The 288,358-nt window shown below is 41.9% G+C and overlaps 8 protein-coding genes and 1 long non-coding RNA gene across 20 annotated transcripts in view; 4 read left to right on the plus strand and 5 right to left on the minus strand.

Moving 5' to 3' along the window:
* The first annotated feature begins 1,179 nt into the window (after positions 1-1,179).
* On the plus strand, positions 1,180-9,143 carry LTV1 (LTV1 ribosome biogenesis factor). Its single transcript, XM_033056608.1, has 11 exons — positions 1,180-1,461; positions 2,161-2,292; positions 2,777-2,965; positions 3,590-3,677; positions 4,563-4,683; positions 5,361-5,610; positions 6,282-6,409; positions 6,884-7,023; positions 7,216-7,268; positions 7,959-8,159; positions 8,756-9,143. The coding sequence occupies exons 1-11, from the start codon at positions 1,459-1,461 to the stop codon at positions 8,867-8,869; spliced, it is 1,419 nt and encodes a 472-aa protein (XP_032912499.1). The 5' UTR covers positions 1,180-1,458; the 3' UTR covers positions 8,870-9,143.
* Positions 9,144-11,946: 2,803 nt separating this feature from the next.
* LOC116993436 lies at positions 11,947-15,742 on the plus strand. The gene is made up of 3 exons (XR_004417293.1): positions 11,947-12,010; positions 15,440-15,553; positions 15,633-15,742. It is a non-coding gene; the product is annotated as an uncharacterized LOC116993436 (long non-coding RNA).
* An 11,064-nt stretch (positions 15,743-26,806) lies between these two features.
* Positions 26,807-72,649, minus strand: PLAGL1 (PLAG1 like zinc finger 1). Of its 6 annotated transcripts, none has more exons than XM_033056326.1 (8): positions 72,563-72,649; positions 54,429-54,471; positions 39,162-39,317; positions 37,983-38,095; positions 35,545-35,694; positions 32,079-32,198; positions 30,020-30,516; positions 26,807-29,603 (listed from the first exon to the last, which is right to left on the minus strand). In XM_033056326.1, exons 2-8 carry the CDS (start codon positions 54,445-54,447, stop codon positions 28,328-28,330), a joined length of 2,331 nt encoding a protein of 776 aa, XP_032912217.1. In that variant the 5' UTR covers positions 54,448-54,471; positions 72,563-72,649; the 3' UTR covers positions 26,807-28,327. The 6 variants fall into 6 exon arrangements, with proteins under 6 accessions (XP_032912217.1, XP_032912218.1, XP_032912223.1 ...); XM_033056327.1 differs by lacking the exon at positions 72,563-72,649 and adding an exon at positions 63,954-63,993; XM_033056332.1 differs by lacking the exon at positions 54,429-54,471 and having other exon boundaries at positions 72,563-72,600.
* A 1,403-nt stretch (positions 72,650-74,052) lies between these two features.
* RSPH3 (radial spoke head 3) lies at positions 74,053-81,803 on the minus strand. Its single transcript, XM_033056677.1, has 8 exons — positions 81,652-81,803; positions 81,391-81,478; positions 79,982-80,123; positions 79,317-79,462; positions 78,554-78,757; positions 77,365-77,527; positions 76,213-76,299; positions 74,053-74,759 (listed from the first exon to the last, which is right to left on the minus strand). Exons 1-8 carry the CDS (start codon positions 81,771-81,773, stop codon positions 74,545-74,547), a joined length of 1,167 nt encoding a protein of 388 aa, XP_032912568.1. The 5' UTR covers positions 81,774-81,803; the 3' UTR covers positions 74,053-74,544.
* A 12,779-nt stretch (positions 81,804-94,582) lies between these two features.
* Positions 94,583-130,810, minus strand: LOC116994682 (T cell activation RhoGTPase activating protein). 4 transcript variants are annotated; one of them, XM_042779147.1, is made up of 11 exons: positions 130,756-130,810; positions 102,252-102,293; positions 101,740-101,824; positions 101,577-101,630; positions 100,943-101,003; positions 99,480-99,652; positions 98,495-98,656; positions 97,945-98,054; positions 97,064-97,259; positions 96,403-96,520; positions 94,583-96,217 (listed from the first exon to the last, which is right to left on the minus strand). In XM_042779147.1, exons 3-11 carry the CDS (start codon positions 101,764-101,766, stop codon positions 95,040-95,042), a joined length of 2,079 nt encoding a protein of 692 aa, XP_042635081.1. In that variant the 5' UTR covers positions 101,767-101,824; positions 102,252-102,293; positions 130,756-130,810; the 3' UTR covers positions 94,583-95,039. The 4 variants fall into 4 exon arrangements, with proteins under 4 accessions (XP_042635081.1, XP_032912462.1, XP_032912461.1 ...); XM_033056571.2 differs by lacking the exon at positions 130,756-130,810 and having other exon boundaries at positions 99,480-99,649; positions 102,252-102,345; XM_033056570.1 differs by lacking the exon at positions 130,756-130,810 and having other exon boundaries at positions 102,252-102,345.
* Positions 130,811-174,169: 43,359 nt separating this feature from the next.
* Positions 174,170-212,114, plus strand: EZR (ezrin). Of its 2 annotated transcripts, XM_033055841.1 has the most exons (13): positions 174,170-174,328; positions 192,712-192,795; positions 197,644-197,739; positions 198,449-198,723; positions 199,531-199,614; positions 200,255-200,401; positions 203,720-203,816; positions 206,792-206,955; positions 207,864-207,994; positions 208,655-208,815; positions 209,084-209,176; positions 210,026-210,277; positions 210,601-212,114. In XM_033055841.1, the coding sequence occupies exons 1-13, from the start codon at positions 174,317-174,319 to the stop codon at positions 210,763-210,765; spliced, it is 1,761 nt and encodes a 586-aa protein (XP_032911732.1). In that variant the 5' UTR covers positions 174,170-174,316; the 3' UTR covers positions 210,766-212,114. The 2 variants fall into 2 exon arrangements, with proteins under 2 accessions (XP_032911732.1, XP_032911733.1); XM_033055842.1 differs by lacking the exons at positions 174,170-174,328; positions 197,644-197,739; positions 198,449-198,723 and having other exon boundaries at positions 192,737-192,795.
* An 83-nt stretch (positions 212,115-212,197) lies between these two features.
* SYTL3 (synaptotagmin like 3) lies at positions 212,198-248,478 on the minus strand. Of its 2 annotated transcripts, XM_033055839.1 has the most exons (17): positions 248,468-248,478; positions 248,042-248,081; positions 244,262-244,798; positions 242,460-242,675; positions 238,379-238,443; positions 235,855-235,906; positions 234,360-234,432; positions 233,403-233,475; positions 228,151-228,275; positions 224,499-224,642; positions 221,617-221,795; positions 219,439-219,541; positions 217,113-217,280; positions 216,798-216,897; positions 215,478-215,586; positions 214,408-214,613; positions 212,198-213,202 (listed from the first exon to the last, which is right to left on the minus strand). In XM_033055839.1, exons 3-17 carry the CDS (start codon positions 244,369-244,371, stop codon positions 213,072-213,074), a joined length of 1,854 nt encoding a protein of 617 aa, XP_032911730.1. In that variant the 5' UTR covers positions 244,372-244,798; positions 248,042-248,081; positions 248,468-248,478; the 3' UTR covers positions 212,198-213,071. The 2 variants fall into 2 exon arrangements, with proteins under 2 accessions (XP_032911730.1, XP_032911731.1); XM_033055840.1 differs by lacking the exon at positions 248,468-248,478 and having other exon boundaries at positions 244,262-244,502; positions 248,042-248,071.
* A 2,084-nt stretch (positions 248,479-250,562) lies between these two features.
* On the plus strand, positions 250,563-255,157 carry DYNLT1 (dynein light chain Tctex-type 1). The gene is made up of 5 exons (XM_033056611.2): positions 250,563-250,670; positions 253,388-253,429; positions 254,046-254,169; positions 254,381-254,458; positions 254,747-255,157. Exons 1-5 carry the CDS (start codon positions 250,644-250,646, stop codon positions 254,815-254,817), a joined length of 342 nt encoding a protein of 113 aa, XP_032912502.1. The 5' UTR covers positions 250,563-250,643; the 3' UTR covers positions 254,818-255,157.
* A 2,826-nt stretch (positions 255,158-257,983) lies between these two features.
* Positions 257,984-288,358, minus strand: part of TMEM181 (transmembrane protein 181) — a 34,121-nt gene continuing 3,746 nt past the window's right edge. Inside the window, exons 1-17 of one of the 2 annotated variants that reach the window (XM_033055301.1) lie at positions 284,266-284,313; positions 279,618-279,721; positions 275,916-275,971; positions 274,657-274,747; positions 273,977-274,095; positions 272,832-272,951; positions 270,828-270,908; positions 269,792-269,891; positions 268,973-269,103; positions 268,281-268,372; positions 267,174-267,231; positions 266,438-266,540; positions 266,295-266,346; positions 265,641-265,723; positions 264,427-264,516; positions 262,742-262,808; positions 257,984-261,829 (exon numbers count right to left, since the gene is read on the minus strand). In XM_033055301.1, the coding sequence (XP_032911192.1) occupies positions 261,751-261,829; positions 262,742-262,808; positions 264,427-264,516; positions 265,641-265,723; positions 266,295-266,346; positions 266,438-266,540; positions 267,174-267,231; positions 268,281-268,372; positions 268,973-269,103; positions 269,792-269,891; positions 270,828-270,908; positions 272,832-272,951; positions 273,977-274,095; positions 274,657-274,747; positions 275,916-275,971; positions 279,618-279,721; positions 284,266-284,273 (1,434 nt within the window). In that variant the 5' untranslated portion in view covers positions 284,274-284,313 and the 3' untranslated portion in view covers positions 257,984-261,750. Of the gene's footprint in view, positions 261,830-262,741; positions 262,809-264,426; positions 264,517-265,640; positions 265,724-266,294; positions 266,347-266,437; positions 266,541-267,173; positions 267,232-268,280; positions 268,373-268,972; positions 269,104-269,791; positions 269,892-270,827; positions 270,909-272,831; positions 272,952-273,976; positions 274,096-274,656; positions 274,748-275,915; positions 275,972-279,617; positions 279,722-284,265; positions 284,314-288,358 lie in introns of those variants that run through there. The other variant, XM_033055300.1, reaches the window with a different exon arrangement.

Raw genomic sequence — 288,358 nt, forward strand, 5'->3', positions numbered from 1 at the left:
CCAGGCTCTTTTTGCAAGAAAGAGGAAAGTCCAGCCTTTGCACAGATACATGCAGAGATAATCTGAATCCACCGAGTACAGGAGTTATTTCAACTGATGGAGTGGATCACATTAGATTGTGCATTTCTGTAAGAGTGGTGTGATGGAACTCGGTAAAGATTCAAGACTTCAGAAAACAGCCAGAAGAGGGAAAATCTGGATTATCTTGGCGCTTTAGTGACACCTACTGAAAACCAATGAAATCCACCCAAATATGACTAAAGTTAATACTTTCAGGCACACACATGCATATGTATTTAGCTGCATCCATACACTTGTAATGTGGATAACTTTTCTGAATTTTCAGTGAAAACCTCTTCTTAGCTGTTACTGTTTCACTTGCCTGTAAGCACATGGAAAAACACTGCTCCCCTCTGTGTTTTACTTTCTTTTCAAAAGTAACAAAGCAGTTTCTAAAATACCAAACATACTTCTCTTTTTCTCAGCAAGGAGCCTGTATGTGAGTGCCTGCGTTTGCGCACAGCCCCGCTCCATGGTGTAGGTAAGATTTATACAAGTACAGTGTCATACTGCAGAATGGCTCAGGTTGGAAAGGACCACACCGGATCATCAGATCCAACCTCCCTGCTCAACCAGAGCTATCCGAATGCACATGGCACTCGATTGTGTCCAGACAGCTCTGGAACATTTCCAGTGAGGGAGACTCCACAACATCTCTGGACAATCTACTCCACTGCGCGATCACCAGCACATTAAAGAGATTCGTCCTAACATTCAGGTGGAACTTCCTATGCATCAGTTTCTGTCTGTTGCCTCTTGTCCAATTGCTGGGCACTTCTAAGCAGAGCCTGGATCCAAACTCTCGACACCCTCCCTTCAGATACCTAAGGCCATTGATGAGGTACCCCCTTAGTCGTCTGTCTTCTGAACAGGCCCAGTTGCCCCACCCATTCCTCATCAGAAATAAGAAATCAAATGTGGCAAAACACTGTTAACACCAACAAGTGTTATTTATTCCCCATCCTCCAGGCTCAGCCCCCGCAACCCGCCCGACTCCTCAGCGAGCACCGCCCCGACTCGGCTGCTGCGCACGCGCGCTGCCCCTCAGCCGCCTGCGTCGCGTTCTGCCATTGGGGGCGCTGCCGGCCCGAACCATTCCTCACTATTTTGAGGTGAAAACTGGGAAAACGTGTCTCCGACGAGCATCCTGCTTGCTTACACTGAGTCTCTCTTTTATAAAAATACTATTTCAGTGTGATAAAATGCCCGTTTTTTTGTTTTGATTTTTAACTGGGAACCCAGAACGTACAAACCTGGCCGGACTGGCCGCTTATCTGCTTCCCCCCGCTGGTCACTGGTGTATCCCAAGATGGAGGGCACAGCCCGAGGGCACTGACGCCTGTCCCGCGTGGGAGCGAGTGGGGTTCGGGACACCGGGAGCGGCCGGGGGACAGCGCCATGGTGAGCGTGCAGTGTTCTGTACCGGGAATTGCCAGGGGAAGAAGGGTTAGAGCAGTAGAGTCGCCCCCGTGTTGCCTATATCAGCTGTAACGCGTTTTGCTAGGGAAGTAAAGCCGGAAAACTTGCTGAAAGTGTTTTTCCAGGTCAGACGTGGTAAGTCGTAGGAAAGGCTTTCAGCCAGTTGAGAATACTTGGTGGGTTTGCTGATCCAGCACGCATGTGTGTGTCGATGTTAGAGCTGTGCCTGGTACGGGTGCTGCGCATGGTCCTCACGGCTGGTGTGGAATTGCTGCTGTAGGAGCAGCCGTCTAAAGAGCTCTCACGAAGCAAGATGTGTCTAGATTAATTTCCTTATGTCGATTTTCCCGTGTTTCTTGGATGAAGTGTGTTGTAGAATTCCTTTCTAGGGCTGCATATTAAACTCTGTGTGCTATTATCAGATATTTACTGTTCGATGTATTGCCATTTTGCAGCTGAATCAGCTGCGTTTGCTATTAGAACATATGAAATGTCTCTTGACATGAGTTAAACTCCCACTGGTCCCTTTATGCTTTGTCTCCAAGCATATGTTTATATGGCGTTGTGAATAAATGCAAACGAATTAAAATAATACAACAGCAAACTCTAGATAAAATGTTCTCTTTATATGCATTTAATATTTAATTTTTTGTTAACAGTTAAACAAATTTCCTTTTGCAGCCTCACAAGAAGAAAAAACCCTTCATAGAGAAGAAGAAAGCAGTAACATTTCACTTAGTGCACCGAAGTCAGAGGGATCCTCTTGCTGCTGATGATACTGCACCCCAGAGAGTTCTGCTGCCCACACAGAAAGTAAATATTCACTTTTATACTGAGGTTCATTCAGATAAGAAACACCATGGAGAAAGCAAGTTGGTATGCTGTTTACAATTCAAAAACATAGCCTGAGAGAAGGTAATTTTTAGTCCAGCTTACTGAAAAAAAAGGGGATGTTGTATGGAATTTCATAGTTGTGAATTACTGCCTGATGGTTGAAGGATGACTTAACTGGCATTAGAGGTGTAAATGTATTTTAAGAGCAACAGCAAAATTTGCCTGACTCACTGCGATAAAACAGGCACTGTTGGTTATGTTGCTGATGGAAAGGTCCTGCTCAGACAGCACCCAGATATGGAACCAGCTGATTACAACACCCTAATTAGCTGTGAATTAAGGTAAGAAGTGGAGAGAGGACTACAGGACTTCAACATTAAAACACTTTCAGTAGATGTGTTGCTTTTATTTGAGTAAATAAATGCATTCATTTTGATTATTTTCTTCTCCTCCTGCTTCCTAGGGGCATGACGAACAAAGAAGGGAAGAGCAGCGCAAGTATGGTGTCTTCTTTGATGATGACTATGACTATTTGCAGCACCTCAAAGAAGCCTCTGGTCCCTCTGAGCTTGTCCCGTCTGTGCGTGGACAGCAAAGCAGAATTGTCATCACAAGTGAGGGGCATATAGAAGATGAAATTCAGAGAATTACGGTAAGTAGTTTTTTTGCTAATGGTAATGCTGCTCTTTGGAGCATTCCTCTAGACACATTACTTGAGTGCATTTATTTATTTATTTATTTATTTATTTGTAAGGATTCTTTTGACCCAGACTTTCCTACAAGTAAAGCTGACAAGCCAGAGTTTACTGATGAACATTATTTTGCTAGCACAGTGTTGAAACACTTCAGGTACCCACAACAAACTTTTCTCCACAGAGGTGGCTTGCAAAAGTTTATGTTTGAACAAGTTGTGTGTTTTTCTGGGGTGAGAATTTGTTTTTAAGGTTTTTTTAGAACTTTGGAATGTTCTGGGAGTTACGAATATGCCAGGTTGTATTATCAGCACACCGTGTTTTTAAAGAGGAATGTAGTAGAAACCAGATGGAATAAAAACAAACTTTTCAATTGGTGGCATAACTTGTAGAATTTCATTATGCTGAATCACATTGGAATGGAAAAGCTTTGAAGTAATGAAGTATGCCATTGTCACTTACAGCTGAGAGTGTTTGATTTCTTTTGGTCACAGGAGTGTCTGCATCACTTTGTTAATGTGAGCTCAAATAAGAAACTGAGAACCAATATATTGTGATCATGTTTTTCTGTTTCTTTTTCTAAGGCTCCATCCATTAAGTTGCCTTCCTCAGTATTTGCCACAGAGTTTGAAGAGGATGTGGGCTTGTTAAATAAAGCTGCTCCTGTTTCAGGTATTTTTCACCTTTCTGTGATGTGAGTTGTTGTCTAAGAAGTAGATGGTAATTACAGCTTCTATTGTTGTGTCATATTTTTTTGGCTTAGAACAGGTTCAGTAGCAGACATAAATAATGATCTGTTTCAATTTGAGACTTACGTCTGTGATTCGCTAGTAAGAGTTCTTTAGCTTTGCTTGGAGAGGGTGAATCCATGAGCTCTTACTATTGTGTAGCAAATACAAACTAATAACAGGGGAAAACTGTAGATAATAGTATTAATTTATTATTCTGCCTGTTTGAATCCAAGTCTGGAACTGGATTTTCACTCAAATTCTTTTCAAATGCTGAGTAGTGTTGAAATTCCTTCATTAGTGTTATTTCAGTGTACAGGCTGTAAGTAGGTTTTTGTTATGTATCCATGTTTGCGCTGGACATTGACTCCACAGCTATCTCCATATTTCATAGCAGTAAGGAATTGTAGCAGTTCTCTCTGACCTGACAGAAGGATGCAAAAGACAGTTCTGTTAATTGCAGCAGAGAAATACTTTCTAACCTTTTGTAATGTGGGGAATTTTAGGATTGGAGATAAAATGCTGGTAGTTGATCACGTGATACTTTAACATGGATATTTTTTCTTTCACAATATTCTGTATTAAAATACATTTATGGAAGCTTAAGACCTCTAAGGAATTTTTTTTCTGAGTGATAAAAATTGACAAGAGATTGGTGACGTGCCCTGGTTTCTATCAAATCAAATGTTCTTGAGAAATTTTGTGATTCTTTGGTTTAAGCTTTCCTTACTGCAAATTAACAGTCCAGCTGGATTGGTTTTTATCCAGGAAAATAGCTGTGTAATGTCAGAGAAATGTAAATATTTGTTTTGTTTTTTCAACTTTCTAGGACCACGTCTAGATTTTGACCCAGATATCGTTGCCGCTCTTGATGATGATTTTGACTTTGACAATCCAGAAAATATCCTGGAAGATGATTTTGTTCTACAAGCAAATAAACCACAGAAGAGGTAGAGAGAGCTTTGTTGAAGTATTTGTCGTATGTAAATAGGAGAGATGGTGTTTGCTATTGCATGTGGTGGAGTAGGAAGCTGCGATGGTTTCAGATTTCAAATTGAATACTTTGCTGTGTTGAAAAAAGCATTATCTTGTGTTATTTGGATGGTAGTTTGCAAAACCAAATTTCTTTTGTTGTCCAAGAGATGTATTTCATTTGTTACTTTGAGCTCATGGGTTATATGCAATGTTTGGAACAGTAGTGCTCTTGAACTGTTTAAAACATTGTCATCTATTGTATGTAAAATACATCAGTCTTAGTATGGATGAAGGCCAATGGGTGTTTCTTAAACATTTACAAATGCTTCATGTGATACCCTACTGCATTTTATCTACTTAGGTTTTGGTATAATTTTCATAATTTCATGAACAGTAAGAAATTCTCCTTGTTTTAATAGTCAAGAATGCAGCTGATATTTTTCTGCTTTAACATATACAACTGAATATAAAAATAACTTCAGTGTCAGTGCACAGATGCGTGAGCCAACCAGCAATGCTTTCAGCTCTCAGACAAAAGTCTCACTCAAGATTTAAATCTGTTATTGCCAAATTGTTTCAGAGAGCGCAGCATAGGTCAGATCTATATAAAGGTCCACGTATTATTCTAAAACTATTTTATACTTCTGTTCAGGGGACCAAATACTGAGGATGAAGATGAATGGGAAGATATGGAAGATGATAGTGATGAAAAGGATAGCTGCAGTACTGATAATGACTATGATTCAGAAGGTCCTTTGTCAGATGATGAGGCTAATGGACGGACAAAAGAATTCCTTTTTATGCAAGAAGAAACCAGGAGTCGTTTCACAGAATATTCTATGACATCCTCTGTAATAAGACGGAATGAGCAGTTAACCCTGTTGGATGACAGATTTGAGAAGGTGAGGCAGCCCAAGAGTGTAACTGTGAAAGGTTTAAATGCTTCTTTGTTGATTCATTTCATCAGACAATGTCCTGTATACCTTTACAGATTTTGTTGCTTTTAGCAGTCAGGGCATCAACCCACTGCTCTTTGCATGTATTCTGCATTTAATACGTGGTACATTTAGAGGCTTGTGTCACCTATGTTATTGTGCAAATTGCTATTGAAAGGCCTAGCACTGATGGAGGCAAACAAAATTATTCTGATGACTATATGAGCATTCATAATTAGTATTACACTTCTGTCTGAGAGGCTCAGTTCAGCACAGCAAGCCATTTGCAGGTCCCTGGTAAAGTATACATTCATGTACTGATGTTAGAGCAGTGGTAATAGGGTGTAACTTTTGTTCTGAGCAGTGACAGGCTTCTTAAGGCATAGATGGAAATAATGCATCAGAATAGAAAAAGTTTTCTAGAAGCTGATTTATATAGTATTATAAGATAACTTTATGAGTCCCATGTGGAAAGAATGTAAGTAAGGAGGAAATCCTACTGTAGATGTTTTTGGCAGTTATTCAGCAAATGAGAGGGGAGAGGAAAAAGAGGCAAATAAAATGTGTGGCACTTTAAGCTATCAAGAAGTTGCATGACAAATATGGTCTAATTACAGATATCCACTTCTTTATTTTAGTTTTATGAACAATTTGATGAAGATGAGATTGGAGCCTTAGATAACGTGGAGTTAGAAGGCTACATTAACACAGACAATGCTCGGTTGCAGGAAGTCCTGGATGATTACTATAAAGAGAAAGCAAAGAAGTATGTATTCCCAGAAGTACTGCTTCACATAAGTGGTTCTGTAATCCTCTGTTTATATGGAAATTTTGGGTGTGTTGTTTCAAGTTCATGTGCTCAAAGATTGCATCTCGCTATAAAAGCAGCTGCATATGAGTATTACCCATTTGTATGATAAAATTAAGTGGAGGAATTTTGTTGGTTTGAATAGGTTATGCTCCTTTTGTATAATTGTGTTGAACTTAATGTAAGCACTATCTTTTAGAGGCATTCATCCTCTTGAAAAGCAGAAATACTTGTTCTGTTGACTGTGTCTTAGTACTAATGCTTTAGTTTATTTTGAGGAGGCTTACTTAAGGAAAATCTTTTTGCTGCAAATTTCATTGGAAATGGCTTTCTTGGGTCTGGGGCTTTACTATAGGGAGTCTGGGCTTACATAATTGCACATTTTCAAGAAGAGATAAACTGTATGTTTTTCTTCCCTGAACTTTTTCGAAGTTGTGTGAAATTGGATGCTCTTGAACCTGATGAAAATTTGGACTCTCCTGCAAATGAAGAAAGTGAGGAAGAAAAGGAAGAAATAGTAACTGTAGTTATTGAGGAGCCAAAAGAAAAGTGGGATTGCGAATCCATTTTGAGTAAGTATTTTGTGTAAGCACTTATCAAAGTAAATGATAGGTGATTTCAGAACTTTTCTGACAGTGCTTCAGGTAAAATGGTTTGTTCTCAGAGCACAATAGGAGGAATTTTCAAAACCTAAGTAGCAGTACAATTCATCATTTCTGTTTGCAAGCCTGTCTTGACTACTTTCTTTTTTCTTTGTGACTTAGGTACCTATTCAAACTTATATAATCACCCAACACTTATTAAGGAGCCATCAAAGGTAAAATTACTAAACTTACTCTGATGAATAACACTGGGTAAACTTGAGATAAATGTGTTTGTTTTCTCAATGGGTATCTGTTTTAAAAGACAAGGAGCAGAAATGAGGGTTGGGGAGGCCTCTGGTATTATTTCTTCACTGAAGAAGAGGTTCAGTGTGTTTTTCTTATTAGAGCAGTTCAAAATTTCTGTAGTAGCTAGGCAGAAACAGCAAGGAATTTCCTTTGTTGTTTCCTGTGAGACACCTTTGTGTAATCTGTGTCTCACTGCATATATTGTTCAGGTTTATTTTCCTGTCTGAAACAATTTATTCTAGTTCTTTGGTCTTCCATCTGTTACCCATCATTAGAGCACAGCTTAATATCCCCAAATTTGAAAGAAAACCTTTTTCTTGCAAGCTTATAAATGAATATTAAAGGAATATACCTAAGTTCTTTATTTTTTCAGTATTATTTAAATAAAAGAGGAAAATGTTTTTCTTGTTCTGGAAGTCCAGCTTTTTCACAGATGTTTTGATTTTTTACTTTGGGATTAATGTGTGTTTTGTGAGGGAGTTAAACAGCATGAGGAGACTTAACATTTATTGCAGTTAAATCTGGATCTGAAGTTTTTCCACTGATCAGGAAATGCCACATGCACTTCTTGGAGAAGCAGCTAGGGGCCACTAATACATATGCACTCTCTATTTTAGCCCAAGCCAATAAAAATTTCTCAGAAGACTGGAATTCCCCTACATGTCTTGCCTGAGAAAGGTCTCACTGCTAAGCAGGTGGAACGCATGCAAATGATAAATGGTAGTGACCTGCCAAAAGCATCAACACAGCCTCGTTCCAAAGCTGAGAGCAAAGAGGATCGCAAAGCCAGAAAACAGGCAATAAAAGAGGAGCGAAAGGTACACCTGACTGGAAAGAAAACCTTGCAAATTTTATGTTTTCTGAATTCTGTCTTAGGAACTTTGTTTAAAACTCACTTGTTATGTCTGAGGGTAATGGGAAAAACTTGCTGGTCTCAAAAGACTAATTATTGCTTCTTAAAAAAAAATCTACTGAAAAGAAAGTTTACATCATAATTTTGTCTTTCTGGTTTCCAGTATCAAAACTTGGGGTCTGTTACTGTGGTCACTACTACAGATACAACTTCTGAAGGAATGTCAGATTTCCTTGCAATCTAGAGTAGCAAAGGAAATAGTTATGATGTCTCGGTAACACAAAGTGAAGAGTATCTCAAAGATACCTGGAAAATCCTGATTGGCTGCAGTGAAATCTTAGCTGTCTGACTTCGGAACAGAAGTTGCCAGCATATTAGAATCTTTAGCTAACCAAAGATATTTAACCTGTTGGCATACATATTGATTACTAATAATTAGTGCCATAAATAATACTATTGTCCAGATTGCTCTTGTTTTTATGATTTAGGAGAGTTAATTGGAATGGTTTGATTTTGCATGTTAATTCCTATTTATAAGTCTTTCATTATTCCTGTGTACAGGAACGCAGAATGGAGAAGAAAGCCAACAAGCTGGCCTTCAAACAGGAGAAAACAAGACAAGAAAAAGAGTTGCTCAATCTGAAACAAAACGTGCAAGGTCTGAAGCTGTCCTGATGAAACTGAGAAACGTAATGTGGAAACATCCCTAATTTTTCATTTGTATTGAGAAGGGAACTGCTAACTCACACCTTTGCCAGTCCTGCTCAAAGGGAATTGTTCAAATCTCACTGTAACAAGACCCAGTAATTTGTCATTTTTTCTGAAGTGAAATTCTGTATGAAATAATGTATTGGTGATATCTGTTCTGTCATGAGTGACATGGCAGTTGCTGCAAAGTTTCACTATGGTAAAAATGTAATAAAATTACGAATATTTTTCTTAAAAGTTATCAATGAAGAGTGTTATATATATACAGTAGTTTCACGAATACAAGCCGCACGGATTATAAGCCGCACCCCCGGTGCCTCGACAATGTTGCTGTCTTTGTCAATAGATAAGCCGCACCCCGAATATTAGCCGCACTTTCGTTCGTCGCGAGAATCCGTGCGCAGCTTTCACAAATTGGCCAATTAGTAAGAGGATCGCGGCATAGCGGGCTTTACTGGCTCGGGGCGGGGCCAGGCAGGCTCGGCCCGCTCATGGTTGCCGACGGGGCCGGGTGGCCCAGCTCAGCGCCACGGCTCGGCGGGGCTGGCCGGGTGGTGCTGCCGCCGCCGCCGGGCTCGCTGGCCCCCCTCTCCCGTCAGCACCGCCCCGCTGCCGCGTTCGCTCGCCCGGCTGGCAGGGCTGCCGCCGCCGGGCTCGCCGCCCGCCCCGCTGCCGCTTTCGCTCGCCCCGCGCCGCGCCTCGCGAGCGCCGCGCCCGCCCCGCGCCGCGCCCGCCCCGCGGCGCTTTCGCGGCTCGCGGCTCGCGGTTCGCGGCTCGCGGCGGCGCTTTCGCGGCTCGCGGCTCGCGGTTCGCGGCTCGCGGCTCGCGGTTCGCGGCTCGCGGCTCGCGGCTCGCGGTTCGCGGCTCGCGGCTCGCGGCGGCGCTTTCGCGGCTCGCGGTTCGCGGCTCGCGGTTCGCGGCTCGCGGTTCGCGGTTCGCGGCTCACGGCGGCGCTTTCGCGGCTCGCGGCTCGCGGTTCGCGGCTCGCGGTTCGCGGCTCGCGGTTCGCGGTTCGCGGCTCGCGGTTCGCGGCTCACGGCGGCGCTTTCGCGGCTCGCGGCTCGCGGCTCGCGGCTCGCGGTTCGCGGCTCGCGGCTCGCGGCTCGCGGTTCGCGGCTCGCGGTTCGCGGCTCACGGCGGCGCTTTCGCGGCTCGCGGTTCGCGGCTCACGGCGGCGCTTTCGCGGCGAGCGGCGGCGCTTTCGCGAGCGCCGCGTTCGCTCGCGCCGCCGGCAGGGCTGCCGCCGCCGCCACCACGCTCGCCGGCCGCCCCCTCCCGTCTGCACCGCCGCCGCGTTTCCTCGCCCTGGCCGGCACTGCAGGCCCCCGCACCGCCGGGCTCCCCCACGCTGCTGGCCCCGATTATGCTGGGCTTCCCCCGCTGCCAGGCAGCCCCACCCGCCGGCCTTCCTGCTTCTGCCATGCTCCCCTGCACTGCTAGCCCCAGTTCTCCCGGGCTCCCCCGCCCTGCTGGCTCAGGCTCCGCCGCCCGCCCCCGACACTGCTGGCCCCGCCTCTGCCAGGCTTTCCCACCTCTGCCGGGGCCGGCCGGGCTCCAGCTTGGCTTGGGGCTGCCGCGGGCTCTCACTTCCGTGTTGGCAGCTTTTAGAATTTTGTTAATAGATTAGCCGCCCCGGAATATTAGCCGCACTTCCGGGTTTCCACCAAAATTTTGGTCAAATTGGTGCGGCTTGTATTCGTGAAATTACTGTATATTTGTTGAATGTATTCAACAAATCAGCAAAATTCCACAGATTTGATCTGGTTAGATTCTTTTATTAAATTATTTCAGTTTACAAAACAGTATTTTCATTTATGTCTTCTCTCTTTTACGCTGATGGTTGACTATAGTTCCTTGCTATGATATAGTTTTGCAAGTCAAGGAGTTTACACCCACTCCTCCTTGGATTGTTTTTTTGTTTGGTTGGTTGGTTTTTGGGGGTAGGTTATTTATTGTTTTGGTTCTATGATGGAAGCCTTTTTGTAAACAAAGGTGTCTGAAAAGCTGTTGTGTAGCTAGACGTCGCTGTTACCTAACCTGAGTTTTACATTTCCTGGCAAATAAAGTCTGTAGCAATGACACTTGGAGTTGCAGTAGTCAGTGACCATTAATATTGCCATTGGAATTGGATTTGCTGGAAGTGCTCAGTCTGAGTAGAATGGCAAACAAACAGCAGAATCTTGGGTAGGAAGTGTATGTTGCAGATAGTCACTGTCTTGTTTCTGCAATACTTTTCCTCAGGTCTTGTGTTAAACCTGCTTAATTGGAGTACAAACTTACTACTCGCTACAGTTGTTGTTAAAACTTCCTGAATATGGGCTGAGGGCCAAAATCTGTAGGTTTGGCGTGAACTTAAATGTTTATACTGAGAACATTATTTTGATAGTGACTGGTCCATAAAGTGAATGAAATTAATAGGATTTGTAGTCAGTCCTGAATCTATCTGTATTCATAAAAAACCACCTTTGCTTTAGGTCTGTATGATAAAGACAGCAATCTTCTGCCTTTATGTGAAAAATTAACCTTTTTTACTGGAAAGGACATGGTAACCAATACATCAGTGGAGTGGCTTGACTACTGGTGAATTCAAAGCATCTTCAATATTCCTTCAATAGTTTTGTGAATACTAGATGGAGGCAAGCTAACAGGGACTGATGAAGTCTTTTAATGTACAGAAACAATTCCAAATACTTGTTTTTATTGGAAGAAAGCTTTTATATTTTAATTGGTAAAGTAATATGATTTTGGAGAAGGGGAAATAAAGAGATGTTTGAGTCTACAAGTTTTGATCACTGCTCAGAAAGCTGAAGTATCAATAGAGTATACACATCTAGATTAAGCCTTCATTTTCTAGAGCTGTCTGTTAACAGAATCAATAGAAATAATCTGTAAAATTAGAGAGAGTTTCAGTGTTTTCCTTTAGCTGATGCCTCTACTAGTTTTCACGTGTTTGACAAGCTTAAGCAGGGTCTGCCTGTGTCATAATTGCTAATTGTGTAATCACTGGTTCTATGGTAACTGGAATACTGACCACCCAGTACTCATGACTCTTGACAACAAAACAGAAGGACATCAGTCAGATACCAGGAAGTAAGTTCAATGGAACAAGTAAGTAACGGATGCTGTTCAGTGCTTTGGGGTGGAATATGATTTTGTGGTTTACCAAAAGGACAATCTTTTACTAAAGCCGGTGCACATGCTCTTTGCTAGATTTCTCATCACTGATTTAGTGGTACTGTGCTTATACCTAAAGTCCTTTAGAATAGAAACAAAAGGAAAAAAAGCCAGAAACCCTGAGGGGTTGAAAATAGAATAAAGAGGTGGGGGAGGAAGAGGAATGCACTTGAAAGGAAGAGTATGGTCTGGACCGAGGACAGACACAGCTGTTGCTTGGAAACAGAAGGGGAAAGATGTTTAAACAAAGGCAATAGGAAAGGAGTCAAAAAGATTACAGAATTGCTTTGTTCTCTGCGCTTGTAATCAGTGACTAACGCTGCAGTGTGGTAAAATCCCAAGGAAAAGGTAAGAAACAAAAGCAGTCATTCATCTGCTTAGCAAGAAAAGGATTTCTTTTGTTTTAGCAAGAGCAGGTAAAGAACACTTACATGGGTAGTCCTTACAGAAGTTAATTTAATGAAGTACATCTAGGTTACAAGTCAAATGAAAAGGACTCTTTTTTCCTGAAGTTTTCCAACAGGCTATTTTTGTTTAATACAACTCATGTCCCTGTTCTGAAATGAGTGTGATTGTCTTTGGAGTTAAAAGGGCCTGAAACTACTTTCCATGTAACTTTTACACCTATTTTTCCCCCAAATAACCCATATTTAACATCAACAAAGTAAGATGATCTTGGAATGCTGTTTAGCATATAATGGAAACAGTCCATATATAATAATGGTCCATAATAATGAAGGTCGTGCCATACTTTGCAAGACACTTTCTACCTAAGCCATTTTTGGATATCACTAGCTCCTGCTGATGTCCAAACCATAAATCTGGGTGGGTGCAGGTCACCTGCTCTGAATTTAGGCAGTGATGAACTTAAGTATTGTTTCACCATCTCCTCAGCCAAATGTGATATCATTGTGAAAGCACATACCTGAGCAGTCATGTGGAAAACAGAATGCTGCCTGTCATAGCAAAGGAGAGCTTGTGCTTTGTTGGAGCAGGATAAATCAGGAGGGAGCTCTACAAAAAGGAACCCTGGTATGCAACAGGAGAGTTGGATTTGATAATTCTTGGGTCCTTTCCAGTTCAGGATCTTCTGTAATTCTTTGGAGATGCCCCTTTCTGACAATGAAGTACTTGTTCCAGCAAGGGCCCTGTCCAAGTGCCGACTCTGCCACGGTCATGACGTCCTGTGCTGTGTAACCGAGACTCTTGCATTTTGCACAGCTGCCTGAAGTCAAGGCCTGCCTCCTTCTACAACCTGTGGAAAACACTTTGTATATTTTGCGGTAGAAACCCCTTCTTTTTAATGGGAATTTCAGTGCATTTAGCTGAAATGGGTAATGAGCACGGGGGAAGAAAGTGGCTGCTGGTGGAGAAGTGGCTTGAACAAGTTTAAAACAGCAAATTAGCTAGTAACTGCTTTCATTAGTGACATTGATTAGAGAATTTATCATCCACAGACACACTGAATTCATCTTCACTCTTGCACTGTCTTAATTTACCTGCTTGTCCAAAACCATGTTTACTATACACTGAATTGAAAAGGATGTATTTTCTCTTTGTGAGGCATAAATTACTAATTTGCAGCTTCCTTTTTTGTTCCAGGGTTTTAAGCTGAATTTGTTATTTCAGTCTTCTTGGAAAAAATAGACTAACAAACCATCTGATAAGTAGTCCCTTTGACAGCATAATATGGGTACCAGGCTCTGTTCCAAAGCCTGCTGAAGTGAATGAAAAGATTCCCCTTGACCTCTCTGATCCCTGGATTACAAACAATGCATGGCTGCATGGTTTGCCTGGCACAACCCAAATGCAGGGCTTTTCTGCAAGGGGTGGGGCTTGCACGTACCCCTCTGCTCCTCAGTTTGTGTTACTGATCCTGTATCTCTGTGGCAGATCAGATCAGCCCTGCAATAGTGCTAAAACCTGTTTTGGCAAGGAAAGAACCCAAACAAAGTAAACAAAAATGCACTGAAATCAGAGTGACTGCAAGAACCAAGACAAAGGTGCAATTACTTTGCATTAGTAGTTCCGTGTTTGGTATCTCAAGATTCACGAAGAGCATAATGGTTTTATCTCGCAAAATAGTTTGAAAAGAGAGAGCTCTCTGTTATGAGAGAGGTGAGAAGTTTCGTGTCACTGTGAGCAGTGTGAGATCCAAGTCCTATGATGACTTTCCATGCCCTGATGATGCAGGACTGGTTTGCTCCTTAGCGAGCACGGCACAGGTGTCTGCTGCTCTTCAAGTACTGCAGAGGAGTTTTCCTTTCAACTTTGCTGTCAAAAATGTCTAGAAACAGAAGGTAAGGACCTGAATCATATTCAGGTTCAAAGGAAAATGAGGATTTAGAAGTGTGTTTTAGTAGAATGAGGTGTGTTTTAGTCTAGCTGAACTTAGCCAAAACATCTTGCTTAGGCATCTGCTTAATTCCCATGGAGAGAGAGTGGACAGCATAGAGAAATTATTAAGAACATTGAGAGAATAGCTGAGAATTAGAAAGGGAGAGTAAGCAAAATAAGATAGGAACAGGGTCTTTAATAAGATAGGTTCTTTAATTTACCAGCTGTGGATGCACTCATGCAATTCCCAGTGCAGGAAAGAGGCTTTAGTTTGGTCCTTGCTTCCATGGTGTTCCTCACAAAAGGCATTGCCCATCCTGTTGCAGAAGAGTGAGAGTGATGCTAAAATCTGAAACACTTCTGAATCTTACAACCTCTTTTATTGTGATGCATGACTCTTCCACAAATTTGGCACTGGGTATCCTATCTACCTAAAATTTCCCTATGCTTCCAGCTGCAGGTGCTATGCCTCGCTTTCCTTCTGCATTATCAGGTTACAGGTGCTGGTAAGGAGCTGCTTCCATTCAACCTGGGGCTGTGATTCTTTCAGTGGTATTGGTGGGATGGGCAGCATTGCTGTTGGTCAGAGGAGAGACCCCAGTTTGGAATACATCTAAACTCAGAGAACTAGTAATGAACATACTGGACCCTTGATCAGGATCAGACTGTTCTCCTTAACTAAGAAAGAAAGAAAACCAGGTGTATGTGAGGAGGAGTCTAATGGGCAGCTCCTGTTCACAGACCCAATCTGTTGTTCTCTGCATGTCACTATTTGGACTGCTCTCCAGCCCATCCCTGAGCAGAACAAATTGGAAATGGCTTTTATTTCTTGTTAGTGTTAAACCGTAGCTGTACTTTTTACTTTATTGACAGCTTTTACAAGTTTTGATTAAGTCCTTCAGGAATTTAACTGAATCCAAAATAAATATTGCTGCATCTCCCCGCTCCTGAATATAAGTAACTTTAAAGACTGAATAAGAAACGATCACTACAACCCATAAACAATGTTTTTTCTTTGCATCTTAGCAGATCCAGTGTCCCAAGAAAGCCTTCAACTTGAAGTGGAAGCCTTTCAGCATCTTGAAACAGAGACTATAGGCAAGAGAAATTGCCACTGTGAAGAAGCAGCCCCTGCAACAGGTATAGTTAAAACTGAAATGTTGTGTGTGTTATCTCCATATGAAGTCTTTCATTCAGTAACACTATTGTTTCCTCCAAGGACAAAGCCTGGATGTTGTGGATGAGTCTCACATATGTGCTTGACTGGGTGCCAAATTCTTTCTTCACCCTCCCTGTGCTGCTAGTGTTTGGGAATATTTCTCTGTTGAGAAGCCAAATCAGACGTCATGCCTACCCTAGGCACGTAAGTGTCTTTGCTCTTTGAGTAAATGTTCATATATATATATGTTAAAGGTAATGTGAATCTCTAATAGATTTCTTTTCACCTACATCTGAAAAAGAGCATGATTCAAGATAGTTGGTGCATGAATGCCCAAGGTTGAACCTGAGACCTGCCCTTACACAGATGAAGTTGCAGAGATTCATTGCCATTTTACTGAAGGGTTTAAAGATGTATTTGAGCTGAACTTATTTACAGAGATGGAGGAAAAGATACTGAAGTTCTTACTGGGTCAAGTAATTTTGCTGGGAGGAGGTGAATATACATGGACATGCATGGTTATCATTTTACCTAGAGATGCAAATTTGCTACTGATTTGGCTGACTGATGTTGTAAAATGTCCTTTAAAATCAGGTATGGAAAGAAACAGTACACAAAGTTTTGAAGTAAAAATAATGTGACAAATAGAGAATAAAAGATGTTGGTCATGGTGTCTTCTAATCCTTCCTAAGCTCTCTTAGGTCTGCCACGACTGTGGTATTTTGGAGCGTATTGTTTTTTATCCTTCTTCTGATGCTGTCAATAGATAGTTAAGGGCTGAACCAGTTTCCCTGTGCCTTTCAAAAAAACGCAAATTCCATTTGTTTCTAATGTTTTCTCTTTCCCTAATGTTTTCTTTTTCCCTTAGAAAAAAAGAAGCCTTGCTCTAAGATATTTCTGTCCCTTGCAAGACGGAAGTGTAGTTTGTTTCTTCTCCTATTTCCATTACAGAAACAGCCAGGGAAGAAATTCAACTGGAAGCAGCATTATGAGTATTTTCTTAATACTATTCAATCAGCCAAGCAGGTCACAAAACTCTGAAGGAGGGCCACCGTCTTCCACCTTCTCCCCCCTTCTCCCCCACCAAGCACCAATCCAGATTTGTGTTCTGCTTTCTTTTTGCTATTCTTGTACTGATCTTTGATAAGGCAGTGACATATTATTAACCACAGATGGGATTCAGTTTTGCATCCTGGCACAACAGAATGTGAACATTAATTCCCTCCATAGGCTCTAATTTTCAGCTCTATTTTTTTGGCTTAAATTGAGCAGGAATGCAAGGGAGAGACAGTGAGGAGGAGGAGGGAATTAGCCATACATTTTAAAGTTAAGGGTAGCAAGTCTGTGGTCTGATATTAACACTTCAGGAGGAGAGTCAGGATAGCTGTACTAACCTATAACAGAGGGTGAAATGCATCCTCTCTCCATTCCAAACAAGTAGTGTACACAGGCTTCCCCACTCCCACGGGGGTGGCTTTTTCACTGTCCGCTTCTCCACCCAGCTTTGCAGACAGGGAATGGCGTTTAGAAAAGGACAGGTCTGGTTTACCACTTAATAGCAGGTTCAGCCTCTGCACAGAGCTCCCTGTGTTAAAAGTTACAGATCCAAAAAGATGCGCACACAGTATCTCATGATAGTGTGATTTATAAAATGTGGGAGCAACCTAGAAAAGGGTGTCAGTGGAGTACTGCCTGCCTTAGGAAGGCAGAGAGCAGAAGGGAGAAGAGGGAGCTCTTTGAGCTCGCTTCCGGAGCAGGAATTCATGACTGATAGCAAAAGCAGCTGCCATGATTCCAGCCTCTATCCTCTCCTAGATCACAGCAATGCAATATAAGCAGCAGGACGCATCTTTCTTCCTTGATTGGGGTCAAGCGCCTCTCTGAATTTCCACTGGTGAGTTCTTTAATGACTGTTATTTCTGGTCTTACTTTACCAGTGCTAAGAGCAGACCCTCCCTTTCCTTCTCACTCTTGGAGGAAATCAAGTTGTGCAAGAGCAGCGGTACTTGTGGAAAAAGGAATTGGAGAATTGCTTTTTAGGAAGGACAAATTGCTGAGCGGCCTAGTGAGGATATATATCCTATACTAAAGGACTGTATATCCTGTATTACAGGACTGGTGAGAAAGTACATGGATTGTGGGAAGGAGAGAAAGATTTCATTTTTGTCTCATCCTCCTCCAAATAGAGCCCAAAACTCTCCATTCTCTCCTGAAGTCCCAGGTGCCCCTGCTACACCCCTGAAGCCGGATATCTGCCCTGTCTCATCCTCCCCTCCCCTGTGCTCAGAACCATTTTGACCATGCTGCTGGTCTGGAGCAGGCTTTTGGTGACTGCTTAGGCCATCTTTTCTGTATTGCTACTAAGGGAAATAATTTATAAACATGCTGTATCTTTAGTATTAAGATAAAGACACTTGGACTGCTTTTGTAAAAGGCACTGGACATGGAGGAAGGGTCTGAGAACAACCAGGACAGTATGATGGCTAAATGTGACTGCTTTGACCCTGAAAACTGATTATTCATTGCAATAAGTTGGATTGTACCTGCCATAACAGTTGCTTTTAGGAGAATCAGGGCAGTAATACTGTAAATAACAGATTTTAGAAAGCACCACTGCATGTTCTTTACAATGCTGCTTCACACCCAGAAGCCTGGCTCTTGGACACGCCTCAGCTGACAGGACACAACTGCTTCAGCAGTGTTTCGCTAAATCACAGAATCAGTTAGGTTGGAAAAAATCTCTGAGTTCATTGATTCCAACCTATGACCGAATATCCTTGTCTGCCCACCTGGACAACCACTAGTGTGTAGAAATCAGTGTACTGAATTAGTCCAGGGAGTCTCCTGGTAATATCCCTTACCCAGGCTCCAGCAAGGAGCAGACTTCCCTCTGATATGAGTCTAGCTGACTTACAGGACATTCAGCTCCCCTCAAAAGGAAGGCACCCACAACAACCACCCTTCTTTTATCACTTGTGATTGTTATCCCTCTGGTTGACTACGTTGATCTGGGACCCCCCAAACAGAGCTGCTTCTCCACAGTTACCTGCCTGACCCTCGAGATCCACGGCTTCACACCTTTTCTGTAAGGGCCCCTGGGAAAGCAAGGGAAGCCAGCAGGGGATTCCTCTGCCTCCCTGAGCAGGGACCTGTTTCCATTTCCCTGTTTTTAAGTCATCCTCCTCAGCTTGATGGCAAGAGAGGCAGAGCTCCTAGACTCTTGCTGGTCTTCCATCCACTGCATTTCTCTCAGGGATGGAAGGATGAGATTCCACGAGCCTACTTCTCTTTTGAACTCTCTGATATTCCTGAGCCTCCCCACCTCCTCTTTAGGCTCTGCCACCACGCTGAGCAGATCATCCACCTGTTCACAGTGCATGCAGGTGTCTTTCCCACTATCCTCCAGCACTTAACACCAGGCTCAGACCTCCCTGCAGCCAGAGGCGTGGATATTCACCTACTTCTCAAGGAGCTCTGCTCAGTTAATTGTGATGTTGGGAATGGGTAGGACTAGGACAAAGATAATAAAATCTGCTTTTATTAATCCCCAGGATTTATTCCTGAAAGCAACTACTGTTTCTGGGCTAACAGCATAAGCATGCATTTTAGTGTCCCAAGTGTTTTTCTAGAGGAAGATTTTGTAGTTCTGCTAAGTTTGTACTTTAGAAGATGGTGGGAATTCATCACGGACACCTGCTGGTGGGGCCAGGTGTTGAACGGCATCTTGAGTGCTCCACTAAAACAGGGGAATTCTTCTCCTGCAGTGTATAAGCTGTGACACAAGCTGTTCCTTACTGTCAGACTGTATTCAACATCCATGCTGCTGTCCAAGGTTTACTGAGGCTCCGCAACAGAGGGACATGGAGTTTTGTAAAGAGCAAGCTGGCTGTCATGCTACAAATTCCACCAGACTGGCTTTGGTAAGCAAACACAGTCACACTTGTCTTGTGCTGGAAGCAGATTTGTTAAACTGTAGCTCATAGTCAGTAAAGACCTCTATTATAATACAAGACTTGAAATTCCAGGGAAGTTGACAAACTCTTATAACAAGACACGGTGAATATCATCTGGGAGTAGCCCATAACTGGAACCCTTTTTGTGATTTAAAAAGTGTCAGAATACGACAGTAGAAAAAACTTGGGACAATGACTTCAGATTCTTTTGCAGTTACATTCCAGGGTAACAGATGTAGAGAATCAGAAAACTGGCAGCTTTTGCAGTACATTGAGAAAGCTCTTCCTGTTCTTTAGGGCTCCCTGCTGTTGGAAGGTTTGCTATTCCCTGGTCACTACACACAAGGCCAAAGGGCAGAGCTCCTTGGGGGAATCAGAAAAGTAGAGCTAATCATCAGTGTCTTGAAGTGAGATCTTGTTTTGTTATAGCAAAGAGAATAATATAAACAGTTTCTTTAGTAGAGTACTGCTGGTTTGGGGGGATTTTGTTTTAGTTTTTTTTTTAAGATGTTGAAAAATGTTAATATTCTTTCACCTATTTGAAGCAGGGAAAATGGCTTGCAAATGTGAGAGGGTAGACCTTTGGCCTGCTCCTTCCTAGCACCACTTCAAAAGCAATTTGCAGTTTTCACTAGGGTCTATAAGCTCCTTGATAGAGTTGAGTGATGTCTGTCCATCTTTTTTTACTAGGGCAACCAACCATTGACTGAGAGAAAAACTCCAACATTAACACCTGCTGTGTTATCACTTCTGGAAAAAGTACAAAAACCCAAACATAAGCCAGGCAAAGACTTCATTTAGTTATATTTATGTTTTTCTTATAACAAACCCTGAGGTATTTGAGGTGAGGGAGGCATTTTTAAAGCAGATCCTAGGCTTTGGAATCCAGTTTTCTGATAGAATAATGTAGAATTATAAAGTTTGACTTTTTTTTGCTGGGCATTTTTTGCAAGTCCTGACATGAAATCCTAAACTCATTTTACTCATAGTACACTTCTTGCTATAAATGAGAAAGGAGAAAAATTTCCAGGTGGATGTTCTTGTTGATAGTGAATGGCTTTCCTGTTCATTATCTTGATGCACTGTGTGGTCTCTAGGCACTGAGATTTTAATTTGAGTCCTCGGGAGGGACTCAAAATGCATTTTCAAATGCATTTTCAGTTAGAGGTCCTCAAACGGAAGTATCTATATAGACCTAAAGTATACAGTCTGGCTTTGAGTTTCTCTTTGCTCATAAAGAATTTCATAATCTTTAATCTTCAGCTTTAAGATTTATTCCATCCTTTTTACCTAAGTCCATTTAGATGAGATATGAAGCTGTGTGTGTTATTTATTCCAAAAGCCCTTGTTGATTCAGCCTTAAAACTAACATCACTACTTCACTAAAATGGTTCCCTCTAAGCAGGATAACACATATGTTCCCTAGAACCCATTGCTACTTGTAATCATGACTTGTATAGTCTTTGTTTAGAAGATATTTTTAGAAGTTATTTTAAAGGTTATATGTAGTATAACCTCTGAATAATAATACATACTGCTCCTTGTAGCAGTATCTTTGATCCCTACATTTCTGAGGTTTGAGAATTTATGTCGATTATCATGTTTTATGGCAAGTAAATTTCAAAAATAATGATCTGCAGAGACCTCTTCAGAAATACTGAAGAAAACAGGGAAATCTATGGGTGTATCTGCTGTGAAAAATTCTTCAGTAAAGTCTGGGTAAGAAATTATTATTTTTAATTTCAATATTAGAATGTAAAAAGAACTTGCTTGGCTTTGTTATATAGAATATCCTGTTGCAGTGTTTGCAGTATGAGCTCCCTTGTATTAATTGAAGCAATCAATTTCACTGAAACCAGTTGCAGAGCTCCTCAGCACCCCAGTATAGGCAGCTTAGAATATTAATTTCGGTGTTGAATGTTCTTTGATTTGGAACAGCCCTATCCCAAGTAGGCAGTGGCTGTGCTCTGCTGTAACAGACATCTCAAGAGGATTTGCTACTCGATAGTGCAAACCTCTCCAGCAGATATTGTTCACGTACAATGTGCTTCCATTGTCCAAGTGTGGAAGATGCCAGCATTCATTTCAGTAACAACTATGTCAGGATGACAGTGTGGAGGTACTTCCTTCTCCTCAACGTTTCATTTCCCAGATCCTGATGTTTGGTGCTCCTGCTCTTCAGACCATGCAGTCAGTGGGATTCCCGTCTCTGGACATCCCAAGCCATATCAGAGCAGCAAGAAGCCTTTCCAGCCCCTGTTTAAGGTGGCTGTTTAAGGCGCTGTTGCTCAAGAGGATAGCTCAGATGGCCAGCATCTTGCACCCCTCTGAAATGTATACAACTGCAGAACATGAGTTCTTAGCAGGAAATGTAGCCAAGAATGATTCCCTGTAGCTGGCAAGGTTATTTTCAGCAGCCTGGGAGAGAAGCATGTGAGAGATGAAGCACAGGATGAAAAGGAATGTGCACAAAACAGTTCCTGTTAGAATGAGTCAGAGACTCACAGTCAAAGTTGTTGCAGGGCTCTTCTGTGTGCAGTTTTACTGTCCTTGGTTGCTGCTGGTCAGTGGCTGGATCCTTCAGCTGTGGGGAAGACTGCAATGGGCATGGGAGTGTCCAGTCCACAGTGCCATCATCAGCTCTACCTACCTCCCTGACTTTGTCAGCTACAGGAAAACTGCTGTCAGTACCCACTGGTGTCATCTCTACTACCTGGGACTATCTACCTGGGACTATGTTAACAGCATAGTAACTTCTGTGGTTATCACACATGGTCTTGCAGACCACCAACAGGGATTTGTTGATGCCATCACCATTCTCAGGGTTTAGCCACTGAACTCTGAAACCTAGGGCTTGACAGGCTTACACCTCCTTTCCCTAGAGATACTGTCAAGTCCAGGTATCACCGGGGTTGTAGTTGCAGCCAGCTCACAGAGGCTTGGGACAGCCATTGCCCACAGCGCGTCCCTGGGACAGACATCCACACTCACATCTAAAACAGAGGACAGTGGAACTGGGAAAAAGACTGGTCTAGGTGAGCTTGCATATGCTGGGTGCTGGCAACTGCTGCTGCATTTTCTGTAAAACTTGAACTTTGCCAGGTGCTTTACAGAGCACTTTGAGCAGGTGAGAAATCAGTTTCAGTGCTACCCAAGAGCACTTTTTAGCTGAGAAAGATGTGAGAAACTGGCTTTGAGTGGTGCAAATAAATGGTCTCATCCTTAATGTGCCTGGAAATGGTTTCCAGGATGAGCTGCTCCATCACCTTCCCACAAATACAGGTTTCATCTTCTTAGAGAAAATAGAGTAAAATATAAAAGCTCTTTCTATAATAAGAAATAGCAAGTACATGGCTTGTTGTTGCTTTTAGACCACAAACGGACAACAGAAGAAAAGAGTGGTCAGCAAGGATGTGTTAAGGCTTTCTTCGGACACATTATGGAATATCTTAAGCAACACAATTTTCAACATCAATTCCCCCTGAAATGAGACAGCTACCAATAAAATAAGCAAACTGCAATTCATTGGCTCAGGCTTGGTTAGAATTTTTTCTCTCTAGGCTACAAATCTCATTATGCTATCCTTTTTAAAGTTGTGAGATTATTTGCATCCCGTGCCAAGATTTACAGTAATTTCATGATTATAAGCTGCACCTGATTATAAGCCGCACTTCCGGGTGTCGGCAACTTTTCATTCTTTGTCCATACATAAGCCGCACCTGATTATAAGCCGCACGTTACAATACAGAGTGTGATAAAAGGTATCTGTTCTATCACCATCTGTCGAGGGTGGGGGCAGTGATCCTTATCTCTGTGGGAGATACTCTGCTAATGGGCCATCCATTGAAACCAGGCAGGGCATTGTTCTTTATCTTTTCACAACCAATCCTTCCTCCAGTGAGTCATTTTCTGCTAATGGCCCATTGAGTCCCACTGTGTGGCTGATAAAATTACTTCATCCCATTGGAAGTTGCTCCAGCCAGGGGGAAGAGCCCAACATTTCTTACCAAGATAAAAACAGAGGTTTTGGGACACTAAGGTAGCCCCTTTCTCCACTGGACTCCAGAGGAAAACTGGATTTCTCCACATCATCACTGGAGCTCCGGAGGGAAACTGCACCTTGTACAGGAGCACTGCTCCAACTGAGCCACATCTGTCACTGCAGGAGGATGCAGCCACCATTTAATGGGACTGCTACCAACACCCTGCCTGATGGGGTGTCAGGTTGTACTCTGACTTTGTCAGGGTTTGGAGTTTGTTTCTTTGTAGTAGTGTATTTCTATTTTAATTTCCCTAGAAAAGAACTGTTATTCCTAATTCCCACATCTTTGCCTGAAAGCCCCTTGATTTCAAAATTATAATGATTTGGAGGGAGCGAGTTTACATTCTCCATTTCAAAGAGAAGTTCCCGCATTTCTCAGCAGACACCTGCCCTCCAAACTAAAACAGCAACTTTGCGTTCTTTGTCCATATATAAGCCACACCTGATTATAAACCACACTTCTGGGTTCAGACCAAAATTTTAGTCAAAATGGTGCAGCTTATAATCGTGTAATTACTGTAATTAAATGATTGCCTAGAGGGGTGGACATTACCAGTGGTTCATTAAATGGTTTTAACAAAAGGTAGGAAGATCCAGTACCATGTGATTTTCTTTCCCCTAATGCTTTGATACACTGAAAAAGACAAGTGAACATTGTGAAACTTCATGTGAATATTTAATAGAATCTTCCAGTAAACAATAAATGATAGTGGTACATGAGAAATGGCCACATATACTGTGCATCTCTTCAAGCACTTTGAGTTCAAACTAAAATGAAATCTCATTCTTGTATTAAATACTTTAATTACTTTTAAAAACTGATCAAAAAGAAATGTTGTAGAGGTATATCCCTTCTTATTTTTTGGTCACTTGATCAGCCTTGGATCACCTTGCATAAACTTTCAGTGGTGAAGCAAGTAGGGGCTTTTTAGCCCAATAATTTTCATTAAGGCTTTCAATTAAAATCCATAAGGAATTTCCTTACCTATTAAATGCTCATTAAGTAAATGAAGATGAAAAGTAGTTGGACACAGCAGTAATAAACACTATACTTTAAAGAGTTTAATTAAACTACTTAGACTCTAGCTAATAGTGATTAGATGGATACAGAAAGGATGACACTGAAGCAATTGTAACTCCTAGAGTTAGAAAAAGTGGGCATGACATTAGCCCAAATTTATTAAAGTAGTGCTGCTTAGCCTTTCTTTCAGTCCAGGAAGAAGAGGGAAAATACCCCATTACCCATTCCAGACTATACTGTTATACTGTGCAATGTTACCACAGTTGCTTTCTTTAACAACCAAATAAATGAATCCTCAAATTTAGAGTGAGTTTTACTGTATTTGTTGTTGTGTGTGTGTCCCCATTATCTTCTATCTGTGTGTAGAAGTGTAGGACTTCACAGCTTAGCTTCCAGCATCTTAAAAAAAAAAAATACAGATATATATATATACATACAGATATATATATATATAAGAGCAGGAATGGTGTATTGAGGAAAAGCATTTCAAACATTCCACTAGAAATGAACCAATCCTTACTACACAGAATGTACCATCCCAGTTCAGACTGGCTATGAGAAACTCTCGGAAAGTAACAGCAACGCATTGACTACGAAAATGGAAAGTTCCAACAGGAAAAGTTGGTAAATAAAACTGAAGGAAAAAGAAATGAGCTTGGTTTCTGATAGAGGTTGGGAGCTTAGCAATAGTTCTAATTGGTTTACATAGAGAATGCAGTCTTTTGCATCCCCTGCAGTACCCTGATTTTAGCTTCTTGACATTATTTTCAGCAGGTCTTTTTTTCTTCTTTCATAAAAAGAATACTTTTTTTTATGAGACCAAATGTTTACTAAATTTTGTTCTTTTACAGTATGATTTGATTACAGCAATTCTGTTGTTTATTTACCACAAACTGTTTGCTTCTACAGGTTTTCAAGCAAAGTTCAGATAAAGAGTATTTTTATCTCTATTTGAATGTGAAGTAAAATATACTAAGATCTCCCAGATCTTTCTGTCCCACCTCTTAGCTGCTGTGCCATGGCCTATCCTACCTTCTCCATGGTAGTTCTCTGCCCTTACATCCACTTCTCACATTTTGAAATAATTTGCCTTTCATTGTCATGGGACATCCTTAGCTTCAGCTACATTTATGATGTCAAGAATATGGAAAAAGAAAATTGCGCTGATGGGTTTAAGCAGCATTGCACATTTAAATTTTGCTTCTGTGTTTTATTTGCAGATACCATAACTGTGTGCTTTTAAAGTATTTTAAAATGCATCAAAAGTGGGTATTTTCTTTTTTATTTGAATGAGACAGTCTTTAACCTGTATTTACGTATGTATTTGCAAGAAATGCTTATAATTGTTCCATATCTTGAAAGAGGCTGAGATCAGGCAGCAGCACCTCTCTTGGCAGCCCAGAACTCATGTACCTTGCTCCAGGGGCTGAAAGAGCAGCTGAAAGGACATGCTTAGTATTTTAGTATTTACTGACACCTCTTAAAAAACACAAACCAAAATGACAAAATGTGTATGATCAGGTAGTGCTACAAAATTTTGTTTTGTAGCAAAGAATTTTTTGTTGTACTTTAGTTTGTTGGGTTTTTTACAAATACATAAGCTTGCTTGAAGCCAAGTGAATACAATTTGCGCAAATGAGGAATAAAATACAGTTAAGTGAATACACACACACACACCCCTTTCCAAGTCCAGATGAAAATACAAGCCCAGCTGTAGAAAATGCATATAACACTGTTTGCAACCTTTTCCCTACTCCGGAACTCATAATTTAAATAACTACTCACTGGTCACGACTGTGCAGTACCTGTTCTCCTGCTGTTTTCGTTACAGGAATGACCTTAAAATTCCTTTTGGTTTGTCCTATGCAAAAAATTTTCATAACAAAAAATAGCACTGCATCTGCAGAACGTATTCTCATGAACTGCAATAAGACAATCCTTAATTCAAGCACTGATCAACTTGTAAGAATATTCAGTGGCATTGCACAGTGACAATGATTTATAGCTCAGTAACAGCAAAACAGCAATCATTTAAAAATGATTTTTTATTTGAAGCTCTCTGGAAATATTCCTGTGATTAACAAGGGAGAAGAGAATATGCTTGCTCCACATTATATTAGTAATGAGCATTGGGTACTATCAACTCACTTTGGATATAATAGAAGAGTAGTTCTTGGGGTTTGAGAATTTACTCAGATTCAGAAATTCTGTGTGTCTGTTTTAGATGAAACAGAATCCATTAGTAACTAAGCCATCCACTAAAATAATTTTTTTTTTTTTTGCAAATATGGGTTAGGCAACAAAGTAAATAGCAAAGAGTTTCTTTGTTTGATAATGTCATCTAAGGAAAATGTGATTTTTACAATTTCTGCTTGTTCATGCATGAGGTGATAGGACTGTTACACCAACACACTGTCCACAGGAATTGCTCATGGACAATTCACTCCAGGAAACAAACAGAAGTCTCTGTAGTTCTAGTCTGCAAGAAACAAAGGCCAGAGTCTAATTGCAGCAGTTCCAATGTTTCTGAGCAGACCTCCTGTGAGTAAAATGGCCTCAACCATTATCACACATTTGACACTTCCAAGGCAGGTTCAGAACCTGGTTTTGAACAGGGGTCAGTGTCAGCTCACCACCACAGCTTCTCTGTTCATGGACCTGCCCCTGGCTCCACAGGGTCCTGCTTGGGCCCAGGCTCCCCTGTGCCAGGGTTGGATTTCTGTGAAAACCCATATTTTCAGATAGTTACAATTACTAATTATTTCCCAGACTAAACAATAACCATTTTTATCAACAAAAGGTGAATAAAGGCCCCTTAGGTAGGATGCATTATTTTTTATTAAGTGTTAAATTAATCAAGCCATTGACCCAATGGGATACCTTAAGCTTAAATTTAAGGAAATGTACAAGTGCTTTATCAGAGAGAGAGAGAGAGAGAAGAGTCTGCTGTCTTGACAGATCCAGCTCTAAATGAAAATGAATGTTCTAACTTGAGACAATTCACTTTCCATTCTGAGAACTGCATGTATCCAAGACAGCAGTTCGTACACAGTCGTTCAGAAGTGGTAGTTATTTTCAGCCCTAGGAAAAAGGCAGCAGAGGCACACAACTGAACTGCCTGCCAGAAAACAAAATCTAGTTTAACATAATCATAACAGTGATGACCTTCATAGAAAAAAGTGAAACAAGGACGTAAGATTTACTCTTGGAATGATTCTGATTTAAATTAAGGATTAGTAAAGTTCATTAATGAAGTGCTTTACAAAAATCTACCTAATGTTGATAAATCGTTTGTTACATTTTCCATGTGTACAAATTTGCTGTGATTTATGGTTCATTAAATTGATTTCTTTGTGATTTCCTCCCTCTTCCCATTCACCCTAACCGTATTTCTCCTATTGCAGCAGTCATAGTTTTATTGTGCCTGTTATGATACTTAGCTGTCATTGAAAATAGTCATTCAGTTGTTTTCATGAAAAGAAACAAGAATATAGAGGGAGATGAGGGAAATGTGTTAGTTCTACTGTTGTCATATGCTAAAAAACTAATAGTATGAAAAATAGAGCTTCTTGTTTATTAACATCCTGAATTCAACGACCATGTTCATAACGTGCTTTGAAAACAGCTGGGGCAGTTTTTCTTCAAACAAAACAAAACAAAAACAAAACCACCCCGGTCCTAATAGATTTAAGCAAGGATCTTTAAAAAAAAAGGGAAAAAAACCCACTCAGGGTGATGGTTACTTGAAGGCATGGTGAAAGTGAGGCAATGTTACAGAATTTGTAGTGGACGGAAAGGAGCGAGGAAGATGATGCAGCTGGTTTATGGCCATCCCACCAGTGGCTAGCTGAAGACTTTGCTGTTGGCCAAGGCCATTCAGCCTGTGTGATGGTTCCTCTGAGCCAAATGGCATTGTGATGTCCCCAATAGTGTTCTGGTTGTCACCTGGTGGGAGCTGCCAGAAACCCATCACATGAGTGAGATCCATGAAAGGCAGGCTTGCAGTTTCAGCTGCTGCCTCTGTCTCTTTGTGCACTGGGTACTTGTTAGTATCCCCTACAGGCCCTGAGGAAGCTTCTTCCATGCTGATTTTGTGGAGAGACTGAGGTTCTGGTAATGGCAGGTCCTCGAGAAGATGCACGTTGTAACCTTTAACATCCACTTTTATCGGTAGATTCTTGAGGGATCCTGCGGCAAATGAGGTAGAACTAAGGTCGTATTTGTTAGGCTGATGAAGGTTCAGGTTGATAGGGACAGCTGCTGAACATGGTGTGGGAGGGACAGCTGGGAGGCTGTCTGCACAGCCCATCCTTTGCAAGTGAGGAGAGGACTCAAGAGGAAGAGCAGTTTGTAAGCTTGGCTGGGAATGAAGATGGGAACAGCTGTATTCCTCTGTTTCTGAACTATTCACAATCCCATTTGGCATGGGGACACTTTCAGGAAGAGGGGACAGCATGCTGGCATCTTCCTTCAGTCTGTAGGAAAAGAGCTGGTCAAGTAGACCCACTGAGTCACCATTCTGCAACCTGCTCTTCAGCAGTTCTTGCGGATGAGTCTTCCTAGTATGGCGTGTCAAATGGTCCTTCCGTCCAAACCTCTGGGCACAGAACTGGCACAGGAAGTCTTTGCAGCCCGTGTGAACCACCATGTGACGTCGCACATCTTTGCGGGTATAGAAGTGACGCTCACAGTGGTCGCACTTATGTTTCTTTTCCTTCATGTTGCCAGTCGGTTTCCCTGCGTGACTTTTGAGGTGCTCCAACAGAACCTCAGTGCCACCAAACTCTTGGGCACACACCCTACAGGTGAGGTCCCCGCTGGTGGCAGCATGAAGAGCCAAGTGTCTCTTATAACCTAGCTTGGTGTTGTACTTCTTGCCACACTCTTCACACTTGAAGGCCATCTTGTTGGGGTCATGAGTCTGAAGGTGATTCTTTAGATGGTCTTTCCTGTGAAAGGTCTTCTCACAGTAGCCACACTGGTGAGATTTCTGTGGAGAATGAGTGGCTGAGTGCCTAAGAGAAAAAAAAAACAGAACATACACACAAAAAGTTATTTGTGTTCATATTTATTCTAGTACGTTTACTCTTGCAGCCTCAAAACTTGAAAACACTGAAATTCTCGATGGAAGGCATTCTCACAACTTCTCAGGTTATTAGTAAAAGCCTAAATTTGGGGAGGGGGGTGAGGGGAGGAAAGGGTTAATCATAAAGCATAGAGTTAATCATAAAGCATAAAAGTGCTCAATATCATCTTTTTTGCACAGCCACCATAATTAAGGGAGACTAGTTTTCCCAATTCTGTCAAAAAACAGTAATAATAAAAACTCGACCTCCAGGATTAACTGTCACTAGAACACCCCAAAGGAAAAGATCTCTTTTTTCCCCCCCACACACACCCAGAAGAAAAGGAATGCCTTTCAGAGCTGTACCTGAGCAGTTTATATTTGGAAATGAAGGCTTTTGTGCATCCGTGCTGTGAACACTTGTAGGGACGCTCCCCTTTGTGCGCATAAGTGTGGACCGTGAGCTTGTCAATGGAATCAAATATCTTCCCACAGAGTCGGCAGGGATAACTATCTGGCTGCTTCACTTCTTTTCCCTTCAGCAGTGAAGACCGACCATTTCTCCATTTAGGTATAAACCTCACGAGAGCACTGCAAGTGCTTCCTGAGCTGGCACAGCTGAACTTTGCAGTAGAGGAACAGGAAATGGTCCCAAAGCATTGAGTAATGCTTTTGCCTAATGATGCTCCTCTCAGTTTCCCTTTGAGTTTGCTTTTTGCTTTTACAGGTCCCAACTTATTTGGCGGCCTGAACCTCGTAGGAAGGACTCGGTCTTTATGGATGCACTGGTGAGATTCCAGCAGAGCAAAAGTTGCAAAAGTGCTGCCACAGCTGGAGCATATCCAAGAGTCAACGGGCTCTTTCTGCAATGAGAATAGAGACAGGTCTTTCTTACTAACCATTCTAAGGAAAGGTCATATTCTTCTCACTCATCCTCTCCTGTGCTTTTCTAAGACCCATCATTGTCTTTGGTGATATTTACTTCCATGTGCTACCACCTAGTTGTTCAACTGGCAATAGATCCTTTCTAGGAGTAAAAACTCAAAGGAAAAGTAAGGTTGGCTAAATATTTATTTTGTTATTTATTTACATGTTTTTGTTTAGCATTTACTGTAACAGTCCAGAGTCCTTCAACTTTATTTATCTGTGCTTACTGAATTTCAAAGTCTCTACATTTGTTGCATTTATGATATTACTGATAAAACCAGTTGTAAATTGTACTTTATCCTTGGACTGACACAGTTTATCTGCTATTCCAGCCACCCAAAAATTGAATGGGTTTCCATGCAAAAATGTAGTTTAGTCATACAGATTTCCTTGTGTCTTGGGCCAGCTCCATGCTTTACCATACAGCAATGGTCAATGGCTCCAGGAGAGACTTCCTCACTTAGCCTGACATTTGGCATTGGACTTTCATTAACTGCATAAGAAACACCTTAGGTTTAGGGATCTCAAATTTATCCTCACTTAAAGTCTTTTTTTTTGTCTTGTGCAAACAGTGTATTATTTGGAAGTATTACTACAATGGAAATGAGCTCTACTGGATTCAGTTGAATCCACTTAAAATACTGATATTATAAAAATTCTGATGAAAAACTATTACCAAAAAACTCCAATCATGGATGAAATGTACTTCCAATTAATGCATGACCATATCCTCAGGTATATCCTCAACTCCATCTATCTTTTATGTAAGCTTCTCAAACTGTCCTTCTTTTCCCTTGCTCTTGGGCTAGCTTGCTCTAGAGAGCATGGTGAGGCTGTATTCACTCCATCTTTATTTCCAGACTGAACCCTCCTCTCTGCTAAGACTTGTGTCTGATGCTGTGGCTCTCCCACACCTTCCTTCTGGGGAATATTCTGGAGGCCTCATAAACTGCCTTGGAATATGAATTTCTGGTTCGTTTGTATTCCCCGTTTCACATTCTTTCTAGATTAAGAATTGATTTTCACAGCTATGTTTCGATCACTTAACAAACTTTTACCTAGCAGTTTAAGGATTTCTGTTATGATACAGAGGGGAAGGTACTTGAATTAGTAGAGAAGGATTACTGAAAGGATTACTTCAGGAAAGACTGAAATAATTAGCAGGTACTTTGGCCAATTAGCCAGAGCAAAAGAAGGTGAAATGGTGAAAAAAGTCTGAGGCTGGACAGCTTGATTATCCACAAATTAGTCCCCATCTTAAGTCTTTTCAATACATCAAGTGATGCACTTGCTTCTGACTATATCTGATAGCTCCATTGGATTACAAACACAGGACAGAAAGAACAATCTTTCTCTGAGTAGCTGCTTGGCTAAAATTGCTAAAGGTACTGTATGGTCTACACTTGCATTACTAGAGTTACATAAACAGAGAAAACATGTAAATAAACATAATTTACTATGTCAAGTGATGGCTTCAGTGCACAGTAGGGGTACTTACTGCTACTGAAGGCAAAGGAGAGACATCTGATTCTTCTTTAATGAAGACTGCAGAAGCTTCCATAAATTTGGCATAATCGGCAGCATACCATACTTTCAATTCTGTGTGGGGTTCAATTGGCTGTGAATGGAAAAAAAACCAGCACATGTTTACTAGTGTAAATTTTTCTAAATGAAACAACAAGAAAGATAGGAGAGGCAGGGCAAATCCAGTTTGACTGCAGGGGCAGTAAAACTCCCTTTTTTGACTCTGTAACTTAGTTTCAAGATTCAAGCACTTTCTGAGCATTACTGCCCAGTAGGGTTTGACACTTTCTGTGTCAAAAAGTGGAATTGTGTATGGAGAGATCTGGGGCAGGGGGTGCCCCTGTAGCAGGAGGGATGCCTCAATCCTCATAACCTTTGCTCAGTAAGATGTATTTGTCTGTGATGTTCAGACATCCAGCAGTCTTTCCAAGCAATATCCCATGCCCATTCCTTTACGTCTGGAAGTCCACTGGACACAACACTTAACTATAGGGCACAGGCAATGGAAAAATGCATGGTGAATGCACAAGATCTTGGATGGCTCTTGGATATGTCACACTGAGCTTGGGTGCAGAGCTGATCAACATGTGGACTGCAAGGCAAACTGGCGCCTTTCCATGCGCTGGCTCTAATGTGTCAGACTTGCTGTGAGCATGCTTTATTGCAACTCTGCCCTCCTTCCACTGAAGCCTTCCCCCACAGGATTAAGGGAGCCCATAATCTGCAGTCTCCCATCCAGTCATGCTTGCCCAAATCTCTCCTCAGACTGGACTATGACCTCTTCTGACAAATACTTTCAGTCAATAATATAGCAAATAGAAAAAGAGAGGGGTGATTACACTCACTGGCTAAAGATCTATTAGTTCTTTAAATGAAAAGGAGAAAACTAAACTTTGGGGTCATGATTTCTATGACTTCCTGACCCTGTACACAATTTTCTTCATCTACAATAAAAAACAACATTCCTGCAACAGGGGTGGAGCCAAACTGCACTGTACTTGTAGTTTTATTTTAACTAAGATAAACTCGTGCCACCAAAAAGAAAAACAAACAAAACAACAAACTAGCCCAGAAAGAGAGCAGCTGAGTCTTAGTCCCAAAAATGTGACATCACAAAATCCATTAATCTTGTAATATCAGTGGGATAAGCATGATAGGGAAAAGACAGTGTAGATTGTGAACGCAGACAGGTGAGGGGTAAATTGTGGGTTTAACACTGAAAACTGAATTTGAACTTGCAAGCACAAGCTTGTCTGCTAGCTACAACCAGTATGGGCTGGGTGTACGTTTTGATAACACCTGGCCTAAATAGAAATAGTCTGTCCTGAATTCTCCAGTCAACAAGGACATGAGGCAGAGCCATTAACTGGGAGGCTCATCATGCATCATGATGCAAATGCTTAAGGATGTCTCGGAACCTTGGCCTGTGACACCTGAGACTGGTACCCAGAAAAAGCTGCATAGCACGACACTGCCACAACTTTCTGCCCAGCATTCTGGTCTAGGGACCAGCAGCCATCTCCTTCATGGGAAGCTGACTTTGGGGGGAGAGCAAGTGCATTAGTGTGTGAAACAGTCAAGTAATTCAAAAGCTCTAATATCAGTATCCATATCCACTAAAAGTTGTCTTTTACTCTGTGCCACCAGTGACAATAAGAGAAGTTCAGCGTACACATGAAGCTCTCCTGGGATGAGACCAACAGCACCCATGGATGATTTTTATTTCCTCACAATTCTATACCTTTTAAAGCACTTCTTTCTAAGGATTGCAGACATCAGGTCACAAAGTAAGCTAACGGTGGTGTCAGGATGCCACTTACACATCCGCTTTAGTGGCTGTAGTTTCACATCACTGAAATCCCATTTATTTGTAAAAACAGTGGGGAAAGGAGCCAATCCTACTCCCATCTTAATACAACTTACTAAAAATGTCTTGAGAAACTATCTTCAGAATCAGTCCTAAGCCAGCCTCATAGCATGACCAGCAGGGTGTGCCTAAGTGTAGCACAAGGCCATCACATTTATTGACCAGGAAAAAATCTGCAGGTTGCCACAGTACCCTGAATAATACTGAGACTTCGGAGAAATAAAACTCAATGCCCTATGACACAGCAAAGGTTCCAAGACATATGCTTCATCCTAGAACACTCTTTGTGTCAGTGTATAGGATGCAACTCTTCATTAATGGCAATGTGCAGAGTTCTGCTGAAGTCAGCAGAGAGCTGGTTCAACAGAATTTAAATTATAATGGAAACTTCAAGTTAGCAGTTTATAACAATTACTTCTTGGAAAAGTTCATGCTTCCCAAATACAGTCATAGTAATCCTGTCAATTTTACAAGTATATTATGCTTTTCAAATCAAGTTGAAATCTCAAATTACATGGACTGCATGGGCATCTCAAACACAGCCTAAATATGTCTCAGAGTAGCATACAATATTTCACATTTTTCTTTTTTTTTCTTAATTATTATGTTGATATTAATCCCAAAATCAACTATATTCCACACTGTTATAAAAGACTTAGAGGGTATGAAATGTTATTCTCTCATCACATTAGAGAGTGACATTTATATACAGTAAATAATTTTTTCACTGTGCAGGGGGAGAAACAAAAATGGAGAAAAAACTCTAAATACTACTATGCTACAGGAGTATATGCCAATCTTGGATTTGAAACTGTAATGCTGGATTTTAATTCATGGTAACTGCTTTTCACTAATTTTTTTTAAAATGTTGCTCACAATGATACATAAGCATTATGTGCAACAGATAGATTTTTATTTCTAAGTGTGCAAAAGATTCATTTCTGATTAAAACCAACTCTAAGAAAACAGCTAAAACAATAAAAAACAAGACTGCATGCTCTAGTTTAATTTATAAACTCAGAATACCTTGTTCTCTGACTTCAGACAAAGATGCAGTCCAGAATCTCTCACATAAACTGATCATTTCATGGCAACATTGCAGTATTCTAAGTTTTGCAGTTAAGTCTTCAGATTTAATGAGCATGGAAAATTGTTCATAAAGATTCACTTAACACCTTGCTCCTGAGCACAGGGCAATGTGCTCAGAAAATAACATGGGTCCAGAAATGCAATAAAAGAAATTAATTTGTTTGTTATTTCCAGAATGAAGCACTGTTGAATATACCTACGTGGGATTAAAAGCATTCAGTTTAAACACTGTCATTGTGAATGATTTTATGTTCACTCGGCTCAATTTCTTCACTACCCACAACAGCAAGTACACAACACCTTATCCTGACAAACCCCATACACTGCTTGCTTTAGTATGGATTAAATGACATTAAAGGTATGTATGTAATGATCCAGTTGGCAGAATATAATCAATCTTTCATTGTAAAAGAGTTAGTCTTTCAGAACCTTTGTCTATAAACTTCTCTTTGGATGATAGGTGAAGCAATGTAGGTTTAACTACCTTGACTGTTGTGAAGTATACTTCTCCACAGTGCTGATAAGCCACAAGGGTCTGTTCTTCTTGGTTCCGGGCTAGCCGGACAAACATCATCCAGTTTCCACAGTCCTCATTGGGAGTGTCCAGAAAGTACTTCCCTCCATCTTTCAATACCTGAAATAAAGCGGGAGAACAGGTAGACAAATATGATAAAACCAAGTCCTGTAGAGAAGCACATTAGTTTTCTTTAAATTGCAATCACAGTTATCAGTTATCTACTTTGTCTTGGTCTTAGGTCCCTTGAAATCATGGTTGTTTTGAAATAGATCACTCTTAATGAACAATGAGTGCAAAAGAAAGTGGAGAACGAATACCTGCTGAGCACCCCGCTACTAAAATAACTCTAGGCCTTTGTATGTATTTCCCATTTATAGTTCATCATTTTTATGTTCCATAACGATAATATTATAAGAACTAAATGTAGGTAGGTAGAAAGATAAGCGCTATGCCTTTATCTACTTCCTGAGCACTCGATAATCTCAAGCTTCAGTGCTACTATATTTTGTATGTAACAATTGTATAGCTTGTGTTAATAAGTCCAGAGAGGAAGCATGCAACCTAATGGCATTTTAACAGTCTTCTCTTTTTCCCCTTAACAATGCAAAAGCAAATACAAATGAACAATTGTGCCAGAAAGATCTTTTTCCTTTTCTTCACTCTTCCTAGATTCTCCTTCAAGAGAATGCCCCTATGAGGCAAAACCTACCAACCTCAAACAAGACAGCTGCTTTTCTGCAATAGTGTCTTGAATGTGGACAGACAAAGCTGCACACCTGATGTCAGCACAATTTGTATTTGTTCTACTAACCACATAACTGAGCAAGCAACTGCAAAAAAAAGTTGCATTTTCATTGCTTCTGGGAACTATTTTATCTAACTTCATCACGTTTCCGATGAAAGCACCTGCCTGTTGGACAAGTTTGGTCACATACTCATGCTACAGAGAAGTCAAGGCAGCTACTGCTGTCATGTAGGAAATCTGGGACTCTAATCTCCTCTTCTGAAGAAACAATCCATTCATCAGCCAGAGCTGTGCTTATCACTGTATACTTTTAAGCAAATGGTGCTGACTGATAGAGGATAGGGTGTGGTTTACAATGGCTTGGTGAAGAGGAAGGAACTGGGTGCTTAGCTCATCCATCCATTGTTAGAGAAGTACATTTTCTGCATTTTTAATAGTATCTAATCAAAAGACTGAAGATATTGAGTTATAGAGAAGAACAAAGCTTTTCTTGTTCCACATGCTATGAAAATCCCATAGACAGACATTGTTATTTTTCCTGGCAGATAATTCCCATGATTTCCATGTGCAAATCAAGTTTACAGCAACTACTGAAGCTACTACTACTTTGAAGCTCTCAAACTAAAGTTCAGAAGTATTTCCTCACAACACAGTATTTTCCAGTCCCAGGCTTCTGGAAAAAGCTCAAGTAAAGACACAGAGTGTGTCACAGGACAGCTGCTGCTGGTGTCTCTCTGTTTGGGGGTGAGAGAGCCTGATATGAAATGCAAACTCTGGAAGAACCATGACCTGTTGGGAAGTCTCACAGAGACTGTGGTTTGACCATGGACTCTCATATAACACAGAGCTGTGCGCAGCCATTACCCTGACAGCAAAATGCAAAGACTGGGGCCCAGAGGATTGAGATCAACTCTCACTCCAAAGGAATTCCTGTGGGAAAGGATGTCCATGTAGATTTGTCTAAGCTGGGCTAGTCCTGAGAGGCCACAATTTTTGCTGGGAAAAGGTACAAATAATAGTGCCATGGTCCAGGTGAAACAGTCAGTACGTATGTGTGCAGCAACAGAAGGTACCAGCCCTAAATAACAATCTGATTATATAAACTGAGGTAGTGCACTGTGTGTCCAAGCCTATACATAGATTGACAATTATTATTAATCAATAACAATAACATTTAAAAATAATTAATAAGTGGTTCCCTATCCCTGCACTGTTTCTCCCTACTAAGTTTTCTCCCTACTAAGTCGGTGCCTTAATGCATAATTCTGTCACTCTCTAGCTTAGGGCACAAACTTAAATCTCCCAGTGGTTTGGTGTAAAGCACAAATCCTTTTGTGTCATCTGGGAAGTAAGTTCAGAAGCCGTGGTCTCTGAAAAGCTCATCAGGAGCTATTAGACTGATAGGCCTAAAACCCTAGAAATGGTAAAAGTAGAAAGCAGGAAAGCAAACTTCTAGAAAACACAGTATACAGGAACATTTGTGTAGTTCAGGTTGTGCTGTACTGCCTAATAATTTATGAGTGATTTACACTCATACTTACTCATCAAAAGTACAATTAATGAACTAGAACAGATGGCAAATTGACTGATTAAAATACCTAAATAAGTATGAGCTACTAAAGATACATATGCACTTCATAGAAAGGCAGTGGGTTTTTACCTGCAGGACTAGCCTGCTCTCATCATAGCAGGTCAGTTTTGTAGACAGTTGACCAACATAAGGGCCAAATTGTGTTCTCTTCTGTATTACTTTCTTTGCAAATACACCAAGGACTGTGAACAAAACAAAGAACAGTCTAATGTTAGTACAGATATCACAAACTATTTCTTGTATACTTACAGTTGTGAAAATGGAGATAAACAAAATAGTGCAGAACACATGGATTCTTTTTCTAGACAAATAAGTCCAGTAAATAATTCTAAGGTGAAGAAACTAAAAAGGATGTAAATAGGTACTGAATTTTTTTAAAATGGGAACTACATCAAATAATAAAGTACCAAAAATCCATGACAGGATGTTAAACTGAATATGCAACACAAACATGTTGATAGTCTTCAATCTACAAACTATGTTATCATAGTCCGCTGCTTTTTGGCATAATTTAGGAGGTTGTTCTCTCCCAATAAGAGTGGAGAGAATCTATAAAAACACAGTATTATCCTTCTTAATCATTCCAGTTATTCCACTGCCAGATCAATGGAGTGACAGTGTAGGCATCTTGTCATTCTCTTTCTTGAAAGCAATCTAGGCAGGACTAATTTTACACAGGTAGCTGTGGAAATTTGCATACTAAGAACATAATTCCTTTGTTCATGTTTGGGCATTCAAATAGCTTTGCTTTTAGAATGAAGCAACAGTATTTCTATAATATAAACCAAAAATGCTGCAAAAAGGTAAATTAACCCACTGTGATCCCTTGAGTTTGCAGGGGGTGGATAAGAGATGCCATTTACCATTTTGTTTCTGACCTTTCATTTAATACTCTTTCCTGTTTTGCATGCTTGGGGAAAAGAGAAAAAAAGGTAGTAGCACATGGCTGTTATTATTAGATACAAATTCAACATTCATTAAACTTGGATTGACTGAACAGAGCTAACTGGTTGCTCACAGCTAAATGTCACACCAGCTCTGGCTAATGTCCTGCCATCAGTTTATGCGTCTGTTACCAGAAATCAGTCATAAAAAACAGTAACTGACTGTAAGCTTTAGCTGTGCTCAGCTGAAAACAGTCTTCATAATGCTAATGCCCAATGATTATGCCTTGAGTTACTCGTGAAAACAGGCCAGTGTTTTTGTCTCCTCTTTCTCAAATGTGGGAAAAAGAGCTAAAATACTTACTCTGTTGGTTTCCAGCTCTCAGCTCCAACACTCTCAAAGTGAGGTAGTGAGGCAGGGTGAGACGGGCTCGGCTGGGAATAACCCTATCTTTAGCCCTGATGAGTGGTCCGTGGAGTTTGCATTCTCCTATAAGGCTTTTACCGCAATCCTCACACCCTACAAATCCAGAAAAGGGAACCTGTTACTAAAAATGAAATTCTGCTTTCCAATTTAGTCTCTTCTAATTTTGTCATCTTGAGAACACATCTGGAATTACAAATGCTTTTCTTCACATCAGTGCTCTGCATTAGGTAGTGATAAGATTATCTGCAAGTCAAAACTAAATGAGGAAGGTTTGAAATGACACCTCCAGTTTGTGCATTCTCTCCTGATCACATTGTTGGGTCTTGACCTCCAAAGATTTATACATATGCTCATTTGGAGGCATCACAAACTGTGTCTTTACAGACTAGAATAGGAGCAAAACTGGACTTCACTGCATGCACAGCTATAAAGTAAGATGCACATATTCATACAGAAATGCAGAAAAAGTTGTTAGCAATAACTTAGGTAAGGTTGGTCCCTTCCAACCTCACCCATTCTGTGATTATGAAATTCTGCAATTTGCAGAGATTCAAGGAAGACTTTGTGTCTGCTGCACAGACCATTCTCAGTAGAAGACAACACCCTCAGGGTAACAGGAGAAATGAGCATGATGGGTCCTACAGCCACAGCTCAGTTGACAATCATGCAGAGGCAGCCTCCTCATAGGCCACTCTGCCTGTGGAAGTAAGGAAAAGGGGCACACTGCACCTCCCAGCTGTTGGTTCCCAATAATGACATCTGCAGGCTGAACACACAGACCATCCAGAGAACTCATTAAAGAGAAATACATGTCTGCAAACTGACTTTTCCCCAGCACGGTAGATATTTTTGGTTCAGTGCAGCGCAAACTGGTTGCCAGGGAAACTCATACAGAGCAGTGACAAAACTGAGCAATGAGACTTTCCAGCAGAAGGTCATCTCAGCACTGGTGTCACACAGGGCGATGGGAAAAAGGGGACTTCTTGCACAAAACCTTTTTATAGACAGTAGAAACCAAACCAGTGAGCCAACAATGCTTTACGACTGAGTTAAAAAGAAAAGCTGATATCGGTCATCCATGACTACTTCGTTTTGTTTTCCTTCTGAAAACTCTGCTGAGCAAGTCTATTCAGTAAGTGACAATACAGAGCAGAGGAGGGGAGCCAGAACAACCAAGAGAGTCCAAGGGAGCACTGTAGCAGAGACTGGGGCAGGAGAATAAGGCTTCATCACAGACAGGGGCTCATAACCAAGGGGCATTAAGGGCTCAGGAGACACTGCCTGGAGAGACAGTCTTTGAAAAAGCACTGCAGCACTATAAATGTCATACTCAGAGTACCCTTAAAAGGTTTCTGTTTGTAAACACAAACAGGCACTTGACTAAATCATGCACCTTGAGAGTCTAGTCCAAAACCTCCCCAGATAAGCCTAAAGTATTCCTACAGAGTTCTTTGGGCTCTCCATCAACTCCAGCTGAGGAGATAGATTAGTGTGTTGGTCAGTTTGCAGGCACTGCAACAGTCAGTATTTTTCAATCATTTGTTAACCATGGAAATTTTCTTTTGCCATGGCTCCCAGGCTGCACACCTGCACTGTGAATAGCAGAAAAAGATAACTTATTTCTATAATGCTATAGATAAAGAGCATGCCCTTCTACAGTCATCACTTAAAATGTACAAAAACCCCAACAAATATAGCTGCCAGGCAGATTTTTCTTCCTATGCACTTGTTTATGTACCTAAAAATCCTTTATAGATAGGATGCAAAAAAAAAAAAAAATTCCTTGGTGATTTAGCTTAATTGGCTTTTCGATAAATTCACCCTTCTGAGGGCAACAAAATTATGAAGGCTTCCTGAGCATGCTTGGAATAATAGTGACTTTGTCTCAAGTCAAACAGCTCCTGCTTGGAGAGTCATTGTATGCAAACAGCAGAAACACATTACCAAAAGCAAAATGGAGACAAAGAACCGCTGTTAGAGGAAGGATGTGTCTAATCACAAAGTACACGACCTTATCAATCCATGCCATACCTCTGTGATTCATCACAAGCAAGCTCCTGAGCAAACCTTCCAGCTGCCCCAGGGCAGTGCCCACCTCCGAGGCTCCAGGGTGGGCAGCTCACAGGAAGGCTGGAAAGGGAAAGCAGGGGGGAAAGGGTATCCCTTGAATCAGCCTCCAAATTCTTTAGAAGTGCTTTGTTCGCTAACCCTCCTTGGTCCTCCAGATCCAAGACATAGGTCTGAATGATTCACATATGGGTAGTAGGGAGGCTTTCCTCTAAATCAGGAGCTGCTTTGCATCCAACCTGGTGTTGAACAAGGGCCTCCAAGAGGAGCAGCCCCGCAGACAAGACCCTAGGCAGCACAATTCAACAGCAGCACAAAGACATCAGCTAGCCCTGAACAAAACTACCTGCAGAGCTGGAAGCTCTATTAAGCACCTTGCTAGCATGCCCTGGGATTCTGACCTGGTACAGCTGCCCAACACCTTGAAATATGAGATTAGATCAGTTGGTCAGAGCATGGTGCTAACAACACCAAGCTTGTGGGTTCAGTCCCTGTACACTTAAAGAGTTTGGCTTGATCACACTTGCGGGTCCCTTCCAACTCAGAATATTCTGCAATTCTGTGAAATATCCAGAGCATGTTCTAAGGTTTTCTATCTTTCATTACATGGGTCATGAAGATAACTAGAATGACTTAAGTTGTTTAATAATAAGCATACTGGTATTACATCACTACACAGTATTTTTGAGCCCACACCACCATGTTAGTAGCTTGACTGAAAATTTATTGCATTCTAAAAATTGCCAGGTGTACCAGAAAAATAGGATTGGAGCACTGCAAATAGAACAACTTTAGGGGCTACTGAAGGAAGAGGTCTTTGTAATTTCTCTCCCCAGAACCAACAGTGCAGTTCACATTCTTCTTCAGAAATAATTACAGGACAAGTCATGATCCTTCGTGTTTCAATGCTAAATTACAGATGCCATTGGCAAAGGAATGTCCATAGAACCACAGCACACAGTTTGTAAGCTCACGCAGGTTTTATACACCTTTTTAACTTGGCTGATTAAGTAAAATATATATTTTCAACAACAGCTTCAGAACACACTCTAATCTGTTCTGAAATAGGGCACATCCAGCTATGGAAACAACACACACTTGGTCATATTAGTGTTAGAAATGAAAGACACTTGGTCAGAAAAATCACTTTCTGCAAAGAAGATTTCTTCTGCTTTTTGCTAGGTACCTTAGTACCTCAACGCTTTTTCAGTTTCGTTGCTCCCTTAAATGCTATTTACACAAACAAAATTAATAGATTCGAGGTCATGTGCAAGCATGCAAGAAAAAGTAAAACTGCCACCATTCCTCTGCTTTGTTGTGATTTAGATGAGTAGGCAACAAAAAGAAATAAACAAGATTTATAGGATTTACAAGCTGTTAAAAACCAGATTGTGTCATTCACTATATCCTTAGAAAAACAATGCTATATTGTCCCCTAGAAGGTACTTCTTCATTCTTCCTCTGTCCTCACAATGGTTCTGAAAAAATTCCAAATAGTGCCATTTTATCTATCTGTAGATAAAACTGCACAAGCTAACAGATCTTGTAGCTGTTAAGATTTTTATTTTGCTGGACCTCCCTGCAGCACTGGGGAGGCAGTTGTACAGAAGAGCCAGCCCTGGTGCAGGTATAGGCTCTGACCAGGTTCTGGGTGTGCAGCCACCACCTCAATTGCGAGGACAAGGTGCTCACCCTTGCCAACTACTGTTGGAGGGGCTAAGAGAGGGATACATCTCCCTGACACCCCCAGCTGGTACCCCTGCACCTGAATACCTCTGCTCCCACTTCTCCCACATACTGCGAGGCACGGTTGGCAGCAGCCAACCCCTGGCTTTCCCCTGCTCTTTGAGTCATCACAAAACTGAGACCCGCTGCCCGCAGGACGCGCTCCCACCACAGGAGCTGACTGGTCACTGGTAGCTGTGTTCCCAGGCAGGAGAACGGGCTGTGAGTGTGGCTCACCTGTACTGTCCTCACCATGCTGGTGCTTCGCCCCAGTCCAGGTCTAGGTGACAGTTCTCCTTTGCTGCAGCCCACATAGCCTGGCAGCCTCAGCTGCCAGCCTGCCTCATCCTCCAGACAGCTCTGGGGCCAGCCACGCTGCACTGGGACAAGCTCCCACAGCCAGCAGTAGCCAAGCTGGCACGGCAGCTTGGGCAAGCTGGACTTGAGCACAGTCAACAAACTGGTTTCCAAAACAGCAGCACGGTTGGAGCACTGTGCCACCCCCAGAGGCACAAGCCCAGCCTCGGGGGGAGCTCATTAGTGTGGGCAAGGAGCCACGGGCTGCGGTTACACAGAGCCCTGCTGCACAGATAACGGGAGCTATACATAGCCATACTAGGAACTGCAATCACCGTCGTGATAGCTCACACATGCCACCCGATCCCTAACCAATCAGCTGCAGAACATCACTTTAGAAAAACGAGTTTGCTAAAAACTAGATGCCTATCAGGACCTCCTCCCTGCGTTTTCTCCAACCCCAGCTTTCAAGCGAGATTTTACCTGAACGTTTCCGTGGCCCACAAGGTGCCTGCGGTGCAATAACATCCCCTGTGAAGGCAGAGGTAAATCATTCCTTTTCAATTGTCCACTTGGACCAAATGCACCCTGTGAGAAATGATCAGAGGCTGAGCAGACCTTGGCATTTGCTCTGCTGTTTTGCAGCATTAGAATTAGCTCCCATGCGCAGAGGGAACAAAGATCAGTGTACACAGCAGTCCAAATCCTAGCCTAATTACAATCATAAGATTTGCATAGCAAACAACAGTAATTTATTCTGGAGTAAAACTGTAGCGCTCCGTTAGCCTTGTTCAGCTTTCACAGAGAGGAGTACTGCAAAAACACCTTCTGGATATTTTCTGTCTGAGGTACTTTGCACATGCCAGTCTTGTTCTCTTAGCGAAAGGTGCATGAGGGTTTACAGCCTGAGGTTTGTTCTGCAGCAGTCTGTGCTGGAAAAGCTTGAAATCCTTGTTCCACAATTTATTTGCCAAAAAAATCAAAGTACTCAATTAGCAAACAGTTAATCACAAGTTATTTTCCCATTATTGTGGGCCACTGACATATTTTCTCTGTAAAAAACATTTCTGAAAGAAGCCTTATATCCTAAGTTTGATGTGAAAAATGAAGCTTTAAACTGATTAATAACTGATTCTATTTATATTGAAGTAAAATAGAACTTTTTATAATTACCAGAATTCAGAATAATTTTATTCAAATCCCATTAACTTCTGATATTTTGTTATGCTACATTGTCTACAGATTGATCTCTACTTGTTAACTGTACAAACTGATCCCTAGTCCAGCATCAAAATAGGTGAACATTTCTTCAATGTCTCCTTTTCATGTCTTTTCTATGTTATACACCAAAACCTTGTATTAGCAGAGACGTACAACTGCTCAGCTCTGCATGGAAAAAAAGTAAAAGTAAATAAATCAAGAAACTCCACTACAGGCTGACTTTGCAATCGTAATCATTCACCTGGGTAAAGACTGAAAATTTGCACTTCTGTGCACGACACTATATTATTTGGGAAGAAGGTGCAGTGTTTTCCATAACCCTGCACCCACAATAACACCACCCTCACAAGGAAGGGGAAAAAGGAGAGGGAAAAAAAGCAGATTTACTTCTGTGTGCTTGAGAGGGAAACTTTAGACTTCAAGCCGAGAGTTCCCATGTCTTTGACACATGGAAACCCCAAAACCTTGCAGTCTCTACCTCGTGGCAGCAGCACAGAAACTGTGGCTGTGCTGCTGGGGCAATACCTCCCAAAGCCTTGTGCTGCCACGCCCAGGCTTTCTGGCGACAGGATGGGAGCTCCTGAGACAAAGGTGAAGGGTGAGGAGGAGTCCTGGTCCTGCTCAGGCATTAGTGGCACCCTGCACGTAAATCCCTACTGCTCTTGGCCCCCCCTGCCTGGGAAGGAGAACAGTAGGTGGTTTGCAAACATCCCAGAAATCATTCTGAACATTAAACATATTCATGGGAACATGACCTCACTCTACTAAAATGTAAAACTTTAAAAATGAGTTGCTATGTTTGGAGACAGAAACAGAGAACAGCAAACATGCCTTACTGCCACCCCACCCCATACATTCGGTCAGACTGGCAGGTCAAGCTGATTCCCTAAAACCCAGCACTGCAGGTGAACCTGGCCTTCAGGCACCCTGACCCAGCCACTGACATGCTGTGACACCTTCCTTCACCTCACTTCCATCCTCCCAGTGCTTGTCTTTGCTCCCAAGAAGAATGAAGATTTGGAAGGAGAGTACACGCTTGAGTTTTCAGCAGTGGGAGATCATCTGTCAAGGCACCTGCTCCTTCCTCACAGCAGTATGATCTCTTATGGAAGAATGCCTCTAGAAGGGTGGCTCAACACTTACCTTGCTGTATAGAAACCTAACACAAAGCATGTGCACATTTTTCCAGCAGACATAAGTTCCAATATATAAATTCTTCCAAACTGCAAAACTATTTGTTATACAAACACATACAAGATAAAAACCACTATGATTCATTACTAGTTCTTAATAGGGAGTCATCATGATGATAATCAAACTCATCTGGGAACAGTAAGTCTTTCATCTGGTGGCCACTACAACAAGCGTAACCCAAAGGAATTTAAACAGCTTTCCATAAAAAGTCAGTCTCACATCAACCCCAGTGAGGCTTTCTACCGTGCTCATTCTGTCTAGCAAATCTGAGGAGCAAAAAAGTTAGAGAAACCCCAAGGAGCACAGCTGGGCTATGGAATTCAGCAGTTTCAGCATGTCCCCATGAAGCTGTACAGCAAAAGCATACCTGTGCTCTGCTGCATCTTACAAACTCCACAGGAAAAAAAGTTACTTTCACTGTTTGAACACCTGAAAGGGCAGTAACTTACATCTTTCCCGTAAAACTGAAAGAGAAAAAAGCCCCAACAAACCCACACAACAAAAAAAATCCCAACAAACCAAACAGGAGGAAAAGTAGGTAGGTGCAAACTTCACTGCAGTCTTATCAACAAGTTTATCAAAGTTCTTGGTATGTTCATTCATCTAAAAATGACCTGAGGTCAAAAAATTAATTGACGGATTGAGAGCTAGTTTAAAAAATAATAATTTTCTGGTTATTCTTGGGATAAAACTTACGTGTCACATTTCCAGTACACCACATGGGGTTTGGTTGTTATCAGAACCAATATACATAAACAAGCACAGTTCAAGTGAAGTCACCTCCCACAGTTTACATGTAACAGGTTCTAATCAGCACAAACAGACTTCTCTCTCTGCTGAAAGCTGAGCACATTTCAAACAATCATATTGAAAAATGAAGCTGGATTTTCCAAGGATTTTTTTTTCCTTCTCTCCCTCTCCCTCTCCCTCTCCCTCTCCCTCTCCCTCTCCCTCTCCCTCTCCCTCTTCCTCCACTGTCTTGCCACAAAGTCACATAAAATTAGATCCAGGAACAGGGAAAGAGGTTAACAGCAAATTCATAGAAACAACTACTACTTTTTACGAAAAAGAACCTGAGTCTGCATAGCATAGTCCTACGAAATGCCCAGCAAAAAGCTCTCTGAGAGGAAAGCCTTCCTGTTGCACTCTGCCCATCTTCCCCAGCAGCCAGCAGCAATCCGACCTGGTGCAAGGCTGTGGCACCTTGGCTGTGACACTTTCTGCTTACTTTAGGTCAATCACTAGCACTGTCCAAACTGTGCTGCTTCTATACTGCAGACAGCAAGACTAAAATCCCCCTGTCACAGAAACACAGACAGCCACCAAGAGAGTCATATTCAAGCTGCTCACAAGCACCCTGTGGCCCATGTTGGACCCCATAATCTGCATCTCCCACACCACAGATTCTACATACTACAGCAGAAGCATTTTATATATCTCAAGCACTTTTCTTTTGTAGAGATTTTTGGCATGACAGTTGATTTATTTTAGTGTCAGATGTTTTAGTGGAAAATGTGAAGGCTACTGTAGGAGCTGAACACAGACACCAGAATCTTCCATCTTTGTAATAACAGAAAAAAACCCTTATAATACATCTTCCTAAATGCACATATGTATAAATACACATGCGCACAGCCACACACACACACACACACACCACATTAAGTGCATTAATACTGTCAGCAGTTTTATTGATGGTAGGTCAACACCAGGGTTTTAAATCTGATAAAGGAAGTGCAGCAATTATGACTAAACCTTAGTATCGATTAGTTGAAATATTTCCTAGCCTTGCAACATTCCCTTAAAAGGGAACCCTAGATTGGATCTCTTGCTCCTTCATTGAACTTGGTTGTTACTGGCCACCAAGTCCAGATGCTGTGTGGAGGAGACTGGTGGAAAACTTGGCGAAAAAAGCTACCTCTCTTAAGGAAACCAGCCCAAATCAATCCTTCATTTTCCACTGGTGACTTTCAACAAAGTCTTGTGGGGAACTTTCCAGCAAAAACACTAGTAGCGGGGATATACTTCCAGCTGCTTACTGGAAAGAAGAACCAGGCAGGTAGACACACTTTGGAGAAGGTAATATGAGTTTACTGTAGAAAGCAAAGAGGAAGCCTGGCATGCAGAACAAAGAAACACCATACCCATCCCGTGGCTGCAGAACCTCTACATACTAGAGGCACATGTAACAACATGAAGCAAGTTACAGCTACTGGGAATCAAAGTGCACTGTTTGCACCCCAGGACCCACTTCTGCAGGTATTAGTCTGTGCACATGATGAGCAAGTAGCCACACCATGAAAGAAGTCCATGTGGAAAAGTGAATAGATGGACACTTAGGATTGGTCAGGGCTGAGACCATGGAGTCCTGAAAGAGCACTCCAGCCCATATTGCATTCAGTGGAAGCTATTAGTAAAACTGGAAAATGAGTTAACTTCCTCAGAGAGCCATTCAAACTTCCTACTGATATTCCCACTCACTCAAGAGAAAAAAAAAAAAGTTGTTGTTTTTTTTAATCAATGCACCCTAAAGTATATATATCTAAAATACTGAAATGAATGAGTCATCTTTTAAAAGCATTGGCTTTTGCAAATGAAGGGTCATTAACAGCTTAGCAGAAAGCTTTAGTTCTTACTATGCATCCACTTCGTAGCAGATACCTGTAATTCCTTGCTTCATTTCCAATAGGAAAAGCATGCTTGATTCCCAGCTCTCTGGGAACAAAATGGGTAGGAGACTCTCATCCTTAGACTTTATGACTCTGTTAAATTATTCTCCTCTTCTAAGGCATGAAGTAATTTCTTAAAAAAATCCCTCATACACATTGGGAAGCTCTGCTGCTGAAAAGACACAAAAATCTATTTCTTTGAAAGAATACTCACATGTGCAAGTATCTTATCTGTGTTTCCAGTAATTTGTTTTCTTTTTCCTAAGATCCAACATTTTTTTTTTCCTACAAAAAATATTTTTATGGGGAACCATATGATAATTAACTAATGTCTTGACTAATACTGTAATAAAGAAATTATGTCCACCTGCACTTCTTTAACAGACCGATTAAAAAAGCCTAATAAGATTGGCACCAACAAATTAGACAGCAGTATAGTACATTTTCCTCACAATAACTATTATCCTGAGGCATAACAGCTCTATATGACACAGAAATACAAAGTACATAATTATAGATTATTATAAGAGAATTGCATGAGAGTTGCAAAAATCTGTGGGTTTAAAAAAATTGCAAACTTTTTTCCATAGATTAAGCTCTCAACTCAGATTACAAAGTATGTCCATACAGCTCTACGTATTCTGCTGACAGTCATCTCAGTTAGAGATCAAATGAAATTCGAACACTTTTTATAGAGTTCTGATTTATTTAAATTATTTGCAAAAGTCACACACACACAAATAACAGTAGTGTCTATTCCATGAATCTAAGAAGCAATCTTGCAATGCAAAGTTGCAAGGAATTTGTTCCTGTTTTCATACTTTTCTAGCTCAAAGAACAAGATCAACAGATGGAAAAGGCATCACCTTGGGGAAAATGCACCATTCCTCAGATATGTATTTATATAACTCTGGTTATTTAACATACATATTTACTTAAAGCTGTGTATGATTACGTATCTCACCTTGTATTTGGTATATTTTACATTGTTGGTTAGAAATCAAATGTTTTATACTTCTTCCACTTTAATATTGCCAATAGGTCAAAACAATTTCATATTTTACAAAGATGTTAGAAGAGGCAAAGGGACAACTGTCCTGCCAGAACATCCCTACGCACCTCCCCACTCACATCTGCCTAAGCACCTTCCAGTCCAGTAAGTTAAACATAACACACTCTGCCTTGTCTTATCGCCTAAGGAACAGGGAACAAGTGCCACCTTCCGCGTCACACATGAATCATCCACTTTCTTCCCCATTACACCAACTAAAAAAGCCCTGAGCTTTCCGCAACTGATTCTTTTCTATTTGCACCATTACAAGTACCCAGGAACCCTCACTGGTCAACATTTTCATAACACATAACATTTTCATCTAGATTACAACACTAAAAGGACCTACAAATATATCTCCTGTCCAACTTAAATGTTAACTTTATATTAGCTTTACCTTTGCATTTTAATGGCTTCCAATGCCTATCATGCATAAATACACTTAAGTGAGGTCAAAAAAAGTCTTGACACATTTGGATAACAATAATGACAACATAGCCCATAAACTTTGATATCTGCCTGCTTGAGTTCAGTGTTTTCACATCTTAGTCAAAATTACAAATGCATTTGCTTTTTTTGCTTTTTCTCTGTGAAAATCTTGGAAATTTAACAGCAGAAGCCACAAACATGTTGATGCTCTACAGTTAAGCAATGTATTTTCATTTTAAGGATCACAAAGTAATGTAAAGAAAGCATGTTTGCATACGGAGCACAAATTCTTCCAAGAAACACAGATAAGTTATCTGCTGGGAAAAGCACAAAAAGAGACAAAACTAGTAACTAGCTCAAAATCACTCATAGAAAAAATGCCAGACTGAGGAACACAAACTATTCCAACAAAACATGAAACTTCCCAAGCACTTCTCTCAAAATGAGGGGACTACTTGAGAGTTTTCAAACTACTGCGTCCATGCACAGACAATTTTAATTGGATTTGCAAGAAAAACACACCAATTCTACTGCCATGTGAGAACAAGGCTGCATGGCGGCAATTTCTCTGTTCTGAGCTTGCCCTTACATTTCAAATAAAAATGGCAGAAATTACATTACTTAACATTTTTCCTGCTATCATAAGTGGGCCACACCTGGGAGTTGTAGCCGCATGAGCCCAGAAATCTTTTACTTCAGTCACCACAGAAACTAATATAGAAACTCTGGCAATTTGTTCTCCTGTTTTCAGTAGAAAATTTACATATGAATTACACACCAAAATCCCTTGGTCCAATAAACTGTTCTGGACTTGCATGATGAAAATACTGCTTCATTATCACACTTCTCTTGCTATTATTTTCTTTCTTTATAAAAAAAACATGTAGACCTAAAGCCAGCAGCAAGCATAGTGGTGAGTCTATATCTCGCCTTGACTCCATGCATAGAAACAGAGGTTTGGAAATATATCCTCACATTTCAAAGAATTTTAAGATTCACAGATTTTCTGCCAGACAGGCTCTCTTGCTAGTCACTGCCTTGCGTGTAAGTATTGACACAGCAGTCTGTACGAGTTAAGAAATCATCTGATGCAACTCAGCTGATTTTCAAAGGCATAAAAAATTGCATATCATAGCTCACATAAATAACTGATGTTCAGGACCTGACTGGAAGACCCAAATACAGATTTTCTATTACTTTTCATATTCATTAATCAGCATTAGATAAAGAACAAATGAACTCACGCAGAGGCTAGAAACAGCACAAGAGTTACTTAGGTGTTTCCCGTGACAGAATACAACTCAAACATTGGTTTTGCGCTCCAGAACAGAACTGCAAACATTTCATAATCGCACATATGAGAAATCAAAACAAACCTTACCTTATTTAAAATGGCAATTTTAGTAAAGAGTCAGGCTATACTAGAACAGGGTGTAAGGAACCATGCCATCCTCTTTCGGCAGACTTTTCCAAATGCCTCTGTATTCAACTAAGTCTAACTCTGCTCTGTTTTGTTTCCCCAGGAGGACCCATTCAGGACCATGTGCTCCTTTTCAGCTGTCAATAAACAGAAGCAGTGAATTCCCCAGCGCTTCACAAAGCTGGTTAGGCATAGCCATTCATTTCTTCAGGAAAACAGGGCATTGATTTCAGCAAATTCCCAGGGAGCAGCTACAACAAAGAGATCAAAGACCCACCTCCTTTCCTGCCTGGCTTTGGCCGGCTGGGCTAAGAGCAGCAGCAACAGGTTTCCCGAAGAGCGGGACTCTATCCCCAGCGACCACTGCACGCTCCATTCACGCCCATCGCCTTCCTACATTCCCGGGACAGCCCCCGGCGCTAACCGTGACAAACCCTTACATTCAGGTAGCATAATATACTGCACACTAGTTCATCCAAGGATAAAAAGGAAAACAAGCTCCAAGGGAAGTCTGCTGCTTCCCTGACCAGCAGAGCCCCAGTAGCTGACAGACTTTTCATTAATGTCTTTTTTCCTCTTAGCTTCTCCATCTAAATCAGAGAATGCTTGCTATCTCAAATTCATTGTGCTGAAACTTCTCTGGAATGTTAGCTTTTCTGATTTATTTCCACAAGCTTGAAGACTTAGCTGCTGGAGTTTGAGGTCTAGCTGCAGCAGCCCTTTTAGTGTGCAACCATGGTATTTTCTTTGTGCAATTTGCCCTAGACTACAGTGGGTTTTTTCCTAAGGAATTTAAGGGGATTTGTTCCAGTTTGATTAGAATTTTGACTTTTTAAAATTATACATCTTGTCTTCATTACTGGAACCTGGAACAAGATTTTAATGCTAAAATTTGACCTTGTGTTGAACCAAGCATTAGCAAAAAACAATGTCATGGTCAAGCTTAAGGATTGGTGGTTAGGCTACACATCTACTGCTAAACAGTAAGAGCCAGAGACCTGGTGCTGAGACCACCTGGCACCAGCTCCACATGTTTAAATGCTCATCATCTCCTTCCCTTTTTCCCCACAATCAGTTTGGTTATATCCAAATTCCTTACCTGGAACACAGTTTGGTAGATATTATCCCTCATGTGCATCCTAGTGTTTGTTGCTTGTTAGTATATGCTAGTACTGAGCTCACAGGTTGCCCGTGAAATATTTATTTATACACACAGACATAAAGATCTGAAGTCAATTCATACCTGTACAGATTTGCCATGTCATTCTTTAGCATTCTCCTGTGCACTGACATTTTACCAAGGCACTACCCAGCTGTCACAAACACCCACCAGCTGGAACCCGGAAAGTTCCCTCAGCACTGGTACTGTCTCCAGGCCACTGACACATCTCCAAGTGAGAAGACAAATGTCTATCCCACTAACATGAGCAAGCATCACAGGACTCAGCACAGCACAAGCAGTACAATACTAAGAAGACCAGGGACAGATGGTAGGGATGACTGCTCGCTGCACAGAAGACAGCTGAGAACACAAGGAAGTACAGAACTGCGGAATTATTCAAGTTGCAGGAGACCTGTAATGATCAATTAGCCCAGAGTCTTGCTGAATGCAGGACCTTTAATAGCATTACCCAGGGCACTGTCAAGCTGTATCTCAAATACTTCCAGTGAGGGTAACTCCACCACTTCCCTGGGCAGCCTATTCCAATGCCCCTTGCATCCACAACCATCTCCCCTGAAGCAACTTGTGGGCATCGCCTCTTGTCCTGTCACAGTGCATGCCTGAAGAAAGGCTGCTTCCAACTCCTTTTCCATAACCACCATTTTTGTACTGAAAGACCATGGCTAGATCCCTTGAGCCTTCTCTTTGAGCAGAGCACACCCAACTCCTGTAGCCTCTACTCAGGTGGCAGCTTCTCTAACACCCTAATCATTAGGGGGAACATGAGAAAGGCACTGTTGCTGAGCTGAAAAAAAAGAAAAATTAAACTGCCAGGACATAAAATTACTAAAACAGACAAACATCTAAGTACAGTTGAGGAGTCTTGACCATGATCCCTTTGCAGTCATCCTGCCCTCTGCTTTCTTTAATATTTCACTCTTAATAACAGTTTTGCCTGTTATATACAATACAATCAGGTATATTACCTTCCTTATTTTAGAGTTCTTTCTGTATCTAAATTTAATGCCCTGAAATTTACATTTTGCAAAAAAAAAAAAAAATTCAAAAAATGCATTTTAACAAATAACTTGATCTTCACATACAATTGCTATCTTCCATTAAGCCACTGATGGTTTTATATTTATTAACTAATTGCAGTTGTCAATGAAAAAAACCCCAATCCTGTTTTCCTTTTTCCTCTAAGGAAAAACTCAAAAATGATAAAATGTCTGAAATTTCCCTCTCTTACATTACACAATGTGCAGCTGGGCAGCCCTTGGATGTAATGGTAAAAAAAAGGCAGCTGAGGCACTGGAGGGACTCCAAAAGAAAGCATGTAGATCAGATCAATAAGCAGAAAAAAATGTGCTTAATGCTTCAGATAACTTAAACTGGAGCGAGAGAGTGAGCAGCAACCTTCTGTGGTAGTTACAACAAGTATAAGTATATTGTATAAGTATATAAGTATACAATATGCAATGTAGAATATGCAATATAAGTATATAAGTATATTATCTGTTAAGATGGACAAATAATAGTGGTAAGGCAGGAGATTTGGATGTGACTGGGATAATGGTGCCTTGGACACACAGGAGTTAAATTCACAAAATGATTAAAAAATCCCAAGCACATCACTCTGTAGTAATCCGGGATGGTATTTGTGCCAAAGATAGATAAAACATTTTAGACAGAATTGCAATTTTAAATCTCAATGAACCAGTCTGTTCTTATACTCGGGCCAGATTTTTACAATTTTACTCACATTAAGTCATGCTTTACTCCAAGAATAATCCCGTTGATTATAATGGTAATATTGTTCCACAGATGTCTCGGAAGAAACACAAATGTAAAAGCAGACTTTATACTTCAGATAAAAGACATCAATCATGAGTACATCTGGGAATCCAATAAAAACATATGGTACAAAAAATCACTGTGGTGATTTTCATGATGATGGAAATGTACTTACAGAGCAGGTCTGTGGACATGTTTACAGATCAGGCAAAGGAAACCTACACAAAATAAATGAAAAAAGAATTATCAGTTTTCTGAACTAGGACTACTCATGTTTATATCTCATGCTAATAATCATATGCATAGTCTTTTAATTCTTTAGGAAATAAGGAGAAAATATCTACAGAAATTTAAAAAGGAAGAACTTCAGTTTGTAGAGGAAAAGAAAAACTGATTCCACATAATGTCATAAACAATGTAAACTGATAATGTTAATGTAATGCATTTTAACTAAGAGCAGTTTACTGTATTCCATATCTATATTAACTTTTATTATTACTTATTTTCCAGCTGTGCCCAGGTGGCCAAGAAGGCCAATGGCATCCTGGCCTGGATCAGCAATGGTGTGGCTAGCAGCAGCAGGGCAGTGATTGTGCCCCTGTCCTGGGCACTGATGAGTGCAAATCCTGTGTCCAGTTCTGGGCCTCTCACTACAGGAAGGACACTGAGGGGCTGGAGTGAGTCCAGAGAAGGGCAACAGAGTTGGTGAAGGGTCTGGAGCACAAGGCTGATGAGGAGCAGCTGAGGGACCTGGGGGTGTTTAGGCTAAAGAAAAGGAAGCTCAGGGGGACCTTATGACTCTCTACAACAACCTCAAAGGAGGTTGTATCCAGGTGGGATGAGTCTCTTTTCCCAAGTAAGAAGAGATAGGACAAGAGGAAATGGCCTCAAGTTGTGCCAGGAGAGGTTTAGGCTGGATATTACGAAAAAAGTCTTCATCCAAAGAGTTGGCAAGCACTGGAACAGACTGCCATGGGAAGTGTCCCCATTCCTGTGGATATTTTAAAAACATTTAGATATGGTGCTTAGAGACATGGCAGTGCTGGGTTAATGGTTGGACTGATGACCTGAAGGGTCTTTTTCAACCCAAACTATTCTATGATTTTATGAAAACTTGACTCTGATGAAGACAACAGTATTTTGTTGCTGACTGAAAAGGATAAAAAAAAATCTTAATTTTTAAAAATACAATGATAGTTAGTAAGATACTTTGAAATTAATTGGAGCTGGTTGCAAGAACTGAGTTGTGCTGTGAGAAAGCAGAAGTTAAGGGACCCACATGCCAGAGGAACATCAGTGAGTTCTCTTTCCAGATAAAAACAGGCTGACAGCAGGCTTCCTAAGCAGCATGTGCCCTAGTCTGATTTCCATCATCCAGAAAACACTTTATTTCTGAAAAAAATCTACTCTGCAATTTGACACTATTCTGGATGAGAGCAAGACTCTTGTCTATAGTGTTCATTTCTAAAAATACAGCCTTGCAGAGGGAACAGTGGACTTTAATGGCATCCATATGTGACTGTACACGCATCAGCCTTTGTCATCCCCAGAAAACAGAAGGCTGCATGTTATCACTGTCAAAGAAGTGCCATCAACTAATAGAGATTTCATTTCCCCCACTGAATAACTAGATTCATGATAAAATTATTTAATTGTGCTGGCATTCAATCTGCAGGGCAATTACCTGGTAAACCACCACAACACAAGCTCTTCCCTCCCATATGGTTTGAGTCATTAGTACACCTTCATTGTCACACATCTGGTCTGCAGCACTCTCCAGTCATGAGAAAGTGCAGCCTCAGTCCATGCCCTCCCTGGACCCCATACATCCTCCATCCAGCCCTGTTACAGTGACACTGTGGTCCATGAACACCCCAGTTAAGGTTTGGTTCAGTTGTTCTGTGATGTCACTTTGGAGGTAAATCACCGAAGCATTTTTCTCCACAGGTGACTGATGCCTGAGAAATTTTTCCCCTGTACAATTCTATGACAAAACAGTGTTAGCAACAGCAACCCCAAGTGCCCAAGTTCAGCCCTTGGGAAGGGCACAGAAACTACAGACCGTGCCTCACGTGCCTCTCTGTGAGGGCATCCCAGTCACTGCAACACAACCCACTTGCATGACAGAACAACAGCAGGTGCACCACCACAAGGAACTGCTCCTCTTCCAACAGCTGGTTCAGACAGAGTGAGGATAAATACAACAAAGTGTGTTTGCAGGGGCAGGAGAGTTTAAGTAGAACTAAAAGCTCCTTTATAAGCCATGCCAGCTCTTACCTGCAGTTATCCTCAAACATGGATGCAGAACTGCCTGTCATCCTAGCTGCACAAAATCATACCATAAATCCATCTCCTTCTTCAAGGGTACAAGGGCACCCTTGTATAGTGTATTGCCCCCTGCCACACAGAGCTGTGGCAGCCACATATACTGTGCCAAGCAGGCACAGTGCCTGGCAGTTTCTGGCCACACTCAGGTGGCTGGCCATGTGCCACATTAACCTGTAAACAAAGTGCTGTAGGCATATTGGCCAAATTTGCTGTGCTGCCCACACAGTCAAAAGTTGTTTGCAGTTGCTTCTAAGTATCCTCTGTTCTCAAGAATGGGCAGAAGAGGAGGAGAAGCTGAGTAGGGGATGTTTCCCATACATGCACATTGTACCCTTGAAAATGTGAGGCAAAGCATAATGAGGTTTTTACAGGCTTTCAGGTATTAGATTGAAGAAGACTTGATGGGTTAAGTATAATAGATGGTTAACAGTCAAGAGATAGCAAAGCAGTGATTACAGGCATTTTGAATGATGAAAAGTTCAATGCTTTGTGGTGGTGGAAAGTGGTTTGCACCCGTTAGAGGAAGTGGGGATGAGTTCTGCACTGCCTAGAAGGACATGTCATAGTGTACAGTAAATTCACGAATACAAGCCGCACTGAGTATAAGCCGCATCTCTGGGTGTTGGCAAATATTTCGGTTTTTGTCCATAGATAAGCCGCACACGAATATAAGCCGCTCTGTCGTTCGCAGCGAGGACCCGCGTGCAATTAGTAACAGAACCACGGGAGGGCGGGGTTTACTGGCTGAGCTAAGGCTGTGCAGGCTCGGCCCGCTAGGGGTCGCTGACGGGGCCAGGTGGCCCAGCCCGGTGCTGCCGCTCGGGGCCGGCCGCCGCTGCCCCTGGGCTCGGTCACCCCGGGTCGGCGCTGCCCCGCGGTGGCAGGCAGGGACGGAGCTTCCCCCGCTCCTACGGCAGCGGCGGCGGGCGGGGACGGAGCTTTCCCGCGCCCGTGGCGCCGGCGGCGGGCGCGGACAAAGCACCCCGCCTCCTCCCCGAGCCGCGGCAATGGCGGCGCGGGGCTCCCGCCGGCTCCCCGAGATGCGGTAATGGCGGCGCGCACTTCCCCCCCCCTCCCCGGGCTTTTACTGGCCGGTGCTTGGCTCGGCACTCTGGCTGGCACGTCTGGGGTTGTAAATGTCAGAAAATTATTAATATATTAGCCGCACCCGACTATTAGCCGCACTTCCGGGTTGCCACCAAAATTTTTGTCAAATTGCTGCGGCTTGTATTCGTGAAATTACTGTATATTGTGTAGGAGCCAGGATTTTAGGGTTTGGGTTATTTTCAATTGCTCCACTATTGCAAAATTTCACAGGGTATGCATTTTATGTTTGATAAAATATTGTCATGGTACACTGTGGGCATGTATGACTCAGAGCAGATACATATGATGGTGGTGGGACTGCCCTGAGATGTCCAGAGTCCACAGGGGGAAAGGCAACTCCTGTTACCTTCTCTGTTCTGGTGCAGAAGACAGTAATGAAAACAGGCAGCAGTTTCCAGGTATGGCTCATGAGGACGACCTACAATGAGGATTAAGGTCACCGCTACACCAGAGGAAAGGTGACTTCCTCAAGGAAATGCAGAGCAAGGAAAACCAGCCTGCACAGGACCTACAGGGCTGCTCATGATGCACAAGACATCCATGAAGGCTGCCAGCAATGGCCTCAATAACTTCCTTGCTTACCAGTGGGTCACACGGGGAGGCAGCAAGAAGGGCAGCAAAGACTCCACCTTCTACAGCTGCTGCAGGTCACTGCAGAGTTCTAGGAAGATGACAAGGTTTTACGAAAAAGCACTTGTCTCTCTGGCCTTGAAGCTCATCTTTACAAGAGACAGCAAACCCCACGGCAAGGGAAGCCAGGAAACTATGTGAGGGACCTTTGCTACATAAGGTTACAACTTTGCTCAAGTTGTAAGTTCAGACAACTGCCCGCATGGAACACCCAAGGATTCTCATGTGGGTTCATGTGACAGAGCTCTTCCACTGACCTCTCTCTCAGAAGATGTACATCTATCTTCCCTGACATCATGCCAGGGAAAGCCAAGGGAAAAGCAGGGAAGAGACATAAGTGGCAGCAACAGGAAAAGCTTTCACACTGCGGGTGACGCCCTTGTGCTTGCAACATGATGCCATCTGTAGATAACAAGAGAACACAATGCCTGCAAAAGAGACCTATGCCATGCAGAGACAAAGACCTGGATCAGAGCTTCTGAATTATGAACCCACTGTGTGTTGAAACATGGCTGTTCTGAACCAGTCAGCTTCTGCCCCCCACCAAGTCCTCAGGGTTTATTACAGAATTCCTTACATTGCTTTCCATATCAAAATTATATCCAAAAAAAAAAATGACAACAGTCAATGCAGGCATACTCTTTGTAGTGATCTGACATTATACAGCCCCAAATGCAACTCCATTTCATGCTGCCCACCAAAGAGGCACATTAGTTAACCAGTCATCAAAAGACTAATCTCATGATGTGAAGCTATCTGCCTTACTCATGCAGCTGAAAAGGGACACTGCTATTCCTTGGATACTCAGAAGAATGCCCAGCACGACTCATTTATACATTCACATCAGTCTCATGTAAGTGATATTATTATCTAAGTACCTCTTAACATATTTTAACTAAGTAAAGGTAAAACACAGGTAAATGTATTTTTTCAAGACATCTATGGTAAGTAATAGAGTTGCAGATGTCTAAAATACACAAGCAAAGATGTGACAGGAAAACCACACTTAACCTACTTACACTGAGATTAAATCAGGAAGGACTCTCTCTCCACCACCACAGAAATCAGTTGCTGGGGTTTAACTTTTCAGCACACCTGATGACTCAAGTTGCCATCCCTCAGAAGAAAACACCTTCAGGAGACAACTCATCTATCACACAGCATTAGCATCCACTAGTGTCCCTACTTGTGTTCTTTTGGCTACTGCTAGTGCTTGTGCTGGGCTAACTGCTGACATAGTTTCTCTTCTCCCAAATTCATGAGCAGGAAAGAAAATCATAATTATGTAGAAATAACTTAAGATTAACAGAGTACTAACAGGGAAAAATTAATATGCACAGCCAAAATCTTCATCTAAAGAAACCTACGCAGATTTTCTGAAGTTTGTGTTAGTTCCACATGTTTGTCCTACCTCCATATCAGGATTTAGTGCATGCTAAGTGCATCTCATCAAACATATGATTTGTTTGATGTCACTGATCAACAGTGATATTCTGTGCATTTTTAATCTACCACATGTAGAGTTCCTCGCTGGCAAAATAGATTAAATTATAAATCACTTTATTTAGAAGATAAAATAGTATAATTTGTATTTTTACAATTATTTGGGGTTTTTTTTCAAGTCCTGGTATTATTTTATAATTACGAAAGAGAAAAACTGTTTTACCATGATCTTTTTCTTTATGCATAGGATTCTACATCTTTCCCTTAATTAAGCAAAAAAGCTTGTGCAGTACAACACATGAAAGCTTGTGTCTACTACCCAGAAATCTGGCTCACTAATAATGCAGAAGTTCTCTACATAAGTGTTATTTGAGAATGTAAAAATAAGGAAAACCCAAAATTATAAATGTAATGTCTTTCTCTTTTACAAAGGACCATGCAGAGGTAAAAGAACTGTACAAAATCGTAAGTCAGACTGTGAGTGGACAAAAGTAATGTTCTCAAGCATGTTTTCTCTGATGTATTTTACTACGGATATTTTGTATACCTTCATGATAATGTTTTAAATTATGTTTACAGACACACAAACACTCTACAAATACATAAGCTGGTCCCACTGCTGAAGGAAACTTGATATACACATCTCCACAGATTAAATGCAGTATGCAAGTAACCAAGAGCCCTGTCAGTTCCCAGTGATGTCAAGAGTCATCCTATTGAAGATTTTTGGATCCCTTGGCTAATATTTCAGCAAAGCTACACCGAGCATTAAATCTTGATACATAAAAAAGTCCTGCCTTACCATTCCCTCTACCAACCAACCAATACTCTAACCTCACTCAACATGTAGCATCAGTAAATATGGTCCACACACAGGCACCTAATCTATCCAAGTCTGTTTTCAGTTTAAAGCCAAAAAAGGCCCAATTTTCATTAAAAGTAATTACATCTTATATCCTGTGCCCTGAGACCAGAAACACAAAGACCAACAAATCCCACTCCATGTTTCAAAGCAAATTCTTCCTGTTCTGAAATATGGCACTGTCTCTCACCACATTTTCCCAGCCTGTAGCACTTGACACTGGTCTATTTTGGTCAGCAAAAGACCTGTGGCAGACCAGGCATCAAACACAAGTCTTTGCCCACCTCCAGTGCCCTGATAACAAGAAAAGCTATTATATAGCATTTTTAAAAAGAGATAGTAACAAAAGGGAGACAAACTCCTAGGGAAAGATACCAAACAGCATTGCATGCCAGCCTGCCTTACTGCTCTTGTTGTTTGCCTTTGCAAAGCACTCAGAATTTTGACTGCAATCCAGCAAAACTATTCTGCATTTCCCATGTTTTCCCACCATTGACTTGCAGGGAACTTATTTGTACACATGAAGACAAACCTACACTTCATATTTTGCTGGGTCAGGATCAAGGCACCAATCATCTTTCTGGATCCTTATTTTCTTATGGGAATTGGATAAAATGAGCTAAAAAAAAAATCTTTTAAGTGTGAGCTTCAGAAAGCCTCAAGACCCAGGAACATTCCTAAAATAATTTGCATTCCACAGCAGCAGGGCAAAACCATTTCCATTTCAATAAGCCCTTTGGAGAGGACTCTGGTCTACTGGCTGAAACTCAAGACTGAATCCCAGCACAAAATAAGCACCAAACCCACTTGTACAAGGTCACGTGAAAAAGCACTTTTTCCTATCCTCCCTCAATACTTTGGCTAAACTCTTTTTCATCACTTCAAGCCTGCATCCCAACACTTATTTCAAGAAGGGCATTGCCACTCCTCTGCTGGACAGACAGGTAAGCAGGGAGATTTCCTGTCCCTTTCCTGTATCATCCTCAAGCAGCTGTCCCCAAAGAGTCAACAAGTCTGTGGCTTTAAAAAAGGTTTGACAAAAACCTGGGTTTTAACACTCACTTCTTTCATAAGTTTGATATAAATAACATGCACTAGCAGCTGAAAACTTTCCAAATGTGGTGAGCAAAACCCACAGCGGAGACAGACAAACAGACAAGTTCCCACACGGTGCAACAGTCACTCACTCCTGTGACTGGAGAGGGGGACACACATTTAACCAGTACTTTGGCAACGTCAGTAAATTTCAGGAAATCATAAAAACAGATTTGTCATCTACAAGCCAACACCTTACCTCACACATCTTGCTTAGATTATGGTAATCGAAAACCTCCCATCCTCAAAATGTTCACAAACTTGCACATTATCTATGACATATGCAACCTAAGCACTATTGCAATAAGGTGATGCAGTGTGTAATGTTCCTGCTGTATTATAAAAACACTTCTATTCAAATCATTTGGTCAAATTCCACTTCTCAGTTTTGCTCACTCTCATACGCTTCTAGCAGTTATAAATTTCAATGCTGTGAAATGACTACTTCGTTCAGAAATATGTAAAAGTGAGGAAGTTTTACCTGAAAAAGGATTTTGGGTCAGGAATACTGGTATTTTTTAGTTATTTTAGATGCAAAGTGCTGCTCTTCACAGTGATTCCAAGGGGTTTAGCATCTTAGTCTCTTTAGTTGCTTTATACATAAATTATGTATCAAAGCATAATTAATGCTCTTCCACAATTTGCCTCACTGTTTGTTAACAGCTTCTTGGCTACTAGAAATGTTTTCTTTTTCCTCTTCACTCCCAAAGGCCTCATACTTCAGAGGTTTGCTTGAGCTGCCTGAAGTAGGCAATGGTAACACGAATACATCCTTATAACTCTGAAACATAAGCAAAGTTTTCACTAAGGACTTAACACTCGAGGCAGAGAGACAGAAGGAGCTGACTTGTTTTAATTAACGCTACAAGACTTATACTGGGTAACAGTTGCCTGTCACATCGCTCCATTTGTTTGCTACAACGTGCAAGCTCAGATTTCCTTTGGACAGCAGCTGGACCTGTCAATGGCAAACTCGGCAGCAATATCACTCACATCCTTTCCCTCCTGTTCACACATGTGGACTGGCTGGAGTGTGATACTGCATGGAAAATGGAAGCTACCACTTCATACAGTACAGAGGCAAGAGATAACTATTAGAACTAATTTACTGAAATCAGCCATCACATTAATTGTCAGGGGCTGATTCTATTGGAACAAAACTCTAACTTGAGGGGTGATTACTTATTGCCTTTTCCTAAAAGGTATATTTGTTTTAGAGTTTATATTTTCATAATAGTGCCTAGAATGCCTATGGTGCGCAACTCTAGTAATCTCTAAATCCTCCAAGTGGCCCATTATATGCTTTAATAATGAAAGCTCCACATATTCCTAAATATTACTTCGTTGTTTGCTTCATTTTTCCTTTGGTTATCAAGCCATTTAATGACTCCAAAACTCTGAAAATTGTGGGTCACAGATTATTGTTGAATAAAAGTAGACATAGATGCAGACTATTCATATTCAGCTCAGTAACTTGTTTCTCAGATAAAGGAGAGATAAAATGTTGCTCCCCACTGTCAACTAAAGATTAATTGAACCTCTTGTACTCTCATACTGACAACATGTAACACGACTTATAACTGGACTTGTGCTTTTCCGAGGTCTGGACTGGAATTGCATGGTATGCAAACCTGTTTGGGATTCTGTGCCACTTCTTGCACATTACCCAAACAAGAAGCCAAAAAAATGTGGCATTACATGCACAGTATTCATGCCTGTTTAAAGTTTCATCCTGCAGGGCAATGTTGTTCTACTGTTTTGTCCAGCAAAACTGAAACTTGAATAAATTAAAGAAGACTGTCTCTTCTCTACACAAGGTTCTTTTTTTCAGTGAAAGAGAACAAGAAAGGAATTACGAGAATAGGGTAACAAGGTCAATGATGTAGAGACTGGTAAAGGAAAAGCCACTACCTCCACAGAATGACAAAAACAACTTAAAATCAAGTCACCATTAATTCCCCCGTCAATACCAAATAAAGAGCTTGGAATACAGTGCACCACAGATTAATGAATGCCAAGTGCAGGCTGATATAAAATACACCTTGTATTTCAGCAGTTTGGCATTTTTATTGCAGTCACTTGTTTGTATGCCAATTTTTCAGACAGCCTTGGAACCTGATTAACTTTTCCATGTGCTCTAGCAGCAGAGTCAAAGAATACCATTTCTTCATTTAAAAGTGATCCTGACAGAAAAGTTACAATAATGTAGAAAAAACAAGCTAAGTGATCTCTAACCTTCTATTAAAATTCACCAAGAAGTCACTTGTCTTCATTTCTTCACCCAGTTGCATGACCTCTTCAACTCCAACTCTGACTTTTGAAACATCCATTCAGTATGGTTCTGTGAGTTAATGAAAAATAACCCGAAACAACTCAGATGTTTGGCATTTGCACCCCAAATTACCAGAAGGCTGGTTTAGTAATTTATAAAAACCATAAAAATTTATGAACATATTCAGTCAGACATTTATACAGCATGTGAGGTCTGCAAGTAGAAGAACTTAGGGTTATCTAAAAGTGCCCACTATCAAATACTTGGATGTTTTCTGTCAACAGTGACCAAAGTGTATTTCACTTGTTGTACCATGACATTCTAATCACCAACATTAACTACAATCTTAATAACAAACTAACAGATTTCTAATAAGTGGTCGCTAATGACTTGCTAACCATATTCACATTGGGAGAATCCATATGATTCAAGAGTCAGTGCTCTGCTGGGACAAACTGAAGGCACAGGTCACACTCTCCACAATTATGCTGTCTTAAGTTCTTTGGTAAACTTTGTGGATTCAACTTTTGAAGAATATCCTTGTCAAAATACATGATGTTAAAATCAAAATTTACTGCAATTTCAGATTCTGGGACCCAAATATATTATTAAAAGTATGATAGCAACCATAACACCTAAGCAGATGTGCAACAATTTTTGCTATCAGGCTGGAATTTAATATAAAAAAATATAACCTGACTAAGGGTCCTTGTAAATCAGGTGATTACTTAATAAATTTACAAAGTTGTCAGTGTAAATCACTGACCACAAAGATTATGCAGACTTATACAGTCTCAAAAATTAGTGAATTTGACAAGTAAAAATTTTCAAAGCAATATGTCCTGCCGGTATTTTTACAGATCAGAAAAAGACACTCATTCTACATTGTTTTCAATTATTTAATGAAATGCTTTTCTAACTTGGGCAAAAAATACTTAAAACTTTCTTATTTATATTCTCTGTTTTCCATTAATTTAAGAAGTCCATATTAATTTTAGTAATGTCTTACTTTTTAATTATTTTATAATTCTGAAATTTTTGATTTTGATAAAAGTGGTGTGAAAAATTCATCAAAAATCAGATAATTTTGTTTTTGAAAGGACTGAGAGCACAACCCATTCTCAATCAGGTCACTTTGATAACCTCTAACATTGTAATATACACTCTGCAACTCAGTATTTCATCTTTGCTAGAGATCTAAAAATCTGTAAATATTTGGCTGTATGGGTCCTGAAGCCTGCAAAGTCTTGAAGTGCTCTGAGATTCAGGCATAAACACAGACAAATAGCTGAGACAATAAGAACAACTTCAAGGGGAAAAAATAATTTCAAGTCTTATCTCTTCTATTAGAGTAAGACAAAGGGTGGAAAGCAATTTAATTTCCCATTTATCCTTGTTTTGTTTTCTATCTTGTCAATCTCTCTGTTTTGGCCAGGGCAGCTTTTCTCCTTTTCATTCAATAAATGCCTAAAAATTAGGATGCATTTTTATTAGCCAAAACCCTCCACAGACTCCGTGAAAAATCTGTATAGCAAATTCAATTATTAAAAAGGGAGACAATTCCTTCTATCACTTACACTAAGAGCATTTCAGAGAGAACAGCATGTAAATGTTCACAAGTCAAGTAAAGATGATTTCCAAGTGTGAAAATTATTCTTGTCCCTGGCAGCTGCTATGTGAGAAGTAATAAGGTCCAGAAGCCTTGCTGGGCACAACCAGTGACAAGAATATCATTATGATCCATCTGCAACCCCCAAGAGACACAAAATGCCTCGCCAATCTTTTGTCCTAAACAAAACTAGAAATCCAAAGTAACATGTTTCCAAGCCAGGACATAGTCAGTGTCACAACAAGAACACCTCCCTGACCCCCTCAAATGGTTTCAAATATGGGCAAGCTGAGAATACCTTTCAGAATTACAGAATTTTATAGTAAATGTGTTTGCTTTGCCTGCATATTTAATCGCTTTGTGAGGAAAGGAGTGTTAGGTTTGTAAAAACAAGTGAGTCACGAACAAGTCAAAATATTTCCAGTAAACTTACTTTTGCCTGAATACCCTGAGTTAACTGAAACCAAAACATTTTGCAGACTTGTATCAGTTTCACAGGCTTGTGATGAATTTGTGCTCCAGGCTGTGCTACATTTTGCTGAAATTGTTAGTTACAGAATCACAGAATCAACTAGGCAAGAAAAGACCTCTGATCATAGAGTGCAACATGACCAATCACCACCATGTCCACTAGACCATGTCAGTAAGTGCCACATCCAGCCTTCCATTAAACACCTCCTGGCACTCTACCACCTCCCTTGGCAGTCCACACCAATGTTTAATCACCTTTTCTGTGAAAAATTTCTTCCAAATGTCTAACCTAAAACTCCTGCAAGCCATCTTGAGACAATGTCCTCTTGTCCTGTTGCTGGTTGCCTGGGAGAAGAGACCAACGTCACTGGGCTACTGCCTCCTTTCAGGCAGCTGTAGAGAGTCAGGTCTCCCCTGAACCTCCTTTTGTCCAAGCTAAACACCCCCAGCTCCCTCAGCTGCTCTTCCTAAGATTTGTGTTCCAGACTCTTCACCAGCTCTGCTGCCCTTCTCTGGACAAGAGAAGTTTCATTCCCCTTCATCTGGGGTCTAACAGCCTAACTGTGGAAATCCTCACCTGACACATTTTTTCTTACTTTCATTGGCATCCACCACTGAGGACGAACACTGAGTGATCAATTTCCAGTGCCTGGCAGCACTGGGATGAGGAGGGCTATCTGGCTCCCAAGTTTACAGGAAGCAAATGATGCATCTATTCAGGATACCTCATGTGCTAGTTTTCAAATTACTCTTCCACTGAAAGAGGGAGGAGTGGTTTTGTCATAGTGCATTTGGACTCATTCTGGCCAGCAGCCCTGGTCTTTTCTTGGATGAGCCCTGAGAATACAAAAACATAGTGTTTCAGCAGGCAAATCATCTGCTGTTCTTTCTCACTGTGAGAGGCATTAAGTCACTTGCCTAATTAATACAGGTGATTGCTAAGATACCTAAGTGCAGTTGAAGCAGAAAAAGATTATGTTACATCTTCTTGGTTTGTCTTTATCACTTTAAAAGGGTTTAATGTCTTTTCTTTACTCAATGATACAGCACATAAAAAAGAAAAAACCAGAAGCCAGAAAGCATCCTAGAACGTGTATGGAACATTTCTGGAGCATTACAAAGGTTGCCTCTATGCACAGAAAGTTAAGCTGGTTGTTAAGACTAAATGAAAATTGAAATGAAATAGAACTTATGATTACAAAACAAATCTCAGGGGATTTTGTACTTCTATCTACGAGCTTCTCTTTTGTTATGCCAATCAAACATCAGTTATGTTTTTAGTTACATCTTTCTCTTAGCTAATACTTTCCAGCATTTTACTACCTTCCCTCTGCCTTTTGCTTATTCCTTCTTTCCAGATCTTTGTTCAACATCTCTACTTCCCTTCCTTTCAAACTTCTCTTGGTTCCTTACATGCCATGTCTGTGACAATGACTCTAGAGATAGTTCCACCCAGAAATGAAGGTATATCATATCTGACTGTCTGGGGACAAAAGAAACATGGAACTACTTTAGATATGTGTTTAATATGTGCTTCACAGGTCCTTCCAGCACTTATTATTGCAGGACAATATAATGATTAGACCCTTAGTGTCTTCTTTGGGCATCAAACCTGTCAAGGAACTGCCAAAATAGAGTTCTAATGCTATATAAATAACTTGTTTGTTGTTCAGTTTTACAGCGCTTTTATTGTAATAATTTAAAAAGCCATTCTGAATCTAAAGTTACTTACAGTAATTTCACGATTATAAGCCGCACTTCCGGGTGCCAGCAACTTTTCATTCTTTGTCCGTACATAAGCCGCACCTGATTATAAGCCACATGTTACAATACAGAGTGTGATAAAAGACATCTGTTCTATCACCATCTGTTGAGGGTGGGGGCAGTGATCCTGATCTCAATGGGAGATATTCTGCTAATGGGCCATCCACTGAAACCAGGCAGGGCATTGTTCTTTATCTTTTCACAACCCATCCTTCCTCCAGTGAGTCATTTTCTGCTAATGACCCATTGAGTCCCACTGTGTGACTGATAAAACTACTGCATCCCATTGGAAGTGGCTCCAGCCAGCGGGAAGAGCCCAACATTTCTTACCAAGATAAAAACAGAGGTTTTGGGACACTAAGGGAGCCCCTTTCTCCACTGGACTCCAGAGGAAAACTCCACATCACCACTGGAGCTCCAGAGGGAAATTGCACCTTGTACAGGAGCACTGCTCCAACTGAATCACATCTGTCACTGCAGGAGGACTGCAACCACCATTTAATGGGACTGCCACCAACACCCTGCCTGACGGGGTGTCAGGTTGTACTCTGACTTTGTCAGGGTTTAGAGTTTGTTTCTTTGTAGTACTGTATTTCTATTTTAATTTCCCTAGAAAAGAACTGTTATTCCTGATTCCCATATTTTTGCCTGAAAGCCCCTTGATTTCAAAATTATAATAATTTGGGGGGAGGGGGTTTACATTCTCCATTTCAAAGAGAAGTTCCTGCCTTTCTCAGCAGACACCTGTCCTCCAAACTAAAACAGCAACTTTTTGTTCTTTGTCTGTATATAAGCCGCACCTGATTATAAGCTGCACTTCCGGGTTTGGTCCAAAATTATAGTCAAAATGGTGTGGCTTATAATCGTGAAATTACTGTATTTCTGCAGGACAGGACAGACCAAAGCTGTCCATAACATTTTACAGCTGCAGTGATTGAAATACCATTCTAGCTAAAGTACACCAACAAAATTGCAGTGAGAGTATATGACCAAAAAATCACATGGGACTCTTGCTGTTGTGGTTCTCTCTGAAAGATGTGTCACTCTTGCAGAAGATATTCTTGCTTCTCCTCAAGAGTCCCTCAACACCATTAATAGCAATAGGAACTTGGAAACAAGAGAGTGAGTAGAACAGCAAAGTTTGATATTGCTCAATGCACTACATTTGCTTGGTGTTATGCATGTTAGCGCAGGTTAGATACTGCTACACTAGTATTTTCCTAGGTGCTTTCCTAAGCTTAAATGTTTCTATCCCAAGTTGTTTGTGAAACAGCTTCTCCTAAAATAGTGCTCTAGGTGCAAGACACAGAAAGATAAAAGCAGATCTACTCCAAGACTTAACTAGTTTACAAAGGCATCCTTGATCCTTATTTAGCACTGCAAATCATGTCACTTTACAAAAGATCAATCAGTACAAGCAGAAAAAGCAAGAAAAAAGAGGAAATACAAGAAACATAGAGACAGTAAAGTCCATTGGAAATAACTCTTGCTTCTGGATTGTCATATCAGAGACATCTGGAACCTAGAAGACTCTTTCACAGCAAATTGCAAATAGACCATATACAGAAGAAGGCATTGGAACAGAGACAAGCCAGCAAAAAAAGCAAAATTAGAAGCAAAATATTTATTTGATTTTCCCCAGGATATGTGTGCAATTAAATTTTATGATCAACTTACAAGATTTTCCCATTCAGAATTCAAGTCAACTGACCTTCTTTCTGTCCTAACTCTTGTTATTTCCTGCCAGTTATCACAAAATAGCAGTATCCTTGGCATCATTCAAAGAGATTTCCTACTTCTTTCCACACACGCAAGAAAAGAACAAACAGATTCTTCTGGGTTTAGTGACAATTAAATGATGCAGCTGCCTGCACAGTGGCACAGGCTAAAGTAGAAGTGTGTGACTGCTGTTCCCTTGGTGTTTGGAGCAGTCTTGTTTGCCTCATGCTTATCTTTGAAAGCAGGAACATCTTAAAATAAAAGCTCAGAGGTGACAGTAGGGAACTAGCTGGCAAGACTCTTGTTTTGAAAACATCTTATGAGCCAGGTTGCTCTTACTGAAGGGGACGATTTAGATTTGTAAAGTTAGGTGTAAGGTCAAGTGCTCAGACACATCAACCTTACAATGCCAGCACTGGCTGTCTTAAGTATAGCGTGTGTATTCATTTATGGGCAGGGGTCAATGTTTTTTGGGATTCAATCATGAATCAAGAAATTAGGAATTTGAGGGAGGGACAGCAGATCAGATCCCAGCCCTGGCAATACACTGTAGATTAAATGTGTTTCAGTAATCAAGGGGGGTGGGAATTATCTTACGATGCTTCCTTTCCACTGAGTCCTGGCAGAAAGGCATGCACTGAGAGAAGACATGCAAGTGCTCACAGACTTTCACAACAAGGAGGTTCTTGATGCAGAGAAAATTACAGAAATTAGAGGACATAGAAGTTATTGCCTTTAGTTAGAGAGCATGAATTTGTGACCTGCCCTGGTTAAACTTAGAGAATACACTACATGATTTAATGGCCCCCTTTAGGAAATAATTATTTATTTTCTTGTATTTATGTGATTTTTGTACCAAACTCTCCAAACCTCCCACTACTGTTCTCACTCTGATACACAGGTCCAGAGGAACTTCTAATCTTATTTTTCTCTTATTCACACTTGTCCCATCTTCGGCTTCTTACACTAATAATCCTATTATCAATTTTCAGCATCTGCATGATCAGAACAACCAGATCCTATTTACGTGTCAGAGCACTGAACAATTCAAAAAGCAGTGGCAGTCAGCCCATTACACAGTTATGGTACTCCAGGATCTATACCAGCTCCCATTAGGTTTGCAAATGAGATTTGGACTGCTTTGACTTACAATTCAGGACAAGTAACACACTAATAGTGGAAAATACACTGCACATACAGTGGCACCAGGGCAGCAAACACACACAGTATCGAGGAATAAAAACACAGTTTGTCACTGATCCTGTGACTGTACCTGTATTTCTGTTTAGCAGAAGTCCCTGTGTTCCACCCAGAGCCACGTGCCCCACACAGTCCCATTTTGCATTGTGCAGTATGACCACTCCCCACACAGAGGTGGAGCAGTGCTCCTTGCACTGCTTCTTCAAACCAACAGGGAAGGGAAGGACCAGTGAAGGGAAATTCACAATGACAGCATCTTTATTTCTCCCCGATGAAGGGTCAGAGCACAGCAGAGATTTGCAGGGTCACTGGCATACTGAAGACTTCACAACAAAAAAGGTACACTCTTCCACAGTGCCAAGAAAGGACAAGACTGCTTGACACCTGGCGCTGCTGCAATGTAATTAGGTATCGCAGACTTAAACAGCCAGATTTTGTGCTAAACTTTGGGACAACCAAGAATCAGGTCATACCTGCTGATGTTAATTTTACAACTGGACTGCAATCCAATCTGAGTGTTCAGATTGGGAACCTCTTCACCATTCCGTCAGAGCTGGATTTGCTAATCTCCTGGCAATAATGCCAGGCACATCCTCTCCTACTGATTTCTGGAAAGAGAATGTATGTGTCATTTATATTTATTTATGAAGATCCTCATCGTGTTACACAAAGTGGCCACAGAGAAACATGCATGTAGATATATCATATACCAAAAAGCATGGCTTTAATTCTGTCCTATATAAACTGAAAATATCAGATGAGGTGGGAAGATTGTGTTTAACTCACATTTTAAAGGCAGCTAATACTTTTGCTCTTCATCAACTACTTTAAATATCTTCTACAAAAGTAGTTTGCCTTACTGCCATGCATTGCAAGGTGGAACACGTGTTAAGTCAGACAGGGGAAGTAACAGACCTCAGAGAAAAGTTTGGCTGTCCAACATTCACCTTTCTAAAAAATGAACTGTCATTTGACTAAGGGACAGAAACTTCTAACAGAGGAGTGAAAAAACACTGAAAGTTAAATTTTAACCAAGTTAAGTACTTTAAGAAAAAAACAATTCCTATAATGTAGTAAATTCCTCTTCCTCACAGGAAAAAAAAACAACAAAAAGTGGTGTGTCCCGTAGGAGTAAGTGACAGCTCAAGGCTTGACCTAGGCAAGCTGTCAGCCTCCTGAAGAGAGATAGAAAACTGTGTAAACCGTGCTGCGGCGGTTTCTGTCGGCGGGGGGTTTGATGCAGGCGTTGAGACCCGTGTGCGAGCGATGGGCGCACCTTTGGAGCCGCAGAAGTTTTTCCACGGGGGAATAAACCTCCGGGACCACGACCCGCGTCTCTCGTCACGGGGGTGCCACCGCACCGCCCGCTGTCCCACGCTCTGCCCTGAAAGCCCTGCGAGGACCATGGGGCTGGAGAGAGGCAGAGGAGAGATGAGGAGATGTCCCCTCCTCCCCCAGATTCACGGTCCTGCGGCCTTTCTGTGCCCAGAGGCAAGAGGGGCCGGGACGGGCGCTCATCTCGGGGCTCCGATGCGCGGCGCCGCGGGAGAGCCTCAATGGCCGGGGTGTGGGGAAGGTCGAGGGGGAGAAGCGGAAAATAAATAAGTAACGACGAAAGTCTCCTCCTGAAGGCGGACACATTGTGGCACAGTTTTCCTGCGGCGGCGGGCCCGGTCCGACAGTCCCGGTGCTCGGCGCCCGCCCCCCAGCGCCCGGCCCGGAGCGGCCCCCCGCTGCCCCGAGCGCCCCGGCACCGCTGCGGGACGGCGGAGCGCCCCCGGCCCGGCCCCGCACGCCGGCCCCGCTCACCTCATGGCCCAGCTCCGCGGGCGCCGCCCGCTCCCCCAGCGCCGGGCCGGGGAGCGCAGCGGCGGCAGTGGCGGCAGCGGCGGCTCCTCCCGTCCCCGCGGCGGTGCCCGGCCCCGGGGAGACGCCTGGCGGCGGGCGGGCCGGGGGAGGGCCGGGACGAGGGGCGGCCGCACCGCATCCCCTCCCCGCTCCGCCCCTGCGGAGCACGGGGCGCAGGGGTGCCGCTCCGCCGCCGCCGGTGCCCGAGCGCTAGCTCTGCGGCGGCGCTCCCGGGAAGCTTGTTCTCAGGGCAGTGCGGGTCCCGCGGCTGTCCGGCCGCCGATACTGCTTCTGCCGCGGGTGGCCGCGGAGTTGTCCGTGCTTGTGAGGATACACAGAACGTCCAGACGTGCACTGCTGGTGGTTAACAACTTCCCAGGAAGACACCTCGCAGCATTTAGAATGTCCTGTTTTGCTTCCTTTACTTGGGGTTCAGTTGCAGACTCGCACCCCAGCAGGCCGAATGGTAAGGCAATGCGTGCACATCCCCTGAAGCGACCAGTGACTTTCTTCTACTGTCCCGGGTCAACTCTGAGGAGATGATTCCACCTTCTTTGTTACCACCAAGCTGGATAGGACTTTGAGCAATCTGACCGAGTGAAAGATGCCCCTGCTCATGGTAGGCGTGGGATTGGACTAGATGATCTATAAGGCCCCTTCCTACTCAAACTACTCTGTCATTCTATGAACTGCACTGGGTGATTCAAGTGTTGGCTTCTGATGCTATAAATGAGTAAATTTCGCAAAAGTTCGACACAAGTGGGGTTCAGCAGAGGAGAGGAGCTCAGACTGGCGTCACTAGTGCAGGGTGTGTAATGTGCAATAGGTGACACCAGCAGTGTCCTTCCCCGCGTTTCTCCAGCCGGATTGCCGTGGGCTGTCCTGCCCTCTAGTGCCTCAAGCGCCCGCTCCCTCTGGCCTCTCTCCGCTCCCCCCTGCACGCACATTCCCCGGAGCTGCAGACCCCCGTGCATCCCCCGTGCCCCCGTGGGTGCAGAACTGTCCACCCTGTGGCCCTATCTGCCTGCCGGGGACAGCTCCTGCTGGGAACGCTGACCCAGCAACGACACGGTGTTGCTGCATGTAGCACAGACGTACTGCTAGCGGGGAACTGCCCCACCTGGGGAACTGGCCTGTGAACGCACAGCTAACTACACATAGCAGTGAAGGCACATTTTGTCAGTTACGTCTGGCACTGTTTCCAGCGAACCCGCAGGAAAGGACCAGGAAAGGACGATTACAAGGAAAACCGAGACTGGACTTAGCTTGTAGCTCCAGTCCCTCACCTCCAGGAAGGGCTCCAAGAGAGGATGCTTAAGAGGATTTTGCACAGGCAGAAATCCCCAGGGGCAGGTAACTCTCTGAACCTGACAAGGTTGAAGAACAGCTGCTTTGGTTCTATTACCTGCTGAGATGTCCATTCGAGTTTGTGAGGAAAGGAAAGACTAATATGAGTCAAAAGCAATTTATTTAACTGCTTTCAAAATAAAGAAAGTAAGGAAATATTGTCAAAGAACATTATCAAAGCACTTGCAAAGGTTATTATGATGCTCTCAACATCCTTCTCATGACCTTCTATGCAGGGTGTGGGACAGCATTACTTTTCAAATGTAAACCTCCCAGGTTTTGATGGATTGGATTGTGTAAAAGGGGACAGAATTTCCATGCCATTCATTGCACTAGTAACTTCTCTCTTGATTCTAGCAGCCTGAAATCAGCAATTCCAGCATATTGAAAACATGTTTTAATGCTCTACTGTTGCTTAGGTTCATCCTTCAGCATGTCTAGGGCATAATACCTCTGAATAGATAGGAATTAATTCCTTATTTCTAAGCCACTGGTCTCCATTTACTTGATGACTTGCCTGTTTTTTATTCAGTTTCCAAATCCAGTGTTCCTTCTTGACCTTATTCTTCTAACTGAGAAGAGGTGGAATCTGAAGGCTATTCCTCATCAACAGGTTGGTCAGTCTCTTCCTCTTCAACCGGTTGGTCAGTCTCTTCCTCTTCAACCGGTTGGTCAGCAGCATCTGCCTCATCAGATACCTGGGGAGCTGCATCTGTTGTCCTGGGTTCTTCAGCAGGTGTCTCTGTCTGATCAGGTGGAGGTGGATGGCTAAATTCATCTAAGCGTTTTTCAACCACCGTACGAATCAAGGCTGAAACAGAGATAGGCACCACTTACAACCACAGAGGAAAAACCCTATAATTTGAGATTTTTTTTGTATATATTACTGACCTATAAACCCTTAAATAGGGAAAGAACTTTGAGATAACTCTAAAAATGAAGAAATACCTAAGGACTGGAGCAAGACAATGGTATCTGGTTAAAAACTTAAACAGATTCAGCAAGTATATGATAGATATTCTCATCAATACTGTATCCTGCAGCACCATTCTCCTTGGGATGTTTATTCAGTAGTCACATACAATATGTTTTTCTTAAAAGAAATTTTCCTTCCTTCTGAACAGCTACATGAAGAAGTGATCCTTGAGTATACATACTGGCACGTGTATCAGCATAAAATACCTAACGCAGCAGCTGTAATTGTCCAAATCATATTATACCTTAACAAATAAAATTCAGGGTCCTGATTAAACTAAAAATAAACCAAAGGAAGCAAACACAATTGTAATACAAACCCAAAGTCCCAGCAAAAGGAAAACTATAGGAATGAAGATGTAATGCAAGTGTAAGAAGTGGTTTGATCTAGGAGCACACTGCTGGGCACCCATATACCATATACCATATATCATATACCATATACCATATACCATACTTTTGTGCTTCTACATACGACAGAATCCAGGTTTTTTAGGTGTTTCAACTACAGCCTCTGAACTATTAAAAGAGCTCAAATATTTAGCTTGAACTAGCCCAAAGAAGACTGATATTTCAATCTATTTCAAAAGCAACAACATGATTATTGACTGATAAGGAGGTAAGCCCTGTTTTGATGAAGAATATGGGTCACCTCACTTCTCAGTCAACCATGGCTTGTCATCATCCTCCTTTCATGTAGGAGAATAATCCATAGCTTACACAAGAAAATTAAGACACTTTCATGGTATACATGTGGTAGTAAACAAGACTGGGTTCTCTGTTTCCACTGGCACAATCAGGTGCACTACAGAGAACACTAGAGCAGTGGTGGCTGTGTAACAGAGAAAGTAGGAGTTTTATAACAGAAAAAAAAGAGTTGTGTTCTTTAACCATTCAGTTCCTGATATGTGTTGTATCTCCCAGCATTAACAAACCTCAAACAGTATAAAGTCAGAAGAGAGCAGATAGTGCAGCATGACTGACACTTCCATTGGTTCAGACTGAAAATCAGTTACCTAGTTGTAGGTAGTAGTAGTAGTTTTCCAACATTAAAACATGTTAATATAGTAAAAAACAAAACAAAAACAAAAACAAAACAAAACAAACCATAACAAAACAAACAAAACCCCCAACACAAAAAAAACCTGTGGGTACTTGGTGGTTTTCCCTAAAATGGCACTTCCTACCTTAACCCACAGTGACCATATAAATGTGGCATTTGTTCTGATCAGTGAAAAAACAATCAAGAACATCAGGCAGGCCAGATTATATTCCAGGATTTAACTTACAGTCAAGCATCATCCTTCCCAGAACTTTCTTCTGTAGTGTTTCTTCCACTTCTGACATGAGCCATGGGAGGAATTCTGTCTCAATATCTGTAAGAATTTAGCAGAAAGAAACAAAGGAAAAATACAACTTTCAAATAGATGACCAGCAGGAATTGGTGGCTGTTTTTATTTGCTACAATTAAGGGATGAACCCCCCTGCCCTCCAAAAGGCACTTGCCCTGTAAGAGTCAGATGAAATATCTCAGATATTGTTTGGTTTCTTATCTCCAACCTCTCTAACTGAGGTTCATGATCATTATAGATTCAGAGCAGAGTCCTCTCAACAGCCGTTGTTTTCAAAGAGGCCTGGCACCTTTGAAGGGCTTAGCACAGATGAGATACACAGTCATGCTCTAGCAAGATCCAAATAACTATCCTGAACAAGTCAGAAGACTAACATTTCCTGCCTTGCTTTCCAAAGACATTTGGCTTCTGGTCTGCTGAAAGCATTTGTTCTGTCTGACTAAGGAGCTCTTGCTTACCCATGTATTTCTCAAATTATACTTTTTGTACACTGTGATCCCAAAGCCTGCCCTGGTTGCAAAACACACTCAGTTTCTGCATTGACCCCATGATTTACCCTGCAGAGAGTGTAACCATTCCCAAGCTGTGGTCTGTGCCCATGTGGACTGGTGAATTGGAGTGTAGCAAGATAGCTCATAAGTAATGCTGTTGATTCTAAGGTCTTGGAAGTCACTGATATACATTTCCAAAATTACTTTCAGAGCCTAATTCTAATTTACTAATTTTCCCCTTGCTCTGATAATATAAAAAAAAATATTCAGAATGATGTACTGATTTCTTTGTCTGTTCAATAAAAATACAAGTATTTCAGTCTGTATCTCTCTCTTCCCCCAAGCCTAACCACCCATTTATTTCTCTCCATTTCCAAAGTAGCTCTTCTCATTGACACACTGTCAGGTCTTGCTTATTCTTCACTATTTGTACAGATGACCAATAATGTTTTTTGTTTGTTACACAATGTTACATAAATATAAATGAATAAAGTCTTAAGACATTATTCTAAATAATAGGATAATATACTATGTTTCATGGTGGTTTTAAACTTTATATTACTTTGCTCACATATTTAAAAAGAAAAACAAAACAAACCTCTTTCTATGGGATCATAAAAAAATCCACTGTCATGAAGATTGTTGAAGACTGAGGGAATGAGATCAGCCAGGTAACGCTGTGCAAATGCCCGAGCTGCTATTTTCTCTGCAGTCTCTTTCTGTTTATGCAGCTTTTCCAGGTGCTCCAGCCTGCGACGTTCCTGTCAAGACAATTACACACGTAAAACTTAGAGGCTTTAAGCTGTGACTCCTTTGATCTAGACTTTGAAGAATTATCGCAGTGTGTGTCCCATAAATAGCAAAGATAGTAAAAAGTACAGATAATTATGATCTTTACCTGGTATTTGCAGCCTCTAACTTCCACTGAAATTCCTCACATGAAAGAGTGCTTGAAAGTAAGTTTGTACTTAATCTATGAAGTATTAAAATACCCCAAATTACAGCAAAACACATTTCTGAAGTACTCCTTTTCTGATTTTGGCAAGTCTGTAAAATAAGGGCATTGCAGGTGGCCAAATGAGACCCTTCTCTGATGCCTTAGTACACATTAACCTCATGATTTCTTGCTTTATTATTGCAGATCAAGCTGGTTATTTGCCTTGGAATGTGATTAAGTTGGATAAGTACTTTCCAAACTTTTTATCTTCCAACATTATACCCTATTGCATGTACAAAAATATTAAAACTCTAATTGGTACAGAAAAACATTAGAAAACACACTTATACAAGACTGATGAATAGTAAGTAATTAAGACTTGCCTTTTCTGTTTATTCCTGTTTACTAAATATTACTAATATAGCATAATACTTTGCAATATGGAGATGTATGTGTGCACAGAGTAAAGCATGCATTGTGTGTGAAAGACAAGGAGGTGTCTCTCTTACTTCCAAGCCCTTTGACTATTTGTTTAGCATTTACTATAACAAAAAGGTTTAAGAAACAGCTGCACCAGGTACAGAAGAAAATGCTGTTGGTTTTGGCCTTTTGATCAGGTATCCAACTACACCAAGTCACTCAAGTACGACTGCTCCAAATAAACACAACAGTGTGTTGCTGTTGTATGACAGCAAGTGGCAGAGTGCAGCTGTATGTCATCAAAATGCTTTAAGGTATATCAAAGCTGACAGTACTCTTTTGGGCAGAGCCAGCTTTTATCACAGCCTGTTGTTCAGTACTAGAAATGGTTTTCTCCTTTCTGAAAGGCTTTGCCCTTAGGAAGTCCTACCTTCTCCTCCCTGATTCGCCTATCCTGCTCTTCCAAGCGCTGCAATTCAGCAAACTCTGCATTACGCAGCTCTGCGAAGGCACGCTGATGTGACCACAGCTGGGCCAGCTCTTCTTCCTCCATGACTTCCAGCAAAGCCTGCTCAACTGTTTTCCCAACCAACACTTCCAGGATTGGCTTAACTTCAATGTCAAAGTCAAACAACTGAGGATGGGAGTCAGAGAAACAGAGATAAATGTCCCTTGACCACAATTACTCTTAACAAGGATTGGCAAGGAGAAAAGGAGCATGAACAAAGCCCTTGTACTGAAGTCAGGCTGGAGAAGTGCAGATGTGGGACCAGTGTCAGCTAAGGCAGAGAGAATCATGAGTGCTGCTGGGGGCTAAGTGGTGAGTGGGCTGGACCGAGACACCGCACACCCTCCCACAGCCCTGTGGGTACTGCCAGGGAGAAGCTGAGCACTTGCCTGGACCCTATTTCTGTGTTCTCTTCTCGGGCTGGACTTGTTTTACAGAACAGAACATTTCTCAACACTGTATTGCTTAGCTGAACGCAGCAGAATCAGTGCACATGGAGACACGTCTTCCTAAGTTTTGCACTTAATCTCAAAGAAGACATTGGTGAGTTGGGTTTGGGGTTTTTTGGTTTTTTTGCATGTTCTGTGAGGTTTAGTCACTTTCTGTTTCTACTTCAATTTTGCATCAGAAATGTATTTTGTATGGGAGACATATTTTGACAGCGCTTATGGACCTGATTTCATACCTCTCCTTCTTCTATTTGTGTGGCCACATCTTTTCCTGTTTTGGCTGGTATGAAGAGTGGAGTGGGTGGTCTGTCCAAAAATTCATCTGTTTGACACTCTCCATCAACCTCTATTACCCGATCACTAATCTCTTCCAAATACAGTTCTAGAAACAAAAGCACTCAAAGTGAGATTCCTTTTATTTTAGCTTTCAACTGTTTTTGATGACTCTACATTCTGAATTACATTCAAAGAGTGCAATAAAATGTTCTCTATAAATTTAGAAAAAAGGCCTCTCAAAACGTAGGTCAGTTTGCTGTAAAGGCCATCTGATGCTGTGTTCTCTGTAATGTCAGGTGCACTTCATGGAGGTGATTTCCAAAACAGTAGTTTACCTTAAGCAAAAGTTTTAAAACCTTCAATTTTAAGGGTATATGAAATTTCTCTGATCATACTGAAAATGTAAAGAATAAATGAAGCAGTCTTGACTAGCGTTCAAGAATGTATGCTGAAAAATAGACCTTCTGGGAAAATATCACTTAGACAAGTTTAGAACCTCTGATTCCAGTATTCTATGATTTTAAACTGTGTGCTTCTACCACCTTCAGCAACAATTTAGCAAGTGAATATAGATCAGCAAGCTTTTGTTTTCAGACAGATATAAAAAAAAAATCCAGCCTTTTACCTGTCTGCACGGAAACATGCTGTCTGCCCTCCACAGGCTCCGGCGTTCCAGTTCGAATTTGCTCTTGTGTAAGCTTTCTGGCCAGTCCTTGTTTCTGTGCTCTTCTCTGCCTTTTAACCTCACGAGTACTGGGCTCGGTACTCTGAGCAGGGATGAAGACCAAAAAAACCCACAAAACAGAATACACTTTGTACTTGAAAATGATACTCAATTGCCTCTACAGAAAAATGAAGGTTGCTCTTGGGTTTTAATGCTAGCTATCTAGTAGTTTGGATTTACTTTCCTGGGTTCTGGCTCTAAATTTTCAGTTGACTTAAAGACTGTATGGCATGAAATTAATAAATTATGCTAGCTGCCTACAGGCGCATAATAATGGCACCTCATACTAAGAGTAATTATTTTTTATTTGGAAGTGAATATTGTATACAGAACTTTGTTAGATAAAATATATTAAAATTGTATGTTCTCACATTTTGAGAGGTCAAATGGACTTAAGTCCAGTTATCATATTATGAGCAGAATTGTTTGCTAGATAGAAATTATAGGACCAATTATCGCTGGTGAAACAAAAAAACCTCATAATAACATTTAAGTTCAGTATTCTATTTATAGATTGAGACAAACATCCACTTTGAACTTCTTAAACAAAATTTACATAAAACTCACTCTAAGAAATAGCTACTGAACAACACAAAGCTATTTTCAACCAGTAGCTTTTAAAAATACAGTCTGCTAATAAATCATACATGATCAAATTATCTGTGTAGAAATATTCTCTGAAAACAAAATATCACGTTTGGTTGGGACACCGAGCAACCTGGACCAGTGAAAGATGTCCTTGCCCATGGCAGGGGTTTGGAACTAGAGTATCGTTAGGGTGCCTTTCAACCCAAACCATTCTCAGATTCTATGATTTATTATTAGATCAGGATATAGCATTAACACAAACAAAATAATTTGGTATTCTCACAAGGCAGCTTTTGCAGACAGCTGGACCATTTAGCTCTGCTTCTGTGGTAGGGTAAACCAAAGCCTACCCCACGATTCAGTTTCCCAAGAGCTGCAATTCTCCCTGATGATATCTTGCATATGACAACAGATTAGCAAGTAATGACTTGTGCTCAGAACCATTACACTAAAAAAACGGAGAAGGAAAATAAAGGCATCAAGTACTAAATGGGGGTATAAAAAAATCAGAACTGCAGAAGTTCATATGAAACTAAGAGCTTTAAAGAAGAGCTGGAAACAGTCACAGGTTGGTTTAACTGGAGAGCCTGTGACTATGCAAAATATTGAAAGTAAAATTACAGCTCCGGTAGTTAAAATTATAGATGAGGAACAGCTTTGCTGCCCTGCCAAGGACTTTCCAACAGAACTGTAGCACGATGCAGTTTAGAGACCCCGCGTACCTCCGGCGGGTGGCGGACGCACAGAACGTTTCCGCGCACCACTCTCGGGTCGATCATGATGTTGCAGCGGTGCAACGGGACCTTCTCCCTGCGGCACAGCACAGACAGCGCCGGCTGCGGCTTCCCCCCGGTCGGCGGGAGAAAGGCAGGGCGGCGGGGGCTGCGCTCCTCGGGAAGGGAGCTGGGCCAAGGGGGAATGCGGAGGGCAGCGGAGGAGCGGCCCGGGGCGGGCGGCTCGGCCCGCTGGACACCGGCACTCACGTCTCGGCGGCATTGGACTGCTTTCGGTACTTGGGGCGAGAGGACAGGGAGCGGGGCTGGCTGCAGAAGCTGTAGGGCAGGTCGGCGGGCGCGGTCAGCTCGGGCGCTCGGGCGGGCACCATGGTGGGCTCCGTGCGGCGGCCCCGGCTCCGAGCGGGCCGGGCGCGCCTGAGGGAGCCCTAACGGCGTCCGTCTCCCGGGCAACGGCCGCGCATGCGCGGGCCGGCGGCCGCGGGCGGTGCGGGGAAGCGCGGCGTGGCTCGGGCTGAGAGGCTCCCTAAGGATCATCCATGGATACGGACACCTCCCGCTAGACCAGGATGCTCAAAGCCCCGTCTAGCACGACCTGGAACACTTTCAGAGTGGGCTATTCACAGCCTTCCTGGGCAACCTGCTACGGTGCCTCACCGCCCTCCCAGCAAACAATGTCTTCCTAATGTCTAATCTAAGTCTACCCTCTTCCAGTTTGAATGAATTCCCCCTCGTCCTGTCACTACATGCCACTGTAATAAGCCCCTGTCCACTCTGTTATCGGCTCTCCGGTACTGGAATGGCGCGGTCAGGTCAGCCCAGAGCGTTCCCTTTGCTGTGCGCGGCCTTTCCCCTCACGGAGCCGTTCCTGCCGGGACGGAGCCCAAGCCCCGGGCCGTGCGGGCCCGCCGGGCGCCGGGACAGCACCGCCGCAACCCACGGTGGGCTCGTGCTCGGCAGCGCCGCGGGCCCGCCCCGGCCGAGGCAATGCGGGCGTGGGACCGCGAGGGGTCACCGTCCTCCCGCCGCCGGCGTAAAAACTCCCCAGCGCTCGCAGCTTTCCAGGGAAACGCCAGGTGGCTTAACTCCATCTGCGCTGGCACTGGTGCGAAGGTTGGCCGGGGAGTCGCGAAACCCTGCTGGCTGGAGTGCTGGTGGCCTAAGTGCCGGTGTCCTGGAAGCACCGGCTCGAACAGCGGCGCCCCAAATTTGTGTTTTCCACACAAGCTGGAGATTTGAATAGTGTAAAGGTGTCCCATGATGACTGAGAGAAGATGAAGTGAATCCTCACTATGCCGTCCCTCCCGTGGTGAGCGGCATTTCCTGCCAGGGCAAATCGTGAGCACGTGTTTTCAACTTCTCTCAAAAATTTCCACTAAGAAAAACGTTAAAGCATGGAAGGGTTACTGATACAGCGATAGCCTCTTATTTTAACCTGTTGGGTAAGGCTTTGCCTTGATTCTTTCAGCAAGACTTAGCAACTAAAATAGTCCATGCCCTTTTAAACCTCTGGTTTAAAAGAAATTCTTGTGTCTATTCTGTTTATTTCAGCTCAGTTATGTCACTGCTGCAGACATCTGTGCTCCACTGCAGCCCCGCATACTTCATAGGAGACCTCAAAAGCACAGGGAAAGCTGTGGAGCAAGAGAAACTATTTGACAAATAAGTTTTAAAAAACCACCGCAAACTAAAAGAAAACCCAAAGACAAAAAAAACAGAAAAGCCCATAAAAACCCCCCAACAAAACTACCAAAAAACCAAGTGTGGGAGACAAGCACAAAAAAATATTTTTGTAATTCATTATTGTGCAGCTTGCAAGGTCAATAGAGGAATGGGAATTGTGTTGACTACACTGTTGCTAGCTGGATGGTGGGAAAAGTGGATGTGGGCCTACAGAAGTACTGTGCAAGTGTCACTGGGGTAGAGGGGAGAGCCGTCCTTCAATATTCGCTTGTGTCTGGGCAAGCAAAGGTAATGAATGGGTGCTTGGTCCAACCAAGCCAAAGGACTGTGGCCCTTAAATTTGACCAGAACCAATACAATCCTTTGATTTTGGAGACCTGACTAATATTTTCTAAAAATTTAAGTTTGGCAGTATAGTTGGCTATACTGCTTTTAGACTGGGGACTTGAAATCTGGGTAAACCTTTCCAGGATTGTTATGGATCTGATGTTTCTCTTTATGTGAAAAACAACTGCAGCATAGCCTTAAAAATGTCAGTCTAAAGCTGTCCAGGGCGTGCTTGCTGAATAACCCTAGAAATTAGGCTGGAATGTACTGGATAGGAGGACAAGAAGAAGACAGCCTGTAATCCCTGGAGCAAGGATTCCCAAGGAGCTGCCTGGTCCCTATTGTCCACGAATCTTGTGAAGATGAAGGTGTTGCATCACAAGTCCATTTTGTTAAGCTGGCCCCAGCTGGTGTCTCACTTTTTGGGAGAATTTCTCATTCACCTGATATGTTCACTGGTAGAATGGCAGCTACTCTCCTCTTTATCTGTGAAACACTGCTACCTCCTGAGTTACCAGTTCAGTGCAAAGGTCTCTGCAACTTTATAAGTGATAAAGCCATGCCCAGAGAAAAGGGCAGCTTTTCTCCCTTGTCCCCTTTTATGCTGGTCTTTTAAAAGGTGGGTTTTGTTTTGGTTTGTTTTTTTTTTTTTTTTTTTTTTGGGAGGGGGGGTGGGTTGGTTTTTGTTGGTTTTGTTTCTTTGCTTTTGTTTGTTGTTTGTTTGTGGGGGCTGGGTTTTTTGAGTGGGTTTTTTTTTGTATTTTGTTGTTTTGGGGTTTTTTTTGCTAAAAATACCTAGTGGGTTCTGGAATACTTTGTGTCATCACAAGACTGAGTGGAGAGGATCCAAAACCACATTGACTGTAATCAGATTCTTGCCATTACTTGCTTTCTGGATCTTTCATTAGCAATGGCTTTTTCACATATTCTTTGGAGGATTTTCTTGGACCTGCACAATTGCAGTGCCAGAGGTATTGCCTGGGAAATGGACCTAGCTAACAAGGAATGAATCAGCCCATCTCCCATATGGCAGCTAAGAAAGGTGTTTCAAAGTGCCTTCAGCTGACTTGAAAGCTGCGGAATGAGGACCTTATCTCCTTCCAGGTTTGCTGTGGGTCTTTTAAAAGGCTTTGAAATACTTGGTTTTTTGTTTGTTTTCATGAGAATTTCCTGGCATTGTCCCATGCCTTATGGCACGCCTTTGGCTTTCTTTTTTTGGATGTAAAACAAGTTTATTCACAACAGAGCAAATGTGAAGGTGTCAGTGTGTAGTAACAGAAGATGTACACCCACTATTTCCTGCAGCACTTGGGATGCATCTGTAACTGGTGAATGACACCTTGAAATACAATATAACTGATCTACAGGGTCTATCTAAGGGTCTTCCTGGGGCCCCAGCTTGGATGTTGCTAGACTGGGAGACCTTGTGCCACAGTGCATTACACAGTACAATACTGAGCAGACTAGCTGAGTCCAGTTTCCACCATCTTAACTTTCATAGCAACACCATTTCATAATTAAGAAAGGAAGGAGGTTTAAGAATCTAGACAATGCTTAATTGTCTGAAAGGACAGGGAGGGGCATAATGCCTTGCTAGAGCATTGTCTTCTGTCTGGAGGAGGACCATGGCTGTGATTATAAAATCACAGGAGTGCTTCCCTGGTGTAAAACAGTGTAATTATATGAAATTTGGGTTATATTTGGTTCTCTGTGGAGAATGGAATTTTGATGTGTGATTCTTACCCCCTTGAGCCTGAAGTTAAAGGTGTGGATCTCTCAGTCTTGAAAGTAAGTCTGTTTGAGGCCAGAATGCCATTGCTTTCAAGTAGGCATCAAAGAATCACAGAGCAATCTAGACTGAAAGGGAGTCTGAAGGTCTCTAGTGTAACCCTCTTACCTAAGCCAGGACAAATTCAAAGATAGATCAGATAGGTCAGGGCCTTCTGCTGCCAGCTTTTGAGAATCTCCAGGAATGGATATGCTTGAAATAGCCTTGAAAATCCCAGAAATGATCATGCCATTGCTAATCAATGCCCTGAGATGTCTGATGGAACTACAAAAAGCACAGACACAGAGACCCATCAGTGTGACTGCAAAGACAAAAAAAACACAGAGCCCGAGTGAGGTGTACATGTACTATTTGTTCTGATGCTGTGAGAGGACAATTAGTAGAAGCGCCCTCTAACCTGTTTCTACTTGTTGCAGTGATGTGACCAGAGAGAATTAGCAAATACTGTGTCAGTATTGTATCACTGGTGTCCATCAGCCTGCAGAGGGTGTCTTTGCTGCTGTTCATGGGTGCTGGGCTCAGTGCATCAGAGATAAATAGGCCTGGTCCTAACAGGGAGACACTCAGCTTTAAAAAATTATAGTGTGCCAACCTGGGAGTTTTGACCGACGAGAGACATAGAAGGAAAAATAAATACTGGAGCTAAACTTGAATTCTGCTGGTGACATCAATATTTTTAAATAAGGGTTATTATAATGTTATATAAACATTAATAGGAAAAAAAAAAAAAAGAGAGATCCTATCACTCATATCTTCAACCCAAATTATAAGCTTCCTTTTCTGTGTAGCAGTACAGCTTCCTCTTGACTCCAGTTCTGAGTTTGTGGGGTTGGGCAGGACTGGAAAGTTTCAGTTCTCAAGACCTTAATTTCTCTAACACTAGTGAAAAAAACAGAATTTATTAATTATTATTTCCAGCCTAAATTTTCAATGTTGTTTCCCCCTACCACTTCAACTCTGACTTTCAGTGCTGTTTCCCTAAGTTGCCTTTTCTCCATGTTTCCCACAAGCTTTGTTTTTCAGTGACACAAGCCTGCTCTTGGGGCTGCATTCTTGCCTTTTGTCATCATGTGCTTTCAGAGAGAGTGGCTAGAAAAAAAATTATGAACAGGTGATAAAGCACCTTAGAGAGTGGAGCACACTGAAGTTTGAACTATCATTCATTACCTTGCCAAATAGAAAATCAATTGTTGGAGACCTTCCTATTTAAGCTCAAATAGACTGTGTGCTGCTATCCTGGTCCAACCCTGTCTTACCTCTCCCTGCCTTGAACAGGGCTCTCCCACTCCATTTTTCCGCCCCAGGAAGCTCTGCCCTATTTTACATCTCTCTGTATTGAGGGCAGTTGTTCAACTGCACTAAACTTGCAGAGTAAGAAACAAGACAGATCAGCTTCTATTGCTTCTTCACAGTAGTCTTGGTGTTTGTCCATCTTGATATAAATTTCCCTTTATCACATCTCTGGGAGGCAAATCAGTATCACCCATGCTTAATTTGAGATAAACTGCACAGTCCAAAAACTGCACTGGGTAGGAGGTCTTTTAGAAAAAGCAGACCCGGATGTTGAACACCGTAACTACAAGTCTCTGGTCTTTATCTGAAGATCACCCTCCCTGATGACCTATGGAGAGCTAGCGGCTGCTCTGCTCTTTCTCACACCCAAGGACTTCTCAAACGCCATATCTTCTGGTGTCTGTAGCTCACAAGATGGGTGTGTATCTCTGTATTGTATTGCATAACATTGTGTACTCCTCAGAGTACAGCCCTGCAAAGTTGTTGAATGATACTGTGGCTGCTTTCTCACCTGGTAACCAGTTGCATTGAAGAAATCCAGTAGGTGAATCACAGGCACAACTTTACAGGTGCGCTTGCTAAATCTTATGATGGAGAGAGAATTGCATGGCTCAAGACTGTGCAGCAAGCATATGGAAGAACAGAAAAATCCCTAATCTGTGTTGTCACCTAACTTGGAAACTGCTTGGATTTGGCTTTAATTTTTTTTTTTAATAAAGTTTTATAATTTTCAACATAACCTATGGGATACTGAAGGTGCAGGGTTTGAATATGAACTGTTGCATTTGTTGAGGAAGTTGGTGGGAGGTTTGTGGGTTGTAGGAAGGAAGAGTTTTGAGCAGCCGTTGGATCAGTTCTGTAAATAGACCTGGTGGCTGAAGAGCATGTTTTGTTTAGAAAGTGTGAAACCCTTCATAGAAACCTTTTCGTATTATTACCTAGCAGAGGAAGCAGAGCTCAAAGGAGTCAGCCGTGTTTAGAATTAGTGAACCGTTTGTTCAGACTTATGTGCTGACTACTCAGGTTAGAAAGAGAAGATAATCTGTGTTTTCCTCTCCCTTTGTAGAAGTACAGGTAGAACTTGGAATGTGTTTCACTCAGAAGTGAGATTTAAATTGATGTATTTATCACAGTGAATGGTGAAGTCTGATTAAAACAATAAAAGTGATGTATTTATAGAAAAAATATTATTAGATAATTGGCATTTCTGAATAATAGAGAGGCAGGTAAAACAATTCTTTACTTAGCATCCACAAAGATTTGCAGATGGCTATGTATATGATATGTCCATACGAGAACTACATCACTTCTTCAACAGTCATTGCTCTTTTCTCATGGGTCTTTCTCTCTATCATTGTCAGAATTTTTATTTAAAAATTGTTCCTTCTTCTGGATTTTTATCTTTCAGAAGATCCTCTGAAGTTTTCACTCTGTTCTGATGACACATGTGATAAGGACTGACTGCTAACAAAATTCAGAGAAAAATGTAACCAGAACGCCTACCCAAGGTGGGTTTCCTTTTCCTGTAGTCAGAAATTGTCCTCCTGGAAGCACATGATAGCCACACTAACTGTGGTCTGACTCATGCTACCAGAGTAGCATCAAGCTCTTATTTGTTCAGAGTTTATCCCTATGATAGCCAAGTGGCCTCACTATAGTAAAAAGTAGTATTCTCTTATCAGGTTGAGACCTGCCTGGGTATAATAGGAAGCTGAAATTGTTACTTGCAGTTTATGAACAAGGAATGAGTCAACCTGGGAATTGTCTGGTGTGGTGGTGCAGCAAACCACCTGGTCTCCTGTGATGTATTAGCACCAAAACCAGAACAGTCAGTACAGAAATAAGACCTCCTATTCCCAGATGGGGTTTTTATCATCTTTGATGCTTCTTCATGCTGTAATTGGAGACATTTGATAGCAGCATTACAAGAGGAACCATTATGTAAAAACTCTGTGTGGAACTCCCTACAATGTGGAACTGAGCTATGAAGCAGTAATTTTATTATTAGCTTTTAACCTCAGTATTAGCTTTTTAAGATTAAAGTATACGTAATCCAAGCAGAATCCTCAAACTATCCATTTTGGCTTTCATGCTACAAGAAATTAGAGATCTAGTTCTAAGCAAAATACTGTAGAAATACAATTCCATTTAAAAACAAACAAACAAACAAACAAACAAACAAACAAACAAAAAACCCAAACAACCCACTTTAAAGTTCTTGGCTTTATTATACGTATCAGAGTCGTGGACCACAGTCACCTCCTACAGAGTGGTTCAGTCTCAAAAACAACAGAGTTCTGGGTGACCAACAGGATCCTCTACCCTCCCTAATACTACCTGTCAATGCAGGATATGCTGGCGTGTCCACCAGTTACACAATGTCCAAAGAAGAAGATTTCAAATCGTATTTCATCAAACTAGGTACAGTATAAGGAACTCAGAAGAGCCAAATGCACACACACAAAAGGAAAAGACAGCTGTCCATATTGTAAAGAGGTAAATATGAAATACAAAGTGTGGGCAACAAGGTTGGTGTAATTCAATCTACTAATATTTTTGCCATGGGTTTGTACCAGCAAACATTACATCAGTGTTGCATCTTGTGCCTGGGGTACACAGGTAGCAATCGTGGGAGGAAGATACAGAAGAAAGATCTTACATAAAGCAGTACAGTAATTTCACGATTAGAAGCCACACCATTTTGACTAAAATTTTGGTCCGAACCCAAAGTGCGGCTTATAATCAGGTGCGGCTTATATATGGACAAAGAACAAAACGTTGCTGTTTTAGTTTGGAGGACAGGTGTCTGCTGGGAAAGGCAGGAACTTATCTTTGAAATGGAGAATGTAAACCCGCTCCCTCCAAATTATTATAATTTTGAAATCAAGGGGCTTTCAGGCAAAGATATGGGAATTAGAAATAACAGTTCTTTTCTAGGGAAATTAAAATAGAAATACAGTACTACAGAGAAACAAACTCCAAACCCTGACATAGCCAGAGTACAACCTGACACCCCGTCAGGCAGGGTGTTGGTAGCAGTCCCATTAAATGGTGGCTGCATCCTCCTGCAGTGACAGATGTGATTCAGTTGGAGCAGTGCTCCTGTACAAGGTGCAGTTTCCCTCCAAAGGTCCAGTGATGATGTGGAGAAATCCGGTTTTCCTCTGGAGTCCAGTGGAGAAAGGGGCTACCTTAGTGTCCCAAAACCTCTGTTTTTATCTTAGTAAGAAATGTTGGGCTCTTCCCGCTGGCTGGAGCCACTTCCAATGGGATGCAGTAATTTTATCAGTCACACAGTGGGACTCAATGGGCCATTAGCAGAAAATGACTCTCTGGAGGAAGGATGGGTTGTGAAAAGATAAAGAACAATGTCCTACCTGGTTTCAATGCCTGGCCCATTAGCAGAATATCTGCCGTTGAGATAAGGATCACTGCCCCCACCCTCAACAGATGGTGATAGAACAGATACCTTTTATCACACTCTGTATTGTAACGTGCGGTTTATAATCAGGTGTGGCTTATATATGGACAGAGAACAAATAGTTGCTGAAACCCAAAAGTTCGGCTTATACTCATTGCGGCTTATAATCGTGTTCTGTGACTGTGTCCAGTGTAGGGCTTTCTCGGGTTATATTGAGGCAGCTGTCACAGAAAGCAATCATGGCAGTAACAATTCTCTTGTGTGTCATTGCTAAGTTGCTAAAAGTTGTTATTCCTCAGGTATGAATTAATTATCTCTCCAGTTTTCATAGTTCCCAGAAATAAGTGCTTTCAGATAGTAGCTTTGAGAAGAGGTCAGGTAGGTGAGAAGGTTTCTCCCCCAAGACGCTGCTTGTAGAGGCAGAAAAAAATTTGCTGACAAATTTTTTCCCAGAGAACATGATGAAATTACTGAAAATATCTCTTACATCATAGTCAGTGCATTGCTTTCAAATGTCCTTCCATCATAGCCTGTATTTCCATGCAACAAGAGATGTGCAGACCTCTTGCTAAAATCCCAAAAGTTCAAGGACCTCTGTCCACGGAAGGTTCATCCTGTGGCTTTCCATAGTTACAGTTGTGAAGTGAGGTAATCACCAGATTTTATGGATTCTGGTTTTTTTTTGCTTATAGCTTGCTGGGAGTTTCCTTCTCTCATTCTGATTCTCTGTATTTACAGAGACTAAAACAAGGTGGGGCATGTGGGTGGGACTGAGACTAGAGGAGTTTTAATGGGGCTTATTTTAATAACAACTGGTGTAGATAAGACAGGAAATGTGGAAGAATTGGAAGGGGAAAACTGAAACTGTCTGACTGAGAGAAGTGGGTTTAGATATAGAGAGGAAATTAAATTGGGACTTTGAGAGAAAGTCAAAGGTTGGGGCTTGTTCAATTAAAAGAGAAATAGCTGGACGAGATCAGGAATGGAGGCTGGGAGTGGAGAAGGAATGAATATGTGGCAGAGATAAGGGGTCAGGGATGGAGAAGATAAAGGTTTGAGTCAGAATTTTCTGTGGTGGGATGGAGCAGAAAGCACCAAACTCTGGAGAGGGGCAAGCATGAGAGTCTATACCTGCTCAAGAAGGCTTCTTTTCAAGGCTTAGATGGTGCCTAAAAGAAGGCTTAGATGGTGCCTAAAATCCCAAGTGTTATTGTTTCTCTGGTGGCCGTAAAAATGTCAGCTCTAGATTATAGAGACCTACATTCAAGGTTTCTAAATGTATCGTGTATGTGAGGTGGGAGTCTAAGTTCACATCACAGTCAGAGAAGACTGAGAAAGGACTGTACAACCTAAGTATCTGGAATTGTATCCATTTTGATGCCTTAGAAATTTCCTATGGTCCTAAGATATCCAAATGACTTGAAGGGATACCTTCTTTCAGACACCTGTTTTGTACCGGCACTCAATTCAGTCCCAGGAATCCAGAGAAATGAGACACAGCGAGCCTATGCCTCATTTTCTGCAGACTGTGCAGAAGATGAGGCATAGGCTTACATAAATAAATTATACATACAGATAAATAAATGTATGTGTCTGCATCTGCAGTCTGCACTTGAGTGTTGGAATGCCTGCAGTCTGAGTATTTGTGAAACCTGTAGGCATGTTTCTCTCAATCTGCACCAATGTTTACACATAGAGTTGATACCATCATCCCTTTTCTGTAAGTTTCCATCCTAATTCAAGTGGCAGGGAACAAGTTTGCAACTTCCTGGTGCACAACATGGCTAAGGAAGGAGATACTCCATGAGGAACTCCTTTGTTCTTCTGTTCTTTCAAATCCTACCAAATGAGACATAGCTATACGTCCAAAATCTGTATGCCTGCTAGGCAAACTGTACTGGGGAATGCCAGAATTAAAATTTTCTCCTTTGCAGTATTTTTTCCTTACTGGGGCAGGTGCATCCTGTGGGGAAGAAGAGAGTACACCACGTGTTTGAAGACAATAGCAGGATGCAAAGGTAAGGACCTGAATTCAAGCTGCATCACCAGCCTTAATTCCAGCATTGCCTTACAAGGCAATGGTTTGGATTTTCTAATTTTTTAATATTGCTTTTTTTCCCTCTTCTAGTCCCATCTCCAAACTCGTGTTTGGAGTGTCTTCATGAAATTTAATTAGAAAATTCTGTGTGTGAAGCAAGTGGTGTGATACTGATGACGGAGAAACTTGTGGAGAGTGAGAGGCTGACTCTCATCATTCAAATCTTCCACCAAAATCCATCTCCAGTTGACCCAGTTGTAAATGGGTGTTTGATCTTTCTGGCTGAGGAGTCAAAGGCAGCTTTGGCATGGCACTTACAAAACAGATAATCTACTTGTTGGATATAGGACTTAAAGGGTCTTTCTCTTGGAGCCCAGGATAGTTGATCTGGATCCTAGAATGCTGTAGGGTGGACTGGTGGCATGGTGAAATGATTTTCTGAGCCAAAGGCAGATAAGTGAGTGCTAAAGCAAATTTCTCTGCTTCCTGTGGCATTCTAGTCTTTTGAGGTTGCTTATCTGCCTGTATAGAGGAAAAATCACTCATGTGGAGAGATATGACATGAAAATAATGCTGACTAAACAGTCAAATCTGAAGGGATGAAGGAAGTAAAAAGTTAACAAAAGTTGTTAACAAGGAGGTAAATATCTTTTGGGGTCTGTGTGCATTCATATTTTCTTTAACCATGGCATTCCCTGGACTTGAAGAAATGCAAGAGCAGGATGAGGGGGACTAGGGAAACAACAACTAGCCCTACATATACAACTCCTATACAACTTCTATACAAGTCCTTCACCTTAGGTCTATTTTGTTAACAATTTGTAGAGCTTCTCTCTCTTCCTTTTCCTCCACCAACTGAAAGTTATCTTTTCCAAATGGTCTTCCTTATCCAGGAACTGGAAGATTTAGACTCGTCTATACAAAATATTTAAGCCCAGGTATGCTTTCTGAGTGGGATTGTCATATGTGCCTTAGGACACCTTAGGCCTAAAGAGAGACTTTCCTCATCTCTGGTTAACTGGTCATGCTTATTCACCCTGGGTTTTCTGGTGTGGATAAGAGCAGGAATCTTCTTGGAGACTTAGTCTTCTCACAGTCAAAATAGAATGAGTCACTTAACAAAGAAGGAGCTGTAATGGGTTTTGATAACATTTCAGTTTGTGTTTTCTGTTTTGTGGCTTCTGAGCCTTTTCTCTGCACATGGACTATCTCTTCATACTTGTTGTGCCACATGGGTAAGACATTTGTGGTTTTTACAAGAATTTTTTTTTTTTTACAAGAAAAATATAGTTCCACTTAGCACAGAACAAGAGGAAATAGGCACAAATAAAAATACAATCAAATTCCATCTGAATGCAAGGAGACATTTTTTCCATGTGAGGCTGATCAAACACAGGAATAGATTGCCCAGAGATGTTGCAGAGCCTCCATCTGTGGAAATATTCAAAAACTGTCTGGACACTATCCTGGGCAACCTGTCTTATCTGACCCTGCTTGGGCAGTGGGGTTGGACAGGAGGATGTCAAGCCTCACTGGTTCTGTGACCCAGGAGATGTAGATTCTAGAAAAAGGTAAGCACCTTTTGCATCAGAGCCTTCTCATTCAGCTTGCTTGGAAGCAAAGTGCCACTGTTCAGGTGGCCAAGAGAAGTGATGTTTTGTCTAGTTGCAACCTACCAATATGGTCCTTCTCATAATTTCTTCTATCAGGTCAGGCACCTACCATCCCTCTTCTCTATGTTCTGGTAACACCTACACCTGGAAAACAATTCCTCAGAAGATGGTGTGCCATTTTTTATGCATTTCACTTTTGGGGCAGCATCACCTCTTTGCAACTGTTAGCTGCTGTTACATGGTAGTATAAGTTGTTTTCCTGGCAGAGATGGATTTGTAGCCTGCAGCCTCTTACAACAGTAGCAGTGATACTGCCGCGCTGCTTCCTGGTACTCAGCTAGGCTACATCATTCAAGCAGACCTGCAGTACCTGTAGAATAGTAAGAATGTAGGAACAGTACATGTAGGGCCTGGATATTTTAAAATCAGACAATGGACACTTCAGCATTCATACAGAAGAATGTTTAATTGTAGTGAAGTTACACAGGAGAAAAACATCTCCCTGCTCCTGGTTTAAGGCTATGCTGAGCCATAAAAGCACATTGCACTTCCAGTCATTTTTAGAAGTTTATAAGGACATCACCTAGTATTTTCTTTTTTGTCTTTTGGTTTTGGTTTGTTTTTTTTTGTTTGGGTTTTTTTGGGTTTTTTTTTTTTCAATGAGCTTTAACTATTTAAAGCTGGAATCCAGGATATTTCCTTGTGTGAGTTTTTGGGGGGTTTTGCTTGCTTTCTTGCTTCCTTTCTTGCTTTCCCTTTCTTGCTCTTCCTTTCTTCTCTTGTCCAGTGTATTTAGTCTAAAAGCACCTCAGGACACTTGAGGGTTACTTCATACATTCCCTTAATGACCTCATAGGGCTCTAACCCCAGGCTCAGTGTATAACACTAATGCTGCTAAGTGGTCAGACCATTCTTACCACCAGCAAGCAGGAAGATGTAATGGCAGCAGGTACAGGGGGTTTATGGAAGAGTGCTGAAGTGGCCTACATGACAGAATAGCTCTTCCCCCATTGACGTAACTACCAGTCCACATTTAATGCAGAAAATCAGCAAAGCGCTGCATCAGCCTGGGACACATACATACATACATGAAAAATGGTACAGGGTCTGTGACCATATAGAAAACAAAAAGGTGAGACAGGTTTTGTACCTGCCAACCTTTTAATTGTCATTTCAGAAAAACAAATACAACATTGTTCATTATCTGCTAACTACTCTTCCCACACAACAGGTTATGTACAGCATACTAACTTATATTTTCACATAATGATACACAGGTCTTCACCAGCAACAACTCTTGCAGTGGGTGAAAGGATGTGACACATCAAGCTGACTGACACTTCAGAAAAAAAAGAGTTCATTAAGAGCTAGCTTATTCTTTGTGTCTTGAAAGTAAAATCCTACAAATGATTAGCAAGATGTCTATTTTTACAATATTTACTTTGTACAGTGCAAAGAAGAAGGACAGGCTTTTTAAACATAGGACTCCTTAGCATACTGGATCTGCTCCACCTCAAAAACTGGCTGGCTGCACCTCCGAGCCACATACTCAAGTTTGTTCTTTTGACAGGACTCAGACATTGCTCTCATCCGGTAGACTCCTGGGGTCACAGGTAAATTCACACGGGAGTTTACTCCTACAGTGATGCTGAAGGTTTCAGTTTCCATGTCAGAATCCTTTGTTGCAGAAACTCTGGCACTGCGTAGATCCCTCAGATCCATATATGCTGTGTCCTGTGCACTGTGGCTTTGTGGGTGAGGGAGCAAAACATCCTGGTTTGACACTGCTAATCTCAGAGATTGAACCGTGAGATTTTGGGAGAGAACTTTAGTGGCCAGGCAGTTTTTAACAGCCTCTTCGTAAGAGGGTGGTCTTCCAGGGTTTTTCTGGTCTACCTCTCTGAACACTTCATCAACTGACCTGAGACGGAGCCTTTGCTGATACTCCACAGACAATCGTTTGTCATCATTACGGTTGTCCTCCTGGACAATTCTGCAGGAGAACTGATCTTCTTTCTTTGTGAAACTGTCCCTCTGAAAAATCGTGTTTTTTCCAAGCTCCCAACTCTGGGTTTTTATTAGTGTTTTCCTGCGGTTTGCGAAAGAGAATGACATAGAATGTTTTTTGATCTCTCTGCTAGGTGTACTGCAGTCTTCAGTGGCCTTGGTAGAAAAGGACTGAGGCCTAGTTAAAAAGGTTTTTTTGGGGCTAGAGGGTGAAACTACTGGGGAGCTGGTGAAAACTGAGCCATCAGAGCTCTCCAGGGAGCAACTAGAAGATGTTTTGGGTAGAGAGTCAGTTGATAATTGTGAAGGTAAGCCTGCAAGACGTTCCTCCAGTGCTGCCATCCATTGCTGTTTCTGCTGAACTGGAAAATTGTCCTCACTTTTGTTTAGCCTTTGTTTCCTTATTGTGTCATCAAGGCAGTTCTGGAAGGACAGATCAGACTCTGAGTACCTCCTGTCCATTGTGCTGATGTCATTTCTGAAATTAGTCAGTGAAGGGGCAGAGATATTTGTTGGATATTTTCTGCTCACAGTAGCACTCCTCCCTTTGGCCTGCTCCATCTCAGAGTTACAGGGGCTGCCTTCTGCTTCAGGATCTGGGCTGTCATAGGCAGAGTCATTCTGATGAGCTGCACAGAGTTGTTCTGTGGGGAGAAAGCAGACATTAGTTTTCACTGACCAGCAAGGGATGAAAGAGAACTACACAGAGTTGAGAAGAGGGCTTCAACAATCTTGAACCATCGATGATTCCACTGACATATTCGTATATCAAATTCAATAATTTGGCCCAGCAGCCCCAATTGCTGACATCCCCAGTCTGTCCTCATACCTGTGGAGCTGTCTGTGTGCTCTGGTGACTCCTTAGCCAAGGCACAGGCAGGGAAGCCAATGTCCTCCTCAAATATTTCTGAGCAGTTGTTTATGAGGAACTCCACCAACACTGTCACCTGCACACAGAAAACAGCCCATCTCAGTCAAGACATATTGAAGATTCTTTCCTGACCCTGCTTGTAGGAAGGACAGCACAGAGCAGGGTGGCTTCTGCCAAAATCCTGCCTTAAAAGTCCAAGGGTGAGTCCACCTTGGGGCATAAGGCTGATGCTGCAGATAAATGGATCTGCCCCAATACAAACACCCTCAGCCACAGCTTTGGCCTCACTGCCCAAGGGCCCAGGGGTGACAGTGGCCACGGGTGCCCCTTTCCCTCCACATGCAAAGTCTGCAGGAGCTGTGCTGTGACTTAGGGGGCTGTGCTGTAATTTAGGGGGCTGTGCTGTGACTTAGGGGCTGCAGGGCAGCTGCTGTTTTTGCTCAGAGGAGGCGAGATGAGGGGCAGCCTGGCCCATCCCGTCACAGGCTGAGGGACACCTGAGCTGAGGGGTACCCCCAATGTCCAGGGGTGCTGTTCAGCTGCTGCAATGGCAGTGGGATCCCTATGGATGGCTCTAAACTACCCGAGAGGGAGCGGCTGCTTGGTGAGTTCAACACACCTTGTCATTCATCTCCTTCTGCACTTCCAGCGGGAGCGTGTTTTCCGTCCCTGGGCTCAGCATATTTGGGCCAACGCAGATGGCCAGGTTGCTGGAGTCCATCCTGTTGGTCTCAGCATTTTGGCTGATGTGGTGGAGCAGAGAGAGCAAGAGCTTGAGCAAGACGAGGTTTGGTCTCGGCAGCTTGTCAGCCACCCTGCATGAACACAAACAAAATGTTGTGTTAATTGATGGTGCAGTGGCCTCTGCTTCTTGATTTGAGCAAGTCTCAATTAAACTTAGACCAACACCACTTCCTCCAGAAAGGGACACGTGTGTGCTCTCTGTATCTTTCAGAAATCCCCATCTGCAGCTCAGTGTGTGGTTAATTGTGAGACCCTGAATTACAGGGTCTTGACTGAAAGGCAGCATTGCAGAAGCCCATGTCCTGGACTGGATGGGATGAAATCAGGGCGTGTCACTGGAGGCTTCCCAGTGCGTGTGGCTGTGCTGTGGGGCTTTCAATGCACTCCCAGTCAGCCCCCACACCTCTCCCTAAAGAGCACAACATGGTGGTGGTCTCCATGTGCCTGACTTCACCCCCAGCAGAGGTGAAGGCTCTGTGTCTCTGCCTGTCCCACAGCACCATGACTGTGTTAGCTGAGGCACTGCAGCCTCTGCCCTCTTCCTGCACTGGTGGTTTCATAAAGCAATCTCAAGTAACTTCAGGAAGTGCTGCTGCTGGAGTCCCCAGAACCAAACCCCATGGAGCAATAGCAAACTGATATAAATGACAGGCTTTAAAATTAGACTCTTATTTCGAAAGACATTGTTGGCTTCTACATGGCCACCGTTCCACTACCGTCACACTGGTTGCAAAATCTCCTGTTTGAAAAACTTACTCTTTCAATTCTTCAATTTTTTCTTGCTTGCTTGGCTTCTCTAGAGCTTGCATCCATTTCTCATAGAGGTCAGCCGATAGGAGTTTGGAGGGAATATTTCGGAGAAAGTCCTGCAAGGCCAAGAGATTTAGATGAAGCTTTGACACTACCCCTGAGCACAAACAGAGTGTTACTACCACCTGGGCTCTCTAGGAGGCACGTTGACTTAAGCTACCATCAGCACTGACAGAGCAGAGCAATGCACAAGTGCACTTGCTCTTATGTAGTAACAGAATCCAGCTTTCACTTGCTTTTCCTTCAGCCATAAATCTCACTATTGCTCCCTGGGAGGATGTTGAGCAAGAGGACAAAGTGAGTTTCCTCAGGAAGTCAGCAGCCCAACAAATAGGACTGACATTTAGGTGGAAAAGGCCAAACTTTCCTAAGCTTGAAGAATTCAGTCTGGCTTTGTTGTGACTTTAGCCAAGAGTCACACTTAGGTCAGCTTGGAGCACTGGATTGTGCCTGTGCATATTAGCAATGTCCTCCCATCAGTGTAGCTTAGAATTACCTTCAAAACCACTGCCAGCAGGTGCACAGATTTGCTTTTCAAATCAACATTCCTGCCTTTGTTTAGGTCCTCCTTCAACTCCTTTCGTGCTTTCTCATTGGCAGCTTTTCTGAATATCCCTTCAGTAGAAGGTCCTTTCATATACAATATTGCTAGGAGATCCTGCAGGGGAAAAAAATCAGACAGAAATGGAACAACACTTACTTGGATGAAGGAAGTTCGCAGGTGAACATTTCTTTAGAAATAGAAGAAAAATTGTCTGGAAGTACACTGTAATCTGATTAGTTCAGTATCTAGTTTTCGCTCCAAGTACATTACGTGGGAGCTAGTCTTGATTGTCCCCTAATCCACCTTCTTTTTGAACTGACGAATTCCACTAAGTTCAGTGGAGTCATCCTTGCTTACTTCCAGAACGAAGCAAAGGATGGCTTAAATCTTAGTTCACATCCCCTCTCTCACAAGCCAGGCAAGTACTACTTAGTAGAGATAAATGCATGACTATTGGGAAAACAAATTCAGTGGAAGAACTGTTACAAGACCATTTTTATTCAGATGATATTGTTTGGATGAGCTGGACAAAACCCTCAGACCTGACTCTTTCTACATCTGGGGTGGTTCCTGAGCTTATCAGGGATGTGTGTGTAGGGGAAACACCAAAATAACCTCCTGGGTGATGCACCAGAAGTACTGAGTATCCTGTCTCTCTCTGAAGTCAGAGGTATCACAGAATCATAGAATGGTTTGGGCTGAAAGAGACACTAAAGATCATCGCATTCCAACCCTCTGCCATAGGCAGGGACACCTTCCACTAGACCCAAGTCCCATCCAACCTGTCCTGGAACACTTCTAGGGATGAGGCAGCCACAGCTTCTCTGGGTAACCCCATTACCCTCACAGCCACGAATTTCTTCTTTGAAGCCATTTCCCCCTTGTCCTAACACTCCAGACCTTTGTAAACAGTTCCACTATAACAGTACCTCCTTACCTGGATTGGCTGGGGCAGTGTGTCATCTTCCCCACAGATAAGTGCCAGAGGATGGCCAAACAGAGTGATTTTGGCATCCAAGTCTAGCTGACCTGAGGAATTTCTTTTGGTAAGGCTTCGTCTCAGAGTAAATGACTGCGATATCACCTTCTTTCTTTTCTTTATTCCATCTGCTGCAAGTAAAAGGAAAACAACAGATCAATTTAAAAGAAAAAAAAAACAACAGAGCACTATGTGGTGCAGAGTAGAGATGTATGTTGAAACAGCTTAAACCAAACCGGGAGAAACAGAGAGACAACTAAGTGGTTACCAGGGTAACAACTGCCTAAACTGTAAAACTGTGGCCATCCCTCTAAGGCCACCACCTTTCCTGTTTTGGGTTGAGTGTTTTTTACATTCTAGTCACGTTTCTTCTTAGAGAAGAAATAACAGAGAAATAACAATATTTATAGATATTTTTGATGTTGCACTAGTTTGTCTGATAACTCTGAGGCAGATATACCACTTGGACAGCTGGCAATGACAACAATTTTTACTTCATGGTCTGACTGTGCCTCAGCCTTGGGGCAAGAGTAGAAGAAGAGTACTTTTTGACCTCTTCCACAGCCTGAAAAAAAGATATATGGCTTCAGCTCTGCCGGCTCTGGAGCCAGCTCTAATGGCAATGCTCCTAGATCTAATGCTTGCCCCCAGCCAGTGGAATGTGATACTCGCTCCAGAGGATGGGAGCATCACAATAGGTGCTCACTGGCTTCAGGGTTAAAAATCTCTTAGCATGGGTTTTGCATCTGTTTCATAAAGAAGAGGGCCAAAATTTCAAGGAACCTTTCTAAAGGATTTGCCTTCTGCAAATTTCCAATAAATGTCACACCTTCTACTCTAAAATGAAGTTGCCTTACCCAGATGAGAAATTCTCAGGACCTCTCTTTATGGCTTAGCATATGCTCATGCTAGGTAGGGGTTAAAAAAATTTGAGAAGGTCACCTAACATTTTAGTGTAATATAAAATATTAGCTGGGTTGTTTACAGGTGCTGAGGTTTTGCATGGTGAGAAAAAACAAGTGCTCATGCTGCTGCCAAGAGGGCGTATTTGCTCTGGTGTGCAACAGCTGTACAGTACTCAGTACTTGCTTGCAGTGCCACACCTCAAAGGTGATGCTTGAGTGAGAAAGAAACATTTACTTCCCATTGCTACCAGGGAACATAATGAAACCTGGCTCTGAGGACCAGGGAACAGGAATACAAGAGCTCTGGCACTCAGCACTCTCACCTCTGCCACTAAGCATATAGGAAAGAAGTAATTTGCAAATAAGTAGCACTCCAGGGCTTAAGCCCTCTCCTGGATGGAGACTGTGGCTTGCTCTCCGGGAGAGGGAGCAGGCAGTTTCGAGTGGTTTTGCACAAGTGCCAGTTTGCAAGCATTGTACGAGAAGGCAGTTCCTCAGTTTGTTTTTGAAGCTCACCATTTGAGAGGCAAAGTCTGTCTTCAGTATCTGCTGACAGGGGACATTTCTCGGCATCAGCCTGCAAAAAGCATCTTAGGGTTACAGAGCTGGCACGGTAGTGAGAGCCACCAACAAATTGCTGCAGCTCCTCAGAAATCTGAGGAGGTTCTGGGGAATACAACCAGACAAGCCCAACACCTGCTAAAGAGGTGTCTTGGCCCAGCACTGACACAACCTTTCTGCCCGGTAGAGGGGTCTGTGGTAAACTCTGCAGGCAGAAACCCAGCAGATCACAACTCTCTGCTCTTTCAGGCTGTGCGTTTGATCCAGAGAAGCCATAGCTAGACACAGCCTCCTTTTTTGTGTCCTCCCTTGGCACTGCAGATTTCCTCCCAAACTCCTCTGGGGAGCCTTGGTGGCTTTGAAGCCTGCAAGATCCCTGAGCAAAGGGGAGACAGGGGAATGCATGGACTGCCCACAGTAATGCTCTGCTTCCCCTGCTCAGTGCAGCACAGCGCTGCCTTTGAAGGGCTCTGCCCTCTCCTAGGTGAGGGTAGGCAGCCAGCAGCTACTGCAGGAGCCACCCCTGCTTTGCTAAGGTATCTCACACCAGTACCCAAGAAGGATCCAGGAAAATGTAAGGGCTGCTTACCTCTGTCTGGCACTCAATCAGATTCTCCATATTCCCAGCATTTACTGTCTTTGACTAGACAAGAAAACAAAGACACTGTGTGAGTAACTGAATACTATGATTGAGAAATTAGAGCTTTTCAAAGTCACTATGTGGACAGAGGTGAATTAATTAAGATACTCACAGTATTGCAGCTGCTTAACACTTTCATTAGGAGTTTGATTGGAGGAGCTCTGGATGCTCTGGTTTCCTTTAGTCCTTTTGCTTGCCTGTTTGTTGAACATGGAATGGACAAAGAGTCTTGTAAAACTTCACCCTTCTTGGCTTTCTCCTCTCCAAACCAATCTAGCATGTATGATGCTGAACCAGTAAGATCTTCCACATAAGTAAACCATAAAGCCCTTCTCCAGAAGGGCATTTAGCCCTGCTGCCCTATCTGCCTCCTGATTAAAACAAAATAAAAACAGCTTTCCATTTTTAATCCATGCAGAAGGTAAGCAAATGGTGACAGCTACATATGGTCATTAATCTGCACACCCGAGGCTGAGCAACTCAGTCAGCTCTGCCCATCAGCTATGCTTAGCAGTGGGTGCACCTCTCCCCATGTATGTTTTTGTACATCTCTGTGCAGCTGCATCTGAACCTCTCCACTGATTTCAACCACCATGCTGCAGATTTTTCAAAGGCAGTACTTACCCAAGAAGTGAGTCCAGCCAGAGTTCCTTCACCTCCTGTGAACTGCAGAGGAAAGGAGAAACAGCATCACTCCCCACTGCTACTAATCCTTTAGAAAGAGGCAGGCAACTAAACAGTGTATACCACGTGTGCTGCTTTATATATGCAGAAGGGGGCAGGTGGAAATTCACAGGCAGGAAGACGCATCATGGGGCAGGACCGAGACACTACCAAATTTCTGGCTTCCTCTTTCCTTTTAGAGGAGCTACTTTTTTGGGGTTTCCCCCACTTATAGAAAAAAAATAAAGAAGCTCTGGTAGCTGTTATGGATGGAAAAGATGAGACATTTGTCAGGTAAAGGTTCCAGCTATCATCACCAGCATGAGGTGAGATGTGCAGAGGGGGCTGCAGAGTAGGCAGCTTCTCTTTACCATTAAAGGGCAGTGGGTACAGTCTGTCCTTTGACTGCTCAGAGACATTAAATTTGGCAGGTTTAAGACACACTGCCAGATCAAGTTACACTAAGAGCAGTGAAAACAACAGGGAGGTGGAATAGGCAAGATTCAGAGAAATGTTTCTTTATAGTTTTTAAAAAGCTAATGTCTACAAGCAGATGTAGACATACACTTTGTCAGTACTAAGTAGTTCTTGATAATCTAGGTACCAGACATCTATAGATGAAGTGGTGTTATATAGTAATTTAGTAATGTGTGACAATATGTAGTTAAAAAGTCTTAATTAAAATAAATTTTTTATTATTAATCAAATAAAATATATTTGATTCAACTGAAGAGATAAAAAAAAATCTAGGAAAAAATCTATCTCTGCTTGACCTGTATCATTCTGTTGCTGACTGCCCCTCAACGTGGGCATATCAGGAATACAGTGCTCACTCTACCAGGCCATTATGAAAATTCATTAAGGTTTGATGTTAAATACATTAAATTATTTCTATTGATTTATTGACCGAGGCAAATTGCAACCCTGTTCTGGGTGCCAGTCTGCTGATCTTGTGAAAAGGAAGAGTTAAGGCTGAGAGTCAGGGTCGAGAATTCTTCAGTAGTGGATATAGGTGGAAAGAACACTTGTGAAACTGTGGCCTTTCTGCTGCTTCCCTCATGGATGCTCCATTTCACATGTGCAGAGGATGGGGCTGTCTTAGCACAGCACCTTGCAGATCATATAATGGCTACATCTGCTGCTGAACTCACCCTCAAAGGTATTCTTTGTGTAACCACACCAGGCCTGGCCAATGTAGTACTGACCCTGTTTCATGCAGAACAGAGAGGTGATCTCTCTTTGACTCTGGCAGATATCCAAAGTGCAAAATTCACTTTTCGTTCAATAGAGATGTGTCTGGAAGAGTAAATGGAACTTGCCCTGCTTTTGTGAAAGGAGTTGCTGTAGGTCACCTTTTAAGTCCTCCTGAGGCCCATCATTTCCATGCTCTTGTAGTGGGACTACTCTGGTGATTTGTTTAGGGCTGAAATGTACAGCAATCTCGATCAATTAGTCTGCAGCCCTGTGCATTCACCACTGATCTTTTACTTACTGTTGTGATTTTTTTAAATTATCGTCCCATTACATTTGTAATTTCCCAACTAAATTCCACGGGCTGCTGCACATGCTTGTAGTAGCATTGTCATCCTACATCACTTTCTCCTGGGAGTTTCTTTTGAGCACCACTGCTGATAGTTTCAGTGGGATTCCTCAACAAGAAGCATCAATTTTTCATTACATCTGTTAAATGTATATCCAAACATACCCGTCTGTTAAGTATCTCACAGGTGACCTATGCAGTTCAATTCTGCCTTGCCCTCATTTCCAGCACTCTGCACAGATGTATTTCTGAGCTCAGTCAGTTTCATGGTTCACACAGGGTTTGATCTGGAAATGTGCGACTTGTGAAGAAAATATGAGTTTAATGGGTGGTGATTAGCCTGGCCAGAAGCTCAGATTACAGTTCTGCCACCTGTGTCCACAGGGCACTGGGCCTTGAGTTTCCCAGGAGAAGATACAGTAATGGAGGGTGTATTGATAGCACATCACCAGACTGTCCATTGACACACACTGCTATATCTCTATCCAATTAGTTCTCATCCATTAACAGATGTGAGGATATAATGGCTGTTGTATGTGGAGGGTGTGTGTATAGGCCTGCCTGCCCATATGAAAAAAATTTGATTTTTTAACCCTCCTAATATCATTCTTTATTTAATAGCTCTTTTATGGTGTGTATCACAAACACTTAAACCATGCCAACATTACTTTAAAGCAGCCTGTTTTATTACAAATAAGCAGGCATTTTTAAATGCTGGGGTTTGGTAGAGTAGTTGTATGGCAACACAGAGGGAATCTTGGCTATTTTTGTGAAAAGCAGTAAGCAAGCACATGCTGGTTCCTGCCAAACACTGCAGAGCTGTGTGCAGGCTTCCAGGGTCAGAAGAGCTGCTCTCATGCCTACCAGCCAGAGCAGCTTCACAGCTTCCCCATCAGCATGGAAAAGGTAACACAGATGTAGGGCCCAAAGCCAGTCTCCTTCCTGAACATTAACAGAAAAGGCTTGTCATATGAGATATTTAAGTTAAGTTCCCTTATATGAACAACTTCTCTCCCTGAAGAGGCTGATTCCATCTCTACCTCCCAGTTCAGCTTAGCAGGCTTGAAACCTTTGCCATGGTCCACTCCTCCCTCAGTTAGGTACAGTTCTTATGCCATGATGCATCAGAGCAATGTGTTTGTTGTACCACAGCCACTACCCTGGGGCAAGGAGAACAGATGGCAGGTGGCTTGGGTACACCTGGAGATGTTTGCAGTCGATGTGTTTCTCCCAATCCATCCCTGGCTAAGTGAATGCACTGCCCTTCAAAGACACTGGATGTTTACACAAAGGTCAGGGCATGGGAGAGAGGGTGGATTTGCAAGGTTTTTGAAGGACTAGCCTGTGTAGAAGCTCTTCCCCTGCTGTACACCAGGCTACTTCCCTCAGTTCTGCTCAAGTGTTTTACATTCACCGGAAAGAATGCAGGAGCAGGGAGGTCCTGCAGAGTAGCCAAGCCTGGGTGGATCCAGCCCTCTTAAGGATTGGATTTGCCCGTTGAGATGTGAAGCATTTTCCTTCTAGAAGCCAGGACATCAGTTTGATGTCTCTGCTTCCCCAGTCCCAGCCAGCCCCTTTCCCCTCCCAGACCAGCTTTTGTGGCCCACTCCCAAGCCCTCTGCCCTACCAGTGTTTGGTGAGAGGGCTTATATAGCACTTGCTGCAAACATGGACCAAATGGTGATTTTGCTTTTGTGTGAGCTCCAGTCGAGCTAGGCATTTTCTCCTCTTTTCTTCTTTTACACTTACACTGTGGCTCTGTGAAGGACTCTAGACCATAGCAATGAAACAGCAACATCAGTTGGCATGAGAAAAAAGTCAGGAGTTGACAGCGAAAAAAGAACAAAAGAATAAATCAGCTGTGACTCCAGAGTGTCTGTTTCCTTCTCTCCTTATCAAACCACAAATGGGAAAACCCCAGCCACAGCTCACTTTTATTTATTTCTATTACTTTTGCAAATGTTTGACACCATGGCTTTTAGGAAGGAGGGAGTGTGTGAATGAATCCTGAAACTCGCTTTTGCCCTGTTATCATACCAGCAAGAAGGCAGCAGGAGCATAGCTGTGAGAAGGGTACAGCAGGGCTCCTTTCAAGCCCATATAGAGCAGAAAGAGCCTTCATCAGTGCCTCTCCATTTGGAAAAGGGATTGTACTCCAGTTTTGTCTTCACTGCCACAGCTGCAGTCTCCCCAGGGAACAATAGGAACATTTACCAAAATAAGGAAAGCAGTTGTGCCAAACTCAGAAAGCTGTTGGGTTGGCTGTTTTCTGGAAGGGAAAGCTCTGCACAATCTGTCCATGAATTCGAAGAACAAGGTGGCAAATGGGTTCCTGGAAATAGGCCACATTTATAGATGCCTTCTGAAGGCAGCTCTGATTTCCTACCACTCTTCAGAATGTGTTGTGGGATGCATAGGCATGGTTCAGGGTTTGATCACAGAAAAGATGTCAGACAGACCTTTGATAAGACCAGTCTCTACTTCCTACCTGTGACAATTCAGAGCAAGAACCATCAACCCAGCCAGTGCTGAATTACTACAGGTTTAGTCAGGTAGAGTCTGGGCTCATGCTAAACCTACCTTTGGAAAGTTAAACACACTGTCAGTTTTTCCCAGCTCTGTTCAGCTAATTTCTATCCTCAATTAGATATCAAAATTAGATTGCAGCATAGGTTAGATTGCACCACCCTTCTACACACTGTGCTACTACTGCACGGGGAAAAGGTACAAATCAAAAGTAACACTATAAATACAGCACAAGGTGTGCTCTGTGCCCTTCCTGTGACACCATTTTAGTTGCATTTGCTTTGCAGTATAGTTTGTTTATTCTTTCATGGGTGCTTCCCCTAAGACTAAGTTGGCAAGTCTAAAGATTTTTACTCATCCTCAGGTGATTGGGTTCAGTGAAAGCTTTTTTAATTGTGGAGGGCAAGTGCATAGGGCCATTTTCACAGAGGGTCTGTGCTGCTGTTTGGCTGTGTCTGCATTTAGCTTGCTATTGTATCTCTGTGGCACTTGGGAATTACTCATTCCTTGGTGGGAATCCTGAGGTGACCAGCACAAATCACGAATTGCAGTTGTAGGTCATTTCTGACTGAGCAGATGCAGATGTAACTTTTGTTTACTTGCACAAAAATAGTAGAGAACATATTTAATACAGCCTGAAATCTGTTCTTTTCAAGATTCCTGGTTGAAGGTACTCAAACAATATTGAAAAGGGATATGCTTACTCCTTTTTGTTACTCCATCAGGTTTTTCACTTGATTTGCTTTTTTATGTTCTTCATTTTCAAATCAGAAACTGAAATGGGACTTTTTTCCAAGCTCATTTGCCACCAGGGACAGATTATGCTTCTTATCTAATACAGAGAGGTGTGAATCTTGATTTTGCTTTTCAGGATTGACACGAATGTTTTCTTTTAGATTTTTTTTTCCCATGTAGGCTTGTGTTTCTTTTGTTCCTGCACCTTCTGTTTTGCTTGGAATTTCAGCATCAAAATCAGATCTCAAAATGTGAATCAGGGGAAGCAAAAAAGAACCTGGATTTGACATTGAATTCTGACTTACATGTGATTTTCAGGCATAAGTCATCTCAATTGCACATAAAATATGATCTCTAGACTGGCATTGGCGTAGGAGCCAGTCTGGAATAAGACCAAGAAAACCTGGCCCGAGTGTAATTTGGGGTTTCATTGTATGTATGTCCCATTGATACAAAACCTAGAAAAGAATGGCAGGCTTGGGAATGCAAGACCTTACACTGCCCTGGTAGTGTAGGAACTGCTTGAGACATTGCAAGTGCCATGAATACAGCTGTTACCATAGGTGCCCAGGAGAAACAACCAGAAGTAGTTGGATTTTGCCCATCATTTCTCTCCAGCTGGCTTCCCCCGAGCCCCAGGTGTTTAATGGCAACATCTTCAAGGTCTTCATCATTGTTTTGCACTTGTGAGTTTGTCATTCCTGTGTTATACCTGCTTCCTAAGTAATAAGTACAACTGCCAGTAACCTGGTCCTCAACACCACTAAATTCACCAAGAACAGAAACTTTTATGACCGCACATCTAGATTCCATTCTCCAGGCAAAAGCAGTGTCAGGCAAAGCAAGTCTTTACAGGGACAACTCTGCTAACTACAGCTGAGCACATTATTTGTTGTCATGTGCTGTTCTTGTGCATGCACATCCACACACTGCAAAATAAAATGTTCTGTGAAGTTTTGGCCACCCATCAAAATCAAGATGATAAATTCGAAACAAACATCTCCATATTAGCTGGTGGTTGCCTTATTGTCGCTACTAGCAACAGCTGCCCTGTTAGTGTTTGAAATAAACACTCCACTTCTGTACTGCTCTCTTGTTTTAAAGCATGACTACCTTATGAGGATTTCTGAAAGCAAATGCTTCTCATGGCACGGGCTCTGCCTCCTGCTGCAGGGCATCAAGAGGTCTCTGGGAGGAAGGGACATGCAGACAGTGGAGGTGCCCATAAGGGCAGGCCTTGGGCCCCAGCTCTGACCAGCACAACTGGAGGGCACTGAGGGCTGCCATACCCAGAGCCAGGGCAGCCAGGTCCTCACCTTCACATATGCAAAAGCACAGTGACACTTCCAGGCCAGGAAAAAGGGAGAAATTCCCACCCTGAAGAGCAAGCAGGAGCTGGGATCTTCCCTCTGGGAGAGTAGGGTCAGAGGAAGAAAAAGAACTTTTGAGTTCAGTTACTTGACCCATTGCTGGAGAGGGCTCAGCTTGAAGGTCAGGCTGTTCCCTTCAGCCCTGCACTCCTGAAAGTTGGCCATTAATTTATGCTGCTGACATACAAACCATGTGTTGTTATGGTGCCTTTACTTATTCTGCTTGTGTGTGCCTGCTCTGGACCCTGCATCTGTTTTCAGTCCTACAGTCACAGCACAGAGATGACACACTAAGGACTAGGTAGAGAAAGTACCCTACATGCCACGATGTCAATTTCCCCGTTCAGTGGTGCTGAAGGTTTGAAAGGAAGAATTTGTTCTCAATTTCCACTTCCTTTTAAAGGTTTGTTTCTGCTTTGTTTGAGCTTTACCTTTTCTCAAACTTACCAGAGTATGTTTTTCTCTGAAAACAGTATCTGTGTGCATTCTGACAGCCTCAAACTGCCTTATTCAGAAATAGCATGAAACTGTGAAGGGAGGATATATCTTTAACCAGGCCAACTGATACAGGTACAAAACCCTTTCTCAAGTCTGAAAAGAAATGTCTGTCTTCACTCTCAGGACAAGTTGAGAAGAAATGCTCTAAATTTTACTATATCCATTGATCAGTTACTTGTTCAGATAAGATTAGATATCCCAGAAGTACCTCAAGAGAAGGGTCTTTTCATAGAGAGATGGAATCCTCTTTCCTTTAGGCACCAGAAGATCTAAAATATTAAGCCAAAATACGTACAGTTCAGCAACTGCTGTAACATTTGTGTAAGCCAAAATCCACATTTGCTAGTCTTAGTTCTGCTTGTGCAACACTGTGAATCAATCTTTTCCTTGTGTAACTTAATTGAACTTAGTATTCAGAGAATAAACATGAGCTGTCATTATCCTGTAAGTAATACCAAACTGAAGATGATGCTACATGTGTCAGGGGATCCTTCTTCCATTTAGTGTGCAATAGTTCTAAGTGGCTGTTATTGCATTACACAAAAATCTCCAGAGTTTATCTTTCAAATGTAGCCTCCTGGAATCATTATAGCTCTAAGTTAATCACTTCCAATACTATGCTCAACAAAACAATGTTTAAAGACACAACCTATCACAGTAATTGACACCTGTCTGGGCTGTTTTAGGAGAGCTGGATTGCTGGAAGAGGAGTTTGAGAGGCCCTTCTTATGTCCCAGTGGTTGTTCCTCCTCCCTGCAACATCTCTATTTGTTTCCAGAACCAAATATTCCCACAGTTTTCTTTGGATGACAGTGTGCTGCAATGTAAACCTGTCATAACTGTGATACTGACATGAATAAACAATGCAGATAATATTTTCATTCTGGCTTTAAAAGAACCCTCCTAATGAACGTCACAAGCATGGAAAAAGTCATTACTTTGACAATTGAACATGCTTACTCAGTGCTCAGTAATCAACCCATAAATGTAAACAAGCTACAACACAGTAATCCCCCTATTAGGGAATTTTCAGACTAACCAAAGACTGCAATTGCATCTTTACGTTGGGATTTTGTGGGTGAGCTCTGGGAGATGCTTCAGTTTGCACTTTGATTTTCCATCCAACATCTGAATGGTAGCCTGCCTTTTTTCTGCCTCAGTTTCTTACTAATAATGTGCTGAAAATAAAAGGTCACTGATCTGAATAAGGGGCTTTGATATCTTTTGGTGAAAACAGGTACAGATAGGAGAACCCTGTAAACAGTTCAGCAGCTATTGCCTCTCCTGCCTCCTGTGTGCTACACAGCAAAGAGAAGACATTAATTGTAGCCCTCCTGGCAAACCTTTGACAAATGAAACCATGTCTTAAAGTGCATCACCCATGAGAAAAATACATTATTTTTGGGGGCATTTTTTGTGTCTCTCCAAGGTCTTTGCAGTTCTACTTGCATATCAGAATGCAGCAGTCACCTTCTGGCCATGTCATATACACATTTATTTTAAGCGTGCAGCTTATCGTCAGGATAATATATGAAAATGTGACAACATGTGATCATGTGACAATGAAATAAACATTCAATATGGTGACTGAACCAGCCATTTTATCTAGACTGTGTAATTAGAAACAGTGCTGAGCATAAGCTCCCCTCCCTTTGCCTGGCCTCTGGCAAGGGATCCAACACAGGGACTCCAGCATGGTCACAGCAGAGGCTATGCTTTAATCATCAGGCTGATAGTGGGAAATGTTGTCACCTGATGTCTACATGCTCTATGAGGAGCTGCTTCCCTCAATGTGAGCTTGGGAAGAGCTGCATGGCACTGAAGTGCTGTATCTTCAAGGTCCTAAGAAGGTCTTTGCCTTGTATATTTGGCACAGAAGAAGTGCTGAAGGTAAGAGGTAGCTGCCAATTTCATAAACTTCATATTTAATACTCAAAAAATCACTAGAATGGTGACTGGAGGGATATATGCGTGGAGGTTGACTACTTCTTCTACATCCCAATGATAAGCCAGTGAACACTCCTTTCCACCACTGTGATGCCCTCTGTGTGAATGCTGAGATGTTCAGTAAGCCAAAGTATTTGATTCAGTTCATCACTTTGCTGAAAGACCGCAGACAAGCGCTTAGCTGAACATGCTGGGGTGGAGGATGAACTTAATTCTTTTGGTACCAAGGCAGAAATCACTGCTTTGTCCTTGTAATTAGTAGGTTTGTCCCTTTCCTCTACTCTCATCATCAGCCAATGAAAATCATTGCATTTGGGCTTATGTATCACTTCAGAGCTTAAAATTCTACTTTTTCATTTTCAGTACACTGGAGTACCTGGTCAACAGACAAAGGCTCATTTTATACCCCACAGATTACTTATTTTTAAGAGTAGGGGAAGAATTTAATAACAAATGGGAACAACATCCTCTCTTTTGTCAACCAATGTTATTTTCCTTAGCTTACCTTAGAGAATTTTGGCTGTGGTTTGGCCAGTGTTCTGTATAGATAAAGTGATTTTAATGAAAATAAGAAAAAACCCCCTATGCCTGTATTTTCCAGCTTCATTTCTAAATGCTGGATGATATTGTACTTACTGAAAAAAAAACTCACAAAGTTTAATCAGCTTGAAAGTAGTTACCTAATTTCTTATACAGAGGCAATTCATTAAAAGGAAGTTGCAGTCAGACGCTGGTTGTTCTCCTCTCTTCCTTCTCTTTTTTATTCTTTACAATTGCTTAGCAGATCCAAGTTTTAGTTCCTCAAAATTCAGTTTTTGTTCATTCTCTTTTTCTCAGTGTGCAAGATGCCACCAGCCTTGCAGAATGAATTTTCCCACCAAAACTGCCTTCTCTCACAGTGGTTTGTGGCTGTTTCTATACCCATGCAGGTATAACCAAATAGGGCCTCATTCCTACAGCCTGGCTCTCCAGGCATCCCAGATGCAAAATACCACCATTCTGTTCAAGTGGTGTTCAAAAATTAAACAGGGATAAGTTTCCACAGAAAATGGGGGAAAAAATCCAAGACCTCTGTTTTTGGATTGTGGCTTTATGAGAGAGCATTATAAAAACCTGCTGTCATGAAATAGTGTATCACTTTTAGTAAAAATTTCTGTCCTCAAAATGGGGAATTTCCATTAGGAACCACAGAACGGGGGTTTCACAATGATACACATGTATGAGGGCTCTGCTTTTATGGTATGGGTGTCATCCTTGTCCCTGTTCCTTGGAATACAAGAGGGTATGGAAACAGCACATACCCACTGGTGGGATTTTATCTCCTTTGCCACAACTTCTGCACCATCTCAGCAGGAGCAGGCTGGAGCTGGACTTGGCAGCTGTGGGCATCCTTATGCTGGAGAGTTACCATTGAGGGCTCTGGTGAGGAAGTAGAGCCAAGGACCAGATCCTCAAAGACACTTAGGGACCTATTGCCTTTTTAATCACCCACTCACCCTGAATTAAAATAGGAGCTGAGAATCTAACTGCCTTGACAAATTGTGGATGAGGTTAGTGTCAGGGAGAGGTCAGGCAGGCTCCAGCAGTGTGAGGTATAACTCCTTTCAGTTTGCTCTTCATGATACTGTGCACTAAGCATGGCTGAGATAAAACTAACCTGCAGTTAGGCAGTGCTTTCCATTTGATCCCTTTTCAGTACCAGTGAAAGGAGGTACAGGGAGTCTACCTGATGCAGCCCCCAAATCACCTCTATAGAAAATAGATGGTAAAAACATAAAACCATGACCTAGACTGTACCAGATAATACAGAGGATGGATTTAATATCAGGGTGCTTGCCTGGAATTCTAGGTCTGAGGACACAGAGAGAAAGGGGATGTGGCTCAGCATCTAGGTTTTGATTTGAGTTGTCACAGAAATATGGCACAAAAACTTTGCAAAGCTGGGATTCAGAGATGAATTGACTTGTCTCTAAAAAAATGAGTATGGTTCAAAGATCTAGTTCCAGCCAAAATCTTATGAATGAAGAGATTTCATTGTCCCTAGAGGAACTCTGTTTTGATTGAACTCTGCCTTGGACTAATTTATGGGGCCACAGTAAGATGTTCCTTTAGAGGAATATCCTTTACTGTAAGTGGGAACTGGATCACTGATATCCTTTGGCACATCCTCACCATGGTACCATGAGTATAAGCCTTTTAAAGGACTTTGGCATGCTAATAATCTTGTGTACAGGCAGGATCCATTCCTCCTCCACAAACCTGTTGCATTAAAAAAGGATACACATGACCACAGGAAAATGAGGAAGATATAACTTTCTTTCATGAAGAGTGTTAAAATGCAAAATGTAAAATACAAATCCCATTAAGGTCTTACAGGAATTCATGAGGTGTTGGGATCTTCCTGTATAATACACAACAATAACAATAGTGTAGAGAAAACCAAGAAGCCATCCTATTGTAACATCTGATTATGGATTGGGGCACTTGCACATGTCATGGTTGGTTTGTACTACAGACTCCCCAGTTGTCACTGGGCTCACCCCATTAATAGTGGCTAAGCTGATTCCTACTAACCAGCTATCCTATGGAAGAGTGCATGTATGCTCACACTTCTTTCCACACCTCTAGGAATATTGCACTTCAGCTGAAGAGCAGCTAGTAACAAACCTTTGACATACATGCTGACTGTAGCTCTCTGTAAGACAGAGTGATACAAATACCCTTGCATTATTTTCTTCAAGGCCACTAAGCTTTTGGGGAAGTAGAAAGTACCAAACATTTCAAAGACAATTAGGAACATTTTCCTTTCACCCATACTGCTCACAGTATTCAACAGTAGCACCTTGCTCTTAAACTGTTCTTCCCAGAAGAAGTTCTCACATTGCTTTTGTGCTCTGAAGTGCTTCTCATTTACCTACCTAGGTTCCCTTCAGCAGCATGAGTCCATACCACTCTCATGCCTCCCTTATGACAAAAGAAGCCTGGGATTCCCATGTCTCATTTCTCCTGATGGTTTTGTAATAGCTGCTTTAGCCTACCATGGCCCTGGAGATGCCCTAAGCTGAGTCATCCCCAGCTTTGCCCAGGGCACAGGGTGCCAAACACTCCCAGGACAGCAGTTGGGTTTATGCCTCCAGACCAAGCAGAAAAGGAACGAGCAGAAGCAGATCAGCCGATGGGATTGCACAAGTCAGCAAGGGCCTCCTGTGAAGGCTACATAATAGCAGATGCCAGTGAGAGGATGTTCCAGCACACTGTGCACTCAGAAAGTAATCACAGGTGACATTTCTTCACACCATCGTCCTCCTCAGAGGGGAACTGGCAGGTTCTGAGGGGTTTGTATGTGGGAGGCTGACAAAACTAGAAGTGGGGTCTGCTTCCATGCAATGAACTAACAAGGAAGCAGGGAAAAAACAGTCCCTTTAATCTGACCAATTATAATAACTTTAGACTAGCAACAATTTACAAGAGAGTACAGAAGGGTAAGAGTTTGCCCAGGTTCACCTTGCTGAGACTGGGGGCTTTTGCCCATTTCTCTCATTAAGGCTGCTAGGGAAAGCAAAGGTTTAAGCATACAGAATGATACAAAGTGGGGGGCATAGAAAACCTTTCACCAGGGTCATGGCACCTAATCTGCTGAGTAACTGTCTAAAAGGGATATGAGAGAGATCTTCTCTGCAAAACTGGTTCACATGAGTGACAGCATCACAAGATCCACGGCAGCTGGTTGGTCTCTTGCCTCAACACTTAGTGGCTTATTGTGCAAGCATGAAAGTTTTCTACAACTCATATACACTCAACTTCTTCTAAATGAGCTCTTGACTCTGTTGCCTGTCAAGTTACATGGCTTGACTTGTGTTTTTCTTGTGAAAGCAACTGTGTGCATTTTGTTGTCTGAGAAATTTGCTGAATTGGTGATTCCCATGACCAGAATTCTCTGGTTTTTGTGACATGCTGGTCATTATTGCCCCACTGGGTCTTCCCCAAGTGCTGAGATGACCATCACTCCTATCATCCTCTCAGCAGCTGAGTGACTTAGTGATTACAAACCACAATATACTTGAAAAAGTCAGAGAAAGGTTTCATATTTTTTGGTAAGACAGAGAAGAGTGGTTGTCACATTCATGCCTCACTAACTAGCATCCAGTCAGCCCAAAACAATGTGAAAATCTCTTGGCCCCTGGGAAACAGTTATTTGTCAATACCACCTGTGAGTGACTTCAAGCTATTTTTTTTACATTTTTTTCTTAAGGGGTTTTAACCTTTCACAGATGACTTCAATCCTTTGGAGACCTTCAGAAACTAGAACACACACACACACACACATACACACACACAAACATCTGTATCCATCAGCCCAAATACAAATAACTCCTCTGTGACATAACGCTGAGACTCATCTAGGGTTTTGGAAATATTTTCTAACCTGGGAGATGTTGAAACCAGACACCCAACATCCAGGGCAAGGAGGAAGGTCAGGGAGCTCTAGCTGGTTCTCAAGACACCAGCTGCCATCAGCTTGTGTACTCTGTGCTGGGAAGTGCAGACAGTGCTCCCAGTCTTCGGAAGGTCTTCCGTGGCTAGCAGACAACATGGGATGCACAGCCACTGTAACGGACAACCTCCAGGCCATTGCTCTGAGCTGATGATATTCTATATATTTATCCCAAATTAAATAACAAAACCTGCATTTTGAGGAGGCTGGCCAAAGTATCACTGAGTATTATTACCTTTGTTTCCTCATAAAAGTGCACTGTATAAGGAAAAAATTAACAGGATCAATTCCAATAAATGCAGACATCCATATACACAGGTAGGCAGAGTTTGTGTGCTTACACAATTCTATCATTTTTACTTGGGGAAAAAAATAGGGAGATCCCAGACAGATTTGCAGATTACATTTATAATTCACATCAATAATAGTTCTGGGCCATACAGTGTCTGTTTAAGGGGACTACCCTGCCCTTTCTCTCTGCTGACTGTTTCAAGGTGTCTACAGAGCAAATCCTCAGGCAGCGCCTAATCTGAAGACTTCTTTGTTGCAGTCTGATCCTCAGGGGCTGTGGTTTTCTGAATAGCCAAACACAGTCTCCTTGCATTGTCTTTAAAATATGCTCAAGGATGGGGAAGCCCAAAAAATCTGAGTTACAGAAGCATTCAGTAAGAATGGCATACGCTGTGAATGAGACTAGCATTTGTACTAGCTCAGGAGGCTTTAGTAGCATCCTTCTACTTCCTGATTTTAAAAACGACTTGGGGAATTTCCTTTCTTGGGTTATTTTGGAACTTCTGCTTGTAATTGTGATTGAAACCAAGATCTGTGAAGATGTGTGGTGGTGGTAAGCCCCTACTGATGACCACAACAAACCTCCATGCCCAAATATTCAACGGCTCATGAAAGCCTTGAACACAGATAACTTTTCAGCTTGGGCCATTTCGTTTGAGAAAACTAGTGTACATAAAACACAGAAATGTAGGAAATCAGCAGGCTGGATCATTGTCCTAAACCACCTAATCCAGGTTTCTATCTTTAATGGCAGATGATGCTAGTTGTTTCAAAAATATTTGCAGATCTCATGCCTTTAGAAAGTTTTTCTCCCAAGCCTCTTATTTATTAACTTTATTTAAACTCAAGAAAAGCATATAGGAGTAGGTTCATTTAGTTTCTTTTTAAATTAAAGACTGTTTTCCCAGAAAAAGTTGGAATAATAGTACACTGTAACAATTCCAGTTTTACCAGTACCTCAGCTTCTGTCCCTATGAGCAGAAGAGCAGAGAGTTTAAAACAGAGATTGCTGGCTGGGAGTCAGAGCATTTTTCTGGGTACCTTCTACCCTCCAAAGTAGAATCACTTAATAAACTTTTGTCTAATCCATGCAAGCTGACACACATATGCTGCCCTTTTGCATTAGGTCTTAGCAGTGGAACTGTGAACTGCTGCCCTTGAAGGGAAAAAAGCCTTTTTGTGTCAGAGACTCTGCTTTTCACATCACTCTATTCTCTCAGCCATATACAGAAAGATCCTTACCTTGGTTGTTCTCTGAAAAGCAACATACAGTCAGAATGGGGACATTCACTAAGTGTTCTTTTATTGCATTAGTCTTTTCATGCAACTTAAGCAAGATGAAAAATGCTTGAATGAGCTTTCGCTTAAAATTCTGTTTAATTACTCTATTCCTCCCTCAAAGGCACTTTTAAATGATAGTTTTTTGTGCTGTGCTAAAGAAGGTAGATAAAAACATTTCCATTAAAGACACAGCCTTTCCTCTTTGAGTGTCAGCTAGGTTGCCATTCACATTCATCTGCCACTCAAGAAGCAGCCAAGAAAACTAAAGACAGGATTTCCATTTTCCAGTAGCCCTATCAGGAAAAAAAAAGAAATGGGAAAAAAAACCTCCACCACCAAATAAACTCCAAAGAACTAGGAAAGACAGCTGCTCTTTCTTGTGCTTCTCAGCAGAAAAAAAAAAAACTCAAACCAAAACACAGACCTATGCCACGGTATCACAAAAGTGGCATTGCAAATTCATTTTAGGAATTCTGCATTTGAGTGCTTCTAGGGAAATTTCTCATGGGAAGTGCATCTAATACATTAATACAATATTTGAACAATAACTGAAACTTTTTCAATTACTATAAACAATGGAAATTAAAAACTACCACTGAACTAGCTTTAAGAAGAAATTAATAAGGATACATTTATGTCTTTCTGTTCTTTTTCAGTCATCTCTCTCTGATCAGTCACTTCTGAGCAGACATGAATAGCATTGATGGGAAGCAGAAGATGCTCTTTGTCCATTAGTAAGACAAATACCACAACTGAGGCTGAATCAGTAGGTGCAGCCTTATTTCTCACTCCTTCAGACTGATATATTAATTCCTCCCCTGACTAATTTAAGAAGTGTGGGCTTTACAAAGAAGTACCAACTTGTTTGAATGTAGGAGGAAAGCAAGAAGTCAGTGAAGCGCAGTGGCCTGATTGACCTGCGTGCGGGCTGGATGTTTTGCCTGAGAAGAGAAAGGCTGTTCAGGGGTCTTTGCAGTTTAAGACCGTAGCAGAAAGTCTTTCAGAAAAGTTGGTATATTTTCTTCCCCAAAAATTTAGAGCTTAGGCTGATAATTTTAGTCAAGGAAAGAATCTTTCTAAGAACCAAACCAAATTCTTTGGCCCCTGGAGAATGATCTAAGTCCCTTTCTCCAATGCTGACAGGAAAAGGAAAATTAGTCTGATTTGTAGTGTGCTTTTCTAAATATGCAGCACAATTACCTGGGCAGGACACAGGAAGATGCCATCATTTTTACTACATGTGTGAGCTACACAGAGTTTAGATGCATGCATGCAGAACAGTTAGAGGAAAAACAAAAAACCCCAAAACTTGTCTGAAAAGCAAACAACAGGTGTGAGGAATATCATACTTCATAACTCGTTCTGTGCCTGCTAGGGTACAGAAAACCTTTCCTTTTATTCCTACAAAGGAGCTGTCCTGGTTCACTGGGCAAAAGCTTTGCTAAGAGTCACTAGTCAGATTGATTTATACACTGGATTGCAAAGCATCCAGTTGGCACCTGTTTACAGTGGCAGCATTTTCTGAATAGTGTCCTACAGCATCCTAGGTTCCTGATGCATTTTTTTGTGAGGATAAAGAACTTCAAAATCATTGTTCCTCTCGGGGTACCTGGTCTGGTCTCCCATTTCCCTCTTCCCTGTGAGGCTTACAAAAAACAACAGCTAGGACCCTGAAACTAGCACTTTACCCAGCAAATGGGCTAAATAAACATTTATGATATGTGAAGCAGATGAAATGCATTTAAATGTTGAACTTAATCTTTTTTGTGCTGTGGACTTCCCTGTTAGGCTAGCAGTCCCCTTTAAACTAAGACTGTCCAGGGAAATTCCCTTTCTGCCTTTAGTGTTCTCCTGAATGATTATATTTCAAAGTTTCTTCAAAACAAAAAGAGATTCTCATTTCCATTTGTTTCAAAGGATCTGCTCATCAGATAGCATCTGAACCAGAGACTATATTGCAGAACATAAGTGGAGAAATCTAACGAGAAAAGTAGAGCTGGAGCTGGAGGAAAGCTGCCCATGGCTGAACTCCAGTGGGGAAGAGCAGTGGACATCAATGATTTCTTCAAGGTGATCACAGATTTTATGCAAGTTGCTCTCCTGATATGAAAGTTTCATGTACATCAAGAAACATCAGATGGCTGATTTGAAACTCATTGATGAATGCTTAAGTGCTAGATTCACTGAAAAGTTGTCAAGTCCTGGAACAGGCTGCCCAGGGAAGTGGTGGAGTCACCATCCCTGGAGGTATTTAAAAGATGAGGCACTTGGAGACTTGGTTTTGTGGTGGGCTCGGCAGTATCAGGTTAAATGTTGAACTCAATGATGTTAGAGGTATTTTCCAACCTCAGTGATTCTTAGTTTCTACAAAGAGTCAATTGACTGTTTTGACAAGGAAGAGTTACTGTGTCAGTATGTTATGTATGTATAGAAAGGCTGGGTTTATGGTCCGAGGGTGGGCACGCGTGATTGACTCTGCTGTTGTTGATCTTGCCATCATGATTATTTTTGACCTTGCTTAATATAGCACAGGGGCTGGGGCTCAGCCAAACCAGAGCACAGCAGGTGACACAGGGACCAGGTTTCTGCCTGGCACAACAGATACCTGAGGTCTGTGCAAGGAGAAAGTTACCAGCTTTTCAAATGAAGAACCTGCTACCGGTTTCCTGGGAAATGTTTTTATAACCTAAGCATAACAGCCTGGAGAGCTGTGCCCTAAGCAGGGTCTCTGAAGTTAGGATGTGGGCAGATTCCCTGGGGACAGTGACATGACCATCTGCAGGTCCAGATTGATGAGCTGAGGTGCTGAGGACAAAGCTGTGGCCACTTGACTGTGCTGCTACTCCCAGCCACCTATCTATATGTGAGCCTCCAGCAGGGCCAAAGTGGTAAATTTGCTGAGGAAAAATAGGTGATGTTTGTCTCTTCACAAAATGAAGGGAAGATTGAAACTGTTTTTAAAATTACTTCTGCATCATGAAAAGTTTAACTGAACATAAAATTCTTTCACTGAAAAAAATAGCATTTCTTCAGTTGAACACCAGCTATTCAAAATGTGAGGCAACTTCTTACACTTCTTCCAATTTCAGGACCAAAACTCCCAGCAGCCTGCCAAAAATAAGATTTTGAGCAGTTCTTCTTAAGAAATCAAGCTCCTTTCAAATTTCTTCTTCAAGCCAGTTCCAAAAATACCTGTTTGATTGGTTTGGTATGAGTCAGAAGGGGAGTTGCAGATTTACCCTGCTCACTTGTGCTCAGCACGGCTCCAAGCAGAGACTGACTTTCACTTTCAGTTTGGCTCTGAGCTCACTCAGGCAGAAGTTAAACTTTGAGAAATCCCCAAACACAAAGCCCAGACACAATTGGTCAAGTGTAGGATTTTCCCATTGTCTGTTTATAACTGACTGCAAAGTTTCTTGGGGTTTTTTGTTATTTTCCAAGAAACACCTAAAACTAGGTGTTTCAGAGATTATTTTTAGATATACGAAAAGAAATAAATATAAGAGGTAAGAAAATCTATTTTGTTTTATATTTGTGAGACATAATCAATAGGGTTGCTGCTGCTAGCAAAGGGGAGATGGTTTCTCATTATTGGGTTTCTGGGAAGCTGCGATCCAAGGTCACCATGGTCAAACCTTACAACTGTGGAAAACCTTGTAGCTGTGTGCCTGGTCATAGTTAAATATTCCTGCTTGCCCAAGAGAGTGAGGAATTGTCTCTCTAGATGCATCTGAATGTATTTTGTCCCTTTAGACACTTATCCTTTTGCCATCCTGCAACTGGGCCTTAATTTTTTCAATGAAGCTCTGGAAGTGACACATCAGAGTCCTGTTCTGAGCTGGGAGAAGGGCCAAAGGTGAGATCTGGCCTGGGCCTTACAGAACTATGTGAACAGCACTTTGAAGAGGTTGGTAGAAACTATGCTTAGGTGTGGACTGCAGGACAAGGAAATGTCAGTCAGAAGAAACACTTTTTTCTTTTTTCCTTAGGAAAACAGGTAGCATGAACACATAGCTTCACCCACAAGGCCAGGAAATAGTCCATGAAATCATCTAGTCTAGCTGCATGTCCACACTGGAATTTCATCTGGTTGCAGCAAACCCAGCCAGCAATGTGTGGTTCACTGTGGTTCAAACATTCACAATAGCTCATTAACAGCATGGTTATTTTCACATTTTATATTACCCGGTTTGCACAGCTACCTCTTCTCCTAACACCAATTGCACCTAATTCCAAGAGCCCCATCTTGCAGTTGTTTGCCCTACATGAACACATCCACACATAACCTGAGTCATCTTCTGATCTTGCTTTTACTATGTTACCCAGGCTGATATCCTTCAGATTTATTCTGCAGGGCTTTCTCAAACCTTTCTGCAGTTTTAAAGAGATCTTTCTGCAGTTTCATCAAGTTTTCAAATCCCTTAAAAAATATAGATACCAATGTGTTGGACATCCTTCAATCCCACTGCTTCAAACACTTTCCTAGCCTAAAATTAATTTCCTCACTTCTGCTAATTGCTTTATATATACCCAAATGTCAAATCAAGCTTTGAGTATATAAAAGCTTCCTTACAAGTGGTTGTCTGAAACACCTGAAAGATGCTTTAAAACAAGTTACCTGTTTCAGTTTCCATCATCCCCCTTAATTAAAGCAAGATACGGACCATGGACACATAGACGATAAAAGAGCTATGCTCTTCCTTAGGAAAGGTGAGACCAGGTGCCATGGGCCATGCAGACACTGGTGGACAGGTCTGTCCAGAGATATTGTGGACCTCTGACAGTGGGAGAGGTGAGGACAGCTTTCCCATGACTCTGGGGATGCCAGGACCCCTAAAAACTTCACACCTGCATTCTCAAGGAAACCCAAAATCATACCCTAGCAGAATAATGTTGATAAAACTCCTGTATACAGATACAGAGTGTAGAGATTGACTCACAGAGTAGACAAGTCTTTTTGACCAAGAGAATTTTAAGGGATTGCACACAGTGAGTGTGCAGTGAGGACAGGATTAAGACATCCTCCTGGATGAGTTTTGTGGGGTCAGACAGTACCAGAGGCTTAGAAATACAATAGTTGATTTTTAATATATATATATATATGTATATAATTTTTCTGTATTATATTGTCTACTAGGAAATAGATGCAATGAAGTTGACTAAAATCCCTCCTCCTCCTAGCCAGAGGTGGGCAACTCGGTGAGACTCCATTTTGACATTAATTTAAGTGGAATTTTGTTATATGTCTGTAACTGATTTAAAATTAAATAGTCTATCGACTGATGTATGAGTGTTACATGGGAAGCACCAAGACATACTTTATCCTCCCCTGGGAGTTCCTCAAGCCCCTTGCTTTTCACTGGATGCTTGAAATCTAAGCAACTGCTGTTTCTTTCCTGTGCCAAAACCAGCAGTATTTCCTCAGGCTACACCATTATGGGTTTAATTAATTTCCATGGCCATGTCTCTTCTTATTAATCCACCAATATATGTGGAGCAGTGGAACCTACTGTGGTACCCCAGTCCTGGTTCCTTCAGTGCCTGGGTTTTTAAATACCTAATTGTAGGCTGGGAGCCTGCCACTTAGTTTTCCAGTAGGGGACAATAGGTAGTGACTGCTGCCTGGGACGAGAGAGGGGAAGAGGATGGTGTTTGAGACTGTAACAGGCCTATGTTGCCAAATAAAACCCAAACACATGGTCCTGTCTGCAGTAATAGGGCCCTTCATTGGTTTGGGTGGCCAACAGACACCTGCACTTGCCCTGAATGGAAGAAAGGACATTCACCTCTGCAAGCTATGGGTCCCTCCACGGCTGCAGATACTCAAGTGAACTGGCCTGAGACCAACTCGGGATCTTGTGCCTTCCAGCCTGCCCTCCCTCATGCAGGGTTAAGAAGTGCAGATGTATTTTCTATCTCATTGACACCTGGTTCCCATACCAGGTAACACTCAAATCTTCAGGGACCCCAAAGAGAGCAGAGTCAGAGTGACACAGTGTGAAGCACGTCTCCAAGGCATATGAAGGTTCTTCATCAGCCAGCTGCAGCTTCATCTGCTTGTTGCCTGCCTAGCTCACTCTTCCTCTGCCTAGCAGGTGATGGGGTGATGTGTGGAATGAAAAACACAGATGATGCTCCAGTAATCCCCTTCTCTCGTGCAACAAGAGCACACCCACATACACACTGCTTCCTCCCCAGCCCTCGCTTGCTGTGGCAGCTGAGTGCTAGCAAGGAGCTCAGGACTGTCGAGAACTGCTAAGGTTATGCTGCTTTGGTTGACATTTAACTACTAACCAATTTTGTGGAGACTGAAGGGAAAGGTGCTGTTTGTGGGAGGTGATGTGTGGAAAGGAGAAACAGTGGGAGTAGCAGGTGTCACACAGTAGGAGCTGTCTGAGCATGTTTACCATTTTGGCTGTCTTAAGGACAGAGCCCTCACAGCCGTGTGAGGCTACAGGCACCCATGCTTGGCTAAACCTGGGAACTAAGTGTTCCTGGGCCTGGTTAGCAGGAAATTGCCTGGCAGTAGAGGCACTGTATGACTGTGTGACTGAACTTAAAAACCCTGCCAAATGTGAGACCACAGGCAGAGAGTGGGAGGAAAACCTCTGGTTCCATTCTTGCTAGAGGCAAAATAGTCCATACAGACTGACATCGTGGCACAATTCAAAGCTGATCTCCAAACAAACCTGGAGATGCCTCACCCTGATGAGATGAGACTTGACTGGCTCTCCTAGCTTCAATAAACACCAATGACTCCCTGACAGGGAATGTGCACTGCTTCAGGCACACCTGAGCAAGGAAGGATGAGTGTTACATGGCTCAGCTCAGCCCTAGGACTTCCCATAGCACTGAGATGCCCTGCAGCCCCTTGTCTTTACTGATCTCAAAGGTGCCCATTGCCTCTGTCTTAAGTAGGCTGCAAAAGAACATGCCAAGTGCCTTTGCATTGGGGTAACAAAAGGATTCAGCTCTCATCTGCTTTTCATTCACCCATAAATCTCAGTATGGTGAGGATGCTGAGGAGGACAACAAAGTGAGTTTTCTCTGGGCATGAAGGAAATCATGTGGGACTGGAATTAATGTGAAAAAGGAAAATGCCAAACTTTCCTAAGCCTAAAACATTTTGTCTGGCTTTTCTCTGGCTTTAGCTTGGAGTCCCACCTAAGTGAGTTTGGGGCACTGGAGTGGGTCTATACAAATTAGCAATTTTTCATGGCTGGAAGTGGAGAAGGGAGCTAAAGAGACCAGAGCTGCTCTGGTCCATGGCTGGGTCCTGCCCACACCCTGGGCTCAGGGCAGAGGGTGATTCTTCACATTGTCCTCACCTGATGACTGGGGAGATGCTAAACACTGACCATGGCAATACTGGCATGAGCCTGATTCTGTGGTGACCTGGCATGGGGCAGTCCACATTTTTGTTGTCCAAGGCTATCACCTTTCCAAGCAAAGGAGACCTTATCCAAGCTGCCTGCTGGGGATGTCCAGCTTTTGCCAGTTTCCAGATGGTATCAAGATGCTGCTGTCAAGGACTGGCTGGCTTGGGCTGAGCTGTGCTCTGCTGGGAACACCTGAGCAATTTCTGAAAAGGACAATCCTGTTTGAGTGATGGGGAAAGTCCTTGACAACAACATGTTTGCTAGCAGAGCAGGTGCCCTTGTGAGCCCTGGGAGACCTCTGGGGCTGCCTCATGCTGCAGAGGATGGGAGGGTCCTGGATGGAGGCTCTGGAGTGCCCATGGTGCCAGTGGTCTGCATGTCTGGCACACTGCCGGCTGTGCTGCCCACCCTGCAGCAGCAGCACGGGGGAGATGGCAGGCGTGAATGTCAGCCTCGGGACGCCCACAGCATGTTTCCTTTCCAGCAGCAAGCAGGATGTTAGCTGTCATGGGTGCTAATTAGCCTGCAATGTGATGCTCCTGATTTCCATCAGTGCATCTTTCGGTTTGAGGCTGTCTCTTCTCAGACCCAGTTTTTAACAGGGTCACAGCACTAAAGCCCCCATTCCTCTGAGGTCTTCTCTAGGCACAACTTTTTTTAATTTTAATGAAGAATCCTGTGTTCTACAAGTATCCCATGAGCACCACTGACCATTTATGGAGTTTGTCCAGAGGCCTGCCATGCTGGTGGACTCAGCTAAGTCCTAGGCAACACTGCACAATAGGAATAGCTCTGTGTGTGCAGAAAGGTCATGAAAACCTTTTTCTGGTTCGCCTCAGAGTTTCATTTAGAAGTAACACGAAATTATTATCTGTTTAGAGATAAGTTGGTTATGACTGAGGCTTGGACACATAATAAAAGTTTTACTGTTTTAAACAAGATGTGTTGGTGGAAGTACAGATTTTGCCCTGTGTGGAACAGCTGTTCAGGTCAGCATTTGTGACGGCAGCTGGTTGTGGCTTGTCACTGGCCACCTCATGAGCACCCTGCTCCTACCAGTCTGCAGGTGAAACAGAGCGAGTGCTCCCAAATTTATCTCCAGTGAGAAATCTGCAGATTATTTCAAGCTTCATCATGCAGCATTGTAATACAGAAATAGCAGAACTGGTACCAGAGCACACATCAACTTTTGCTGCTGTTTATAACTTCCAGACAGGGAATGGTGTTAAGTGGGAACAGAGCAGTAACTCCTGAAGACCCTCCAGTCTTTTTAAAGTTGCATGGATGCATTTATGGTCCACTTTAACTTGGACACCTCTGCTCAGACAGCTTCGTGGGCTCTGCAGGCCATCCTGCTGTGAGCTGATCCCTGGGTGGGACACACTCCCCATTGAACTGTCATCTGGTCAGAGCCCATTGGGACTGGCGTTGCAGTCACAGATATGTTTGTGGCAACACCAGCCAGAGTTGAGGAATATTGTTTCCCCAACTTACTTCCCATGGTTTTGGAATTTATTGAATACATTTGGGTTGCAGCTTTCATAAAATTGTAATTTATCAAAAGCAAAATGAGGAATCACATAGGCCAAGTTTCTAAAGCTTACAATTAAGTTAGATCATAGGTAGAAAAAAGTCTAAAGGTCTCTACCAACAATGACATATTTTTCCCACTGAGAAGCTTTTTAGTTTAGGGGATATTTTCAGTGTTACTTTTTTCCAACACAAATGTAACTTTTCCAAAGAAAGCAGACATGTTCTATAATAACGTCAGTCAGCCTCTGAGTTTCTCAGCAGTACAATTTCTATGAATTGTTTTGAACCAACCCACATGAGACGCTGGGCACATTATTCTGTGTTTGTAAATAGGTCTGTTTTCACAAAACTCCTTCTCAAGGAAATTGCTCTTAATTAATATGAAATACTTTCACTTATTACTTGTATTATAAACAAAGAGGGATCCTGCATGGATCAGAGTCCTGTTATGATTAGAGTTAATAAAGAGATAAATCGTACCCTGAAAAAAACATCTTTTGGGTTTGCTCCAGGTCTCTGCAGTCCCTGATTGTCTTATACCTACCACCAAATTAATCAGCCTCATCACTCTCTTCTTAACTTCTTTCCTCACCATATCCTCATCCCTATGAGGAAAGACAGTGTTATTAACCCCGTGTTGCAGATGGGGACTTCTGGTACAGAGGTGAAATGTCATGCTGAAGGTTGTCTGAACCACAGCCAAGGGTGGATGCCCACTCTTCCCCTAAAAGGCAGCACCCTGCCTGCTATGCTTCCATTCAGCTGGTCCTGTGATAGTATTACATTTTTGTTCATTAGTTTCCCATTGGTCAGTCTATGAAAGAAAACTCACAGTACTGTTATCAGCTGGTTACACAAGGGAGCTAAAACATTTAGCTAATATATGCACACAAAGGCTGGAAAATGGAAATTAGTGAAAGTGAATGAAGAGAAAAAGTGAAGGGCAGGAGCAGTATGGCTGTCAAGGAGTCGTGGGAGGGTATGGAAAGGAAGTTAAAGTTTCAAGCTGACCCATAAAACTCCGTGGTGTTACCAGCAACCTCAGTGATTTCACCTTCAGAGATCATTTTTTGCAGTAACCTTCACTTGAGTCATTGACACCTGCCCACTTCAGTTCTGTGGCCAGCCAGAAACCCTCCTACCTCCCTTAACCACAGCCTTACACGCAAGGGTCTCTGCTGTCAGCCCCTAGGCTCTGCACAACTCAGCCCCTCTGCATCTCTGCAGACAGTTGCCTGAGCTTTCTTAGCTTGCCATGGCAAGAATAAAAAGGCAAATAAATGGGGTTGCATGATGACAGGAATCAGATCTTTGGTTTTGGGACAGGATCCAGCATCTCTGTAGGAGAGCTCAGCACACGCTGTGCCTCCCTCCGTAGACCTGGCTGCCTGGGCAGGAAAAGGAGTCAGGGTAATACAGAAAAGAGCACACAGAGCCCAGGCTCTGCTACTCCTTGTTCCTTCAGTGTGAAGAACCCCCCAAAAGAAAGAAAATGCAGCTCTAGCTTTATTATCAGGTTGGAAATCAAGAGATTTCCAAATGTCACACTAAGGGCTGCAGATAAGACTTGCTTCACTTTCCTGAAAGCCAGTTGAGTGCTGTCTTCAGCACACTGCTCATCTCAGGTCCAGCAATTGTATCTGCAGTCACAGCAAGCATTGGTCTGGGTCCACTGACATCTCCTACATGACATCAATGAAAACTCAGTGAAAAACGTGTGGAGCAGGAATCCTGTCCCCATGAATATTTGAAGAGGATTCACATTAATTAATGTCAGGAGTGGGCAATGAAGTTAGCACCGAATGAGCAATATGCAAACTCAGCCTCAGAGGTACATAAGATGTCTGGTACAAATTAAACATCAACTCTCAGAAAATATTCTCTAGACATCCCAAGGAATAAGTGTGTTTTAGGGTCTCAGTTTATTATGGAGGCTGTTTCCTTTAAAGCAGAAGGTTTGCCTTACTTCCTGAAGTTTATCATTGGTAGTTTTCCAACATAAATCCAAAGGATTTCTGATTGGCACGTTGGTTAATAACCAGAAAGTAAGCACAGAATTATGCTTATGTTACCTTTTCCTAATGGCACTGATAATTTCTCAATAGGTTAAAAAACCAGACACTTCAGTGACTTGTATCTCATGAGCCAGCTCTTCATGCAATGCCTGGATCTGCACTAGTTGATTAGAATACAGCCTGTGTGCTATTGCAATAAGGAATTGGTATAAGGGCTGGATGATATTATTTTATAAACCATTGAACCTGCAGGATGAATAAATTAATCCATTTTCTGGAAATTACTTATGGATCAGTCCCAACAATCACCTGCATTAGCCCAGTCTAGTTGTTAATGAAGATCTGAAGAGGAAAGAAAAAATCACATGTAGACTGAGAACAGTTAGGACTGGATGGTTCACAGTTCGGCAACTCACAAAGGCTACTGCTTCAACGTGTAATTCATCCTCATTGTATAGTGGCTATGCAGGATAGTGTTCCAGTAAGTTCTCCGTGGTATATGCATATCTTACTGCCTGCACAGAAAAAAAATCAAGGAATATTTCATCTTTGCCTGCTTTCCATCCTCCAGCTTTATGAAGGTGGATTACTTGTAGCAATTCCACCTTCCTACTGTGAAGTGTAATAGAGGCTTTTCTTTTTATGCTTCTATAGGTGCAGAGGCTTTAGACCATGTCTGCAGACAGCAAGTCTGGAGTGTAGCCCATTTTTTGAGACACAAATGACATTTTTAATTTTAAGGCTGATTAGATCGTGCTGATCACAGACACTCAAAAATCACTTTCCATAGGGCTGTGTGGGCCTTCTCCATTGCTTTACGTCATAGTGAAGCCACCAGTGGTTTGGTCACGAGGCTGTGAGGTCTCGAGGAGGGACTGTGTGTGCAGCACAAAGGAAGCTGGGTCTGACCTGACTTTCACAACTCTCTTCTGCACCTCAGAGGTTTTGTGTATTCATTGACTCCAATGTATTCAGCAGAAATGATACTTCATTTTGTAAGATGAACTGATTCAAGGCCTTGATGGCCATTAGTGCCGGGAGACAGGTGCTGATGAAAAAGCTGGAGCTCTGTCCAGGCTGCTGGGATTAGCATAGCATGAGGGATAGGCTAAGGAGGCAGCCACCCACAGGAGCAAAGAGTGAAAATCACCCCAGTTCTCCTGCCCACATTGTCTGGAGAGTGATGTGGAAGCAAGGCTCAGGGCAAAGGGAGGTGGCAGCTACTGCTGAACCACAGCTTGGAGGAGCAGAATTAGGTGCTGGCACGAGCTGCAAATTAGCTGATGGCACCAGGAACAATGTGGATTAGACCACTGAGAATGCTCTGCAGGAGCTCTTGGTAAATGCTGCCTCCTGAAGAAATGAGAGGGAGGGCCCATACTAAGCATGACGTAAGGATGAGGCACTGGGACAACTTTCCTGCCCAGCACGCTCTGTTCTCATAGACAGATGTCCAAAAACCAAAGCCAGAGACTGAAGGGTGGAGGAGCTCAGGGCTGGACAAGAGGCACAACTGCCCCTCCAGCTGATCACCCCCACCACCAGCTTACACAGGGATGCTGCTGTCTCCTTCATATAGTGACATTAACAGTCCCTTTTTCCTGCAGGCATCTGGAGTTTGTAGCTATTGTGGGGAGGAGAGTAGGGTCGGGTGTTTGATAGTATTTTTCACTCGTAACACCTACCAAATTATGGCATCAACGAAAACAGAACAGTGAGTCCTAGGCACTCATTCAGTATTTGAGTTCCTCCTGTGCTCCTGTTCTGTAGGATGATTCTGGGCTCTAAGATGGAGCCGTATGGCAAGCCAGGAGGTGTTCACTTCACAGACTTCAATAGGGAATGTTTCCAGCAAAAGAAAAATGTGTTAAACTCAGCCATTCTCACAGTCTGACAGCTCCTGATGTTCATGTCAAGAAATGAATGAAAAAAAAGCTGCTCGCTCTGGAGACGTAACTGTCGAATAATTAATGAGTAAGCGCCACACAGCACAACTTGCCCCCTTCCCCAGGCAAGAAGTGCTCAAGACCTCATATTTTTGAAAGATGAAGACCCAAGATATTGGTGTCCTTTCTGCCTTTCCCCTGGATGAATTTTTTGCAACACAAAACGAGCCCACTTGCAACACCACCATGCCCAGTTAGCAGTGCTGTTTGACTAACTGCACTGCATTTATTCAAGGGGAAATCATGGCGTCGTGGCGAAATAGCAGCCTTTCACATAACAGTGTTCTGCTTATTAGAAATAGTTTAATCAAGGAAGGAGGTACTGCCTCTTAACATCAGCAGGTATTTCCCATTGATTTGCATAAGTCATGACCTGTAGTTAAATAAGGCAGCAAATGCTACCACAACCAACTCCTCTGCCTGTTTTTAAGGCTTTGCTATCCAAAATAAAGAAAAATAGGAGGAAAACAAATAATCAGAATGCACCAATGAGTAACTGCCAGTGGGGACTTCTCAACAGCACTAGCAGAAACTAATATGAAAAAAGAGCCAGCACTGTCAGCCCTTGGCATGGGTTGGGAGAGATGGAGGAAAGAGGCTTATCTCCTGCTGGGCTTGCACAGGCCTGGTGGGAGGGTGAGAAGAGTAGTTGGGTGCAATGCCAGGAAGTGCAGTTCCCACCACCTCTCCTGTCTATCCCATCTACACCAGCAGCCTCCACTGTAGCCACAACTCTGCCAGCTCAGCCACCCCAAACACCACAGGTACACTCCCACATCTGCAACTCGCCTGGGGTCCTCTAGTGCAGGACACTGACAGCAGAGACATATGACACACACATGAGCAAGCCAAGGTGTATCACCTTGCTCCTGGGTGTTTGACACCTGTGCAGCCACTCAATGTACGTACCCGGCTGAAGGTAACCATGGCTTGCTCAAACCTTTGCTGAATAAGAGCGATGGTGCTGAACATCGGCGGGGACGAACAGTCTTGAGGGGCTGAGAACAAGAATAAGTTTGTTATCAGTTTCCATCCTACAGCAAAGCTCCCACAAAGGTGAGGGATTTGAGCATTTATAGGAGTCATTGCTAAAAAGTGTGTATGGAAGGAGAATATGTGTTTGTGCTCTTAACTACTGGATGTTGCCAAATTTCCCCTTGAGTGTGAAGGCTTCAAGCCCCATGGTGGTCAGCACAACAGCTGCTGTCACACAGGGCCAGCTCAGCTCAGGGGCACTGGCCAAGGCTGGTGCACAGCCACAGCAATGTGAGCAAAGCCCTGGGGCCAACAGCCAAGGCACCACAGCAGGTGTCTGCCCACCTTGGGGCAATCTCAGCACCAGTGTCTGCACAGGGGCTGCTCAACCAATCCTTTTATGGATAGTGGGGACACGTGGACACTTGTAGGGCACTGTTCTTCCCTCCCTGCTTCTGTAGCAGGCTTGGGAGAACAGGAGTCGTGTCCTTCCCCAGAAGAGCCCACTTCTGTTTCCTGACTGTAAAAGATCCTTGGACCAACAGAGTTGAATACAGACCTCCACATTCTGTAATGCAGGCTGAGAGGGGGCTGCTCTCAGTGAGCCCAGCAAGCTGGCTTCAATTAGAGCTGGGTAAAATACTTCCTCCAAATCCACAGGGAAGCTCCATGCCTCTTAAAAATCTAAAATCTGTGCAATCTGTGCTTCGGGACAGCAGGTTCTGTGTGGCTGCCTGCCATCTGAACACGAGTATGAGTGCTAAGGAACGAGATTATTTTAGGAACAAATGACACAACAGAGGAGTATCAGAGGCAAGAAATGGCTCCTTGCTGCCAAGTGTTGACATGAGGCCAATAAAGGGCAGGTTACTGCCCTTTTGGGAAGATGCCTGTCTTATTAAAGCTATAGTTACAGTATTTTTTGAGATACTTGAAAAGTAGGGTGATATATTTACAGAGAACTTTCTGAACATTTGGCCTTATTAACTGAGTGGAAAATGAATGATTAAAAACACCATCTGCTTTTTATTGAACTTTGTTCCAAATTCATCAGAATTTCATCAGCTTTAACCTCTAACTCTTAATTTTTACTCCTGAAAGTGTGTTAGCAGCATACCACTCCATGCAGTATACAAATGGCAAACAAGCCCTGCTGGTGGTGTCTGCAGATCTTCTCTATCACGATCTCACCAAGTCAATGCAAACCAGCCTAGCACCAGGGCAGGCACCTGCAATCCATGGAGCAGAGCTGGAGGCATTGTGTGCTCCCTGAAGGTGTCTGAGATCAAGAGAAGGGTGACAGGGAGCCCAGCTAGCTGAGGCCACCCCATGGTGCCATGGCCCATGTCAGCCAAGCAAATGCAAATTCCCAGAGGAGATGAGTGATGTTTCCTGTTATTATCATCAGCAGAAAAGAGTAAAGCAGCATCAGGAAAAGTCACCTTGCTCTGCAGGGAAAAGTGACAGCACGCATGGCCATGAAGCTGCAGCAGCACTGCACTGGGATACTAGAAAACCACTTCCTCATGGGAACAGTGATAGACAGGAGAAATTTGTATATTTACTCCTGGTTAATACCAGTTTGACACTGGTATATTTAGCCCAGTGGCCTCTCTGTATGTGAGACATTGTGTGACAGGAGTAGGTGACACTGCTGCACACCTGCAGGGCAGCTGGTTTCTGAAGGCAATGCTTTTTCCCATGCCTGTACAATCACAGCCCTTTTTGTTCCCTACCTTTGACAAATACCTAAATATATGCACTCTGAAGTCAAAGGAATGAACATAGAAATTGCTAGTTATGTACATGTTTCTGTTGTTAGAGAAGCAAGTCTCTTCTGAATATTGACTCATTATTACCAGGAGTTCTTCTGCAGTCTGCTGCTCAACAAAAGGTCAGTATGTGACAAAGCCTATGCTGCTCTCATAGCAGTCATTGCTGGGCTCATGGAGTTTAATGTGTTTTGGAGAGAGGTTATCCTTCTAAGATCATCCTAAGATGTTGTAGGGTGTTGTTTTTGTGCTTGAGCCCACTGGGACTCCGGTTAGAGTAAGTTCTCTAGCTCCAATTAAAATACCATATACAGTAATTTCACTATTATAAGCCGCACTGAGTATAAGCCGCACTGCCGGATGCCAGCAACTTTTCGTTCTTTGTCCATGTATAAGCCGCACCTGATTACAAGCCGCACGTTACAATACAGAGTGTGATAAAAGGTATCTATTCTATCACCATCTGTTGAGGGTGGGGGCAGTGATCCTTATCTCAATGGAAGATATTCTGCTAATGGGCCATTCATTGAAACCAGGCAGGGCATTGTTCTTTATCTTTTCACAACCCATCCTTCCTCCAGCGAGTCATTTTCTGCTAATGGCCATTGAGTCCCACTGTGTGACTGATAAAATTACTGCATCCCATTGGGAGTTGCTCCAGTCAGGGGGAAGAGCCCAACATTTCTTACCAAGATAAAAACAGAGGTTTTGGGATACTAAGGGAGCCCCTTTCTCTACTGGACTCCAGAGGAAAACCGGATTTCTCCTCATCACCACTGGACCTCCAGAGGGAAACTGCACCTTGTACAGGAGCACTGCTCCAACTGAATCACATCTGTCACTGCAGGAGGATGCAGCCACCATTTAATGGGACTGCTACCAACACCCTGCCTGACAGGGTGTCAGGTTGTACTCTGACTTTGTCAGGATTTGGAGTTTGTTTCTTTGTAGTATTGTATTTCTATTTTAATTTCCCTGGAAAAGAACTGTTATTCCTAATTCCCATATCTTTGCCTGAAAGCCCCTTGATTTCAAAATCATAATAATTCGGAGGGAGGGGGTTTACATTCTCCATTTCAAGGAGAAGCTCCTGCTTTTCTCAGCAGACACCTGTCCTCCAAACTAAAACAGCAACGTTTTGTTCTTTGTCCATATATAAGCCGCACCTGATTATAAGCCTCGCTTCGGGTTTGGACCAAAATTTTAGTCAAAATGGTGCGGCTTATAATAGTGAAATTACTGTACATGAAAAGCATGATCTATTCATCATTGGTTTTGCAGTATCAGGATAAAACACCAGCCTAGTGATAGAGCAATGGAAATAGTTGCACCCTCCAGGGGTAATGAGGATGAATCCTCACCCAAGCAGAGGCCCATTTTCTCCCCAGCTTATTCCCTTGTATCCCGAGCTCTGACCACACCAGTTTATAACACTGTCAGTGTTGTCTGTCATCCTGCCTCCATTTATACCCACAAGGACTGCTCAGTACAGACTCCCAAACAAGATGCCCTTGGGAGGGCAGACACTAGTTTCTTAATCTGGTGCAACACACAAGAGGTCAGCTAGGACTCTTTTCTGAACCCACATAGCACCAGCCAAAAGGCACTTTCTGTCCACAGCAGACAGGGAATGCTCAGGGAAATACACCCTCCCAGCATCATCCAGAATGGGCATGGGGGTCACAGCTGGTGGCAGCAGGATGCTCAGGGTGCCTGGATTGATGTGTCACAGGACAGCAAGGAATGAGTACTGCACTCTGGGGAAGAATGGCTTTGTTCCTCTCCCCAGGTCAGTGTAAAGAAAATTATTTCTGTTACTATTATTCTTATATTAACTATTCTATTCATCTACCAAATGCATATAGACAAGATTAAATAAGCTGTGTATTTCAAGTGATATATGTATACACATGCACACTTTGACACAAGTGAAAATATTTGACCTGATGTTCCTCCTCTCACTCCAAATACAAGGGACTTATTTGATTTATTGAACAAGACAATGTCATGTCATGAAGAAAAACTTCGTTCCCCAATGTTGTTGCTACTTTGGTGGAAAAAAACTACATGTGATTTTCACTCAACACAGCAGCAGGTGCAGAGAGGACAAATCAACTTTGCCCTGTGTTCCAAGACCTGGGTGAATTTGAACACAGTTATGTCAGTATTCACTATCAATTACATCATACTTTCTCGCCTCAGGGGTTTTCCTCCACTTAACAGAAATCTTCTCTTGCTTAACAGGGTATCACAGTTTCTGCCACAAGTTCAGCTCCAACCCTTCTTACTCCTGCCTGTGACCTGTTCTCATTCTGGGGCACACAGTAAATAATGCAAGAACGGCATCTGCAGATGGCAGAATTTCAGGAGCACTCACTGGGAGCCATTTGCTCCAGGAAATCACCTACATGCACCATGCAAGGCTTCACACCAGGCACCCACAAGGAGATCTGCCTGAAGATTCAACCGTAACCAGAAAAACGGCAGGGAAATTCTAAAAAGTATCCCAGTGCTCTGCACTATCCCTAGTGGTGGGATATAGGTTACTGAGGGTGCTGAACAACATTTGCACCAAATTATTTCCTTTTTGAAACTGGCACAAAAATCAAATCTCCTTTATTATCTCAAAGCACTCCACCAAACATCCTGAAAATCCAGAGTTCAGTCATCCTTCCTCAGATGAGCTAACCACAGCCTTCTAGTTTACAGGCACAAATGCATTGCTTGTCTTCACTCATTCAGAAAGCCTTTCAAATTGTGTATACAGGGACATGATTTTGCCATCTGAAAAGATTTTTGGGTGCCCAGATTCTTCAGTAAGTAACAGCCAGCAGTAGCTGAAAACCAATGTAATTTCTAAAACCTTGGGCTTCTGTTTCTTCATGACTTTCAGAAATGCCCCCACATCTACCAACATATTGCTATAATCTTTAAGGAAAACCAAAAAGGCTCTTTACCTTCTACCACACTAGGTGAGAGTCCTTGTGAAAACAGCAAACTCATGTCTTTTTTCTCCTGAAAGAATCCATCAATGGCAGGAACACTGAACGTGAACATCAGTTCACTTAAAGTGATCACTTACACCAAAGCCCAAAAGCAGAATAAGAGAGGAGAGCCCAGAGGATTTCCAGGAAGTGTGGTGGCAGGTAAACTTGCCTTTCCTTAGGTTTTCCCAGGGAACACAATGAAATTCCCAGGGACTTTGCCCAGTCGTGTCGTATACATGCACATGGCACAGGAGGCTGGGGCAGGGGCAGCTGTGACCACCCCAGCACATCAGGCTGCCAAAAAGGGGAGGCAAAGGGGCTCCTGAGGGCAATGAGCACTTTTAATGAGCTTTCTCCTGGACCTCTTCCCAATTTTGCCTCTCACCTGAAGTTACTAGCAAGGAGGTGATAAGAAGTGTGGGGATGCCATCCAAACACTCTTCAAGGCATTGGTTTTGGTGCACTGCCAAACAAAACCACCTGCAGATGCTTCTGGTTTCATGGCTCAGGATGTGCTGCTCATCCTGAGGCAGGGCTCTGCTCCCACTGGGAACATCCCTGGACACTGTTGCCTTGAAGAGGGCAGGGGTTGAGCATGGCAGTGCTATTTGGCATGAGTCAAAGAGGGTTCAGGGCTGGTTTTAACAGTTTATGTGTGATATTATAATTTATACTGATTTTAGATAATTATTGTGCAGTGCCAGGGAGCACTCTCAAGCTCTTCTTAATCTATTAATGCAGACAAACCCTGAATGGTGCATGCTCTGGCCAATTTTGCAGCCAGTCCCACTAGCTGACATTTCAGATGAGTGGCCCTCTGTGAGTGTTTCCCAGTGGCACACAGATGGGTGGCATTGCATGGCTCCTTTGTCCTTCATGGACCAGGGCATCTCTGTACCCCCCGGGATCTGTTGGGTGCTCTGCTGCCTCACTATCCCCAGCAGTAACCACAAGAGCTGCCCCGCAGATGTTCCCTTAGGAGTTTGTTTGGCTCAATCAAGCAGGCTGGGAAGAAACTTACAAATAAATGCAAGAGAAGGATTTCTGTTCTTTGTTGTATCAGTGTGGGCAGAGTGGTCCCTCTGAAATGTGCAGCAGCACTCAATTTAAACTAGCCCAAGTTGTGGGTCCAGGTTGTGGGTCCAGCCTTACATAGAATAAACCAGACTGGAATTTGCCTTGATCTGGCCTACAGTAAAACTCTTTTCCAAAGCTACTTTGTGCCGCTATCATCACTCAAGTCAGTGCAGTTACTCAGGACTTCCAACAACACAGCAATAAACAGATTTTTATCTAAATAGGTTTAAAAGCTGACAGCCTGACTATGGGAACTGATGAGATTTCCTTTATTGACTGTGCAATCAGTGTGATTTAGAGTCTCCACAGGGGCCCTGCTGAAGGCTCTCCAAGACCCAGCTGTGACAAATCCTCCCCACAAGTTCTGCTGGGCACTGCTGCTGGAGACAGCGGCTGTGGTTCTGGGACCTTGTTCCTCCCTGTCATCATTCCACCCTCCTGATCCTGCCTTCCTGGTGTCCTGACCTCCCACGGGGCCAGTTATTTGTCTGGCATCACACCCCTGCCTTCCAAGGTAATAAATTACTGCGGGAAGCAGCTTTGCACTGGACCTCATTAGCCACAAACACTGCCATCCCTTTTCCTGCCGCACCATGCAAGCCAGACATCCATGGCTATCGCAGCAGATACGCATTTCTCAAGCTCCCAGGAGGAACCACAGCTCTGTGGCAGATGGTGCAGCGGGCTGATGGATGCACAGGGCTGGGGAGGCAAGTCACCCTCCTCGCCTCTTGGGATCACGTCCTGGCCCTGCTTGTGGTGCTCCATTCCTGTGCCATTGCAAGGGATTTGTGGATTTTGTTAATATTTCAAAAAAAGTGCGAGGTAAGGTGAAGAGCCTTCTTTGGTACTGTCTTATTCCATTTTCAGTGGCCACTGTTATTCTGAAAAAGTATCAGGCTTAAGCAAAAGTATCAAAGTGGAACAAAATGGATCTATCCCCGTGCTATGGGTGCAAGTACTGGGGCAGTGTTAGGTCTAAAGAAAATAGCAATTTTTTTTCAATGTATATTGAAAGGTTACTTTTTAATAAAGCTAAGTAAAAATTGTTCTTGGGGCCACCAGCATCCCAACATTTTATGCTAAACAATCACTTACCCTTTTCTTTTTCTTTCTTGTCTATTTTCTCACCAGAAACAGAAAAAAAAGAGTGGTTAAAAAGAAAGATTTGGGAAGAAGAGAGAGAAAAATATGCATATCTGAAATTTTCTCCTTTTTACAATGTTTCTATAGGCAACTTTGAAAAAAATGTAACTATTATTTGTTTCTCTTTTTTCCTCTTAACTCCTTTTTGTTTTGGTTTGGTTTTTTAATGTAAACTCTTTCCTATTGGAAAAAAAGTCCATTTCTGCTAGCAGCCCTTATTCCGAAGAGCATGAGAAACAATGAAAAACCAGATAAATTGCCATGTAAACTGACAAACTTTTGTATTTGGAAGCATTGAAGCTACTACGTATGGTGCACGGATCTCAGTGTAAGGGAATTATGCAGAGAGCCCCTCATTTTTTGCTGGAAAGTCTATTTCTCAGAGCTGACAATGTCATGAAGAAATGTCACTTTTCAGTGCAGAGATTCAGTCCTCAGGCAATATTCTTTTTGTTTCCCAGCCAGCACCTCGCTCCTGTCTGAGGTCAGACTAAATGATGTAACGCTCCCTTCTGGCCTGGCAATCGATGGGCTGGTGGCCGGGGCTTCTCTCCCTGCTGACAGGAGCACTCGCTGCAGCTGAGACCCCCCCCAGGGACCAGGCTTTGGTCCTGGGCTCACACCGCACTGCCAGGTGCTGTGGGACGGTGTTCGCAGCATGCACTAACGCGAAACATGTCTCTTACAACGATGTTAAACCTCTCCAGAAGACCACCACCAACAAAAATCTTAAACTCTTCCCGTCACATAGATATAGCCAAGAAACCCGCCAGTTTTATTTTAACTAATGTCCATTTACTCGTGGCTGAAGGTTGTTTGTTTTGTTTGTCAAGACTCTCCTGCCCTAACACGGTGCCAGAGCAGTCTGACAGTGCAGTGATATTGTCAACCAGTCTCTTTCAATTCCATTTCTGGCAAGAAGGGACGTCGACCTGGCCCCCTGCTCATCTGACCCTGACTCCACTCGGCTCCCGTGGCTCCTTTCCGGGATGAGGAGAGCTCTGCGGTGCAGGGCAGGGACCACGAACCCGCGGAGCCCAGCAGTCCGGGACCGGCCCAGTGCCCTGGGAGTCTTGGGCTTTGCTTGTCACCAGATTCAGGACCAGGCTCAGATCCCCGGCAGATCCTCAGCTATCTCTACGCCCAAGTTACCCGCGGCAGCGGCAGCCGCATCCCCTCTCAAACCCGGGAAGGAGCGGGATGCTCCGTGCCGCTCCCCGCACTCACCGCTCCCGCACTCACCGCTCCCGCACTCAATGCCCCGCACTCACTGCCCCGCACTCACTGCCCCGCACTCACCGCTCACCGCACTCACCGCTCCGCACTCACTGCCCCCCACTCACCGCGCCCCGCACTCACTGCCCCGCACTCACCGCGCCCCGCACTCACCGCATCGGGAGCGGGGACCCCGCTGCCGCCGCCTGCCCGCGGCCCCGGCATCGCGGCGGGAGGGGCCGGAGCAACGCCGGGCCCGGGTCCGGGTCTGCCTCGGGCGCGGAGCAGGAGCGAGTGAGCGGAGACCCCGGCGCCGGCCGCCCCCGGCCCTCCCTCCCCGCCGAGGGAGGAGCCGCTCACTCCAGCAGCAAACCCCGGGGGTCCGCCGGGATGCTGAGTGGGCTGCGGGCAGGGCTTGCCAGGAAAGGGGAGGCAAAAATCAATAGGAGCAGGGAGAAATGAAGTGAAAAGTGACTTACAAAGAGAAAACCCTTCACGGCTTCTTCACAGCCAACCTTTCACAGCCAAGCCCTTCCTGCCAGGATTATTATTGAGGCAGCGTGGCAGGTATGAATGTAACACCGGAGGGTGTCAGACGTAACGAGCACCAGTGCTGGGCAACTTGCAGTCCAAATTCGCGTCCATCAGGCATGAAGGAACGAGGGATGAGACCAAGTGGCATAAGGGGTAGGGGTCTGTGTCACCACTGGCCTGGATGTAAAGACTCTGTCATGTTCTCATCATCCATACAAGTGTCCACTTAGGTCTGGAAAACACATTCTCATTGTCGTCCTGCGCACAGGTTTGGGATATCACACTTTTTCATTCTAGTAAGAATGGCATAGAGCTCTTAAGAAACTGAGATTGTCTTTCTACTACTCAACGTTCTCCATCTTCTTATTGAAATCTAAGTGACCCAAGTGCTGGGAAGCTTTATCACTTCAAAGTGGATTATTTCTTCCACAGACTTGCCTGTACTTAACCATCATAATTTACAAGTGGCCTGCTCTCATTGAGTTGTGCTGTTTGGCAGCTAAAGTTGCAGGATTTGTTTCAAGTAATGATGAATTGTCTCCAGATGGGACACTTGCTCTTGCAGTCTGGATTATGGTATTTTCACTAGGAAAAAAAGCATAGGAACTGCTCTTTCCCATGAGAAGTACAAATGTTCTGTCAAATATGGGCTGGTTAGTAAGAGCTGCAGTTTGTCCTTGAGGAAGGGGAGGGATGATTTGTCTTGTCCCTGACTGCCCACAAGGCACTGTTTAGGAAATTAAACTCAAACAAAACAGCAAAATAAGCTACCTTTCAAAACCACTCAGATCCCTTGAAAGGACAGGTAGATACAGATCCCCACATTAAGTTGCTTTCTATGATAGCAGCTCTGCCTCAGCTTGTGTACAGCCAGCTGCTGCCCATCAGCCACCTAGTTCTGCCATCATTTTCCCACCTTTCCTGGCTCTGAGTGATCCAAGGATTTCTGGAGGGCTTTTTGGTTTGTTTGGGTTTTTTCCGCTTGTATTTTTTCAGCTTTATTACTGAGAACATCGCTTGTATCAAATATTAACAAAACTTCATTCCAAGCTGCCGAGTCCGCTCTGTGACATCCTCTGGCAGCCTGCAAAAAATCAACAGGGAAGTTACATGAGATTTGGCACCATCACTGCAACTATTGTGAAGGCTCAGTTAAGCCCTCCAGGACATGAATGCAGGCCAGATTTTCAGGAAGTTGCAATATGTTCCCGGACAGCATGATCAGTAGTGATTGATTTCTACGTTTACAAATGTGTTTATTATGTTACATCAGCTCAAATTGGACAGATAAGAGACTTCCAGAGAAGCGAGAAAGACCACTGCTTTGCTGTCTAGATCAGAAATGTTTTCTGTATCTCTCTAAAGGGAAGAAATTTTTTCTAAGCTCACACAGGCCAGGACATATAAAATACTGGTTAATTTAAAGGTGACAACTGAGGACTACAGTGAGAGAAATCAGAATTGCAAACATGGTCATCTTATTTCTTACAATTCATATTTCTTTTGGTGCTTTCACTGAAAAAAGAAAATTTTGATCTGCACAAAGCCTCATATGTTTTAGCAGAGTAAGATTAACTGGGATGTCTAATTAAAACACTAATTAAGATAACGAAAAATTGCTATTTGAAATTCAAAAGAGACCAAGAAGTTAAAGAGACACTTATCCAAGAGTTTAGCAGGTTTTCATTTGCGGATACTTAAGGGAAAAAAAAAAAAGGTGAAGACACACTCTGGAATAGAGCCCAGTAAAATCAGAGGGGAGTCAGGAGCTCCTGCGAGCTTCATTACCAAAGTGCCTGCTGCTCGCCAGCCCGTTTGTTTTTGCACTCCATCTGCCACGTCTTGTACGTACTGAGGCCCAGGCTCTGCTACCATCACTTGTGCTGACAGTTCCCCTCAGGTGTCCCCAACAGCACTGCCCAGAACACCTGAACAGTGCAGGACCTGTGCCAGCACCCAGGTTTTCCTTGGGACTGGGACAGCATTTCACTGACATTCACTCAATGCTGCTTTTTCTCACTCCTGGAAGCTTTTTGCTATGCAGTAGCAATATTATTATTATTGTTGTTATTGTTTTTATTATTATTAATGACAATAATAATTAGTTCAAAGAATTTATGTTAATTCTCCAACCTGAAGTTTCTTTCACATTTATTTGCACCATCTGAAGCTGACTCAGTCTTCTCTGCCTGCTGTTACTAAGCCAATTAGCTCAGAGGAGAACATGTTCAGATATATGAGCATATGTACCAGCCTGTAAATTTGTATATGCATGGAAATGTGTGGGTTAACCTTTGCCGGCTGCCAGATGCCCACCCAGATACTTTCTCATTTTCCTTCCTAAGCAGGACAGGGGGACACAACCAGATTTAAAAGAAAACCTTGTGAGTCTTCCTGATCACTCCTTGGCTCTCAAGCTGGTGAATCAGGGATGGGAACCAGGGAGCCTTGGATGATGTGTATTGCCAAGGGTGAAGCATCCTGGCAGCCATGGGCACCTGCTGTTCTTTGACGTGCAGCAATCCCATGACACAGGGATCCTCCAGGAGGCTGGGCAAAGCAAGCAGACGCTTCATATTTCTGAATCAATGGCAACTGCATCAAAAGCCCATCACTGCCTTTTTGGGTCCTTGAAGTACCCTCTCTTGAGACAGTCTGTGCCAAGGATACATGGGACCTCTGAGCTGGCCACAGCAGTGTACTTTTGCCATTTGTCTCCTGTTAAGCTCACCTCAGCCCCCAATACAGACAGCTTTTGGGACCTCCCTGTCAATCCAGAAATCCACATGGGTTCCTCTCTGACGTGCCAGAATGGCATTAGGGTACACTGTGCACCAGTGTCTAGCAATGCTTGAGATTTCTGTGGATCCAGTATGACAGGTCATCAAATCCACACAGCCCAGTAAAGCTGGTCATCCCTTTCCTCCTCCTGATCAAAGACAGTGATCCTCTATTCTAGGCTGGAGACCCTTGCAGTGTCAGACCAAAAGTCCCTTCACGAAAATCAAGAGAGGCACTCTTAATCCTCTTCTGTACCAGGGAGACTGCTGGCTGCTTTCCACCATCTCAACAGCAGCTGAACTGACAGCAGCTGTGGATGGCCCTCCTTATCATCTCTCTTCCCAGTCCATTTGTGTACATGGGCTCCTACCTTGGAGGAGGGTCACCATCCCACTTGCTCCTGAGGAAACAGAGAGTAGCACACAGCATGTGTCTGGGTGTTCCTAACACATGGTGCTCCAGGCCAAGGCCCTGACCAGTGGGGATGGGGAGAGAGACAGGATTTCTGCAAAAAGAATCAGTGGGATGCTCTCTCCACAGCTGGTATATCCAAGCCTAGTCAGTCCATCATCCCCAGGCAGATGGAATATAATGCTGGTGAGTTTCAGACAACCCTTCTGCATTTGCTCATGTACAATGGCCGTCTGCATCTTTGGAGATGTGGCTGTAATCCAGGTCACTGTAGAAGACTTTCCAGCACTGCTTGTAGTCTCACATATTGGATGCCCTCTTCAGTGGTAGTGGCAGCAATCTACTTGCCTGGCCGGTGGTTGTAATGTTTCAGCATATTTTGAAGTCTGCCCAAGTTTCAGGGCTGGTCATTTCTCTCACTTCCTCCTCTTGCTTCCTTGCTGAAGGACCAGCTGCCTGATCAGCTCCTTCCTCCTCCTTCTCCTATACTAATTGCTGCTATGGACACACTGACCTCTGCATCCAGTGATTCTTTTTGACTGCTAAGGTATTTACTGTTGGGGTAGTTGGGGCTTGGGTCTCTACCTTATCCATGGTGTTGTCAGGTGTGGTTTAGATCCCTGTCTCAACCATGTTCCCCTGATGGTGCTGCAGGAAGGCTTGAGAAGCACAAGGAAAACCCCAGTGTAGTGACAAGAGCTGCTGGGTTTCACTGGAGGAGAAAAGGCATCCTTCCATCAAGTGACAGTTCAAAGGGATTACACTCCTGCAGAGGTGCAACATCACAGGCCATGGGAGGTGACAACCCTGCCAGGCACCCACCCAAGTCCTCTCACACACCGTGCAGGAACCCAGGGATCAGTGGCCTACTTCAGTGGCAAACTGGTTCCTTTTAACACCAGACCAAAAGTAGTTTCTATGCTAATGACAAAAAGATGACATTAGTCAAGCAGCTTAGATAAGGATGTGGTGAGGACCTCTGGAGAGGAAGGCAGACACATCAGTCCTGGAGGGGAAGAGAGAAATGCAATCTCTCAGCTCTCCACAGGACAGCTTTCCTGGCACAGGAGCAGTGCCCGTGCCAGGGCCACGCGCAGGGCTGCTACTGCTTTTGTCAGAATGCTTCCAGGCACAGCAAAACACAGAGATAAGCGCTGCAGCAAAGACAGGAGCTGAAAGCAGCCACTGCTGAGCCCGAGGCTCTGTTACACTGTAAATCAAGCGAGCCCTACGAGCCACACAGAAGCCTGCCAATTATCAGCTACTGCAGCTATAGTATGCCCAGATCAAAACTTGCTTTATCTTGTGCCTAAGATAAAGGACTCGTGGATTGATCTTGGCTGGCTCCCAGACATCTACCTGGATGCTTTCTCACCCCCTCCTCCTCAATTGGACAGGGGGAGAAAGTAAGATTAAAAAACACCTCATGGGTCAAAGACAGTTTAAAAAAAGCAAAGGCTGTGTGACCAAAGCAAAAAGAGAGGAATTAATTCTCTGCTTCCCATCAACAGGCAGATGTCCAACTACACCCTGGGAAGGAGAGCCTCAGCAGACATAACAGTGCCTTGGGAAGACAAACACCATAATCCTTTCCATGAGCTTCTGTTAAAAGAGATGTGCAACCTCTTTTTGTGAGCAGTTTTCTCTGTGGGTTGGATCAGAGGGCTGGGAAGTGTGATCTGCTGAGCCCTTGGCAGGGACCGTGCAGTGAAGAGCTGTCTTCCTTCATGGGTGTGCTGGGGGCAGAGGTGTGCCTCTGCAGGTCAGAAGGTCTCTGCTGAAAGGAGATTCAGCAACAGAGAGTACCTGACTCTTGCATTGGGCCACAGGAATATTTCACACCTGGGAGAAATGCTCAATGCAGAGCTGGTGAACCTTGTAGTGTGGGTGAGGCAACCACTGTGCCTAGGTTGGTTTGCTCAGCTCTCCAGTTGCTCTTGAGGGACACTTCTGGTGTTTATTTCCAAGTCCAGAGCTCATGTCATCCCCAGATGGACTTTTCTGTTCAGGTCAGCTAACAAGGTGGAGGTGTGTCACGGATCATACCCAGAGCTGCTGTGCATAGATCAGGCACTGCAAGTGATTTGGGTCTGCGTATGCCAGGATGTTCCACACGACAACTGCTCAGGAACTCTATCTTGAAGGGTTTGTACGCTGGAAAAGAAGCACATCCCCATCCTTTTCTTTTTTCCAGCCCTGACTGGCAAGAGCTGCTTGCAAAAGCAGCCAGTCCCATGCCCCATGATCTGGAGGGAAACAGGCATCAGGCAGCAAGGGATGAGGCAGAATTTGTCCCTTGAGGCCAAAGAGCACCAGAGGAGTTGCTGGTGGGTCCTGAGCAGTGAGACAGAATGAAGGCATTCCTTCTGGAAACACTGCTATAAGTACATTGCATAATGCTTGCTGAGCTCTCCCTCCAGGTCTCCACATGGAGAAAATGTTAATGTTTTATGCAGGCAGCTCCTTAGCTGGGGACTGGGGTAGGAGCAGTGTCAAGGGTCTGTGCTGGGAGCTCTGCTTTTGGGAAAGCAGCCAAAGATGCTGGAGGAAATGAATCACCAATGGCAGCTCTGGGACTGCAGACTAAATGAGTTTAATGCAGTGTGCAAACAGAACAAGGCTGCTCCCTGCACACAGTTTGGTAATAAGCCCACAGTAATCTCTGCCTTTTGAGGTACAGCATGCATTTTTCAGGTGGCTGTTGAGTGTTTCATTTGGTTTTATATAGCATGCTCTACATGTGATTGGGGTTTGAGTCTGTGTATTTGATTTCAGAAGTCAAGCAGTAGAAAGAAGGAGGTGTCCTGTCATTTCTACTGGGCTGTGGGACTAGATTTCCACAATGTTCTTGGACATATTTTCAAAGCACCCAGGAGCTTGAACTCTTCTGAAAATTTCCACAGGAGGTTTTTTTTCCAGCCTGTGTGGGATACAAACTTTTTGAAAAATTTGCTCCAGAGAACAACTTCTGGTTTTCAGTAGTTTAATTTTGCCACATCCTTCTTCATTAATATTTCAGGAAGATTTCTGTGCGACCACAAACAAAAAAGCCAGAAATTCAGCATCCTGCCAATCTGCATGCTGAAGCCTCTGCTTCACTCTCACAAAGTGTTCTGGAGCTGTGGCGCAGAAATTTCTCCCATCTTCAGCTGAGTCACCTCATAATGGTGGTGGAAAGCTAAAACACCAAATTCTGACAAGAAGGTGACAAGGGCTACTTACTGGGACATCCAAAAAGATGCTTGGATATAGGCAGAACAAGGTGTTGGTTTTTTTTCCAATCTCACTCAAAGGGCAGACTGAAACAGCTCTGCTGAGCTTTTTGAAAGCGGAAGAGTGATGTGGAAATATTTGGAAACTGCAGTTAAAAAGCCCTGAAACCCACGATCATGGTGTGGACTGAGTGGAGGACATGTGGATTTGTCCTCAAATCCTAGGGACATTGGACTAGATGATCTTTAATGTCTCTTCCAACCCAAACCATTCTGAGTCTGTGCTCGTACTGTGGACTGTGTAGGGTGACCCTAAGTTTTGCTTCGTCACCTTAGAAGTATGACCAGATTTTCCAAAGAGTCGGCACCATTGGGGTTCAGCAGAGGAGAGGAGTTCAGACGGGTGTCACTGGTGCAGGGTGTGTGATGTACAAAAGATGACATTCCTAATGTCTTTCCCCGCGTTTCTCCAGCCGGGTTGCCGTGGGCTGTCCTGCCCTCTAGTGCCTGCAGCTCCCGCTCCCTCTGGCCTCTCTCCGCTCCACCTGCACGCTCACTCACTCAACGGATGATGCTGCGGCTCTGAGTAGGGAACAGGATCTGGAAACCCCCGTGGCCTCCCCTGTGCGATGATGAGTGCAGAACCAAACTGGAGGAGAAGCCCTCTGGGAAAGCAAAAGGCTTCTTATCAAATCCACAGAGGTGGCAGACTTCTTATCGAACACAAAGTCCAAACTATTTCCTTACAGTTGACACATCCAGGACCGCAATTTTCCTCATTGCTCAAAAAGACCTGCAGCTGACAACTTCTGCAGCAGCCAGGCACCCTGTAGCGCCCGTGTAGCCCCAAGTGCAGACAGGGGCTGTGTGCCAGACCCTATGTGCTGGGTAGCAGTGATGCCTGAAACAGCAGCAGCCCCTTTGGAAGCTAAGACTCACATGTAAGAGTCGATCTGAAGATTGCCTAATCTGCCTCACAATCATCATCAGGGACCCTGAGACGCTGGGACCCCTACCACTCGCTTTGGACAGGAGCTGCCAGTCCAGCCAAGGTGGATGCTTGCCAAGGGACTCTGCAGGTGTGCTTCCCTGAGCTTGCTGCTTCCATGGTACACTGCTCTCAAGCAGAGAACTGGTTGTAGTGTTCTGTCCTGCACCTGATTCTTGAAGCCACAGGCTTCTGGACACAATAGTCCATAAATCTCCCCACCTTTTGGCCAGAGGGCACTCACCTTGGAAACTGACTATAAAAATGATTACTTTCTGAAGAGACTTCGAGATCGCTTTCTGCCCACAGATGGAAGACATCTATGGATGATCCGAGGAAGTCCCACCTGTTGGTAGCTATTCCCCCCATTCTCTCTCTCTCTTTTTACTTCATTTCCCTAGTCTCTCTCTCTCTCTCTGTATCGAAAACCAAGCCGTTGGCACTCAGTAAAGTGTGTTGTTGCTTGCTGCATAAGAAAACCTGAGTCTCTTGTTGTTTGTCTTTTGCACCCTGGGGTTGAATGAACCATCATGACTCCTGCTCAGGTTGGAGAGGATCGTGACACCACATCCAACCACTCACCTTCGTTTCTATGTCTTCTCAGCTCTGGGATGATGGAGCACATAACCACAGCCTCTTTTTCTAAAGCATCTTGAGGGTCTGAATGACTTTTTCATCTTGGACTCAGTGGTGGCAGCCCATAAGCTTTCTGAAGAGTCCCTATCCCTCTCCATGTTCCTGTCCTCTGGGTTCATGCATCTCTGGCTCACAGTGGCCCTTAAAGCTGGCCACAGCTTTATCTAACTGTCTCTGAGTACTTTGTAACACTCTCAAGGAGCTCCGGGCTGGTGGGGATGGGAAAACACCCTTGGCAGTCACTCCATTTTGTCCAGGGCAGATCCTGCTGGCTGCCCTACAAAATTAACGGCACAGGAAAAGGGCAGAGGCTGCAGTGCCTCAGCTAACACGGTCATGGTGCTGTGGGACAGGCAGAGACACAGAGCCTTCACCTCTGCTGGGGGTGAAGTCAGGCACATGGAGACCACCACCATGTTGTGCTCTTTAGGGAGAGGTGTGGGGGCTGACTGGGAGTGCATTGAAAGCCCCACAGCACAGCCACACGCACTGGGAAGCCTCCAGTGACATGCCCTGATTTCATCCCATCCAGTCCAGGACATGGGCTTCTGCAATGCTGCCTTTCAGTCAAGACCCTGTAATTCAGGGTCTCACAATTAACCACACACTGAGCTGCAGATGGGGATTTCTGAAAGATAGAGAGAGCACACACATGTCCCTTTCTGGAGGAAGTGGTGTCGGTCTAAGTTTAATTGAGACTTGCTCAAATCAAGAAGCAGAGGCCACTGCACCATCAATTAACACAACATTTTGTTTGTGTTCATGCAGGGTGGCTGACAAGCTGCCGAGACCAAACCTCATCTTGCTCAAGCTCTTGCTCTCTCTGCTCCACCATATCAGCTAAAATGCTGAGACCAACAGAATGGACTCCAGCAACCTGGCCATCTGCGTTGGCCCAAATATGCTGAGCCCAGGGACGGAAAACGCGCTCCCGCTGGAAGTGCAGAAGGAGATGAATGACAAGGTGCAGTGAACTCACCAAGCAGCCGCTCCCTCTCGGGTAGTTTAGAGCCATCCATAGGGATCCCACTGCCATTGCAGCAGCTGAACAGCACCCCTGGACATTGGGGGTACCCCTCAGCTCAGGTGTCCCTCAGCCTGCGACGGGATGGGCCAGGCTGCCCCTCATCTTGCCTCCTCTGAGCAAAAACAGCAGCTGCCCTGCAGCCCCTAAGTCACAGCACAGCCCCCTAAATTACAGCACAGCCCCCTAAGTCACAGCACAGCTCCTGCAGACTTTGCATGTGGAGGGAAAGGGGCACCCATGGCCACTGTCACCCCTGGGCCCTTGGGCAGCGAGGCCAAAGCTGTGGCTGAGGGTGTTTGTATTGGGGCAGATCCATTTATCTGCAGCATCAGCCTTATGCCCCAAGGTGGACTCACCCTTGGACTTTTAAGGCAGGATTTTGGCAGAAGCCACCCTGCTCTGTGCTGTCCTTCCTACAAGCAGGGTCAGGAAAGAATCTTCAATATGTCTTGAGTGAGATGGGCTGTTTTCTGTGTGCAGGTGACAGTGTTGGCGGAGTTCCTCATAAACAACTGCTCTGAAATATTTGAGGAGGACATTGGCTTCCCTGCCTGTGCCTTGGCTCAGGAGTCACCAGAGCACACAGACAGCTCCACAGGTATGAGGACAGACTGGGGATGTCAGCAATTGGGGCTGCTGGGCCAAATTACTGAATTTGATATGTGAATATATCAGTGGGAACACAGAGTTGCTGACAGTTCAATATGTTTTTCTACAGCAATCCCATGCAGAAATTCAAAATTACAACACTCACAAACCAGAGTTAAATCCCAATGTTAAACATCTGATTCAAACACATTTTGTTACACATATGTGGAGCCTTCAAGGATCTTTCTGCCAGGCTTGAAAGAGAGGATCATTCTCCCAACCTAAGAGATCCAGAGGTGTTTATTTTGTCACTGCTTCTCAGGAGGAACAGACTATGAAAAGAAAGACACATTTTCAATATAGTTGATAGCCTATCTGTGTCCTTTTTTGCACTTGCCTTATCAAAGTTAACTGCTTCAAGAACTGTTTGTTCTTCAAGGTGAGATGAAACTTGAAGGTTTCGATGCTGGCTTCAGGAATCTGTGGTGTGAAATGTCCTCTCAAGAATCATTTTCAGAAGAGCAGGACACATTACAGAGAACATGACATTACAACATACACAGATGCCTCACGTATGTTTTTAGTTGGGTTTTGAGTTTTGGGATTTGTTTCATTTTACTGTTCATTTATTGGATAATGTTTACCTTGCTGAATTGTCAGGACAAGTGAGGTGCACACAGGGAGTGAGAAGGTGCCTTTCTGGACACATAACTCTCCCCATTTTTCACCCAAGAAGAAAGAGGAGTACATGTGGCCATGAAAAAAGGAAAAGGAGTGGTGACACTTCCCCAGCCACTGTCAAAACAAGTCTCCGCTATGAACAAAGCTTCTGATGCGAAACTGGGGCAAAATAAAAAAGGAACTTCTCCTCACAGAAGATAATAAGACAAAAAGGTCTTCTATTTACACCGTGAGGTTAACTCCAAAATTAGGGAAGATGTGTCTCTGGTTCTGCTGCTTTCAGCTAAGAACTACATCACTGAGAAATGCTGTCACCTGTTAAAGCTGTTCAGCCCAAGAAGGGACTGGGAACACAGAAATAGGGTCCAGGCAAGTGCTCAGCTTCTCCCTGGCAGTCCCCACAGGGGCTGTGGGAGGGTGTGCAGTGTCTCAGTCCAGCCCACTCACCACTTAGCCCCCAGCAGCACTCATGATTCTCTCTGCCTTAGCTGACACTGGTCCCCCACCACATCTGCTGAATTGCTGCCATGTTCATTGATTCAGAAGGGCTGCGAGGTCTGGAACACTTACAAGGCTCTATGTAGCTAACAGTACAAAGAACAGGGGTTTTTCAACTGCTTTTCAGGCACATTAAATATTTTGGTGGCTTCTTTCATTCCAGTGTTTCCCACCACCAAAAAAAAATCCATGCTATATACAGATCTATCTAGTGTTTGTGCCTGACACAAAGCACGGTCACTGTGTGGTTTTGTCAGAAAGAAATACACTTTGGGAAATACATCCTTGTCAAAAATACTTCATTTGGGATGAGCCGTTTAAACTGCTGCACAACCTTTAAAAGGATTGGAAATCAGTTTACTGTCTGTTACCACCAGATGTCACTGATAACACCAAGCAAAGTACCTTTACCTGCGATTAAAGGCTTCCCTCAAAGGCAGGCTTGCACACCCACATATTTATTGTCCACAGTAAATGGCACCATGGCCATGGGTGGTTGACATTGCAGACATTGCTTCAGCATTTGTCATGCAGAGGTTATTCGGTGTAAAGCCCTTCCTGGCATCACTCCTGCTTATCACAGATTTTGGGTTGTGTAATATTTTTCTCCAGAATCTCTCCACATGGGATGGGCATAGGCTTAGGAACTGGGCTTCCCTAAATGTACAGCTGTAGCAGTGACCAGAAGACCAGTGTCAGGCTTACTGATGCAACTGGCAAGGTACCAAAAAACACATTTTCCATAGTTCAAAGTAAAAATCAAAAACCTGAAAACTGAAATGCTAATAAAATTCTACCTTTGGGCTTGCACCAAAATGGTTCTAATGGGCAACAGAGGTTTAGGATCATCTTTAGACAATCATGGAGACTGATGTGGATGCTACTGAGGGGCTGCCAGTAGCCACCCCTCTCCCCCTTGCCAAGGGAAGATGGAGCAGATGGACCCAGCTAGGATGGGCCTGGGGACTAACGGGGAGTTGAGAAATTACTGACAGGGAACTGAGAAATGACTAACAGGAAAGCTATCATCACGTCTGCCTCTTCAGCCCTGACAGTCTCACACAGGCACCTCAGCAGGCAATGGAGCAAAGGCCACTGTTCCTAAAGGTCTTCAGAGTGTTGTCTGCCACATGTGCTGACCTAGCAGGGTAGATCCCAGTCTGAGAGTGGAATATCAGGAATGACACCATCCAAGGACTTGATCCACACCCCATACCTCAAAAGGGTCCACTGGACCTCACAGGACCACTTAGATGTGTGGCTTCAAAGGCAGGCCCTACCTTCCAACCTGAGCTAGAACTATTCAGTGATAATCAGCACAGCTCTTGCTTAGGTGGAAAAGCTCCCTCGGAAGGTGTCACCCTCTCTATGGGTGGCTAAAAATCAGAAGTAATGAGATGTAACCACCAACAAATCCACTCAGGTGGTTTGAGGATCAGTAAGTTTTAATGTGTTAAACTAAGTGTCTATAGTCAGATGGTTTGAGATCAAAATTAGGCTAGCACAGCACAGGCACACATTCTAAAGATGAAATGTTCCTCTGTAAACTCTGAGGTTTATGTCATAGTAATATATTTTTCATTTAACATTAATTCCTAAAAGTATCCTAGTAGATGTCATTTCTGAAACTAGAATTTTCCATGTTCACCCCACCTGCTTGTTAGTATTTGAGAACAATTGCCTGTTTGTTTTGGTGACACACAAGATGGGAGTCAAAGGCTGGCAGTGAAAATTTGGTTTAGGTGTTGAAGCCAATGGGACCAAGACTTCACAATGGTTTTGTTTGAATGAGAATGGAGATTCTTACCAGGACTTCATATAAATCAGGCTTATTATGGCTTATTTTATCTGGTTTAAAATAAATGAGAAGGACATTAAGATGTGGCATGTGAGAACTGTAAATATTTTAACTTCTTTGGTGGAATATTAAATGTCAGTTTTTAGGGATTACTCATTACTGGATGATCTCTTGTAACTTTACAAGACACTTAGCATCACTAGGAGGATTGCTGTCGATATTTACAAAAAGGTTCAAGCCACTGAATGCTGACTTTAATATTTCTTTTAGAAATAGTCCAAATCCCAACTATTCAGAAATAGTCAGGATTTCACCCCCCACCTGCTGTAGTATGGGTGGAGGGGACTTGTGGAAAATTATGGGAAAACTTACTTAGATATTTTTCCATAGCATCATTCATATGAGAGTGCCATTTTTACTTCACTAGAATTTACAAATACATCCAAGCCTGTAAACAATACCTACACTTCAAAATGTGCACTTAAGAAAAAAAGAAGTGACATGAAAATATTACTGCACTGTAAAAATCACCTTGCAATAAATTTGCAGAATGTATCAGAATAGGAGAGCAAATTCTCTTAACCCTAAAATATGGTGCAATCTGTGTTCTTTTGTCAACAGCTAATGGTTGTATTTGATAAAAAAACTCATAAATCTGCTTCCATACCCCCTAAATGAAATATTTGTTTAATGATAACAGCAGCATGAGCACCAAGAATGCGTATTTGATGAAAAACATTTCTTCACATGGATAAGGCATACCTAAGTTTAAAAGAAAAATATTATAATGGTCATTCCCAAGACACCTTTTGCAAGTGACTCTTGGTGAAAGGACACGACTACGCTCTGCAGTCAGCCTGGCAGTCACATTCCTTCAGCTGAGTGGGAATTATTTAAGTTTGCTCTAACTTAAAGATAGCAGTAGCAACAGAATTTACTTAGGAGCCAGACAGGCTCCTATGCCAATAAAATTGCACTGCACTGACCCAGAGAGGGCATCTTGCTAGTAGACAGATCAGTGGTTGGGCAGGTTCTGCTGCATTTCCTTCCACTTGCCCCAAAACATTTGCACAAAGCAGCATTAGAAACGCGCAGCAGGGACAAGCTGACAAATGGGCAGGGAGCTGGGGGTACTAAAGGGTACAAGAGCCCTGCCTGACAGATGACTGCTGGCCCTGGGGTCTCTGCGGGCAGCAGAGGCAAGTGAATGTTCTGAGGCTAGAGAAGTGAGGTTACTCCAGGGGTGACCAGCCTTGCAAGCTGCCTGCCAAAACCCTCATATGGCCAAAGGTTAAGGAAGAAGAGAAAGTTCCAGTATGGGTTTACCTGATCCCCATGGGTCCATGCTCTCCATGGGGCAGGGGAGCCACCTGTGTCAACATTCTTCTCCTTACAGCACGGTACTTGTGCCTGAGGTCCCTTGGCAGATTTGACACACCAAATGAAGAGCAAAAATATAATGCAAAAAATTACAAATCCAAATGAACGTATTTTCATGTGTACAACTGCCCAAATGATAAGCACTGTCTAGTTCTGGTTAGTGAAAAACACAGACTAAATGAAAATGTTATATATGTGCCTGTAAATCAGCACTGTCTGAAGATACACCAGTGAATAAAGATAAGTCTTTCTCCTGGAAATTTTTTTAAAATTTTTTTTTCTTTCCTTATGCCTGTGATTTTCTCTTCCAAAGAGTCTCAGCTACTGCCCCACTCCAAGAAAACACTGCTGCCCTCCAAATGCCATTGAGACACAAGATCTCCTGCCATCCCAGTCATGGATGACTTGCAGTTCCTACAAAAGTCCTGATGAACTGCTTCGTGGGAACCCACCCGCCATGGCTGGGCTGCAGGAGCTGCCTGGCCTTGCAGACACTACAGTGTCTGTGGAAATGGACTGAACGAGCTGAAGAAAAACTATAAGGGAATCTAAGTCAGGTGTTGTTCAGAAGTTGAAACTTAGAGGAGTCAGGAGAGCTCTTCCCTAGTATCTGAGAACTTTGCATGAGCTCAATATTTGCCACAGCAGTGTGGGATCTGAGACTGGAAAACCCATCCACTAGAGGGATGCAGCGCCAGCGCCGCTGACCTCTCCATTCTTCCTACGTGACTTCAGACTTGGGACTTTTGGACACCTACTAGCAGTCTGAGGTTCATTAAAAAGTTACTGGGAAGTACAGAAGGTGGCTATGGAAGCGCAGACAATGTGGTATAAATGCATGTTCAGTATGGGGCAGGTGGAATAATTTTCTGCAGCCCTTTTTTTGGGCTGTTGCTGGTTCTGTAGGACTGAGCTCCCTATTCCATCCCTTCCAGGCCTGTGTCCTCGAACTAAAGAATAAATTCTGTTTTACTGTCTTTATTTACAGCACATGCTAACTCGCATCTAGAGAAAAGCACTATACAAAGCATCCAAGCCCAAGGTAGTTTCATGTCCAAGCAGCTTTTGAAGAACTACTCATCCTCATGAAACAGCTGTCTCTGAGGGGCTGCTAAAGCCATAGCCTGCATGGTTATCAGCAACAGAGTCATGTAAAAGAAACATGACTTCTCAGCAGGATAGGCTTGCATGGTCAATCTCTGTAAGCAGCTGCTGTCTCCCATTCCATATGCAACCTCTCACTGATCCCTCATGAATCACCAGAGCAATGGGAACACAGGTGAGACAAACAGGAAGAACAAAAGCTCTACTGTTTGGCTTTTGCCCACATCCATCCTTGTTCAAGTGGGAAGCTGTGCCTCCAGCCCAAGAGCTGTACACTGCTATAAAATCCAATCCATGTGGCAAGGATACTCCTCAGCAGAAACAGGTCCTCTTTTCACTTCTCTTTAGGGAAACGGCCTCCCTCCTAACGGCCTTATACACTGGATTTCCACTATGTTTAAAAAAGCACATGAGAGTCTATAGAGGTTCTCCAGCCTTGAGAGGAATCTTTTTCAGAAGACCTGTGCCTGAATATTGTTCAATATTGTATCACCACAGGATGATCATGCTCCTTTTCTCCATGCAATTCTCAGGGTACTTCCACTCCTGAGCATTAAAATTTGTCTTGTTTTTGGGAAAAAAAACCTCTGGAAACATTCATATGCACAGACTGACTCCTCAACAGAAAATAGGTGGCAATCCATCTCCTTCCAGCAGCAAGGAGGTCTCTGTGGGGCCTCAGCCAGACTCAGGCAGCTTGGGACAGAGATGTGGGACTGGCACCACTCAGCCCCCCACATCAGTTCTCTGCACTGGCACCTCATCCTTGCTCTCACTGTTCAGTGTCAGAAGGTTCACAAAGCCTGGTCCTGTGCCCTAGATAATAAATACAAGCCCTTGCAGATGTGGAGTGTGGAGTTTGTAACTGTTTAGGCAGGTATTGTTGGTATTTTAATCACTTTCTCAAACGGCCCATCTGTCTCATTCTGCCAGCACATGAGGATTGGAGCTCCACAATTTCTTACTTCGAGTGTTTAAACAAGCAGCAAACCTTTTGGCTTGTGGCCATCTTCAGAAATACAGATTATTAATATTTATTTATATCAAATAATTAACTAGGAAATACAGGCACAGACCAGCACTCAGCTTGATAATGTGGTATTATACAAACACACAGCAGAGCAACCTTCCATCCCTCAATCGAAGTAAGTGGCAGGAAAGAACAAGAGAGGTACAGAGCATAAAGAGCAAGCATTTCTGCGTCACAAAGATTTATTTCAAGAACAGTTGTCCATGACTTACTAAAGATTGGGAAAAAAACCCTACGTTGAATGAAATGACAGTTAAATGTGGGGATGACTGTGCTGGGTCAGAACAGCAGCATTTCAAGTCCAGTTCAGGACTATCTCCAGAGCAGCCAACAGTAATTGCCTAATGACAGCACAAGCACAGGAGAGGCTGCTCCCCAAAATGCTTCCGCAGGAAGTGGATTTGCACCTCAAAGAGCTCCTGAATCAGAAGTGTTTGTGCTGAACATCCCTGCATAGATTTTTCTTCCATGATCGTGCTTAATTGCTTTTTTAACTGTTTCCTGATATCCTGCAGCAGTAACTTCCAAGATTTGTTTTGTGTGAAGAGGTACCTTCTTTTGAACCTGCCACCTCATAATTTCATTCGACGACCACTCTTCTCCTGCAGCTGTTATGCCACGCATTTCAGTAAATAACTCTCCTTGAATCCAGTGGCAACTAAAAAAAGAGAAAAAATTCCTATTTAGAGAATTCAGCTGTATGAAATCATATATATATATATGTATAAAAATTATATAAGATACTCTGAAAGATATCTTCCCAACACATTCTTTATTATCTTATCAAGGTCTCACCAAAAAAAGGTTAAAAAGTCACCAAAAAACCCCCAAAAACGAACAAAAACCCCAAAACCAGACAACCAAAAAACAAAACAAAAACAAAACCGAACAAAAAAAACCTGAACCCAGTGATCCTATAGCAAATACCTTATCTGATACTAGCAAAGGACTATGTGCAAGTAGTAGGGTGAGAACAGGTGCAGTTACACAGTGCAGACTGAGAACACATGTTGGGAGCATTTCCACAAAATCAGCACAGCTCAAGCAAGTAGGACCACTTTGAAGGGGTCCACTGCACTTACAGCTCTTGCAGTCTTGAGCATAGTCAGGAACGTGGTATATTTTTAATATTTCCCTTATCATGTGTTTTTTTAAAAGGTGCATATCTTCAAATAGGACAGTATTTGCTTTCATTCTGAGTCATGTCAGTTTTCACAGTTCTGCTCTCCTCACCTCCTGGTGATGCATCCCCATCTTTCCCAGCTGGAAAGAGGATAAAAAGAAAATCCCACCGCAGGTTTCTCCATGGGTGGGTTTGAGTTTATGCATTCATCGTGCGTGTCTGTCCAGGTAGGGCAGGCCTGTGTCTTCCCAGCAGCATCTCACCCAGAAAGGGCCTGGCCCTGCGCTATCTCTGCAGGCTTCTCCCGTGGCACCACGGTTTGCACTAATGCAGGAGAGATGGAAGAGCTCGGGCCAAGGCGATAAGCGTTATCAGCCCGCTTCCTTCACGGGGAACAGGCAGTCTCAGGGCTCATACTGATGCTGTTTTAAGAGCACACATGACACGGCTGCCAGGACAGGTTCGGGTTTTTCACGATGGCGCGGCACCGGCTCCCCTCGGCTGCTGTAGAGGGAGGAATGTAGAGGGCTGCTTTGAAGGCGGGAATGAACGAAGACCTGCAGGAAGAGTCAGCGAGTCCTTGAGGGAGGACTAAGTGACAAAACCAGGCACCAAGGGCCCCGAGGGTGCCACACCCTGCTCCGGGGCTTCTCCCGCAGGCCGGGACCGCGCCCAGCCGGCCGCTCGGGGCGTGGGTGAGCCGCGACAGGCGGAGGAGAGGGGAGGGGTGGGCGGTGGCGGCGGGGCCCGGGGCGGCGGCCCCTGCGCTCCGCCACCGCCACACCTGGGCCTGCCGGGCCGGGCCTGCCGGGCGGCGCCATTTATAGCGCGCTATTTCGGGCGCGCGGGGCCATTGGGCGCCGCCGCGTGACGGCACCGCCGCGCCCGGGGCAAAGTCCCGCCGCTCCCGCCGGGGGGGCACGGGCGGCGCCCCGCGGGCTCCGTGCGCACGGCCGGGCACCGGGGCTGCTCCGAACAGCCCCAAGGGGCCCCCTGCGGCCTCCCCTGCCCGAGCCCCGCTGCCCGCTCGGGATGGCGCGGCTGGGGCAGCTCCCGCCCGCTGCTGCTGGGTGGGATAGGCTGGGTGCCAGAGGCGTATTTCAGGCCGTTCGTCCTTAGCCAGAGCTGCAGAGCAGAGAACGTCGGCAGTCAGTCTCTAGGGCAGCGCAGGGATGAAAGGCTGGCAGGGACAGCTGGGCTCTGGTGGGAGCCTGATGGGAGGTGGGTGTGAGGGTGTAGTGGCACCAGGCACAGCTGCCTTAGGTGTTGGTCAGACTGTGAAAGTGTGCTATGGCACCTTGGTACCGCTGACACCAGCAAAGGAACGTGCAGGGAGCGCCCAGGTTGAGTCCATCTGTAGATGTACAAGCCCCCTTCACAGAAACAACTAAGCTGGAAAAGACCTCCGAGATCATTGAGCACAGCCTATAACCAAACACCACCTTGTCAACTGGACCATGGCGCTCAGTGCCACGTCCAGTCTTTCCCTAAGCACCTCCAGGGATGGTGACTCCACTGCCTCTGTGGACAGCCCATTCTGATGTCTATCACTTGTTTTGTGAAGAAATTCTTCCTAATGCCCATCCTGTCTTCTTGTCCTGTCTCTAGGGTTTGGGAGAAAAGACCGACCCTCACCTGGCTACAACCTCCTTGCAGGGAATCATAGAGAATAATAAGGCCTGCCCTGAGCCTCATCTTCTCCAGGCTAAACTGCCCCAGCTCCCTCAACCATTTCTCATAGGAAATGAGTTGTGTTGCAGACCCTTCACCAGCTTTGTTGCCCTTTTCTAGACCTTAAAATACCTTAATTCAGCTTTGCTGATTTGGGCCTCTACATAGGAGCATCCTCACATCCCCAGTCCTCAATGACAGGACAGCACAGAGTCTGAAGGCTCAAGTCACTGCAGATTTAATTTTTTTTATATATGTAGCATGAGCTTTCTTTTGCATAAGTCTTTGTAAACATTTAACAAATGGGCTAAATGTTACCAGGACTCAGTGCTGTTCAAAAGTATCCTCCAAAACACCTCACCCATAAAAGCCATGTGTGACTTTCCTGTTCCATTTATAGAGATACTGTGTGAATCTGGTTGGGATATACTTTTTTGGCAGCTTCAGCCCCTCAGGTCTCCAACAGGCCTGGTGGATATGTCGGTATGCACGTGAGAGGAGGGTCAGAAAACTCCACCAGGAAAGGTGGAAGAGCAGGCTGCCATTTCATGTGGTCAAAGAGCTCCACAGTAAGTAGTGTCAAGCTCCAACTGCCCAGTATTGTTACGAGTGTGAAAGTTTCTCCAGTCCACCAAACTGTTCAGCTAAGACAGTGCTTCAAGAAAGGTGCAATTATTGGCTTGGCAAATGTAGCATGGGATGGAACAAGCTGTGCAAATTGCCTTCCTTCAGTCTTACAGGAGTCATCATCTCTGAAGTTCTTGGATGTAATTCTCAGGAGAATGTAGAAATCAAGCCACGTGGAACTGGGTGCCCAAAATCCCCAGTTTTCTACAGCCAGTAGAAAAAAATGCTCCCACCATCTTTTGGGAGCAATACAGGTTGGAAAAGCAAGAACATATTGGCATAGCCCTGAAATACTCATTTGTGTAAGTCCTTCATTGCCCACAGGATTTTGTCTGCACAGGCAAGATCTGTGTTAATCTGAAGCCGAGCCAAAAGACTCCTGAGCAGTTTCTGCCAGGTCATAAGTCTATCACATGCTAAGCACACAGACAGGGAAGAACATTTTACATTTATTGTATGCTAGCAGCTATAGTAAATAATCAATTAGTTGCACTTTGAACTATTTATTTCACACCTTTTACTGACTTAAACCACATTTCTGGCAAGTAGAGTGCAATACATAAACTTTGCAGAAGCTGTTTCTGTTTGTCCATGTCCTGTTTGAAGGATTTTAGAACCCACTTATGTTATACCTTGAAAGTGATTTCCAGGAGTACTGAATTGTTTAAAGATTATGCTACTGTTTGCCTGGCAGTGCTTTGTAATGTTTAAAGAACAATCCTGGCTATGTCTTTTGTTCATGTATTTAGAAGTGTATCGTTCTTGTACAGGCACAAGTTATGTGTGTTTGTTCTACATATGAAGCACTCCTGAAAGAAAGAGAAAAGCATTCCTCTCAACAGCTGCTGCTCATTAATTCATTAAAAGAAAATCTACTTTGAAAAACCTGTTCACTCAGGAATTAACATATACTATTCTAGAGGTGTTCCCAAGCTGCCACATTGCGACCAATATCGAGCCATGCACAACAGCGTACTATAACATTTCACAAAGCTGGGCACTTCCACCACTGTTGATTGTATCTAGAAAATGAAATTGGGGAATTTCTTGATGATCACATTCAGAGCTTGATTACAAGTCTGTTGTAGCCTATGAGAGTCTTTTCAGGAATTTCACTGTGCTTGAGGTCATGCCCTCAGCGCCTAAAAGTTCATGGAAATTTTTATTGAGCCCACTGCTAAGTTGTCTTTACTGGGGAAAAAGTTTAGAAGGTTAAGTTTGCAGGTTTGGTATAGATCTGCCTCATTTCTGGTTAGGTCTGCCCTTGTCCATGTGTCCTCTGTTGTTTTATCTAAACAAAAATAAAACTAGATTCCGGTTTTATGATGGTCTTTTAAAGATACTTTACAATGATTGGAAACTCAAGGTTCACTGGCATCACAATTTCAGTGTTATTCCTCAAGGAACTGTTTTGGAAGGATCCACACTTCCCAAATGCTTACATTTAACAAAGTTTAAGAAGAAATTCAGGATTGTATTATAAACTTATAAATCCATCTGTCAACTAAGATCCAACAAAAGCTTATGTTTGGATGCAAAGATTTTATTGCCTTTGAGCTAACAGTATCAACTGCCTGATAAGTGGAGCATTTCTGCTAATATTTGGAGAATAAACCTTGGCTGCTGGGCTTATCCACTATCACTGAAGCAAAGGGAAGGATTCTCTAAGCTCCCATTGACTTAACTGGGAATTAAATCAGAACCCGTGCCAAAAGCATAATGCAAGTAGTTCTGCAACATTGAAATAGTGAAACTGCATTGTTAGTGGAGATGTTGATTTGTGTGGGTTTTATCACTTAAATGTAGTAATTGTGGGTTACTGGGACATGCAGTTTTGCCACAGCACAAATCAAAGGCATAATCAGGGAATGTCAAAGAGGTTTTGTGCTCACTGAATCTCGTCTGATGTGGGGGGGAAAGGCTGAGTAGGGCTTAATGATTAGATAGATTCAGTTTCTGCTTTGTCAGTGCCTTGGTCAGCAGTGTAGTGCATAGCACAGAGTTTTCTGAGACTCCAGAATGACAAAAAGTGAACTGTAACCAATAAGGAACAGCATGTGATAGAGGGAAATTTGGAAATTATGTTATAGTCATGAAAGAAACTAATTTTATATTACAGTTGTAAACACAATGTCATGATTAATGACATTGCGTGAAGTCAGATTCTACCTGCCTCATTAATAAACAATTTGTAATGCACAGGGAAGGGCAGGCTGAGGTGTAGTATCTGCCTTTGCATTCAGAAGGTTCTTGTAAAAGGCTAATGTAAAGGGGTGCTTAAATAAAATGAATTTGCCATATGCAAAAGATTTCTTACCAGGCCTACCAAATTCTTGTCAGCCTAATGAGAGGCCAAAAATATGTTTGCAAAGCCAGTCTTGTTGCAAATTTTGCTGCACAGAAAAATAATTGCAACTTTTGTCATGGGAACATGAGCTCCAGCATTCAAGGAAACAGTGCACCATTTTGCAGAATGGAACACAGGGTCATTTTGGGTGCATGCTCATTAAGGAAAGGAATTGCATTGGAATGTAGGAGGGTTGAGAGTAAGAATTTGAAGCTCCTGTCTGCAAGAAAACAGGGCAGTATGTATGCCATGGTGACTTCTAATGTACAGACACCATACTGAAATTCTAAAAATGTTAAGGATGTCAATTAGCTATACTGAAGATCACAGTCTCTATAAGTTGTCCATCAGCTCTCCCTGAACTCATTAGTCAATATTATCCTTGAGCATGTACAGGAATGCCTGCTGGGCCTCAGCTTTACTCAAGCTCCAGTTCAGCAAGACTTTTAAAGAACATGCACAGGGTTAAACAACTCTTGTAATTTCACTGAATGCTGTAGAATGCCAGCAAGGCTGAAGTCAGTAGCCTCACAGCGAGGTACAACATGCCTTGCCCCTGGGCCCCAGAGACAGTTTAGATATGCACATTAAGGCACGGGAATGCTGCAAATCCAAGGAAGATCTTGCAGATCCCAGTCTCAGTGTGGGTCAGTTCCATTTGCTGTTCAGCAGTGAAGCTGCACTGTGAGAAACAATCAAGAAGGAAACAGCTGAGTAATGACCTTTAAAATCTGAACTGTGATTTGAGGGATCAAGAATAGAGGACTCTAGATCTGCTTCTCATACAGAGGTAGTTGTAACAGGACAATACAGGAGTTGTAGAATTATTTATTTATTAATACTTCTAGCTTTGAAGAGTAATTTAGGGCACTTACAAGAAACCACCCAGATGCTGGGAAACAATGATTGTCCCTTGGGCTTCCCTTCTCACCTGATCCTGGGCCTGACCCTGACTGAATGAAATCCTTGAGTGTTTGGGGTAAGACAGGGTTTCTCTAATGCTATATTCGAGCTACTGTACAGAAGTGCTGTGGAACTAACACAAAAATTGAATTTTTAAGAGCTGGGGTAATTTTCACTTCCTCAGTCTTTTTAATTAGTAACACTGATTTATTTTTATACTGTTGCAGGCTTGTAGCAGTGTAGTCTGGGGCTGGTTTTCTCTAAAGTGTTGTGTTTGCTCTTCCGAATGTGCCACTACTCTCACAGAAATGCAGTCCTCAATGCAACTCAAGTGTTTACTCGGTGCTGTTGTAAAGTGAGCAGTAAATTACTTCCTTTTTGGATACATCTGTGGGACATGTATTAACTGAATATTAATGATTAATTTAAAAAAAAGAAAAAAGACATGAAAAAAGTTAAACCAACTTGTTTTACTTTAGGATACTACAAATTTTACTGACTGCTGTAGCAGGCCCTTTGCATCCTGCATGTCCTGCCTGTACACATGCTCCAGTGAAGGCCCTGGCACAACCCACAGTGGCTGTTTCTAGCCCAGAACACCTGAAGCCAGCCTGAGAACCTTTACATCACACATCAGATTAAAAGGAATCTATTTATTTTAAAGATTTTCTCTTCTGTCTCTGTCTGGAACAAACAACAGGCATAGGCATTTAGTTTGAGTTGAAAACAAAAAATTGTACTGACCAGAACCATTTCAATTTTTCCTGATTACCTCAGATTTTTATAATTGCTGAACAACTAATTTGTTCTATCCACATCATCTCAAGTTTTCTAAGAAACATAGGACTCTTCTCTTCAATTTCTACTCATGTTTAAATAAGATTGCACAAGAAATCAGGCTAAAATTAGCAGAATCAGGCTGGTAAGATCTATTTCCAGATGGCTGGCACACACATGGAGTCTAAATCTGGAGTTTGATAAAATCCATAAACAGCTGGATTGCTGTGATCCTGTGACTGGGTTGACAGAATCTGATTCTGTCCTCGCACAAGTGCAAAATAATTTCTGACTTTTTCCCTTTGTGCCTTGCGCAGGTCTTTGGATTACACTTAAACCATGAACACAGTTCAAGGTTATCATTTCTCATTAACAAGGGTTGGCTGAGAGGCTAATCTAAAGTAACCAATTAAGAATTACCGTGGAAGCCTATCACAGTGAAGTCATGGAATTTTCTCCACTAAACCTCTCGGTTACAGGCCTGGTCCCACTGTCTTGACTCTGAAGGGCTCTGACAGGATTGCAAATTCAAGTCCTGTGGGAAGGGGCTCACTTTCAAGCATCGCTAGGTTGCATTGAAACAACCTCCAGCTTTCATTTTCTTGTCTACAAGCAGGGTTTCACTGCAGCTGGGTTTACTATAAAGGGGTCACGCAGAATTAATTACTGTGTCTAAAAATTATTCAATTACCTTTTTCCTATATTTTTCCTGATATTCTGAGATAGCTTACAGGATGTAAGTTTGAATTCATCGGTGTACTGGATACATTGCATTTCTTCTCAAGGGAGAAATGAGCAAGTTACAAGAACTAGAAAGTAACTTAAGTCTACATTTAACTCTTGCAATGTACTTCTCAGTGTGAGTTTTACTGCTTGGATTTTTTTAAGGATAGTCATTACAAAATAAATCTTTTAATCCCACGTAGTTTCAGCAATCATTTTCCCATGCAATAGCAATTTAAACAAAATTGTTTTGACTAAAGTTTAAAAACTCAATCTCAGAAATTTACAGCGACAGTAAGAATCAGTGGTTAGAGATTTTAGAGCCAGCAGAGATTATTTAGATTATCTGCCTTGTCTAACATGAAACTCAGGTTGTCAGTCAGGAATTCCAGTAACTTTTGTTTAGGACTTTGTTTGAGTTAGATTGTCCTACTGAAATTTAACACCTTCAAAAGCAAACAAACCCTTTTTTTTTTAGTTCTTATTTAAGCCATTATTTACTCACCATTGATGTGTGGTGGCATTTGAAACACAATACTTAATTGCTACTTGAAGCACAGAAAAAGAGATCGTTTCAAATGCTATGCATCAGAAACCATGGGGAAAATGGTGGCTGCAATCTTATTTGAAAAAACACCACTATTTCAAATGTACTTAGCACTGCACTAACTATATTGTACGCTGCATTTTAAGGCATTTCTGTAAAGAGGGGTTGGTTTTTTTCTTTAACATTCCTTTCTTTTTTTTTTTTTTAACTAAGGGTGCAGACTGAACTCTGAGACAAGAAAGAACATTGTGCAATACTCTGTGCTGTTATCTAAAGAATATTGTTTCTTATCTCTCTGGATTTGTACAGCACAGCATGGCTAAACTTTAGTGATGAGTGAGCAGTTATTTCAGGCGACAGGGGTGGAGGGCATTGAGAGGAATGCAGGCAAGGAGTACATTTCGATATCTGGAAAGATAATACATTAGAAAATTATTCCTTGCTGTTAGATTGCTTGCTTGTGGGATCAGGAGAGTCCCCATAACTTTGAACACAAATGGAAAAAATGGTGAGTCGTTAGAGATGATTGCAGTGGGAGAGAAATAAAGTGTGTGAAGTGCTTTCGTTAGTCCTGTCCACGTGACTTTCTGAAAGCACCTTAGGTTCAATTCTCCAGAAGGTCCCTGAACTCTGCTGGGCACATCTCTATGGAGAGTCCCTGCCTGTGAGACCAGTGTCTTGCTTTGCCAGTGCATCCAGATGTTACTCCACCCTGTGAATCAACTGTACATGCACACCCTGTTTTGCTGTCATTTCTAAGGCACTTTTTGTGTTTTCCTGCCTCACCATCCCAGACGGGTAAAGGGAGACCAGGCCAGTGGCCAGGACTCTCAGTTTTCCCATTCTGTGCTGCTGTCCTGCCTGGCAGAGCAGCCATGCAGCGCTGGGCAGGGAAACCACCCTGCAGGTCTGGACTGCTGTGTAGATATGGAGACAGCTGAGCCCTTCTTGCAGGCTTTCTCAAACAGGGCTCGAAGACCACATTCCCTGTGAGGAGCAAGCAAAGAAGCTACTTGCATCTCTAGATCCAGGGCACTCAGACACTCTGAAGTGAGTCTGTCCTGTGTGCTTCAACACACTGGGGCAGAAACAAGCCATGAGCGCTGGCAGCAGCCCTTACTGAAGGCTATAGCTTGATGCTGTACTTCCCCCTCCCACTACATCTGCCATGGCAGGCAGAACACAGCCAGGGAATACAGCAAAGGACAACCCACTTTCTCACAGGAAAATGCCTCACGTAACAGTGTAGCATGCCTTAGGGACAATATGGTTCTACACCCAGGACTACAAGGTGTTCCCAGCTCTTGTGCTCCTGGTCTCACTCAGGAACAAACTGGGCCTGGCTTTGGAGATGATCCAAGGTATGATTAGAAAGATTTCTAATGGATATGTTTGTCCTAAATTATCCAAAGAGAAGTCCACAAGTTAAAAAAAGCAAGGTCCGTAAGGCCGAATGGCATGGGTAGGAAAACCAGACAAACTTCTTGGATACAGAAACTCTATTTAATTTCTGATTGCTGCAACAACAATGTTTTTACCGTTCCAAGATAATTAAACATACTGAACAATTAGCTCATGAAACACCAGCTCTGGAGTCACCCAATCCTCATGCTCAACTGATACCAGGTGGAGGGACACAACACCCTACTTCTGGAGTCCAGCGGCACCTCACCCTTCTCCTCCTACACTGGAAGTGCCTGAAGGTGAAAACAGCAGTGGACCAATGAATCTGGCTCCAAAGGTGTTGCTGGCGAATGCTGAGACATCACACAAATGAAACTGTAGCACAAAAGGTGTTCATAAGGTTACACATGACAGATTTTCCCTTCTCATCCTGACATTTCTCTTTTATTAAAAGAGACCAAAGAATTCATCACGCCACCTGTAAAAGATACACAGCTTATTAAATAAATGAACTGCTGAGCTGTGTTCTGCCTAGGAGCAAATCAAGTCAGTGTGAAATCCTGGATACATCCGAGGCAGCATGTCAACTTTATTTTGAAGGTTCGAGTGCTACTCAGTTAATACCCCAGGTCCTGAGTTACCTGCTGCAAACAGGTGAAATTCACCCAGTGTTTTAAAAGAGGCATACTGATATTTTCCAAGGTGTTTTGGTGAGTTGCTAGCCAACATGCTACAAGACTTGTTGTTTATCTTTTGTGTCATGCGTCAGAGGTAATTACTTCACAGGGTAGGTGTGTCATTGGGAAGCACTGAAAACTCCCTTTGTTTCAGGTTACCTGCATGCCTCAGTGTGGCAGGTGAACAGTAATCAACCTGATCCCCTTCTCCTCCAGCAAGGCCTCTCAGAAGTTATTTGGTTTGGTAGCCTCTTTGTTTCTGAGTTACTGCCTTTAAGGCAGCTTGGGATGATTAGATAAGGTGACTGTGTATCTGCAGCCTTGACATAAAATGGATTTAGTTTGCCCTCAGTGTTTAGCAGGGTGGTTGAAAACCAATTAAGGATATATGTAGCCATTTGTAAATTGTATATGAGCTGTTTGCTATGAAACACAAATATTTTTTCCTCATGAATGAACATTTAATTGAGGTACAGTTCCAGGTAAACCATCAGAGTTAAAATTCAGGTCTGGTGAAAGTAGGCAGTGTTCTATTTTGTTTAGAAATGTCACACTTCTTGTACCTCCCTTGTACTTGGTCTTACATCTTCATCAGTGCCCACCTGTTTTCAGCATTATTGTTATCACAGAGCAAACAGGATTTCCCAAGAGACAGGTGGATACTTGTACTTCAGACTCCAGCTTGGTGTCTTATTCATGATACACTAAGGTCAAAACTATCCTCCTTTATCTGCATGAAGAATCTCCATTGGTATATTCTCTTCTTATTCAGAGCTCCCTGAGCAGCCTGCCCTGCTGTTGGGAAGCTGCAGTCTGAGGGGAGAAAAAACAACTTAATCTCCTAATGGTACTTGGAAATGTTCATGCCTGTCGCAGACACAAGTGATGCAGAGTAGGAGAGATAATGTATGGACCAGTAATAATCTGCATCTCCAATATTACATATTTTCTCTTTCTCTCGCTATTAGATGCAGTCTTTAAGTCTTAAACTACAGTCTTAAACTTCCAGTCTTAAACTACAAAATAAACCTGATTTCTAATGTTCAAAGAGGGAGACCCTTGTTGCATAGAGCACTTAAATCAGGCTAGGCAAAATATGAGAAGATATCTGAAAGAGCTAGTCCTAGAGTGATAGAGTCCTAGAGCTCGGCTAGAGCGATATTTGGGACTTCTGAACCTTACCTCTGTATCAAGGATTTTTTTTCTGTTTCAGTTAGAGAAAAATATGAGAAAAATAGTCTGGCCCTAAACTTCAGAGTAATGCCCAGCTTATATTACTGACTCAGCCAAGGGAAGAGCCATGCTAGATGTTTTATTTTTGCTGAGTATTTAACTGTGAATTGCCTTATAGATAATGCAGCTTCTGAAACTGAATGAGAAATACAAGTACCAGTCAATGCAAACAACTTGCAAAGCTTATGCTGAAAGAGCACTTGGTCAGGAGGTAGAATCAGGAGGTAGAATCACTGCCATTCAGTCTTGAGACCAGGGTTTAAGGTCCTTCTAATGTTACATGCTGGATTTGAGAATCACCAGGTGAAATGCAAGAGTTTAGTTTATGCTGAAAGTCAAACAATGTGACCTTAAAACTGATCCTAAAAGGTGTGAGTCAGGACCATATCGCAGGAAGAGAAAAGGTGCCCTGTCTATTAATTGTACATTGAACTTTGCACTCTTAGCTCTCAAATTCTGAGTTTGGGCACCCTTAGTTAAATTGAAATAGCTTATTACTTGTAATTTTGAACTCTTAGACCCTCATTCCCACAGTCAAAGCAATATAAATGTCAGCAATATGTGTAATTATAAAATGACCTGGAGTTAAAAAAACAATCGTGCATAGACTATGAACTGTTTTTCCCTCTGTCAACCAGTGGGCATTTGTTTTGCCTCCACCTTCCTCACCACTCTCACCTGCTCTAAACAAAGATCTGTGCTCTGTCTATGAAGCACATGAACTAAATTAGTTAATTTTATTTGATATGCAGTTTCTGTCAGCACCATCTTAACACATCTGTACTTTGATGTTAAAAAGCAAAACCAACCAACCAGAAAAAAGCAACAAAAACCATCACCAGCAGGAAAAGAAAAGAAAAGAAAAGAAAAGAAAAGAAAAGAAAAGAAAAGAAAAGAAAAGAAAAGAAAAGAAAAGAAAAGAAAAGAAAAGAAAAGAAAAGAAAAGAAAAGAAAAGAAAAGAAAAGAAAAGAAAAGAAAAGAAAAGAAAAGAAAAGAAAAGAAAAAGAAAAAGAAAAAAGCAGCCACTAGAAGAGCTGGTCCCATAGAAAGTGCACAGATGTGCAGGGGGTATTTGCAGTATATGGCACTCAGCTCTGCTTTTAATCAGATTTCAAATAGAAAGCACAAATGAAAATATCAAGGTGAAATAGAGATTACCTAACCAGGGGAACTCCCTTCCTCTTTCTTATCATAAGCATTAGGATCATAATTTCATTTCAAGACGTAAAAGCTGCGTTGGCCCTAGTTTCCATTTGCTTTGAGCCTTGGACAAACATGGCTTGATTTACACATGTGGTATAATCTCTACAAATTCAGTATGTCATGAAATTCATTTGTCATTTCACACATTTTTAAACAATGGTTTGTGACATGATTGTTCTCATTCAATACATTCAGAAAACTCTCAGTGCTTTTTCTATTTGTTTATTTGTTGGTAAATCAATAATTCATTGTGGATTTCAGTTACAAAGATGATTACCATAGACTTTCCTTCCCTGGTCACATTCATGTTTGAACCTGCCTTTACTTTGGGTAATATTTTATCTGTATTTTACCTACCACTAATTCTTGCCTTCCCCATCCATTGTAAATAATTTCTCAGTCTCAGTGTACACAAAATGTAAATGCCAAATTATGTTTTGTTTCAGTTGAAAAGAAGATTTTATTGCACACTTTGCATCACTCCCTGGGAAAGTTTCCTGTGGAAGAAGAATGTGTTACTAGAGAGATTACTTAGACAACTCTTATGGGAACTGAAAGCAGACTGTGTTTGGGACTTCTCAAAACTTACTGAGAAGAAACATAATCTTCATTTAAGCTTTTCTCTCCTTTTATGATGGGTAAGAACAAACCAGATGAAAGACTGAAGTCTTGTCTGATTATTTTTCTTTCTTACAACATTTTAAAAAAATCCTCCATAAACTTCATCATATATGCTTTTCTTCATAATCTACCATGTCCTCATAGGGCTCCAGGATGGTCAATCAGAGAGTCAAATAATCCCAAGGACTACTTGGGGGTGCTGCTGGAAGACAAAATGATTGCAAAGATGAGGATCTCCCAGCATGTAACCATTGGATCATTGATTTAATTATATTTCCAGGCCTGAATGCACCTAATCTCTTGTTGGTGCAGGAATAAAAGCCCCAATCTATGCTTACTGAAAGAATAATAGCAAAACAACAAACAACTGAACCTGGCAACAGCAATTTTTCATGTAGGAACAACGCACAATTGAACTTGGCAGCAGCTTCTCGTAGAAGCAAGCAAGCCTTGCGCTCTTTTACAACATTTACTCCCTTCATAAGAAACCCGGAGAATGTCTCAAGGGGCTTTGCCAATAGATGCTGGTCCACTGTGACCTCAATCTGTCAGGTTTTCAGTAAGCTCAGTGTGGGTAGTGGGGAAGTAACTCTCAGTGTAGACAGAACCACAACTCACCAGATCCTTGGTCACTCTTCCTGAAGTCTGACATTTCAGGAATTATAATGCCAAAATTTCAGAATGTGTCATGTGTAATAAGCTGCTTATTCAGTTATGCACAGTGAAAAAGAAACTATTGTCAGTAATGCTATGTGGTTCTTTTTCCTTTTACAGCTCTTCCAATTGAAATAAAAAATCAAAGACTCTTGACTGTCCTAAATGACAACAAATCTCCTTAATTCTATGCATGTCTCAGAACATGGCACCCTTTCCATTAAGTACTCTATCTAATGAATGTCCTTTCTTTTAGCTGCTATACTAAATGCATTGTCTATGAGTTGTCAATAGGACAGAGTTAGCTACTATAGTTTTTTGTTAGCAAAAAATCTGCAAACAAACCAGCAGAGATGCTGCAAAACTCTTCCAGCTATGCCTTGCCTAACCTGGATGAAGCTTTCTTTTCAGAGAAACAGGGAGTTTAGATCTGTCTGTTCTTGAGACTATTGATTCTCCATGAGCAACCAAGAATGATGGATTTAGGGCACAAGATTGCATGTTTCCCAGTTCCATGACGATCTGGCTTAGGAAGTTTTGTGTCGACAAAAAATTGGCTGGCACGAAGCCTGTTAAGCAAAAGCCACTTTATAGTGATAGGAGTTGCTTGAGCAAACCCAGGCAAGTACTTGGAATTCATAAATGATCCACATCAAATTTAAACATTATTACAGCTTAAAGTACAACAGGAAATTCAAATGGGTCTTCTCTCCAAGACAGGGAAGGCGGCTTGATGAGGATGACACAGTTTGGTTAGGGGTCAGTAAGTCACAGGAACTGTTACAGGGAAGAAGACAGAAACTGGGTTCTGCTGCTGACCTGCTGAGCAATCGGGATTCTTTCATCACCTCCTCTGCCTTATTAATTCCTGTAAATGGCTGGTAATGCTATCCTCTTAATAAAGCAGGTTAAGAGTAAGTGCTGGATCAGAGCAGATCTTAATCCTGTGATTTAAAGGCTTCATTTTGATTTGGGTCTTATGCTTAATTGTGAGGTCTGACTGAAGATGATGTCATTGGGGTGGCCATAAAAGCTCTGTCTTGCTTAGCTAATGCCTAAATCTAACCAAGTTCCATAGAGTTTTCATGTGGAATTTTCCCCAGATTGTATATTTGCCTTCTCCAGTATTCCCTCGCACACACTCCAAAGGGGATCCAGTCTCTAAGCATTCTTAGACAATGCTTATCAGTATTATACATGATGTCCATACTCCCAAAATTCAATATACTGATTTTCAGGGCACTCTCAGGAAATCCAGAGAACCGAGGGCTTTTGCCCCCACTCTGAAGCAGAGGGGAACTCTTTAGTGTCTGGAAAGGACGAGAAGGCTTCTGCATAAAAGGGAAGAAGGGGCTTGCATTATATACATTCCCATCCTTCTAGGGCGGAGGTGGGGAGAGAAATAAAAAGGAAGGAGCTGAGTGATCCAGATGTAGAAGAGAGTTTGTACTGTCACAAGGACACCTACCTAGCCAAGTGTTCAATAAGGTACAGAATTCTGCAGGCAAGAGGGTTTGAAAACACACCCAGCACAAAGCAAAAGCCCAGGAAGGAGGCGAAGGGCGTCTAACACATACTCCAAGCTGGCAATTGTTCTGGTTCCTTCCACTGAAGACAATTCTTCCTGTGTAAGCTCAGTGTGTTCACAGTGGCTGGTTTTGGGTGGAGTGGTATTGGGCAAGCTAGTAGTTACGGATGCCATTGAGGTATCTACCTTTCCCCATGTATTGCAGGTGACTGTGGGAGAATGGCACAAGGTTATGTGCTGCAGCAAACAGGAACCTAGAGATTGTATGTTGCCACACTTCATTATTAGTCACCTAAATTCCTTTTGCCCCTAGGAAGCAATGGTAAGTGTTAGAAAAAAAAAACCAACAAAAAACAAACAACAAAAACCCAACAAAAACAGGGGTTTAAGCTTGGATATGTAACTAACACATGGAAACAAATACTTACCTGACTAAACATGATGTGTTAAATGAGACGTCTCTCTGACGTGGAGTTGCATCAACATGAAGCCCCAGGGTGATGATCTCTGATGAGATGAGCTATGGAAAGATTTTGAGAATCAAAATCTCCCAGAATGGAAATGGGTTTCCCATTAGATCCATGCAATGCTTTGTTTCAAGGGGACACAGACATGCACACTTGATTGACTTTTCTTTTTTCAATCACAGACAAAATTTGGATTTTAAGACTATGGCTTGAAAATATCTCATCTCTATCCTTTTCCATCCCCCCCAAAAAAATCTAAGAATGTCACTTAGCACTCTGAATGAGAGATGCAGAAGTTGATGGGTTTCTACAGCACTTCTCGGAACAGTTGCTCCTTGTACTTGGCAGCCTGCCCAAAACACTGTGATAATTTGGTCTGGTTCATTTCCAGTGTCATCCTACTGAATAAGGCATGAATCCCACCATAAACTTATTGCTTAACAGAGAGCATAGAAGGTATCCTCACAAACAATATTTTTGTTAAATTAACCCAATCCAACTGAGTGTCAGCCTATTTTGTTAAATTAACCTGCCCCAAATAAACCTCAGTGGAATTGTTTCAACTGCAAATGGAGGCCATATCTGTTTCCCAAGGATGTTTGCTCCCATGGCCCTTTTCATTGAAGCTGCTCAGCTTAGACTATTTCTTCTCACCTGCTGTTTTAAACTGCCACCCCCATGGCTCTGTTTTGATGGTAAAAGCACCTATAATCTCTGAGGATCATGCAACAGGAAAGGAATATTACCATGAATTTTCTCGCCTCCAGCTCGGTTCCCCTCCCCTTTCTTTCACAGACCTGACACAGTAATGATTCTTTTATTTTAATGTGGCACAACCAAGTGCTGCTTGGTGGGCTCTGGAGAAAGACACCATTTGGATCTCTGCCAAAGCAGGAGCTGTATTGTTTGGGCTGTTCTTTTTGTCGCCATCGCTTGATATTTCCCAGCTCTCCTGCCCTATATATTTTCCATGTAGCGGGTTGTTATTCTCCTTGTTCTGTGTCTCCCTGTTCCTGTCCTACGCCAAACAGACAGTGGTTGAAGGGGGATGTTGTAGACAATAGCTTGGGTACAGGCTGCACAATTTCCTCAATCTCACAGCTCAACTACATGCCATTGCTGGCACAGTGGAAGAGCTGTGTCCTACAGGCCGTTGCCCATGACTATGTAAATCAATGTGCTCTTGTAACCAGCCAAGCAAGGAGATGCAGTGGGAGGCCAGCAGCTCCTGGCAGACACTACCCACAGAAATATTACATTCATGGGGGAGGAGGGAGAAAGAACCAGGGGCAGAGACACAAACTGGGTTATTTGTGTATGCTTATCAATTGTTATGCTACTTGCATGAACTTTTCTGGGCTTTATGAAAAGCCAGAACCAGATGAAGTATACTCTATATAGTTTCTGAGCTTAGATGGATTTTCAAAATTTCCTCTTTTGCTGACATTGCCGAAAATATGCTTTACTACACAAAACAAGCCTGTCTTTTGTTAAGCAATCATATTTTCCAACCTCACACTTCAATAAACACAGCAATTATTACAGACATCACCCCTGTGCTGGACGCTTTCCCCGCGCCATCCATGGGCATGGGAAGCGCCGACCCCGGCGCTGCCCCGGCAGGGGCTGGCACAGCGGGCACTGCAGGGCAGGGCAGGACAGGGCAGGGGGGTCTCCGCGGGGTCTGGGCCGTGCGGGGAGTGGCCCGCAGGGAGCCCCGCGCCGTGCCCGGGGGCCGGGGCGGCGCCGTCCCCGCACCTGTTGCCCGCCCGTCCCTCACGGCTCGGGGGCTGCGGGCCGCGGTGCCCCCTGCGCCCCGAGGACGTCGAAGCAAAGCCGGCGGGGGTGCCGGGCGGCTGGGCGAGGCCGCTGCCGAGCTCGGCAGGCGCCGGGGGGAGCGGCGCGCAATGGCCGGTGGCGGTGAGTCACGGCCGAGCCCCACCTGCCGTACTTAACCCGCCGCCGGGCGGCCGGCGCCGCACTCGCGGGCTGCGCTGCCGCCGTGGCCGGGAGCGGCTCCTTCCTCCTCCTCCACCTCATCCGCACGGGGCGCTCGGCAGAGGCGAGGCGGGCGCTGTATGAACGTTTGTGTCGGGAGCAGCAGAACCACCAGCAACCGTCAAAATGCCGAAGCCGGTGAGTGGGGCGCGGCGGGAAGGAGGTGCTCCGCGGAGCCGCACCGGGGCCCGCCCGCCCGGCGCTGGGGGCTGCCCGAGCCCGGCGGGGCGGTCACCCCCGGGTGTCGCGGCGCGGGCTTTTGCCGGGCTGGAAGGGCTGGTGCCGGTCGCTGCTCCCGGGGACGGGACAGGGCGTTTCGGCTGGAGCGCCCTGGGAAGTTGTTGGCGGCGCCGGGAGGGAGCGGCGGGCAGCCCGCTCGGGAGCCACATCAGCGGCGGCTGGCAACGAGGGATCGCCGGGGCGGCTGCCTGCGGGCGCAGGGCCGCGGCGGGACGGAGGCGCCTCGGGTGGGCTGGAGGATCTCCTCGCCGTCCTGCCGCCGGGAAAGGGGGCACGGAGCCCCCGATCTGTGTGCTCCAGAGATCGGGCGGTGGGGTGCTCGGTCTTGTGTAGCGCTTCCGTGCTAGACATGCCCAGAGCTCCCGAGTAACTCTCGAAAGAAGAGCTTTCATCGCGCTCCCGCTTAATGAGAAATGATACAACTGCGCTGGTTGCCATTTAGTATGCTTGTGGCCTATGCATTTATCTACAGGAAGCATGTATGCATCTGTAAACATAAGGAAAAACCTTGTTCCCTCCTTGTGTTGCCATCTGAAAAGTAAATGCTAGGGACTCTTAATCAAGTTCTCCACACTGGTCTTTACCAGTCATTATCGAAGACCTGTTTCTTTTTTTGGCTGAATTTTTTTTTTTTCAACTGAACGGTCTTTTTTAATCCCTCCTTCTTTCTCTTGACACCACCACCTCGTCACCGCCTCCCCCTCCGACCTGCTAGTGGGGTTTTTTTGTTTGTTTTGTTTTAAAGTCTGCTGCTACTGTACCGGTTAGAGACGGTAATTCCCTTGGGGAGCCAACTGCTTAATGCGGAGCTCTGAGCAGTCCTTGGAGCAGACGCACTTTTGAACTTTGAAGAGCATAATCAGAACGGATTGTTGTTACTATCTATTTTCAATAGAGGCAATAGTTCTTAAAATGCAATGCTGTGGAGGACCTATGTGAGTATTAGCTCACTTAAATGAAATGTGAAATAAGAGCAAACAAGCTTATCTTTGTCATAATAAGTAATTGATGTTTTACCACCATAACATTAAAGTTAGCTGAATTTTTTTTAAGTATTTAGGTTAACTTACATTGCAGTTTCTATAAACCTACAAAAATAAATAAAAACAAAAATATAAAAACCCTGGAAACCGACCCAACAAAAGGCAAAAACACACTAAAATTAAACTGTACACAGTCCTAAGAAGTGATAAATCTTCAGTCTCCCTGGCTATATTTCATCAGTAGGAGGTGATGTGTTGCTGCATGTAATAATGTCTAACTGAGAGGGTCCTTCTGTAACTGGGGAAGGAAATATCTAATTTACAAAGTATGGATATAAAAGGTTGTGTGTGAATAATGTCTTTCTGCCTTGTTAGCTGTTTGCTAATTGCAGAGTGCTTTCTTGAAATATCCTGGTTAGAATAATCTGAAATCCTGGTTTAGGACTAAGTCACACTGGAAGCCATGGATAGGTGTACAAAATCTCTTTAATCTCTAAAAAAAATGCAGCTGTGTTTATCCTTCTGCTTGGCAGAGCTGTGTTTGTATTCCCTCAGAGATAGTGATTTTTCTGTGTTTCTTGGCTGACTAACAGTGAATAACAAAGGTGGATGGTGTAAACCACCATCCACTGGGGAGGGACAGTAATACTGTAAAGACTTCTGAGATGTGACTTACTGGCTAGGATTTATGGACAAGACTGTCAATACTTTGTGAATATAAGCTTTTTTCTTATTTAATCTGTTGTTCAGTGGGGCTAACTGCCACCTTATTGTAAAGGGAAAAGAGGAATTTTGCAGAGGCTATTTTAGTAAAACACACTGTTCAGTCTGTCTGCTTTAGACTGAGACTGGATTTGGATCCTTCCCAACTCAGCTCATTTAATCTTAATACAGCTAAATAGGATTCGTGTCAGTTTGCATGGGGAGCGGATGTAAAGCTGTCACTCCAGAGGCAGAACTGTGCTCAGGACGAATGTGTGGCATGTGTGAGGAATGATAGCACGACCTCTTGGGATGCATAGGGAAGCAGTGTGTTTCTGCTGGGTGTTTGGCACGGATGCTAAATATTTATTATCTGTGCTTGTTTGCATGTGTCTTGTCTACATGGCATAAGTAAACATGGTGTTGCTTGGCAGACTTCATGCTGCTGTGTGTGAAGTCTCACACACTGTCCATCAGTTATTTACAAGTAAAGATTATGATGCTAGAAAGCAAAATTTTTGCAACACCTTCCCCTCTGGCCCCTCCACCCACAACCAAAAAGCTAAACCTTTATATGAAACTATTGTTTCAACAAAAGTTATAAATGCACACACAAAGCTTACAGATCATGTTTGTTGTTTATTATTTCACAGTAAACGACTAGCAAATCCATTAAAAGTCGGACATTAGTGATTTTGTATTTTAACTGAGGACCAAAGTGAAGTGCTGGAAAACCAACTTCCTGATTTTGTGGTAACATTTGGTCACAATTTGTTGTGTCTGATGCATGCTTACCATGCTCGAAATAAATTTTAAAAAAAGTCCAGAAAATAATACTGAAATAAGTATATTTGTTAATATAGACACATTTTTATATATAATTTAACATAGCCATTCTGTCATGTGTAACAGTTACAGAGTAACGAGATCTGTCCGAGGTAAGCTATAAATATATAACCTATACCCAGTTAATGCGGGTTTATGGCTGGGAGTTCATCAACAGTTCAGATGCACAATTTCTATCTAGTCTGTACAGAGGTTAATTAGGCTTTGCACATAGTGAATTATTTTGTAAAGAAATGTAAAAAAGTGTCATCTTGTCCAAATCTTGCTGTGTTATCTGGAAATTAGTGAAATGCTAAATAAACTTACTTGCTCAGCCTTGCTTTATTTCATTACTGGAGTGTGTGTGCTCTGCATTTTTCCTAAATTCATGGTACTAGTTTATTTCTGATGGTGTTTTAGGTGGATTATATCCTCTTGCAAAACAACCCAATCTGATAAATTGTGGCTAGAACAGCATGGCTGCGGGCTAATGAACAGTGCTTACCGAAGGAGAAGGAAATGTGATCTCAGGTCTATAGAGCTGTTAATTTGATCTGATCTACCAGCATTCTTGGTTACTTTATTGAAGGTGGATTGGGTTTTTTTTGGCTGGTTTGGGTTGGGTTTTTTTCTGTTTCCTCTTGGAGGGGAAAAACAAAATGTGAGGCTTCACGAGAAATTAACTTAGCTTTGCAGCATAGCATTTGATTGATGTAGTGTCACACAAGAAGTTCTAATACTTGTGTGAATGTATATAAAACTGTGTAAAGAGAGGACAGCAGTAAATGTAGTCTAGCAGCTTTTGGTCCTAAAGAGAAAATACAAGTGAATGATATCCAGAGGCACCTTTTTTGATATTTTATTAATGGCCTGCGGTCAGGAAGCTGAGCATAGTAATGTAATCTGTTCATGTCATGATGTTGAGGGGGAAGTACTACTGATGTAGAGGGCCAACATATAAAGGGGATTGAAGAACTGGGGTAATAAGCTCCTTTTGCATATAGTTAAACTTGGAGGGGTGGAGAAAGAAGGCCCCTCACTAAATGGGCCAGAAGGAGATGGATTAATCAGTGGTAGTACAACTGTCTTGTTGTGCATGTCGTCTGCAATGTGTAGGGCTTCTCTAACAGAAAGCATTAATAGAAGGTTCTAGTGAGAGCTTTCCTTTAATGTAGGTAGTTACCTGTGCCTGGGACAGACGAATTCACAACACAACCTAGACATTGGATTTGAGATGACCAGAGACAAAATTCTACCTTAAGATAAGAGGGTGCTTGGCTATTTCAGCCTGGTAGAATTAAAGGAATTATCCCTTCCTTCACCTGTGTAAAATGTAAGGCATTTAAATGCCAAAGAGGAGAAAGAATTGCAAAGCAGAATTTGTGGTTTAAGAGACTTTAAAGTTTTAGAACAGGTATGGTGGGGGGTGGAGAGGGAAAGGAGGAGGTTATGAGTGGGTAGGATTTTTTTTTCTCTTCCTTGTTATTCTTATTAGAAGACTATTCCAAGACCTAACATCCTTAAGTTAAAATTTGACAGTACACAATTTAACGCTGCTGCTTGTGGGAGTGGGGAACTGGAACTGATGTCTCAAAAGGGTTTTCCAGCCCTGTGTTGTTAATAATGGGCTGGTGTGTGCTTGGCATTAAGTGGTTAGACAAGTCCTCCATACCTGTTTGATGTTGAATATACGTGCATGCTGTCTTCAAGTTGTTTTTTCAGAATACAAGTCTTCTGCCAAGCCTTTATCTCTCTGGGAATGAACTATGGCATTAAAATTTAACAAGTTTTCAGTAAGCGAGCCAAAAAAAATATGCAAGTGTAGTGACAGGAATTTATTTCTAAATATAAACAATTAATGTTAGTAATTATTCCAAGATCTTCTCAATTTATTCTTGACTATATGTCTACTAATTACACGTAATGGTTTTATCTCATAGCTCTTTACAGCAGATTCCTGTAACTGGACTGAAATAAAAACACTTTTTCCTTTAATATCTTTGAGGTGTTCACTATCAATTAAAATACTCTTAGCGTATGGCTATAGATTTAGTCAAGAATAAAATATTACCCTTGTAAGCACCAGTTGCATTCCATCAGGTGATACAGTTTATGGTGTACTTGATACCAGGAGATGTATACTGACTCGGGCAAAATGGAAACCCCAGGAAGCTTCCATGTGCCAAATGTAAGAACTCCCTTACATTTGCCAAATGTGTCACTCACTGCTGCAAAAGAAAAGTGAAGGATTCTATGAGTGGTAAGTTTAAGGAGATGAATAAAGTTACAAGTAAATGAGTTCACAGTTTTGCCAAAACCCTTGTTTACTGCATGAGCTGAGTAAGCATTTCCAAGGGCAGTTCGTTGTGCGATGTTAGCTGCTACAGAGAAACCAAGGGTGTTAACTGTTATGTTAGTCACTAATTAAAGAATTTCTTAGCCTTCTTAAAGGTCAAAAGGAGGGAGATAAGCCTTCCTGTTCTGTTCTCTTCCTCCACCCACATGAACATCTTCCTTTGCCCATGAAAAAAAAGCTGTGATATGTCAGGACTTTTTGAGAATAAGACTTCTTGATGACCACTGAAGATTCCCAAATCAGTGTTGTTCTTGTTTGGCACACTGTGCCCAAAGAGCTTTACGTGCGCTGTAAATCCCGTAATCACTCGATTGACCTTGATGGAAGGCAGTGCTGCCCAAGATCACTGAACCACGCTGCACGCTGTTAAGTAATGTACTTTAGCTGTGTTTTGTGCTTGCTTGCAAGCCTGGTTTTTGCAACAGCTACCATTTACCCTGTGAGCTGAGAAGTATGAAGCACAGCAGTGTATTCGCCTAGGAGAAGGGGAAATTGTTGCTATATGCGTCTGGAGACAAGGCATAGCTCAGTGTAACAACTAACCATGCTGCCTCTGTACTGCTCATCTGTTCAGATCCAGATTTTTTTCTCTTTCTAGCTCCTACTTCATAGTGAGGAAATTCACTTGCCTTCTCTGCATCTGCTCTCATCTTTGAGAGAGCATGAGTAGCAGCCATCTGCTCAGCTGAGGCTGATGGACACCTCATAGTAACAGCTGTCCATTAAAGAAAAATCCCAACTTTTAAGAATTAATATGCAGGACTGCCTGCTAACTGAGTAAGAGAATCTGTTGCTGATGACTATGGACTTATATTTGGCTACCTGCTGTGTAGGCTCAGTGTAAGAGATACTGACTGCCCTACACAAGGCTTGTAGCCTTTTGCTTCCTTTGAGAGGGGAGTGTGTGATTGCCCTGTTTGGTTTGCGTGCATTAGTTCTCCCTCTCACTTCCATGAGCAAGTGCTGTAGCTATTGTGTAAAACTCTGAGGTCTTACTATCACCATCTCTTCCTCTCTTGTTTTTGCATGAAGAAGTCCACGCTTGCTGTAGTTGTTCTAACCTCAGTGTGAAATGAGTGTGAGAGAGAGTTCTCTGGGGATGAGTGGACAGATGTCCTGTCACTGAATCCTGAGCAGACTTACGAAGTGACTGTAGGGTGGCTGAGTTCTGCCAAGAGACCACTGCTGTGTAGATGCAGAGAGCAGGTCTGTGAACTGTCTGCTACCTGAAGAAGCAGACATGAAAAAAGTCTCACCTCTGAACTGGGCACCTGAATTTAGCCTGTATAGCCCATAGATGACTTCAAACCTGTACCATAGGTTCTGGGCTTCAGAATCATTTGTGTGAGCTAAAGTTGTTCTTCAACACCTAGCTGAATACACTTGGCTGGCTTAACTTTTTGGCTGTAGAGATAACTTACACAGAGTTCCTGCTGCACAAACTGTGGTGTGTGGTGAGATGATTTGCATAATTGATACTCAGTGATCTCAGTGTGGGGGCGAATAGTTTTTTTTCTCCATAACAACTGTCACAGCTGTGCAGACAAACTCTTGAAAGGTATTTTTTCTTCCCTTGCTGTGCTCAGGGTACACTTTGGGAACCACTGGAGCAGTTTTGTTTGCCATCACACATCTACAGTGAGGGGAGTGGGAAGAGTTTAATCTCAGAAGCCCTTAAGCTGTTTTAGGGGTTACAAAGGGGTACTCTGCCAATCCTTGCAATCACTTTTCCTTTAGGATCTGTAACTGCTCAAGAACAATATCTTTTTGCTTAGGTGACATTCCAGGACTTGCCATGACCTACCTTTATCTGGGAGCAAATAGTACCTGCTGCATACTGTTTGAAGTACCTGCTTGAGAAGTGGAAGCATTGTAGTGTATTGCACTTAGATCAGATTATCGAGCTGTCAGAGGTGATTACATCACATAACCCCACTAAGAAATTTCACAAATGCCATGAAGTGTGTTCCACTGAGGTCTGTGAGTAAAATGGAAGAGGTTGATAATGGAACAGGTAAAACAGAAGGGTGGAATATCAAACAAAAATCTTTCTGACAAAAGGATTTGTATCTAGAATGCAGAATGAACAAACATCATTACTGGGCCTTGTGTGACTTGTTGCATTGCTATTTCTCCCCAAGTAAATGGAGTTTATTTTCCTTCTGCACTTTCATGTCTATATGAACATGGCTGGCCTTGTAGGTCAGGCAGTAACCCTTATAGCCTAATAGTACACTTCTGATGTTGACCAAAAGCTGATGCCTGAGGAAGAGTATTTCAAAGATATGCACCATTGCTTTCCTCTGAGGTATTGGAGGTTGAAAGGTCCTATATAATGAGTTACTAAATGGATTTCTGTAAACTTGTGCAGTCTTGCTTTGAAACCCTGTGAACTCCAGCATCCATAGTGTACTTTAACAAAGGCTGTCCTAGATAACCTTCACACTGTTTGCAAAGTTACCTACAAACCTCCTTGCTACAGTACTCTATGGTATTTTTTTTCCTTGTTCAGTGTTGATGTCCTGTAGTTATTTTGTTGATAGAACCATGAATATGTGTTCCTTGTCTAGTCTGTTCATGCAGTTCAGGAGTTTATATGCTCTTATGTCCTAGCCTCAGTTAATTTTCTTCCAAACTCATAAATCCTAGCTAGCTTAGTTAATCCTTGCATGGTAATTATTTGAGCATCCTTGACCTTCTTTCAGTTCACATACTGCTTTGCATCGTGTAACATCACCATCTGGGAAGAGTACAGTTACTGAGAACATTTTTCCAGTAGTTATTTCTTGGATTCAGCCCACCCTGTTCCAGTGTAATGTGCTGCTCTTCCACCCCAGAAGAAAAACCACCACAGGGTCTATTGAAAGTGTTGAGAGCTGGGTGCTGTCAGGCTGTGTTGCTGCTTTCAGACTTCTGACTGTAATGGCTCTGGGTTTTTCATGCACATTTGCCCTGTAGGACGTAGATCTCTGCATAAGCATTGGAATAAAAGGCACCAGTATTGGTGCTTGGATTCAGGGGAAGCTCTGAGGCTATTATAGATTTTATTTAGATTATTCGCACCTTCAGATCCTGTCCTGGTTGTTAAGTTGGTACTGTGGAGTTCGCCTCTTGCAAAATTGTTGTGTGTTTGTTGCTGCCAAGTGAAAAAGCCAAGCAGAAGCATAAAATGATGTTTATGTTCCAGATCAAGGCTATAAGATACTCATTTTCTTCTTGTCCCTCAAGGGGATTGCAGAAGGATGATATTGCTTTATGTAGTATAAATATTGGAGATGTTAAATTATTTAGAAGATTCTGAAATGATGATGAAACTTTAGATCTCAGACCTCTGTATTATCTGCACTTGGCCCCATGCTTACGTTTCTGGTGGAAGACAGCAGATCTGATCTGTTCCAGATTCTGAGCAACTTCTTGAGCTAAAGCTTATTTGAGGATTGTTTGTGGGGCTTGCTGTAAACTTCATGTGTAAAGTCTTAGTCTCGCAACTTCATTATGCTTAATTAGATGCAACAGCTGTCATGATAAAACAGTCTGTGTATGCAGAAGTTTGATCCAGTGGCCTCTAGCTTTCCTCTGTATTTATTCTTTATGTACAAAGGAGCTATTGTTGCTGCACTCTGTGTTCCTAAATCCATCCTAGCATCCATTGAGGGCAAGTGACACATCCAGGCAGTGGTGCTACGTTGAGCCTGTTGTCACTGGCTGTGTGTTCCTCCTTTAAAGAACAGACAGCTGCTTGTACACAGATATTCTGAAAATGCTAATGGAGTATTATACAGCATCAGAGAGTCTTTAAAGTGAACATTAATGTATTTCAATGAAACACTGTATACCCTCCTGCTTCTTCGTAATATCGTGTTCAAAGTAAATTATTCTTACATCCTCACATAGAGTGAGGGCAAGTGTTTTGCATGAAGAACACCTGGGCTCCCTAAGTGTGCAGGGCTTTGTTCAAGGGCAGTATCCTGGGGCCTTTCAGACTTACTCTGCATTGCTTTATGGCTTGCCAGAACATAGAGCTGTGCCTAGGTAATTTCACATAAAAAAAAAAAAAAAGTTAAAGTTTTAGGTAGGGCTCTGTCTCTCAGTTCTTCAATTTGTTCCTAGCTCAAGACAGAATAAAGCAGTTTGCTTGTTAGGAAAGTGATGGGGGAATCTTCAGTGACTGGTGAAAGAATTAATTTTTTTTCTTTTTTTTTTTTTTTTTTTCTTTTCTTTCCTTCCTTCTCCTTCCTTCTCCTTCCTTCTCCTTCCTTCTCCTTCCTTCTCCTTCCTTCTCCTTCCTTCTCCTTCCTTCTCCTTCCTTCTCCTTCCTTCTCCTTCCTTCTCCTTCCTTCTCCTTCCTTCTCCTTCCTTCTCCTGAGAGAGTGCTTGCTTGGTTTTACTGTTTGACTGAGCAGTTATTGTTAACTATAGAAAGCTGACCAGAGGTGGAGAATGCTGTAAGTCTGGGGCCTAGGCATTTGAGAGCCAGGGCTCTCAGAGATGTACTGTCACTTGCCCTTGCCACACCTGCATGAAATCTTCATGATCTTTTGGCATGCAAAGTGTTATTGCTTGACCTAAGATAAAGGACTGAATTGCAGCCATGACTGCTTCTTGATTTTTCATACAGATGCCTACTCTGCAGTTATTACATGCTGACAGAAGAGATAGCAGGCCTTCATTAAGGGAGCTGAGATAGGCATGTAATTTAGTTTGGCATCTTCTGCACATCTAAACATAAAAAAGTTTGAATTTGCATTCTAGGATTATGTGCATGTTTCATTATAAGGACGTTTTCATTCTGTATTACAAAGGAGAGTTAAGTGGCATGGCTGCAATACTGAACTCAATGGATTTTCTTTCTTGTGACCTGTTTGTGTGTGTAGGCAGGGAGGGGGAAATACATTCTGAAAATTCCACCCTCTTTGTTAAAACTGGAATTTCTGGATGATTCCTCACATCTGGGTATTGAGGGTTTTCCTACTCACATGAACCTCCCTCCACTTCACCCAGAAGTCTAGCTTTCAGATTTCACTCCAAAATTTTTCTTGGCTTCCCCTCAAAGTACTTTCTCTTCCGAAAAGCTGCCACGAAAGAAGTCATAAGTGTTCTTCACCATAAATGAGAGCAGCAAATACCTGGGCTCCTATTGCCTTGACTAAATTTAAGAAATTTCAGTGAAGTATAACTGATATATCTATTGCTCATTAAATACTGAGGACTAGTACCCCCAAAAATATGGTTCTGCCAGCTATTGCATTAAAGCTGACTAGTAGTTAAGGCTAACAATTGTACTGGACAATTTAAAAGTAACTGCTAGATTATAGATTACAGTAATTTCACGAATACAAGCCGCAGCAATTTGACAAAAATTTTGGTGGCAACCCGGAAGTGCGGCTAATAGTCGGGTGCGGCTAATATATTAATCATTTTCTGACATTTACAACCCCAGACGTGCCAGCCAGAGTGCCGAGCCAAGCACCTGCCAGTAAAAGCCGGCATTTCGCAATTGTTACAGTGTTACCGTGTTGCCCTGGCTCCCTGCAGGCAGTACAGGGGGCGGGGAGAGAGGCGGGAGAGCTCTCTTTCGTCCTCTGCTGCAGCCCAGGGGAGGGGGGGGGGGGGGGGGCGCCGCCATTGCCGCGGCCCGGGGAGGACGCAGGGGGGCCGCACCACCATTGCCGCGGCCCGGGGAGCCGACGGGGGGGGGCGCCGCCATTGCTGCGGCTCGGGGAGGACGTGGGGAGGACGCGGGGGGGCCGCGCCGCCATTGCCGCGGCCCGGGGAGGATGCGGGGGGGCCGCACCGCCATTGCCGCGGATCGGGGAGGAGGCGGGTTGCTTTGTCCGTGCCCGCCGCCGGCGCCACGGGCGCGGGGAAGCTCCGTCCCCGCCCGCTGCCGCTGCCGTAGGAGCGGGGGAAGCTCCGTCCCTGGCTGCCACCGCGGGGCAGCGCCGACCCGGGGTGACCGAGCCCAGGGGCAGCGGCGGCCGGCCCTGAGCGGCAGCACCGGGCTGGGCCAGCTGGCCCCGTCAGCGGCCCCTAGCGGGCTGAGCCTGCACAACCTTAGCTCAGCCAGTAAACCCCGCCCTCCCGCGGTTCTGTTACTAATTGCACGCGCGTCCTCGCTGCGAACGACAGAGCGGCTTATATTCGTGTGCGGCTTATCTATGGACAAAAACCGAAATATTTGCCAACACCCAGAGATGCGGCTTATAGTCAGTGCGGCTTGTATTCGTGAATTTACTGTACTATATACAACTTAATTTAACCTCAGTGTTATTTCTCCCTCTCCTGGGAAGGTAAGCAAGGTTTTAAGGAACAAAGACCAGCCTACTCATCTCTAATTTTACCTGTTGCAAATGCAGCAATACCTAACTGCTTCATAGACTCTGAGGAATTCCATTGGAACGTGACTTAATGTTCCCATTTATTTGCAATGAGGAAGCAATGTTTAACACAATGAGATCTGAAATGGAACACGTCCTTCAGTTCACAGACGGTTTTTTGATTTAGCATGGTATGCTGAGAAACTGGGTCGGTCAAATGGGTGCACCCAGCTTGCCTTGTCAGCCAAGGGGATGACGGTGAAGCTGTCCTCTGTTCTCATTTTGTGAGCTGCTGAGGCTCTTTTCTTCCTTGACAGCAAACTGCAAACTTCCTAGTGTGCAAGGGAAGGCTCGTGGCTGCTGTGCTGTGCTGCCACTGCCCCCTCTGAAATGCTCTGTGTTCGGCAGGCAGTGCATGAAAGGTTCTGCCATGGGAGCAGGGAGGAGCATTTTAAAGGCTTCCTTCATTGCTGGGCTGTGCGGTTCTTTCCCATCCTTACAGCAATCAGATCCTCCTTCCCCCAGAAGAGAAATGGTGGGTCTGTCATTTGCCTTCTCATTTCAGGTTCTTGGACATCCTTTAAATCATAAAAATGTAGCTCTGGGAAGGACTTGGACCTATGTTTTCTGAAGGCTGCTTGGAAGTGGTTATGTAATATCATAATATCTTACCATTCCAGCAATTATTGTTTCTTGTCATGTTACTCAGCCTGCAAAAAGAGGGTTTTTTGCTGGTTTTCTCCTTGTGGGTTTAGAAGTTTATATAGTCTTCTATATAAAATGTGTCATGTTTCAGACAACTCCCATTTGGAAAGGGATCAGTGACATGTTTAAAAATAAAATCTAATTTGAAACAAACAGAAAACCCCTACAAACAAATAAAAAGCCCCAAACACACACAGATTTAAAAAAACCCCACGTGGCAACCAACCCAGAAACACTTGACCTGTAGATCAGTGTAGACTTTCCTTGCCCCCTTCCAAAAGAAGCATTCAAATTTGGGTGTCAGCATTCCATCTAGCAAGTCATCAGGCAGGCAGAACAGAATAGTCACCTTCTGTATGCTTCCGGTGACAAATGCACTCAAGAATGTAATTTTCCCTTCTATGTAATAGCATCACACCAGGAAATGTGGTGTTTTTCTGGGGATTATAATAAACCACATCCTTGTCTACAGTCCTGCTGTAGCTCATTGTTTGCAAGCCTGTAATTTGTTCATCTCCGCCTCTTGTCCATTCTCACCTCTCCAAGTGTAACACTTGTAGCCATTTTTCAGACCTACCAACATCTTTGAAATCTGACCCCGTCCTCCCAAAAGACTTATTTGCTCTTGATTAGGTGCAGTTCAGTATCTTGCCAGTGCACTATATCTTCCAGGAGTTGTGAGAAAACTTTGTTTTCTTATTCCCTCAATCCCCCTTTTCAAGACCTTGGCTTGACAGGAAAAGGTCAGAATATGGATCTCTGCAGTAGTTTCAGCAAGATGAAGGTGCTGAGCCCAGCTGGGAGGAAAACTGTGTTTTGGCAGTCCTGCAGCAGCGAATGGAATTGATTATTGGTTGATTTGTCTCCTGCTCTGAAAGAAGCTATGCAGAATGTAGGTGCACAACTTGTCATTTGGTTGTAGTTTCACAAGGCTCAGATTTGTTGTATGCCTAGTTAATTTGTATGGCACCACATCGAGTATGTTGTTAGATGTTATTTGATCTATCAGGCAAGAAACAGAATTGTCTCCAAATGTTCTTGGTATGGTGGTGTTCATAAATTCTTAAGAAGTATATCATAAATGGAACTAATATTTCTGCAGTTGCTTCTGTGTTATTTGTGCTACTTACCTTCTCAGAGTTGTGTTCTGTGCACAGTCCGTTACCTGTTGACCTAAGTAACTTGTGGAGGACAGAGGAATGCAGATACCGAAGTGTTAGCAGATTAGCTCTGAGCTGTGAAGTCGCTAGGATTTTTTTCCCTTGTCAAAATTTAAAATCTTCCCGTAACTGTTTCCAGGAGCTGGGACAACAGTTACTCCATTAGTTAGGACAATATCTTTCTTTGTTGTTGGACCTGGAACCAGTGAACACTACTGAATGGAATGTCGAAGAATAGAGAGCAGTTTCAGTGCCCTTCTGATGCTGCTAGATGAAGTTGTTTTGCCTATTACCAGATACTTAATCACTACACGTGTCTATGAACAGCTCTGGTTGCTAAGGTCAAAATGAGATTACTTTGTCCTTGCAGATGCATTACAGCCCAGACCAAGAAGCTTCGCTATTATTTATTCCACTAGTAATTGCTGCTTGCTACTACTTTCTTAATACTATTATTACCACTACTTCCTCCTTGTTAAGACTTCTGTATTCCTTCAGCACAAACAAGTCCATACCCATACCATATGTGTGTGCAAAAAGGCTTAACAGCTCTGCACACTGTTTTTCATAGAATGTGCTGTGCAGTACAACACTTCAAAATGTGGCTGATTTGCTTAAATGTACCAGTGACTCCTGGGATTTCCAGACACCCAGTGACTGAAGAAACAAGGCATGTCTATTTAGGTTTCTCCACTGCTAATTGCCACCACTTGGAAAGATACTGCACTTGGAAACCTGTTGTTTAGGAGACTCTGGTCTTTCTTCCTCCTTGGAAAGAGGAAGAAAACATTCCTGAGCATTGTCTAAGGCATTTAGACCTGTCTAATGATAAGTGTCACAGTTAAGTACCGGTTTGTCCTGTGTAAAGGGTAAAAGTTGGTATTTAGTGCCCTTTATCTTTTGTAGTCACTGAAATTAAATTGTATGGTCTTATTTAAATGACTTGCACAACTTCATGGTTTCACTGAACTATTTTATTATGCAAGTGAACTATTAGATTACATGCATCAGAGTGCAAAATATCCACAATAGTATAGTATGTCTGAGAGCTGTGGGTTTGTTCTTTGCCTGTTCTCCTTGCCCTTTTCCCTTTAGTGTGGGATGTTTTTCAGAGGAGCTGCAGTATCAGCAGAGTGACGGTTAACTTCAAAGATACCGTGTTGTCTGCAATCAGAGACTGGTTCTGCACCAAGGTGCTCAAGAATCCGATGTTAGAAAAAAACACAGCTGTGCATTCATAGTGCCCAGCACACCTGAAAACTGAGTGTTTGTGAGAGCATGGGGTTGAAGAGGCAATGTCTTCTTGGGTTCCTGTCTAGATCTTGATTCTTCCACAAAGATGGTGCCACTCAGCTGGTTGGCAGCGTGTTGCCATCTTAAGAGAGTGTTTTCTAAATGTTCTTCAAATGGCACTTTAATTTTTCAAGTTACTGTAGGGATGTGCATGGGCTCTGAAAGGCTGCACCTGCCTTACAGATTTATCTACTGACTTAGCATTAGAAAAGGTGCTGTTTTAGTGAGAACAAAAGAACAAATGCATGACTTAAGGGCATTGCTAAAGCACAGAAAATTCCATTCTAACTACCATTGCTTTCCATATTGTTACAACCATTTAAACTCTACTCTGAAGTTCTTTCTAGCTCTGGCCTTCATCTTCTATTCTCTTGTTCAAGTTGGTAAGGTAGCTAACATGTTACGGTCCAGTATGAAGTGATGTAACTGTTGTTCAGTCTTTTAGTGTGCTAAGTTTGTCAGCTTCATGGATAGTTTCCTTTTTTAGCAATTTTGTGCATCTTAAGACAAGGAAAAATGAAAGACTTTTGTTCTGTAATGTTTTTGTATGCACAAGCAAACTTTAAAGGCCCTATTTGTCATTTCTAAGAGTGTTAGCCTCAGACATAAAAGTAGAATTATTGGATAGTTAAGGTCGGAAGGGACCTTAAATATAATCTGTTTCCAACCCCCAAAATAATAAAGTGTTACGACATTGGCCTATCAAGAAAGAAGTCACATCTTACTGTCCAGGATTTTTAGTGTGTTTTGTGCATAAATGCACGTATTTTTTAATATAACCCTTATTTCATGTATAACAACCATGTGCTGTTCTCTTCCCTCCACACCCTTGTGCTCTTAAAAATGAAAAACTGTTTTCATTTTGGTTATGGTTTCAACATTGTCCTGGATTACTGCCAGGATTTGGTAGGATCATAGAAAGGACATGCCTTGCCTAGACAGGGTGAGCAGGACTTGTGAGAGTTGTTCTAACTGTCTCTTCCTCTTTTTGTTGCTCATGGAAATTAGTTTGAGTTGTTTGCTGTTTTCCTCCCCAGCAGTACCTGAATTGGTTAGCACCTTGGGTGTTGATTTAATCATCTTGGCGCCATGGGAAGGTCTATCTGGTCTGAGCTGAGTACCAAACTGATGGACTCTCAGTGTAACTCTCAGGCGTCAAGGTTTCTTCAGGCTGGCTAAACTAGGGTTGCATGTGGGTTAAACTCTGTTTGCTGCTTTATCACGAGTTTCTTTGTGGCTAAAAGCTTGTATGGAGTGGTTGTAGGAGGTCCATTTGCAAACACTGTTAAAACCATTATGTCCTTGAAGTCAAGGCTAAGGTTTGGAGATGAGACGCAGGAGGGCTGAACAGGGCAGGAAGGAGACTCAAAGGATATTCCCAGGCAGTCATCAACACATTGAAGGGACAGAAGGCCCTGTCTCTTCTTGCTCTGCCTGTCATGTGGCTGAGTTTGTCTGAGGGCACACCAGGGAAATTCCTCTTTGTCCTAATAGTTATGCAGTCCTTAAAGAACACAGAAATTAACCTTTACTGCCGGCCCCAAGAGCTTCCTTGAGAGCTTTTTGGATAACCAAATAGTCATGTACCTGCATGCTTCTGGCTTTAAATGCTTTAAATGATTGAAGTGGAAAAGCAGATTACTACAATTTTTGCTCTTAATACTAAAACAATTCTTAAAAAATGTAGCAACCAAATGGCTTTAGCACTAAATAGCTCACTATATAGCTGATCCTACAGTCTTTGAGGGCTATAGTAAAACACGACTAGGGAGTTTAACTTTTTCTACTAGCAGATAACCACTAAGCAGAGATAGAAGAAAATACATACTGGTACAAGCTGGAATTCTGTACTCAGCAGCATTCTGCAGATTTTCTGGTCAGGAGGAAGAAGCACTTTCTTTTAAGTTCTTTAGCTTGTAAAGTGATACTTATTTTACACTTCTGTGGTGTTTCAGCCAGGAGTACAAATAACTTGCACAGCACAAAATTGAAGACCATGAGCATATGTTTTCTTGAAGTGGGTAGAAAGGGATTAGAATATGATTAGGGATTTATTGTTGAGAGGGATTAAGCAACAGGTGTTTTTTAAGGTCACATCTTTGAATTGCAGACTTGCTGTTCCAGAGAACTTGATATCTGAACTTCCCTCCCTTCCTACACTGGAAACATTTCTCAGGAAACCTTTGATTCTTAAGGCACAGAAAGAAAACCTTAAGCATAATTCTGTACTCTGTTATGATCCCAAATGCTACAGTTAGGTTTTCCAAGAACTTTTACCTTCTTGCTTATTTTTCCATTTTGCATTTAGGGAATTTTTTAAAAAAATCCTAATTTAAAGGACAGTGCTTTAAAAACACAACTTGAAAGTGGCATCACTAAGTCATTTTCTCTGGTTCAGTTCTGGGGTCCTGTGACTTGGAAACTGCCCTCAGTCATCTTTGGGAGGGTCCTCTGTCATGTGGGAGCAGAAGAAAAGGAACAACTCTATAAAGATACTTGATGCCTTCATAGAATCATTTAGTTTAGAAAATATCTCCAAGATCATGTTCAGCCATTAACCTAACATTACCAGGCCCACCATTAAACTGAAAAAGGTTGGTTAAACATTCAGTGTCTCGCTGAAAAAGGAGTGCAAAGCTTTGTAATATTTTTTACTAAAACTAGCTGAAGCAACTTGTTTTATTCACTGTTCTGTGTTAATTGTAACATTGTTACACCTGACATTTATCCTAGAGTTTAAACATGCATAATTAAATTGCTGGAAACTGCTTAAGGCCAAAGCTTTGTAGCGAGTGATTCTATTCCTCTCCTGCCTCTTTTACCTCTCATTTCTTCAGACGTGTGCCAGGCTCTCCTGGTCTCTTAGCCTTGGCTTTCTGTGGTGTGGCATTTACAACTTTTTGGGAAATTGTCATGAAATGTCATCTGCCTGTGCCTTACATGTTGTCTGGCCTTGTGTTTGCGCATCCACTTTTTTGTCTCTTTTTTTTTTTTTAAATACTGAGCTAAGAAGCTAGTTGTTAGCATAACCATACTACCCAATCATATATGTTTGGGGTTTTTAGGTTTGTTTTGGGACTGATGGGCTTTTTGAGAAGTAGTATAATATTGCAAGCTATAGTCAGAACAGTTGGAGATAATCCTTTCCTGATTTGCCATTTTACTGGTCCTTATGACATTCCCTGCAAGATTAGTTGCTGCTTTTGCATCCTGATTAACTGTTAATGGACTTTTTCTAGTCATTAAACACCCTTACCTTCTGCATTCAGTAGTAACCTCTGTCTTGCAGTCTAGTGCCATTGCAGTAAATCTGGTTGTATTCTTTCTTCACTGACAGCAAGAGCTTATTGAACTCCTGCCCTGTGGTACCATTCAGTGCTTGTTACTGCTGTTTTTATGTGCTGAGTAGAGGATTTTTATGGGAAAAGAATGAACGTTTATCAGGTTAATGCTGATTGCTTTATAAGAATAATCTGCAGCCTTTTGCCTTTAAAACCTCAGATTAATTCCAGCTCTAATATAAATGGAAGTTAAATTATAAGTCTTAAATTTAATTTAGTCATTAGGGCCTGTCGTAATCCAAGGGATGGCCTGCAGGCAGCTATACTGTGTACTCACAGTAACTCTTAGTCCAAGAGGGTTTGGGCCTGGAAAAGGTCAGGTCCAAATACCCTCCTGTTGAACCAGAAGATCTGTCCAATCCTGTGTTGAGTAGGAAAACCTGTGGAGCAATTTGATTAAAACAGCAGAATGAGTGCCCCAATTAAGTTTGCTGGTGTCATAACAGGGTTCTAATTGAGGCTTAAGTGTGTTTATTATAGAGGTTATTTATAGAGAGAGTGCATCAAAGCATGGAGACTCTTGTACACAAAGTACTGTGTTAACACCTAGAAATAACTTTCAATGCCTCTTAAACAATGCTTTTTTTTTTTTTCCTTAGATCAATGTTCGAGTTGTTACTATGGATGCAGAGCTGGAGTTTGCCATTCAGCCAAATACTACAGGCAAACAGCTGTTTGACCAGGTCAGTGAAGGGTTGGTGTGGGCTCTTGTTTAATTTTGGAGTATGTTTTGGACTATAGTGTGAAATAAGACTGGATTCCAAACCTATCTTCTCTCTACCTCCTAATCAAATGGCCTCAGTCTGAATTAAGATCTGTAAATTCCATCACAGTAAAAGAAAAAAGAAAAAACCCTTGCAGGTATGTTATGTTCCAGTGAAACCTGTCTTCCTAGCATGTTGGATGATGAACTGTCATAAGGGATCTAAAATACTTAGCATAGGTAGCATGTGAAAATATACCACTTGCTTTGAAATACTATTTAACTCTTATAATTCTTAACTTCTAAGGCTGCAATATTGCTCTTGTGCATAGAACTCCTCAGAGTCAGATCTTCAGGTGGCTGATGAGGATGCTGGCATGGCTGCATTCATTCAAATGCTGGGTTCAAGGAACCACTTGCCATGGGTGTTTCTGTTTGTCAAAATACTGGAAAACCAGAAGAGTTTGTGATCTCTGTGCAACATTACAGGCGACATGCCTCATAAGAAACCCTGTGCAGCAGGACGGAGCGGAGATTAGTGCAACCTGCCTTCAGGGATTCCCAGGGAAGTGGAGGGCTTGAATGGCCAAGACTCTCCTCCCTTACTGTTATTCTTCCTGTTACTGCTATAAAAATATACAGGTCTGTTTGAAGATGGACTTGCAAAGATAAAGACAACAAAACAAACTGTGTACTATTTGTGAAACTGTTATTTACTGCTCTGGAAATCAAATAATTTTTTTATTTTTTTTAATAGTGCTTCTAGCCATTTTTGCTGTAGACCTGAAACATAAGAATTGGTCTATGCAGACTTCAGTCATACATAAGATGTTCACAGACTGTTATTTGCACTTCTCCCCTTGTACCCACTAACCTTGATAGCTAAAGGTGGTTGAGCTTTAACTCAGGTAGGCAGTACTGGCTAAACAATGTCCATTCGTTCTGAGGTACTGTTGGTACAATTTCTTGTTTCAGTGAGTTAACTAGAACTTGCTAGGCCTTATGGCAATTGTGCATTGAGAAGTACTTAAAAAGAAAACCCAAAAAACTCCCCAAAACAAACAACTCATAAGCCAGTTTAAAAAAATAAACAAAATTCCAAACCCCCAACAAACAAATAGGGAGGAAAAAAGCTTTTAGTGAGTTCTTGAAAGAATGAGAGAAGGAACTCAAATACTAATCACTGCAGAACTTCACAGTACAAAACCAAGTACTCCAGCTTGTGTTCAGCATTAAATCTAACTTTAATTCTTTTTGATTACTACTGATGTGGGATAAACATCAAGTATTCATTGAACACAGAGGCCAAGGGTTCAATCTCTATATGGGTCATTCATTTTAGAATTGATCTCAGGACCTTGTGGGTCCCTTCCAACTCAGAATGTTCTATGATTCTGTGACTGGAAATTTGCTGAAGTGCCTTTTAAACCAGCATTTCTATGGAACCAGCTTTTTGATCTTCCAGAGGAGAGTCAACAAGTTGATTAGGGAGATGGATCTCCTCTCCTATGAGGAAAGGCTGAGAATTGGCATTATTCAGGAAAAGAGAAGGCATTGGGGTGACCTAGTTGCAGCCTTCCAGTACCTGAAAGGAACTCTTAAGTTGGAGAGAGACTATTTACAAGGGCATATAGTGACAGAGCAAGGGGGAATGGATTCAAACTGAAAGAAGCAGGTTTAGATTTGATATAAGGAAGAAATTCTTTACTGTGAAGGTGATGAGGCACTGGACCAGGTTGCCCAGAGAAGCTGTGGATGCTCCAACCCTGGAAGTGTTCAAAGCCTGCTTGGATGGACCCCCGTCTGCTTGGCCTCTGAGCAATCTGATGTAGTGGAAGGTGTCCCTGTGCATGGCAGATGATCTTTAAGGTCCCTTCCAGCCCAAGTCATTCTATGATTCGGTGATTCCATTCATGCTAATCACCATGACATCAGAGTAACTTCTTCCCCCAGCCCTTTCATGTTAATCCAAAAGAGAGAAATTGGATTTTTATCTCCTACAGTACAAAAATCCAAATTACTGAAAACTGGAACTTTAAAAGCAATGCTTTAGGTTAGACTGTAAATATGTCGTTATGACAAGCATTCAACAAGTACTTCCTTCCTCCATATATATTAACTAATGTTTACATCTGTTCAGAGTCAGGGTCATCTCTCTGGCAGAAGAGAAACTACTTTCTCTGCGTTCAGCTAAGTTCAAAATCCTGAGAACACGGAAAAGGCAGGATGCTTCAGGTTCAAGACACTTTTATTTTAGCTTGCTGTCTGGGTACTTTGGGATTTCTGAAGAATGCTTATTGCAGTGCTTAGTGTGTGATTGGGATAGACCTACTCCTCATGGAGATTTGCTCTTTACATCTAGTGACATGGGTTTAAAACCTGTGATTGTAAATTCTTATCCATATTTCACACCTTGTTGGGGGGTACTTCTGCATATCAAGAGAAGGCTGAGATAGAATTGTGCAGCACAAAACCAGAAAAGGTGAAGACCATAAATTCTCTCTTCAGTTCTGATGAGCAAGCCTTTCACTAGACCCTTATCTCGGGTGGAGTTTACATTCAGATAAAGCCTGTGGAGTCAACAGGTTTTCACAGGTATGGGGAGTGGCCCAACTGGAAGTGCAGAACCACTGTGGGGGTTTTGAAGAAGCAAGCTATTTTTAAAAACTACAAGGTGATTTCTTGACCTGGTTGTCAGCTAGCAGAGCTACTCTGGCAGTGCTTTTACATTTTAGGCTTTGCTAGCATGACTGCATCCTGCATGTAAGATATACTATATCTCCATTTACAGGAGAGGAAAAATAGTGGAAGCCTGTGAATATTAAGTTCTACTCCACTCAAGCCAGTCCTGTGCAGAGTTTATACTGCAGTGAGGTCTGAGGTGTCCTAAGAACCAGCCCAGTGGGCTCTGCAGCTGGCTGGAGTATCTCTCATATAGTCATGTGCCCTCCTGACCACGAGTAAAAGAAATTCAAATGGAGGAGAGTGTAACTGGCATTTTCTGGAAGTGAATGTATAACTGGATGGAATGGGCAGACTCAAGATTTGCTGTTTCATGCATTTGAGGAAGCAGAGGAGGTGTCTCTCATCTTGTATACAATGCCTCGTTTCTTATTTCTTCCTTGTTTTGCCATGGAGGAAGTTTGCAGAGCATTTCCCAGTACAAGCTAAAGCATTCTTTGTTCTTTGTATTAAAACTCAAACAGTCAGTTATGAAGATTAACTTAATACGTTCTCCTTCCTTACGTTTAGATTTTGGGAAGAACTTGAGAGGTCGTAATTTTTGCAAGCTTTCTAACTCTATTTATAGGAAGTGTACTTTTTCTCTTGTAAGAGACATTTGGAGATAATGACCTGATAACTGCTTGATTTATGCAACTTTTTATTTTAGTAAAGTTGCAACACTCTTTTGTGCAACAGGAAGTACCACACTCAACATACCCCTGATTTTCTGCTAGATTTCATAAAAATACATCCAGCTGTCAGAAAACTCGTCTCTTCCATGATGAAACAAGCCACTTTGAGGGAGGAAGGAACAGGAATTTCAATCAAGTAAAACCTGAATTATTTTCAGACCCTATCTTTTCTTTTAAAAGGGCATGGGGTTTGGGGTTTTTTGTTTGTTTGGATTAGTAGGTTTTAGTGTCTTTTTGATAGACTCTAGTTAGTTTTATCTAACAGGACACTGTTTCTCTCAAGTCTGCTCTCCAGCCAGTGTCTCCAGCAAAACCGTAAATGTGGAGGCAAAACAGATCCTTGGTTGAAGTCTCTAGACTTGTAACTCCACATTCTCAAGTCTGTCCCACTTCCCTAACTCACAAAGTGGTTTTAAAAACTTCTTGCCTTTCACTCAGTTGAGCTCCCTGTAGCGATGCCTACATCACTTTTTGAGGGACTGCTCTGCAAATAACATCATGAAGGTGATCCAGCTATGTACATAGCAGATCATTGCAGGTTTTGGCTGTGTCTGGAGCACAGCTTTATGGGTAGATGAGCTGCCAGCCAAGCACGTGGCTATAAGAACAAGCTGTCAAGAGTAGGTGAAGGTCAGGGACTTGCTACTCTGTCCTCCACTTGAGGAAAAGTAGCATGTCCAAACAGGACTGCTTTACTGGTAAGTGAGCCATCCAGTCAATGAATGGTGTTTCTGTGTCTTTTCAGCTGGTTGGAATTTACAATATATGAAATGAAACTTGTCCTTAATGTGGGAGCATGGATGTATTTTTGTCCTTCATAAACTCAGCCTTTTGGGAAATTTAGAAAAATAATAACCTTGACTGATAATACTTTCATCTTGTTTTAACTCTCAGAGCCTCACAGCAGCAGTATGAACCACCACCTCTCAATTGCTTCCTCTGGAAAGAATAGTCTCTGCTGACTGGCAGGCCAGGTCACTTGAGCCATCAGTACTGCTAACTAGCTGTAGTTAGTACTAATACCATTAGAGACCATCCCGCCAAAAACTTTGATGATACAACTCATCTGCTTCACTAAGTACAGTTTTGAGATGGGTCAGTAGATAAAAGCAAACTGCCAGTGTACCAGTCTAGCAGTTGGTGACCTGTCACTTGCTGTTTGTCTCACCTGCTTGCCCCACGATCATCATCTTCTAGAAACTGGGTGGGACAAGTATCTTAGCCTATGCTGTCATCACCTACGATGGCAGCTGTGTATCTTTGTCAACAAGGTGAAATTAAGAGATGCCAAATGAGTAGGTGTGGGCTGTTGCCTGCACCCATCACAGGTGACGTGGGACTCGAAAGGATGCCTGAACCTCAAGTGAAGTTTTACCTGCAATAACTTTTTCTTTTTTACCTTTCTGTTGCAGGTGGTTAAAACCATAGGTTTGCGAGAAGTGTGGTACTTTGGTCTTCAGTATGTGGACAACAAAGGATTCCAGACATGGCTGAAGCTTGATAAAAAGGTAACAGACTTTGGGCTAATTGCTGGTCAAAGGTTAAAGCTTGAATGATTCCTGATGTGTTATTGGCTGCAACTTTATACACCTTGTGCCTACTGTTGATTGTGCCCTAATTTTCATAATTCCAGGATTGTTTTTAGAGATAACATTGTGATCTCCATGGGTGAGGTGTGGCAGGGAGGAAGCAGCTGTGCTTTTTGTGGCTAGAGGAGCACCTTGGCTGATGATGGGCCCTGCCTGTGCAGAATCAGCTGTGTACTAACTGGAAAAGAGGCACTTCCAGGCTGGGCAGTCAAGTGCTGATGCCTCTGATGTGCTTCTGTTTGGGTATTCCCAGCTCTTATGAGGGCATGAACTGCTTTTCTTGATGGGGCAGTCGGTGACACACCTGTTAAATGTCAGGGGGCTGTTCTCTGTCAAACACAGGGTGCTGGGTGAGTTTGCAGTCTGATACAGCACAATGAATAATTTTCCAGTGACCAGTGTTTGCTGCATAAACAGGATTTAAGTGGCTTAGTTGGAAAACATAATGCATCTTCCCCATGTTCTCTCCTACCAGTAAGCAGCCAGAATTAAGGAATTCCACTAAGGAGTTGCCAGTCATTTGCCTCTTACGGCAAGTGCCCCGAATTCTTTTTTCTGTGTAAAAGCAATCTATGCTATTGTTTGCAAAAAACCACCTGCTCAGTTGTGGTGTCATCTCTGTCCTCAGGTTTCTGCTCAAGAAATCAGAAAGGAGAATCCCCTCCAGTTCAGATTCCGTGCCAAGTTCTTCCCAGAGGATGTGTCAGAAGAGCTGATTCAGGACATCACGCAGAAGCTGTTCTTCCTGCAGGTGAAGGAAGGGATCCTCAGTGATGAGATCTACTGTCCTCCTGAAACAGCAGTACTTCTTGGCTCCTATGCTGTGCAGGCCAAATTTGGAGATTATAACAAAGAGGTGCACAAGCCTGGATACCTCAATTCAGAGCGTCTGATCCCCCAAAGGTGAAGGAATTGGCTGATGCAGTCTCTCTTTTTAAATTTTTTTATTTGAATTGTAGTTAAATGCAAAGAGTTTCATTTGAAAGCGTGTTTGGGTTTTTTTTAATTGAATTGTATATAATTTGGTTTTTCCTTTACTTTATTTCTACCTGTTGTATTTGAGTAAGTTTTTGGTTCTCCTTGGATTGGTTAGAAAGGCAATATAATTGTATATCCAGCTTTTATTTCTTAAACACTACTGCCATGCTGGTAACTGTGGCAGTAGGAGTATCTTCTCTTTAAGAAGAAAATAGAAGCATTAAGTAAAGAATTTGTTATTCCTGAAGAAGGTTGGTTTGTGTTAAGCTGTCCTTAATCCTAATGTACAAGTCCTAAAAAACTTGTATGTGGAGGGCATGTCTCTTGGCTGCCTACACAGTCTATCCCTACACAGTCTATCCCCACACACTATCAATGGATATTATCAGACCAATGGCTTCTGTTTACCCTTCCTGATGACACTGCAGCAATGTCTAATTCCAGGGGTTGCACCAACTTTTGCTTTGCTTTACTCCCTTGGTGTCTACAGTATGTGTGTGATTTGTTTGCAGAGTTTTGCTGATACCTCTCATGTAACCAGAAAGGCTTTGCAGAGAGTTATTGCTCATTCTGAATTGCTCTGCTTCACAGAGAACATCATTGGGCTGAGTAGGGTTTTCCTTTTGTAAACAGTAAGGCTTCCACCAGGATGAGAGTAAGACTATAGCAAAGATCACCATCAGTGGATACTGCAGAACATCTAATCTTGCTGACATCTATTTCCTTGTGTAGGGTGATGGACCAGCATAAACTCTCCAGAGAGCAGTGGGAAGAACGGATCCAGGTGTGGCACGCTGAGCACAGTGGCATGCTCAAGTGAGTGTTTCATGTTGGTCCTTGGGCTGGTCACCTTACTGCTTGTTTGATTATCTTAAGTTTGCATTTCTACAACGTGGTTTTGTTAGTCTGAATTTGTTAGATTCTGAATTGCCTATGTGAGCCTACTTCTGATGTGTATTTTTTAGTTCAGTATTGAATCACATGGTAAAGCACAGTAGGATATTTTGTACTGGTGCTGAGAACAGTGTGGCTTCCTGAAGATCTTGAACCTGTGCATACTGTATTTGTGATAGCTTTGAGTGGAAAAAGGAATAAAGATCTGTCAAACCTTACAGTCATTGAAGCATTTGCACTGACAGATGGGGAAAGCTCAGATCCTATGCCTTTCTTGCTCGCTTTACCCTTGAGACAAGGATGACTGCTGAGAGAGGTGAATGTTGCTGATTTTCTGTCTGGAAATACTAGGAGTTGGTATATGGGAATATTCTCTGTGTGTGCTTTTAGATATGATATAATAACTTCTAAAGTGAATCCCAAATGGTGAATGTTCTGTTTTAACTTCTGGTTTGAAGCGAGCTTTAGGAAAAATTATTTTTTTCTTCTGAGGTGTTTGTGCTTTCTGAGATAAAGCAGATGTTGATTTCTCATGTATCTGATTTTTTCCTGTCTTAATCAGAGAGACTGCCATGCTGGAATACCTGAAGATTGCCCAAGACCTGGAGATGTATGGAATCAACTACTTTGAAATCAAGAATAAGAAAGGAACTGACCTTTGGTTGGGAGTTGATGCTTTGGGGCTCAACATCTATGAAAAGGACGATAAGTAAGCCTTTTGTTTTTACCTCTGATCTTCCAAAAAGGGCTGTTTTGGGAAATTTCTCATTTACGGGAAGGCCTGTGTTCCAGTTTTGGATCAGTAGGTGAAGCTAGGAAATGGGCTTTCACATCCCCTGTGCTTTCACGTCTTTCCTGACCTGCTATACCTGCTGTATAAAGAGAGATGTCAGTTTTACAAAGTCTTCTTCCTGATCATGCACAGTGGTGGAGCCGAATCCTGAACTGAGGAGTTTACCAGGCTTTTCCTTGAGTCAGGCCACCAGGTTTGCCATCAGTGGCCACAACATGAGAACCTGGCTAGGCGAAGGTATCTGCAGTGTCCAGACACCTAAGGACACTCCTGTCCTGAAGTTAATGATGGATGTAGGTGCAGCTGCCCAGTTCTGAAAAAGGCAGATTATGGGGTGGACACAAAAGCAAAGCTGGGTGACACCCAGAACCCAGGGAGAGGCTAACCTATATAGTTACTGTGAACAAGGAATGAAATGAGGGCTTGCTGAGGTATCTGTAGTTTTAATCAGCCCTTCTGGAAAAGGCAGAGCCATTATTAATTGGATAGTAGGTGGGAAATGATAGACTACATCTATAAATAAACATAATAAGAAGGTGAGAACAGCTGTGTCTAAGCCTGCTAGTCTCTTCTAATACTCTGCAACTGAAAGATTGAAGGGAGTTAAAATAGATACTTTTTAGATGGAACATAGCTGTCTAGACTGCTTTCTTTTCCTCTTCCCAATGTTTCAAATCTTTGTTTCAAGTCACTAATCTGTGACAGACTATCATTGAAATACAAAAGAGATTCTACCTGTTCTACATCTTTGCCACCAAAAAGCTTTGAATGCAACCCAAATATTAATTGGAACTCTCTGGATCTTCTGTTGATAAGGCAAAGAGAAAGGCAGTCTTTTCTACAATGCTAATAAGTGCTGTCACCCAGAAAATAAGGAGTGTCACTTGAAAGAAAAGTAGTTTCGCTCATGTAATGCTTCAGTCTTGAATGACTGGTCTTGCTATGTAACCATGGTCACACAAACAGGTTTTTCAAGCTGCAGAAGCAGAGTGTAGCCATTGACTGTAAAGACCTACCGAGAGCCTTTGCAAAACAAATACAGTGCTGAAATAAACTGCTTATTTCTGCTGTAACTCTTGCCACTATATAATTAAGTCTTTCCAGCAGATCTGGGGACTAGAAAAATAGTAATGTATATGGCATCTCTGGTTTGTGGGTGCAGAGTTTGGGGACTGAGGGCAAGCATGAAGAAGCAGAGATTTCATTGTTGAAGTTTAATATGAGGAAAATGAAGCTGTACTGTAGGTGTGTGAGCCTCTATACTGCAGTGCATTTCAATGTCCTGTTTCTAGGTATAGTCAAGCTTTTTTCCCCCTGCATTAAAGGGGAGAATCTGCAGTAGAACTTAAAAATGAGTGAATTATTTTAGTTGTCTACGATTATCTAGGATTTAAACGTTTGTACTAATGTGTTGGAGGCTGGAGTAATTAGTTAATCTTAGTCTAGTCAAATAATTTTCTTTACATTTCTTAATGTTACACACACACACTGTTGCATAATCTTGCAGTTGAGTTAGAGGTTAGGGAGTGAAAAGTTCTGAAGAAGGTGAATTTTATTCTTGATGTCTGAATTTAAATTAAACAAGGGGGTCTTTTTTGTGCTTGGAGCCAGCAAAATCTTTTTATGTAGTAGCTTTCCATCTCTTTGACAATGAGAGAAATTCCTCCCAAAATTGCTTTTTTTTTTTCCTTTAATCAATGTGCTCCATAGAATTCTTACAGAATTTGAGTAGTCCACTGTGATAAGCACTTCTGTAAGTGCTAAACATTAAATACTTGTCTTCAAATAATTTGTAAGAATAATTGTGACAGAGACACGTATGTTGGAGAGGTTAGAGAATAACAAGTAATTGCTTGTTGGTATTATTTTTTATATAAGACCCAATTCTTAATCATTAACAGTTATTCCTAGAGAATATACCCTCCCATTATAAGAAAAGAATAAAAGAATAATAATGTGATATTAAATATAAAAATAAAATATTTGGTTGGAGTAATTAAATGACTTTATTATAGTCAAGTGCACAAGTCCTCTCAATGTTAGAACTTGCTGAAGTGCTGATCAGGTGTGTGAAGGTGAAGTATTGGAATGGCTCAGAAACATGCTGGATGCTTTTTATATGCAAGAGTCTGGCAAAATTAAGGCAGAGGAAAATCTCAGATGTTTAGTGAGTCATATAGAAAAATTTCAAATAAATCAACAGACCTGAACTCCTCAGCAGCGAGGAAGAGCTGGGAGTCTGAATCTTGCCCTTTGCTTCATAGGAGAGCTTTTCAATAGTGGGGAGCCACGTGGCATAGCTCATTGCATGACCAGCGTGCAAAGTTCCGCTTGGTGACTCATGGGATGGGCTGAAAGAGCAGTTTGTATGGAAGGAAAGAACAGGGCCCTTTGTTACTAGCCTTGCCTGTAATCTAGGGGAGGAGATATCTGAAGGGAGGGTGTCAAGAGGATGGAGTCAGGCTCTTCTCAGTGGTGCTGAGCAATGGGACAAGGAGCAAGGAGCAGACACTGATGCACAGGATGTTCCATCTGAATGTGTGGAAGAACTCCTTTACTGTGCAGGTGACCATGCACTGGAACAGGCTGCCCGGAGAGGCTATGGTGCCTCCCTGACTGGAGGTATTCAGGATGCAATCCTGTGCAGTGTGCTCTGGGATGACCCTGCTTGAGAAGGGAGGTTCCAACCTGACCCACTCCATGAAACAAAAGAAAATAAATCTCCTACCAATGGTGTCTGTGCAGCACTTCAGAGTGAAGACAGCATGGAGGTGACTGGGCTAGCTGTAACACAGCAGGGTAGGTTTGCCTGTTCTGTAAGGTTCTGTAAGGTGTGGGGAGCAGCTCAGTTACTTTGGCTTGTGCCTCCCATGATGTGTGAGAGGCCTGTGCAGGGAAGCACTGCACATAAAGACTCTGAATGCTGTGGATTTTGGGCCCAGAGTTAAAAGAAACAAGCTTAAAAGCAGCTGGGCATGTGGCTTCAGTAGAGAAGCCCTATTACATAGCAAAAAGTCAGTAGAGTGGCTGATGAAAATGAGAAGAGACTCAGTGAGAGAGATTACAGGCCTTCTTTTCCTACTCCTTGTAGTATATTCTGGTTCAACTACTGTCTTCTCTCTGTTGGGAAAGCTTTGTGAAGCATTGCATTCTACCAAATCTGTGTGTTGGAAGCAATATGGGAGAAAAATGCTTATTGCATCATCTCTTAAAACAAGTTTTTCTTCTTTCCAGACTAACCCCGAAGATTGGGTTCCCCTGGAGTGAAATCAGAAACATCTCTTTCAATGACAAGAAATTTGTTATAAAGCCTATTGACAAGAAGGCACCAGTAAGTATATCTAGAAGGGACTCCTGGATACTGCATATGAGCAACTGATAACTGTTTAATCTCAAAATAAAATCGTCTTGGGAGAGGAGAAATCCTAGATATTCTAGATGCAAAATAAGCATTTGTATTTAGAGCCGCTATTTTTTCTGTGCAGCATAAATAAAAGGCTGATAGTGATAGTTAATGTGGAAAAAGATAAGGATTTTACAGCTGCAGAGTCCTTTTTATTTAATATATTTATATATTAAATATATATTCATGCTCAAATTTGAGATTCTTTGTTAGTTTGCTAGTTCTGTGAGTTCTCTTTGCACATCTTTCAGTGCATGGAAGCTGATAGGTAAATTTTATTTTTGTTTTTTCATTTTAAAAAAAAGCCAAACATCAAAAAGTGTTCATTAAAAAATTACAGAAGTGGTTCAAATGCTACTGCAAAACCACATGGATACATATGGCTTTCCATCCATCACTGCTCATTTGCACACTACTGACGGTGTAAAACGTGGTGTTCATTGACTTTCTTGAACACCAAGGTAAATCCAGGGATATTTGGTGGAGAACTGAAATGTAGCTGTGAATGTTGCTTTTCACTACTTAAAAGTATGTTTTCAGAGTTATTTTAGGGAGGAATTAGAAACTTAATTTGACCTGTTAAGAACGTAAGGTGGAATAACTGGAATAGGTGGATGTCATTCTGTCAGTCTTGTGAAATTATTGTAGTAGTTGAGAAAGACCTCCTCTGCTCTTCCCCCACCCCAGTGCTTGGCCTTGGTGGGTAAGTACAGCCCAGAGAAATAATAGGCAGCCTGACTTTGGCAAAGGATGGTGGCTTATAAATACCTCTAACAGAAAAAGATCCTCCCAGTAATTTAAAGGATACTAATGCACTGTGTGCTGCAGGGATTTCTTCCTTCCCCCAGATAAGAACCTGGGGGAGAGGAGCTTTTTTCTGTGATGCTGTTAGTGAAAACCAACAGAACTCACCAGAGATAGAAAACTGGTCTATCAGGCACGCTTTTCTCAATAGAAGAGCCTCTTCATGTGTTGTACATAATTACAAAACACAGATCACAGCTTGCCACCCACTCCCCAAACAGTAAATCTGAGTTTGAAATGGAGGCTTGCAAAAGGCTGGTACAGAAAGGTGTTAGCATTGAAAACCTGAGTTATGTTTCCTCCTTCTCTGTCAATTGTTATTTTTCCTCTGGCTGGTGGTATGTTTAAAGCTGTGCCTAGAAGAAGAATTTACCTGGGCACTAATTTTGAGTATCCAGGAAGTTGTCTGGGTCTTTTTGTGTGCTTGTCTCCTTTGAAAAAGGCAGGCATTATAACTGCAGAAAAATATTCAGTCCACCAAAGTTGTGGATAGGAAGCTCTCTTTTAATTTGGAGGATTCTATATGCCTGTGTTTAAATTGACAGTAATGTAAAGGGTAAAGTCCTGTGGCACCTTGCCCAGGATAAGCTTTTTAATTTTTGGGCTTTGTCTGCTCATATACTCCAAGATCTTCAGCACATTATTTTTAAAATATTGAGGTGCAGTTGTCCCAGTTGTGTGAGATCTGGGGTAGGCTGGGGATGAGGAAAGAAAGGGATTCTTTTTTATTTGTATTTTAATATTTTATCCCTTGATTATGACCTTTAATGATGAATTCAAGCACCGTCTGTACCCTCAGTATTTACTTCCATGTAAGTGAGCTTTGCCTCAACGTGGGACCTGTTCATCACAATGTGCACAAACTGTTTTTACAATTACTTGTCAGAAGTAGGAGGTTGGATGAGCAGCTTACAGCCACGATTATCAGGATCAGACCTGTGGACCTTGGAATGGCTCCGGCAGGATTTAGTGGGAGAGCACAACACACTGCCCTGACTGCCTCTTCTGCAGCCAGTGTGTGCATTAGTGAAATGCATTGGAGAAAATCAGTCTTTGTCAGCGTATTCATCTTAATTCCACTTAGGGAGCTCTTAATTGCTTAGTACGACTTCTAGTTTTCCCAGAGATAGCCACAGTTGTGCTTTTGAGATGAGGGAATTAAGAACATGATCACTGCTTCCATTCCTGGTTCCATCTCTTGCTGACAGTAAGGCAATCCATTAGAGAGTAATTCCAAGAAATGGGCACTGGTTAACGGTGCTAATGTGGCAGTTTTCCCACTATCCATGTAGTACACAGAAAAGGCACAAGGATGTTTATCTACTGTGTAAGTTTAGACTGTGTTGTAAATGTGTGTGGTTGTGGACTCAGAAAAATCATCAAGGAGGTAATGAACTTGGGCCTTCTGTATCTCTTCCTTAGGTATTTTTCGTCTGTAAAGGTCGGACTATAAGACCAATAGTAAAAAATTTGGGAATGTCCTTTTTACTGAACCAGAAATTTTAGAGTATCTTGTGTTTCATTACTGCCTGTAACATGATATTTCAAATAACCTATGTGGTTGGTGGTCAAAAAATTAGTTTTCATTTGACACTTGTAACAGCCTAGGTCAACTTAACCAGGAAATGCCATGGAATGGAAAAGAATTATATTGAAAGGTGTTTTCCTATGAAAAAACACATGTGAGGTCTTCAATGTTGATTCAGATAGATCAAGAAATTTTACAAAGTTGCATTTGTAGTTTGTGCTTTATATTTCAGTCACAAAACTGCAAACTAGAGGTCTGTTGCCCAGATGTTTACCTGCCAACCCAGATCTAACAATCTCCATTTAAAAGAGACTTCATTAATCTGAGATTTTCTCTAAAAGATGATTTTTCTAGAAGAATAACTTGTCAATTTTATGTAGATTTTAAATGGAGAATATAAATTACAATAGTTTTGGTTTCATATGATATTTGCAGTCCCTGCTGCTGTTTTTGAATGGCCTCGCACGTATGTCTGGATTAGAATGAAATTAGTAGCAGGATGTTCTGTCTGCAGTTAGCTGGGAGAAGAAAGAGTGTCTGGAAGAAACTGACTGTGGTGTCTCTCTCCTAGGATTTTGTGTTTTATGCCCCTCGTCTGAGAATTAACAAGAGGATCCTGCAGCTCTGCATGGGCAACCATGAGCTGTACATGCGGCGCAGGAAGCCCGACACCATTGAGGTGCAGCAGATGAAAGCCCAGGCCCGGGAGGAGAAGCACCAGAAACAGCTGGAAAGGTGGGCTTGGATACAGGCAGCTGAGGTGGCATAGCAGAAATAAATGATACTGAAGTGCCAGGGTACAGCAAGCAGCTGTATCCCCTGGACAGCAGTCGGTAATGTGGAAGAGGCTCTGAGCCATCCCAGGCTCAGGAGGAACACGTGTGGCCCTGGGGCTCTGGAGTATGGGCAGGGACTTGGGGTGTCCTGCAGTGGGACTGTGTTACTCTTCCTGCTTGTGCCCACACAGTCAGCTGTCCTGGCTGCAGCCTCAAGAGCTGCAAGGAAATGTGCAGGTAAAGGCACAGCAGGCTCTGGTGTGGTGATGTGCACCTAGAGAAGGGTTTTTCTGACTCTTGAGGGTTGGCGTCTGATTTATATGCTGGGCTGTGGGATGGTTGGGAGCCTTCACAGGGAGCACATATGTGTACACTGTAAAGAAGGAACTGGGGGGGTCTCTTAAAGGCAAGGAAAAAGGAACAGCCATTCTACCACTGGCAGCAAGTTGCTTATGATTCAAGAAATAATGCTGCTTTTCTCTTGAACTTGTGGATTGTTTGTCTCCATTCCCTCAGTGCTGTTGTTTTCACACCTCCTTGGCTTTCCATATGGCAGAAGTAACAAAGCTACACCTCCTCTGCCTTGCAGTGCAAGTCCTGTTTTTCCTCTCTGTGTCTAGCAGCTATTTGTGTTCTAAATTTCTGAGGCAACCAACAAAAATACAAATGCTTTTATGAAATGGGGTATCTAAAACTGAGCAAAAATTCTGAAGAGATGACGGAATGGCCTATTTCTGTCTTCTGGCTCCTGTTTCGTGGCAGCCACTTTCCCATTGAGCTGCCTGGAGAGATTCCCAGCCAGCTTTCTTGTCTGGCAGTAGTTTGGGTCTGAAAGTGAGCTTCCAGCATGAAATGTGTTTCTAACAGGAAACAACTAGAAGATGAAAAGAGGAGAAGAGAGACAATTGAGAGGGAGAAAGAGCAAATGCTGAGGGAGAAGGAAGAGTTGCTGGTGAGACTACAAGAGTATGAAGTGAAGACTCAGAAAGCAGAGAAAGGTACAGTACTTGTCCTGGCTGACCAGATCACAGACATATTGGGCTCCAGAGAGGGGTTGTATGGGTTGCCTAAATTTTGTGACACTGGGATCACTTGGCAAGACTTACTAATATCTGCCTGTACAGATAAATGTACAAATGTGCATCCGAAGTATGAAAGTAGCATAAAAACTGCTGATCTTATTTGGGAACCAAAGGGCAGGAACTCTGTTTTCTCCTGTTGCCAGGAAGATTTAAGTAGGAAAGCCTCTTCCAGCAGTGAGCAAGAGTTCAAGTACTTTTTACTAACTCCTAACAGAAAAAGTACTTTGGGAACAAATCTTTCCAGTGAAATGAAGCTCATGTTTCAATGCACAGAAGAACACATTGGAAGCAGTGACATCTGGTCCATGCAGAAAACTGTCAATTAAGGGCAGCAGAGTTATGTCAATGTTACAGACTTCAGTGCAAGCATCTTGCAGAAGATTTAATTACAGGACACATCTGACTACTTCTGAATCCAGTTACTTGGTGTATTATGCAAATAATTACTTTGAGGAGCACAGTGAAGGAAGTATTGCAAGTTGAAGTCCTGTCATGACTTCTGCAGTTACCTAAGACTGAAGTTCCTTAGCTTTGACCAGACTTGTGGATTAACCACATTGATGTGTCTCTTTGCAGAGCTGTCAGATCAGATCCAAAGAGCCATTCAGCTGGAGGAGGAGAGGAAACGGGCCCAGGAGGAGGCAGAACGCCTGGAAGCTGACCGTTTGGCAGCTCTGCAGGCCAAGGAAGAGCTGGAGAGACAAACTATGGACCAGATAAAGAGCCAGGAACAGCTGGTAAGACCCAGTTATTTGGAGAACAAGATACACAGGCATGTTCTTATGCCCTTGAGTAGGGCAAAACCATCATGTGCAGGAAAAAAGAGTGCAGTCAAGTACTGGACTATCATTGTGGCACTGGTTTCTCTCATAAGCAATCTGATTTTTATTTCTTTCCTTTTCAGTCTCTCATAGAGTTAACAGTATTTTATGTTGTGTTTGGTTTTTTGGTTGGGTTGGTGTTTATTTTTAGAATCCTTATAATTCCCATTTTATTTTTCAACAGGCTACAGAACTTGCAGAGTATACAGCCAAGATTGCACTTCTTGAAGAGGCAAGGAAGCGTAAAGAGACTGAGGTTGAAGAATGGCAAATCAGAGTGAGTATCTGTTTTACAAGTTGCTCTAAAGTTCTGTGCTCAAACAGAGCATACTGTGGAGCTTAGCCTGGTGTGACCTCAAACCTGTGGAGGCATACAGCAGTGAAAAAGACCAAACTTAAGATCAATGTGCAAAATCTTCAAAAACAACTTTCTTCCAACAACCCTTCAGTCAAAACTCAGAATGAAAGCCTGTATAAAAACCTAAAAATGTAATAATTGTCTTGGAGCCTTGGAGAGGAAGGGACACATGAATTAATGATTTATGTAATCCATGATGTAATATCTAAAAACATTACATCAGTCAAGAGAAGATGCTGCAAAAGCAGCCACACTGCAGGTATCTGTTTTGAGGAGCGTATACCGTTGTCAGTGGCTCCTTGGTAAAACCACACAAGGTTCAGTGTGCTGGTGCTCCCAGTGCACCATAAGATGCATGGGAGGGCAGAACCACTGCAGCAGCAATTGGTGACTGCCTGGTGTGTAATTGCACTAAAAATGCTAAATTAGACTCCCAAATTCTTACTCTGTGGAATTTGTGTATCTTCAGCCCACAGCTCTTCAAATGGAGAACAGAATGCTGATAATTCTAGCTTTCCGTAGAACTTTGTCCTGGGCTGTTTTATTGGAAGAATATTCTTTGTTCAGACCCCCTGCACATTACACAGTGGCTGGAAAAAAAAAAAAAAAAGGTCTCTAATAGTAGAGTACCATAATTTGCAGACATTTAATTCTCTCTTGCTTTTCAATAGTAGATTGAAAAAACTAGGAACATGAGCATTTAAGTGTTCATTAACCTGACTTAAAGCAAGAAAAGTATTTAAAATATTTTTGGCTCTTTTCCCAAAGGCCAGGGAAGCACAAGAGGATCTGGTAAAGACCAAGGAGGAGTTACACCTGGTAATGACTGCTCCACCTCCACCCCCTCCTCCTGTTTATGAGCCAGTGAATTACCATGTCCATGACAACTTGCAAGATGAGGGCTCCGAGTACTCAGCCTACAGTGCCGAGTTCTCCAGCGAGGGCATCAGGAATGACCGCAACGAGGAGTCGCGCATTACCGAGGCAGAGAAGAACGCACGAGTGCAGAGCCAGCTGAGGGTAAGGCACTGCTTGGAATTGAAACAATCAGTCCTGGACAAGAGCTCCTTTAACCACTTGGTTAAACACAAAAAGCATGACGCTTTCTCTTTGTTTACAGTTCCTATAATTTGAAAAAAAGACAAGGTATATAAAGATTACTCTCGTAGCTCAAGCTTTCGGATTGCTTAAACCATCCATAATGTTTTTGGAGAGCCCTGGTCCTATCCACATCATGGTTTTGTCCAGGCATTAACAACTATCAGCTCTCCCCAAAGAAGATGACTGACAGGAGCAGAGAGCTTCTCCCTCGTAACCTGTATTTATTGTTCTTTGTATTGCAGGCACTGACAGATGAGCTGGCCCAGGCCCGACATAACAACAAGATGACCCAAAACGATATCATCCACTCGGAGAACATGCGCCAGGGACGGGACAAGTACAAGACGCTGCGGCAGATCCGGCAAGGCAACACCAAGCAGAGAATTGATGAGTTTGAGGCAATGTAAAGATGCTTGTAAGAAGACAGGACTGTGGGAAAGGCAGATCTTAATGCTGTTTCTTGTTTTGGGGTTTTTGTTGTATTGGTTTTTTGGTTTGTATTTTTTTTCCCCTGAGGAGGTGTCACTGTATGACACTTAACCATTGTTCTCTAAACCCAGAGGTGTTTGAATCTCCCTTTTATTCTGAACCTGCTGTGAAATTTGATATAGTTTAAAACTTATTGTACCACAGATCCTGCTAACTTGCTCATGCCTTTGCTTAGTGCCAAAAGGCCTTATGTCACATCTCTCTTTAAGCAAGACAGATTTTAACAGGCCACACTTCTATTTAAAGATGTGTGTCCTGTGCAGGTGCTGGATTCAGCCTGGTCTAAAAGATAAGCATCTGTGGGTGAATTTTGTGCCATATGTCTTTGTATTATTAGCTACAGTGTAAAGTGTAACAGCTGAGAAGATAGGTTGTGGAACTCAGGATTTGCAAGCACCTGTACGTGTATTGCACGTCCACAGACAGGGGCTTGTAGATTCTGTTTTTTCCCTGGTATTGACGCCCATGTTCCCCCCTCCCCTGCCCCCCCACACAAAAGAACTGACAACACCTCAGAACTACTTTGTGTAGAAATTAGATATTTTCTAGTTGCTGTTCTCAACTGGAGAAATTGTGCAGTGATGGCTCAGAAGTGGTATAGGGATACTGATACTCTCTTCATGTAACAGGTAGCAAATACTCCTGGAATCTAAGACACCACTGTGTTTGCATTCCAGCTTCATTACTGATCAGTTATAGTGTAGTATTTATATATATATATATATATAAAACCTGCAATATGTGAATTGCAGTACTAGTTAAAGGGAAATAGTTTTGCTCTGTATATTTTGTTACTTTTCAGATTTAATAAGACTTGCATCTGTAAAAATGCCTAAACAAGACTGTAGTCTGATACAGTGCAACTGATTATTTACTATAAAGCATTATTTGTAAAGATCATTTTTTTACTTAATGAAAACTGTTATATGTACACATGATCCAATATGTACAATTTTGCTGCACCTATTTTTCTAACAAATTTTCTAATTTTTTTAAATGTTTGATTTAAAGTTTCAGACTCCAAAGATGAAGGGACTACTTGTTTATATCACAGTTGTATTCTCTCTAGTAGAGAGCATTTCTGTGACCATCCTTCCCCCACTCTCCCCTTTTTTCCTTGAAAATCTGTTAGAAAGTGAGATACAGTACATTGTCACCTCTTCATTTACAATACCTATGCTGCATTATACTTGAGTTGAATCTTGTGTGGGGTGTTTTTTTATTTGCAGCAGCAACCATCTAAATAAAAGATCTGCAAAGTAACAAAGGTGATGGAGTGAAATGTTTCTTGTGTGGGGCATATTTTGACTAAGTTGTGCTACTGTTCTTTTAGTTCCTGAGCTTAGCTTATGAGTCCCTGTGTCTTTAAATCTCAGATCCTTCCAAGCCCCACTCTGACCTAGAAAGGAAGGAGGAGGAATAGTTGCAGTAAGGACTAAAAGTATAACACAGCAGCAGTAGTTACAGGTGTCCACATGAAGCAATTATAAACTTAGCTAAGCTTTTGTCATGTGCTGGACACCCTACACATCAGGGCTGTTAATTCTGTCTTACAGTGGCAGCTGATAAGAAGGAACTTGTTACACCCACCCTTATTCCATTGGCTGTAGTCCCACCCTGCTACCGCCAGAGAATTCATACATTTATCTTTCTAAGCACCACGGTATAGCACACATTTGAGAGACATGGCCACAGGCCAAAGCTTTTTAATGTCACTTGAAATAAAAGTGGCTGTGTAGATAATGCTGGAGTACAGAGGCATTAGCATCACCCATTTGCAGCAAGCAGACAAAGAAGCTGGTTTTGAATTCTGTAGCTAGAACATCAATGTAAGAGTGAAATAATGTAACTTTATTGTAACAGTTGTTTTCTCTGAAGCAGTCCTGGCCTCGATTTAAATTAAATAGTAACAGTTCTGCTAGGCCTGCAAATGAAAAGCTGCATATGGTCTGGCTCCTCATGCTTGGTCAGCATAATGCATCTCGAACTGAGGCTGTCACTCCTACAGAAACAATTTTATCCTTACACTCCAGCTAGAGACACACTAAAGCCTTAACTTTTGAAGAAATAAAACATTCAAAATGTCACATGTCACATAATTCTATTCCCAAAAAACCGGGACTAGGTGTTGTTGCTGTGTACCCTTTCCAGACTTGAAGTGTATGTACCGCTTCAGTTTAAAACATTGGACATGGGAAAGGAAAAGTTGTTGTGTGATACTCTCTCATGATTTAAAGTTTTCCTTATTTGATTGCAGTACAAGTGGGAAGTCCATCCATGTGTTTGGGTTGTGGAGCACTTCTTGCCATTGGAGCACTCTCTGAGAAAGAAGGTCCATAGAGCCAAAGAATTCCTCTGCAAGAAAGCAAAAGGAAAGATCAGTTACTTTTCACTTGGCCACATCCAACTTTTGGCCAACCCTTTTACCCACTTCTACATTCTAGTATTTTCTGCTGTTCTACAGCTTCTAAGGCACTAATTGCAATAGATGGTATTTATACTTTTGAACTATTATTTACATCCTGTTAAACTGGGATCACTCTTCAGAGTGACCTGCAGCAAAGAAAAAGTTTTCGAGTGTATGACTAAAAGCAGAAGAGAAAGTATGCATGCTCATAATAGCAGAATGGCACTAAGCCTCCTGCTCCACTTCATTCCAGCTTTAGGACTTGGATCACTTACAAATAGATAGTCCTTGCTCTAGCAGAAAGGCAAATGCTGGCTAAGATAAGCAAAAAAAGTTAATGAGGAAGCCTGCATGACATTGAGTTATCACTAGTGATAATGCTCCTGTAAACTACATGCTGATACCAAAACAACATTTGACCCTTTCCTCTCAAATACTGACACTCACAGCACTAACTCACTGGGAGAACAAGGGTGGGAGACTTTTGGGCAGCCTTCAAGGGACAATGCTTCCGTGCTCAACTACCTGTGAAACAGTGTCCAATCCAGTGAGCAGAGGGTTTCTCAGACATTGCTCAGCCCCGAGAAAGAAAGCTCACTCTCATGTTAGAGCAGAGCACAAATCTTCAAACTTCCAACAGCCTCTTTGGAGCAAGTTTCACCTCCTGCATTTCACTGATTGGATTGATTTGTGGATATAAAATAAACACAGACATAAGCAAGGTTGGAGTCAATGAGATGATTAGTTCTCCTGCTCCCTTTGATGAGAAGTTATTTAAAATAAGCCAATTCATAGAAAATAATTAAAGGAGTAAGTCTTTAAAAATATGCTCTGTGTGAGTTAGAGCCACACCATTTCTGTGCTTGTCTTTGCATGGCTCTGACCCATAAAAATCACCATGCTAACAAATGGCTTTCCTGAAAATTTCCGCTGACAACCTTGAACCTTCACAGACCTGAACAGAAGCACAAGTATCAGCTCTTGAATGATCAGAGCCCAAGACTGCGAGTTGCTTAGGACAGAGGCTGGGACTGCATGTGTAGGCACATGATAGCAGGTAATAAGCAGCACAGTGTAATTATTACTGCTTGGGATGGAAACTAAATGCACTTTTCCCCAAATTACCTTCAACTTCCAGTGATAAAAAACTTACTTTCACCAAGCTTGGCTCCTCCTAGGAATTGATCACTTGTGCTGAAATTTGACTTGTGCCAGACAGTCAGGTGAAGACATGATTGCTGTAGCTGAGCTGGGGTCACACCATCAAAGACAAACAAGTGTTTCCACTGTGGACAGGCATCTTTCTTCATGACAGGAGACTTTTGCTTTACTTCTGCTTGGTCTGGAAGGATAAGACAACTTCCCCCCCACCCAAAAAAAAAAGAGTTACGCTACTGATTCCTCAACCAGGAAACAGAACATTTTTGATAACCAACTGGAGCCTTTTGGTTTGCCTTACATAGCAAAAAACTTTAGCCTTAGTGCAAGGTAGAACATGGTCCTCTTGTGTTTATTTCCTGCCAGCCTTTAGTGCAGGTGCAAATAGACTCTTGTAGTCTGCTTTGACTCTGCTGTCACTGACTGCTGAAGGAGTCTTTGCTCCATGTGCTGCTACCCAATAGTGCCTGAAACCTGCCTTTCAGGAGATGAAATGCTCACCCATTTCAAAGGTGGGTGCCTCAACAGGTGAAATGGTTTTATGAGATGTACGTTTACCCCAGTATCATCCTTCCAGTGGCATCTGATGCCTGACAGCAAGGAAGTAAAACAATCCCACATACAAGCTACTCAGCACACTGAAAAAAAATTCAGTTCCTTCTCTTTCCAAATATTGAGAATGAAGAGGATAAAAGTTTTCAGTGTATCCAGAACTATACTTCATTCCACAAAGGCACAGCTGAAACTGTGACAACACCCTCTTTATTTGTACCCTTCTATCTGCTTCCCTAATATCTAAGAGCACATACTTAAGCTAGTGAACTCTACATCTAATGACATAATTAAAATCTAAAATTCAGGACAAATAGGACAGGTGAGACCCATCACTACCCTGCAAACTGCTGCTGTTCTGCAGACACCCAAGTGTCACCATTACTAGGAAGTCTGATTAAGTGTGGGAAATGCCACTTTCCCATGCCAGTCTCCTGCTGAAAACATGTTAATATGTACATTTGCATGGAACACATGTGACAGTCTCCATTTAGTGTTAGGTCTCAGACATACCCTTTAACAAAGCAGTTTGGCATTCCAGCAGATCTCAGCATGGGCAAGTTCTTGGCCCCAAATATCATAACCTGAAGCTGGCAGTTGAGAACTCCTTGGTCTTTGTTTCCTGAAAAAGGAGCACTTATCACATGAAATGCCCAGTTAGTTCAGCTCATAGCTTAAGATGCTGCTAAAAGTAAGTAGGGGAATGCCTAAGTGGCACTACTGAGATAAGGAGTCATAAGGCTGGACTAGGAACATTTCAAAGATTTAAATGTTTGCACAGTGAATGATTCACACACAAAGCAAACCAAGCAGTGAGCAGCAGGCTGCTTTGTGATCCCTGTTCCAAAGACAAAGCTTTCTGTTGTGTTTGTGAAAAGTAAACACAGGGCAGTACACATAGAAGCATTTTTCTGGAACAGTAAGAAGCAGGGGAGAGAGCCAAAACCATGGAGTGATACTGTTCCACTCACAGCTCGAGGCACAGAGCAAAACACAGGTGTGCATAGGGAGAAAAAAGAGACGATACAGAGTTGGTAGCTTTGGATCATTTGGAAAAGGGATCAGAAATAAAAAAAACAGTTAATTAGAGTTTCCTATTGGTCTCTACCTGCTGCTGTGGTCCTGACACAGAGAGCACTACTAGAGCTCTGAATGTCTGTACAACTCACTATGGTCTGGGGAGGTAAGGAAAAAGAGGTTTTCCTGCCCCTCCCTCCCAAAGTGTTTATTTCGTTCCACCAGCAGGTGCCTGCTCTGACATACTACAGCAATATTTAGTGTACCTTACAAGTTTTCATTACTAGAAACTAAATCCTGACTATACTTTTTGAACCTAACACCTTTCAAGTGAAACAATCTCCCTAAGATGAGACCACTGGAGGAACCCAAAGGTGCTGGTCTGGTATCCTTGCAGATACTTCCCTTCCAAATTAGCAGTCTCTGCCTCGGACAGCAGAACTGATGTTTCACCTCCAGAACAACCTCTACTGGTAACATCATGACAGGCACAAGTTTGGAAAACAGCTGGATGCATCATACTGCTGCCATTATAATGTATAACTTTTGTTGGCATTAAAAAGAACACATATACAAAGCTTGAAAATGTTTTGATTTTAAATAATCTGAGATATAAAACACCACAAAGCACCATTTGCTGTAGCTGTTAAAAAACCCATACAGGAATATTACATGGACATTTGCCAGTCCTTCATTGATCTCAATTCTTTTCTAGCCAAGGAATTCACAGAATCATAGAATCATTTACATTGGAAAAAACCTCTAAGGTACTGAGAGCAACTGTTAAGCACTTGTGTATGCCAAAACATTTTATACCTTCAAACTGGAGGTTTAGATACTGGGCTGGTACCGACAGCCTTACAGACACGAGGAGCTCACCGCTGTACTGGATAAGATCATCTTCAGGCTTCTCAAGCTGAAGAAAAGGACATACAGAAGTCTGCATTACTGCAATCATTCTCACAGCTTATTCTCACATCTTTCTCACAGCTTATTTGTGTTTCCAACACATCTTGTTAATGGGCTGGATTGACAGTATTTTCCCCTCAATGATCTCATAGGGGTGATCTTTCTCACAGCTTTCACTACATCTTCCTCTTAAGGCACAATTAAGCACAAAAACTTAGTCACCTTAGGTTTGAGAGGGTACCAGTCAGACTGCATTGAGTCCTCTTCAAAATTCCATGCTGCCAGGGGAATCACCACTTCCCCCAAAAACACCCTGTATTTGAAAGCTCCTGCATGCCACACAGAGATCTGAAGTTGTCGACTTCTCAGCTGGGAGTATTCAATCTTGTACTGGAAAGATAAACAGCATTTACAGAGCAATGCACAGCATGAATGCAGGCCCACACTCATTACCTGCTCCCAGGAAGCCCAGCCATAGCATGACCGAAGGCCTTTGGATGCAGACAGAACCATGTTGTCCGAGTGTGCTTTGCAATCTGAAAAAACTCCAACTACTTAATATATTATACATGCTGAATAATGCTCATTCAAATAGGAAACAACATTCCAGGAATACCTTGACCTGCCTTGCTAAAGTTTTTGATTATAAATTCAAAACTTTAAATAACTCCTGACCATTTTTGCTGGGGTTTTGGGTTTTTTTATTTTTTGTTTGGGGGCTTTTGGGGGTTGTGGGCTTGGGGGATTTTTAGTTTTGGTTTATTTTTGTTGTTGGTTTGGCCTTTTGGTTTTTTTGCATGTGTTTTGTTTATATACATATATACGTGTGTATACATACATACATATATATATATATTTTTTTTCTGTTTACACTCCAGAACGTGGCTGCTCTGGAAGCCAGTTCAAGAAGACACCTAATGATGATTCTTAAACTCTCATTCTGGTCAGTGGATATCTAATTAATGCAGTCAGCAGGGGCAAGGAAGTAATTCAGCTGATGACCAGTTAAAGCCTTGATTCACTCTCCAAACATAGTTAGAGCCCTTTGAGACATTGCTGGGTATCTAATATACCCCATGACACTGGCAAACTCAGACCACAGGTGACCAGCATGGAAAGCTGGAGGCAATGGCACAGGTAAGGAAATCAGTACCCATGTTTAGGCTGCTGAATCACAAGACGGGTGTGGGCTTTGTGGCTGATCATCCTGAGTCACCCTGGGCTCCAGTGACTTCCAAGAGCACTTACACAGCTCTCACACATGCAGCTACCTCCAAAGGCAGGTGCCTTAACCCGCAGCTGAATCCCACCCAGTTGGATCTCATTGTCATGATGGAGTTCAGCTGCAGCAGTACTTTGCACTTTTGACCATCTTTGCTTCTCTGGATAAACTAATAATTAAACTCTCTTTAAATATTTCTAAGTAAACACCTTTGGAGTTAATGCAGCCAGCTCAGGCATGGCTCTCACTCTCATTTAATCACTTCTGCATGACTGGCATTGAAAAGGACTATAAAATTAGGATCAGTAATTTCAACTTCTGGCCATTTTTTTTCTGCCAACTTAAACCCTATAGACAGGCTTTGGCCTGTATAAAAGAATCACCTACATTACAAAATCAAACTTGAACTATGGTCTTTACAAGCCTTTTGCTTGTTTCACTCATTATTGATTCTTGATGTTCACACACACCGAGTTGAAGGTAACACAAACTTTTGTGTAGTCCAAGAAGCAACACAAGTTTGCCTCTTCACTAACTTCGCATCATATCCCTTCCACGACAATATATTACTGAAAAACTCATTATGTCAAAAAGCCCACACACAAAAATTGTTTCCAGTGATCTGAGTACAGAAGTGGAGCTGGGAAAGCTGAGATCAACCGAACTAATGCAGGCTCTCCCAGCTGACAGTACTCAGCTTCATATTTAATGAAATGTCTGTGAAGTAAGAATAATGACTCCTGTTCCCTATACACCATTCTAACAAGGATACAAGAAGCAATACTGAAAGGCATTAAGGAGTTGAAATCATAACTACTCTGCTGGGATTATTAATGTTTGAAATTAGACAGTACAAAGAAACTGCCTAGAATCAGTTGCAGAGGGAAAAGGAAGCAGACACTGTTTTAGATGGCGGGTTTCAGTTGGCACACAGTTAACTGTAGAGAGACACTTCCAGTGACACTGACCAAAGGGTTATCACTTGAAAGGGATATTTGTGTAAAATTCCAACTGTTCTGCAATACACCCAGTTTCTGAATGTACAAGAAAAAGTATCTATGAAAGAGACTTGCTTTTGCCAGATGGTAAATCGGAGAAATACTATTCACTAAAAGTACTTCCTTGGACAAAAGTAGAGTTCTCTGATGATTTGCAATTTACTGTTGCAGCTCCAAAAGCAACTCTCCCTTATTTAGACTGAAAAAACATAATTTTAAAAATTATTCATTTCAGTGACTCCTAAATTTTCCCCACCAGGTCATTTCAGAACTTGCAGAACTGTACCATGGAAAAGCACACTTAGCAGCATGGAATTGCAAACCATACCTTCAGAGTCTCATCAAACTCTGGATCCACTGTGCTCTTTTTAACAGCTGTCTTCCTCTTACTCTGAGGACATTTATCAGGAAGTAAATAAACCTTCACATACCTTGGAGATAAAGATACATAGAAAGTGATCAGAAAGGGCAGGGAGGATCAAACGGAATAAAACAGTAAGATGAGAGGAGATTTTTCTTAATTCTTAAACAACTTTGACTGCATAAGTTTCCAAGCCATAAAATGGCAAAATATTATTTATATATTTTCATAATAAAAGCAGATAGGCTATAAGGATCTTTGTGTACCATTCAGCTAAGGTGTTTCAATTCCATTGTACTTGGGAAGGGATTGGGATCTGAATAGGAATCCTGTTGTTCAACCCCTAAAGAAGTCACCTTGCCACGTGTAGTGACAGTTTTATGATGAAAACAAATAGCATATTATGTGCTCAAAGAAAAAAAAAATAAACTCAATCAACTTTAGAAACACTGCTACTTGTCCCTCAACATTCATCTCATTTTCACAACATCAGGAAAATAATAGAGAATAACTCATAGGTCTTATAAACACTAATTATTCTAACAGCTACCAAAATGAAAAGGGGAGATTGTCTAAAGGGACCAAAATTGCCCTAACATTGATTGAAGAAAAACCAGCCAAAAAAATTTCTGGAAGCTGAGTTGGATCAATATCAAGCACCAATGATTCATACCCAAAATTTCTCAAGTGTAGGTCAAGTGAATGCTAATACTTAAATATTGCCCTTAATATCAGTTCAGTGGGCTTCAAAAGTAAAGAATTTCAGCAATAGAGAGTGCTTCCAGTTTGTTTGGGAAAGGAGTGGCTGTTTACATAATACAAAGCACTTTAAAACTGTACTTATACATATTTTAGATATTATGATTTAAATGAATTTTAAAACAGCCTCTTGATTAACTTACTGTGCAAATAAGATCAGCTGTATCTCATATCATCAGCACAGAACTTAAACATATTCCCTGTTTTTCCAAACCGATCCACAGGAAAAGCTACTTTTTAAAATATGCAGGTACTAGAAGATTTAGCTTCTTGTTCTCTGAGCCCAGATCATTTTAATTACAACATAGCCAGCCAGTAAATAATTAATCAGGTTTTAAACATAAATTAAAAGCCTGCTTTTCAGAAAGCATGTCAAATAAGTGTGCTGCACTTTTTCAGTTGGTTTGGAAACCAACAGAAATATATAAATATATACCCATAGAGAACATGATGTTTACTACACAGCACTTTCCACATTGCCTTTTAGGCTTCCTGCAACTGTTTGCCTGGGTTAATTACCAGGGGACTTAGAGAACCTTGACCCACTTCTGAAGTGCTCCCAAACAGCCCTTCTTCACAGACTGTTCTTCCAGCAAGCCACTGCTCATTACCAAGCTTGTCTTTATGAATATTCTCTGCAAGATCTGCACAAAATCCATTGTCCTCCTAGGTGAAGGTGACTGCAAGGCCACAATTCCCATGTGGGCACTCAAATGCTCAAACATGGTGAAACAGCAAGACTAAGAACAGGTAGTTAGGGATTCTACCTAGTGATTTTCTATCAGTGGTCACTGCATAGTTTGGGAGGACTCTTTAGTGATAAACGGAGAAATCACCAAGGCTTAATTATCCAATCAAAATTTTCTATGGCATATTTTAAGCACAGTAGGATCTACTTCTTCCTCTTACAACGGTACATAATTATTAAACAGCTTTAAATTTTAAAAATGTTGTAGCAGCTGAAATTTTTGCTTTTATCACAGAAGATGGAAACACCCAAGTAGTACAGCAACCATACAGTGATCCACAGTGGGTCAGCAGATAAATCAGAAACAAGATATCTCATGTTTCAGCCACAACTTCAGAACTACAAACTGAACAGCTATTCCTGAGGCCCAAAGGTACTCACCAGTAATACACATACCCAACTGCCTGCTCACAGACAGGGAAAGAGAATTCCTAGGAGAAAATGGTCATGATGGAATAAGAACTGGTATGAAACCTATTTCCAGTGTGTATGTGTGCAAAGGGTTGGGGTGTACGTTAGATGTTCTGAAGGTGCCAGTATGGCATACAATCACATCAATCAATTTTACCCTGAACACATATAAGTATTGTAAAAACCAGAATAATTTCCTTATTTGTCTTTTCTTCAGAAATACTTACGGGTTACACTTTTTCTTCTTCTCTTCTCCATAAGCCAGGTTCTTGCATCCCTTGATGCAAACTTCCAAGATGCAAACTCTGAAGTTGTACTTTAAGGCAAACTCTATTTCTCCTGTGATGTTGGCCTTGCCAAAGTTCCCAGACTCAGTGCAAGTGCTGCTAAGACTATACAAACTCCCCTAAGAAAAGATAAATGTCTGGTAAAAGCAGCTTCAGATCAAACAGGACAAAACATTTATTTCCCTCAATAGTCAGTATCTTTACAGACATCACTGCAAAACTACTGCAAATCACAAAATTTAGGATAATCTGTATGAAATATCCCATTGCTTCCACAACATTCCTGAAAATCACAACTAATTGCAATTCTAGTGCTTTCTCCTCTTCAGTAACCTTCCTAGGCTGAGAAAATGCTTTAAGTAACTTCTGGATCTAGAAACTATTTTCATATAAAACTGCTATGTTGCTTTCCATGAAAAAAATGGGCTAAGTGTCTGAAAGGGAGTGAGAAAACCCTATGGAATCTAAAAACATAAAAAAACTGCTCTTAATACATAGCTCATAGTAGGGTAAACTACCAAGACATTTGGTGAAACCACGTATTAGAGGAAATACCAAAGTGGCCTGCACATCTAGTAAATACTTTACAAGATGTCCCGGTTTTATATAAAAATTATGTACTCTCTATTGCAGACCATTCAGGAGAGATTAAAATATTAATACTTCCAGCTGTTGTATGTGCGTTCATAAAGAAGATGCTCCCTAGTTCACCTCAGATGCTTTGTTCTCCACTCATTTACTTCCACCTTTAGGGCAAAGGTTTGGATGTTTTATACATGGTCCATCCACACATATACAGAGTATTTGTGTCTAGCATTTACAGAAGGCAGGACACTGCAAAGGAGGAAGAGACCAATCCTTTGTGTAGCTCAGTCCAGACACATAACTCTAGGGTGCTATCTAGCTTTTGCTGTAACAAATTACCAACTCAGAACAGTTTGATCTCTATTCATTTACAATTATGTTCTTTAAGGTGAGCCCTAGAAACTTTTTACACAGCATTTGTCACGAAGGCACTACTGTTGTGATCAGTCTCTCAGCAACTCTGCCCTAGATTGCTAAGATATCTGTGTTAGAATACTCCTCCCGAGAAGATAAACACCAACTCACACAGGACTGGTTGACCAAGGAGTTCTGCATTGCACAACCCAGCAGTGTGCAAAGCAGTGTTTGCAAGATCATATCTCTCTTCTGTGGAGATGCTTTTCTTCCTTTGTACAGCATGCCAAATATTCAATTCACACCAATGGATTTATTAGATAAAAGAGAGAGTAGATAGCCTCTTTAAAGCTCTAAGCAACACACACACACGTGTCAAAAGAAGGGTTAGAGTGCTTACTGAGGAAGTCAAAAGAGGTGTAAGGACTCTTTTGACCCAATGCTTGTTGCAAATAATCTTGCTCCCTCCACAAGAAGTGTATCAGTGTAATCAATCTGACTTGCAGCTTTGCTCAGCTCTGTACTTTCATTCACTAACATTTTTATTCACTAGAGCAGAAAATGCTTATTTTCCACCAAAATCCTTTATGGCAATGGAATGCAGAGTTTTGTCCTAAGCTCCTATATCCTAAAACAAAGTCCTGTAAAAGTTCTTAATATTTATTCCACAAAACACCCTATTAATTTAGGAAGGCTGGATAGGTATTATGGTTAATGATGTTTGGGCTGAATATCACTACATGTGTCTCCCACCTGATCAGACATCCCATACATTCTGTGTGGAAGTCACCACTTTTGGTTCAGTGAGCATGGATTTAGCATACTATACTACTGCTGGCATGACTGGAAGCAATGCCATCTGATGTTCTGGAAGATAAATTTTTTATGGAGTGGCCTTCAATATCTAACAACTACCCATTAAGAGAAATTTAATGGAATTGACCTCCACCTTTGCAAGACAGTAGGAAATATTTCCATTTTAAGCCTGAGCTTTCCATAGCCCAGCTCAAATGGTTGTCATTGGAATCACAAACGTAATACAAAACTTTTCTATTTGTCAGTTTAACACCCCAGACTCCACAGTGCAATGAACTGTGAGAGAGCACCAAGGCCCCTGTGTGCATTTCTGCTTCTGTGTCAAGTGAGCAGCCTGGTTTAATTTTGATTCCCTAAGTCATTCTAGTTCCCTTCTTTTCAAGATCAGTCATGAATTCTTTGGATACTTCACCTTGCTTAACCTCATCACTAATAGATAGAAATTAGATTCCACAGTTAATCACAGAGGCTTTAAAGCATGTGCTGAGTTCATTTATAATCAGTTTCCTTCTCTCTCATTTGCAGTATTCAAAATGCCATCCAACAGAGGATGATTCAATGTCATCCCTTAAGCCTATGAACTGCTCCCCTGGCTTCCTTCACTGTCAGTTTCCTCTTCATTCACTGGCATTTTGACATTTGAATTTCCACTGACATTTCCAATGCCACAGTTCTTGCAGACTGACAAAACCCTTCTGGTTAAATGAAGCTTGAAGAGAAAAAGCCAGATACTGGGTGAGAAAAGCATCACATTCAAAATTCCAACCCTAATAATCAAATGGGAAGAACATTAGCTGCATTTGCAAGTTTCAGAAGAAGCTGCTCTATCAATTATTCATTATCAGTGGATGATACATCCATCAATTATCCATTATTAATTTGCCTTATGCTTCAAAAAGTTCACAGCGTTACTATGAGGACGGTGCCAAAGGCACCAGTCTTTCATCAGATAGAAACTATTCTTCCTTCATTTTGTAATATAATCCAAAATACACCAACATTCTGCACAAGCTTTTATATCTGTTCCCTTTAAACAACTCTTCTGATGTGTTTCACCTTTAACTTACATGTTTTCTGCCATCACAGAAAACTGTATCACTTGTGGGACTGGTGGTCATGTCGTCTTCCTCCTTGCAACTACTTTTGCTCTGAGTTTCACTGTCATTTTGGGCCCCAGTGATGAGCTGTTGCAGACTGGGTGTACTTTGCATCTGTAAGAAATTCAGAGAGTAATTTATTTTTTTTTCACTTTAAGAGAAACATCCTGATTCAAGAATACTATCAGAAGAAAATTCAGTAAATATCTACAACTGACTCTGATTAAGGTCATGCACGTGGCACACCTTCAAATTTAATGTAGTACCTTAATTTAAACGTTGATTTATAATTGTCTCAACCCAGTTAGTCGTACACTCATTATATTAATATTTCTTTTAAATCAACACACCATCAGCTAACCTAAGGATCACAACCACATCAATTACTAACAGCAGTCTACTAATAACACACCAAAAGTAGCAATATACTAATAAAAGTCCTTATTAGGTCTTAACAAAACAGTAATTTTGGAAGAAAATATAATCTTGCCTCCAGGAAATTAAAAACTATATTTTGCAATATGCATGACACATGCCCATATTTACCTATGCAAGAGCATAAGTTGAAAGAGATTTGAAAATAGAAACAGACTTATAAATTCCTATTGAGCTTTGTTTATAGAAAAAGTTTAAATTTCCAAAGTGTTCTTGACTTTGCTTTGACCAAGGCCATTCACCTTTTAAATTTTCCCATGAAAACCCTGATAATTTCTGAGAAAGTTACATATCAATCAAAACTCCTTGAGATTTATCTTCAGCCACCTCTGCTACCAAGAACAGTGGCTAATAGAATGAAGTGCCAAAATACAAATACATGTGGCTGGAAATATGCTCAAAATATTGGTGTTTCTGGCACACCACTTTCTGGGGATAACACAATCTATGAAAAGTATGTTGACACCTCAGTGGATAGGAAAAAAGCAAGGTAAGAATTTTTAGGTTAGGATCTAAGAAAATAATTTATTTTAAAAAGTTGTGTAACAGATTACCTGAAAGACTAAAAAGAATATAATGTGACTGAATCAACAGAAAGGATTAGGACTTATTTGCAGAAAGGAAATGGGAAATGTGAGAGAATCCCTCCTGCACAGTCAGCAGAAAGCACTACAGAATGAGGACAAGAAATGAGATAATACAGTGAGATTACATCTGAAAAAAACAGGAATTGCAAAATCCTGACCTGTCAGCTGTTATTATAACACACAGAAATTGTGATGTCTATTAGGTGCCCTGCCTTAAGAATTAAGTTACCACATGAAAGGGAAACATACAGAAAATGCATTCAGAATACAGTCTCAAAAAAAAAGAAAAAAAACCAAAAAAAAGGAAAAAAACCCCAAAAACCCAAAAAACAACAAAAAACCCCAAAACACCTAAGCAAACCCAAAACAGTATTTCCTAGCAGAGAAACTGTCTTCTGCTTTATAAAATCTAAAACAGAACCAATTTCACTTGCTAACCAAAACAAGATACTACTTGGATCAGAAAGACTTTGCTATTGTGCAGTGCAGAACATAAGAGACTGACTAGGCAGCACAGCTACCAGTGCTAAACTCAGCAGCGGGTCACACTCACCCAGCCCAGCTCTAATGTCTGCTTCTGTTGCCACAGCAGAGGTATCCCACAGCTACCAATGCACCACAAACAGCTCCCAAACGTGGCACATGCCTGCTTGTTCCCCCAGCAAGGCAGGGATAACTGCACTTCCCTTAATAAACTCAGGGATTCTGATGATGAGAGGCTCTCAAAATCCAGATATTACACTGGCTAGTACTTCTTGACATGGGATTTGGTTTCTTCTGAGGTTAAGTATGATCTCTTTCAACTTCAATCTGAAGGAATCAAGCTCTGCACACATCACAAATTTAGAAAACTTACTTAAGAAAAAGACAGTGTTCTTGAAGCTTAAGTAGTGCTCCAGCCTTAAACACTGCACATTCAAACTTGTGGTTACAGTTACTACTTCACAGTCATTCCTTAGAGAAAAATACAGTTTCTAGGGGGAAAAAAATACTGTTCTGAATCATTCTCTGAAAATTAAAGTTCTTTCTGGGGTGGAAACCATAACAAGATTTTAACATGGTATTTTCTTATAAATATAATTAGTTGTTTTACAAGTGTAATTTAAAACAGGTCCTGTCCCATAACTTAAGGCATACTTCTAGTAAGGATGTAAACAGCTACCCTTCCTAAAGGAAAACAAAGTTGAAGGACATTTACAAGAAAAAATCAACAATAATTCTAGCAAAACTAAAATTCTAGCTTAAATATAGTCCAATTTGTTCAAATGACTCACAGAAATAGTGCTCTGGCACACAGATATTGAAATCTGTTTTTCAAAACCTGCAATACAAAGCGTGGACGTAAGTTCTGAATCGTTACATAGGCAATTGAAACCCCACACAAATAATTTGGATTCTCCTACAAATTCATTTCTGAAGCCAAAGAACCCATATCCATCTTTTAAACATGTCATATTGTTTGTGACCAGCATGCAATGAAGCGTAGACTGAATTCACATTGTCTCCAACTGATGTTTTTCAATGTTTTTCAATGCATTAGACGAGTAGTGATCTGCCTGTGGAATAAAGTTAACACCAAAGTGTGACTTGCCACAATGAAAGCAGCACTCAAGTAACCAATAATTGTTGCCAATTCTATTGATAATTTAATTGTCTACAAAAACGCCAGGACTAATTTCACTGAGTTCTCAGACCTTGCTGGGCCAATTCAAATAGCCCAGTCCATGCAATTGGACACCCTGTCGCTTCCATTTACCAGCACCTAACACTTCTGAGGAAAGGGAAAAAGTACACAAAGGAGCTGTGAGCAATGTGTGGCACAAAGTCTGGCCCAAAGCAAGGGCTTTTCTCAGCATCTAATCCAGGCACTTAGCAAACCACTCTTACGTCATTCAGATGAACAAGGCAATTCAGTAAGTACCCACAATGTGGAAAACAGTATGGACAAAGTTCAGTCACTTGAGAGCTGAAAGTGTACTAAACAAAATCTTCAGTGGAACTGTAAAGCAGAAATGTGAGATCATCTTCAGCCCTGCACAATTTTTAGGAAAGCAGATGACTGGATTTTTCTCAGACTTCTCAAGAAAACACTGAAAGCTAGAGACTGTAACCAAAGCAAAAGGAAAAGGGAAATTGCTTAGCAGTTAACAGCAATGCTTTCTCCCTGCCAAGTTAAAAAATACTCAGAAAACGTCAGGATGGGTTTGGGATGGTCATAGCTTGTCCTGTTCAGCAGCAAAAGGGGCAGGAAGAAGACAAGACAGAGCATCTTCCTGCAGCCCAACAATCACACGGAGCAGGTATCAATTCAACCTCAAGAGAATCTGTGAGCACCTGAGAGCAAAACGTCCCATACTTGCCATCCCTCTCTCCCTTTGTAAAAATTGCAGTCTAACACCAACTCTGGGTTGACACCAATTGTGCAGAATCTTTCAAAAACCTTGTGAAGAATCAGAGTTCTGACCACAGTCAGTGAACATTAGCTACATTCTGTTCATAAAAAAAAGTAAAATTGCACTGTATACATGACGGCTCTCACAAATATATTTCACTCTGAAACAGCTCTTACAGTTAAAGACTGTGTACAATAATATGGATACCCTGCTTGTAATGTTGATTGCAGTGTCAGACTGGCTCCTTCTTTGCTTTCTTCTTTCCACATTCTTCCCATAATCTGTGGTTAGGACACATCTGTCAGCCATATCATTCTGGGACTTTGATATTTCTGAAGGGAAAATAAAGAGAAAAGTCACTATAACAAACTTTGCAAGCAATCCTATAGATTTATAGGCTAATTCTGCAACTTTCAAACTGTCATCCTGCACCTTCAGCATTGATCTCCCAAGAGCAGGAAACAGATGGGAAGACAAGTGGTTGTCATATTGTATATACAGTAATTTCACGACTATAAGGCGCACCCTTTTGACTAAAATTTTCCCTGGAACCCGGAAGTGCGCCTTATAGTCCGGTGCGCCTTATCTGATCTACAAAGTTCAAAAAAATTGCCTACCCGGAAGTGCGAGCTGCGAGCCACGGAGGGAGCCGGCAGGGCCATGGCTGCCAGGTGGAGGCGGGGCGGAGCAGCGGCGGGCACGCCCCGGCCCTGTGGAGGCGGAGCCGCCCCTCCAGAGGCACGCCCCGGCCCTGTGGAGGCGGAGCCGCCCCTCCAGAGGCACGCCCCAGCCCCGTGCAGGCGGAGCCGTCCCTCCAGAGGCACGCCCCGGCCCTGTGGAGGCGGAGCCGCCCCTACACAGGCACGCCCCAGCCCCGTGCAGGCGGAGCCATCCCTCCAGAGGCACGCCCCAGCCCCGTGCAGGCGGGACGGCCCCTCTAGAAGCACCCCCTGGCCCCGTGCAGGCGAAGCCGCCCGTCCAGAGGCACCCCCCGGCCCCGTGCAGGCAGAGCCGCCCCTCCACAGGCACCCACCGGCCCCGGAGAGGCAGCGCGGAGGGGTGGCGGCCATAGCCCGGCCCCGGAGAGGCAGCACGGAGGGGCGGCGGCCATAGCCCGGCCCCGGAGAGGCAGCACGGAGGGGTGGCGGCCATGCCCCGGCCCCGCCGGATGCAGGCGGGCCTGGGGCCCCGCGGCACCGCCCCTGCCAGGTACAGGCGGGCCCGGGGGCCAATGGCTGCCGGGTTGAGGCGGGGCCTCGGTCAGCAACCGCGCGGAGGGAGCTGGGGGCGGAGCCTCGCTGCAAAAAAAAAGTGCGCCCTATAGTCTGGTGCGCCTTATCTGATCTACAAAGTTGCAAATTTTGCCAACTCCCGGCGGGTGCGCCTTATAGTCCGGTGCGCCTTATGGTCGTGAAATTACTGTAATTATATTTTGCCTGCCTAAATCTTTCATGCTGTTTCAACTGGAAATTATACTTCTTGCTGCCTATCATTGTAGCTTCTGCAAGGAATTGTAAGCCATCAAACAGCATTTCCTCTCAGAAGCAGTTACTACAGTCCCTATGTATAATTTGATTTGTAAAGGATATAAGCAAAATCATTATAACAACATAAAGCAATATGATAATGAAAAGTAAAAAGAAGATCATATTGGAAAACATTTAGAAATGTATCCAAAATATGGATGAAAGGAGGGATATTACACACTCTGGTCCCAAACCACATATAATTTTAAGAACCTGACTAGCCCTCATTGACTTCAATAACATTACTCATATGGATAAACTTATGTCCATACTTAAGCACCTTGTTGAGTTAGCACTTCAGCAACATGTACTTTATTGGCAAATAAATCTACAGGACAATTGAACATTTAATGCCCTACTTTTCACTTCTTATTCCTCAGTGTACACTCAGAATTTCACTTCAAGGGAAGGGAAGCACTCATAGGTGATTTCTGAAGTTGAATATGAGCAGGCTTAACTGCAGACACTTTGTTGTCAATCCCAGATAGACTCTCATGAAGAATTAAAAATTTATAAGTAGCGTATGAAATAGCTATCATATGTTTAATTCATACAGAAGAAATAAACACTTCTCTCACAACACGAACCTCTGTGGAGGAACCTCAGACAGCAGACAATACAACATTATGGTATTCAAAAACAATGGCACTCAAGTGAGATTTTTAAAGACACTCTGGGTTAGTTTTGTTCTTAGCAATCAGTCCTCAGATGTTTACTGTACTCTGTGTACACCATTAAGGCACCATGTGATCTATTCAAAGGCAGGCTCAATTAAGCCATCTCTGTAAATGAAACCAGGTTTTTAACATACACAGTGAAATCAGAGATCATAAAAGACTGGAATTGAGAGTTCTAATGGAATAGATACAATCTGAGTAGCTTGACCAGCAGCAGAGGAAGAAATACCAACCTTGCCTCACACTCTCTTACAAGGAACAGGTTACAGCACAGGTTATTGTGTGAGAAAACACAAATGTTCAGTTGTCATATCTATTCCTCTTTTGGCTTCTCTACCCAAATATCAGTAAGACTGACATTCTCTCCTGTGCCAAGGGCAATTTTTCACTGCAAATAAAACCACAACCAGCAATTCATTTTACATTCACCAAATGGCCACCACTGGACTATAATCTCCTCTTGCTGCCAAGCCACACTGGAACAGGAGGTAGCAGCATAAAGGAGCAGACTGTACAATGGCAGCTTTGTGCTGCACATGCTGATCCCTCACTCCCGCTGCTCTCAGACACGCACACACACACACTGGCTCCAGCAAGAGAGTTAGAGGGAGAATGAGGCTCCCCAGGTTTATTTACTGCAATACACAAGAGTTGGGTGTGTTAAATACCTCTGCAAACCAGGACACTTATCTAGATAAGATACAGAGTACTAACTTTAGACACTCGTGATCAAAAATGTTTATCAGCACAGTACCAGGTTTCATTTGAGAGGCCATATTGTCTGAAAAAGCTTTCTTAAGTCAAGAAGCCCAAGACCTTCTCTCTGTAAGACTTCCCTATACTTTTTAGTTACTGACTTCAATGATTGCAACAGCCTGCTATTCTCTCCCAAATGAAACTCCTCCACAGTAACTGAGGATGAGAGCACCTGAGTGGTGTTTCACTCGTAGCTGAACTGAACTAAAAACTTGCTTCCATCTCCCTCTGCAACCCCTGTTCTGTTCTTCTCCGTCCCTGATATGGCTCCTGATCACATGGACTAGCACTCTATTGCACATGTTCCGACATATATCTTACCTTGAGCCCATTTAAGTCACGAAAACAGCAAAAAAGCACCTATGTGTTTTGTCTAGGTTAACGTTCTTCCCTTTAAATTAGTTAAACCAGTTTCCAGATGCTAATTATAGCAGCACAAGGTTCAAAAGAGAGAGAAAAGTACAATGTGAGTGGAGTAGAACTTTTCTTTTGGTAGCAGGGAATTAATAAATTAGTTTGCTGCAGTTCTGACAGCCTTTACCAGTAACTCTGGGATATGGTCAGGCTTCAAACTAACAGAAAGTAGAATAAATTACTCTACATTCAGTTCTGCACTGCCACAATTACTGTTTCCAGCATCTCACACCACTGTATGTTTGGTTAGGAACAAGTCATCATGTCTCTGCATAGTTTCAATATGTGTTCTCACAGACACAACATTAAATTTGCATAGTTAAAGGAGAACAGGCCTTTAAGATTGGTGGAAGAAGCTAAAGGCAAGAACAAACAAGAGCAAAAACAAGAGTTAGGGGGAAAGGCAGAAAAGCACTGAAGCCAGATTTGTTCAGGTCTAATCTCACATGTGGGGTTGTACAAGTTGAAGCTAGCAAGAAAATACAGTAATTTCACGATTATAAGCCGCACTGAGTATAAGCCACACTTCCGGGTGCCAGCAACGTTTCATTCTTCGTCCATATATAAGCCACACCTGATTATAAGCCGCACGTTACAATACAGAGTGTGATAAAAGGTATCTATTCTATCACCATCTGTTGAGGGTGGGGGCACTGATCCTTATCTCCTTGGGAGAAGTTCTGCTAATGGGTCATCCATTGAAACCAGGCAGGGCATTGTTCTTTATCTTTTCACAACCCATCCTTCCTCCAGCGAGCCATTTTCTGCTAATGGCCCATTGAGTCCCACTGTGGGACTGATAAAATTACTGCATCCCATTGGAAGTGGCTCCAGCCAGGGGGAAGAGCCCAACATTTCTTACTAAGATAAAAACAGAGGTTTTGGGACACTAAGGGAGCCCCTTTCTCTACTGTACTCCAGAGGAAAACCGGATTTCTCCACATCACCACTGGACCTCCGGAGGGAAACTGCACCTTCTGCAGGAGCACTGCTCCAACTGAATCACATCTGTCACTGCAGGAGGATGCAGCCACCATTTAATGGGACTGCTACCAACACCCTGCCTGACGGGGTGTCAGGTTGTACTCTGACTTTGTCAGGGTTTGGGGTTTGTTTATTTGTAGTATTGTATTTCTATTTTAATTTCCCTAGAAAAGAACTGTTATTCCCAATTCCCATATTTTTGCCTGAAAGCCCCTTGATTTCAAAATCATAATAATTCGGAGGGAGGGGGTTTACATTCTCCATTTCAAAGAGAAGCTCCTGCTTTTCTCAGCAGACACCTGTCCTCCAAACTAAAACAGCAACTTTTTGTTCTTTGTCCATATGTAAGCCGCACCTGATTATAAGCCGCACTTTGGGTTCGGACCAAAATTTTAGTCAAAATGGTGCAGCTTATAAGCATGAAATTACTGTACTATGGTTTGTTCAAATCCATGCAAATTTGCAAGCCTCTGTAATCTTCTTACAGCTCAGAAGTTGTTTTCCTCTGGTCACCAATGCCTTTAATTTGTTTCTCACAGAGGCTGACTGTCCTCACTGTAGTTAGTCTTAGAAGTGCACACACAGTCTGCATCCCTAGGAACAGCAGGCAGTGTAAGAGAATGGAAGAAACCAAAAGCATCAGAATGGAAGAGGAGTTGTTAAGACTGGAGAGCACTTAGAAATGTGCACTAAAAAATTCCACACAACTAGACTGATAAAGAGGAAGGAAGTCCTCATGAATACTGCCAGGAAATGAGAATATTAAACTCCTGTTAAATTATAGACTCTGACTGGATCACTTGGAGTTCAGCCAGGTAACATGAAATCAGAAATTGGTTATTACTCTAACATGAATTAAATACACTGCATCTGAACACCTGGTAAATTAAAAGAAAAATCATACAGAATATACTGGTAGAATACTGAAGGAGAATTAGATTTCCTGCGCTATTTTTCAGGTTGGCACAGCCTTGGCATTAATAGTTCCAGCCATTACTTGACAGTCTTTTTTTATAACAACTTCTTGGCCAACACTGTGGCCAAAAAATTCAAACATTTGACTATGTTATTCTGGAATGACAAGACAATGAAAGCTACTTACTTTTCATATGTGTTGTGAGAGACAAAAACAAGTTTTCCACAGATTTATTAAATCTTTTAGACTCTCCAAGTTCCTGCAAATGGGAGATACAAAGAGTAAGAAAACACAAAATATTTGTAATTTTAAAGTTTCCATGATTACATATCTACAGACCACATAACAATCAGATAGTAAGGCTGCACTTTACTCCTTTGCTTGCTTCTATAGACAAATACATCTGAAGGCATACATTGACATAGTTGGAAACTATCACACTAATGGATGAAGATGGAAAGTAATCTTCTCAGTTCCACGGTCTTTCACATATAAGTGGAACTGCTTGCAGAAAGATCACATAGTAGCTTAATGAATACAGCTAATTAGATCACTGATTTGTTGTAAGGTATTTAATACTTTTATCTACGATAGAACAAATAGTTTTCATCAAACCCCAGGTAAAGGGCTTCAAAACCAGGGCCTGAAGATCCAGTCCAAAATTAAATGAAACAGTAATTTAGTGCAATTTTTGTGAGTTTCAAGCCATGTCCTACTATTCTGTCCACTAGAAACCACAACACAAAGGCAGTCATCAAATTCACTCTCTCATTCAGTAATGAAAGTGACACATGATGACTGAATGTCATAGGAACATGGGATCCTCCAGGTTTGAGTGGAACTCAGATCTGTGATGAGGCACCAAAACCCAGATGCAACATTCTCATGTCAAGGAGAGTGGTTAACCACTTCCCTAAAAAACTGAAAACTAATTGAAAACACCCCTCATAGCATCTAAACTTTCTCACCTAGTACCCATGCACCATAAAAAAAAGACAGACTAACAAAAGGTTGCATTTAATTGCAGAGTGATGTTACAGCAGTTATTTACCACATTTCTGTAGCTGACCTTTTCATATGAATGACACCCTAAGTGGTGCACTTATACGTATATTTTGTGTATATATATATGCAGATACATACATTTCCCATCACATTGGTTCCTGCTGCTGATTCTGTGAAAGGAGGTGGAGTCGGGGGTACAACAGAAATTTTACTAGAAATTTAAGAGATAAACAGTGAAACAATTAATACATTATGCCAAAAGATGAGTAAATAAACCATGTCCATGCACAGTATCTTCACTACCTGTGTTTCCTGTACTCTATAAAGTCTGAGTCAACATCCTATGTCTATAAAAGTTACATCACAGGTTTATTGTCTGTTCTTAGGATTAGGACTACCTTTCTACCTTTTCAATCTTTAGGTGCTCCAGGTAATATTATTAAATTAGAACTGTCAGGAGGACCTCATTTAGGATAGGCTCCCTAGACTTCTATATGGCTGACAGTATTACAATATGTGTCCTGAACTCTAAAACACAATTCCTGTATAATGTACCCCACGTCTTGTTCAGAGATGTTTTCAGAAAACAGTCATCTTTATTTACAATACTAAAAGGATCCTTCCTTGCCCAAGTTCAGAGCTGTTAAAGACCCTTTAAACATTCCTGCCATTCCATCTGTGGTAAAAAATCCTGGTCTGTGGGGGAAAAAAAAAAATTGACTGATTCTGTTATCACAGCACAATCACAGATCCTAAGGCAGGTGGTGAACTTCCTTCTTGATTCTTTTTTAGTTTTTACCACATCCAGGTAAAATCAAGTCTTGGTTAGGATCCAGCTGAATATAAGTTTCTTTCTTATGCAGCTGTGCCTTGCCAGACAATTCTATTAAATTGAGACCATCTGTTAATATCTTATTTTACACTGGGCTTTTGGGGCTTTTTCTGGTTGGTTTAGATTTTGGTAGTAGTTGTTGCTGTTTGGTGTTGTGGGTTTTTGGTTTGGTTTATTTTAAGACAGAGGGTTCCTTTAATAACACAATAAGCAGACTTACTTCATTTAGTAAGCAGACTTGCTTCATTATGTATCACTGATAATAACTTAAGTATGGTCATGCCTTAGCCTCAAGTCAAAGTACTAATTCACTGCAAACTAGATTTTTATTTTTTTTGGTAAGTGAAATTGTCTACCTTCTCCTCTACTATTTACTGTAAAACTATCATATCAGCAATATCTCCCATTGAGCAAATAATGATGCTGCTATGATACCTAGTAAAAAACTTTCATTTACAATCATTTAAAAGTATTTTGCAAACTTAACAGATAATTTTGTAAATAGTTATGCAAAAAATTGTAAGCACATAAAGCAAAGATAATGCATGTCCCTTCATTTCAAGTAAGATACTATTACTCTAAACATGGTACTTCCTCTCTGTTGTATGTGAGACCTGTTCTGTGGATAGCTGACAGCTAAAAGTGAAATTTTTTCTATGCTTTTATCATCTGAACTCCAAAAGTACTTATTTTTTTCATAATAAAGGAATACAAAATACTGGTTGGTTTATAACATAAAATATATATCATCCATACAAATTCACAACGTCCTAGGACTGTTTGTACTTTTATGAATCTCACCTCAGATTCTGGTAAGATTCCAAGAGCTTTGCACCAACTGTTTCATGTCTGCCTATGAAGGAGGAAAAAAAAATCCAGAGATCATTTAGTAGCAACATCAGTTACTTATACCTGTAGAACACTTTTTAAAATCCATGCCTTTCAGGAACTGGCCAGTGTTTACAGAAGCTGATGCACGTTCAAGTCAGCAATTAAGTAAATTCCCAAAAAATGTATCAGCACATGTGCCAAGCAACACAAGTTTCTGCTGCATCTCAAAGAGTACCATGGTTTCACCCTTCCCTGTTGCAGGTGATACATTCAGATGAACTCTTCACAAAAGCTAAGGATAACCACAGAGATGCCAACAGACCCATTCCTACAGGTGCCAAGTGTTCTCAGCCACCCAGTGTCCAGGAGGCAGGTGGTGCATGGGACCACGGCACTGAAGAACACTTCAGCCACAAAACTCAAACACTACAGGAGCAGGCACATGGTCAACTCTTGCACCTCATGAAAAAAATGTTTCACTTTTCCTGCTAGAGAACTGAGCAATGATGAAAATGCTTGACTAGCTCACAAGTCAAGACCCTTTGCTAAGAGTATTCCAGCAGGGAAACTGCAACCATGTGAGCAGCTACATGATGTGAAAACACCAAGGAGCAAGAGCTCCATCAGGCATGAACAATGAAAACGCATAAAACTGTCATTTTATCACAAATGTAACAAATAGCAAACTGAAATTATCTGGAGTGACTTTAATCACTAGTAATTCCTGATACAGTAAGCAGCATGTGATGCATGCTTTGCTGAAGATGTCATTAATTATAACATTGCTTACGTAAAAGTAACAGACCTTAGTAGTGGTAGAAACAATTATCAGCTCATGGATGTTAGAATTGTCAATCAGAATTCCAGAATCCTCTCTTATTGATAAATAACATTTGCTATCCTAGATTTTAAATTGATTGGTCACTAAAAGTAATCCACCACTTTTATGAAAATATTAATCTAATTCTTTAGGTAGAAGATACAAAAAATTAATTAAAAGTAACAATAATCTTTTTTTACTACTCAACATGAGAAAACTTCATTGCAAATTTTTTTTTCAGTTAAGCTTACTTTCTAGTGATTACTTCAGGTATGTTATATTTTCAAACCAAAAGAGGGCACTGTCCCTCCAGGACTGAAGGATGCCTAAAGGTTGCTGTGTTCCAAAATTTGTCACTTTTAAAACTCCTTTAAATATATCAGTTTGTCTAATCAAAAGAACTAAACAAACCTGCAGGGAGAAATATGTTTTATCTTCTGTATATCCGTAGATCTGTGTGACTTTAACAGTGTTACCATTAGCCTAAGTAAAATGCTTCAAGAACCCACAAAGCCTTGATAACTCTAAGTGAACTGATTTATTTTGCTGGAAAAAGGGACAGTCAGTAACTTGCACTATCAGATTCAATATCCAGGAACATTTTCCAGTAATAGAGAGATTGATAAAATTACCAGCTTTATACTTGTTGAAAAGAATGAGGGGAAACTATTATCAGTGGTTATTGGATGAAACTATACTTCAAAAAAAACCAATCAGTCAATTAACACTTTAAAATCAGAAACTGGGTTAGCTGGAATGGACTTCAGTGAAATCTTGCAAATTTAAAATGAATTGTTTTAACAGGAACTTTAGCTTTATAATATGCTGCCTTTCACAAACACCTACTAGTCAAAATTTGCCTGATTACGGTCTTCCATTTATAAAATTCTTCCTATTCAAGTTTCCCAAGAGAGATTTAAGGCATAGCGCTTTCCTTTTTACCAACTACTCTTCAACAGTGTAGTTGTATCATGTAACTACAGTCAGGCACAAAATTAAGTAGATGCCTCTCTGAAGTGGCACTTCAAGGGAAAGAGGAAATAAATCTTCTCCACCTTGCTAGTAATTGAAGGTGAAAAGAAAATACTAACAGCTCCCTTGCTAGAAAAACACATTCCCCATAGAGCAAACAATCCACATCCTCCATACTTTTTTAGAGCTTTGTACTTTTAATGGCACTGAAAAGATGCATCACGAGGCAATGGCACAGCCAACTGGCTGAAGATAACAAAACAGTGTTTAGCCCTCTGCTGATTTATAGCTATATATGGGGGTTTTATTCCATTGAATCATTTCTTTAAACTTTAGAACTTCCTCAGTGAAAACAACTGAAGTTTAAACTTTGACAAATGATGAATGCAGGATCATTTTCTTCCTGTACATATAACATTTCTATATTAATTTCACATACTTGTATTTCTTAGAAGTTTTACACACACATTAATTCAATTTACATGGCCAGCAATTTTCTTATTTTTTATTACTCAGACAAAATAAGTTATACTTTTAAATGCATTCTGCTAATTTGCGTTCATGTTTTATTTACCGCACAGACAGATGGATGGCATGGTAAAATAGAAGAAACATTGGATACAGTGTCAGACTACATTCTATGTTTCACTTAGATGACAACTACACAGTACATAGCAGTTTATGATCTGTTCCAGTGATTACCTTCACCCGGATATTTCTTTGCTCGTTCCTCAAAGAACCATTCACCAGCCTTTACTTTCATATCTCTGGAAAACAATCAAAAGAGGTTAGAATCAAAATGCTTGCGAGCACATTTCTTCAAATGTTCGGTTAACATGTAACAATCCAACATCCTTTATTAATCCTACCACAAAACTAAGATTTCATGACTACTCAATCCATTAACTCAACCTATTGAATAACATGTACGAGATTATATCAGATTAAATAGCTCTGTCAAAATCAGATTTTCAGCAAATCTTCCTCTTCCTGAAGTCTGCAATTTGAACACATCGATATGAACACAATTTGAACAGTCAAAAAAAGAATATTAACTGAGGATAGGATTCTCTGGATGCTTCAGGTTCCAAATTCTCAACCAAATGTCTTACTAATTTTTAGGCCATTATATAATAGCTCCCTTCCTTGTCAATTTGTGATCCTTACTATACAATGAAGTCTCACTGCAAAAACTTGCTCAGTGCAGGCATTGCTAAACTTTCTTCTCTACCCAGCCATTGATTTTCCTTCTACAACATTGAATCTCTTTATTACCATTCCCTCTGCCAAAATTCCTTGAAACTGGCAACAGCATGCAAACAGTAAATTCATGTAGGGTTTACCTTAAGAAAGCAAAATCTCTAAATACAAGAGCTAAAATAATATCTACCAATGGCTCAGGCAACAAAACCCTCTGGGTCTGCCATTTCACACTTCACCTTATTCTGTGTCAAAACAGACAAACTATAGCTGGATGCTTTTTGTTCTTTCTGTCACTTGGATTTTAAAGCCTTTTAGGCATTTAAATTATATCTTTGTAAGTAGCAATGCAGAATATTTTTTAAAAATCACTACCCATGTAGACTGCACAATTTATTTTCATACCTAACCACAGACCCTTGTGCATAACTGAACACAGATGAATCTGAAAATTAGGTTTAAATAACTGAGACAGGATACTTTCTCATTTTGGATGGAGATCTTTTAACTAATAAATGCCTGAAATCTGTCTCCAAGGGCTTTGCATTGGTAGTGCCTTGATTTCCATTCAACCCCAGCCCTCCCTGTCTATTATTTCTACCACTCCCTGGTTATCTTCCAGAGTTTAATCTTCAGTTCTGCACAGATTCATGTGATAATTGAATGTATTCCGAGAAGTTCTGGACACCCCTTCCTTGAAGATGTTCAAGGCCAGGCTGGATGGGGCTCTGAGCAATCTGGTCTAGTGGAAAGCATACCTGCTCATGACAGGGTGGGTGGAACCCAGATGATCTTTGAGGCTCTTTCCAACTCAAACCATTTTATGATAATTTGATCACACACAGAATGAAAATACCTTTTTCTTTTTTTGATAAAGAGTATATTGAGTTAAGACATGATCAAAAGTATGAAAACAAAGCTAATGAAACTTTGTCAGGTAAATAGACTAAACTCCTCCAAAACAAATGTCTTTCTAGATTCCTAAAACATAGTATTCCTTTAAAAAAAAAAACCTAACACCCTATACCAACTCCATTCACATAAGAGAGATGCCTCTTCCAGGTGAAAGATACAAACTGTGCTCTGGGAACCCAGGACATCGCTCCGACTGCCCTGGATGGCTTGAGACCCTGGCAGGGGGCTCAGAAGCCTTGACACAGAGCCCAAGACCCCTGTGCCTTTGATTTTAACCCCTGGGAAAAACTACCACCTTTGCATGAAGAGTTACAAGTCACAAAAAAAGAGTAGAGTACAAATTAGTTTATCACAAGGTAAAAAAGTAGATTTTTAAATTTTTTAGAATAAGGGTCTGGGGTCAAGATGGAGGAATTTGAGCGTGTTCCGTCCTTCTTTCGCCTTCTTCTTGGCATGCATCTTCTGGGTAATGTTGGCATTTTTAGATTGGTTTGGAGTAGAACTAGACTGTACAATATAAGTGATAGGTATTGTAAATAATTGTAAATAATGTTCATGTAGTTTGTAGTATAAAAATACCGCTCTGAAGGCAGGCAGTGTGCCTGGGACTGACCTGCTGAATGTATCACAGCGGTCAGGGAAAGAACTTCTCAGATAAGATAAAAGAAACAACCTCTGGAAACTACAGAAGACGACTCCGGACTCTTTCTCTGGTGCTCAGGCTGGACTACAGAGACTTTTAACATACCCAAGTGGTCGTCTCGAGCTCCTGAGACACCACTGACACTTTGCCAGTTCACAAGATTTTCAAAATTTCTTATTTTGGAAGAACTACAAAATTTGCCTATCCCTGAATGCTCTTTCACTGAGGTGTTTAAGCACATTCCTTACAAACATGACCCCAGTGCCTAGGGGAGAACCTCCATAGTGCTGCTGCTGTTTGGTTCAGCAAAAAATTACTCTAGTGATAAACAAGACTCAAAATTACAGTTACTTGGGACTTGGAAATCAGCTCTTACCTTTCTTAGCCATCCTATTTTTCCCTCACCAGGATAAGTAAAAGATGTGGAGTACCATTTACCACATTGCTGCACTCCCCACCCTTCTCAAGATTTGCAGTTTTGATGTAAAGCTCACTGAAGGCAATTGAAGAAGTCTGAGTGAATTTAATTGATTTTACACCATGACTAAAGATCAAATGTACTCTCTCTCCACTATAAAGAGAAATTCAATGACAGTTGGTATATCCATCTGTATTAGCAAGATTTAAAAAAAAAAGGTAATTTCCTGAAGGAAAAATTAAAAGGTCTTTTAATTAATCTAAATAATGTTTTCTTGGTTTTACCATTAAATATGTGGACAAGCTTATTAAATAATTAAGGGTGTACAGCACTACACAAAGCAGCTTAACAGCCGACAACTCTCTCTAGGGCATTTCTGCTGTGGGCACCAAATAACTGGAAACTTATTAAAGAAAGAACAAGTGGAGAGGGCTATCTTGACAAGGATATGGAAAGCTAATTTTGAATTTTCAGTTTAGTGCATATAGCTTGAAACACAGCAAAACACACACACCAAATTCTAGTAACTATTTTGTATCAACTATAAATAGCACTGAATTACCTATTTTGCATATTAGTTGCTAAATAAACTGAAGATTCCTAGAATATCTTGATGGTGACAGTTTACAACTCTCTTCCAAACTAGAAAAAATTACTTCAAACTAGTACAAATTTGTTTAACTTGGGACCAATACTTTGCTTTATATTTTCCCCTATTTTAATCTCATTTTGGCACCAGCAGAGGGAGTGGGGGATTCAGCTTGTAAATTTTCATCCAAATCCTCACCCTTTCTACAGGAATATTTATCATCCAGTAAAGCTTTTGAGTAATTTCCCAAACTATCATTCTTCACCTACGTTTTATTTTTTATCTAATTTGGGAATATATCTAAACAATTTTGCTTAGAAAGATTGCAATGAAAAGAATGGACTATGAAGGATTATTTTGATATTAAAAAATGTACCAACACAGTAAAAGAAAGATATCCTAAAATACAAAAAATGTGATGCAGTAAAAGAAAAAAAACCCCAACCAATTCAAAGTAAACAAATCTGTATTTCTAACCATACTTGAATAAATCCTATTAATGTTATTAACTGATTTTGCTCTTTAAAATTCTATTACGCATGACTTCAAATTATTCATCAATCAGGTTTCTCACTCCAGTAGTAAGAGGCAGAAAATAATGATTAGGAAATTGTCACAAAATTGGCTATACTACATCAAAGCACAGCACCTACAGCAGGTTGTGAGGATGCACTGATTCAATCCTGAGCAGGGGAAGGAGCTCTCACTGTGGCTCAGAAACTCACAACTGTTTCTACACTTTGTTATTATCATCTTTGTCACACTAACAGTGTGTGTGAGTACTGTTGATACCTCTGTACCTACAGTACCTCGGGCCTACCCTAAGTATCCATTTTGCTAAACAGAGGAAGGGAAATATCAGCTACATGAAGAATAACACGAAGTTCCCATCCATTTCATCACCACCAGAACTTCAGCCAACATTTTCATTACACCAGTGGCTTTGTTTCATTAACTGTCCAAGCAAAACCAGTGGGCATCCATCATATGACTGGTGGAAACCAGCAATATTCCTTACCCATGAGCATAACAAATGGTGCATTTCCAAAGGCAGGGGTTCAGGCAGACACGGCATTCCGAGCACACCCGATGACTGCACCCATTGCACACTGCGCCTCTGTTCAGCAGCAGCCCCAGCGACTTGTGACAGCGAGCACAAGATCTCTCCTGGTACTCATGCCTTGCATTTTTTGCCCCCTTCCACCGAAGTTGCTGCAGCTGCAGTTTCATTTTCCTAATTTCACAGGTAAAAAAGAAAAAAAAATAAAATTACAGAGGACAAAATCCTCATGTAAAGCACAAGTTAATAATACCCCGGTTGTGCAATACCATTACTAGTGGGAGATATGACCTCAAGTGTGACCTCTGTTGAGCACTGTTTGAAAATGTGCACACACAGCATTTCTGCAGTGTGACTGCGTGTGCGTGACCAGAACTGTGCACACTAACAGACAAACAGTCAAGTATAAACGGGGTTTTGCTCATTTCAGGCCCACTCAGCACAGGGCACTGAAATCATTGTATGCAAGTGATTATGCATTCACCTACAAAAACTTAGACTAAAAGGTGCTCTCTTCCATTTGATTTTTTTAAAATCATATTTATCCAAGAATTAACTATTCTACCAAGTAAAAAAAAAAAAAAAAAATCACAAAAAATGCATCATCTGAAAGCTAAAAAAATCAAACCAAAACAGCACACAGCCCAGAATATCAAAACCTCTCCTTGTCTTTAACTTTGCTTCCATTGCATCTACCAATAATCAAGATATGTTTTTAATTGACAGTAACATCATCAGCAGTTGAAAGGGATTTTCTAGCCAATTCAGACTTTCTATACAGTCCTTCACATAATTACTACAGTTTAAATGTTGTTTTATATTTAATATGTCACATAATACTTACATAAGTGTTTGATGCAAACAAAGTTTAAGTTTCCCCATTTAAGGAACTAAAAATGTATATCTTACCCACACCAATATCTAGTTTTAGAGGGGGATTCAATATCACAAAGCAGGATACAAGGTACCGGGAAAATGCTTGTCCTAGCCAAGATATAAAGCAAATGAAGTCCTGGAGAATTATCCTCTATCCTCACCAGCTGGGATACTGGCAGAGTGCAAAATTAGTAAATAATATCCTTTCCTAACCAATGACACCTATTGACATGAGTACAACTCCCAAGGCAGAGTGGTGTGCTTGCTGCCTGTTGTGGGTGAGAAGGGACAGGGATGCATTTAGCCCAATGAACAGGTATCCCATGATTCTTAACTCCAGTCTTGGCACAATGCAAGCTCAACGAGCCAGCCAAAGATCTGAATATGTTCCAGTAACATGTCCCATACGCATACATAGGAACATTATGAGAATGCCATAAAGCCTTCATAAAAAAAGATGCAGCCAGCAACTGAATTTTCTATGAAGGTTGGAAGTAAAATTCAACAAGTACATTCATCGAAGAGGATTTGCTGATCTTTAGTGTAGAGTCAATAGAGGCTCTGGATAACCTTAGATTTCCCTGAGAATACAAAGGCACTAGCTACCAAGAAGTTAAAAGAGGGAGTACATCTAGAAGGACAACAAAGTGGAAGAGTAATTTAGAAGGAAAAAAAAAGGGGGGGGGGGGGGGAAACCCACCCCAAAAAAAACAAAACACCAAAACAAACAAAAAAAAACCCAAACCAAAACAAAAAAAAACCCAAAAAAACCCAAAAAACCCCCCCAAAAAACTCCAAAAACCCAAAAAAAAACCAAAACAAAAAAAACCCCAAAACAAACGAACAAAAAATACAACAAAACAGGAATAGAGGAACAGCAGTACCTTATTCTTTCCTCCTCCGTTTTTCTCACCATCTGGTCACGGTATAGGACTTCCAAAACAGCCTCTCGCTCTAATCCCTTAAGGAAGTTCAGGTTAAATTCACAGGCCATTTTTGCCAAATTTCAGTATTTCATTTGTTTCGTAGACTCTGGTCTTATGGGTTCCACTACATCCAGAATGCTGGTCTGGGTGTTTCCTAAATGCCTGTGCTCTTACTTGATGTGTTTCACTGTGTCATACCCTTGAAAAGAAAAATAACTTTGTCTTCGCACAGATCATCATTTAAGTGTCTGCTACTTGGGGAATACAAACAGTTACCAAGGTCACAGCAGTCTTGCTTTTCACGTGTCCTTTAACTTCCTTTTATTTTTTTCTACTGAAAGTGGTTCCAAAAGAGATAAGAGCTTGCAGCAATGTTCCAGATAGGGCTTAAACTGGCACCAGATGGAGGGACAATTTGTCAAGAGATGGAGTAAAGGAGTGGCAGAAATGGTTTGGATTTCTTTATTTGGTCTTGTAGATTTGGGATTTCTGGGCCTAAGTGGAAAAAAAAAGCCCAAAATACCAAACATTATCTCTTCTCACCTCTTCAAGACATTTCAAATACTGTGAAGGACACATTTTGTTGTACTCAAACCTTTCATGCAGCAATTCAGACACAGGAGAGGTTTTAAGTCAGTCCTGTTCTTCAGAGGCTCATCATCTTGTCCATTAGCACTAAGGCACATACCTTCAAAATTTTTGTACAGTCAACGTAAAACAACCAATAAAAAAGCTTTAGTCAGTATTGAATACAGGCTTACAAATCCCATGACTGCCATACTGCTTGAGACAAAGTTTTTGAGAAAAAATTTTTATAATCTCATTTTATTGAAAAGACAACACAAGATTAAGAGCAAAGACCTCTAAATCACGTCTATCAATTACCTGTATCTGTTAAGTCTAGATAAGCAGTTTGATACCAAATAATGCTATTATCTTTGCTAATACACAGAGACACCAAAAAGTTAAGATATATATTATTCCTAGTTCAGTTCACTGATGATTTTGGTCCCAACCTGATAGTTAGCATACAAAAATATGCAAATATAAAATTGAAACAGAATCATAACTGCAGTTTGTATATATTCTGTCACCTTCACTTTTGTAAAACCAAATATAAAATAATTTTAATATACTTTGCAGCAAAGTCAAGAAAGATGATTTTTCAACCTAAACCTAAACAGTTTATGCACCATATTAATTTTCAATATTACTAACATTTAGTGCATGTTACTAGAAATGTAAGACAATCCCACTTATGGTGGGATATCCCCCTATATTAAAGGTGTGTATATGAAAACTGGTTAAGTGTTTCAAACTTTATCTGAAGTAGATACACACAGTCAGGCTCTAGGCAGGGGCAGCCACTAGGACAGAAGGGTAAAGCCTTTCCAAAGCAGTTACTGATGCTTCACTGATGGACCTCAGCTGAGAACCTGACCATCCATCTGCATTGCTGCATCAATATTTTCAAATACTGAGTTTTAAATTTGAAACAACAACAACAAAAACCACACCAAAAAACCTAAATCATCACAAGTACACACTAAAACTTCAGTTATATACTGACAATGTATTTTCGTCAGTGCAGGGAATTACTTTACATGCAGCTTGCCCCAGTTATTTAATTTTCCATCAAAGGAAAAAAAGCAGAAGATAATAATACGTATACATAAACAGGTTGCATTCCGTTTGTGTATGGGGTTTTTTTTTGTGTGTGAAACCCTTCAGCAAACCAAAAAGACATGTTAAAAAAAAATTTGGTTTCCTGTGGAAACAAAAGAGACAGAGATAGGGATAACCATGTTTTATTTCTTCAGCAACTGCAATTTCACAGGAAATTACTCATTTGAAACACAAAAAGCCTGAGCAATTTTTTAACACAATATATGTCATTTTCAAAGGCCCCTGCATCCTTCACCTGCTTTCATCTTTTACTTATGAATATCTCCTGGGATTGATGAGCATGTTTAAAACCATCAATGCCATTCAAGTTAACATAATCTAAAGAGGAGTCAGTACGAACTCTGGTGTCTCTGCCCTACACACAACACCAAAACATCCATTACAGGGCAAGCTACGTTTGTCACAAACTCCTAAGACTTTGGGTATATCTAGAACCCCACCAGAAAATCCCACTAAAGCATCAGTAAAAGATAGCAAGTGCATGACAGTCAATACTAAGTGGATCCAATGCTCTGGTGATCTTACAGGAAATACATTAATGTCTTACAGAGCTATTAAGAACATGCCACAGTAAAACAGTAACAAAGAGCAATACCTGCAGTTAAGCAAGCACAGAAGGAGGTGATATCTGATGTCTCCTCAAATTCTTTTTAAAAATCTAGCTGAATGATGAGGTAGCTTTAAGAATAAATGAAGTATTATGAAAGTATAGCAACACCCAAAATAGGGGAGAATCCTTGGCCCCACAACAAACTTGAACTTGTAATTATTTCACAGAGGTGCTCAAATTGGACTGAAAAGCTCTCTATCATTGTGAAATAAGAACTTTTCTCTTACACCAAAGCTGTCTGCATTAGAGTAGCTTTTTGGCAGTAATAAAGAAGTGTTTTCAGCAATTACTCTTTTTGACAGGAAAAAACATTCATAAACCTTCTGAAATGCCCTCCTTTCATGTTCACCCATTGAATCCAGCTAGCTGTTTTACACAGTCAGCTAACCACAAAGCTGAGCAACTTCTACATAAAACCAAAAGTAGCAGCAACCTCTTCAGTAGATATCACACTTCTTCCTTTTCAGCATAAAGTTCACAAAAAAATATTCTGTTCAACCATCTCTTAAATTATGTATTTATCATTATTTATTATTACATTTTGTATTTAAACTAATGCAGGGTCAGGCATCTTGTAGATGGATCAGGAACTTTTTGAAAATATCCTAAGAAATCCCAAAGCCATTGTAAGGGAGAAGGTATGACTAATGTGGCTATACCATAACACAGGGATTCATGCATGCACAGAGTACAAGCTCAAAAAACATGATTTTTTCTTCCCTATCAGGATAGACTAGTATATAGTTATGTTGGTGAAGGCCTACCTTACATTAGATTAACTTTGCAAAAACAGTTTCTTTTCTAAGTTTTTAAACTTAAAAATGGCTGGCTTAGCAAGCTTTTCCTCAAAGCAATTTTACATGTGATGTATTATTAATCTCTTTTCAGATCCTTAAGCATCAGCAAAATAATGGCAATTAAATAATTATAAATTAAGAGATCTTCTAAAGTCACAGTCTTCATTTACTTGAGCTAATTGGATTAGTACTTTATCCATTAACCGAGAAAATGGCTGTAATACATCAGTGGCAAGGAACAGACTACAAAGATTCAGATTAAAACCAGTCTCAAAGCCACTGCAATTTGTGACTATTTTCTATTCTGCTGAGACTTATCACATAAATTCATTCTTAGTTAAGAAAATTACAAGTGTTATTTTGTACTACCTGACTGCAACACTGAAGGTTTCACAGCCCTGCACGTGAAAATTACTTAAATTCTTTGATAATGCTTTACCAAAATTAAGTCCCATCCCAGAATTCAGAGTAAAAATACAACCAAATAACTAAACCAAACACAAACAATTAATTTGCAGGTGTGTTTTTTCCATTAAATCTTTTCCAGTTTGAAAAAAAAATCATCAGTTTGAAAAAAAACTCAGCCAGTAAATAAAAATGCATCCCCCTGTGCCATGTCAGAATAGAGTAAAATGATATCCTCACCTCTTCAGCAGCCATCAAAGAGACACCAGGAAGTGAAGTGCTTAAAACAGATGAGAAGCAGTCTTATTATTTAATTATCTCTCCTTAAAGAAAACTGGTCACTGTTCTCCACCCCCTTTCCTTCCTTTGAGCACCAATACCACTGATGTATATTTAGAGGAGCACCCCAAAACAACTGAAAGCAAATGTGTTCAACTAAGAGCTCCAGTGTTACAACAGCTTTTGCCAGGTCTCTGCTTTTGTAACCAGCAACAAGCAAAGACACTTGTTTTTGTAACATTAAAAGGAGGCTCAGCAAAAGAGACTACAAAAGCTGACTGATATACCAAAATATGCTCAGTCTTCAAGCCACACACAGGAAGAGAAGTGGCTTTGAGTTATATATATTTCTTTTTCTGACACCATACATATGAAAACACTTCTAACCTCAATGTCTCTAGGACTTGCACAGAAAGCTTGGTTTGTTTCACAAACAGTTCTTTCCTGGAAACAAAACAGTTTTCTTCTTAGGTCTATAAGATAAAACCATGAGTATAGATAAAAATTCAAGAGAATTCAGTTTTTATGCATCTGCAAGAAGAAGAAGAAAGCTATTTTACCTCACAACTGGAAATCTGATCTCAGGTAACAACTGAAAGTTAAAACATTATTCAGATTGGACATCTTAAGCCTATCACAAAATTCAGTGTGGGTAATGAAGTTCAAAATTAAATCCCAACAATCTTTAAGTCTGCAAGGAAAAAAAAGAGGTTATTCTTACAGCTCAATCTCCTTTCTTGCTCCCAGCTCTACCAAATTCTGTATACAACACAGAAACCCTTCTTAACCGTTTCAGGTGTTTTAAGATTCCTGATTTCTAGTTAAAATGAAACAAAGTACAGCAATTCTACTCACATGGCAAAGTTTAAGAGCCTGCATTTTTATAACCTCATCAAGCTAAATAGGTTCAAACATTTCCACCTGTGTATGTCAAGTTTAATCACCTTCTTCAACTGCATCATGGAAAAGAAAGCAGCTGTTAGTGGGGCATAGAGCGATGCATGTACGCACCATATTTGAACAATTTGGGCCTTAATTTTTACACAAAACTTTAACTCAATGAGATGCCAGAAGTAACCTGAGGATTCTAACTACCCACACTGACAGATTAATTGTATCCCAAATCCAGGCTACAGAACATTAGCCCTGCTACCAGCTTCCCCCTAATATTTAATCAAAGCCTTAATTGCCACATATTTAACTCATCATATTTTTCCCTCTCATCCCTGGACATGAAAAACTGCTGCAGTATTTTACAAATGCTAAGAATATAACCAAATACATAGCCTTTTATGGTTTTGTTCAAACAAGCACCACTTGTTCAGTCTTCCCACAGTCCTCACCTTTTTGTCTCTGCTTTTTAGAAGCAGCAAGCGCAAGACTGGTCAGGGTCTCCTTTTTCAGGAGAAACAGGAGGCTGAGCCTGACACACGACTGGAGACAGGATCAAAACTGCTCAGTCAGCACACTCAGGCCCTGAAGCTGTAACTCCCTCAACCTTCTAGAGATACAGCGCCCAAAACTGGACATGGTATTCCTTGTGCAGCCTTACTGCAGAGAGGGCAATAGGAGCACTGCTTCCAGGCTCTATGTCTTTTTAATTATTTTTTCTTTTTTTTTTAAGCAGCACCATACAAGAAATTGAGATAAATTGTACCTAAACACCTCTCTGCTCCATGTGTCTATGCAATAGCTACTGAGTGAGCTGATCCTACACCTGTAGAGCTGGTTATTCCTGCCTCCATACAGCCCTTTGCACTTGTCCCCAGTAAGTTATTTCTTCCTCCATCCAGGCATTTCTGCAGTTCATCCAGACCCCTCCGAGCCTGAACAGCATCTCCCGCTGTCTAGAGCAGCTCTCGGGGCCTGGCACCATCAGTGACTTGGACAAGCTCTAAACACTGCACACACACAACATCCAAGAACTGAACCCTTTAATTACATTCTCCTGGTTTTTACTATGTCTGCTAAAAATCATGTGGTCTGCACAGAACTGTAAGAATTCAGATATTCTTCTGCGGTGGGTTGATCCTGTTTGGATGTCAGATGCCCATTAAAGCCGCTCTGTCACTCCCCTCCAGCTGGGCGGGGCGAGCGGGGGGAGTATAATGGAAAGACAGGGAAGATTTTTCTATGTTTTGATTTTTTTCAGCTCGTGACATAGGCCTTCTTTTAAAGCTGTTTTCAGAAACAAGAAGCAAATCCTCCTTCCCTCCTTGGGGAGCAGAGGAGGACCTCCCACGGGAGAACATCCCAAAGAAGGACCTTTTGGATGGCTGAACACGAACACCAAGTCATCGGTACGAAATGCACAGCCATGACAATCCCACCCTCTCTCAGCCACAGGCTTTGGGACGCTTGACACCACCCAGCCGCCCCGCAGAGCGCCATCTCCCGCCCGACTGCAGGCCGCTGTCGCTGCGGCAACCGCGCCATCTTGGGCGAGCCCAGGCGCGGCGGGCGCTGGCGCGCAGGCGCAGTGCGGGCGGCGGCCGGCGAGGGGCGCAGCGGCGCGGGGGCGGTGCCGGGGGTCCGTGGCGGCGCGAGCGGCTCCGCCGGGAAGATGGACGAGTTCCAGACGGGAGAGGAGGTAACGGGATGGGGGACAGGGGGAGCGCAGCTTCCCGCCTGGCGTCTCCTTTCAGGGCCAGCGGAGGGTCTCAGGCGGTGCCCGCCCGCCCCGATCCCACCCCTCGGTGTCCCCCGCCGCCATCCCTGTCGCCCTCCCCCAGGGAGGAGCCGCGTATCCCGGGCACCGGCGGCAGACGGGCCCAGCCTTTGTTCTGCCGCCCCCGGGAGCCGGCCCCTTGTCCGGGTGTTCACCGGGCTCCTCGACTCTGGCTTCTCCCCCTGCCGCTGCAGGTCCCTCGGGGAAAAGGCGTGAGGGTGTCGTGCCTGGGGCTGCCCCGCCGTGGTGGGGGAAAGCAGCGCCCAGCCGCTGCTGTTGGGGCCGGGAGAAACTCGAGCGTGCGGGAGGACGAGTCCGAGCCTGTGGTGTGCGTGTTACACTGATGGGGCGTCACACCCCATTCACAAGATACGGAGTGGGATATATCAAGGGTCTCAGTCTATTATCGTGCCAAATGACCACCTCCCCGCTAAGGAGGAGGAAGCAGCCAGTGCTGCTTTTGCTGAGGGACACTGAGCTGTGACACCATCAAACAGCCGCGATGTAACTGGGTGACACAAAAGCGAAGCAACGAGAGGAGCGAAGGTGTGTCAGGATTGTCCTGTTCTAAAAGCCTCGTCCTCATGGCAGGGCCTGGCCTGTGTTACAATCACAGACTGTTGCAGTTTTTTAAAATATATAATTGACACACTCGAACATCATTCTTACAGCCGTTTTCCAAAACGTCTTCAGAATTACTAAAAGCTATAATCCTGCTCTGCAGTTTGCATGCGTTGCCTGGGAGCATCCCTTTTAAACAAGGAGTTGGAAACATTATCTGCTTGCTTTGTGCTAGAGAGGTACTGCAGGGAAACTGTAAAGTAACCGATTTCCCCCCTTCTTTTTTAATACAAAAAAGTTTTTATATCATCTTATTCAAAGATGACAATGATAAAATAGGTAGCATTGTGTTATTTCATAGTTCAGTTACAGCACATGTATCCCAAATCTGGATATCAGAAATTTATGTTCATTTTTGTCATTCCAAGAAAGGAAAAAGGATGAAAAGCAGCATCAGCCCTAGAAGTGAATTCTCAAATCTATTGTTTCAGTACAAATTAGATATCAAAATACCTTTGAGAACTTGGGTTGAATTTAAGTCACTTTGGTGTGAACCATGTTTGTACTCACTCAAAGGCATTTCTGAGCAAATTTTGTGAAGAAGAAAACTGCGTATGGTTTATCATCTTGCTTGACAGCAGTCTTCATGTCTGCCAGCATAGCATGTCTGCCATGAGTATTCTTATGCTCTGTGGGAGAGAATGTTTTTTGATAATTGTAGCTCTTACTTGGTTAAATACACTGGTGCATCTTAAAATGTATGCACCTCTAAAATGTAGTACCATATAATAAGTAAGGCATGTCAATATTAAATACAAGAAGCTGAAAATAAAAGCAGTTTGCCACAGCACATAAAAGCTTTTTAAAATGTTGAATTGTGCCAGCAAGTTGGTGCCTCTGGATAGGTATAGAAAAGGACCTGCCCAGCTTGCCTCCCAGGATGTGCTGTTTCTTCTGTCGTGGAGAATGATCAACTTCTCTCATCTTTCTGAATGTCACATCATTGAAGCTGGCTAGACCATTCACTTCCTGACCAAAGGTTTATGAATGTGATGTTGAGATTCTCCTGAGCAGGTGTAACCACATCCTGCCTGCACACATGAATTATTACACTTTGTTCATTTCTGTCAGCTGGGGAAGCTGACTGTCCCCCAGTGACAACCCAGTCAACATACAACTGGTTAGGTTCATTTTTCCATTCTTATTCGGTCTTCTGAAATTAAACAGTTTGCCTTCACATGCTCTTCTTTTGTCCTGGTTTGTAAGCGGTGAGACACCAGCAGTGACAGGGTGGGGTGTGAGTCGCTGCTGCAAAGCAGGGTCCCCATCAGTGCTCCTTGGCCCTGGGAGTGGCTGCCCCAGCAGTGGGGGCAGCTTGTTCTAACCCCCTGACATGGGAGGCAGCAGGAGCAGAAGAAATAAAACAAGAAAATATAGAAACTACTAACCATACATGTAAATGGATGGTCGTTTTAAGGTTAGTGAAATGTTGGGGCCTTCACTGTCGTGATTCCACATGCTTAATCTCTGCTCCCTGAAGGCTGAAGGTTCAGCGAGCTACATTTCCCCTTTGGTTTCCGAGGGACAGCTTTCTTCTTATCCTAGGCTGAGATTGTCAGGACAGTTTTTCCTTCAGCTCTGAACTGATATTTTGTACAGGTTGGTGCCCTGGAGATGTCAATTCCATTTAACTGAGCTGAGGTTATCTCCCTGAGCCCACTGTGATGTGCGGACATTAGTGCTTACTGGGAAAGGGGAATATATGTGTACACAAGTGCCATACATGTTACTTCATAATGCTTCCAAGTTAAAATTTGAAAGCTTTCTTGACTCAAAAGGCCAGCCAATATTAGTTCATCTCTTATTTTTCATTGCTTTTCTAAGAAGGTTAACTTGACTGGGCTGAAGGAGGTAAAGTACATATACATGCAAATAAAGGCAGACTTGATATCTTCTGACTTGCCAGAAATTGACCAGGATAAATTAAATTTCTAGTGCCTGTTCTTAGCAGAGCTTGAACTTCATAAACAGAAGAATGTGTCCACTCATTATTTAAAATTCTTCTCTTTCTTTTGTAGGTTTACTTTGCTGTTGATGAAGTCAGCAGCATCATTAAAGAGGTAATTGAAACATTTTCATTTTGTGAAATTTCATGTGTTGTATGCTGTGTACTAAAAGGCATTCAGTAAAATGTGATAACTGATATGTAACAGATTTCTAGATAGGTTGCTGTCAAAGTGCAGGTAACTTGATTTAACCAGTGTACAGACTTCAGTGGAAATTATACCAAGGTTTAGTTGTGATATATATTGCAAATCCAAGAGATATTTTAAATAATTTCATACACTCCTCTCTGGTTGCAGTGCATCCCTGTTGGGATTTCTAGGGGGGTATATTATGTTAAACACTGTAGGAAAAAATTTTATGTTTTAGTAAAATACAGGAGTTTTCTCTAGACTGTTTAAGTGCAAGACCCTTTTCATAAGTATGGCTGTAGGACATTACAAATAATCTAAATATAACAAAACAAACAGAGGGTGGGATCTATGATGATTTCTGCTATGCCTGGCTCTGATTCTGACCTGCATGTTTTTAATAACTGAAAACACTTCCAACAGCCGGTGTGGACCAGCAGTATTTAGGATTTTTCTGTGGGTATTGGATCCATGTTGGAAAGGGTTAATGGGTGCCTTGCAGTTGACAGCAGAGCAGTTCCTTCACCTGTTTGTCCCCCAGGCCATAGAGGGTGCTATCGGTGGCAATGCCTACCAGCACAGCAGAGTGAACCAGTGGACAACAAGCGTGGTGGAACAAACCCTGAGCCAGCTCACAAAGCTGGGGAAGCCCTTCAAGTACATCGGTGAGCTCAGCTTCCCCTTTTCTCTGGAAACTGGGATAGTAAAGTGCAAGGGGTGGGGGAAGATCTTAGGCAGAACCCTGTCTGTAAACTGCTCACAAGCATACATGTTTGCTTATGTATGTGGATGTGTGTGCTAAGCTGAGCAAAAATGGAGCTAAATGTTAATTAATGTTAGTGAGAAATTAATCAAAGCTTCTCTACTGACCAACAGTGACCTGTGTGATTATGCAAAAGAATGGTGCTGGACTACATACAGCAAGCTCTTGCTTCTGGGACAACTCCAGTGATGGTAAGGAAAACAACTCTTGGATTTTCCAACTAGCAGCTTAATGCCAGTCTCTTCAAAGCTAGGCAGCATACTTGCCCCTACCCCCCCCCCAAGTTTGTAATTTTGAAGTAATAGCATACTGTTTGGTATTTTTTTCCATTTGGCTGTGATGCTGACTGGGCTGTATATGAAATGCTTGGCTGTTGTGAAAGCTTAGTTCTTAAGATTCTTAAAGGAGACAAGTACGAAAATTATAGGGGCATGCATGTAACTACCTTCTGTTTCTGAAACCCTTTTTTGTATTTGCAGGAACCTGCACTGTGAGATGGGAGAATAAGACCATGTACTGTATCGTCAGTGCCTTTGGACTTGCAATATAATTGCCTTGAAATTGTTCATTCTTCTCTTTTTTATTCCAGCACTTGATTCCATCTCAAACTGTGAATACCTGAACAACTTGTTTTTAATGCATTTTTTAGTAACTTTTCTTCAAAGGTAGAAATTTGAAAACATGCTGTTACGTGTTTTATGTTTGTACCTAGTACCATACCAGTGTTTTCTATACTTTTTTATCACTTCAAAACTTCTCTTCAAGGTGCTAATACTGAAATCTGCTGCAGTGTAAACACTTTCTCTAGATTTCTTTTCTTATACCAATATAAATGAGACACTGACTTTCACACTTTGTACTTTTGGTTAGCATTAAATTATTGAAATTCATAACCATTGGTGTGATTCATTTAAACTTAAATCTTTTGTTATTGGGGGGAAAAGTTTCAGTTTTTTCAGTTCTCTTCAAGATAGTCGAGGCACTTCCATAATTTTGCCAAAGTTACTACAAAGTTGCAAGAATATTAGATTATGTTTATCAAAAAGTAGCTTGGCTACATTTTTGGGACCTGTTTAATCTTTCTGTATGCTATTTAGAGCATGCAACAATTGAACAAAGATACAAAACTTTTCACATTCTGGAAGTGCTCAGCAAGCTAAGCCTGGGTAATCATTTACTTCCACAGTCAGTTACATGTGTTAAGTAGGTCTTGAACTTACTTGCTACAGTCCATGTTAATTTTGCTGATAGCGAGGGTGATGAGTTCTGGTAGCTGATGAAACATGATCCTTTCTGAAAGGGGAGAAAAGCTGCCTTGAGGCGATGTGACTAAATAATATGTGAGTAAGTCTCCTGCCTTCTAGAGTAAAGCTGCAGAAGAATAACAAGTAAAACAAGTTTTCAGCATAGGCTTGGGTAATGCTTTTTCAGCTAATTAAAGAAATGGGAACATACTATGAATTTCAGAAAACCTCTGCAAACAGTTGTGCTGCTGCTGCAAGCAGCAGCTCACTGCTAATGAAGCTGAAAGAGTTACAACCCATGTGGGAGAGCATCCCTGGGCTGGAGTCAGTCTGAGCAATCTGCGATTTGCTTCTTTGTAGGAAGCCCTGTCTAATATGTTCAGAATCTGTCTCTCAGCTAGAGCTCTTTAAGAGAGAGATGATTGCTAATACAACGGTATGATTGCATGATCTGGAGAGACGTAGTACTGCAAATTCAAATGACAGGAGGGGATTTGTTTGCCATAGTGTTAAGTGCTCAGTGCTCTGCGCTAACTGCTCAGTGCAGTCAGACTGTGAAAAGCCCTGTGCTAGGCAAGGCTTTGACCTTCTTCCTCCCTATCCATATCTGCTGTCAGAAGAGCAGAACAGGTATATGTATCAGCAGCTTTAGGCTTGGTACATTTAAGACTTCTAATAGAGCTGTAAGGCTCAGTATTTCTGCTGACATTCCAGTTTCAAAACATCTTCATGACAAGCCGTTTCATTCTTTTGATGAACGTCCTAGTGGGTGCTACAGGCTCTACAGTGTGTATACCTTAGCCTGAGGAGCACATCCCTTATGTTGCTGTAAGAGGTTAGCATGGGTTCAGTCTTCAGTCAGAAATCATACAACACCTGTAAAAAGAAAATAATAAAATCAGATTGAATATCATGCCTAAAAACAGTCATTAGGGTCAGAGAGAAACTTGTCATGAACAGAATAAATCTTTGCTATCTTGAGTTGCTAAGGAAACTTTTCATCTGGATGTTTACATTTTCTCCTTTCCATCATGCCTGAATGATGCTGGCAGTGTAGTATCTACTGAACTGTTTATTTACACTTAAAAGAAACAAGTTTTATGTACTTTGAGTCAATATTTGCTTCTTAGTCAGGCCACTCAGATATTCCTTGTCTTTTGTTCATGTTATTAATATCAAATCCCTTGATTTTTTGCTATTTGTTAGTTCATGCATATGCTGAACTGCAAGAAACGAAACAAAACAAAAACCAACAAATATTTGAGATGCTTGTCAGTGTAAAGGCTGCATGGGAAGAGAAACCCCTGATGCATTAAAACAGGAGATGCGCTACAGAAAAGTAGACACAGTTTCAGAGCTGGTTTTACATGTGAGTAATAACTAGTACTTCCAATGTAAGTTTTAGGACTACAGAAAGGGATGTAGAGGTTGTGAATTTTTGAGTGTTGGTTTCCCACTCCCATGATTAAATAGTGCTTTTCTTTGAAATTGCATAGCAATTGTATATTACTGTTTTAGTGTTCTACAGGAACCGATTTTTAAATTTTCATTACCATCAAACACTTCAGTTTTAAGCACTTTTTCCAGAGGTTGGCACTGAGATGTACTGGCCATCAAAGTAAAGCATTTGGGTAATGAACTGGCAGAATTCTGGCTCTAGGTAATTTGCTTTAAAAAAAAAACAAACAAAAACTAAACCGTGGATGGAGCATTCAAGATAATTACACAGTCAGTCTCTGCTGTCTCTTGCTTACTGCCATAGTTCTTTATATGATTACAGCTACAGAAATGGGAGGCATGGCAGCCCCAAGTCTGCAGGAGAGGAAGAGGGAAGCCATTTACTGTTGCTGCCACCTGTGTTAACTAAAACCTAAGGAAAGGGTTCTGGGATTAACTACACCACCCTATCTGATACTACAGCCAGGACTAAGCTGCATGTCCATTTGTGCCATTTCATTCAGCAAGAGAGATTTCAGTCTCCCCTTGAGTTTATATAAGAAATGGCATCACTCCAAACAGCAAGTGATGTGCTGATCACTTTTCAGTCTACCAGCTATGAGTAGAATCTTGGAAGATAGAGTTGTAAGAAGTTGATGAATGACATCAGCATCTGGTATTAGCATTCACCAGGAGAGTTCTCACTGCCAGCATGACCACAGCAGGCTTTGCAAAGACACTGTGAAGCCATTTGAAAATGCCAGGTCCCTTATGTAACCTGGCTGGCATATTTAAAAAATTTAGCAACCTATCCTTCCACCTTTAACCACCCAGGCAAGATAATAAAAAACCCCTCAATAAACAATACAAAACATCTGCAATGACACAGCCTCTTGGATCCCATCCTTATGCAATTAACCAAGTTTAAATATGCATAAGAAAATGCATGTACACTGAAAATGTGTAACTCATGAAAATAGTTTATGAGAAGGAAACTAAATTTCAGTAGAACAAAAATAAACCCAGGATACAATATAAAGATATAAAACTTTATTATGAACATATTTAACAATGATTATGCACATAAAGTCTTCCAAGAAACTTCCTTGAAGTAAAATATTCAATTTTCCTTCATATTCCACATTATCATGAATTTTGCAACATAAATGGATAATTTACTGTTATTAGCACAACTTACAAATACACAGATATTTAATATGTCCTCATGCACACTTTCTCAAAGCAGCATTTAATTACAGCTTCTCATTAAACAGAGCATTTATCTTACACATTTTTATACCATTTTGGTACACAATTTTTCCGTATTTTCATTTTACATATTTACAAACTCCTAAAAAAAGCTTTACAGTAATGCATAAGTTATTACTGGCATAAGTAAAAGGAAATGGGTGGGGAAATTACATGACCATGGATAAAATGTCATTTGGCTCAAAGAAAGAGAACAGATCAGTCTTTCCTAGCTGGAACTATTCTCCCCAATATTGGTACTACAGATCCAATGCACAAGCTGTTTCTTACTGGTGTTAAGACTTAGGCTTCCTCTTTGCCAGTCCTAGGAAAGTTTTCCACAAATTTCAACATCAACTGTATTTGTAAAGCAAATACCACAGAAAGTAGTTGCTATGACTGCACTCAATTTCTTCACTGATTTCTTAGAAGTTCCTTGTAATCACTGTGCACCTACCTGGAAGTCTTGCGGTTACTAACGGAAGAAATCTCCTTTAGAGCCAGGATCACTATGTGCTGTGGGGCCTTCCTGTGTACATTTCTTGTTTTGTACAGTTGCAGTAGTGATGGAAATAACTACTTTAGCAGTAATAAAAGGAAAGCCAGGCTAGCTTCTTAAACAGATTTCTTCTGTTTGACCCTTAGATTCCAATACTTAGAGAAGAATTTATGCCATCTACTCCCAAGCTGTTTACAATCCATATTGGAATGTTCTTCAAATATTGTCTCTGCTCTCCAATCATGGAAATAAGAGGAGTCTTGCTAGCAAAACTAATTCCTCATCTGCTTCATTGCTTTTAACATCTTACCGTATATTGAATTTGATGCAACAGTGATTCAACCAAGCTACCACAACACTGTAGCACTTCCAAAATAGAAAGCTGTTTTGCATGGCAAACATTGCTTAAATATAATCTCGAAAAATGACCACAGAAATTATTTTCTCACTATTTTCATAATGAGACACTTCCTTTAAGTACACATTTCCCATTCTTAGCTTTTCTATTTCCACTTTAAATGTAGTGATGTAGTGAAGTTTATTCAAACACAACCGCAAGAGACATGGATTGAAAACAGCTTAGAAAAAATAAACTCCAAGTTAGATTAAAAATATGTTTTTTTAGTTAATGAAATCCCAAGGAATAACACTATTTTAAGAGTTACCTGCAATAACCACTTCAGACTGTGGTAAGAAACATTAGTGTACTTTGAACATTGGTCAAATTTTATCTCTTCATAACTATTTAGGAGAGAATTAAACAATATCAGAAGAAGAATATCTGAATATATAAGAATCATGTAAATACCAGTTTTTGAGAACCTACTTCCTGTACCCATTGTTACTCCAATGGAACTTGAAAGGATTTGGTTTATGTAAACAATGCCAAACAAAAATTGGTTGCCAAGTCTGACTCTGCACATTCAAATAGGGAGAGTTAACTCAGGAATAGTGTAAATGAGAACTAACTCTACAATTTTAGAATACAGAGCACCTCCCATTCCCTTTCAAAATAGTCTAAAAAGAAGTGCTGAAGGTACATTTTACTACAGTTTACTGGAAAGAAAACCACCACTAACTCTAATTACTTCTTTAGTGTTTTCCTGTATGTTCTTAATCGGTATTACTTCAGAAGTTAAAAGGAAAAACCTGCTCTTCCTCCCCAGCAATTTCCTTTCTTTAGCCATCCATCAGTGCTTTGGCTTCTAACAAAGAAATGATCCCTGGCACAAAAAGGTTTCAATTTCAGATACTATCACAAATTTTCACAGCTCTACAAAATTTTAGAAAGGTCTCCCTCTCTCTCTTTCTCACACACACACATACAGTGTTTCACAACACATCTTTAGCAGAGCACTGATTTAATCTGCACTATTCCATGACAACAAGGGCGTGACCACATGAAGCAGTTCCTTTGGTCTCCTCGAAGTGAGTTGCTGCTTTGTGCAGCCTCCCCTTCACAATCTTGAACAGCCAGCAGGAGGCTGCTGCAATGGGCACAGTCTAGAGCAATTGTTGCATTAAAGCACAATGAATCTCCTTTTTCCCCAATATGATTTAGCAAGTCTAGCAGGACTTCATTGCACTATTCTGCTTAAACTACTTAACTGATGAGCACAATTCCCTAGTGCAACCCAGCACCACCATATCATAGTAGATTAACAGTGCTTTTGAGAGTCTTCTGAAGCAGCAGGGCAGAGAAATTTTACAAGAGTAAATCTCTGTTACAAGTACATGGGAAAAGGATATACTTTTAGAAAGGTCAAGTATCTGAAAACAAAAGTAGCTACAAACAAACGTCTTAAATAAAGAACTCAACAATAGTGTAGGAGAAAACCTACTTCTAAATAGAGAAGCAGCAGCATTGTACAAGGAATACTTAATTCCCATATAACTTTGTTCCACCTCAGACTGGAATACAGATAATCACAAAATGTGCTAGTAAAAATTCCCATCATACAGGTGGCAACTGGTATGACAAAGAAACTGAACTGTGCACAGAACAGGCTCACTGACTCTCAGGCACATTCAATACATGAGCAATCACAACTGTGCCTAGCATGCAGAGTAGCTATTAATACAACTTAAGGGAAGATTGATTAGAGGAAAAAAAACCTCTAAAAATGAAATGTTTGGAAATTTGAAACTTAATTCCTTAGAAAACTTTCATACTCTATTCTCTGCAAGTAACAATTTCCTCCAGCATAAGACCAGTACAAAGCCAGCACTAACTTCCTCCTGAGATGCTGTTGCTGAAATATTTCCATTTGAAAGGGCTGTTTAAAAAAAAACCAAAAAACACAGACACTTCTGCTATGGCAGTAAAGCATGTCACAAAACATATTATAAAAAATAATTTTGCACCACTGAGACTATTTTGGCTCACTGTAACTTGCCTATTTGCCTGTATCTTGCACTCACACATCCGGTAAACTTACTGAAATGTATTTTTCAAATGGCCTTAAGTCTATATCACTTATTTGAAGGCAGAATAGAAAGCTTGTGTCTTCTTGCACTGATTATAAAAACACAAGCAAAAACACTTCATTCCCTACCTCCAGCTCAAAAGGCTAAGGTAGAAAATGGAAAGGGAAACGAGGCACTTCATACCACGGTGGACAGTATACAAAACAGCTAATGCAAAATGAAACAGATGAATGGCAATATGCTCCACATCATCCTAAAGAGAAAAAAAGAAGAAAAAAACCAAAACAAAAAAGCAAGGAAGCAATCTGAAACTCAGTATACAATCTGTGAGACTTTTAAATGGAAACAGACAAAGATTTTAAGTCTACAGACGTCCTGCTATCAGGCATTTTATAAGACATGTAAAAATTTTGGTTTCTTCAATTTTCACCACAACCATTGCCATCATTTTTTTCCCCCTCAGTTTTATCCTTGTAAATAGAAACGGAAGCAGGATGTCCCTCCTGGGAGTTGATGTTCAGATGATAGCAGACTGCAGGAAACCAAATAAGCTGTCCATCTAGGAAAACTTCAGAATTGGCTGAACTCCACATGAACAAGTCTGTCTGCATTGAAAGCAGTCAACCATTCAATCACTGTCTGACTCTTCTTTATACTTGGCTCTAATAGCTTGGCCGTTCTGAAGGGGCATCTCTTCATAGTCACTCCTGTGAAACAGACATGCGTTGCAATTTCTGAACATGGTGTTCAGATAGGAAGTTGAAAATAAAGAGGAAAGTCCTAAACTACATTGAGGTATCAAATTGTTACTTGGGTAAGAAGCTGGTATCTGTTTTTCTTCCTTGTGGGAGCTATGAACAACACATGATTTTTCTCCAGAGGACAACACATAATAGAAGTTATTCCAGAGAAAGCAATTTTTCACACAGATTTGCAAGAAGCAAGCTGGCACTACCACTACTCATCTAACTAACCAAAGGCAAGTCATCCCAGCATGAACTTGTTCAGGTTAGAGCAGTGTTGGTCCCATTCTAACTGGTTCAGCCACTTCAGCATCTTTGGTAACAGGTGAAAACATGATGGGTGTATTTCAGTGTCCAGCACAGAGACACCGACTGGGATGGGTTTTCAGTGCTACTACAATTCTCATATTACATAAAAAAAAAAAAAAAAAAAAAATCACACAAGGCAAGGAAGTTTTGCTAGAATTGATTGTTCTTCATTCAGTAAGTGCTAGAGACATAACAAGCAACACTCTCCTTCCCTGAAGCATTTACTTAAGAGCTGACTCTTTGCTAATTCCATCTGACTCCTGCTGCTCTTCCCAGTGTAAAAAGGAAGCCCTTTCCCCTTCACAGCTCTTACTGCCTTCACTCCATGAGCTATCAGCATCATAATACTTTCTTACCTGTCAGTGCCATGGCAATCCCTTTTAGAAACCAAAAACCCAAGGAAAAAAAAACATGCATTCTCACTGCATTTGTTTCAGAAAAGACCACATTTATATTCTTTAGGCAGAAAACTTTCACTAACAAACCCTTCACTGAATTTATATGTAAAAGAATACCACAAAAATAACACATCAGAAGTAACTCTGCATAGGTATTTCATAATCTTACCCATAAATTACATCATCATCTGAATCATTCAGCATAGAAAAAGCAGGATTGTCTTTCAACTGTGATTCTGGAAAACACAAATCAGGGTTAATTTAGTGTGTTAAATATAGAAACGTGACCGTAGTGCTAACTCAACACTGTAGCAACAGACACAACAACTTCCAAGGCAGTCACAACCCCACTTCAACAAAACTATATCCAAACAGCAATTTTCTCCTTTGAATTCACTACCCTTCAGCCACATAATTATAGTGCTCTGAAGAGTTAAGGAGACAACATAATTATCTCATTTTTACAAAGATATTCTCCGTGTTGCCTACATTCATTTCCTCCCCTGTGCCATTTCCTGTGTTGTATTTCAACCTGCACGTAAGTTAATTATTCCTAATCAGAATTTTTAATGTATTTAAAAAGCACAGACTTCTCGGTTATTTCTAAGTTAAAAATGTAGTAGAACAAAGTTGGAATCCCTTGACTGCAAGTCAGTGATTATTCAGTTATTTTCTATCCTTGAAAGACATGAAGGAAGGACTTGTAGCTTTATGGTGAGATGAAAAAAAACCACATACTTTGCAATTGCTATTTATGACAATTCTCTCTAGCTTGTTTTAAGGCCTTCATTTCTTGCATAATCTTGTGCTGTTTAGCTGCAGTTCACACATATATGCAAGTAAAATTCAATCTAGCAATTTGCTACAGCATCTTTTTCTGGCAGCATTTTACCTTCTGCTGTCTACAAACAAGTATTTCTGCAATCCAGCAGAAAGCTTTCAACTTGATCTGCATCCAGCCAGTTCTTTTTCCATTCTGGATGTAAAAACAGCATTTTTCTGAAACAGTTCTGTCCATCTCAACTCCACATCTCAAGCTCCACTATTTAGTGCCTTCCCCTTGCATGCTCTCAGCATACAAGATATGATAGGACAGTCTGATAATCGCATATAGGCCTCCTTTCCCATGAAAGATTGGGCCACATCATCTTTCCAGGTCTCTTCCAACCTGGGCTCTTCTGTGGTTCTGTAACTTGAACAGAACACTTAAAGCAGAGAATGCACTCAGTAAAAATATTTATTTTAATGATCTTTATCTGTTAGTGAGGGAAATGTTTTATAATCATCATTATACAATCAGTCAGACTGTATCCTTTACATCGGAATGCAAAACCAGAATTGCCATTGACTCAATTCTTTATCTCCCTTTATAGGGATCCTGTACAGCACTCCTCATAGCAAGTTCTCCAAAATTCCTCCCATATTAGAGATCAGTTTCACTCCTACTTTTCCAACAGCATTTGGATTTCAGAGTCCAGTTTGCCAGCATGCCAATGTATTAACTTTTGTTACAACAAAGTGAAAATGAAGTGATGTTGTTCCTTAAGGGCTGTCTGTGAGTCACTTCAAAGGTTGGTGCATCACATGCAAACCTCACGCTGACAGTAAACTTGATCTAAGTGCACAAGAATTCAAGCCCAGCTAAACAGTTGATTACATTTTGTGTTCCTTCATCTTTCCAATACTAATTTGCTCAGGAGTGGTGAGTGCAGCTTCTGCTTATGTTAACTCAGAGCAAACCAAAACATGAGACAACCAGAACATGAGACAACCAGAAAACAAGGACACAGCACAGCATCTGCTAACATGGCAGCTCTTGTCACCCACATTTGCCAGACAATGGCTCACACTCACCATACAGTGCATTCTTCGAGGGGGAATACACGAAGGCTAATGTGTAGAGATAAAAGTTCAGCAACCCATAAAATGATAAGAATTCTGCTGGTAGTAAGTGTCAAGGATAGTGCTCAATATAGTTCCATACACATTAACTTTGGAAACAAGACCCAACCCATGCACAGGCTGTTTCAATGGAAAGAATGTTTATCTTACTCAAGTTTATGAGCATGAATGGCTAAACAAAACTGCATTTTGGAATTCAATGACAACTAATGTACTCAAGCTATTTCAAAGTAAAACTCCCACTGAAAACCAAACTTTAACACAAGTAGCATTTGCTGAGGTACAGCCTGCTCTTGAGCAGTAGAGTGCATGGTCAATCAAATAGTTTTGCCTCAAATGCTGAAAGAAAGCAGAGTAAGTTGAGTGTTCAGGTGGGTTTGGTTTGGTTTATTTTTTAAAAAGTTCTTCCTTGGTACAATGATGAAGAAGGAAGGGGAAAGGACTACATGTGGAAAGAACTCTGAAGATGGTTTCTTGCCATTGTTGTAGGTGAATACTAAAGGTTTACCTATTGTTTTCACCTACCTCCCAACTCACACCTAAGCTAATCAGAAACCAGAGCAGCTGCAGTCACACAAGCACTCTGAGAAAGCAGAATGTATTAGGATCTCATGGTTCAGGGCAAGGAATACAATCAGGTCAGGGCAGGCCACAATCCTGCTGTCAACGAACATCAGAAATAGTCTCTTCCAAACTACTTAAATTCTGTTGTGACCTGTATCACATGTAGACTTGGACCAATACTCAAATGCATTTTCAGTGACATCAAAACTATTAATTCCTCATACTTTAGTATGCCCCATGACAACTGGTAAGTATAGAGCAAACAACTGAGGCAGCAAATACAACCAAATTTGTCATAAAAATCTCATTAAAATGAGTTAGATATGCACTAGGCATGCATGTCTAAGACTTCATTCCTATTGGAAAGAATCACAAGAATTGTGATGCATGTCATGTGGACACACTAGATAAGACTGATAGGTCATAATCTTTACAAAGAGCCATTTCAAAATGCTGACAGGAAACCTCAAACAAAACAGACTCAACTACAAGAGTCCACCTAGAAGTCAAAGGTCTCAGTCTTAGGTACATAATTTGAAAGCACCTTCTGCATGAAAACAGATTAACATTCCTACTTGAGCAGTATCACAACACAAGGATATAGTTCTGATAATGAGTTGACAGCTCAGCAACAAAGTTGTCCTGTAGAACTTGCGCTCCAAAGCGTAGGTAGAGTATAACAATGCTGTGGGGAAAAAAATAAAGCATATAGGTGTACTGTGTCCTTCGGCTGCAAAACTGAAATAGTAGGTTGATAGAAGAGTATATAAGAGAATAATTATGTTAATATGCTGGCCATTTAAGATGCATTTGCTTTGCTTGTTCTAAATTATGATTCTTTCATGATTAAAAGCTAGCATTTAGCTGAGAAAAGCAGAAATCCTCCTCAGATTTCATCCACTACAGACCAATCCAGTAAGTCAACAGCTATTTGAAATAACAGCTTGGTGCAAGGAAAACATTAACGTTAATGTAAGAAACTAACTGTAAACTTCTGTTTTGACTAAGTGAAGCCTACAAAGCTCCAGAAGAGCCCTGCCAAATGAACTTCTAAATCTTGTGCACTGCCACAGTAATAATATAAAGTTAGCTCAAAAATCCTCAAGAAGAGTTAAAAAAATAAGAAATGCTTGCCATCACGATAATACTAAAAGGCCTTCAGTTTCATTGACTAATCTATTAGCAACAAAATATATTCAAAGCCCCCCAAAAAAGGTTAGAAAAGTTAGAATACTGACAAATTCGAAAAGTCTTACCTAATGACAAGCACTACAAAGGTTAATGCAGTCAAGAACTTTAACCTGAGATCTGAAAAAGATTGAGAAAAGTTATGTGAATTTACACCTATACCTAGGAGAAGCAAGCCCATTTGGGAAGAATCAAAAGGCGTATTTCTTACCAACATAAGGCATGTTTCGAAGTTCTGAGCATGCCCTCACTATCAGGAACAAAAGGTAGAGAATATATGTGGCTGCCACCACAAGGAAGAAGATTTTCATTCCCTATAAGTAAAGGGTTAGGTTTTATTATTTAATGAGATTTCAGCCATTCCTTCTTCTGTCAATAGAAATAATTAGTTTCCAAAAGCACAATATAGAATGGTCCATTTATACAGGGAAAGTAGTATACAGGATCATGAAACAAGGATGTGATACATTCAGGGAGATTTTTGGGGAATGTAAAGAAGGTATGCTTAATAGAAGCCAGGATTTTGTTAACCGAGTTCCAAGTTCAGTGAATATCAATAATTTTCTAAAAACACAGCTCCCAAGAACAATACAAATCCTCCTTTACAAGAAAGTCTGAAATTTACTAGGGTAGAGGACCTTAGTGAGACTTAAGATGCATAAAACTAAACAACAACTTAAAACTTTTTCTTTCAATCCCAACAAACTTATGGTGTTTAGTCTTCAGATTTGCAAGACGATTTACTTTTTCAGTGGGACAGATCTCAGTATGGTCTATGCATGATTTAAAGCAAAACCAAAAGTAGTCTAGTCAGAATAAGACTGTCTGACCAGCATTTTCTGTTTTCTAAACTGTTATACATTTTTATAGAAGAACAAACCCTGTATCTCCTTACACTGCCTAACTGTTCCTGACAATTAGACAGTACGAAGTAATTTTTCACTTACCTGGAAATTACCTGTATCAACCCTGTATTGATATGTAGGGTCATGTACTTCATTCACTCTAGAAAAGATTCAAAATTAAAAAGTAGTACGTGCACAATTCCAGACAAGGCTAAAAAGACATGCTGACCAAGAAACCCACTCGCAAAGAAAAGGTTTAAGGTTACCACATAGAGTTTATAACAAAAGCATTTGGCTGTGTAAGTTGGTGCAATGCCATTAATTCCAATGTAGTCATGATAATTTACCATACATAGCAAACTGAATTAAAAGAAATATGGAAGATTTATATTGAGATCATGTCTAATCTCCCCACTTATTTTTTAGAAAACGCACATCTTGTGAATTTCTACAAGCCTTCAGGATTCCTAGAAGTCTTCAGGATTCAGTGTCTACATTTTATCCTTATCTTTAGAAAACTGTGGCATGAGGCCTTCCCTCATAGCAATTTTACTAATAGCACAAGCATTTCCTGCAACTACACGGCTTTCAAAAATGTACAGTGGCAAGGAGAAGGTTAGAAGGTATCTTCCTTCTGAGAGATATAATAAGAAGCAAACACTTGAGATTAAACAGTATAGAAACTACACATGTACTAATACGGATGAAGTTTTCTGAGTGGAGAAGTGACACCTTTATGTTAACGCAACAAATTGGAAAAAAAAGGAGAACCACTAAACAAAGCAAAGAACAGAGTTCTGAGTAAAGACAGCACAGCTTGACTACACCATGCCAGTACCAATTGTGCAGGTTCATTAGTCAAGAAAGTCTGGTCAAACTATGTCATAATTGACTACAGAGAAACTGTTGCTTCAGTTACTAAAAATTGAGCTATAGCACTAGCTATGGCTCTTGTAGGGAGCCATAACATCACATCAAAGTAGTGATGTCTAGATCACACTCAGATTTATGAAATTATTTACTAGGTTGTCCACGGAGAACTGTTTTCAAACCAGTCACAATTTGCAGAACAGGAAGATGTAAGAGTTTGAACTCCATTCTTGCATCACAATCAGAGCATTAAGAAACAGATACCACTAGGTAGACACAATCTTGTCATTCTTGAACACTCTCAGCTCATACTTATGCAATGCATTTTAAATTACTTACGTTTGCCATATTCCCAGTGTAACTGAGGCCAGCCACAACAGTCCAACAATAAAAAATTTGGGCAGATAGAAAGTTAAGCACTTCCGTTCCCCCTGTTAAGAAAACAATAGTGTGGTGGAAGTGTGAACCCACACTTGAGATTTTATTCATTCTTGACAGAACAAAATAACTATCATCTTTGTTTCACTCAAAATGAACTGCATTAAGAGACTCCTCTTCTGTATTTTTATCCTACACAAGTGACTAGAGAAGACATTATACTCTACCATCATTTGTATGAGATGAAGTAGAGTTGGAGCATCCTATTTATAAGGCCCCACGTATTTCACTGATAATACAAATACAGGAATAGACTCCAGAATTCCTATTTCTCTTACATAGTATTTTAAAGTAGTTTAAAAAACCAATCAACTACCACATACAACATCAGAACCCTTCAAGCAAGAATGAAGCATAATGGCATCATAATTCTGACGACTGTCCCATCTATTTCATTTAGGTTTGGTTGACTCAAAATAATCTACTTCACCATAAATCATTCTAACTCCAAAGCTTCATATGTCACACTGTACTTTATTAATAAAACAAACTCCTGTTTAAGAATTTTATTTCATTTTGGCCACTTTTTGAGAGAACTAAACAAAACAAGTCCTGCCTCCTCAGTAAGTAGAAAATACTGTTGCATCTCTTACCTGTACTCTTATACCATGGTAGACACAAAGCCAGAACAACAACAGTGCACACAGAAACAATGACTGGAATAGATCATCCAGCATTCCAGGAAACCAGCTGTTCACCAAAAAAGAAAGGGGGAAAAATGGATCTGTAACAAAATAAGAAAAAAAAGTGAGAGAAAAAACACCTTTCAATATGCAAAGCAAAGCAGAATCTATCTTCAGCAGAAGAAAAAAACCCAAGATTTTTTCAAATTACACTAGTAAATGAAACTGAAGCTTGCTTTATTTTGAAGATATTAAGAAAGAAAATGGTGCAATCCACTCTGCTGTAGAAATCATCTCAAATGGTTGCCAACATTTCTAGAAGATTTCAAGTTTTTAGACTTTCTACCAAACCACTGTTAATGGTGACAACCTAAAAAATTATCATATAATGACTAAGATGCAAATATTCTTTTGGAACTGCTAGAATTTGCTGTGTTTTACCGGGCTAAAAGCAGTCTCCATTTTTAACTAAAGTGTGAGTATTTGAAAAATGAAGAAGTAAGACAGCAGACAAACAGAAATTGAAAGGTTAAGTATAGCAGGGCACCTATTCCAGTCAGAGCATTAAACAATAGCTGACATCCATGTGACTGAGAACAAAATCCACCCACTTGCTATGCCCTTGAATTTGCAACACTTGGAAAGGGTTGGGTTTTTTAAAATTTAGTTTTCTGAAGCTTTATAAACAACTGCTTATAAGTTCAGGGGAAAACTCCATTTTGCCTTCTCTTTTTTTTCCTGCTTCCTATTTAAAAAGGTGCCTTTCTAAAAATTCAAGGATGCAAGTACCGTTATAGAGTAGCAAGAGAGGAAGTAGGATGGACATCCATTTCTGTTCAATACCCCAGTCTCTCATGGAGAATTTCCGCAGGGAATGTGCAAACAGACACTGTAAAGCAACAACAATTTGTAAGGAAGGAATAGAGCCTTCAGTGGTTTAACCAAAGCTAAGAGAGCACAGCACACTGCAAAGACTACCTCAGTGGCAAAGGCCTTGTGAAAATACTGTAAAATAGGAGCCAGACCTCCTACTTCCTATTTCAAGTTTGCTCACTGACCCCAAAGCAAATTACTTAATTTCTCAAGCAAACTGAGAAGTAAACCAGCCAGAACATGAAAATCAACAACTTGCTGGAAGAAAACGATGTTGCCTCATTACTGGTTACATACTACCAATGACTTTCACTTGAACTCACTTTTTTAAAAAGCAGATTGCATTTTATAGTCACAATTACCTGAGCAACATCATCTGAGAGATAAATGCTATGGAAGTGTGTAGTACTTCGGTGCCCCTACTCTGAAAATTCAGAATTTTAGATTTTATGTTGTATTTTTTCTCCAAATACTTCTTCTACAGGTTAGAGAGGAGACATCATCTAAATCATTGCATAATTTAGCTTGTAAGGGGCTTCTGGAGGTCATCTAGCCCATCCAAGAAAGTGGTAACTTTCATGTTAGATCAAGGTCAAACAGCTCACACTCTGGCCAACCTATTTCCTGAGACTACCTACACTGCAAAAAAATACTTTTCTTTAGCATCTCATCACAATTTCGTTTGTCTAAGCAATTTTTACCCTGGTTAATCCAAACCCAGAGTGTAGAAAAGCAAGTTTTCCCACTTACCCTATTTTCTTAATGTCCCTTCAATAGCACTTGTAAAAACATAAAAACAGCAACTACACAAGTATTTCAGAAACATTTTTACACCCATTAAGTGACATGTCAACTTTGCTGCCTGGGGTTAAATTCCTAAACACAGCATTACAGAGCAGTGTTATCAGCCACCTACATAATAAACTCCAGAAAAGCTGCAAGAACATCTTACCGTGACCATAAAAGTAAGAACTACAAAGACAAATCGGAACCATATTTCCACTTGTGAAAAGGTTGGATTATAGGTCTTCCACTACAAGAAAACAGAAGAGCCCAATGAATAGTATTTTGACAGACTACATATGATATCAATAATTAGCACTTTATTGCAGATACTGAAAAGTTCTGTGGCTTTTCAAAATTTAAAGGTATGACCAAATTTCCCTATGTCACCATGAAGAAATAATGATAAATTTGTACTCACAGAACTATCTGATAAAATGATAAGCAAAGCAGCCTAATAGATTTGCTTCTCTTTTATCCTGCCACTTCATAACATACACAGTGCTGTCATATGTTAAAGCCCTCTCAGGACAAATAGGATAATCTTCATTGATCTCAATTGCACTTTCAATCAAAGTTTGAATGCCAATAAATGAGTAAATCCAGTGTGTTGTTCTGTTTTGCTTAAATTCATTTTGAGGAAGTCAGAAAGGTACAGGGGTACTTCCTGTGAGGAGTTTATTTTCTTAAAGCTTACTCACTTGTTGCACAAGTTAAAAAAGAGAAAATCATGTAAAGGAAGGGTAAGTAGCTTACTAGAAACGCTGAAATCTTTATATAGGTTAAGGAAGAAAGCCTCCTACTCTAATTATGAGAAGGGCATAAATATTAATTGTAACATGTCAGCTTGCATGAACTCTGCTCTGTTGACAATTTCTCATACCTGGCATGCTTCTGAAGCCATTTTTGAAATGTAAGCTCCCTGGCACAACATATGCTCTGCTCATCTGAACAAGAAGCTTTACCTTTCAATGTATTAAATCTGTCAACCTCTGTCTGGTCTTTTTAAACTGTAAATGTAGAATGAAAATTATATGTAAAGAAACCTATTATACAAAAGGCAATCCATTGATTTCAACTGAGATCACCACAAACAAATATAATAATAAAATAAACGTGACAGTTTTAGTTGCTACAGGAAAGTCTGGGTTGGAGTTTCCTTGGGATTGCATACAGGTCTGCCTTAAAGGCAGTCTGCAAAGCAAGATAAAAAACTGTACAACTATACCCCAGGATACTTTGTTCTGTTTGAAATCTGGGAATAAATAAAGGGTTTGTGAGCCTAGGGTTTTTCCCAACCCCCCCCCCCCTTAGGGCTTATTGCTAATTATATGCTTTTTGCACTAGAGTATTAAAAAATATTAATATTTAGAAAGTTAATTTGATATGTTACAAGTATTTTTCTTTGCAGCAAGATTTTTGGTTGCTACCTGTTCTAACACACTGAATGCTACATAGGTAAATATACCAGAGTAACCTGTATTATAAACTTGTTTTAGTTCCCTTTTCTCACAATGCAAATGTTTCTAAATTTCTTTCTGGAGTCAATCAATATACATTATGTAAGTGCTTTATAAGCAATCCTTAGCACTAATAACTGAAGCAGTTATTCCACTGGAGACCATTTCAGTGAGTTATTTTAGCAATCTGCTTGTGTTAGCTAAAAAAAAAAAAAATTCTCTTCCTAATAAGCACAGTGCCCCCCCCCCCCAAAAAATCTCTTCATTTTTCTTTGAGTTAGTTAAACCTTTCCAGCCCACACTTTTATGAATTCTGAAAAATTTTGCTAATTCAGATAAACCTCCTGGAGAGGCTGAAAAAAATACCATCCTGCACACAGGCAACATCTTTATAAGTAAATGTAGAAAACTGAATGTTCTAATACAGCTTGCCTATTGTAAAAAATATTTCCCAGCATTCAGACTAAATTTATCTATTACAGAATACAGCAGCAGTAGTACTGACAGAATTTTTTTCCTTATGGAGTTAAAAAAAAGAGGTCTAGATCTTTAACAGTAAATGCTATAATAGCTCTTACATTAGTAGTGACAAAAAATAATTACAATGCATTTTTTAATTTATCTTCAAAAATCTGATACTTTTTTGTTACAGTTAAAACACACTTAAACTGGATTAAAGAGACTTTTTAAATAGTATAAAACTTCATACTTACTGTGAAAGTAATATTCTGGATGATGTATGTTAACTTATTTAGATCTTCAAAGCTAACAAATATGTTGTACTGAGTGTAGTTCAGGTAGCCCAGGTGAGCAACAATGATTTCACTGCATTTCTGTGAACACACACAGAATAGTACATAGAAGTCTTCAAATTATTCCAGAATCTGCACTTGTAGTACAGGTTGGAAAATTTGTCCCTAAATGGTCCAGTATTCATAATATTTATTATATATCTCACCAAGCTCAATGAGTCTGATCAAGACTTTCTTGAAAGATACCAGAGAGATAAGAAACTAATAAAGTCAGGTGAATCAGTGGCTGAACAATAAACACTGCCAGCTTTTCACTTGAGTTGCTGACAGCAACTGCTTGCAGCACCAGGATGGAACCAAATAAGCTGGTGAGATGGAGCTACCTGGTACTAACTCATTTTTAAAAGTCAGGAGGGAAGAAAACCCAAGCATACTGTTCTCTTGGCTAGTGTAATTAAATCTAATGGAGCACTATTAATTAATTATTTTCTGCAAATTTCATGTATCTATATAAAAAGAAAAGCATATATAATAAATTAAGTTATCATAAAAAACTTCAGCTATGTCCTTCCTAAAGGATTTGCATCTGGAAAAGCTGTTTTGAATGTCTTTATGCTTAAAAATTTCAGTGAAAATTACATTAGAATCTCCAAATGCTTCTTCACAGTGGCAAAAAACTTGGCTTTTTCAGAACACAGTTGCCAGCTCGTTTCAAGCAGATTCTGCAAGGTGTTGGAGAAGAATTTTTCTCTCCTCTGAACCCCTAATCCAATCTTCTGCTACAATATCCCTTTCTTCAGTACTGCTAAACCTGTTTAGGTGACTGAACAGGACCCACTGCTTTACTGACAAAGAGCAACTCTAAGAAGAAAGAGGGGTCTTTAAAGGGCAATGGACACAAGTCACAGAAGTAAATAGAAAAATGATGGACAGGTAGGTGTCTTGTCAGCATTACTGCTTACGTTGCCATGATAAATAAAAGGGTCCTGTAGAATCTTCCCTGAGATGTGTTTAAAAGGTACATTCTTATTTGCAATGTAAAGTAGCATGCACACAGACTTAAAGAAGATGCACTACAGCAGAGTTTTGTTTAAGCAAGTGCATACTTGTGCACAACTGAGTAATCTCGTCCGATTGTGAACTTGGTTGTTAACGTATGGTGTGCTTCCATCCTTCACCACTCCTAGGACTTTGACTGTCATAGTCACATTCTTCTTGAGGGATCCTGGAATTAAAACAGAAAATATTAATCTATTGCTAAATGCAGAAATTAAATCTCAAATAGAGTTCCAAAATCATTTAAAACACGTATGCTATCCAAATACTAGGAAGACCTATCCAGTTATACATTATTGGAGTAGGGGTACAGTATTTTTATACAAAAACAGCAAGTCACAAGCCCTGTACTGAATCTTGATGACAGATTAACAATGACTAATGCAGTATTTCTCACATATATACAGGAAAGCTGTATTGAAAAATCAGTGTCATTACAATCTACACATCTAATTCCCCCCGAAATGAAGGAGATACACAGATTATCTAGATACTACTGTTTTCACAAAAATAGCAAACAACTTTTCCCCTACTCCTGTTGCTTACAATTCAATCAGCACTGTCCATGTCTTTACCAAGGGAGGGGGTGAAGTGGAAGAAAAGAACATGAGAAAGAAAACCCATCAACCACAGCCAGAAAGCAACAGGATCATGTGTATGACAGATGGAATTAAAGATACAATAGACAAGTTGCTACAGCAGTTTCCTGAGAATTAGGTCAGATTCTCACCATCAAGCTGATCCAACTCAACCACACAGGTCAGCCACAGCTGCTGGTTGTAAGTTGACAGTGGTGGTGAACTTAAATTAAATGGCTTCAGCTGCAAAAAACCCCACAAAGTTAGCACCAACCTTTACACTGTTGCATGACATACCTGTAGTTACAACGATGAGAGGTATGTTAGTTATGTTTGTGACAATGTTTTTGAAAAGATATTTACACCTGCTATTCTACATGATAAGCAGCTCACACACAAGTCTTCCAAAATAGCTTAAACAGCACATGTATTTTGCAAAGCACTGAAGTAAGGAAAGGTACAACTACCTAAACCCCATAAAAGTAGCACCAATAAAACAGACAAGTTCAGATATGAAAAACAAAATATTGAATATAAGAAAAAATTTTTAGTACTTTACATCAAAAGTCAGATTTCTGGGCCTTCATCTGCTACAGTTTTAAACTTGTTAAACTATAATTACAAAAAAGCCCTGTTTTCCACTAGGTTTTCTAAAAATCCCACATTCAGTTCAAAAGCATGAAAGGTATCATTAACAGATAAAATCTACATGCAGGAAAGGCTTCTTTAATTTGAAATCAAGATGTGCTTTAAAAACAATAAAATCCAACCACAGTACTGTATCAATCCAAACATATATAGACAGCTGATAGGTTAAAAAAAAACGTCCCAGTGTATTTAAAGAAAATGTACTTTTAGAAAAAACCCACAACAAAACCTTTTTTTGTATTTTCACAAAAAGTACTTTAGCTATTACGTTGACAGTGAAGAACTAGACAAACAAAAATCCAAGAACTGAGAACCAAAATATGAAAGTGTTTAAGAACATGTCAATGTTCCTCTTAGGAAGCCAGATCCCATGTCTTGGTTACATGATAGTGAACCAAGCACTGAGTGTATTGTTTTTCAATGCATGTTCTCAGTTTCTATTTCTGAATCCGCTACAAGAATCTCCAACATTGGCTCATCAGGGAAAAATTCATGTGTTTATCAGAAACTGCTGTGCAGAAATATCCTACAAATCTCACCTGACCTGCTCACCACAGTAAGAGACCAGAAATTGCTGTTGGGCTAGTCAAGAAGTAACACAGCAACAGTACAACACTGCATGGTCAGCTTCAAACTGGAAAGCACAACTAAGACATTCTGCAGTAAAAGTTTAAATATTTAAAATAAATATTTCCCTCCTTCCCCCCAGTTAACATTACTAATGTCAAATTAATATAATACAACAATATTTATTAACTCTTACCTTTAGGCTGTTATTTAAGTCTGTTCTTGCTACAGAAGTTTCAATAACATTAGGACCTAAACAATATTTAAGAAGGAAGAAAGAAAGTATTGAAGCATACAGATAAGTGATGATGTAAATATAAGTTTTCAAAAAACTGTACGAAATACTGCAAAGCAGATACCTAGTATCACTTATCAGATGTTTCAGATAAAGGGTAAAGCACTTGGATATTTCAATATAATTTATAAAGTCGATCTGCATGTTCCTTTAAGCATCTCTGCCATTCTATTTCTATACATTATTAAATAAATTATAAATCAAGAAATCCATGTCAAAGGCCCTGAATGTATATTCTAAACCACCGCAATTTTAGTAGTAGTTTTTTATTCATATATATCTATCTATGTATGTATATATATAATCTTCCAAGATTTTACGGCAATGCAGTCATGAAAGCACTCAGCTACAGAACCCCCTTGTTTAATTAGATCAGGTTGTTGAGGGCCATATTCAGCTAAGTCTTTAACATTTTTAAGGACAAAGACTCCCACAACCTGTCTGGGAAACCTGAAAGAACTAAACCAGTAAAGTGACAGGGAAGAGTAGGAAAAGAGTAGAAAAGTACAGACACTTGCTGTGTCTATATAGCAGGTTGTGAACACACAGAGAACTGTATAGCAGGTAGGGACATGAGCAAGACAAGCACCTGTATTTGGGCTAGGCAGACTCCTCTGTCCAGATGGTCTCTCCTGTACATATTTGGTCTGGCAATTCAATGGGATTTTTTAACCCTCAAAATTAGCTAATTCAATCACAAACTCAGTATAATAAAAACTACACAAGAAAAGCAGTTTTTCTCAAAGACCAAACACTTCAAACACTTCTCTGTTACTACAGAGAAACAGTGGAAAAGAAGGACATCTATAAACTAGCAGCATGGGATCACTCTGTCCATGATAGGTGAACTGTCATGACAGCTTTAAACATGTAGCACTACTTGGGCTCCTATAACCACACTAATAACAATATTAACCATCTTACAGACTTAAAAGGAAAAAGTAAGAATTTCAGCCATCACAGCCAGAATTTCATATTAGAATTGCAGTGCAAAATCACTAACAGCCACTCACTGTAAAGTCAGTTCTGCATCACTGAACTTTTCAGTTCTCAATTACATACAAACCAGATGTTTGAAAGGCATTTTTTGTTTTAAAAAGCAAAACTGAGCTTCAGTAGCTGTTCACAGTCAGTAAGTCCTCACAATCAGTAATTAAGTGTTGAAGAAACAATTAGAATTAGCCTTTTTTAAGGGTTTTATTTTTTTAATTGGAAGATATGAACCAATATTAGGACAGAAAAATCACAGTCAAAGTTTTTAAGAAGAGCAACCAAACAAATAATGAAGTTTTAGTGCTATAACTGCTTCTTCTCTAGCAAGTAATATGTAAAAGCTTTTGAAACAAAATTATGCTGGGCTGTGTTACTAACAAATAGAGACAAATTTAAATAGTTATTGTTTTTCTTTTAGTCGTGCTCACTTAACATAATAACACATGAAGAGGAAGAACCACCCTGAGGTGATGAACTCACAGCTACATAAAAATGAGTTCTTGCACCTTGGATTTTCTTTGAACTTGTCTCAATAGCACGGACCCATTGCAAAAAGAGAAAGAGTGCAGTTTGGAAAAAAGACCAAATAAGTCTGTCTGTTTTGGGTTAGAGGAACTGTAAGAGTAGCATCCATTCCTGATCAAACTGTCTTGATTTCTCAGATGCAAATCAAGAGATGTTAAGTGTGGGCAATGGCATATTTAAGTAGCACATAAATATGGATATATCTCCCATACTTTCATTTACTTAATGGGTTTGGTGAGTTTTTCTCAGACTGTATCCTTTAAATGAGGGAGCATGCTGTTGTGAGGGCCCCTCCTTCTATTCACAGGAAGCAAGCAGCTGTCAACAAGTGAGGAATATCACAGTAATTGTTCAGTGAGTCTCCTCCCAAGGTAAACAGCATTCTTTTAAAAATATTTAAGTTATAATAATGAACAGCGTCACCCAAACTATCCAGCAAACCAATCCTACAAGGACAAGATTCTCACAGCCATTCCAGTTCCTAAAGGGGATCACAGGCAAGACCTGGGACCACAGCATGGTACAGATGGTAAGTGCTGCTTACAGCAGCCAAGTCCCCTGGGCCAAAGGTGACCATACCATCAGATTACTCTGCATGCAGGCACAATACACCAGCACAGCTCCCTCTCAGGTTCTGCTACTGGTTAAGAATAAAACACAGTTTTCTGTTCCAGGAGCATTGATTTTTGCCTAGCCTTACATAAAACAACTTTCTTTGATTTCTTGTAGGCTGGCAGTGTAAGTACACAGCTACAAATATGGTTCAATTTTAAAGCCAAATAGCTGAATTACTAAATTAAATATCTCCTTTTTCCTTTATCATAAAATGCAGTTTTGCAAATGTGTTTATGCAGTATTTTAGCAGCCAAATAATGCCCTTCAGCATCCTTCACCAAGTCACGGAATATCAGCAGTTAACCTTTGTGAACTGAAAGCCTATTTACACCTTCAGCTACTATAATAAATCATACAAGAAGGCTTTATTTCACAGACAAATTTTATTATTGAAGGCTATTATGAAAAACGTACTGCCTACAAGGCACAGATGGGCATAAAAAGCCCAAACAGCTGCCTCCAATTAACCCACCCTTCTTGCCAAGGCAGGCAGGACTGGATGGCTCCCAGACCTGGGCAGCCCTTCTCACTCTAGAGGAGGTGATGGATGTGACAGAGGTGGAAACAACCCAACAGACAGGTCAAAAAATGTCAGAGAGGAGCACAGGAGAACCCACTGGATATGCTGAGTGATGTGAAAGTCAGCAGTAAAGTAGAAGATGGTAACAACCTAAACTAATTCTTATATTGGAGGGATTGCTTAATGAGTACCAGCGCCTCCTTCCCCTTCTCCCTGTCACCTGACTTCTGTATTGATAAAGCTCTCTTGACAGCAGAGCATTAGTATATTTAACCCTGCTAGGAGAGCACACTGACTTATTTGTCAAGTATGTTTTAGCCCTGGAAAAGCTCTCTGGCATGAAATAAAGAAGGGTCCTATGCTTTTCAACTCCCCAATGACACTGCATCTTTGTTGACCAGACTACCACAAATCTCTCTGATCTCCAGGATACGTACCCAGGCACTATGTGCTTAGCCTCCGAGGTCATGTCAGGACTTTCACAAAGATCTCTGAAATCAGAGACCTAAGCTCATATGTTTGACAAGTGAAGTTCATGTTTTTACACTAAAATATTTTGTATTTACATGGCCTTTATCACCCAAATATTTAGAAGTCTTTACAAACAGTTATTAGTTTCCTCACAGGAAATCAAGTATTAGCGTTACCATTTTACATAAAAAAAATTAATGTAGCAGTCTGCTGAAAAATTATGTTGCAATGAAGCTGCTTTTTTGTCTCATTTTATCAATTGTCCCCTGCAAAGCAGTTGCACATACCAAGTCTTTGTAGGTAGTACTCCTATGAAAAAGTGAGATGGAAGAAACATTTCCCTGTCCCCATCAAGACTAATGCTCCCTCAGAAATTGCAGGAGCAGTAAGCTCATTAGCATTTAAACACATCTGTAAATACCAGCAGGTTGAGACAAAGTATATGAGAACTGTAATCTTTTAAAAAGAGAACATCTTACCTGCTATTCCTATGAAGACTGTCAGACCAAAACAAATAAAGAATACTACAAAGACCAGAACAAAATGCCTTTTGGACAGTGTATACAATCTCATCGGGGCCAGCCTACAGGAAGCAAAAGAAACCACAGAATTAGAATCAGTCATATTTCTAAAGAGGCAGAAAATAAACCCCATTCATTCTCCATCAAAGAAAACTAAACCACATTCTGAGGCAACATGTAACACTAAGAAAAAAGATTAATGCTGCTTGTGTACACACACATCTCCAAATTTTGTCCATTTTTTATTCTAGGGTTTTCTATTGTCCTCAACTTGAGCAATAGAAAACATTTCTTAAACAGAGATGTCTTTGTTATTTCACACATTAATAACTTAAACATCCAAGACCCTATGTCTCCTGCAATGAGAGCTTAATCTAAAGGGACAGACATCACTAACAACTCAGTTACCTGCACAGGCTCTTGTTGTCTACACCTGTCTGTAGCCTATAAATATACTTCAACACTGCAGGATCATCCCTAACAAGGAGTAGGGCAGAACTTCAGATATGCTAGATGTGCGTGCTCAGGCTTTGAATTCCTGTCTGAGCTCCACCAAAGCTTGGGAAATAAAATCTTGAACTCAAGTTTACTACTGGACACCTAAATACAAATACACATACAAGCAGTGACATCCCTTGCATGATGCATTAGTGGTTATCATTAGGGTAAAGACAAAATCCGGGGGCAGGGGTGTGGGTGTGCATTGAAAATACCAATTGCATTCCCTGGAAAACAGGTAATTTCCAGTTCTGTTAGCCTAAGGGAAATATGATTAAATAACTAATCCTACATAAGGTGGACAAATCCAGCATGTTTCAAAATACAGCCAGTATTTCCTCTTGAGTTATTGAGTCACCACATACCTGATTTTCTACTGCTGTTTGAGCAGGTATGATCACAGGAACCTGTACAGTTTATATGGGAAAGCTGTAGGACTGGGGGGCTGATGGGGTGGTGGCAGTGTTTTTCAATAAATTTGTATGAGCACCATCATAGAAAGAAATGAAACCATAAGACTTAATGACAGCACTCCCTTTTAGCTTGGAATAAAACTTTTCACCAGCTGAACGGTGCTCTTACTGGTTCACCACATCAACAAAGAATTGCAGATAAGGTGGTGAAATCCTTCCTATAAACCTAGCCTGAACTTTGGGACCAGGTACCATGTGCTGCACGCACACGTGCTGCAGCCCTTAAAAGCAAAGCAAACAAATCAATTTAAACCAGTGCAAGGATTTAACAATAACCTCCATTTTCTTTGAGGATCACTGCATTTTCTCCAAATGAAGCACTACCAAAACCAATTTGCATTATTTCTTTACAGTAAGGTTTGAGAGATTCAAATCTTAATTTATTAATTCACAAAGGAGGTGGGGAAGGGAGGAAAACTCCACAGAAGTAACAAGAACTGCAAGCAAGTAGCTGCAAATGTTACAAGTCTGCAAAACTGGCTGTGCAGGACTCCAGGCACAGCATCTGCAAAATACTTGCCATACACCTTTACACACAGCAGAAACTCTGCACCGGTCTAGAGGTCAGAACAGCTGGTTGTACAGCCAAAAAAAGGCAAGCCACACATGAAATGACAAAGCAATTACTATACAAGCAGTATCAGATCACCATACAGAAGCTTCACAGACAAATGGGATTTTAAGTTGACTTTTAAAAACACCAATTGATAGAGGCATTTCAAACCAGGACCTTTTGCAGGGATGTAACTGCGTTATTTTTCTTATATCAATGTCTTAAAACTTCAGCCTTCATGCACTTAAACCACATCAAAGCTATTAAATCTGTACTAGTACTAAAACAACTAACTAAGGTGCATTTTCCCATCAGCTCCAGGGGTTTCTTCAGTTCCACAGATGACCTGGTATTCCCTGTCTACCTAAGTACACCAAGTATGGGATATTATCTTAAGATACCAAAGTATTAATATTAACAAGAAAATCCCTGACATATAAAAACAGTACATAAAATGTGGACATGCCTAAATTTGCTGTAAGAATTCCAGTAAATACCAAATGCTTCATGGCAGAGCACATACTGAAGATGTCTGAGGAAAAGTCCACGGGTTGAGCATAGCTAACAACTGGAAGAGTATCATGTTTGCAGTAAAGCATAACATGCTTGTGCTGCTCTGAACAGCTCACATCTGGGCATCCACTTAACAGCTACAGGCTGATGCAGGATAATTCTGTCTTGCTGTCATGCTCTTGTTTCTTCTGGTAAGTTTCCTAATTTCAAGGTTTTCAGATATTTCAAAATGCATGATGTGAATGTGAAAAGCAGCTCCCTCTCCACACTCCTTACAGGAAAGCCACCAGCTCCTCACCCAGCCAAGAGTGTTACAACCACTGGCAATTAGCACCTTTGTTTACTCATAAGCCAGAGCAGATGTGCTCGTGAGCTTTTGAAGAAACATGTTCCAGACATTGGCTCATTCTTTATTCCAGCTGCTCTCCAGGTGGTGCAACACCTAGTAGTCAGAACAGGCAGGTGCACACCTACCTACCAACAGAGATGCTGGACCCAGCCAAGAGTGGAGGCACAGACAGGAGGTACATACACCATGTTTCCCTTTCATTCATACCTGTACTCAAGTCTAACTTAAGCCACTGACTTAATGAGCAGCTTTAGAGGTCAATAAGACAACATGGACACTTATCAACAGCAAATGCAAGAACTCAGCCAAATCCTAACTGCATTTCTCATGAGGGCAAACAACAGTTTACAGCATTCCTATCAGGTGATGCATGCTTCATTGCCCCTTGCCACAGTCACAGAACTTCCTCGTGTAGATTTAAGTGTCTCGTTGTACCTATCACCAGCTGATATACAAAGCAGGTAAAAATCACCTTCCCGAAAGTTCATTGCTTAACATCTGCCTTTTATAAAGAGATTATATAAAGTTTATGAATATACATAAGTGCAAGTTGGTGATGCCCCACTGACAGCCTTTATCTTACATTTGAAAGGCCCAATAAAGAAGGAAATGTTGGAAACACATTCGTGAGAAAATCATAAAGATTCCTCACTCTGGATGCACCTGTTCAAACAGGAACTGTGTTTGCTTTACCAAGCAAAGTGGAAGATGCTTTAATCAGCCCAAAGCTCAAGACTAGCCATCCAACTGTCTGCAGGTCTTTCAGGCAGCTTTTACCACCTACACTCAGCTTTATCCTCAGAATGGTTTATAATTAACTTATGTCTGAAACTGACTGCAAAGGACAAGAAAGCACTGAGATACAAACAGAGAAATATTTATCTCAGACATCTCAAACAGCAGTCAGTAAAACTAAACTGCTGCAGTGCAGCCTGTGACAGAGTTAACTTTGGAAACACACTCATAACAACTGCAATTTTTCAGCAGCCATTCATATATGAGATGTAAAGGTGGGTTACATCTTGCTTTTAGAGTAAAGCTTTGTCTCAAAATGTTCAGCAAAATGTTTCTCAGGGTATTCCTCATCTTCAAATCACTTCTCGTGACCGTACAACAAAATCTTTCATGAAGACCATAATGAAAAATGATTATATAACAGTTTTCATTTAAGACTGACTTTAAAGAAGGGGAAGTTGTGATGAAACAGATTCCGTTCAAAATCAGAAATAACTAGCATTTATGCACAGCAGCTTATCTGAAATCTTAGCCTCAACATCTCTGCCTCCAACTGCTCTTCTCTATTTTAGGTTCATTCCCAAATAGAACCATCAACACTTCGATCTGAGTAATTACATATGCTACCTACATTCACTGGGGCTATCCACACACCCTGCACTTGCTCACGGTTTAAAGACATTGCTTGCTTCGGTGTCCCTCAGAAGACCTTGAATTTCTTCTTGCAAATGTATTCCACAAGGGTTAATAGCTAAAGAGGCAGCATACGACTACATAAAAAGGCATAAAATTAACATTGTCAGTATTATACACAACTGCTACATGACAACCGACAGATAAACGTGGCTAAGCTTTACCTTTGTGTGTGTGCAGGGGTGGGTCTGGCTTTTTTGGGTTTTTAGTTGTTGTTTTCATTTAAGTCTGAATAATTAATCGCGGCTATGGCCATGCCAAGAAATATCCGGGAAAACTAGTTTTTCTTTTTCCTTTAACAAACAATCTGAGAGTGAAGATACCGGCGGTGGGGGGAGGTTTAATTCGCCATATAAAAGGCAAACTCACAGCGCTCCTCTAAACAAAAGGGCAGCCACCCCCGGGGTTCTGAGTGACGAGCCATAACCTCAGAAACATTCATTTAACCCTCGGCGAGCCGATATCCTTAACGAGGATAGCGTGTGTAGACTGAATTAGATTCAGACTACCCGAAGGGACTGAGGAGCCTCCCGCTCTGGAGACACTCAAGAGCCGGCCGGACACAATCCCGTGCCACGTGCTCTAGGACTGACCCTGTCTGAGCAAGACCGGACGGCCAATGACTGTGGTCCCTTCCAAGCGTGCCCATTCTGTGATTCCGTGAATGACAACCCCCAGCTCCTCCCTCAGAGGAAGGAGCTCGTTCTCCCGGAGCCGGGCCCGGACGCGGACCCGAGCTGACCGGCGCCCCTCAGGCTCGCGCGCCCCCCGCCGCTCCCCGCCCCCACTCACGGCTCCATCGCGGCGCCGCGCGCGCGCTGCCGGCACCTCCTCCGCGCGCCGCCGTGGCACAGCCGGCGCCGCGCGACGCCTTCCGCGTGCGTCACCGCGCGGCCGCCACGCGGCCCCACACACGTCACGGGCCCCGCCGCGCCCCGGCCGCGGGGCCGCTGAGAGGAGGGGGGCGGGGGAGCTACGGCGAGCCCGGGAGGACACGGGGCCGCGCTGCGCTGGGGCGGCGGGAGGGAACCGTAGGCAGGGAGAGCGATACGGCCCCGGCTTATCTTTGGTGAGCCGGCTTGCAGCCCCAGTAGATGGCTGGTCCTGGCCTGCCGAGCGCTGCAGGTTCAAAAATCGCAGTAACACAGAATCAGGGAACCGGTTAGGTTGGAAAAGACCCCCGAGATCATCGAGTCCAACCTATGACCTAACATCACCGTGTCAACTGCACCATGGCACGGAGTGCCACGTCAGTCTTTCCTTAAACACCTTTAAGGTGGTGACCTCACCACCTCCCTGGATAGCCCGTTCCAATGTCTAATCACCCTTTCTGTGAAAAAAGTCTTCCTAATGCCCAACCTGAACCTTCTTTGATGCAGCTTGAAGCCGTTTCCTCTTATGCTGTTGCTGGCTCCCTGGGAGAAGAGCCGATCGCCACCTGGCTACACCCTCCTTTCAAGGAGCTGGCAAGACCAATGAGGACTCCCCTGATCCTCCTTTTCTCCAGGCCAAACACCCCCCAGCTCCCTCACCTGCTCCTCATCAGCCTTGTGCTCCAGACCCTTCACCAGCTCTGTTGCCCTTCTCTGGACTCACTCCAGCCCCTCAGTGTCCTTCCTGTAGTGAGAGGCCCAGAACTGGACATAGGATTTGCACTCATCAGTGCCCAGGACAGGGGCACAATCACTGCCCTACTTCTGCTGGCCACACCATTGCTGATCCAGGCCAGGATGCCATTGGCTTTGTTGGTCACCTCAGCACAGCTGGCTCATGTTCAGCGGCTGCTGATGAGCACCCACAGGTCCTTTTCTGCCAGGCCACTTTCCAGCTACTCTTATCCTAGCCTAGAGCACTGCATGGAGTTGTGGCCAAGGTGTAGGACCCAGCACTTGGTCTAGTTGAACTTCATACTGTTCGTTGTGAGGCCAAAGGTGTCGTTGTGATGGGATAACAACAGTATTTTGCACACTTCCTGTGTGCTTTATCAGTTTGTACTGTAGTAGTAGCAACCACATGTAGCAGAAGGAAATTTAACTATATAAACAAAATGCTTAGGACAGAGAAGTGGTTCTGAATCCAGACTAAACCCATCCATTTTAGCCAAAAGGCCCAATGTGACATATCATACTGAACACGCACATATTTAGTGCCACCTGTGTTGTAAATGATTTTGTTTACCAGCTCTTTCAGTGGCATTAAAATGCTGTCACTGCAGTCACCTGCACGAAGCTTTGTGGTATTCAAGGGATGCAATTGATGCATTGTGTTTGCAGAGAATTCAGTCAACTCACGAGCAACAGAAATTAAATCCTAGGAGCAAGCGACTACTTTAAACACACTACATAATAAAAATCTAGTTCATACCTAACAGTGTTTTGTTCTTGCACAGTGTTAAATAAAGTTAGATAAAGTTGGATTTCTGTTCTGAATTTCTGTTCAAGGTCTAAGATTGGGCAACGAAGATTGTCAACCTGGGTAGTGATGTTAAAGAGTAGGAAGGTGTCAGGGTTAGCCAAACTATATTTTGTACTTATTTTTGATAGCTCTAAAATCTGCTTATCTGCACTGCAGTTACTAAAAAATATGGGAATATCTGATGGGTTGTCTTGAATGAAATTCAGAGTAGCTGCCTGGCTTTGGTGTTTGTCATATACATAAGGCAGAGCCACTTTGGGATGACCCCAGAAATGTTTAGATCAGCCAACATACAATTTTAAAATTATCTCTTCAACAGTCAAATAATTTCATTAAAAGCTTACTTAGATGATACAATGGTCTTATTGCATTTCCTTTTAAAAAGTACTTAGAATTAAGAATACTATTCATTTTATTTCATTACTCTGGGAGCAGTTATGTCCTTACAAGTTCTCCCTGGCCAGAAAATGATGGAATGATGCTTACAGCATCCGTGACCATTCCCAGTGTTCTGGGAAGTGCTGTTGTAGAGTTCTGACTCCCTGCAGTTACACTTCCATTTATATACACGTGACTGAGCTGTTCCAAGGACTACTCCAATCCCTGTGGCACTCAGGCGTCTCACTAATGTGAATTTATTGTCCTCAAAACAAAAAAATGTGTTCTTCTTATTGAGTAGGAAGGAAACTTGAAGCACAGAGAGGCTGAGCCTTGCCAAAAGTCCCTTGGAGAACAGTGTGGGTGGCAGAGCTTGAAATCCAGCTCACTTCAGTTAGCCATGGGATCACATTTCTCTTTGCCATCTACCAACTTTCAAAGGGTTATGAATACACTGTAAACATGTACATTGCATGCTAATTTGTGTGAAAATTTTTGCCCTGAGTTTACAAACTAAACACCTGGACGGAAGACGCTGTGAAACTCCTCTCTCCACCGAGTCAGTCTCACTGCTTCTTCCAAGAAGATGCCAATCAATGCCTTGTCTGACCTGCTCTGGGATGAAATAGTGCAAGAAGGTGCAAGAAGCTGCTGTCTGCCTCATCTGTTGTAGGAGCTGGACAGTGTATGATGGATGAGGCTTGCAAGAGAAGGCAGACTGAGCTATGAATAAGAGGCTGAATGCTCACTTAGCTGGGATTCTGCTTATACTGACCATTTAGCACTAAAGCTGTACTTCCATGGCCAGTTTACACTTTCATAGCTCACACCTACAGCTTCAGTGACAGCAGGTGAAATCCAGCCTCTCTCTAGCTGGAGCTCTTTGAATTTTGCCAACACTCACGTTAGTGCAGTAGACTGGTGAATCAAATAATGGAACTCATCTGAGTTAAAGGTCACTTAGGAATCAGTTGCTCAGTCACTGTGCAAATAAAGAATTAATTGTGGGCAGATGAGGAAGAGAGCAGAAATGTGTAGCCAGGGAAATGAGAGCTAGGATGGCTTCTTCCAGCCACAGAGATAGCTTATGACAGCTTAGAGCAATCATGAACCTAGTGTTAGTCTCATCCTCCTTTCTCTGTTTCAAGCCTTCTGGCCCTAGCTATAAACTGTACATTGGGGTCATTCAAGTTCTTCCAATTGCCAGGACCCTGAAAAAAAAAGACAAGAGAAGGGCACCAGCTGTGGCTGAAAGCAGCCACTGAAGATCCTGCCTGAGTCAAGGCTGAAGGAAGCATGAACTTTCCAGGAATTTGACTGCAGATATCCAACAAGGTCTTGTTGACCCCATGGCTTCTCATAGACTTGCACTTTGAGCCCTGATTGAAGATTTTCAGGTGTGAAGAAATGTATATTTTCTCACAACAGCCTTCTCTGGCAGCTTCAAGCTTCTTTTCTGAAGCACACAGGTACTAGTTCTCTAAGGAAAAATGAACAGCTTCTCCTTATTGCCAAGTCAAATGGTGTGGTATTCTCTGGTCTTTTTGCCAGAGGAGCAGAACCACAGTCAATGAAATTTTCCCACATGGTTTGAAGATTGTCTAACATCAAGCATTAATTAGAGCTGCAAGTTAAAAAACACTTCTTGTGATAGCCTATCTTTTTTTTTTTTTTTTTTGTACAGAATGTCATATTATTACATGATAAGAGTTAAAAATTCATCCCTTGTTTAAAGCAGGGCAGATTGTAGGTCATTTATCTCAGTCTCTGGGTATTATTACTAAATTCAGCATCAACACTGTGCTTCCCTGTATAAGCTGATTGGCCAGTGGGATGTTTTCATTAACCTAGAAATTGATTTTTCAGGAATGGCATGTTGCCGTTATGCAACTCTGATGTCAGACCACAATTTGGCCACCCTCCTTCTCTCTCCTGTCTATCAGACAGGCACTTCAATTCCTATCAAAATGTTTCCAGCAAGCTGAACTCTTCAACATCAGCTAGGTGATAGAGTTATGAAATTCCTGCTGAAAAACATCTGTCAGCTGATTGGGAAGCCTGGTGTCTTCTAGTAAGCTTTGGTATCTCACTG

This window comes from Catharus ustulatus, chromosome 3, assembly GCF_009819885.2.
Source record: "Catharus ustulatus isolate bCatUst1 chromosome 3, bCatUst1.pri.v2, whole genome shotgun sequence".
Classification (NCBI taxonomy): Eukaryota; Metazoa; Chordata; class Aves; order Passeriformes; family Turdidae; genus Catharus; species Catharus ustulatus.

Coding starts and splice junctions, on each gene's coding strand:
- LTV1 (XM_033056608.1), top strand. Junction 3,678..4,562: donor TAAAGCTGCTCCTGTTTCAG/GTATTTTTCACC, acceptor TCAACTTTCTAG/GACCACGTCTAGATTTTGAC. Junction 8,160..8,755: donor CAATAAAAGAGGAGCGAAAG/GTACACCTGACT, acceptor TCCTGTGTACAG/GAACGCAGAATGGAGAAGAA.
- PLAGL1 (XM_033056326.1), bottom strand. Junction 35,695..37,982: donor AGAGCAGGCTAGTCCTGCAG/GTAAAAACCCAC, acceptor GCTTTATTTCAG/GTATTGAAAGATGGAGGGAA. Junction 30,517..32,078: donor CTCCTTTGCCTTCAGTAGCA/GTAAGTACCCCT, acceptor TTCTCATTGCAG/AAAGAGCCCGTTGACTCTTG.
- RSPH3 (XM_033056677.1), bottom strand. CDS start 81,773: ATGGTGCCCGCCCGAGCGCCCGAGCTGACCGCGCCCGCCGACCTGCCC. Junction 81,479..81,651: donor CAGTCCAATGCCGCCGAGAC/GTGAGTGCCGGT, acceptor GCTGTGCCGCAG/GGAGAAGGTCCCGTTGCACC. Junction 76,300..77,364: donor TTATGATCCCATAGAAAGAG/GTTTGTTTTGTT, acceptor AAATTCTTACAG/ATATTGAGACAGAATTCCTC.
- LOC116994682 (XM_042779147.1), bottom strand. CDS start 101,766: ATGAAAGTGTTAAGCAGCTGCAATACT. Junction 99,653..100,942: donor CAGACTTTGCCTCTCAAATG/GTGAGCTTCAAA, acceptor TTTTACTTGCAG/CAGATGGAATAAAGAAAAGA. Junction 98,657..99,479: donor CACTGCCCCAGCCAATCCAG/GTAAGGAGGTAC, acceptor TTTCCCCTGCAG/GATCTCCTAGCAATATTGTA.
- EZR (XM_033055841.1), top strand. Junction 203,817..206,791: donor CTATTGACAAGAAGGCACCA/GTAAGTATATCT, acceptor TCTCTCTCCTAG/GATTTTGTGTTTTATGCCCC. Junction 209,177..210,025: donor TTGAAGAATGGCAAATCAGA/GTGAGTATCTGT, acceptor CTTTTCCCAAAG/GCCAGGGAAGCACAAGAGGA.
- SYTL3 (XM_033055839.1), bottom strand. CDS start 244,371: ATGGCCTGTGAATTTAACCTGAACTTCCTTAAGGGATTAGAGCGAGAG. Junction 234,433..235,854: donor GAATCTTACCAGAATCTGAG/GTGAGATTCATA, acceptor TTAAATTTCTAG/TAAAATTTCTGTTGTACCCC. Junction 214,614..215,477: donor CCAAACTGCTTTGTTAAAGG/GTATGTCTGAGA, acceptor GTGGGGGGGAAG/TTGTCTTATCCTTCCAGACC.
- DYNLT1 (XM_033056611.2), top strand. CDS start 250,644: ATGGACGAGTTCCAGACGGGAGAGGAG. Junction 250,671..253,387: donor AGTTCCAGACGGGAGAGGAG/GTAACGGGATGG, acceptor TTTCTTTTGTAG/GTTTACTTTGCTGTTGATGA. Junction 254,170..254,380: donor GAAGCCCTTCAAGTACATCG/GTGAGCTCAGCT, acceptor ACTGACCAACAG/TGACCTGTGTGATTATGCAA.